At 39.5% G+C, this 288358-nt stretch overlaps 8 protein-coding genes, 3 long non-coding RNA genes and 4 pseudogenes across 26 annotated transcripts in view; 1 reads left to right on the top strand and 14 right to left on the bottom strand.

The window, feature by feature from the left end:
* The window catches only part of LOC110196280 (uncharacterized), an 18526-nt gene extending 2929 nt beyond the window's left edge, over window positions 1-15597 (bottom strand). Inside the window, exons 1-6 of one of the 3 annotated variants that reach the window (XM_020969448.2) lie at window positions 14815-15597; window positions 14372-14545; window positions 10853-10938; window positions 3098-3224; window positions 2207-2302; window positions 1-603 (exon numbers count right to left, since the gene is read on the bottom strand). The exon at window positions 1-603 is cut by the window's left edge and continues 2929 nt beyond it. In XM_020969448.2, the coding sequence (XP_020825107.1) occupies window positions 1-603; window positions 2207-2302; window positions 3098-3224; window positions 10853-10888 (862 nt within the window). In that variant the 5' untranslated portion in view covers window positions 10889-10938; window positions 14372-14545; window positions 14815-15597. Of the gene's footprint in view, window positions 604-2206; window positions 2303-3097; window positions 3225-10852; window positions 10939-14371 lie in introns of all 3 variants that reach the window. The other 2 variants (XM_020969445.2, XM_078149287.1) reach the window with 2 other exon arrangements.
* Window positions 15598-19067: 3470 nt separating this feature from the next.
* LOC110196282 (uncharacterized) lies at window positions 19068-39202 on the bottom strand. Of its 5 annotated transcripts, none has more exons than XM_078149283.1 (5): window positions 39055-39202; window positions 38003-38091; window positions 24312-24438; window positions 23475-23570; window positions 19068-22032 (listed from the first exon to the last, which is right to left on the bottom strand). In XM_078149283.1, exons 2-5 carry the CDS (start codon window positions 38033-38035, stop codon window positions 19577-19579), a joined length of 2712 nt encoding a protein of 903 aa, XP_078005409.1. In that variant the 5' UTR covers window positions 38036-38091; window positions 39055-39202; the 3' UTR covers window positions 19068-19576. The 5 variants fall into 5 exon arrangements, with proteins under 5 accessions (XP_078005409.1, XP_078005410.1, XP_078005408.1 ...); XM_078149284.1 differs by lacking the exon at window positions 39055-39202 and adding an exon at window positions 38746-38911; XM_078149282.1 differs by lacking the exon at window positions 39055-39202 and adding an exon at window positions 38775-38911.
* Window positions 39203-46439: 7237 nt separating this feature from the next.
* On the bottom strand, window positions 46440-72520 carry LOC110196281 (uncharacterized). 4 transcript variants are annotated; one of them, XM_078149279.1, is made up of 5 exons: window positions 71472-72520; window positions 56794-56884; window positions 51259-51385; window positions 50424-50519; window positions 46440-48963 (listed from the first exon to the last, which is right to left on the bottom strand). In XM_078149279.1, exons 2-5 carry the CDS (start codon window positions 56824-56826, stop codon window positions 48005-48007), a joined length of 1215 nt encoding a protein of 404 aa, XP_078005405.1. In that variant the 5' UTR covers window positions 56827-56884; window positions 71472-72520; the 3' UTR covers window positions 46440-48004. The 4 variants fall into 4 exon arrangements, with proteins under 4 accessions (XP_078005405.1, XP_078005404.1, XP_078005403.1 ...); XM_078149278.1 differs by lacking the exon at window positions 71472-72520 and adding an exon at window positions 57873-57961; XM_078149277.1 differs by lacking the exon at window positions 71472-72520 and adding an exon at window positions 57088-57866.
* A 101-nt stretch (window positions 72521-72621) lies between these two features.
* LOC110196311 (uncharacterized) lies at window positions 72622-91410 on the bottom strand. Its single transcript, XM_078149281.1, is given in 6 exon segments — window positions 72622-74910; window positions 75000-76241; window positions 78430-78525; window positions 79422-79548; window positions 90530-90617; window positions 91255-91410. Coding segments are annotated over 6 exon segments (2460 nt in total). The 5' UTR covers window positions 91401-91410; the 3' UTR covers window positions 72622-74149.
* A 9863-nt stretch (window positions 91411-101273) lies between these two features.
* Window positions 101274-113153, bottom strand: LOC110196312 (uncharacterized; annotated as a pseudogene). Its single transcript, XR_013484432.1, has 3 exons — window positions 112944-113153; window positions 109283-109322; window positions 101274-105650 (listed from the first exon to the last, which is right to left on the bottom strand). The product of XR_013484432.1 is annotated as an uncharacterized LOC110196312 (transcript).
* A 2491-nt stretch (window positions 113154-115644) lies between these two features.
* LOC110196362 (uncharacterized) lies at window positions 115645-132615 on the bottom strand. 3 transcript variants are annotated; one of them, XM_020969529.2, is made up of 5 exons: window positions 132523-132615; window positions 131081-131171; window positions 125545-125671; window positions 124708-124803; window positions 115645-123251 (listed from the first exon to the last, which is right to left on the bottom strand). In XM_020969529.2, the coding sequence occupies exons 2-5, from the start codon at window positions 131111-131113 to the stop codon at window positions 122293-122295; spliced, it is 1215 nt and encodes a 404-aa protein (XP_020825188.1). In that variant the 5' UTR covers window positions 131114-131171; window positions 132523-132615; the 3' UTR covers window positions 115645-122292. The 3 variants fall into 3 exon arrangements, with proteins under 3 accessions (XP_020825188.1, XP_020825189.1, XP_020825191.1); XM_020969530.2 differs by lacking the exon at window positions 132523-132615 and adding an exon at window positions 131857-131990; XM_020969532.2 differs by lacking the exon at window positions 132523-132615 and adding an exon at window positions 126561-126655 and having other exon boundaries at window positions 131081-131166.
* Window positions 132616-140893: 8278 nt separating this feature from the next.
* LOC110196301 (uncharacterized) lies at window positions 140894-170929 on the bottom strand (annotated as a pseudogene). Its single transcript, XR_013484430.1, has 6 exons — window positions 170746-170929; window positions 169215-169305; window positions 163674-163800; window positions 162941-163036; window positions 160285-161396; window positions 140894-142209 (listed from the first exon to the last, which is right to left on the bottom strand). The product of XR_013484430.1 is annotated as an uncharacterized LOC110196301 (transcript).
* LOC110196303 (uncharacterized) lies at window positions 146984-151259 on the bottom strand. The gene is made up of 3 exons (XR_013484431.1): window positions 150924-151259; window positions 150148-150238; window positions 146984-147382 (listed from the first exon to the last, which is right to left on the bottom strand). It is a non-coding gene; the product is annotated as an uncharacterized LOC110196303 (long non-coding RNA).
* Window positions 170930-175607: 4678 nt separating the features above from the next.
* Window positions 175608-189666, bottom strand: LOC110196304 (uncharacterized). Its single transcript, XM_078149276.1, has 4 exons — window positions 182623-189666; window positions 180798-180924; window positions 179976-180071; window positions 175608-178220 (listed from the first exon to the last, which is right to left on the bottom strand). The coding sequence occupies exon 4, from the start codon at window positions 178179-178181 to the stop codon at window positions 177381-177383; it is 801 nt and encodes a 266-aa protein (XP_078005402.1). The 5' UTR covers window positions 178182-178220; window positions 179976-180071; window positions 180798-180924; window positions 182623-189666; the 3' UTR covers window positions 175608-177380.
* Window positions 189667-189760: 94 nt separating this feature from the next.
* Window positions 189761-201000, bottom strand: LOC110196300 (uncharacterized). 2 transcript variants are annotated; one of them, XM_078149275.1, is made up of 5 exons: window positions 200781-201000; window positions 200047-200135; window positions 197453-197579; window positions 196612-196707; window positions 189761-191288 (listed from the first exon to the last, which is right to left on the bottom strand). In XM_078149275.1, the coding sequence occupies exons 2-5, from the start codon at window positions 200077-200079 to the stop codon at window positions 189841-189843; spliced, it is 1704 nt and encodes a 567-aa protein (XP_078005401.1). In that variant the 5' UTR covers window positions 200080-200135; window positions 200781-201000; the 3' UTR covers window positions 189761-189840. The 2 variants fall into 2 exon arrangements, with proteins under 2 accessions (XP_078005401.1, XP_078005400.1); XM_078149274.1 differs by having other exon boundaries at window positions 200831-201000.
* On the top strand, window positions 191476-192001 carry LOC110196305 (large ribosomal subunit protein eL21 pseudogene; annotated as a pseudogene).
* A 10972-nt stretch (window positions 201001-211972) lies between the features above and the next one.
* Window positions 211973-224480, bottom strand: LOC144455730 (uncharacterized). The gene is made up of 2 exons (XR_013484429.1): window positions 224431-224480; window positions 211973-223763 (listed from the first exon to the last, which is right to left on the bottom strand). It is a non-coding gene; the product is annotated as an uncharacterized LOC144455730 (long non-coding RNA).
* A 2185-nt stretch (window positions 224481-226665) lies between these two features.
* LOC144454103 (zinc finger protein 556-like) lies at window positions 226666-230548 on the bottom strand. Its single transcript, XM_078149273.1, has 2 exons — window positions 230457-230548; window positions 226666-229062 (listed from the first exon to the last, which is right to left on the bottom strand). The coding sequence occupies exon 2, from the start codon at window positions 229021-229023 to the stop codon at window positions 228547-228549; it is 477 nt and encodes a 158-aa protein (XP_078005399.1). The 5' UTR covers window positions 229024-229062; window positions 230457-230548; the 3' UTR covers window positions 226666-228546.
* Window positions 230549-238391: 7843 nt separating this feature from the next.
* Window positions 238392-287419, bottom strand: LOC110196293 (uncharacterized; annotated as a pseudogene). The gene is made up of 8 exons (XR_013484428.1): window positions 287250-287419; window positions 286465-286553; window positions 283340-283466; window positions 277535-277630; window positions 274231-275550; window positions 273990-274147; window positions 270796-270857; window positions 238392-242484 (listed from the first exon to the last, which is right to left on the bottom strand). The product of XR_013484428.1 is annotated as an uncharacterized LOC110196293 (transcript).
* On the bottom strand, window positions 253010-257197 carry LOC110196294 (uncharacterized). Its single transcript, XR_002321161.2, has 2 exons — window positions 257124-257197; window positions 253010-254407 (listed from the first exon to the last, which is right to left on the bottom strand). It is a non-coding gene; the product is annotated as an uncharacterized LOC110196294 (long non-coding RNA).
* Window positions 287420-288358: the final 939 nt, after the last annotated feature.

Genomic DNA, 288358 nt, shown 5'->3' with positions numbered 1-288358 from the left:
TATGAATTCTCTGATGCACTGTAAGTTGTGCCTTCCTTATGAAGGCCTTTCCACATTTGCTACATTGATAAGGTTTCTCTCCAGTATGAATTCTGTGATGCTCTGTAAGTTGTGTCTTATATCTGAAGGTCTTTCTACATTCACCACATTCATAAGGTTTCTCTCCAGTGTGAATTCTGTGATGCAATGTGAGTTGTGTTTTATCCCTGCAGGCCTTCCCACATTCACTACATTCATAAGGTTTCCCACCAGTATGAATTCTCTGATGTACTGTAAATTGTGTCTTATATCTGAAGGTCTTTCTACATTCACCACATTCATAAGGTTTCTCTACAGTATGAATTTTTTGATGTAGAATAAGACCTGAATTACAGAGGAAACCCTTCCTACACTCCTTACATTCATAACACATATCTCCAGTATAAATTTTCTGATGATCAGTAAGATGTGACTTCCTTCTGAAGGCCTTTCCACATTTACTACATTCAGAAGGTTTCTCTCCAGTACAAATTCTCTGATGCCCAGACAGATGCTCCTTGCTCCTGAAGGTCTTCCAACATTCATTATATACAAGGAGTTTATCTCGCGTAAACTCTCTGCTCTCTGAAAGGAAAAATAAAGAGTTCATTGACCCTGCCTTTTTTACCCTTTTCCAAGGTTGATAGTTGCTCAAAGGTTTTAGAACTATTTTCTTGCCTTCTCACTTGAGAAGGCTAGTCTCACTAGTCTTTCACTAAAAATCAATCTCTTGGGGCAGCTAGGTGGCACAGTGGATAGAGCTCCAGCCTTAAAGGCAGGAGGACCTGAGTTCAAATCTGTCCTCAGACACTTGACACTTACTGTGTGATTCTGGGCAAGTCACTTAACCCTGCCTGCCTCAGCAAAAAAAAAAAACAGGAATAAATTTCTCTATTTTAAAATATGATGACTCAAAGGTAACATATATAAACGATCTGTCTAAAGATGAAATTCCTGGAGGGATGAATGAACCCTTACTTTACTTTAATTGGCTGACAACTCAATAGAATAAGACTATTGAGGAAAAAAAAAGATGACTTTGAAAATAGGAAAAGACTGAACAGAATGTAAATGAAGAATTGAGTTTAGAGTGAGAAAGAAATATATACATGAAGTAAACAGAATACAGAAGAAACATGAGCGGTAAAACGTGACAATTGTGGCCAGAAATTTCCTCTAAAAATCCAACATATCTACTTTGTAAGGAATTGACTGACTGAAACTTGTAAGAGTGAGCCATACGGGTGTTTTTGACAAGAGAAATTATCACTAATTACCTGAAACATTACTGAAACTCTGGTAATCAACGAAGTAAAAATGAAAACAATTTGGAGGTAGTAATAAATAGCCATCAGATTAGCAAAGATACTTTAAAATGATAAATTTGGGCAATTACATTGAAATAGCTACATATTAAGCTGTTGTTGCTATCATTTTTCTGAATTTTTCAGCTAGGGCTACAAAACTGTACATATCCTTTGACTCAATGGTACCAGTACTGGTTTGCACCCTCAATATGCAATTGAATGCAAACAAAAATCTCTCAGTAAAATTTTCACAATAGCTTTTTGTGAAATAGCAAAATATTGAAAACCTAGAGGTCCAACAGTGGGGTTATGGCTACACAAGTACTGTCATATGAACATATTAATATGCCTTTATAAATATAATTGCAAAGCATAAAGAAAAACAGGATGACACACAACATGACAGACTGAAGAAAGGGGAATTAGGTTAGGATTAAATATTTTTAAAATTAACAGCAGAAAAGCAACACAATCATAAAAACAAGACAAAGGAAAATATCAGAAGAGAACTAAGAAGCAAAAAGTACACATTAGTTATCTTAAGTAATGTACTTATTTTAAAAGGGCGAATGAATTCCTGCAAGTGAGGCAGGAGAATGCCTGCTTAAGAGAAGATAACCTTCAATGAACAGAAGAGAAATAACTGCCTTGTACTAAGGCAACAACTTTCTTTTGAGAGTGGAGTATCTCTTCAGTAAAGAGATACATAAACAAATAACTTCTTGAGGTTAAAAAATGAAGTCTAAGTCTCAGCTCCTCTCCAGACACCTGAAAAACTTTGATAGGCCGCTTCATTCAACATTTTACAAGAGCTTTGACCTAAAATGACCAAGAGATCACTGGTTTGCAATGACCCATCTGCTTGGTTTTTGTGTAGTCACCTGGACAGCTGCTTCTTGGAATATCTGCCTCTGGCTTCCAAGATGCTTCTTTTCTTTCCAACTGGTAGATCACATCTGGTTTGCAAACTGCAAATCCTGTTATTGAAAACGAAAAATTCTAGGGAGTCATCTCAGAGTTCCATCATAGAAGAGATAGATGAAATACTCTTCCCAACTCTTAGTAGAAAGGTGGGGGAACAAGAGTGCTAAATGTATCTTATACCACTAAGGGCATTATGTTAGCTGATTTTGTCTGAGATTGTTGTTCTTCAAACATGTGGGGCTCAATGGGCCGGGCAGAGAGAGAAACTGAATTTTTTTTTTGTAGGTGTCAGGGGAAGGAGAAATTACATTTTTTTAAAAAGCTCCCATAAAACTTAATAAAAGAATTTAAAACTAGTTTAAGTTCTGTTTGCGCAAAAATTAGGTGTGCTATCTTCCACTATCTCAACAATAATACAAAGGACCACCAAAGGATATTCTTTTTATGGTAGAATGGATTACTGAGTAGGACTTAGGAAAAAATTGTTCATTTGACTCACTCCCTGCTAAGAGAGTAGAACATTTTGTGTGACAAAATATACCTTGGGATTAAAAAGAAATTCTCGGATTTGAAGCAACAGAGAGGGGAAGACACATTCTCAAGAATAACAACAATTCAAAACAGACAAACAAATAAATAAATAAAAAGAATAACAACAATTCCAGAAATCAATTTCTAGTACTATTATGCAAAGACCTTTTTTCCTGGAAACAGGTAGCACAAGTAATCTGTCTCTTGGCTACAAAAGGATTAGGAATATTTTCCTCTTGTATGCCAAAGAATAACTGTTAAAATCTTGAAAACTGTCATAGTATATATCAAGACTCCAAAGGGGTAGCTGTTCTTACCCAAAGACACCAAGTTCCTATAGTTCTCCAGCATCACATCCCTGTATAACTTTTTCTGAGACGGGTTCAATTGTACCCACTCCTCTGGGGTGAATTCTATGGCCACATCCTTGAATGTGACTGATTCCTGAAATAACAAAAACATTTATGCTTACCTAAGTACAGATCTAAATGATGTGAAGTTCAAATGTAAACTGCTTTCAGTAGGGTGAGGGAATTGAGGGTTTTAGGAGAGCAAGTGGTACAGTGAATTGAGGCATTTGAATCAACCACAACTCTATTTTGTGACTCAATTCTGGAGGTAGCTCAATTCTTTTTCTGTTCATATAATTGTAGGTTTAGTCCAACTTCTGTCTTGTGAGAAAATTTTATTCAACTGTGGGAATTGGGAGAAAACCTTATTGCATCATTGGAACTCAGCCCTGCAAGATTGGGAAATGAGACCACTTTTACCTGCTATTTAGAGACTCTTAACTAAGGACCTAGGTTATTCTGACCAGAAACCCAGTCAGATTTAAAAGACTGATGTAAGGAGTTCTCACAATTCTACATTTCAAGCACTTCATATGTCTTATCTGCAAACTGGCCCCACACCGAACAATTATTGTTCTCAGTTCCTTTGATTACATACAGACACATGGGAGGAGTGGGACACCTCTTTTTCTAAATTTAGGGAATTGAATCTGTTACCCCTCAACCTTTAACATGGAGGGTCCCTAATCCTCCTCCAATTTGAAATCAGATTAACTAATATTGTATTATTTGCTTTTAATTAATTGGTCTTGTTCTATTGTTTTTAATGTATAAAAGTTCATCTCTATATTATGGGTCCAGCCCTAAGCTGAAGAAGGGGCCTAGTCCCGGTTTGTTCTGCAATTGTCATGCCTTGTTTAATATAAAATCGATATGCCCAAAACTTTGAACATTTATTTCCCCAGTCACTTCATCTTTCACTTGCCACTAGGGATTGTTTCATTTATTTATTCGTATTCCAGCACAGTGTCTGGTATAAATCGGGCACTTAAGATTTCCTCAACTGGAAAGAACTGATAAACAGAAGTATGAATAGAATGATTTTACTTACACACACACACACACACACACACACACACACACGCGCGCACACACACACACTTCTAACAGTAGCCATCTCTAGGGTTGCGGGGGAGAGGAGAGAAAAAGGAAGAAAAATAATTTATATAACTATTACATGTTTAAAAGGAATAGCAACTTGTTCATAAGACTTGCAGTTTCACATGCAATCATCTCTTTTCCCCATCATACTACTATGTTTTGGAAATGCTTGTTTTATTTCATAAACTAAAAATTAAATGAATAAAAATTTTCAGAAAAGAATTCCTCTCTGATTAGTTTGTAAGCTCCTTGAGGCTGGAGCCATTAGGGGCCACACTGTGTATCTTGGCACAGTGTATGGCACTTTGTACGTGCTTAATAAATGCTTGCTGTTGTAAACTGTTCAAATGATATCAATTTTAAATGTGTGGGGGGGTTTTGGTGTTTTGTTGTTTTTTTTTTTCACATTGTGCACCCATAGCTCCCACTTCTACCCTCTGAGCTGAAGCAGTAATATGGCTAATTCCTTTTCTACTTGCTGAAATAAGCAAAGAAAATGAAATAGTTGAAGATAGCTAACCTGTGGTGCTAAGTCTTCTCTCCCAGTCTAAAGAAGCCCAGTTCCTTTGACCAATTGGCCTGATCACTTCACAACTAAGTTAGTTACCTTCCTCTTTTCATTCAATCGGCTGTGCTTCTTAAAATGTGGTGCTCTGAAACGAACACCATTGTGTTCAATGCTCCTTAGGACCATAAGAGTAAAAGCAAACACGTGGGACTACAATCTCCTGCCTGTAACAGCATGTGAACAATTTTTTACTATTGAAAAGGTTGTTAAAGTGAGGCCCAGAGAGAGAAAGTGACTTGCTGAAGGTCAAATGAGTAAATAGTAGATGTGCACTCTGAGAGCAGGTAATTCTGCCTTCAAATCCAGGGCTATCCTCACTGTACCATGTTGCCATTCCCTTTCTGTATAACCAGATCAAGGCCACAAATGAGTTTTTGCACAAAAACATTCACAAGAGCACTCTTTGGGGCATCAGAGAACTGGAAACAAACTGAATTCTCACCTGTAAAGAAAGGATAGCTAGAAAAAAACTGCATATGAATTTACTGTCATTTATATAACTTAAAAATGACAAATACAAGAAATTCTGAGAAGCACTGGAAGATATGTATTGACAGTGTAAAATAAGGAGACCCAACAGAACATAATACACAAAATTACAAAAATATAATTTTTAAATAAACAAAAAAAGGTACTGAACTACAAGTGACTGAAAAAGAAAAGTTAAACATATTACTTATCAGACTAATGAGTAGGTAAACAATTTATAAATAAGATAAACAGCAAAGTCAGGTATAAAATGGATAATTTCGATTACATTAAATTAAAAAGGTTTTGTATAAATAAAACAAACATGGCCAAGATTAAAAGGAAAGCAGAAAATTGGGGGAAAAAATTTATAGACAGTTTATTAGATAAAGGTCCCATATCTAAAATACATAAAAAGTTTTTCAAATCCATAAGAATATGAATCATTCCCCAATTGATAAATGTCAAAGGACATGAACAGGCAGTTTTCTAATGAAGAAATCAAAACAATTTATAATCATATAAAAAATGCTCTAAATCATTATTGATTAGACAAATGTCAATTGAAACAACGCTGAGATATCATTTTACACCTCCCAGATTGGCTGAAATGATAGAAGGGTAAAATGACAAATATTGGAGGGGATGTGGAAAAACTGGGATACTAATTCACTGTTGGTGCAATCATAAAATAATCCAACCATTTTGGAAAGCAATCTGGAATAATGCCCAAAGAGTTATTAAATCACCCATACTCTCTAACCCAGCAATACCACTACACGGCCTAACTCCAAAGGTGATTAGAGATAAAAGAAAAGAACTTAAAACGTTTATAGCAGCTTTCTCTCTGATGGGAAAGAACTGGAAATCGCATCAGCTGGGGAATGGCTGAAGAAGTTGTGGTATACGATTGTGATAATGAGCTATATGATTTTAGAAAAACATGGAAAGACTTGCATGAAATAAAGACCAAAAAATGAGCAGAACCAAGAGAACACTGTATACAGTAACAACAATATTGTCTTAAGAATGACTTTGAGTATGTTATTTTATCTATTACAGATACCCAAATTGACTATAAAGGACATGCAAAAAGGCACTATCTGCATCTAGAGAAAGAATTGACGAATGGAAGTATGCACAGAATGATTTTACATTTATACACATTATACAAACACACACACAAACACACCCCTATTTGTGTCTAATGGTAGCCATCTCTAAGGCAGGAAGGGGAACGGAAGAAAAAAAAAGAAATTTACATGATAATTTTATTGTACATTTGAAAAGAACAGCAAGTTGTACATAACAGATTTGCAGCTTTAAGTACAATAAATCTTTTTCACTATGCTGTGTGATGGAAATACTATTTAAGAACATCGCCACTTCTGAGAGCAGAAGAGATGGAGGCCACTACAGGAGAATGTCTTACGGACTCTCAGGCAAAGTCACCCTACTGGTATTTTTGTGCAACTACTTCTTTGGTGTGAAGGATTAAATCTGGAGGATGAAGGAAAGAAGCGTTTTTCCAAAAATGTCTGTGGTGAAATAGCAGAAAGCCTCATAGAAAAAATGAAAGAAATTTTATTGCTCTCTACCACTCATTCCTTACACCAATCACCCAGTCTCTGTTCCAATCCCCTATTGCCCTTTAAATGTTTTCAGGGAAGCCTGAAGAGGTCTTCCAACACAGCTGCCAGCATAACAGCAGGCTGACATCATGGCCCTTCTGGATTATCCACAAGCTAAAAGAGCCAGCCAACTCAGGGACTGTGGCCTCGATTGGAGAAAGAACCATAATTGCTTCAATTGCTGTGCACATTCAGTCTCCCTTCATAAGTTTTCTTACACAGATGGGCTTTTAAAAAAGGCCATTCTTTGGCTAGTGATCATTTTAGGCAACAAACATTTGGAAAATTCTTCACAAAGGTAAAGAAGAACACTGATTCTTCATACTCTAGGCTGGTGACTTTAGATCCTGGTGAGCCAGTGATTCAATCCCTTTCATCCAAGAACAAGTATCCAAAAAGTTAGAAGAATGGGCTGAATCTAATAAGATGGGACCTAGGAAGGATCAATGCAAGCTACATTTCTGGCCTAACTGAGGCATGAATGGAAGTCTAACTTCAGGACACTGGAGGACAAGTTTTTCTCCTCTTCATAAGTGGGCGGCATATTGCTACTAAAAGCAGCTGAATGATTCTGTTTAAGGATGCATTGTGCATGAAGCCATTGTGACAGTTTTGATTATGAGTCTGCATATGAAATCTCAAAATAATGTACCAAATGATAAGAAAATGACAAAAATATCTCATCATTTTAACTATACCAGTGGCCTGATTTACCAAACAAAATGTTCATTTAAAACAAGAGACCCAACTAATCAATACGGGAACGATTATTTGCATTAACAAAAGGATTCATCTATTAAATGAATGAATAAAAGGAAGCTTTCTTTATGAAAGGATATACTACAAGGGTCCTATAAACCTCTCTGATCTATTTGAAATATGATCAGATTAACACAACTTTTCAAGGACATGCCAATTCCAATAAATAAGGTAAAACAAAATAACTACTCTTTAGTTTTCTCCCCTTTAGGAAAGCTCCTACCAAGAGCGAGGGCCCTCAAGTAAGAAATTACCTTGTGATTTGAAGGAGCCAGAATTTTTTTTTATATTTAGCTTCAAAAGGTTAGGATAATTATTAATAATTAGAAATAAGCAGAAAACCTCCACCATGTCACTTATTCTATGTTATTTGGTTAATAATGTTTCTTTTTTAAAAAACAAGGCTATCTCATGGAAGTCAAGGGAGTCATAGAGTCTTTTTAATTTCTGCAGCTGGAAGAATCAGGTTTTTACACAAAATATATACAGAGGACTGTGAAATTTACCTTTATCAAAAGGGGTGGTGCTGGTGATGGCTGTGGAGATTGGGGGAAGGAAGCACATACATAGCAACCAAAAAGCATGGTATTTTGGGGTTAAAAAATTCATTCAGTGAAAGCTTAAACAGAATCTCTGTTTATAAAAGGTACCTCTGAGCAGACTAAGCTTTTTGCTTTGTATATGCTGGGGGTCAGGAGTACTCTGAATTATTTGAAACTATTCAAGGAACGGTATCTTGGCATTACAGCCCACGAGTGCGCCACTGCATGGGGCATTCCTGCTAGCAGCGGACAGCAGCAGCTATCTTAAAAGCCACGGTATTTAGGGGGACACAGAAGGAGACCACAGAATGATCCTCCCATAGAAAATCCTTCCTTGCTTGAGATTAGTCCCAAAAGGGCAGTAAAACAGCTGAGGAACTTGGTTAACTAATAGAATATCTGCTTCTTTATGATGCTTCAAAATACAGTAACCTTGGGAAAACTTTGTAGATGATTTGTGTAGCTTCTGTAGAATTGTCTTAACTATTCCTATCAAAAGAGGATTCTAAACCACTGGCATCTCTCATAATGAAACTAAACCCCACTGATTTATACTGTAAGATCACAGATTGAGAACTATCTGGAGTCTCCGAAGTCATCTATTACAATCTCTTTGTTTCGCAGATGAAGAACTGAGGTCAGAGAGAGTGAACCCTTCCCCCAATTTCACATAAGGAGTAAGTGTCAGAGCCAGGAATCAAACTTAGATCCTTTCAATACAAAATAGGCAGTTTCTGCCATTCCACACTGCTTCTTTTAAGAAGAGACGATTAGACTGAATAGGCTTTCCATTATGTAAATATGTGACTAACTGTATGTATGTACAGATATTCATATTTATGAGGGCAGCTGGATTGCTTGGTGCATACAGTGCTGCACCTGAAGTAGAGAAGACTTATCTTCGGGAGGCCAAATCTGGCCTGGACACTTATAAGCTGTTGACCCTGGGCAAGTCACTTCACCCTTTTGCCTCAGTTTCCTCATCTGTAAAATGAGCTGGAGAAGGAAAACAACTGAACAACGAACTTACGTGTACACATGTAGCTTTCTCCATATGTATATACATGCATTAAGTATGCCTAGGTTTATATATTTCGTATTTATTTCCAGGGCTTCATTTAGCAAGTGGAGGAAACTAACAATAGTTTAGAGTACAAGTTCTTTTTCAAAAACAAGGGAAGATTGTAACAAAATGACCCAAAAAAAATTATTGGGTTTGGGAGGTGGGAAAAAGAAGGTTAGAGAGCTTAGGATATGTTCTATGAACACAAATGGAGAGGCACAAAAACAAATGTGAAATGGATCAGATCTGATCCACGATGATGACAATTCATGATGATCCAGATGATGAAAACAGAATCTACAGCTGAACCGTACTACAATTATGTAAAGGAAAGGTGTGTTCAGGGAAGACTGGTACCTCTGGTGTGAGGGCTGATGAGCCCTTCTCAGGACTGCTTTCCACCTTGTCCGCCTAACTCTCACCTGTGGCTCCAAGAAACTCTAGCATGTGCAGTGGCCACGCCCAAGCAAACCATTTTTGAAGACGGGCTAAACCAGGTTGAATGGAACCAAGGGGTCTCAAACCCACTGGCAATTTAAGGGGGCATCTACCCTAAGCATGTCACAACTTCCCCTAGTGGAATGCACACATGAGAACAATTTCTTCTAACAGCCATGAAGGCAGCTGAAGCAGGCTCTGTGGAGGGCTTAGAGCCTGGTTAGACATAGCAGAAGCCAAAGTCGTCCACTGCATCTTGAGCCATCACCAGTCACCTTCCCTCTGCCACTGGAATGTGCTGACTCTGGAAGAGAGAGTGAGGCTGATGACTCCATGCAACTCAAGCTCACTTAGATCCAATTTACGCATAAAATCAAAAGACAGTGCCCACACCATCTTACCATTTGTACCTATCTCAAAGTCCTGTGGCTAAAGGCAAGTGATGAAGCAGCAGGTGGGGACACGCTGGGAGCTGTAGTCCCAACCCTACACAAGGGCAGCTCAGGCCAAAGAGTTGTCTTCTTACTGGAAGCAGCAGTGGGATTTGGCAGCCTCCTGGGTGTCTGAGCAGCCTTTTAAGGATCATGCTGCTCACCTCCTGGCAGATATGACCAAAGGCCACTGATGGTCTCTGTGGTGAGGGCTTATGGAAAATCATGTAAAAATGTTGTTGCCCAGAGAAGTGTTGTAAATCAATTTCACAATGGCACAACTGCCTAGGTTCCAGATAATCTCATGCTTTCCCAGTCATTAATGGAGTGAAACAAGGCTGTGTGCTGGCTCCCATGCTTTAGCATGATGTTTTCAGTCAAGCTGTCATATGCCTTCAATGAAGAAGAACACAGCACCAAATCAGCTATCCCACTGATGGTAAATTCTTCAACTGGAAAAGGCTACAAGCCAAGGCCAAAGTGGAGAGAGTGTTGGTGCATGACATTTTGTTTGTAGATGATTGTGCACTCAGTGCAGCCTCTGAAGCTGAGATATAATAAAGTACGGATCGATTCTCTGCTGCTTGTGTAAATTTTGGCCTAACAACTAACACCAAGAAAACACAGGCGCTCCATCAGCCAGACCCACACCATCTATACTTGGAACCATAAGTTAGAGCAAATGGAGACGTTCTGAATGCTGTGGATTAAGCTCACTTACCTTGGCAGTACACTTTCTAGGGACATACAAATCCATAATGAGGTTGCTGCAAGCATTGCCATAGCTAGTTCAGTGTTTCAGAGGCTCTGAAGGAAAATATGGGAGACAAGAGAAGATTGCCTATCAGTCTGAAGGTCTACAGAGTTGTTGTGCTGACCTCATTGTATGCCTGGGAAACCTGGACAGTATACGTACCCCATACTAGGAAACTGAATAGCTTTCATTGAATTGTCTTAGGAAGTTTCTGAAGATCACCTGGCAGGATAAGTTACCAGACACTGAGGTCCTTTCTTGAACTAAACTGCCAAGCATTCAAACTTTGCTACAGAGAGCATAACTATGATGGTCTGGCCACATTGTTCAAATGCCAAACTTACGCTTGTCAAAAAGACTATTTTATGGAAAACTACCACAGGCCAAGCGCTCATATGTTGGTCAAAAGAACCAATACAAGGACACTCTCAAGGTCTCTCTTAAGAACTGTGGAATTGATTATGTCACATGGGAGACACTGGCACAGGACCGCCCAACATGGCATGCCCACATCAAAGAAGGCGCTGTGCTCTATGAGTAAAACAGGATGGAAGCAGCTCAAAAGAAACTCGAGATGCACAAATTTAGAGAATCCATCCCAAATGTTCACATGGACTTTTTGTGCCCAACCTCTGCTACAGCATCTGAGTTCACACTGGTCTGATCAGCCACAGTCAGACACACTGCAACTTGACTCCAACACAGTAATACCACTCTGGTCCTCTTTAAGAAAGAGACAACAGCCAACTACTCACGTATCCTAGGAACGAGCCAGAATTCAAAGTCACTAGCCTAGGCTACGCAGAATCTACCCTCTCGTTTCAGAACCTTGGTAAATGTCCCCTTTTCCAATCCGGGGCAGCTTGCCCCATTCTCCAAGATCTTTCAGAGACACATGAAAGTGGCTAGGCAATGAAGCGCATTATACACTCCTATCAGAACAGCTGGATCCCATCTGTCTCCTTTTACTTCCAGTATCCACTTCCGGCTGACAATTTCTGGGCTCTCATTACTAGTTCCAAATTTATCGTTCTTCAATGAGAAAACAAAAGCCAAGGAAGATCTGAGTTGTTCAGCTTTCTCACAGGTGTCCCTTGTCGTCACCATCACCCCATCAACCCCAAAACATGGTCTTCACTATTCTCTGATCTTGCCTCCAAGCTAGGTTTTTTAAATCTTTTTCTAACTTTTATCACCAGAATACTTTCTTTCAGGCTTTGTTGTCTCTCCACTACTCTATTTTTATACTGCTCTGTTTCTTTTTTTATTCATCCTCAATTAATGGTAATTAAACACATTTTTATTCTCATGATTAGTTACGCTTCAAGTCAATTGGCTATTAAAAATCACATCTAAATCTCAAATGTAAGCCTTCTGACACACAACCTAGTCATTTCTTTGTCCTTTGCTGCCTCTTCACTCTCTAGTTTAATTCATTTGAACACAGCATTTACACAAAAAAGTGATATGAATCAAGAACTTGAATCTTACGCCATTTCTACTAATTAAACAAAAAAGTATGATGTTATCAGGGTACCAGGAGGGAGGAATACCATACTAAAAGGGATTCTTCTCATCCTTCCTCCTCTATTCTAAGGAAGGAGGGCCATCTTTAACAAAAATCTATTTTCTAGCACTCCCACTTCCCCCTCCATGCTGGAGGAAAAAAAAAGATAGGCAAAATCCTTGTAATAATAATTCAAAGGCAAGCAAAACAAATTCCTACATTGGCCAAGTCCAAAATAAGAGGAAAGCTGAGCGCCACAGAATGCATGCTTTTGAATTGTGGTGCTAGAGAAAACTTTTCGGAGTCCCTTGGAAAGCAAAGAGGTTGAATCTGTCAATACTTAAAGGAAGAAACTAATTCAGATTCTTCACTGGAACTTCAAGTATAAAACTCAATCACATAAATGTCAGAAGTTGGGCAGTATATTTCATCAGGAATCCTCTTAAAAAAATGACTGGTCACTGTGCTGATCAGTTTTTAAAACTTTCAAAGTTGTTTGTCCTTACAATATTGTCATTGGATAAATTTAAAAGTTCCTTGTGTGATTTCTGATATTACAATATTTTTGTATAATCTTTATATGCCATACATGTTCAGTCATTCCTCAAATGAAGGGAATCTCCTCAGTTTCCAATTCTTTGCCATCACATAAAAAACCTGCTACCAATGTTTTTGTACATATGGGTCATTTCCTTTCTTTGATTACTTTGGACCTAGTAGTAGCACTGCTGGGCCAAAGGGTCTGTGCACAGTTTAGTAATAGTCTCAGCATCATTTCAAAGTGCTTCCAAGACGTGCTGGTCCAAGTTGTAGCTCCATCAATAGCAGGGGCCAACTCCAGTCTTCCTGATCTTTGTCTTGTGACTGGACTGAAAGGGCTCCTGAAGAGAAAGTGAGGCTGGTTACATTGCACAGCCCACCCTCACTTCAATCCCATTCATTTGCAAGTCATGGCATCACCTTCCTGAGGTCATGCTTCTCCAAGAGGACCCACAACAACAACCAGCAACAGCATGTTAATGTACTTGTTTTTCTGCAGGCCATCTAGAATTTCTCATTTTACTTTTCTGTCAAATCTGCCAATCTGGTGAGTGTGAGGAAGAACCTCAGAGAACCTTAATTTTCCTTTATTTCTATGTTTTAAATTTTTAAGAGGTATAGGTGTATCTTGTCAAAAGCCTTGTCTGCATCTACTGATATAAACATATTCTTTTTCCTGTTTATATTATTAATATAGTCTCTTATGTCAATAGTTTTCTTAATTTTGAACCAAATATCAAGGCCAAATATAAGCCCAATCTCACAATGTACCGTGATGAAACGGTGCTGTCACCTTTCCCTGCTTTGGGTAACATCATCTTGGTTTGCAGAAGGAATTTGGGAGGAGCCTTTCTTTCTCTATATTTTTAAACAGCTCCATGAAAATTCCAAAGGACTGGCAGCTAGGTGGCACAGTGGATAGAGCAAGAAGGACCTGAGTTCAAATCTGACCTCAGACCAAACCCTTGACACTAGCTGTGTGACCCTGGGCAAGTCACTTAATCCCAATTGCCTAAAATAAAAAAAATAAAAAATAATTCCAAAGGACTAATTATAAAATATGACTACAACTGAAGAACTCTGAATGTAGACTGAAGCATATTCCTTTTCAATTTCATTTTTCTTGCACTTTTTTTTGGGACCACAGCCAATATGGAAATGTTTTGCATTACTTCATGTACAATATGGGCGTCCTATTGTTTGCCTTCTCAATGGGTAGGGGAAGGATAGAAGGGAGTGAAAGAATTTAGAACCCAAAATTTCTTAAAACAAAATAAATGTAAGGTCTTTTTTTATGTGTGGAGAGGATAAATTGGCATGTGTGGTTATATGATTCTCTGATGGCCACGATTTCTAGTGTTACAGCACAGGACAAAGTAACCTATCCTACGGTCTCTGGCCCGAGATGCTACTTGAGGAAAGCAGCAAGTGGCACTCACCTTCCCGGGCCTGGCTGTCAGGGCAGAAGCCATTCCCTCTTCCTCCCGGCTGTTCTCCTTGGGCAAGAGCAGAGGCCACAGAAGGCAGAGGGGGGAGGAGAGGAGAAGCAGGAGAGTGAGGGGTCACGCTGGGTGTCCGCCCTGCTCAGACCAGACGTTCCCACTTCTGTACTGCTGGGAGATCAGGGAGGGGGGCAGGGGCTGGGGGCGTGACTGCAGGAGGATTAGAACCCGCCCCTAGGCTCAGCCTCCGCCTGCTCGTCCTCCAACCCCCGCCCCCCCCCACGCCCGGGCCGCCCCCAGACCCCTTGGAGACCCTCGGGGGCTTCCTTCCTCCTCTGGCAGACGCTCCTCCCATTCTCCCTGTGCTTCCCAGCCAGGCCTCGGTGCTCCGACCCCGCCGCATCCCCGCACCGGCTCCGCCTGGGCCTGGCCCCGCTCACCCCGTCACACTTCAGCCCAGGGCAGAAAAGGGGAAGCGGGAAACAGCAAACGTGGAAGAGGGAGAGAGAAAAGGAAGTGTCGTAGTTAGACGGAACTCTAGTCCTCCCGCCCTTGAGGCTGGGAAAATGTCCCGGAGGCGAGCACGGCCGTCTGGGAATCGTAGTCTGGAGGGTGAGCGCCTTCTGCGCATGCCTGGAATGTGGTGCTGCCTTCCCCGCCCTTCCTTCCAGGAGCCCGGCCCCTCCGCTCCTCCCTTTACCTCGTGCGTGGTCTTCACAGCCCCAGAGCCCACGGAGAGTCACCAGGCGTGGGGTCTCAGACGTCGGGGGCCCTGGGGCTCCTCCGAGGCTAGTCCAGCCCCCAGTCTCTCCCACTCCGGCAACCAATCACAACAGGCCGCGGCTCTAATGAAATGCTTCCTGTGCGCCGGCATCTTCACGCACGAAGTGACGCAAACACGCAGGGAAGCCAAGGCTCAGAGTAGGGAAACCATGGGCAGGGGCTGGATGCCCAAAGCACTGGCTCAGACCCCTGGGGCTGCTTCCAGGAGGAGTAGGACAGGAGTGGGCCCAGGGCAGCAGGAGAGGTCAAGGGGACGCAGGCCAGGGGAAGGCTGTGTTTGCTTTGTTTCGTCTGCCAAAGAGACTGACCCGAGGGAAACCAGGAGACATGGAGAGCGTTTGGCTGGGCCTGGGGAATGCCGGTCGTCTGGTATATGGGCTCAATGAAACTCAGAGCTGACGTTTACGTGAAGCTCGATGTGTTCTAGGCAGGGCTAAGTACTTTGCAAGGATTTTACTCGTCTGGTCCTCACAACAGCCCTGGGAAGCAGGTGCTATTATCCAACCTCCTGGAGTCAAAATAAAGAATTCTAATCCATCTTGTATGGGGTAACCCTTCAAACCAACCAAATGATAAAAAACAGATATTAAGCACCTATGTGGCAGGTATTGAGCTTAACAAAGGTGACAAGGGCAAGGAATAAAATAATCCAATTTCCAAAGAGCTTACATACAAATGTGTTTGTATGCACATATATACATATCTGTTGCTGTTCAATCATTTCAGTTATGCCTAACTCTTTGTGACCCGATTTGTGGTTTTCTTCAGAAAGATACTGGACAGGTTTGCCATTTCTTTCTCCTGAATTCCCGATTTTACAGATGAGGAAATTGAAACAAACAGGGTTAAGTGACTTGCCAGAATCCCACAGCTACTGAGTGTCTGATGTCACATTTGAACTCTGAAAGATAAGTCTTCCTGACTCCATCCATGCCTGGCACTCTATTCACAATACCACTTAGCTGCTCCTTATGTAATGGTGGTTTACATATATTCATCTCAGGAGGCCTGGAGAAGTTCTAGACCCTCATTACAGAAGAGGTTGTTTTTTTTTTAAATTAAAACATTTACTTTTATTTTTAGCAATTTTTCCTTCTTCATCATGGAACAAAGCAGACAAGAGTATAACTTTCATAACACACACACACACACACACACATATATAGTCCAGCAAAATAAATTTCCACATTGGTCACACTCCAAAATCCATTAAATCCATCACCTCTCCAGAAAGAGGTGAGCAGCATGCTTATCTTCAGTTGAGTGTAGGTAAACTCCACACTGTGGAGTTTCCCCTTATATAAAGATGAATTTATAGGTCCAGAACAAAACAGACACATGGGCATTCTTTCTCATTTCAAACACATTCTCTATACAATTAGCAAATTGATATTCAAAAATCATGGGTCAAACCATACCATTCTGTTCTAGGGTATCAGTAGCTTTCTGATTGGGCAGTTAGATGGCTCAGTGGAAAGAGCGCTTGGCCTGGAGTCAGAAAAACCTTCCTGGGTGAAAAATCTGACTTCAGACACTTACTGTGTGACCCTGGGTAAGTCACTTAACCCTGTTTGCTTCAGCTTCCTCATCTGTACAATTAGAGAAAGAAACTGCAAACAACTCCAGTATCTTTCCCATAAAAACCCCAAATGGGGTCACAGTCAGACACAACTGAAAAATGACTGAAAACCAAAAAGCCTTCTGAGTGACTCTAGGACAAAACATATGCTTTAACATCTGTTAAAGCCCACCATAGTTTGATTTCAGCCTGTCTTTACAAGTTGATTACATTTTGCCTGCCCACCAGGAAGTGACAAGAGGCCTCAAGATCACTGAAGAGGAGCTGAAGTAGAGTAACAGCTCCAGATGCTAACCTTGAGAGGACATGTGTGGTTGAGTGGATGGGTGCACTGGGACAGTGGGTTTGTAAGTGATTATTTGTAGATCCTTCCCCAATTCTTTGAGGCAGAAAACAGCAGCTAACTATGCTCTAGGATTAGTTCAGTGGCTGCAGAGCCAACTTCTGGCTGCTGTGTACATGAGTCACTCACCCACCACGCTAGAGCCCAATCCAAACACTGACTCACGTTGGACCTTGTGCCCATCTGGTTGGAAATGGCAACATATTATTGGGGTTCAGGAGGCAGGCAGAAATCTTGGGCTTTTCCTCTCTGCTGCAGAAAGATCCAAGTCTCAAGAGTACAATAATAATAATCCATGTCATAGGTGATTTCAAATGCTTTCTCCCATCATTAAAAAAAATTTATTTTAAATTGAGTTCCAAAATCTCTCCCCCAGGCATTCAGAAGACAAGCAATGTATAATTTATACATGTGAAATCATGCAAAGAATATTTCTTTATTAGCCATGCCATAAAAAAGCAGGAAAATTAAAAGGTGAAAAAAATACTTCAGTTTATAATGTTCATCATTCTCTCTCTGGAGGTGCACAGAAGTTCTCATCATGAGCCCTCTGGAATTGTCTTAGATCATTTTCTTGATCAGAGTAACTAAGTCATTCATAGTTGATCAGGCAAGCATCACTAAAACATTGTTGTTACTGTATACAAGGACATTATGGTTCTGCTTAGTTAACTCTGCATCTATTCATATAGGTCTTCCTGGGTTTTGCCAAAACCATTGCCCTCATTTCATAGAGCACAAATAATATTCCATTACTATCATATACAAACACTTCTTCAATCACTCAGCAATTGAAGGTCATCCCCTCAATTTCCAATTCTTTGTCACCACAAAAAGACCCATTAGAAATATTTTTATACACAAAGATCCTTTCTCTTTTTCTTTGATGCCTTTGGGGTACAGACTTAGCAGTGGCATTGCTATGTCAAAGAGTATGCACAGTTTTATAGCCTTTTGGGCACAGTGCCAAATTGTTCTCCAGAATGGTCAGACAAGTTCAGAATTGTGCTTTAGTGTCCCTATTTTTCCACATGCCCTACATAATGTCATTTTTCTTTTCTATCACGTTGGCCAATCTGAGGTAGTGTGACATGTTATTTTAAAGTTGTTTTCATTTACATTTTTCTAATCAATAGTGCTTTAGAGCACTCTTTCATTATTATTGATCACTTTGATTTCTTCATTGAAAACTGTTTCTATTCCTTAACTATCATGGGAAACTTACTCATCTTTTCATGTGTATCACTAATTAGATGCCAAGGCATTTGGGTACCAAAAGGTCATACTTAATCCTGCTGTTTACCTGCACTTCAATGAACTTCTTCCCTTTGACATTCAGAGCACTGGGCAGAAATCTCATTCCATCAACATCTGCCACAGGCCCTTGGGATGTTTTCTTTTAATTAAGATGATTCCAAATCTCTATGGTCCACAATGGCTACCCGAATAAACAGGAGCAGAAGCAGCACTAGCAAATTCAGGAACACAGCTCAGATTATATTATTCCTCAGGCATAGACAACAAGTATTCATCACACATTAGGTTCAAGATCATCTCATGGTCAAGAGGTGTCTTGCATGCCATATGCCCAGGGATCAAAGTCAATACTAAGGATCTCCCAATACCACCATTCAATGTGCCTCAGCCAGCATAACCTCTCCCTCCCTGAAGGTCCATGGAAGGATAACACTAAATTTTTGGTTCTTTAGAGGCCTCTGCAGAGGGAAAAGATATCTTCTTCTCCCATGGTGCCTAAATAAGGAATCTCTGACCTGCATCTCAGGACTCAGAATCACAGTCTAGTCAGCTGGGGGATCTTTTCACACTCCTTACAATCATGAATAATCACTCTAGTATCAATTCTCTGATGGACAAAAACTAGTGTACTTAGTCTAAAGGCCACCCCAAACTCAAAAGATTTCTCTCCAGAATTAATTCTTTGATGTGGAGGAAGTTGTGTCTTCAGGCTGAAGGTCTTCCCATATTCATTGCATTCATAAGGTCTCTCTCCAGTATGAATGCGCTGATGTTGAATAAAATCTATATTCAGGTGGAAGGCCTTCCTTTGTACATTACACTCAGAAGCTATGAATTATTTGAAGGTGAAAAAGATCTGATTTGTGATGGAAGGCCTCCCCATACTACTCATATGCATAAACAATTTCTCCAGTATGAATTCTCTGATATACAGTAACATGTGGCTTCTCTCCGGAAGGCCTTCCAATATTCACTACATACATAAGGTTTTTCTCCCACCTGAATTTTTGATGTCTAATAAGATCCGTATTGCAACGGATGGCCTTCGCATGCTTAAGATTCACGAGGAATCACACCAGGATGAATCACTGGTGGACATAAAGTAGTATCCTCTATCTAAAGGCCATCTTCCATGCATTACTCTTAAGATTTCTTTCCTAAATGAATTGTTTGATGTTGAGTAAGTTGTATACTCACTTTGAAGGCCTTCTTACACTCATGACATTCATAAAGTTTCTCTTCAGTATGATTTTTTTGGATGTTCAATAAGATCTGAGTTGTAGGGAAAAGCTTTCCCACACTCCTTAAATTTATTAAGGATGTCTCCAGCATGAATTCTCTGATGTACAGTAAGATATCCCTTCCTCCTGAAGGCCTTTCCACATTCATGACATTCATATGGTTTCTCTCCAGTATGAATTCTATGATGCACTGTAAGTTCTGTCTTATATCTGAAGGCCTTTCCACATTCACTACATTCATAAGGTTTCTCTCCAGTATGAATTCTGTGATGTACTGTAAGTTGTGTCTTCCTCCTGAATGCCTTTCCACATTCATTACATTCATAAGGTTTCTCTCCAGTATGAATTCTGTGATGCACTGTAAGTTGTGTCTTATCTCTGCAAGCCTTTCCACATTCACTACATTCATAAGGTTTCTCTCCAGTATGAATTCTGTGATGCACTGTAAGTTGTGTTTTCCTTCTAAAGGCCTTTCCACATTCACTACATTCATAAGGTTTCTCTCCAGTATGAATTCTATGATGCATTGTAAGTTCTGTCTTGTCGCTGCAGGCCTTCCCACATATACTACATTCATAAGTTTTCTCTCCAGTATGAATTCTTTGATGGTTAGTAAGAAGGGACTTCTTCCTGAAGGCCTTTCCACATTCATTACATTCATAAGGTTTCTCTCCAGTATGAATTCTGTGATGCGCTGTAAGTTGTGTCTTGTATCTGAAGGTCTTTCTACATTCACTACATTCATAAGGTTTCTCTACAGTATGAATTTTTTGATGAAGAGGAAGATCTGAGTTGTAGAGGAAACCTTTCGCAGACTCATTATATTCAAAACACATATCTCCAGTATGAATTCTCTGATGATCAGTAAGATATGACTTCCTCCTGAAAGCCTTTCCACATTCACTACATTCATAAGGTTTCTCTCCAGTATGAATTCTCTGATGCGCTGTAAGTTGTGTCTTATCCCTGAACGCCTTTCCACATTTACTACATTCATAAGGTTTCTCTCCAGTATGAATTCTCTGATGCACTGTAAGTTGTGTCTTATGCCTGAAGGTCTTTCCACATTCACTACATTCAAAAGGTTTCTCTCCAGTATGAATTCTGTGATGCACTGTAAGTTGTGTCTTCCTCCTGAATGCCTTTCCACATCCACTACATTCATAAGGTTTCTCTCCAGTATGAATTCTCTGATGCACTGTAAGTTGTATCTTATATCTGAAGGCCTTTCCACATTCAGTACATTCATAAGGTTTCTCTCCAGTATGAATTTTTTGATGTAGAGAAAGACCTGAGTTGTAAAGGAAACCCTTCTCACATTCCTTATATTCATAACACATATCTCCAGCATGAATTCTCTGATGATCAGTAAGATGTGACTTTCTTCTGAAGGCCTTTCCACATTTACTACATTCATAAGGCTTCTCTCCAGTATGAATTCTGTGATGCACTCGACGTTGTGTCTTATCCCTGAAGGTCTTTCCACATTCACTACATTCATATGGTTTCTCTCCAGTATGAATTCTGTGATGCACTGTAAGTTGTGTCTTGTATCTAAAGGCCTTTCCACATTCACTACATTTATAAGGTTTCTCTCCAGTATGAATTCTGTGATGTACTGTAAGTTGTATATTATATCTGAAGGTTTTTCCACATTCACTACATTCATAAGGTTTCTCTCCAGTATGAATGTTTTGATGTAGAGTAAGATCTGAGTCGCAGAGGAAACCCTCCCCACACTCCTTATATTCATAACACATATCTCCAGTATGAATTCTCTGATGATCAGTAAGATGTGACTTCCTCCTGAAGGCCTTTCCACATTTATTACATTCATAAGGCTTCTCTCCAGTATGAATTCTCTGATGCACGATAAGCTCTGGCTTTCTCAAGAAGGCCTTTTCACATTCACTACATTTATAAGGTTTCTCTCCAGAATGAATTCTCTGATGTACAGTAAGTTGTGTCTTATCTCTGAAGGCCTTACCACATTCACCACATTCATAAGGTTTCTCTCCAGTATGAATTCTCTGATGCACTGTAAGTTGTGTCTTATCCCTGCAGGCCTTCCCACATTCACTACATTCATAAGGGTTCTCTCCAGTATGAATTCTCTGATGCACTGTAAGTTGTGTCTTCCTTATGAAGGCCTTTTCACATTCACTACATTTATAAGGTTTCTCTCCAGTATGAATTCTCTGATGCACAGTAAGTTGTGTCTTATCCCTGCAGGCCTTCCCACATTCACTACATTCATAAGGTTTCTCTCCAGTATGAATTCTCCGATGCACAGCAAGTTGCTTCTTGCTCCTAAAGGCTTCTATACATTCACTACAGTCATAAAGTTTCTCTCCAGTATGAATTCTCTGATGCACAGCAAGATGCTCCTGGCTCTTGAGGGCCTTCCAATATTCATTACATTCAAGAGGTTTATCTCTGGTAAATTCTCTGTTCCCTGAAAGGAAGAATAAAGGTGATTAACCCTCCCTTTTTCACTCTTTCCCAAGGCTCTTAGTTGCTCAAAGAGCTATTCTCTTGCCTTCTCATTTGAGAAGGCTAGTCTCACTAGTCTTCACTAAGAACCAATTTATCTCATTTAAAAGTATGATGACTCAAATGTAATACATGTAAATGATGTGACTGAGGTTGAAATTACCAGGGAATGAACCCTCATTGTACTTTAATTGGCTAACACTTAAGTGGAATAAAACTATTCAGAAAAAAACAAATGACTATGAGAACTTCTAAATGTATCCTTATCATCTGAGGTGAAAATAGGAAGAGAAAAGACTGAATAGAAAAAAAATACAGAATTCACTTTAGAGTGAGGAAAAGAAAAACATATGAAGTAAACAGAATAAAAAAGAAATATGAGGAGGAAAATGTGACAACCATTGCCATAAATTTTCTCTAAAAATCCAACATATCTACTTTTTAAGGAATTGACTGAAATCTGTAAGAGTAAGATATACAGGTGTTGTTGACAAGAGAAATTATTAATAATCACCTGAAACATTATTTAAACTCTGGTAGTCAAAGAAAAACAAAAACAATTTGGAGGCAGCAATAAATAGCCTTCAGATTAGCAAAAATACTTTAAAATGATAAATTTTAGAATTACGTTGAAATTGCTACTTAATCAACTGGTACCATTTTTCAGAAAAGGAACAGCAATTTCAGCTACAGTTACAAAACTGTTCCCATACTTTGACCCAGTCCTCAATGCATCCTCAATATGTTACTGAAAGTAAACAAAGCACTCTCAGTAACATTTCTACAACAGCTTTTTGTGAAATAGCAAAATACTGAACAACTATGGGTCCAATGATGGGGTTATGGCTACATAAGTCCTGTCATATGAACATATAAATGTGCCTTTAGAAACATAATTTCAAAGCATAAAGAAAAACAGGATGACATATGACAGACTGAAGAAAGGGGAATTAGGTTAGGATTAAATATTTTAAAAAGGAACAGCAGCAAAGCCACACAATCTTAAAAACAAAAGAAAATATCAGCAGAGAACTAAGGAAAAAGAGAACATTATTTACTATCTTTAGGAACGTACTTATTTTAAAAGGGAGAATGAATTCATGCAAGTGAGGCAGGAGAATGCCTGCTTAAGAGAAGATAACCTTCAATGAACAGAAGAGAAATAACTGCCTTGTACTAAGGCAACAACTTTCTTTTGAGAGTGGAGTATCTCTTCAGTAAAGAGATACATAAACAAATAACTTCTTGAGGTTAAAAAATGAAGTCTAAGTCTCAGCTCCTCTCAAGACACCTGAAAAACTTTGATAGGCCACTTCGTTCAACATTTTACAAGAGCTTTGACCTAAAATGACCAAGAGATCACTAGTTTGCAATGACCCATCTGCTTGGTTTTTATGTAGTCACCTGGACAGCTGCTTCCTGTAACATCTGCCTCTGGCTTCCAAGATGCTTCTTTTCTTTCCAACTGGTAGATCACATCTGGTTTGCAAACTGCAAATCCTGTTATTGAAAATGAAAAAGTGCTACGGAGTCATTTCACAGTTCCATCATAGAAGAGATAGATGAAATACTATTCCCAACTCTTATTAGAAAGGTGGAGGAATACGGGTGCTGTATGTATCTTATACCACTAAGGACATTATGTTAGCTGATTTTGTCTGAGATTGTTGTTCTTCAAACATGTGGGGCTCAATGGGCTGGGCAGAGAGAGAAACTGAATTTTTTTTTGTAGGTGTCAGGGGAAGGAGAAATTACATTTTTTTAAAAAGCTCCCATAAAACTTAATAAAAGAATTTAAAACTAGTTTAAGCTCTGTTTGGGCAAAAATTAGGTGTGCTATCTTCCACTATCTCAACAATAATACAAAGGACCACCAAAGGATATTCTTTTTATGGTAGAATGGATTACTGAGTAGGACTTAGGAAAAAATTGTTCATTTGACTCACTCCCTGCTAAGAGAGTAGAACATTTTGTGTGACAAAATCTACCTTGGGATTAAAAAGAAATTCTTGGATTTGAAGCAACAGAGAGGGGAAGACACATTCTCAAGAATAACAACAATTCAAGAAATCAATTTCCAGTAATACTAAGCAAAGACATTTTTTCCTGGAAACAGATAACATGTCTCTTGGCTACAAAAGGATTAGGAATATTTTCCTCTTGTACACCAAAGAGTAACTGTTAAAATCTTGAAAGCTGTCACGGTATTTATCAAGACTCCAAAGCAGTAGCTATTCTTACCCAAAGACACCAAGTTCCTATAGTTCTCCAGCATCACATCCCTGTATAACTTTTTCTGAGATGGGTTCAACTGTACCCACTCCTCTGGAGTGAATTCCACAGCCACATCCTTGAATGTCACTGATTCCTGAAATAACAAGAACATTTGTGTTTACCTAGCTATAACTCTAACTGTTATGAAGTTCAAATGTAAACTACTTGCCAGTAAGCTGAGGGAACTGAGGGTTTTAGGACAGCAAGTAGAACAGGGAATTGAGGCAATTGAGTCAACCACAATGACTCCATTTTGTAACCCAATTCTGGAGGTAGCTCAGTTCTTTTTCTGTTCAATTATAGTTTAGTCCAGTTTCTGTCATGAGAGAAGAATTTATTCAATTGTGGGAATGGGGACAAAACTTTATTGCATTGTTTAGACCCAGCCCTGCATGGCTGGGAAACCAGAACACCTCTACCTGCTGTTTAGAGACGCTTAACTAAGGACCTAGGTTATGCTGACCAGAAACCCAGTCAGATCCAAAAAGACTGATGTAAGGAAGGAGTTCTCACCATTCTACATCTGAAGCCACCTCTATGTCTTATCTGAAAATCGGCCCCATAGTGAACAATCAATTAGTTATTGTTTACATACACTTGGAGGGAGTGGGACACCTCTTTTTCTGAATTCAGGTAACTGAACCTGTTGCCCCTTACCCCTTAACTCGGTAAGTCCCTATTCTTTCTTTTAATTAGAAAGCAGATTACCTAATATTGTATTATTTGCTTTTAATTAATTGTTCTTCTTTGATTGTTTTTAATGTATAAAAGTATATCTCGCCCTATATTCTGGATCCAGCCTTAAGTTCATGAAGTTTGTTCTGCAATTGTCAGGCCTTGTTTAATATAAAATTGATATGCTCAAAAGAATGATCCTTTATTTCCTCAGTCATTTCATCTTTCCCTTGCCAAAAGCGATTGTTTCATTTATTTATTTGTATCCCGGTACAACATCTGGTATATAGCAGGCATTTAAGCATTCTTCAACCAGAAAGAATTGATAAACAGAAGTATGTTTAAAATAACTTTACATGTAAACACACACACACTCTTCAAATAGTAGCCATCTATAGGGCTGGGGGTGGAAGAGAAGAGAAAGAAAAGAAATGTACATGATAATTTTATTATATATTTAAAAGGAATAGCAAGTTTTCCATAATTGATTGGCAGTTTCATGTTTATTCATCTTTTATTTTTAAAAAAATCATACTATGCTTTGGAAATACTTGCTTTGCTACATAAATTAAATGAATAAAAATTTTTAGAAAAGAATTCTCTCTGATTAGTTTGTAAGCTCCTCGAGGCAGGAGCCATTATTACCATCCTTTCCATCCTCTTCACTTAGCACAGTGTCTGGCACTTTGTAGGTGCTTAATAAACGCTTACCCTTTTAGAAGGCTCCAATAACACCAATTTTAAACGTGTGGTTTACTTTGTGGTTCTTTCTTTATACAATGTGCACTCATGACTCCTACTTCTTCCCTCTAAGCTGAAGCAGTAATATGGCTAATTCCTTTTCTACTTACTGAAATAAACAATAAAAATGGAACAGCTGAAGATAGCTATCATGTGGTCCTAAGTCTTCTCTTCCAATCTCAACAAGCCCAGTTCCTATGATCAATCAGCCTGATCTCTTCACAATTAAGGCAGTTACCTTCCTCTTTTCATTCCCTCGCTGTGCTTCTTAAAGTGTGCTGCTCTGAAATGAACACCATTGTGTTCAATGCTCCTGGAACCATAAGAGCTAGAAGAGACTTTGGAGTCCAATTTGCTCATTTTACACATTAGAGAAGTGAGGCCCAGAGAGAGAAAGTGACTTGTTTAAGGTCAAAAGGAGAGCAAATAGGAGATCTACACTTTGAGCCCAGGTCCTCCTCGCTTCAAATCCAAGGCTATTCTCACTGTACCATGTTGCCATTCCTTTTCTGTATAAGCAGACCAAGGCCACAACTGAGTTTTTACACAAAAACATTCATAAGAGTACTCTTTCAGGCAGCAAAGACCGGCCAACAAACTGAACTCTCACCAGTAAAGAATAGCTAGAAAAAAAACAGCATATGAATCACACTGTCATTTATATACTTAAAAATGACAAATATGAGGAATTCTGAGATGCATTAGAAGATATGTACTGACACAGTGTAAAACAAGCAGACGCAACAGAACACACAAAAATATAATAAACGGAAAAAAAAAAGTTGAACATATTATTTATCAGACTAATGGGTAGGTGAACAATTTATAAATAAACAAGAGATAGCAAAGTCAGGTATAAAATGGATAATTTCAATTACATAAAATTAAAAAGGTTCTGTATAAATAAAACAAACATAGCCAAGATTAGAAGCAAAGCAGAAAATTGGAGGGAAATTTTTATAGACAGTTTACTACGTAAAGGTCTCATATCTAAAATACATATAGAACTTTGTCAAATCTATAAGAATATGAATCATTCCCCAATTGATAAATGGTCAAAGGCTATGAATGGTCTGTTTTCTAATGAAGAAGTCAAAAAAATTTATATTCATATAAAAAATGCTCTAAATCACTACTGTTTAGAGAAATATCAACTAAAACAACCCTGAGATATCATTTTACACTTAACAGATTGGCTAAAACAACAGAAGGGGAAAGTAACAAATGTTGGAGGGGATGTGAAAAAACTGGGACACTAATTCATTGTTGGTGGCATTGTAAAATGATCCAGTCATTTGAGACCAATCTGGAATTATGCCCAAAGAGTTATTAAACCACCTACACCCTTTGAACCAGCAATGCCACTACATGGTCTATCTCCAAAGATGATTAGGGAAAAAGGAAAAGAACTTATATGTTCTAAAATGTTTATAGCAGCTTTATTTCTGGTGGGAAAGAACAGGAAATTTCAGGGATGCCCATTGATTGGGGAATGGCTGAACAAGTTGTGGTATATGATTGCGATGAAAGACTACTGTGCTATAAGAAATGATGAGCCATATGATCTCAGAAAAGCATGGACTTGCATGAAATAATGAAGACCAAATAAAAGAGTAGAATCAAGAAAACATTGTATATAGTAACAGCAATACTGTTTAAAGAATGACTTTGAGTGAATAAATTATTTTATCTATTACAAATACACAAATTAACTATAAAGAATATATGAAGAAAGATGCTATCTGCATTCCAAAACTGATAAACTGAGGTATGTATAGAATAATTTTACATATACACATATACAAGACACATACATACACACATATGTACACACACACTTATTTGTGTCAAATGGTAGCCATCTCTAAGGATGGAAGGGGGATGGGAAGAAAAAAAGAAATTTACACAATAATTTTATTGTATATATGAAAGCAATAGCAACTTCTCCATAGTGGAGTTGCAGTTTCATGTACAATCATCATTATTATATATTGTGTTATGGAAATGCTTTTTTATTCCATAAATTAAGAAATAATTTTTTTTTAAATTAGCACTTCTGATATCAGAGAAAATGGAGACCACTAGAGGAAAATGTTCTATGAACTCTCAGATAAAGCCACTGTCACCGGTATTTTTGTGCAACTACTTCTTTGATAGAAGGATTAAATTTAGAGGGTGAAGGAAAAAATCTTTTTCCAAAAAAGACTCTGGTGAAATAGCAGAAAGCCTTCAGAAAAAATAAAAGAAACTTTTCTAATTGCTCTCTACCTCATACCTTACACTGATGATTCAGTCTTTCTTACAATGCCCTATGTGCCTTTTCAGTACAGCTTGCTCTCCAGCCACAAGAGGTCTTCTGTTTGCCATGCTGTTTGTCAGCAGGGTAGTAGCCTGACATTATGTCTCTTCTAGGTTACCCACATACTAAAAGAGCCAGGTAGCTCAGGGCCTGGGGACTTGATTGGAGAAAGAATCATAAGTGATTCAATTGCCGTGTACATTAAGTCTCCCTTGAAAAGCATTCTTACACAGATGGTTTTTTAAAAAGGGCCATTCTTTGGCCAGTGGTTGTTTTAAGCAACAAACATTTGGAAAATTCTTCACAAAGGTAAAGAACAGATTCTTCATACTCTAGGCTGGTGACGTCACTTCCTGGTGAGCTAGTGATTCAACCCTTTCATCTACATTGGATGAAAGAATAAGGATCCAAAAAGACTTTAAGAAGTTAAAAGAAAGGGCTGAATCTAACAAGATGGGACCTAGGAAGGATCAATGTAAGGTACATCTCTGGCCTACGTGAGGCATTAACGGAAGTCTAAAACTTCAGGACTTAGGAGGAAAAGTCCTTTTCTTCATAATTGGGTGGCATATTGCTATTAAAAGCAGCTGAATGGCTTTGTTTGGGGATCCAATGTGCATGAAGTTATTGTAGTAGTTTTGATTATGAATCTGTATATGAAGTCTCAAAACAATCTACCAAATGATAAGAAAATGCCAAAAATGTCTCATTACTTTAACTACACAGGTACCTTGATTTACCAAACCAAACACACAAAATGCTCATTTAAAACAAAAAAGACTCAACTAATCCGAAACGGAATGATTATTTGCATTAACAAAAGCATTCACCTATTAAATGAATATATAAAAAGAGGCTATCCTTTATGAAAGGATATACTAGAAGGGAAGTGGCAGCCCCCTGGGTGTCTGAGCAGCCTTTTAAGGATGGCACTGCTCATCTCCTGGTGAGAGCAAGCAGCCAGAAAAGGTGCCCCAAACTTGTCTGCTTATCCAACTCTGCCCTGATTACAGCAGTAAGTAGGGATCCCACCCTGCACTTGAAACACAAAAACATGAACAAAAACTTTTGCAAAGGTGATTCTACTCACCATCAGTACATGGAATGTGCACACACTTATAGACAACACAAAATCCAGCACACCTGAAAGATAAACAGCTCTTATTGAAAGTGAACTCAGCAGGTATCACATCCAAAGAGTAGCTCTCAGTCAAACAAGGCTGACAAATGAAGGCCAGCTTGCTGAAGTAGGGGCTGGACACATGTTTTTTCCTGGAATGGCCACAGTGAAGGGGAATGCCCTGGAGCTGATGTAGGTTTTGCAATCAAAACTAATCTAGTCAACAAGCTTGTATGCCTACCAAAAGGAGTGAACAGCAAACTCATGACAATACAACTGCCACATGCAGGACAATGCCATGACACTATCCTCAGTGCCCATGCTCCCACCATGATGAACCCTGATGAGGTTAAAGATCAATGTTTTGAAGACCTGGAGACCTTATCATCAATGTGCCAAAAGGCAAGCTTCTAATTCCGGGTGACTTTAATGCTAGTAGACTCAGACTACAAGGCATGGCAGGGAGTCCTTGGGAGGGATGGAGTTAGAAATAGCAACAGTAGTGGTCACATACTACTGAAGACTTGTGTATCTCATGGCCTTTTTGTCAACGACACTGTCTTCCATTCACCTAAACACAATAAAACTTCCTGGATGCACCCTCACAGCAAATATTGGCTTTTAATACACCATGCGTTTGTAAGGAGAAGAGACAGACAGGATATGAGAGTGATGAAGGCAATGTGTGATGGAGAGTGCTGGACTGATTACAGACTTATCTTCTCCAGATTAAACATTCACATTCAAAAAAGCTTCAGCCCCAAGGCAAAATGACTACCTGGAGAATCAATGTCAACAGATTAGAGCAGTTCTCTGAGCAAGAACAGTTTCTTGCTAACTTGGAGGGAAAGTTGAGTCCACACATAGTTGGCAAAAGTGGAACAGAATGGAGAAGATGTGGGAAAATTGGAACACTAATACATTGTTGGTGGAGTTGTGAAATGATCCAACCATTTTGGAGAACAATTTGGAACTATGCCCAAAGGGCTACAAAAATGTGCATACCTTTTGATCCAGCAATAGCACTTCTACGGCTATATCCCAAAGAGATCAAACAAATAGGAAAAGGACCCATATGTACAAAAATATTCATAGCAGCTCTTTTTCTGGTGGCAAAGAATTGGAAATTGAGAGGATGCTCATCAATTGGGGAATGGCTGAGCAAGTTGTGGTATATGAATGTAACGGAATACTATTGCGCTATAAGAAATGATGAACACGCTGACTTCAGAAAACCTGGGAAGACTTATATGGTCTGATGCTGAGTGAAGTAAGCAGAAACAAGAAGACTTTGTACACAATAACAGCCATGTTATGCAATGACTAAGATTGTTAAACTGAACCCTTCTCAGCATTACAAGGATCTAAGACATTTGCAGAGGCCTTGGGATGGATGATGCTGTCCACATCCAAAGAAAGAACTATGGAAGTTGAATCACTATCACTTATTTTTACCTTCTGTTGAGTTTTGTTTCATCTTTCTGATGGTTCCTCCTATTGGTTTTAATTTTTACTTGCAACTTCACTAATGTGAAAATATATTTGATGGGTATGTAAATGTATAGACTATATCAGATTGTGCACCGTCTTGGGGAGGGTCGGCAGGAGGAAGGGAGAGAAAAATGTTCAACTCAAAAGCACATGGAAGTGATTGCTGATAAATCAAAATAAATTAATAAAATTTTTTATTAAAAAAAAAGTAGAACAGAAAAGGGTGGGCAGCCTCCAGAGATCTGGTACACAGCACTGCATTTATTCATTTGGGTCAGAACACTAACAAACATCAACACTGCTTTCACAAAAATGATGGGGAAATTCAGAAGCTACTAAAGGAAAAAAAACTCTACTGGGTTTAGCAACAGGATAACATCTAATTTGAAATAATATCATTTCTAAGAAGGCAGCATCTAAACAGCATCAGAAGTAACGCACAAGCAAAGCTTAGAGAGAGGCAAGATTCTTGGCTCAGTAGGAAGGCAGATGAAATTCAGTTTTATGCTGATAGTGACAATCCAAAGTGCTTTTATAATGCCCTGAAGGCTATTTATGGGCTAAGACCTATGGTACATCTCAAGTACTCAGTGCTGATGGAGCCACATTGACTGGTGATAAGGACATGATGCTAGAGAGATGGGTTGAACACTTCCACAGTGTTCTCAATAGACCATCATGAATCAATGCTGAAGGGATTCACAATTTACCTTGGTGTGAAGTCAATTCCTCCCTTGCTGAAGTTCCAACTGAAGAAGAGGTTTTGAATGCCATTAGGCTCCTTTCACCCGGCAAAACACCTGGTGCTAATTCTATTCCAGCTGAGGTTTATAAGGCAGCAGTCCAGTTCTCATCCCAAAGCTGACTGAAACTTTCTGGGGTATATGGCAAGAGAAGGTTATCCCCCAGAAGCTCAAGGATGCCTCCACTGTTTCTCTCTATAAAGGTCAAGGAAAACAAGACTGTTCTGTGACAATGATGGGGGAGGGGGTCCTCGTTCTTAGTCATTGCTGGCAAGACTCTGCCAGGGTCCTCCTTAATAGGCTAATCCTTTACTTAGAAGATGGTCATTTACCTGAGAGCCAGTGTGGTTTCAGAAAGGGCCAAGGAACATTCAGTATAGTGTCTGCTGCCTGACAGCTACATGAGAAGTGCTCAGACCAGAACACAGATCTGTATACAGCTGTACATCTGACAAAGGCCTTTGATGGTCTCAGTTGTCAGGGCTTATGGAAAATTGTCAGAATTTTGTTGCCCACAGAAGTTAATCAGTATCATACATCAATTTCATGATGGGATGCTTGCCCAGATTACGGATAAAGGATGATGCTCTCATGCTTTCCCAGTCACCAATGGAGTGAAACAAGGCTGTGTGCTTCTTTTCATTCTTTTTGGCATGATGCTTTCAGCCACGTTGTCAAACAACCTTCAATGAGGACAAAGATGGCATCAAGGTCAGCTATCACACCAATGGTAAATTCTTCAACTGGAAGTCGTTTTGCTGGTTTGACATTTTGTTTGTAGATGTTTCTGCACTCAATGCAGCCTCTGAAGCTGAGATATAATAAAGTATGGATCAATTCTCTGCTGCTTGTGAAAATTTTGGCCTAACAATTAACACCAAGAAAACACAGGTGCTCTATCAGCCAGACCCACACCATCTATACTTGGAACCATAAGTTACAGCAAATGGAAAAGTTCTGAATGCTGTGGAGAACCTCATTTACCTTAGCAGAATACTTTCTAGGGACATACACATTGATAACAAGGTTGCTGCAAGCATTGCCATAGCTAGTTCAGTGTTTCACAGGCTCTGAAGGAAAATATGGGAGACAAGAGAAGATTGCCTACCAGTCTGAAGGTCTACAGAGTTGATGTGCTGACCTCACTGTATGCCTGGGAAACCTGGATAGTATACTTACACCATGCCAGAAAACTGGATAGCTTCCATTTAAACTGTCTTAGAAGTTTCTGAAGATCACTTAGCAAGATAAGTTACAGACAATGAGGTCCTTTCTTGAACTAAACTGTCAAGCACTCAAGCCCTACCATAGAGAATGCAAATACCATGGTCTAACCATATTGTTCGAATGCTAAACTTATGCTTGCCAAAAAGACTATTTAACAGAAAGCTAACACAGGGCAATTGATCACTTTGGAGAACAATGTTGGTGAGGAAAACAAATACAAGGACACTCATAAAGTCTCTCTTAAGAATTTTCGAATTAATTATATGACATGAGAGACAACAGCCAACTACTCACGTATCCTAGGAACGAGCCAGAATTCAAAGTCACTAGCCTAGGCTACGCAGAATCTACCCTCTCGTTTCAGAACCTTGTTAATGTCCCCTTTTCCAATCTGGGGCAGCTTGCCCCATTCTCCAAGATCTTTCAGAGACACATGAAAGTGGCTAAGCAATGAAGCGCATTATACACTCCTATCAGAACAGCTGGATCCCATCTGTCTCCTTTTACTTCCAGTATCCACTTCCGGCTGACAATTTCTGGGCTCTCATTACTAGTTCCAAATTTATCGTTCTTCAATGAGAAAACAAAAGCCAAGGAAGATCTGAGTTGTTCAGCTTTCTCACAGGTGTCCCTTGTCGTCACCATCACCCCATCAACCCCAAAACATGGTCTTCACTATTCTCTGATCTTGCCTCCAAGCTAGGTTTTTTAAATCTTTTTCTAACTTTTATCACCAGAATACTTTCTTTCAGGCTTTGTTGTCTCTCCACTACTCTATTTTTATACTGCTCTGTTTCTTTTTTTATTCATACTCAATTAATGGTAATTAAACACATTTTTATTCTCATGATTAGTTACGCTTCAAGTCAATTGGCTATTAAAAATCACATCTAAATCTCAAATGTAAGCCTTCTGACACACAACCTAGTCATTTCTTTGTCCTTTGCTGCCTCTTCACTCTCTAGTTTAATTCATTTGAACACAGCATTTACACAAAAAAGTGATATGAATCAAGAACTTGAATCTTACGCCATTTCTACTAATTAAACAAAAAAGTATGATGTTATCAGGGTACCAGGAGGGAGGAATACCATACTAAAAGGGATTCTTCTCATCCTTCCTCCTCTATTCTAAGGAAGGAGGGCCATCTTTAACAAAAATCTATTTTCTAGCACTCCCACTTCCCCCTCCATGTTGGAGGGGGAAAAAAAGGTAGGCAAAATCCTTGTAATAATAATTCAAAGGCAAGCAAAACAAATTCCCACATTGGCCAAGTCCAAAATAAGAGGAAAGCTGAGCGCCAAAGAATGCATGCTTTTGAATTATGGTGTTGGTGAATACTTTTCAGAGTCCCTTAGAAAGCAAAGAGGTCGAATCTGTCCATACTTAAAGGAAGAAACTAATTCAGATTCTTCACTGGAACTTCAAGTATAAAACTCAATCACGTAAATGTCAGAAGTTGGGTAGCATATTTCATCACGAATCCTCTTCAGAAAAAAAAATGGCTGGTCACTGTGCTGATCAGAGGTTTTAAATCTTTCAAAGTGGTTTGTCTTTACAATGCTGTCATTGGATACATTTTTGTTCTGCTCTATCTACTTCATTCTGCAGTGATTCATACAAAGTCTTCCTCAGGTTCTCTGAAAAAGTTTCTTGTGTGATTTCTCTTACATTACAATATTTTTCTATAACCTCTGTATACCATAACATGTTCAGTCATTCCACAAATGAGGGGAATCTCCTCAGTTTCCAATTCTTTGGCACCACAAAAAGAGACGTTATCAATGTTTTTGTACATATGAGTCATTTCCTCTTTGACTCTTTTGCACCTAGTAGTACTATTGCTGGGCCAAAGGATATGTGGACAGTGTAGTAATTTTCTTAGCATCATTCCAAATTCCTTTCAAGAATGGCTTGTCCACACCTACTGAAAGAGATCTCAAAAGAAAAACTCCCAAGAATAAAATAGCCAAATTCCAGAGTTCCCAGGTCAAGGAGAATATACAGATGCCAGAAAGAAACAATCCAAGTATTGTGGAAACACAATCAGGTTTATCAGTATTAGTCATCGCACAACGTGGTTCTTATTGTGTACAACGCTATCTTGGTTCTGCTCATTTCACTCAGCATCAGATCATACAAGTCTTTCCAGGTTTTTCTGAAGTCAGCCTGTTCATCATTTCTTCTACCACAATACTATTTCATTACATTCCTATACCACAACTCGCTCAGCCATTCCCCAATTGATGGGCATCCTCTCAATTTCCAATTCTTTGCCACCACAAAAAGAGCTGCTATGAATATTTTTGTACATGTGGGTCCTTTTCCCATTTATATGATCTCTTTGGGATATAGCCCTAGAAGTGCTATTGCTGGGTCAAAGGGTATGCACATTTTTATAGCTCTTTGGGGCATAGTTCCAAATTGCTCTCCAAAATGGTTGGATCATTTCACAACTCCACCAACCATATATTAGTGCTCCAATTTTCCCACATCTTTTCCAACATTTATCACTTTCTTGTTTTCTCATCTTGGTATGATCTGGTACCTCATAGTTGTTTTAATTTTCATTTCTCTAATCAATACTGACTTAGAGCATTTTTTATATGACTACAGACGGTTTTCATATCCTTTGTTCCTGTTCATATCCTTTGACCATTTATCAACTGGAGAATTATTTGTATTCTTATAAATTTGACTTAATTCTCTATATATTTTAGAAATGAGGCTCTTATCAGAGAGACTGGTTATAAAAATTCTTTCCCAATTTTCTACCTTCCTTCTAATCTTAGTTGCATTGGCTTTGTTTCTGCAAAAACTTCTCAATTTAATGTAATCAAAGTTATCTATTTTGCTTTTCATAATATTCTGTATCTCCTGTTTGGTCATGAATTCTTCTGCTCTCCAAAGATCTGATAAGTAAACTATTCCTTGCTCTCCCAGTTTGCTTATAGTATCTGCCTTTATATCCAAATCATGAACCCATTTTGACTTTATTTTGGTTATTTGGTATGAGATTTTGATCAATGCCTAGTTTCTGCCATACTCTTTTCCAGTTTTCCCAGCAGTTTTTGTCAAGGAGTGCATTCTTATCACAGAAGTTGGGGTCTTAGTGTTCATCAAATAATAGATTACCATAGTCACTGACTACTGTGTCTTGCATACTTAACCTATTCCACTGATCCACCACTCTATTTCTTAGCCAGTACCAAGCAGTTTTGACGACTGCTGCTTTAGAATACAATTTAAAATCTGGAATGACTAGGCTACCTTCCCCTGAATTTCTTTTTCATTAGTTCCCTTGATATTCTGGACCTTTTGCTATTCCAAACTAATCTTGTTATTATTTTTTCTAACTTTATAAAATAGAAATGAATGTTAGAAATTGTTTCTGCATGCAACTGGGAAATAAGATACACAGGAGTATACAAATCTATCTTACCCTACAGGAAAACAGAAGGGGAAGAGGAAAATAGAAAGGAGGGGTGGTAATGGAAGGGAGAACAGATTGGGTAAAGGGGGAATCAGAATGCAGGGTTTCATGTAGTGGGGGGAGGGGAGGGATCAGAAGAAAATTTGGAACTCAAAATCTTATGAAGAGAATGTTGAAAACTAAAAATAAATAAATTGGGGAAAGAAAAAAAATAAAGAATGGCTGGCCCAAGTTGCAGCTCCATCAACAGCAAGGGCCATCTCCAGTCTTCCTAATGTATATCTTGCCCCTGGACTCAAATGGCTCCTGAGCAGAAAGTGAGGCTGGTGACCTTGTACAGCCTATCCTCACTTAAATCCAATTCATTTGCAAGTCACGGAATCATCCTCCTGATGACATGGTCCTCTTCCAGAATGAAGGACAAACAATAACCTGTGACTGCTCTGAGCTGCCCCATCAGGGACCCAACTGGCCACTTCCACTGAGGAACAAAGCTCCTTCCTCTCCCTTTACTCCCACGTCTCCCTCTCTCCACATGGACTATCACGCTTTCGGGGGTTTACTGACGAGATTTTGTTCTGAAACACCAAGCTTGACACTCAATTCATTGGCTCTAATGGATTGGCTAGCAATAGGTCCCAGCTCAAGCACCACTTGGTGGTCATGGTTTGGGCTCCAGTAGTTCATTTACTATATGAATATTAATTGTCTCTGTTTTGGCCAGAAATCCTGAGGGTCTTCCCCTCCCAGACAGATTTTATTTATTTACTTTTTATTAGATAAAAGGGACCATTCCACGCACCACATTTCTAAACAAGCCTTAAACACTGAATAGGGCTTTGCCTCAGTCAAAGTGAGAACTCCTAAAGACCTTAGCTTCAAAGTCCAACGTCTCTCACAGCATCCTGGACCATCTTCAGTCTTCCTGATCTCTATCTTGCCACAGGACCCAGGTATCTCAGCAGAAGAGAGTGAGGCTGGTGACCATGGACTTAAACCCAAGTCATGTGCAAGTCTTGGCATCACCCGCTTGACCAAATGTTACTCCCAGAGGACTTACAACCACCACCATCCAAATGATAATAATGTACTTCTTCTCCCACAGGCCGTGTTGATTTTCTCCTCTTACTTTGTCAATTCTCCCAATCTGATGAGTGTGAGCGAGAAACTCAGAGAACCTTACTTTTCCTTTATTCCTATCCCTTATATTTTTAAGAGGAATATGCATTCTATCTTGTCAGAAGCATCTACTAGCAGGACCATATTCTTCTTATTGTTCATGTTATTAATATAGTCTCTTATGTCAAGAGTTTCCTTAATTTTGAACCAAATATGAACACCTAATATAGGTCCAATCTCATAATATATAACTTTGATTAAACAGTGCTGTCCTCTCTTTCTGCTTTAGCTAACATCATCTTGGTTTGTAGAAGGAATTTGTTAGGAGCCTTTCTTTCTCTATATTTTTAAACAGTATATGTAATGTTAAAATGATCCATGAAAATTCCAAAAGGCTAATTATAAAATATGACTAGAAAACTGATGAACTTTGAGTGCAAATTAAAGCATATTTTTTTACTTCCATTTTGCTTCACGTTTTTTTTTTTACCAAGGCCAATATGGAAATGTTTTGCATTACTTTTACATGCAAAATGGGTGTCCTGTTGTTTGCCTTCTCAATGGGTAGGGGAAGGATTAGAAGGTGGGAAAGAATATGGAACTTAAAATTAAAAAAAAACCACAAAGTAAATGTAAAGTCTTTTTTTGTGTGTCTATACGATATATTGATCTCTATATGTTCTCTTTTATCCTTAAACATAGAATTCCTTGATGTCCACAATTTCTAGTGCTATAGCACAGGACAAAGACACCTATCCCAAGGTCTCTGGCCTGAAACGCTATTTCAGAAAAGCAGCAAGTGGCACTCACCTTCCCGGGCCTGGCTGTCAGGGCAGGAGCCATTCCCTCTTCCTCCAGGCTGTCCTCCTGGGGGGGAGCAGAGGTCACAGAAGGGGGAGCTGGGGAGGAAAGGAGAAGCAGGAGAGTGAGGGGTCACGCTGGGGGTGGGGTGTATCCTCCTTAGACCAGACATTCCCACTACTCAGCATGGGGAGATCAGTGATGGGGACAGAGGTGGGAGGGGGCCAGAAGTAAGCGGTCATTCCTCTTCCGGGGGGGGTGGAGGCCGCTGTCTTGGGTTCAGCCTCTTTTTAGAGACAAACTGGAGGATAGACAGGTGACCCTTTTAGCAGGTGGAGGGCACCGGGCCACGGAAGCATCAGAGAAGGCTTCCCGGAGGAAGCGCTACGCAGAAGGATGCTGAGAGGAAAAGAAGAGGCCACGGGAATTCCGCACCGAGGGCTAGACACACACACACGAGGAGAACGTTCCCCGGGACTCTGGGCACAGGGCAAGGCCTGAGGTCTACAGGGGCAGGCCCTAACTAGGGCCACTGGATGCGGGGGAGACTGAATGAGTATTAGACCCCGCCCCCAGGCTCCGCCTCCGCCTGCTCGGCCTACAACCCCCGCCCCGCCCCCCCCCGCACGGGCCGCCCCCAGATCCCTGGGAGCCCGTCGGGGGCTTCCTTCCCTCTCTATCGGACGCTCCTCCCATTCTCCGGGTGCCCTCCAGCCAGCCCCCGGTGCTCCGACCCCGCCGCATCCCCGCACCGGCTCCGCCTGGGCCTGGCTCCGCTCACCCGGTCACACTTCAGCTCAGGACAGAGAAGGGGAAGCGGGAACCACCAAGCGTGGAAGAGGCGGAAAGAAAAGGAAGCGGAAGTGTCGGAGTAAGACCTAAATCTAATCCTCCTGCCCGTGAGCTTGGAAAATGACCGAGGCGAGCGCGGCCTTCTGGGAATCGTAGTCTGGAGGCCTCTGCCTCGGCCCTCCCCCGTCCTGGAATGCGGTCCTGCCTCCCTGGCTGCCCCGCCCCGCCCTTCCTTCCAGCAGCCCCACCCCCTCCGCTCCTCCCTTTACCTCGTGCGTGGTCTTCACAGCCCCAGAGCCCACGGGGAGTCACCAGACGTGGGGTCACAGACCTCAGGACGTCCTGGGGCTCCTCCGAGGGTCGTCCAGCCCGCAGTCTCTCCCACTGCGGCAGCTAGTCACAAAGGCCACCGCTCTAAAGAAATGCTTCCTGTGGCACCAGCATCTTCCCGCAGGAAGTGACGCAAACACGCAGGAAGCTACGGCTCTGAAAAGGGAAACCACGGGCCGGGGCAGGATGCCGGGAGCGCTTGCTCAGCCCCCTGGGGCTTCCAGGAGGAGCAGGACAAGAGTGGGCCCGGGGCAGGGGAAGGCCGTGCTGGCTTCGTGTCTGTTTCCTCTGCCAAGGAGACTGACCCGAGGGTGACCAGGAGACGTGGAGAGCGTTTTGCTGGGCCTGGGGAATGCCAGTCGTCTGGTAGATGGGCTCAATAAAACTCAGAGCTGACGTTTACTTGGAGCTCACTGTGTTCCAGGCACGGCTAAGTCCTTTACAAGGACTGTCTCACCTGGTCCTCATGACAACCCGCAGAAGCAAGTATTGTTATAGCCCCCATTTTATAGATGTGGAAACTAGGGTGAAGTGACTTGCCCAGGGTCATACAGGTAGCAAGTGCCTGAACTTGGATTTGAACTCAGGACTTACTGATTGCATGCCCAGAATTCTATCCGCTGCAAAGAGAAACTCTGAGGGTCTCCTGCTCCTAGACTGATTATTTTGAGGAGACAAACTAAGCCATTTTTGCCCCAATTCGTACCTAGCCTTTAATTGCTGAATGGGTGTTGCTTCACATAAACAGATTGGGGAAACACCTTAAAGCAAATTCACTTTCAAGTCAAGATAAATCACCCTCCTGATATCATTCATCAAAAAGTAGTGTGATTTACAAAATGTATCATGTTAAATGTATTTTACATCATAAGCTCATAATTTTACCATGGATTTTTAATTTTAACAAGATGCAGGGGGATAACTGAAAATGTCTTCTCACTTCTGACATGCTTTTCTCATGCCTGACTATCAAGTAGAAATTATAAAATACAAGAGTTTTCTTACCTCTTAAGGGATAAACATGTATTTATTACTTTATTGTTTCCTTAGGTCAGAGAACAGGTTTTTCTAAAAATTGCAGGGGGGGGGCTGTTAATCTGTTAAAATATTTATCCCCATTACATATAATGCTTCCTGATGGTTTTTGATAGATGCTGTCTATCATTTTAAGGAACACTCCATTTATTCCTATGCTTTTTAGTGTTTTTAATAGGAATGGGTTTTGTTTTTTATCAAATGTTTTTCTGCATATATTGAGATAATCATGATTTCTATTATGTCTGTATCCCAGGTGGTACAGCAGGCAAACACCAACACCTGGACCTCCGAGTGCCTCAGTGAGGGCAGGGGGAACCAGTGGAAACCAGCTCAGAAAACCACCAGGAGTCTCAGCAATCCACCGCAAAGGAATCTCCCAGTGCACTAGCAGAAACTAGGGAGACAACACTGCAGGGGGCCTCAGGCAGATACACATCCTGCAGTAGCCATCTACAAGGAGCAGAAGAAAGCTAAAAGAAAGGAAAAGCAGGCAACCTAGAATTGCCTGAAAGTTCCAGCCTTGCTGATTCCAGCCCAACACAAGGTAGCTGCCAGAAACCTACAGCCTCCAATTCCCAGCATAAGAGGCCCCAGAACGCAAAGCCAGTGACCAAGACCTAGGCTCCCAATGCAAGAAGCTTGGGTTAGTACCCTCTGTGCCCCAAAAGGAGAGCTCAGTCTCTTTAAAGGCCAGGGAATAAAGAAACACCATGAGTAAAAAGAAACGTACCATAGATTCATATTATGAGAAGAGTGAAGATCAAGACAGAAATTCTGAAGAGGACAACATTGTCAACAAACCCACATCTGCAACAACAAAAGGGAATATGAACTGGTCTGAAGCCCAAAAAGCCTTCTTAGAAGAGCTCAAGAAGGATTTTAATAGTCAAATGAGAGAGGTAAAAGAGTCCTTCAAAAATACAATTGGCCAGTTGGAAAAAAAATACACTGAAGAAAACAAGTCCCTAAAAAACACAATTGGCCAATTGAAGAAGGAAGGACAAAATCTAACAAAGAGTATGCTGAAGGAAACAAGTCCTTAAAAAATATAATTGGCCAGTTGAAGAAGGAAGTACAAAAACTAACAGAAGAAAACAATCTGTTAAAAACTAGAATTGGACAAATGGAAACTAATGTCTCTATGAGAGAGCAAGAATCAGTCAAACAGAAACAAAAAAATGAAAAAATTGATGAAAATGTAAAATACCTCATCAGTAAAACAACCGACCTGGAAAATCGACTCAGGAGAGACAATTTAAAAATTATTGGACTACCTGAAAATCATTATGAAAAAAAGAGCGTGGACAGTATCTTTCAGGAAATCATAAAGGAAAACTGCCTGGAAGTCCTAGAACCAGAAGGGAAAATAACCATAGAAAGAATCCACCGATCACCACCTGAAAGAGATCCCAAATTGACAACGCCAAGAAATATAATAGCAAAATTCCAAAATTACCAGATGAAAGAGAAGGTGCTGCAAGCAGCCAGAAAGAAAGAATTTAAATATCATGGAACCACAGTCAGGATTACACAGGACCTTGCAGCTTCTACATTAAAAGACTGCAGGGAGTGGAACATGATATTCCATAAGGCAAAGGAGCTTGGAATGCAGCCAAGAATCAATTACCCGGCACAAATGGGCATCATTTTTCAAGGGAGGAGGTGGATATTCAACGAAATAGGAGACTTCCAGACTTTCCTGATAAAAACACCAGAGCTCAACAAAAAATTTGATCTTCAAGTACAGGGCTCAAGGACTTAAAAAGGTAAATGGGACAGAAGGATACAATATGTTGTTAATGGGGGGGGGGGCTGTTTAAACCCCTACAACGGAATATGAGACTTGTATTTGAGAACTGTATTGTTATTACACCTTGTTAAAGGAGTATACATAAAGAGGGTGGATATTAGTTGGCTTTGATGTAATGATAAATAAAAATCTAATCAAGTGGGTTAAATGGATCCAAATAAGTGGATCAATCTGATCTTAGAAAATGTACTGAGAAAGGAGGAGGCAGACAAGGATAAATTACATTACAGGAAAAGACACAAAATCCTATTACAGCAGAGGGAAAGGGGGGGGAGCATTGTTTGAATCTTACTCTCATCAGATTTGGCTCAAGAAGGGCATAATATAATCAGTTAGGTATAGAAATCTAACTTGCCCTACAGGCAGTAGGAGGGAAAAGGGGAAAGAAAAGGGAGGGGGGAAAGAAGGGAGGGAAGCAGCAGTAAGACTAAAGGGGAAGAAAACGGAAAGGGATAATAAAAGGGGGAAGGGACTGAAGGAGGCGGTGGTCAAAAGCAAAACACTAGTGAAGGGGAGAAAGGAAAATATGTTTAATGGGTATGTAAATGTAAAGCCTGTGTCAGATTGTGCGCCATCTTGGGTGCGGAGAAAAAGGGAGAAAAAATTTCAACTCAAAAGCATATGGAAAAAAAAAAACTAAAAACAAATAAATTATTAAGACAAAAGATTTATTCCCCCCAAAATAGAAACCTATGATTCCTTTGCTTGCGTTTAGTGATTCTTGGAAATAAAACTCCTTCACTTACCTTCATTTGTCTGGAAGAAAGATTCGTGGTTTCCTAATGCAATTGAGGGATGTTTGGCGGCTGCAGGTGTGTTCCATTGTATCCTGTAGTGTCAAGATATAGGCAGTGTAATTTTTCATTTAGGTGTAAAAAATTATTTTTCAAAAAGCTTTTTTTTTGGTCTATGAAGTTGCACAGGAGCCTTAGAATGATTTTAAAGGTTATGAAAAAAAAGTTCTTAACCTAAAATTTTGATATCATATCCAATTTGTCTTCTGTGATTCTTTTTTGGTCATGAGTTTCTCCTGTGTATGTTATAGGTGATTTTTCCATGTTGATCTAATGTGTTTATGATGTGATCTTTTATACCTAGGTCACACACCTATTCGGAGCTTACAAGGTGGGAGCTTTTGGTCTAAAGCTCATTTCTTCCATATTGCCATACAATTTTGCTAGCAGTGTTTATCAAACATTGAATCTTTATCCCACCAATTTGGGTCTTTTTGCTCACTCACTTCTAGTCTAATAGTCTCCTCTCTGCTGGTGGTACTCCTAATGTTCTCCTGAATGATCTATTTTTAAACCAGGACCAAATTATTTTCAGAAATACTGCTTTGTAGTATAGTTTCAGATTTGTCACTGATCAGTCTCCTTTGTACCCATTTTCCCCCCTTCATTTTCCCTGAAATTCTTGGCCGTTCTTCCCCCATCAGAATTTTCTTATTATTTTCTTTCATTTTATAAAATAACCCTTTGGTAGTTTGAGTGGTGTGGCACTGAAAAAGAAAATTAGTTTAAATAGTGTTATCATTTGGTAAGAAAAGCTCATCCTATCCATGAACAAGTAATAGTTTTCCAATTATTTAGGTTTGCCTTTATTTCTTTAAACAGTTCATTGTTTTATTCATAAAGTTCTTATGTGTATCTTCGTAGGTAAGATCTCAAGTATTTTATATATTCTATAGTTTTAAAGTAATTTCTTTTTCTGTCTCTTCTTCCTGAGTTTTACTGGTGGGATATAGAAATGTTCATGCTTTCTGTGCATATGTGTAATATTGCTAAAATTAATAGTTATTTCAATTAAATTTTAGTTGTCTCTCCAGGATCTTTAAATATACTATCTTACCCTGCAAAAAGCAATCATTTTGTTTCTTCTTTACCTTCGTTTCCTCATTCTTTTTCTTTTCTTACTTCTACAGCCATCATATCTAGCGATAAGTAAAATACCAGAGGCAACAAGGCAAATTCACCTTTGATTTTGTTGGAGAGGAATTTCATCTATACCCACTACATAAAATGCTGACTCGTCTTTGGATATGTGTGTGAAGTATGTGTCATTCATAGTACACCTTTTGGATATATGTGCATCCAAAAGGAATACTTTCAATCATATTAATGAAAGGTACATTTATTCATGTTTTCTAGAGATTATAGAGATTTATTTTAAAAAATTCTGCATCTACTCAAAAAATTGTTTTCATTTGTTGTTATTAATATGGTTAATTTATAGTTGGGGTTTTTTTGGCTAGGCAATGGAGTCAAGTGACTTCCTCAGAGTCACACAGCAAGTAAGTGTTATGTGTCTGCGGCCGGATTTGACCTCAGGTCCTCCTGAGTCCAGAGCCGGTGCTCTATCCACTGTACCACTTAGTGGGCCCTAGTTTTCTTAATATTAAACTAAGACATCAATGATGGAATGAATCCACCCTGCTAATAACATATAATTCTTGTATTCTTTTGGGTGGCATTTTTGCTAAGATTTATTTAAAAATTTTTTGCAGCAACGTTGATTAGGAATATTAATCTAAGGTTTTGTTTTTCTTTTAACTTGTCCTGTGTGCCAAGCCCATGTTTACATCATAGATGGAATTCTGTAACATGCTTTCTTTTGCTATTTCTGCAGACAACTTCTATATTTTTATAACTAATTATTTTTGAATTTTTGATGTAATTTACTTTTGATTACATCTGGTCCTGCATTATCCATCCTCACCTCTCCACTCTGAACCCATTAACAATATACATATCCCTTGTTAAATTACTTCTTCCAGAACTGGGCTGCTCAAATTTTCTGTCTCTTATTCTGTAAATTTTGGTATTTTATGTTTTTATAAATATTCCATGTAGATTAATGTATTTCACATATAGTTGGGCAAAATAATTTTTCTTTTTAATTTCATAAGATTTTGAGTCTAAATTTTCTTTTTTTTGCTAGGCAATGGGGTTAAGTGGCTTGCCCAGGGTCACACAGCTAGTAAGTGTTGTATGTCTCAGGCCTGATTTGAACTCAGGTGCTCCTGAATCCAGGGCTGGTGCTCTATCCACTACGCCACCTAGCTGCCCCAAAATACAGTTTGAGATTAATATTCTCATCTTTTTTTTTTTAAAGCAATTGGGGTTAAGTGATTTCCCCAAGGTCACACAGCTAGCGTCAAGTGTTTGGTGGGAGGCCGGATTTGAATTTAGTTCCTACTGACTCCAGGGCCAGGACTCTATCCACCGTGCCACCCTTAAAACAGTCTTTTTTTTGTCTAGGACCAAATTATTTTGAAAAATACCGCTGTGTAGTATAGTTTGAGATTTCTCACTGCTAAGTCTACTTGGTGCGAATTTCCCAAGATTTATTTCCCAAGATTCTTGACCTTTCGTTCTCCATCAGAATTTTCTTATTATTTTCTCTCACTTTATAAAATACCCGTTTGGTAGTTTGAATGGTATGAACTGAAAAAGAAAATTAATTAGAATAATGTATGAACTGAAAAAGAAAATTAATTAGAATAATGTTATCATTTTGATAAAAAAAAAAAAGATTCATCTTCCCCATAGATAACAGTTTTCCAATTATTTAGGTTCTTTTTTTTTTTTAAAGCAGTTGGGGTTAAGTTACTTGCCCAGAGTCACAAAGCCAGTAAATTTCAAATGTTGGCTCTGAGGCCAGATTTGAACTTAGGTCCTCCTTATTTCAAGGCTGCTGATCTGCCCACTCTCCCACCTAGCTGCCCGCTTGCTTTTATTTCTTTAAACAGTCTTTTAGAGTTTTATTCACAAACTTCTTATGTGTATCTTGGTAGGTATGGTCCCAAGTATTATTCATATTCTGTAGTTTTAGCAAAAGTAATTTCTTTTTCTATATTTTCTTCGTGGGTTTTCTTAGTGTGATATAGAAATTGTATACATGCTTTCTGTGAATGTGACTAATATTGCAAAACTTAGTAATTATTTTGATTAATTTTTAGCTCTCTCTTCAGGGTGGCTAAATACACCATCCTATCATCTGCAAAAAGTGATCATTTTGTTTCTTCTTTACCACTGTTTATTCATTCTGTTTCTTTTCTTATATCTATAGCCAATCTGAGGTAGTGACATATTACTTCAAAGTTGTTTTCATTTACATTTCTCTAATCAATACTGACTTAGAGCGCTTTCATTATTATTGATCACTTTGATGTCTTCACTGAAGAGTCTATTTATTATTCTTTGACCACGATGGGAATCTTACTCATCTTTTCACGTGTGTCACTAGATGACAAAGCATTGGGATATCACAAGAAGGTCATAGTTCATCCTGCCCTTCACCTGCACTTCAATGTACTTCTTCCCCTTTGACATTCAAAGCACTGAGCAGAAATCACATGGCATTAACATCAGCCACGGGCCCCAGTGAGGCTTTGTGTTAAATAACATGATTCCAAATCTTTACCGCCCACAGTAGCAACCCCAATGCATAGGAGCAGAAGCACCACTAGCAACATCAAGAACACAGCTCAGATTATGATTTATTATTCCTCAAGCACCATCAACAATTGTTCTTCACAAATTAGCCTCAAGCTCATCTCATGGCTACAGGTCATCCCCAAGTGTCTTATATGACATATGCACAAGGATACAGTGAATACAAAGGATCTCCCAATACCACCATCCACTCAGTAACCTCTCCCTCTCTGAAGGTCCATAGGAGGATAACACAATCATTGCCCCTTTAGAGGACTCTGCAGAGAAGGGATATCTTCTCCCATGGTGCCTACATGAGGATCTCTGAACTGCATCTAGGGACTCAGAATCAGTCCAGTCAGCTGGGGGAATCTCCCCACACTCCTTACAATCCTGAAGAACCACTCTAGTATGAATTCCCTGATGGACATAAAGCAGTGTCCTTAGTCTAAAGGACTTACCAAACTCAAAAGGTTTCTCTCCAGAATTGATGTTTAGCAAGTTGTATCTTCAGGCTGAAGGCCTTCCCACATTCAAGGCATCCATAAATTCTCTCTCCACAATGAATGCTCGTAGGTTCACTAAAGTAAACATTCAGGTGGAAGGCCTTCCCCTCTACATCATATTCAGAAGCTATGAATTGTTTCAAGTTGAGAAAAATCTGACATGATAGGCCTCCCCACACTACTAACATTCATAAAGAATTTCTCCAGTATGAATTCTCACATACACAGTAACAAGAGGCTTCTTCCTGTAGGCCTTCCTACATTCACTAAATACATGTTTTTCTCCAATGTGAATTTTTTCTGTTCGGTTTTTAGGCAATTGGGGTTAAGTGACTTACCCAGGGTCACACAGCTAGTAAGTGTCATGTTTGGTCTGAGGCCAGATTTGAACTCAGGTCCTCCTGACTTCAGGGCCAGTGCTCTATCCACTGTGCCACCTAGCTACCCCTCCAACATGAATTTCTGATGTCTAATTAAGATCTGAATTGCAATGAAAGGCCTTCCTACAATCCTTACACTCATGAAGAATCTCACCAGGATGATTCTCTGATGGATGTAAAGTAGTGTCCTCAATCCAAAAGCCATCCTCTATGCATTACACTCTTAAGGATCCTTTCCTAAATGAATTCTATGTTGTTGAGTAAGTGGTGTCCTCACTCTGAACATTTTCCCACATCTATCACATACACAAGGCTTCTCTTCAGTATGAATTTTTTGATGTCCAATAAGATCCGGGTTGTACGGGAAAGCCTTCCCATACTCCTTAAATTTATTAAGGATGTCTCCAGTATTAATTTGCTGATGACTACTAAGGTGGTCCTTCCTACTGAATGCCTTTCCACATTCATTACACTGATATGATTTCTCTCCAGTATGAATTCTGTGATGCAGACTAAAATCTGAGTAACAGAGGAAACCCATCTGACATTCCTTATATTCACAACACATCTCTCCAGTATGTATTCTATGATGATCAGTAAAATGTGACTTACTCTTGAAAGCCTTTCAACATATACTACATTTCTAAGGTTTCTCTCCATTATGAATTCTCTGATGCAGTATAAGTTCTGTCTTATCTAGGAGGGTCTCTAAACATTCATCACATCCCTCCAGCATGAATTCTCTCATGACTACTAAGATGGTCCTTCCTCCTGAAGGCCTTTCCACATTTACTGCATTCATAAGGTTTCTCTCCAGCATGAATTCTCTGATGCACAGTAAGATGTCCCTTCCTCCTGAAGGCCTTTCCACATTCACCACATTCACAAGGTTTCTCTCCAGTATGAATTCTCTGATGCACTCTAAGTTGTGAGTTACTCCTGCAGGCTTTCCCACATCCACTACATTCATGAGGATTCTCTTCAGTATGAAGTCTATGATGCACAGTAAGTTGTGTTCTATACCTGAAGGCCTTCCCACATTGACTACATTCATAAGGTTTCTCTCCAGTATGAATTCTCTGATGCACTGTTAGTGCTCCCGAATAGCTGAAGGCCTTTCCACATCCACTACATTCATAAGGTTTCTCTCCAGTATGAATTCTGTAATGCACTGTAAGTTGAATCTTCTTCCTGAAGGCTTTCCCACATCCACTACATTCATAAGGTTTCTCTCCAGTATGAATTCTCTGATGCACTGTTAGTGCTCCCGAATAGCTGAAAGCCTTTCCACATCCACTACATTCATAAGGTTTCTCTCCAATATGAGTTCTGTGATGCGCTGTTAGTGTTCCGTTATACCTGAAGGTCTTCCCACATTCACTACATTCATACGGTTTCTCTCCAGTATGAATTCTCTGATGCACTGTTAGGATTCCATTATACCTGAAGTACTTCCCACATTCACTACGTTCATAAGGCTTCTCTCCAGTATGAATTGTGTGATGGATTGTAAGTTGTACCTTATCCCTGAAGGCCTTCCCACATTCAGCACATTCATAAGGTTTATCTCCAGTATGAAGTCTCTGATATACAGCACAATGTTTCTTGCTCCTGAAGGCCTTCTGATAGTCACATTCATTACATTCAAGAGGTTTATCTTCAGAAAATTCTCTACTCTCTGAAAGGAAGGATAAAGACCTCATTAACCCTGCCTTTTTTGCCCTTTCCCAAACCGCTTGTTTGTTCAAAGGTTTTAGAGCTATTCACTTGCCTTCTCATTAGAAAAGGCTAGGCTTACTGCTCTTTTACTAACAATCAATTTATCTTAATTGAAAGTATGATGACTCAAAGGTAAGATATATACATGATTTGACTGAGGATAAAATTACCTGGATGAGTGAATGAACCCTTACTCTATTTCAATTGGCTGACGTTTGAATGAAATGAGACTACTGAGGAAAAAACATAAGTCTGAGAAATGGTAAATGTATCCTTACCATCTGAGGTGAAAATAGGAAGAGAAAAAACTGAATAGGAAGAAAATAGAGAATTCAGTTTGGAGTGAGGAAGACAAATACACACATGAAGGGAACAAAATAAAGAAGACATATGAGAGGAAAAATGACAACTGTTGCCATAAATTTTCTCTAAAAATCCAACATATCTACTTGGTAAGGAACTGACTGAAATTTGTAAGACTTAAGACAAACAGGTGTTTTTGACATAGAAACTATTAATAATTACCTGAAACATTGCTCAAAACTCTTCTACTCAAAGAAGTAAAAATGAAAATAATTTGGAAGTAGCAATAAAAAGTCATCAGATTAGCAAAGACACTTTAAAATGATCAATTTTGGCAATTATGTTGAAATAGCTACTTATTAAGCTGCTACTGCCATTTTTCTGAATTATTTCAACTAGACCTACAAAACTGTTCACATTTGACCCAATGGTCCCAGTAGTAGATGTGTATCCTCAAAATGTTACTGAAAGCAAACAAAGAACTCTACATAAACTCTTCACAAAAAGTTTTTATGAAATAGCAAAACATTGAAAACTTATGGGTACAATGATGGAGTTATGGCTACATTAAGTTCAGTCACATGAACATAATCAGCCTTTATAAACATTTCAATTTCAAAGCATAAAGAAAAACAGGATGACACATAACAAGAGAGACTGAAGCAAGGGGAATTAGGTTGGGATTAAATATTTTAAAAATGGCACCAAAGTAACAATCGAAAAACAAAAGATAATATCAGAAGATAACTAAGAAGCAAAATGTGCACATTATTAATATCTTAAGTAATATACTTATGTTAAAAGGGAGAATGATTCACACAAGAGAGGCAGGAGAATGCCTGCTTAAGAAAAAAGAATCTTCAATGAACACAAGAGAAATAACTGACCTGTACTAAAACAACAACATTCTTAGAGAGTTATATTTCAGTAAAGAGATACGTAAAAAAAGTAACTTCTTAAGATAAAAAAAAAATGAACTTTGAAAGTCTCAGCTCCTCTCAATAGGCCTAAGAGGCTTTGATAGGCCACTGTGTACATTTACAAGAGCTCTGACCTAAAATAACCAAAAAATCACTATTCTGCAATGACCCATCTGTTGGGTTTTAATGTAGTCACCTGGACAGCTGCTTCTTGGAACATCTGCCTTTGGCATCCAAGATGCTTCCTTTCTTTCCAAATGGTAGATCACATCTGGTTTGGAAACTGAAAATCCTGTTCATTGAAAAGAAAAAGTGCTAGGGAGTTACCTCAGAGTTCCATCATATATACATGAAATATTCCATCCCTATCTTATTAGAAAGGAGAAAGAATAAGGGCACTGAATGTATCTTGCACTACCAAGAGCACTATCTTAGCTGATTTTGTCTGAGACTTTTGTCTTTCAAACATGTGGGAATTAATGGGCTGGGTGGAGAGAACAGTATGGTTTTCTGGTGGGTTTTTTTTTTTGTTTCAGGGGGAGGAAAAATTACACTTTTAAAAAAAGCATCCATAAAACTTAATACAAGAATTCAAAACTAGTTTCATCCCTCTTTGGGAAAAAAGAAGGTATACTAGGAAGACCTCAAGGATAGTACAAAAGATATAATATCTTATGGTAGAATGGATTACTGAGTAGGAGTTCAGAAAAATCGTTCATTTGACTCATTCTCTGCTTGAATGATGGTAATATTTTATATGATGAAACTTACATTGGGATTAAAAGAAAATCTTGGATTTGAAGCAACAAAGAGGGGAAAATATATTCTCAAGGTTGACAATTCAAGAAATCAACTTTCAGGAATACTATGCAAAGATCTTTTTTTTCCTGGAAACTGGTAGCACAAGTAATGTGTCTCTTGGCTACCAAAGAATTAAGAATACTTTTCTCTTGTACACCAAAGAGTAACTGTTAAAATCTTGAAAGTTGTCACAGTATACATCAAGACTTCAAACGAGTAGCTGTTCTTACCCAAAGAGACCAAGTTCCTATAGTTCTCCAGCATCACATCTCTATACAACTTTTTCTGAGTTGGGTTCAATTGTACCCACTCCTCTGAAGTGAATTCCACAGCCACATCCTTGAATGTGACTGATTCCTGAAACACAAAAATATTTGTGCTTACCCAGACAAAGTTCTCTTATGAAGTTCAAATGCAAACTGCTTGCCAGTAGGGTGAGGAAACTGAGGGTTTTAGGACAGCAAGTGGTACAGTATTTTGACATCTCAGTTTGTTCTACAAGTGTCACGCCTTGCTTAATATAAAACTGATATACCAAAAAGACTGAACCTTTGTTTCCCCAGTCATTTCATCTCTCACTTGCCAAAAGGGAGCGACTCATCAATTTATTTGTTTATTTGTAGCTCAGTACAGTGTCTGGTATGTGGCAGGCACTTACGAATGCCTCAGATAGAAGTGATAAATACAAGTAGGTACAGAATGATTTCACATACACACCACACACCAGCACACACAGACACACATTTCTATCTAGTAGCAGACATCTATACGGTGGGAGGGGAGAAGGGAAAGAAATTTATATGATAATTTTATTATATATTTAAAATAAGTAGGAAGTTATACATAATAAGATTTGTAGTTTGCTGTGCAATCATCTTTTTTTAAATGTACTATGTTTCTACAATGCTTGTTTTATTCCATAAATTAAAAATTAAATGAATAAAAAATGTTAGAAAAGAATTCCTCTCTTATTAGTTTCTAAGCTCCTGAAGGGCAGGAGTCATTACTGCCATCCTCTGTATCTTCAACTTTTAGCCAATGTCTGGAATTTGCAGGTGCTTAACTAATGCTTATTGCTGTAAATAATTCGAACAAGACAAATTTTAAATGTGTGGTTTTTTTACTTCTGCCCTCTGAGATTAAGCAGTAATATGGCTAAATCCTTTTCTACTTCCTAAAATAAGCAATGAAAATGGAATAGTTGAAGACAGCTATCATGTGGTCCTAAGGCTTCTCCTTCTATCCAAACATACCCATTTCCTTTGACCAATCAGCCTGATCTCTTCACAACAAAGGCAGTTACTTTCTTCTTTTCATCCAATCGTTGTGCTTCTTAAAATGGGCAGCTCTGAAATGAACACACTTGTGTTCAGTGTGCTCCCGGAACCATAAGAGTAATGGCAAGCATAGGGGACTACAATCTGCTGTCTGAAACAGCATGTGAACAATTTTTTAACTGCTAAAAAAGGTGTTAAAGAACCATAACTTTCCAATTCATACATTTAGAGCTGTAAGACTTGAGACTCCAATGTGCTCGTTTTATACATGAGGGAAGTGAGGACCAGAGAGAGAAAGTGATTTGCATAAGATCAAAAGGGGAGTAAATGGTAGATGAGCATGGTCCTTCTGGCGATTCTCACTGAACCATGTAGCCATTCACTTTCTGTATAACCACACTAAGGCCACAGCAGAGACTTTGCATGAAAACATGCATAACAGCACTCTTTGAGGCAGCAAATAACGGGAAACACACTGAATTCCTGCCAATAAAGGACAGCTTGGAAAAAATGACATATGAATCACATTGTCACTTACATAGGTAAAAAGGACAAACATGGAGAATTCTGAGAAGCACTGCAAGACATGCATTAACTGATACAGTATAAAATAAGCAGACCCAACAGAACATAATGCACAAAATTACAAAACTATAATTTTCTTAAGAACAATGAAAAAGATGTTGAAGTTCAAGTACCTGAAGAAAGAAGTTGAACATATTACTTATCAGACTTATGGACAGCAGAACAATTTATGAATAAACAAAAGATAGCAAACCCAGGTTTACATATTGATTAAATTAAATTCAAAAGGATTTGTATAAATAAAACAAATATAGCCAAGATCAGAAGGAAAGGAGATAACTGGGGATATATCTCATGTTTGTTACCAGGGCTTCATCTAGCAAGTGGAGAAACCTAACAATACTTTAGAGCACAAGTCCATTTTCAAACCACGGGAAGATTGTAACAAAACAGCAAAAAAAAAAATCATTACATCTGGGAGGTGGGAAGAAGAAGGTAAGAAAACTTAGGATATGTCCTATGAACCCAGCTGGAGAGGCAGGAAAATATAAGTGAAATGGATCAGATCTCATCCATGATGATGATGATCCATGATGATCCATATGATGATGACAGAGTCTACATTGAAATCTAACTACATTATGTAAGGGCAGGGTGGGTTCAGGGAAGACTGGTACTTCTGTTGTGAGGGCTTGTATGCCTACCAAAAGGAGTGAACATACCCATGACAATACGATTGCCATTTGCAGGACAATGCCACACCACCATCATCAGTGCCCATGCTTCCCCCATGATAAACCCTTATGAGATCAAAGAAAGATGTTATGAACACCTGGAGATTCTTATCATCGATGTGCCAAAAGAGGACAAACTTCTACTTCTGAGTGACTTTAAAGCTTTAATGCTACAATAGGCTCAGACTACCAGACATCGCAAGGAGTCCTTGGGAGGTATGCAGTTGGAAAAACACCACTGGTCTGAAACATTGTGTATCTCATGACCTTCTTATCACCAACACTATCTACCATTTACTAAACACAATAAAACATCCTAGATGCACCCTCCACAGGAAACACGGCCATTTAACAGACCATGTGATTGTAAGCAGAAGAGGCCGAGAGGACGTCAGGGCGATGAACACAATGTATGCTGCATATTGCTGGACTGATCACAGACTTATCCTCTCCAGATTAATCATTCTACAATGAGAAAGCAAAAGCCAAAGATATAAGTTGTATAGCTTTCTCACAGATATGCCTTATTACCATCATCCCATCAACCCTGAAACAAGGACTCCACTATTCTCTGATCTTGCCTCAAGACTAGGTTTTAAAAATCTTTTTCTGACATTTATCACCAGAATAATTTCTTTCAGGGTTTGTTGTCTCTCCATTATTTCTGTATATTGATCTATTTCTTTTTTTATTCATATTCAATTAATGGTAATTAAAAACATCTTTATTCTCATGATTAGTTATGCTTCAAGTCAACTGGCTATTAAAAATAATGGCTAACTCTCAAATGCAAGCCTTCTGATATAAAATCTAGTCTTCTTTTCTTTGTACTATACTGCCTCTTGAAACTCTCTAGTTTAATTCACTTTAACACAGCATTTACCCAAAGAGCAGATATGAATCAAGAACTTGAGTCTTAAACCCTTATTATACATGAGGTTAAAATGTATGATGTACTAGGTCACTAGGAGGAAAGAACACTTATACCAGAAGGGCTTCTTCTCATCTTTCCTCCTCCAGTCTAAGGAAGAAGGGCCACCCTTAACAAAAATCTATTTTCTAGTACTACCACTTCCCCCTCCACATTAGCGGCAAAAAAGATAGACAAAATCCTTCTAATAACAACTTATAGGCAAGCAAAACAAATTCCCACACTGGCCATGTCCAAATTGTGAGGAAAGCTGAGTGCCACAGAATGGATGCTTTTGAATTGTGGTGCTGGTGAATACTTTTAAGAGTCCCTTGGAAAGCAAAGAGGTGAAATCTCTCAATACTTAAAGAAATTAATTCAGATTTTTCACTGGAATCTCAAGAATAAAGGTCAATCACATGAATGTCAGAAGTTGGGTAGCATATTTCATCAGGAATCCTCCTGAAAACAATGGGTGGTCACTGGGTTAATCAGTTTTTAAATCTTTCAGATTTTTTTGTATTCACAATATTGCCATTGAATAAATTTTTCTACTGCTCTGCTTACTTCATTCTGCACTAATTCACACAAGTCTTCCTAGGATTCTATGGAAAAGTTCCTTGTGTCATTTCTTATATCACAATATTTTTCTATCACCTTTACAAACCAAAACATGTTCAGCCATTCCACAAATGATTGGATTCCCCTCAGTTTCTAACTGTCTGCCACGACAAAAAGAGCTGCTATCAATGCTTTTGTACAATATGGGTCATTTTCTCTTTCTTTGATCCCTTTGCACCTAGGAATAGTACTACTGAGAAAGAGTATGTGCACAGTTTAGTAATTTTGTCAGCATTATTCCAAAGTGCTTTCAGGAATGGCTGGTCCATCGGCCCTGAAGTCAGGAGGACCTGAGTCTAAATCGAGCTTCAGACCAAACACTTGACATTCACTAGCTGTGCTACCCTGGGCAAATCACTTAACCCCAACTGTATATAAAAAAAAAAAAGAATGGCTGGTCCATGGCGCAGCTAGGTGGTAGAGTGAATAGAGCTCTGGCCTTGGAGTCAGGACCTGAGTTCAAATCCAGCCTCAGACACTTAACACTTACTAGCTGTTTGACCCTAGGCAAGTCACTTGCCTCACCAAAAAACCAAAAAAACAAAAGAATGGCTGGTCCAAGTTGTAGATCCATCAATAGCAGGGGCCATCTCAAGTCTTGCTGATCTCTATCTTGCCACTGAACTCAAATGGCTTCAGAAGACAAAGTGAAGCCAGTGACCTTGTACAGCCCTCCCTCACTTAAATCCAATTCATTTGCAAGTCATGGCATCATGTTCCTTATGAGATGGTCCTCTTCCAGAATGAAGGACAACCAATAATTTGTGAGTAGTCTGAGCTGCCTCACTGGGGACCCAACTGGTCAGTTCTAGCTGGGCAACTCAGCTCCTTCCTCTCTTCTGTCTTCCCTCCTATCTCTCCCTCTGAGTACATGAGTTATCATGCCCCTGGGGTTTACAGGCTAGATTTCGTTCTTAAAGACCATGCCTGCTCCAGGTTCGCCGTGGCCTGCGCGCCCACACCGAACTGAGCTCCTCTCCCCGCTTGACATGATATGCCTTTCAGATCAACCATCCAGGCTGCCTTGGCCTGGAAATTTGTTTTACTCTGTCTTTTTGTGGGTTCTCCTGCTTTAGAATTTGTTTAGAGCCATTTTGTTTGCGGGTGTTTGGAGGGATTTGGGGGACAGCTCAAGCTTACTTGACATTCCTTTCACTGTCATATCTGCCCACCCCAGAGTACTTACCACTCCTCAATCCCACCCAAATCTTTTCAGTGTACATAACAATCAGTCTGACCCCCATTAAGTTGCAGAATCCCTAACAATACTGCCCACTATGTCGGCCTTACAATAAAACTTGTCTTTTCTCTGGAAGAAGGTTTCAGTGCTTGAATTCATTCCAGGCAGATGCTGCCCCATACCCTGACAGTTTGGGGTTCACAGCAACCCAAACTGCATCAGAAATGTTTTGTATTACTTCATATCTACAATGGATACCCTAATGTTCCCCTTCTTAATGGGTAGGAGAAGGACTGGAGGGAGGGGAAGAATTTGGAACTCACAATTTAAAAAAACCCAACAACAAAGTAAATGTATGTTTGTTTGGTTTTTTATGTGTGGAGAGGATAAATTGGTGTCTGTCGTTATATGATTCTCTCATGCCCACAATTTCTAGCGTTACAGTACAGGACAAAGAAGCCTATCCCACAGTCTCTGGCCTGAGATGCTATTTCAGGAAAGAAGCAAGTGGCACTCACCTTTCCTGGCCTGGCTGTCAGTACAGAAGCCATTCCCTCTTCCTCAAGGTTCCCATCTACTGGGGCAGAGCAGAGGCTATACAAGATAAAGCTGGGGAGGAAAGGAGAACCAGGAGAGTTAGGGGTCATGCTGTTGGGTCTCCCTTGCTCAGAGACTAGAAATTCCTATTCCTCCACTGCAGGGCAGATCAAGGAGGGGGGCATAGTAAACTACTTGGCCACCCCTAGATCCCTCCCACATTCTTTTTGTATCTAAGATCCCTCCTGTCTCCATTAAAGTGCTCTGATTCTTACACTCTAGGCAATGGCCGAGAGGTGTTCTAGCCCGCTGGTCAATATTCTGTCCCAAATGTTTAGATTTCTTAAGAGTCTGGCCAACATGGCAGATCCTTGATAAACCTTGTCTTCCGCTGAAATGTTTGGGTCGAATTTCTTTGGACATTCATTCCTGCTCTTGATATTTCAGGGTGCCAGAAATGCTGAATCTCAACAATTTGTCTCCGGGGGGGGGGCCAGAAAGAAGCTGTCATTCCTTTCGGGGTCGGGGGTAGGGAGGGTCTGTCTTGTGGCCAGCATCTGTTTACAGAGAAAGTGGAGGGCACAAAGGTGACCCTTTCAGCAGGGGGAGGGCACTGGCCCAGGCAGCATGAGGGAGGGCTTCCCAGAGGAGGCGCTAGCCAGGAGGATGCTGGGAGGAGATGAGGTCACAGGAAGTCCGGACCAAGGACCAGACAGAGACACTCGAGGAGCACGTTCCCTGGGACTCTGGTCACAGGGCAAGGCCTGAGGCCTGGAGGACCAGGCCCTGACCACGGCCACGAGAAGCGAGCGTGACGGAAAAAGAATAAAAACCCGCTCCCAGCCTCCGCCTCCGCCCGCCCGGCTTCCAACCCCCACACCGCACCACCCCGCACGGGCCGACCCGAGACCCCTGGGAGGCCCTCGGAGGCTTCCTTCCTCCTCTGCCGGACGCTTCTACCATTCCCCGGGTGATCCGAAGCCAGCCCCCGGTGCTCCGACCACGCCGCACTGCCGCACCGGCTCCGCCTGTGCCTAACCCCGCTTTTGGCTCCGCTCACCCCGTGACACTTCAACACAGGCCGGAAAAGGGGAAGCAGGAAGCACCAAGCGCGGAAGACGCGGAGGAAAAAGAAAGCGGAAGTGTCGTAGTTAGAAGGAAGTCCCACCCGCCGTTAAGCTTGAAACATGCCCCCGAGGCGAGCACGGCCTCCTGGGAATGGCTGTCTGGAGGCTGAGGCGCCCTCTGCGCATGCTTGGGACCGGGCCCGTCCCCCACCCTGGAATGCCGTCCTGCCTCCCTGCCTACCCCGCCTTTACTGCCAGGAGCCCCGCCCCCTCAGCTCCTCCCCATACCTCATCAAAGCCAGTCCTTGGGCAGATGGACTGAATAAAACTAAGAGCTGACATTTACGTGGAGCTTACTATGTTCTAGGCACCCGTTAAGTACTTTACAATGACTCTCACCTGGTCCTCACACCAACCCTGGGAAGCAGGGGCTGTAATAGCCTCCATTTTATAAATGTGGAAACTAGGGTGAAGTGACTTGTCCAGGGTCACACAGCTAGCAAGTGACTGAACTTGGATTTGAACTCACGTCTTCCTTATGCCTCACCCATAACTCTATGAGGCAATGAGGGTCTTTCCGTCCCAGACTGACTCTTGTGAAGACAAACTAGTCCATCTTTTGCCTCAGTTACTAGCCTAGCCTTTAATTACTGAATGGGTGTTGCCTCAGATGAACTGAGACCCGGAAAAGGCCAAGGTCTCCCACTGCATCAGGAGCCATCACCAGCTGGCCTGACCTATGTCTTGCCACTGGACTCTGGTGAATGTGGAGGTGAGAGTGCGGCTGGTGCCTTTGCACGGCTCTGCCTCGCTTAAAGCCAATTCACTGACAAGTCAAGTCCTTGCCCTGGGATGTCATTGGCCCACCGCACCACGTGGCTGCCCCTCCTTTCTCCCTTACTCCTGACAGAACTGACAGATGTGGTTGCCGAGCCTGTGACTGTAATACTGCAAGATCATGAATAACGGGAGAGGAAAAACAGGAGAAACATCAATGTCCAATTTTTCAAAAAGCAGCAGAGAACAGGACCAGGAAATTGTAGGTGCTGTGCTGTTCAGTCCTGTTCAATTCTTCCTGACCCCATTTGGGGTTTTCTTGGCAAAGATGCTAGAGTGGTTTGCCATTGCCTTCTCTGGCTCAATTTAGAGGTGAGGAAACTGAGCTTTAAACAAGGTTAAATGACTTCTCCTGAGACACATAGCTAATAAAGGTTTAAGGGATGAGGAGGAGTGCTGGTGTGCTGAAGCATATAGTGGTACTAAAAAGGAAACCCTCCTCACAGTTCCGAGACAGAAAAGGGTGCTTGTGGTCACTCAGAGACCAGAGCACAGGCCTGGAAAGGAGTAAACACCTTGCTCCTTATCATACCACCTTGGAAGAACTGAAAATTCACGGGTACCTAGAAGTATCTCTGAAAACAACTGCACAAAGCCCCCAAAGTTTGGGACAGTACAATCTCCACACTGAAAGCAGACTCCTAGTTTAATAAAGAATTTATGACTCAAGTAATTGGCTGGGATCATGAGCAAACTGCACCAAAAAAAAGTCACACCACAGAATTCTTCTCTGGTGACAAAGGAGATCAAAACATACAACCAGAAGAAGACAACAAACTCAAAGCTCCTACATCCAAAGACTCCAAGAAAAATATGAATTGGTTCCAGGCCATAGAAGAGCTGAAAAAGAACTTTGAGAAGCAAGTAAGAGAAGTAGAGGAAAAACTGGGAAGAGAAATGAGAGTGATGCAAGAAAATCATGAAAAACAAGCCAACAAACTTACTAAAGGAGACCCAAAAAAATACTGAAGAAAATAACACCTTAAAAAATAGCCTAACCCAAATGGCAAAAGAGGTCCAAAAAGCCAATGAGGAGAAGAATGCCCTAAAAAGCAAAATTGGCCAAATGGAAAATGAAGTCCAAAAGCTTACTGAAGAAACCTACTTCCTTTAAAATTAGAATATAGCAATTGGAATCTATTGACTTTATGAGAAATCACGACACAGTAGAACAAATCCAAAACAATGAAACATTAGATAGCAATGTGAAATATCTCATTGGAAAAACAACTGACCTGGAAAATAGATCCAGGAGAGGGAACTTAAAAATTATTGGACTATCTGAAAGCCATGATCAAAAAAAGAGCCTAGACATCATCTTTCAAGAAATTGTCAAGGAAAACTGCCCTGATATTTTAGAACCAGAGGCAAAATAGAAAGTGAAAGAATCCACAGATCTCCCCCTGAAAGAGATCCCCAAAGGAAAACTCCTAGGAATATTGTAGCCAAATTCCACAGTTCCCAGGTCAAGGAGAAAATATTGCAAGCAGCCAGAAAGAAACAATTCAAGTACTGTGGAAACACAATCAGGATAACACAAGATTTAGCAGCTTCTACATTAAAGGACCACAGGGCATGGAATATAATATTCCAGAGGGCAAAGGAGATAGGATTAAAACCAAGAATCATCTACCCAGCAAAACTGAGTATAATCCTTCAGGGGAAAAAAATGGTCATTCAGTGAAATACAGGACTTTCAAGCATTCTTGACGAACAGACCAGAACTGAAGAAAAAATTTGACTTTCAAATACAAGACTCAAGTGGAACATGAAGAGGTAGACAGGAAAGAGAACTCATAAGAGACTTATTAAGACTGAACTGTTTGCATTCCTGCATGGAAAGATGATATTTATAACTCATGAGACCTTTGTCAGTATTAGGGTAGTGGGAGGGAAAAATTATATGTATTGATAGATAGATAGATCGATAGATGGATAGATCGATAGATCGATAGATAGATAGATAGATAGATAGCAAGCACAGGGTAAGTTGAAGATAAAGGGGTGATATCTGGAGAATAAAATTAATGGGTGAGAGAGGATTATACTAGGAGAAGAAAGGGAGAGGTAGAATGGGGTACATTATCTTACACAAAACAGACAAGAAAAGGTTCTTACACTGGAGGGGAAACAGGGGAAGGGGAGAGGAAATGAGGGAATCTTATTCTCATAGGATTTGGCTTAAGGAGGGAATAACATACACACTCAATTAGGTATGGAAATCTGTCTTACCCTACAGGAAAATAGGGGAGTAAGGTGATAAGACAGCAGGGGGATGATAGAGAGAAGGGCAGATTGGGAACGGGGTAATGAGAAGGAAGTATTTCTGAAGAGGGACAGGGTCAAAAGAAAGAATAGAATAAATGGGGGGGGCAGGATAGGATTAAGGGAAATAGAGTTAGTTTTCACAACATGTCTACTATGGAAGCGTTGTACATAACTGCATATGTATGGCCTGTATTGATTTGCTTGCCTTTTCAATGAGGGTGGGTGGGGAGGGAGGAAGGGAAAAAATTTGAAACCTAAAGTTTTAAAAACATATGTTTAAAAAAAAAGTGTTACCACCTCAACTGGAAAATAAGAAATACAGGAAATGAGGTACAGAAATTGATCCTGCCCTATAGGAAAATAGAAGGGGAAGGGGATAAGAGAAGGTGTGGGGAGAGATAGAGGGGAGGGCAGACTGGGGGAAGGAGTATTCAGAAGCATGCCATCTTGGGGTGGGGGGAGGGGCGAAACAGGGTGAAAATTTGGAATTCAAAATCTTATCGAAGTAAATGTTGAAAACTAAAAATAAATAAATTTATATTAAAAAAAAAGAAAACTAAAAAGAAAATCATGAAAAACTAGTCAACAACTTGCTAAAGGAGACCCAAAAAACACACTGAAGAAAATAACACCTTAAAAAATAGCCTAACCCAATTGGCAAAATAGGTCCAAAAAGCCAATGAGGAGAAGAATGCCTTAAAAAGCAAAATTGGCCAAATGACAAAGGAAGTCGAAAAGCTAATTGAAGAAAATACTTCATTAAAAATTAGAATGGAGCAATTGGAGGATAGTGACTTTATGAGAAATCAAGACACTGTAAAACAAATTCAAAGAATGAAGAAATACAGTACAATGTGAAATATCTCACTGGAAAACATTTCACCTGGAAGATAGATCCAGGAGAGAGAATTTAAAAATTATTGGAGTATCTGAAAGCTAAGATCAAAAAAAGAACCTAGACATCATCTTTCAAGAAATTATCAAGGTAAAATGCCCTGATATTTTAGAACCAGAGGGCAAAATAAAAATTGAAAGAATCCACTGATCATCTCTTAAAAGAGATCTCCAAAGGAAAAGTCCTAAGAATATTGTAGCCAAATTCTAGAGTTCTATACATTCTAATGTTTTTGACAGTCATGGGTATTGTATTCTGTCAATAGCTTTTTCTAACCCTTGTTTTCCCTTGCTATGGTGACCACGCTCAGCATGGTGGAGGTGACTCAATTATATGGAAAGTTCCCCAGCTACTTGTATTGCCCCTTTGGCCCTTGTCACCCCTCTATTGCCCCATATGGAAGGATGACCATGAGCGCTGGACCAACCAGTGGCCCTGGTTGCCAGCCTCTGGCTTGCCTTTCTACCAGTCTATGGGTGTGGTCATCAGAACCTCCTGAGAGGTCAAGCTAGGTCCATCAAGGTCTGTTCATTAGCCCATTTGTCAAGCAGTGGGATTCTGTGTTTTCTGTAGATCCTCCTGGAGGGTCAAGGGGAGGGTGTATCAACCAGTGAGGCTGTGTTTTAGTTTTCCCTCATCTGTATTGTCTGGGAATGAAGCACTATACAACTAAAGCCCTGCGGGAAGGGCCTGCCTCACATTGTGAGGAAGAGCTAAGGTCCATTTCCTGACAGGGCACCACAGACCCTTTAATAAAGGGCCACTGGCTCAGAGCTCTGCCTCCATTTCTTTTACTGTATGTTGGACAATTTTATGCCTCATAACATATGCTGCAAATAAAAAGCAAAGAAACACCAAATTCTTACACTAAGCAGAGTCAAGCAATACAAGTTCCCACATTGACTACACCCCAAAATGCAAGTCTCACCCTTCTCCTTAGTCCCTGACCTCTCTCACAAGGTAAGCAGCATTCCTGCTTATTGATATGCTAAAATCACGGTTGACCACTGTGTTAAGTGAGTTTGAAGCTCTTCAGAAAGCCTTGTGTATTACAACATTGATGGCATAGCATAAATTCTCCTCATTCATCTCTGTATCACCCACATATAAGTATTCCCTGTATTTTGTAAAAACCAAAATAATATTCTTTTATATTAATATGCCATAATTTTTCTCTTTCCCCAACTGAAGTATACCTCCTTTATTTTCCAGTTCTTTGTCACTACAAAAAGAAATGATATAAATATTGTTGATGTGCGTGTCTTTTCTCTCTTTGATCTCTCTGGGATACAGTCTTGCTGACAGACCAAAGGTCATATACAGGTTAGTACTTTCTTGGGCATAGTTACAAATTGCTTTCCATAGCAACTGGAGCAATTTACAATTCTCCCAATAGTGCATCAATGTGTCTGCTTTCCCACTCCATTTTTGTTAACTTAAAAAATAGGATGGGTATTTCCTGTCCTGTTAATCTGAACATTTTACTTCTTACAAGTATTCATAGACTTAAGTTGTTGGTTTTGTTGTCATAAATTGAACAAAATAGTTTCTAAAAATATCCTTTATTTCTTCATTGATTGTCATTTTTTTCCCCTTTCACACTGGCAATTTGGTTTACTATTTTCTTTTCAAATTAGCTAAGGATTCAGGTACTATTTTTTTTTATTTCTGTATTATTCTGTATTATTTCTGTATATTTCTGTATTATTCATTTTGTGGAAGAAAGAAGAAGGAAGAAAAGAAGGCCCTTCATCAGTTCTTTCTCTACTAGTGGATAGTACTTTTCATCATAAGTCCTTTGGGATTATTTTGGAGCAGTGTATTATGGAGAATAGCTTAGTCATTCACAGTTGTTCATTTTTCCCTATAACCCCTCCAATTTTTCCTGTTCCTTGTTTTTTATCACCATCGTTAACCTGATGCGTATGAGATGGAGCCTTACAATTGCTTGAATTCGCATCCTTCAGCTAGTAATAATTTGGAGTATTACTTTACATGGCTACATATATTGTTTTTCCCTTGTGAAACTGACATTCATATCCTTAGGCCATTTGCAAATTGAGGAATGGTTCTCATCTCTATAAATCCGAATCAGTTCCTTATGTTGGAAGTTAAATTTTTATTAAACTGGCTACAAAAATATCCACCTCACCCCCAAATGTTTCCCTTTCAATCTAAGCTTTATGAAATTTGTTTGTACAAAACATTTAAATTTTCATCAAAATTATGCAATTTTTCTTGTGTGATTCTTGTTTGCTCATGAGTTTCTCCTCCATATGTTATAGGTAATTTTTCCATATTGCTCTAATGTGTTTATGATGTGATCTTTTATACCTTGATCACACACCTATTCGGAGCTTACAAGGTGGGAGCTTTTGGTCTAAAGCTCATTTCTTCCATATTGCCACACAATTTTGCTAGCAATGTTTATCAAACATTGAATCTTTATCCCACCACTTTGGGTCTTTTTGCTCACTGAGTTCTAGTCTACTAGTTTCCTCTTTGCTGGTGGTATTCCTAATTGCGGCCCTCGACTAAGTATTGCATTAAAGGGAGGACTGTGAAATGAGACAACAGGTGCCAAGCAAGTAAGTGAAAGTCTGAGCTGTTTACTATTCTGAGGGTCCAGTTTAAATAGTGAAAGCTAACAATCACCCCAGAGGCGTTCCTGGTTAATCCCAGCCCTAAGGTGTTACTTTAATTATACACACCTACTTGCTATCGAGGTTCAAGGATTAGTCAGAGTATCCTAATACTTTCCGGGCATGAAAAATTGGTGAGCCAAGATTCTGAATAATTAAGCCCTTATGGGTAAGAAAAGGAAAGAAGTCCAGCTCTAACCTAAATTCCTTATCCCATATTTAGACTTCTTCAGTTCTGGCCCTCAACACCTAATTTTCTCCTGAATTATCTATTTTTAAACCAGGACCAAATTATTTTGAGAAATACTGCTTTGTAATATAGGTTCAGATTTCTCTCTGCTCAGTCTCCTTTGTACACATTTTCCCCCCTTCATTTTCCCTGAGATTCTTGGCCTTTCTTTCTCCATCAGAATTATCTTATTTTCTCTCACTTTACAAAATAACCCTTTGGTAGTTTGAATGCTGTGGCACTGAAAAGGAAAATTAGTTTAAATACTGTTATCATTTTGGTAAGAAAGGCTCATCCTATCCATGAACAAATAATAGTTTTCCTATTATTTAGGTTTGCCTTTACTTTTTTTTAATTTAAATTTTTTTTATTTTTTCCATATGCTTTTGAGTTGAAAATTTTTCTCCCTTTTCCTCCCCCACACCCTCCCCAAGACAGCACACAATCTGATATAGGCTTTACATTTACATACCCATTAAACATATTTTCACATTAGTGAAGTTGTAAGTAAAAATTAAAACCAATAGGAGGAACCATCAGAAAGATGAAACAAAACTCAACAGAAGGTAAAAATAAGTGATAGCGATGCGAGTTCCATAGTTCTTTCTTTGGATGTGGACAGCATTTTCCATCCTGAGGCCTCTGGAAATGTCTTAGATCCTCATAATGCCGAGAAAGGTTCAGTTTAACAGTCTTAGTTATTGCATAACATGGCTGTTATTGTGTACAATGGTTTCTTCACATTCAATTTTATTAATCCTACATTTGATTTTCATAATTTCCATTTCAGTGTTTAATTTGGGAATTTTAATTTCTTTTAGGTTTTTTTTTTTAGTTGCATACTAAATTCATTATTCTGCTCTTTCTCTCTCTTTTGCTAATCCAAAGATTTAGAGATATAAAACTTCCAGTAACTGCTGTTTTGGCTGCATCCCACATATTTTGGTATATTTTCTCATTCCTGTCACATCTTGAATGGAATCAACTGTTTTTATCATTTCTTCTTTGCCAATTCACATTGTAGGATTAATTTATCTAGGGTCCAGTTAAATGTTCATTCATGCTTCAAATCATATTGAAAATAATTTTTATCATATTATGGTTTAGAAAAGGTCCATTTACTATTTCTGCTTTTTTTGGATGGATTTTGAGGTTTATAGTTCCTAATAATATGGTCAGTTTTTGGGGAAGGTGCCATACACAACACAGAAACAGGCATTATCCTTTACATTCTCATTTAATATTCTCCAGAGGTCTATCATGTATAAATATTCTATAATTCTATTCAACTCCTTAACTTGTCTCTTGTTTATCTAATGGTTACATTTATCTAGCTCTGAAAAGGGTAAGGTGAGGTCCCCCACTAGCATAATTTTACTGTCTATTTCTAACTGAAACGCATTTAACTTTTCTTGTAAAAATTATGATACTATGCCACATGGTGCATACATGTTCCTATTGATATTCATGGTACCTTTTGGCAACATGTACTTACCTTCATTACTTCTTTTAATCAAATCTATTCTTACTTTTGTTTGTCTGAGATCATGACTGCTAACCTTTTTTTTTAATTTTAGCTCAAGTATAATAGATTCAGCACGCATTTTGTGTTTCAAGTGTATCTGTTGGAAACAATATCTTTTCAGATTCTGGTATCTAATCCATTCTGCTATTACTTCTGTTTTATGAGTGAGTTCATCCCATTCACATTCAAAGATTGCAAACTGGGTATTTCCTTCCATTCAATAATCTTCTATTTAACCTTCTCTCTTTGTATTTACCCTGTCCCTTCCTTAAATGTCAGATTTGTTTCTGACCACTGCCTCCCTCTTATTACCCATCCCTTTTTCTTTGCCCTTTCTCCCCTGAATTGTTTGTTAGGTAAGACAGATTTCCATATCCTACTGATTGTGTATATATATTTTTTCCTCTTTGAACCAGTTCAGATAAAAGGTTCAAGAGATATCTAGTCACCCTCTCCCCATTTGCCCCTACATTTTAACAACTCTTCCTTGTGTGCCTTTGTGATAAGATAAATTTCCCCATTTCTGGTTTTGATCCAGAAAAACAAAAGGCCAAGAACTTCAACAGAATCACTGTGAAAAAAATGTGAAGGTGCTATAGCATTATTGCATTTCACACTGTATTAGAAAACAGTAATCATCAAAATGATTAGATACTTGGGCAGCTAGGTGGCACAGTGGATAGAGCACTGGCCCTAGAGTCAGGAGGACCTGAGTTCAAATTCGGCCTCAGACAGATAACACTTACTAGCTGTGTGACTCTGGGCAAGTCACTCAACCCCTACTGCCTCACTAAAAACAAAACAAAATAAAACAAAATAATTAGGTAGTGACTAAGAAACACAGTGGCAGATCAATGGAATAGATTAGTTTCACAATACACAGTAGTAAATGACCGTGTTAATCTATTGTTAGATAAATCCAAACATGTAAGCTATTGGGACCAGAACTCACTATTTGACAAAAATTACTGGGAAAACTGGAAAGCAGTTTGGCAGAAACTAGGTAGTGACCAACATTTCACATACCATATACAAAGATAAAGTCAAAATGGGTACACGATTTGGACATCAAGGGTCATACCATGGGTAAATTACAGGACCATGAAAAATTTCTTGTGTTACATCTCTGAATACGGGAAGAATTTATGCCCAAACAAGAGACAGGAAGCATCATAGAATATAAAATAGATCCTTTTGATAACATTAAAGTTTTTGCACAAACAAAATGAATGCAGCCAAGATTAGAAGGAAAGCAGGAAACTCAGAAAACTATTTTATAGCAACTTTCTGTAATAAAGACCTCACTTCTCAAATACATACAGTAAAAAATTCATAACAAATCATTCCCCAATTGATAATTCTGAAAGGATATGTGAACAGGCAGTTTCCAAAAGAAGAAATCATAGTTATCTTTGGTCGTATGAAAACATGCTCTAAATCACTAATGATTAGAGAAATGCAAATTAAAACAACTCAGAGTTACTGCTTCATACCTATCAGATTGGCTTATATGACGGAAAGGGAAATCAACAAAGACTGATGGGAGAATGATGAAAAATTGGGATACTAATTGACTGTTGGTGGAATTATGAACTGCTGCAATCATTCTGGAGAATAATTGGGAATTGTTCCCAAAGGGCTATCAAACTTTACATACCTTTTGACCCAGCAATACTATTGCTAAGTCTGTGTCACAAAGACATCAAGGAAAATAAAAAGAATATGTACAAAAATATTGATAGCAGTTCTTTTTCTGGAGGCAAAGAATTTGAAATCAAGGAGATGCCCCCCAACTGGGAACTGGCCAAACACGTTGTGGTATATGATTGTGATGGAATACTGCTCTGTTAGAAGACATGATGAGCAGGATGGCTTCAGAACAAGCTGGGAAAACTGGTATGAACTGATGCAAAGTGAAGTGTGCAGAACCAGGAGAACATCATGCACAATAACAGCAATGATGTACAATGATCACTGTGAAGGACTTCACTGTTCCCAGCAATGGAGTCATCTAAGACGGTTCTGAGGGATTTATGATGAAAAATGCTATTCATATCCTGAGAAAGAACTGACTCTGAATGCAGATTTAGGCATGTTTATTTTATTTTGGGTGGGGGGTTGGTCTGTTTTGTTCTGATATTGGGCCTCAGAGCTGTGAGCTGAAGATTGTAAGTTCACTTGCTCAATCACGGGAAGCTAACTGGAGGACATCCACCCCATGGTGACCAAGCTCAGCATGGTGGAGGTAACTCAATTATATGGAAAGTTCCCCACCTACTTGTGTTGCCCCTTTGGCCCTTGTCACCCCTCTATTGCCCCATATGGAGGGATGACCATGAGCACTGGACCAACCAGTAGCCCTGGTTGCCAGCCTGTGGCTTGCCTTTCTACCAGTCTATGGGTGTGGTCATCAGAACCTCCTGAGAGGTCAAGCTAGGTCCATCAAGGTCTGCTCATTAGCCCATTTGTCAAGCAGTGGGATTCTGTGTTTTCTGTAGATCCTCCTGGAGGGTCAAGGGGAGGGTGTATCAACCAGTGAGGCTGTGTTTTAGTTTTCCCTCATCTGTATTGTCTGGGAATGAAGCACTATACAACTAAAGCCCTGCGGGAAGGGCCTGCCTCACATTGTGAGGAAGAGCTAAGGTCCATTTCCTGACAGGGCACCACAGACCCTTTAATAAAGGGCCACTGGCTCAGAGCTCTGCCTCCATTTCTTTTACTGTATGTTGGACAATTTTATGCCTCATAACATATGCTGCAAATAAAAAGCAAAGAAACACCAAATTCTTACACTAAGCAGAGTCAAGCAATACAAGTTCCCACATTGACTACACCCCAAAATGCAAGTCTCACCCTTCTCCTTAGTCCATGACCTCTCTCACAAGGTAAGCAGCATTCCTGCTTATTGATACGCTAAAATCACGGTTGACCACTGTGCTGAGTGAGTTTAAAGTTCTTCAGAATGCCTTGTGTATTACAACATTGATGGCATAGCATAAATTCTCCTCATTCATCTCTGCATCACCCACATATAAGTATTCCCTGTATTTTGTAAAAACCAAAATAATATTCTTTTATATTAATATACCATAATTTTTCTCTTTCCCCAACTGAAGTACACCTCCTTTATTTTCCAGTTCTTTGTCACTACAAAAAGAAATGATATAAATATTGTTGATGTGCGTGTCTTTTCTCTCTTTGATCTCTCTGGGATACAGTCTTGCTGACAGACCAAAGGTCATATACAGGTTAGTACTTTCTTGGGCATAGTTACAAATTGCTTTCCATAGCAACTGGAGCAATTTACAATTCTCCCAATAGTGCATCAATGTGTCTGCTTTCCCACTCCATTTTTGTTAACTTAAAAAATAGGATGGGTATTTCCTGTCCTGTTAATCTGAACATTTTACTTCTTACAAGTATTCATAGACTTAAGTTGTTGGTTTTGTTGTCATAAATTGAACAAAATAGTTTCTAAAAATATCCTTTATTTCTTCATTGATTGACATTTTTTTCCCCTTTCACACTGGCAATTTGGTTTACTATTTTCTTTTCAGTCAAATTAGCCAGTGATTCATGTATTATTTTGTTTTGTTTTCAAAAAGTCATAACTCCAAGGTTTAACATATCAATGTGTTTTTACTTTCAGTTTTCTTGATCTTTTTTTATATTTAAATTTTCAATTTCGTTTTTATTTTAAGATAAAATTTTATCGGACCCCCTCCCCAATAACATGGAAAACAATTTTAACTCTGTATTTTTAAAGTTGTAAGTTCCACATTCTATCTCTCCCTCCCCTCACTCCTCCCTGAAATGGTCAATAATTTCATATAGGTTATACATGTGCAATCACATAAACATATTTCCATATTATTCATTTTGTGGAAGGAAGGAAGGAAGGAAGGAAGGAAGGAAGGAAGGAAGGAAGGAAGGAAGGAAGGAAGGAAGGAAGGAAGGAAGGAAGGAAGGAAGGAAGGAAAGAAGGACCTTTCATCAGTTCTTTCTCTAGTAGTGGATAGTACTTTTCATCATAAGTCCTTAGGAATTATCATGATCAGTGTATTATGGAGAATAGTTTAGTCATTCATAGTTGTTCATTATAAAATATTTGCTCTCACTCTATACAATGTTCTCCTGGTTCTGCTCACTTCACCTCTCATCCGTTCATGTAAATCTTTCCAGGTTTTTCTTAAATCATCCAGGTTGTCATTTCTTATACCATAATAATAATCCATTGTGGTCATATACCAAAACTTCTTCAGCCATTCTCAAACTGAGATGCATTCCCTCATTTTCCAATTCTCTGCCACCACAAGAAGAGCTGCTATAAATATTATTGCAAAATTAGATACCCCCCTTTTTTCTCTTTGGGCTACAGAACTAGCAGTGGTCGCTGAGTATGAACAGTTTTATCCCCTTTAGGCATAGCTCCAAATTGCTCTCTAGAAAAGCTGAAATGTATAATTTACATCCAATTACTCTTCTGGGAGAGAGGGAATTTGGGACTCAATTTTTTTTGTTTAAATAGAGGGGTAGAGCCAAGATGGCACAGTAACGGCAGGGACTTGCCTGAGCTCTCCCCAATGTGCATCCCTAAAATTAACAAAGATGCTAAAAGATGTAAAAACCTCAGTGTTGAATGAGCTGTAGGAAGACAGGTACACTAACCCACTGCTGGAAACGCCTTGGATCAATCCAATATTTCAGGGAAACAATGAGGGGAGGGAGGAAATAAGCATTTACACAGCTCCTATTATGTGCCAGGAACTGTGCTAAGAGCTTCAAATATACCATCTCATTTGGCCCTCACAACCCTGAGTGGAAGGTGCTTCTGTTATGCCCATTTTGTAGACTAAAAACCAAATCAAATCAAACAGTCAGATGGTGAAATCACTGGTCCACTCAAAAATTATTGTGCTATTAGAAAGGACAGATTCCCTTTTCTTTTTATTGTTAACATACCCTCCTCACCAGGTAAAAGAAGTGTGCACAGGAATGTGCTGAATAGACCACAAGCTAATAAAGAAATCAAAATAACAGGTAACATAGATATAATGCCTAATATGTACCAGGCATTATCCTAAGCACTCTACAATGAATATCTCATTTTATCCTCACACCAGCACTAGGAGATACGTGTTTTTAACATTTCCATTTTATACAGGGGGAAGCTGGGGCAGAAATGAAGCAACTTACCCGTGGTCACCCAGCTAGTGCATCTTTCTAAGGCTGGATTTGAACTCAGGTCTTCCTGGTTCCAGATGTGATGCTCTGTTCACTGTACCAACATGCCTAGTAGATATGGTCACTTTTCCCCAAGGACCACAACCCTCCATACCTCCCTCTGTGAGTTCTGGGTAATTTGATGAGTGGTAGTGGAATTAATTCCAGCTGGGCTAGGTCTGGGTCATAGAATCCTGGCCTGCAACCCCCTCCCTGTTTGGTCACAGGGAGCATACATAGGGAAAGGACCTTCTTTTGAATATAAGCAGAAACCTATAAACCATAAGAAGGAGGGATTGAGTATGTGAGCTTGACCCTGTCAATACATATCTCTGGCTTCATTTTCTTCATTTGTAAAAACGAATGCTTCAAGGGCATCATCATTTGTGAGCCATTCTAAATCCTCTGATCTTCAGTGAAGGGAATACTTGGAGGAACGAACTATGCCATCTTACTTATTCTAGATGACAAGGAAATCTGGAACAAGATGGAAGAAAGGTTAAGGTGATAGATGCTAATCCACTGTGCTCTGCACTCCTGTATTCAAATCACTTTCTTGTGGATGTCTTTCATCTATAATTACATCATCCTGGATGTGTCTTACACATGCAGCTATACCTCCTTGAAAGTGTGTGACCTCACGTCATCTCAAAAGCTAAGCAGGGTCAGGCTTTGATAACATGTGGATGGGGGATTGCCGGGGAATATTTGGTACTGCATCTGAGAGTCAGCATAGTACAATGCATACAGCACTGGACTTGTAATGAAAAACGCTTATTTTTAAATCTCATCTTAGAAATTTAGTAGCTCTGTGATTCTAGGCAAGTCACTTAATCTCTGTATGCTTCAGTTCAGTCCTCATCTATGAAATAAGGGCTTTGGTCAGGAGATTTTTAAAAAATCTACCAAAAATTTTTTCTCCCAAATCCAGTGTGTCTCATCAATTCTTTTGGGTTATGCATGGCCATTCAGTTGATTAGAATTCTTACAGCTTTCACAGTTGTTTCTTTCTATATTATTGTTAGTTTATAATTATTCTTAATTATTTTAAATAAGGTGATTCCAAATCTTTATGGTCCACGGTGACTACCCAAATGGATAGAAGCAGAAGCAGCAGCATCAGTATCAGGAACACAGCTCAGATTTTCATATATTTCTCAGGTACAATCAACAATTATACATTACACATTAGGCTCAGAATCATCTCATGGTGAGAGGTCAGACCCAAGCCTCTTGCATGCCATATTCTGAGGGACCAAAGTTAATAGGAAGGATCTCCCAAAACCACCATCCACCCATTAACCTCTCCCTCCCTGAAAGCCCATGAGAGGATAACATTAACTCTTTGCCCCTTTACAGGGCTCCTTAGAGGGGAGGAATATCTTCTCCCGTAGTGCCTAAATAAGGACTCTATGAAGTGCATCTAGAGACTCAGAATCACAGTTTCGTCAGCTGGGGGAATCTTCCCACACTCCTTATAATCATGAAAATCACTCTAGTTATCAATTCTCTGAAGAACATAAAGTAGTGTCCTTAGTCTAAAGTCTTACCCAAATTCAGAGTTTCTCTCCAGAAATAATTGTTTGATGTTGAGTAAGTTGTGTCTTCAGGTTGAAGGTCTTCCCACACTCACTGCATTCATAAGGTGTCTCTCCAGTATGAATGCACTGATGTTGAGTAAAAGATACATTCAGATGAAAGGCCTTCCCTTTTACATTACATTCAGAAGCCATGAATTATTTCAAGTTGAGAAAGATCTGATTTGTGATAGAAGGCCTCCCACACTACTCACATTCATATAGAATTTCTTCAGTGTGAATTCTCTGATACCCAGTAAGATGTGGCTTCTTCTTGAAGGCCTTCCCATATTCACTACATACATAAGGTTTTTCTCCAACATGAATTTTTGGTGTCTACTGAGATCTGAATTGCAATGGAATACCTTCCCACACTCCTTACCAATCTCCCCAGGATAAATTCTCCGATGGATATAAAGTAGTGTCCTCCATCTAAAGGCCAACCTACATGCATTGCACTCTTAAGATTTCTTTCCTGAATGAATTCTTTGATGTTTAGTAAGTTGGATTCTTACTCTGAAGGTCTTCCCACATTCATTACATCCATAAGGTTTCTCTTCAGTATGATTTTTTTGATGTCAAATAAAATCTGAGTTGTAGGGGAAAGCCTTCCCAAAGTTCTTACATTTATTAAGGATATTTTAAGTATGAATTCCCTGGTGTACAGTACGATATTTCTTCCTCTTGTAGGCCTTTCCAAATTTATTACATTCATAACATTTCTCTCCAGTACATTCATAAGGTTTCTCTCCAGTATGAATTCTTTGATGCACAGTTAACTCTAGCTTTCTGAAGAAAGCCTTTCTACACTGAATACATTCATATGGTTTCTCTCCAGTATGAACGTTTTGATGTCTAATAAGTTCTGACTTGAAAACAAAAGCCTTGCCACACTCCTTACATTCATAAAGACTGTTTCCAGTATGAATTCTGTGATGCACTCTTAGTTTTGCATTGCTCCTGAAGACCTTCCCACATTCACTTACACAAGGATTCTCTCCAGTATGAATTCTTCTCCCTGAAGTCCTTTCCACATTCACTACATTCATAACGTTTCTCTCCAGTATGATTTCTCTAATGTGCAGTAAGACATGACTTCCTATTGAAATCACTGCATTCATAAGCTTTCTCTCCAGTATGAATTCTGTGACGCATTGTAAGTTGTTTATTACTCATGAAGGCCTTCCCACATTCACTGCATTTATAAGGTTTCTCTCCAGTGTGATTTCTCTGATGCAGAATAAGTTGTTCCTTAAACCTGAAGGCCCTCTTGCATTCACTACATTCATAAGGTTTCTCTCCAGTATGAATTCTGTGATGCACAGAAAGATATGACTTACAGTTGAAGGACTTTCCACATTCACTACATTCATAAGGTTTCTCTCCAGTATGAATTCTCTGATGCCGAGGTAGGCACTTTTTATTCCTGAAGGCCTTTCCACACTGGCTACATGCATAAGGTTTCTCTCCAGTATGAATTCTCTGATGCACTCTTAGTGCTCCCGAATACCTGAAGGCCTTCCCACATTTACTACGTTGTTAAGGTTTCTCTCCAGTATGAGTTCTCTGATGCTCTGTCAGTTCTATCTTCCTCCTGAAGACCTTTCCACATTCACTACATTTATAAGGTTTCTCTCTAGTATGAATTCTCTGATGCACTGTAAATTGTTTCTTAATCCTGAAGGCCTTCCCGCATTCACTACATTTATAAGGTTTCTCTCCAGTATGAATTCTGTGATGTACTTTAAGTTCTGCCTTATACCTGAAGGCTTTTCCACATTCACTACATTCATAAGGTTTCTTTATAGCGTAAATTTTTTGATGTACAATAAGATCTGAGTTGTACAGGAAACCCTTCCCACACTCCTTATATTTATAACACATATCTCCACTATGAAGTCTCTGATGACTTCTCAGACTTGACTTCCCCTGAAGGTCTTTCCACATTTACTACATTCATAAGGTTTCTCTCCAGTATGAATTCTCTGATGCACTGTAAGTTGTGTCTTACTTCTGAGGGCCTTCCCACATTCACTACATTCATAAGGTTTCTCTCCAGTGTGAATTCTGTGATGTACTTTAAGTTCTGCCTTATATCTGAAGGCTCTACCACATTCACTACATTCAAAAGGTTTCTCTCCAGTGTGAATTCTGTGATGTACTTTAACTTCTGCCTTATAACTGAAGGCTCTTCCACATTCAGTACATTTATAAGGTTTCTCTCCAGTGTGAATTCTCTGATGCACTACAAGTTTTGTCTTACACTGGAAGGCCTTTCCACATTCAGTACCTTGATAAGGTTTCTCTCCAGTATGAATTCTGTGATGCTGAGCACGGTACTTCTTGTCCCTGAAGGCCTTTCCACATTCACTACATTGATAACATTTCTCTCCAGTATGAATTCTGTGATGCACAGTAAGTTGTGTCTTACTCCTGAAGGACCTTCCACATTGGCTACATTTATAAGGCTTCTCTCCAGTATGAATTCTGTGATGTCAAGCAAGGTACCTCTTGTCCCTGAAATCCTTTCCACATTCAGTACATTCATAACATTTCTCTCCAGTATGAATGCTGTGATGCATAGTAAGATGTGACTTACACCTGAAGGCCTTTCCACATTCACTACATTCATAAGGTTTCTCTCCAATATGAATTTTCTGATGCACAGTAAGATATGACTTCCTATTGAAAATCTTCCCACATTCACTGCATTCATAAGGTTTCTCTTCAGTATGGATTTTCTGATGAGCAGTAAGCTCTGCCTTACTCTTGAATGCCTTCCCACATTCACTACATTTATAAGGTTTCTCTCCAGTATGACTTCTCTGATGTGCAGTAAGTTGTTCCTTAAACCTTAAGGCAATCTTGCATTCACTACATTCACATGGTTTCTCTCCGGTATGAATTCTGTGATGTGCAGTAAGATATGACTTACACCTAAAGGACTTTCCACATTCACTACATTCATAAGGTTTCTCTCCAGTATGAATTTTCTGATGCACGCTAAGATGCGACTTCCTACTGAAAATCTTCTGACATTCACTACATTCATAAGGTTTCTCTCCAGTACAAATTCTCTGATGCACAGCTAGATGCTCCTTGCTCCTGAGGGCCGTCCTGTATTCATTAAATTGAAGAGGCTTATCTCCAGTAAATTCTCTGCTCTCTGAAAGGAAGAATAAATAGCTGATTAACCCTTCCTTTTTTTACCCTTTCCCAAGCTTCTTAAGTTGCTCAGGGTTTTAGAGCTATTCTCTTGTCTTCTCAATAGAGAAGGCTAGTCTCACTAGTCTTTCACTAAAAATCAACTTATCTACCCACAGGCTCCAGCTTCTGGGATAAGAACTCACTATTTCACAAAAACTGCTGGGAAAATTGGAAAACAGTATGGCAGAAACTAGGCATAGACCAAAATCTCACGCCATCTATCAAAATAAAGTCAAAATGGGTACATGACTTAGATATAAAGGCTGATACTACAAGCAAACTGGGAGAGCAACAAATAGTTTACCTATCAGATTTATGGGGGAGGGAAGAATTTATGACCAAGTAAGAGATATAGAGGATATTATGAAATTCAAAATGGATAATTCTGATTACGTTAAATTACAAAGCTTTTGCACAAAGCCAATATAACCAAATTTTTACAGCCAGTGTTTGTGATAAAGGCCTCATTTCTAAACTAGCTAGAGAATTAAGTCAAATTTACAAGAATACAACTCATTCCCTAATTGATAAATGGTCAAAGGATATGAACAGGCAGTTCTCAGATGAAGAAATTAAAGCCATCTATAGAATCATATGAAAAAATGCTCTATAGATCTGATAGGTAAACTATTCCTTCTTATCAGATCTATGGAGAACATAAGAATTCATTATCAAACAGGAGATAGAGAACATTACAAAAAGCAAAATAGATAATTTTGATTACATTAAATTGAAAAGTTTTTCCACAAACAAAGCCAATGCAACTAAGATTAGAAGGAGAAAAAAAAAAGAAAAAATGCTCTAAATCACCACTGATTAGAGAAATGCAAATTAAAACAACTCTAAGGTACCACATCACACCTATCAGATTGGCCAACATGACAAAACAGGAAAATGATAAATGTTAGAGAACTTCTGGTAAAATTGGAACACTAATGCATTGTTGATGCAGTTGTGAAAAGATCTAACCATTTTGGAGAGCAATTTGGAACTATGCCTAAAGGGCTATAAGAATCTGCATAACCTATGACCCAGCAATAGTAGTTCTAGGGCTGCATCCCAAAGAGATCATACAAATGAGAAAAGGACCCATATCTACAAAAATATTTATAGCATCTTTTTGTGATGGCAATGAACTGGAAATAAAAAGAATTCCTATTGATTGGGGAATGGCTGAACAAGTTGTAGTACATGAATGCAATAGAATACTACTGTGCTATAAGAAATGACAAGCAGGCAGACTTCAGAAAACCCTGGAAAGACTTGTATGAACTGATGCTGAGTGAAGTGAGCAGAACCAGAAGAATGTTGCACATAGTAACAGCCATGCTGTGCGATGACTAACGTTGACAGACTTAGCCTTCTCAGCAATGCAAGGATCTAAAACATTTCTAAAGATCTTATGATGGAAAATGCTATCCACATCTAAAGAAAGAACTATAGAGTTTGAATGCAGATCAAAGCATACTATTTGCTATTTTTTTCCTCCTGTTTTGTTTTGTTTTCTCTTCCTAGTGGATCCTCCTATTGGTTCTAATTCTTCCTTACAACATCACTGATGTGAAAATGTTTAATAGGAATGTGTGTGTATATATATATAGCCTATATCAGATTACACACTGTCTTGAGAAGGGAGAGAAAACTTAAAAGCTTATGGAAGTGATTGTTGACAAATCAAAATGACAAAATGACACATAACATGATAGAATGAGACTAGGATTAAATATTTTAAAAAGTAATAGCAGCAAAGCAACATATCAAAAAACAAAACAAAAGAAAATATAAGAGAACTAAGAAGCAAAAAGAGCACATAACATAATGATGTTAAAAGGGAGAATGAATTAATGCAAGTGAGGCAAGAGAACACCTGCTTAAAAGAAAAAATTCTTCAATGAACACAAGAGAAATACCTGCCCTGTACTAAGGCAACCACTTTCTTTCAGAGTGGAGGTACATTTCAGTAAACAGATACATAAAAAAAGTAACTTCTTGAGATAAAAAAGGAAGTTTGAAAGTCTCAGCTCCTCTCAATAGGCCTCAGAAGCTTTGATAGGCCAGTGTTCAACATTTTACAAGAGCTTTGACCTAAAATGACCAACAGATCACTATTTTGCAATGACCATTTTGCTTGGTTTTTATGAAGTCACCTGGACAGCTGCTTCCTGGAATATCTGCTTCTGCCATCCAAGATGCTTCCTTTCTTTCCAAGTGGTAGATCACATCTGGTTTGGAAATGGCAAATCCTGTTGTTTAAAATGAAAAAGTACTAGGGAGTCATCTCAGAGTTCCATCATGGAACAGACAGATGAAACATTACCTCCAAATCTTAGTAGAAAGGTGGGGAAATAAGGGCGCTAAATGTATCTTATACTACCAAGGGCAGTATTTTACCTCATTTTTTTCAGATTTTTGTCTTTCAAACACATGGGGCTCAGAGGCAGCTAGGTGGCACAGTGGATAGAGCACGAGCCTTGGAATCAGGAGGACCTGAGTTCAAATTTCACCTCAGATACTTGACACTTACTAGCTGTGTGATCCTGGGCATGTCACTGAATCCCCCCGACTAGCCAAAACACACAAAAACATAAAAACATGTGGGGCTCAATGGGCTGGGTGGAGGGTGAAGTACGGGGTTTTTTTTAGGTGTCCAGAGGAGGGGAAATTACATTTTCTTTTAAACTACCCATAAAACTTAATAAAAGAATTTAAACTTAATTTAAGCCCTCTTTAGTAAAAAAAATAGGCATGCTAGGAAGATCTCAAGGATAGGTGAAAGGACCACCAAAGTATATTCTATGTTATGGCACAATGGATTACTGCATAGGACTTAGGAAAAATAGTTCATTTGATTTACTCCCTGCTTAGACTGTGGGGAACAATTTATATGATAAAGAAAATATTGATTTGAAGCAACAGAGAGGGGAGGATACATTCTCAAGGATATCGACAATTCAGGAACTAAATTTCCAGGCATAGTAAGCAAAGATCTTCTTAACTGGAAGCAGGTAACACAACTAATCTGTCTCTTGGCTACAAAAGCATTAGGAATATTTTCCTCTTGTATGCCAAAGAACAGCTGTTAAAATCTCGAAAGCTGTCATAGTATATATCAAGACTTCAAAAAGGTAGCTGTTCTTACCCAAAGAGACCAAGTTCCTATAGTTCTCCAGCATCACATCCCTGTACAACTTTTTCTGAGATGGGTTCAATTGTATCCACTCCTCCTGGGTGAATTCCACAGTCACATCCTCGAAAGTCACTGATTCCTGAAATAATAAAAACATTTGTGCTTACCCATATATAGCTCTGCTATAAAGTTCAAATGTAAACTGCTTGCCAGCAGGGTGACAGAATGCAGGGCATTAGGACAGCAAGTGGTAAAGGGAATTGAGGTAATTGAGTCAACCACACTGACTCCATTTTGTGGACTGAATGGTGGACATAGCTCAGTTCTTTTTCTGTTCAATTACAGGTCTATTCCAACTTCTATCTTGTGAGACAAATTTATTCAATTGTGGGAACTGGGAGAAAACCTTATTATATTGTTTGAACTTAGCCCCCGTATGGCTGAGAAACCAGAACACAGACACCTGATGTTTAGAGACCCTCAATACCGAAGAACTGAGGTTATGCTGACCAGAAACCCAGTCAGATCCAAAAAGACTGAGATAAGGAGTTCTCATGCTTCTACATCTCAAGCAGCCCATATGTCTTCTCTGAAAACCAGACCCATACTGAGCAATTCGTTACTATGTAGGTGTTCCCTTGATTGTATATAGACACTTGGGGGTACTGGGACACCTTTTTCTAAACTCAGGGTATTGAACCTGTTGCCCTTCCACCTCCTAACAAGGAAATTGTCTGATCTTTCCTCAGATAACCTAATACTGTATCATTTGCTTTTAATTAATTCGCCTGGAGTGTTTTGAATGTATAAAAGTATATCTCCCCCCATATTTTGGGTCCACCCCTCAGCTGAGGAAGAAGCCTGGTCCCAGTCGGTTGTGGAATTGTCATGCCTTGCTTAATAAATTGACATGCCCAAAAGTTTAAACCTTTTTTTGCTCAGTCACTTCATCTTTCACTTTCCACAAGGAATTATTTTTCATTTATTTATTGGTATCTCAATACAGTATCCAAGTATACAGCAGCCACTTAAGAATTCCTCAACCAGATAAAAGTGATAAATATAAGTATGTATAGAATGATTTTACATACACACACATTTCTACCTAATAATAGCCATTTATAGGGTTAGGGAAGAGAAGGGAAAGAAAAGAAATTTACATAACTTTTTTATATATTTAAAAGGATTAGCAAGTTGTATAGGATATACTTCTAGTTTCATGTGCAATCATCTTTTTTTAATCATACTATGTTTCCAGAATGCTTGTTTTATTCCATAAAATAAAAATTAAATGAATATAAAATGTTAGAAAATAATTCCTCTTTCATTGGTTTGTAAGCTCCTTAAAAGCAGAGTCATTATTGCCACCCTTTGTACCTTCAGCACTTTGCACAATTCTTGCAATTTGTAGGTGTTTAATTAAGGCTTGTTGTTGTAAATGATTCCAATGACAAAAATTTTCAAAGTGTTGTCTTTTTTCCTACTTGTGCCCTCTGAGCTGAAGCAGTAATTTGGCAAATTCCTTTTCTACTTGCTGAAATAAGCAATGAAAATGGAATAGGTGAAGATAGCTATCACATGGTCCCAAGGCTTCTTTTCTGATCTAAACATGCCCATTTCCTGTGACCAATCAGCCGGATCTCTTCACAGCTAAGGCAATTACCTTCCTCTTTTCATCTAACCGTTGCATATCTTCAAATAGACAGCTCTGAAATGAACATGATTGTGTTCAATGCTCCTAGAACCATAAGAGTAAAAGCAAATATGTGGGACTACAATCTCCTGTCCATGAACAATTTTTTACTTCTGAAAAGGACGTTAAAGAACCATAATCTTCCAGTTCATATATTTAGGCCTGGAAGAGACTTTTACAGCCTAATCTGCTCATTTTAAAAATTAGAAAAATGAGGCCCGGAGACAGAAAGTGACTTGCTTAAGGTCGAAAGGAGAGTAAATAGCAGATGTGCACTTTGAGCCCAGTTCCTTCTGGCTTCAACCAGGGCTATTCTCACTGTACCATGTTGCCATTCCCTTTCTGTATAAAGAGATTCTGCACAAAAACATTCACAAGAGCACTTTTTGGGACAGCAAAGAACTAGAAACAAACTGAATTCTTGCCAGTAAAGGACAACTAGGAAAAGAACAGCACATGAATCACACTATCATTTACATAGGTGAAAAGGACAAACATGAGGAATTCTGAGAAGCATTGGAAGATATGTATTAACTGACATAGTGTAAAATAAGCAGACCCAACAGAAGATAACACAGAAAATTACAAAAATACAGTTTTTTTAAAAAACAACGAAAAAGACATTGATCCACGAGTAAACTGAAAAAAAAGTTCAACATATTACTTATCAGACTTATGGACAGGTGAACAATTTTAATAAATAGACAGCAAAGTCAGGTATAAAATGGATAATGCCAATTACATTAAATTAAAAAGGTTTTGTATACATAAAACAAACAAAGCCAAGATTAGAAGGAAAGCAGAAAACTGGAGGGAAATTTTTATAGACAGTTTATTACATAAAGGTCTCATATCTAAAATACATATAGAACTTTGTCAAATCTAGAAGAGTATGAATCATTCCCCCAATTGATAAATGGTCAAAGGCTATGAATGGGCCGTTTTCTAATGAAGAAGTCAAAAAAATTTATAGTCATATAAAAAATGCTCTAAATCACTACTGATTAGAGAAATATCAATTAAAATAACCTTGAAATATCATTTTACACTTACCAGATTGGCTAAAACAATAGAAGGGGAAAGTAACACATGCTGGAGGGGATGTGGAAAAACTGGGACAATAATTCATTGTGGGTGGAATTGTAAAATGATCCAATCGTTTGAGATCAATCTAGAATTAGGCCCAAAGAGTTATTAAACTACCTATACCCTTTGAACCAGCAATACTACTACATGATCTATCTCCAAAGATGATTAAGGAAAAAGGAAAAAAAACCCTATATGTTCTGAAATGTTTACAGCAGCTCTCTTTCTGGTGGAAAAGAACAGGAAATTGCAGGGATGCCCATCAATAGGGGAATGACTGAAGAAATTGTGGCATATGATTGTAATGGAAGACTCCTGTGCTACAAGAAATGATGAACTATATGACCTTAGAAAAACATGGAAAGAGTTGCATGATAAATGAAGACCAAAAAAAGAGCAGAAGCAAGAGAATACTGTACACAGTAATAGCAATATAGTTTTAAGAATGACTTTGAGTGAATTAGTGATTTTATGTATTACAAATAACCAAATTAAGTATAAAGGACATATGAAAAAAGATGCTATCTGCATCCAGAGAAAGAACTGATAAACTGAAGTATGTGTAGAATGATTTTACTGAAAACTGAAGGCAAAGATGATAAGAGAAAGGGAGGGGGATATAAAAGGGAGGGTAGATTAGGGGAAGGGGTATGCCATCTTGGGGTGGGGGGAGGGAGAAGATGGAGAGAAAATTTGGAACTCAAGATCTTGTGGAAGTAAATGTTGAAAACGAAAAATGAGTAAATTAATTTTTTTAAAAAAGATTTTACATATATACATATATATTACACACATACACACATCTATTTTTATCTAATGATAGCTAACTCTAAGGTTGAAGGGGGATGGGAAAAAAATTTACATGATAATTTTAATAATACATTTGAAAGTAACAGCAAGTTGTACACAGCAGATTTGCAGTTTCATAGACAACCATCTTTTTTGTTATACTGTGTGATTGAAATGTCTTAGTTTTATTCTATAAATTTAAAAAATTACCACTTCTGATAGCAGAGAAGATGGAGACCACTGGAGGAGAATGTTTTATGAACTGTAAGGTAAAGTCACTATCACTGGTACTTTTGTGTGACTACTTCTTTGGTATAAAGGAGATCAAATTTGGAGGGTGAAGGAAAGAAGTCTTTTTCCAGAAATGACTGTGGTGAAATAGCACAAAGCCTTACACAAAAAAATAATAGAATCTTTTCTAACTGGTCTCTAACCATACATTCCTTCCACTAATGATCCAGTCTCTGTTCCAATACCCTATGTACCCTTTAAACATTGTCAGGGAAGCCTGCTCTCTAGCCACAAGTTCCTCAAACATAGCTGTTTGCCAGCATAACTGTAGGCTGACATCATGTCTCTTCTGGATTATCCATATGCTAAAAGAGCCAGGTAGCTCAGGGGCTGTGGCCTTGACTGGAGAATTAACTATAATTGTTTCAATTGCTATGTACATTTAGTCTCCCTTGATAAGCTTTGTTACACAGATGGGCTTTAAAAAAGGACCATTCTTTCGCCAACGGTCGTTTGTCACAAGAAACATTTGGAAAATTCTTCACAAAGGTAAAGAAGAACACTTCATACTCTAGGCTGGTGACATCAGATCCTGGTGAGCCTTTTCATCCAAGAACAAGGATCCAAAAAGACTTTCAGAAGTTAGAAGAATGGGCTGAATCTAATAAGATGGGACCTAGGAAGGATCAATGTAAGCTACATTTCTGGCCTGAGGAATTAATGGAAGTTTAACTTGAGGACACTGGAGAACAAGTTATTCTCCTCTTCATAAGTGGGTTGCTATTAAAAGCACCTGAATGGCTTTGGGGATCCAATGTGCATGAAGTCATTGTGACAGTTTTCATTACGGGTCTCTAGATGAAGTCTAAGACAATCTACGAAATAATAATGATTATTTGAATTAACAAAAGGATTCATCTATTAAATGAACGTATAAAAGAAGGCTTTCCTTTATGAAAGGATATACTACAAGGCTCCAATAAACTTCTCTGATGTATTTAAAATATGATCTGATTAACACAACTTTTCACGGACATGACAACTGCATTAAATAAGATAAAACAAAATAACTACTCTTTAGTTTTCTCCCTTTAGGAAAGCTCCTACCAAGGGGGAGGGCCCTGAAGTCAGAAATTATCTTGCAATTGGAAGGTGTCAGATTTTTTTTTTTACATTTAGCTCCAAAACTTTAGGAAAATTATTAAGAATTAGAAATTAGCAGAAAATCTACATGAAGTCACTTATTCAGTGTAATTTGTGGTTAAACAATAGTTTCTTTTTTAGAAAAACAAAGCTATCTCTTTCTGTATCAATACTGACAGCTGGAAAAATCAGGCTTTGCACTAGCTACACACAGAGGATTGTGAAATTTAGCTTCATCAACAGGAGGGTTGGTGGTGGTTGTGGAGATTAGGGGAAGGAGCACATGCATAGCAACAAAAAGAAGTAGGTAAAAAGCATGATATTTTTGGGTTACAAAATTCATTTGGGGAAAGCTTAAATATAATCCATGTTTATAAAATGTTATCTCTGAGCAGGTTAAAGTATCTTTTTTATTCATGCTGGGTATCAGAAGGACCCTGAATTATTTAAAACTATTCAAAGAATGGTATCTTGGCATGGTAGCTCACATGGGTCCAAAGACCACTGCATGGGGCATTCACACTTGCACTGGACACCAGCAGCTATCTTAAGGAAAAGGCCATCGTACTTAGAGGGGCAGGAAAGGAAGAGGCCACAAAATTATCTTAGCACAGAAAATCTTAACTTGCTTGAGAAGATCAGTTCCCAAAGGGCAGTAAAATAGCCAAGGAACTTGGTACACTCATAGAATATCTGCTCCTTTATGATACTTTAAACTACAGCAACCAAAAGAAATAAAAAAATAAAAAGGAATAAACAAGAGCAACCCTGGGAAAACTTCCTAGATGATTTGCATACCTTCTGGAGAATGGTCTTAACTATTCCTATCTAAAGGGGATTCTAAACCACTGAAATCTCTCATAATGAAGTTAAAGCCCACTGAATTATATCATAGGATAACACATTCAGAACTATCCGGGATCTCAGAAGTCATCTATTACAACCTCCTAATTTTGCAGATGAAGAACTGAGGTCAGAGAGGGTGAACAATTTCCTCAATTTCACATAAAGAGCAAGTATCAGAGCCAGGAATCAGACTCAGGTCCTTTGAATACAAAAACGTCAGTTTCTACCATTCTACATTGCTTCTTTTCAGAGGAGATAATTGGACAGAATAGGATTTGCTTAATATGAAAGCTTGAATGACTGTATGCAAATAAGCATGTGTTTATAGATAATTCACGTGTATGAGGACACCTAGATTGCTCAGTGCATACAGTGGTGGGCCTGGAGTCAGAAGACTCATCTTCCTAAGTTCAAACCTGGTCTCAGACACTCATAAACTGCGTGACTGTAGGCAAGTCATTTCACCCTGTTTGCCTCAGTTTCTTCCTCTGTAAAATGAGCTAGAAAAGGAAATGGCAAACCACTACAGTATCTCCGCCAAGAAAACCCCAAATGGGGTCAAGAAGAGTTACACATAATTGAAAATGACTGAACAAGAAACTTATGTGTACACATGTAGCATTCTAAATAGGTATATACACAGACAAGTATGTCAAGGTTCACGTATTCTATGTTTGTTTCCAGATCTTTATCTAGCAAGTGCAAAAACCTATCAATGGTTTAGAGTACAAGTTTATTTTCAAAACACAGGAAGACTGTAACAAGCAAAAAAAAATCATGAGGCTGGGAAGTGGGAAAAGGAAGGTTACAGAGCTTAGGATATGTCCCATGAACCCAGCTGGAGAGGCATAAAAACATGTGTGAAATGGATCAGATCTGATCCATGATGATGCAGCTAACTCTCAAATGCAAGCCTTCTCACATACAAGCTAGTCTTTTCTTTGTACTTTGCTGCCTCTTCACTCTCTAGTTTAATTCATTTCAACAGAGCATTTACTGAAACAGGAAATGTGAATCAAGAGCTTGAGCCTTAAACTCTTGTTTTACATTACACAAAAAGGCATGATGGGGTACCAGGTAGGAGGCATGCCCATACCCAAAGGGATTCTTCTCATCATTCCTCCTCCAGTCTAAAGAAGGAGGACCACCCTTAACAAAAATCTCTTTTCTAGCACTCCAGCTTACCCCTCCATATTGGCGGGGGAAAGATAGGCAAAATCCTTCTAATAACAACTCACGAGCAGGCAAAAGAAACCCCCACATTGGTCATGCCCAAAATAGCAGGAAACTGAGTATCCCAGAATGCATGCTTTTGAATTGCAGTGCTACAGAATACTTTTGAGAGTCCCTTGGAAAGCAGAGGTCAAATCTGTCAATACTTAAAGAAATTAATTCAGATTATTCACTGGAATGTCAAGTATAAAAGTCAATCACATAAACGTCAGAAGTTGGGTAGCATATTTCATCAGGAATCCTCTTGAGAAAATAAACAGTTGGTCACTGTACAGATCAGAGTTTTTAAATCTTTCAAAGTGGTTTGTCTTTACAATGTTGACATTGGATAAATTTTTCTCCTGCTCTGCTTACTCTATTCTGCAGTGATTCATACAAGTCTTCCTCAGGTTCCACGATAAATCTCCTTGGGGGATTTCTTACAGTACAACATTTTTCTATCATCTTTGTATACCACAATAATACCACAAATGATGGGAATCTTCTCAGTTTCCAATTCTTTGCCACCACAAAAAGAGCGGCTATCAATGCTTTTGTACATGTGGGTCATTTTCTCTTTCTCTGATCCCTCTGCACCTAATAGTACTACTGCTGGGCCAAAGAGAAGGTGAATACTTTAGTAATTTTCTCAGCATTACTCCAAAGTGCTTTCAAGAATGGCTGCTCCAAGCTGTAGAGCCATCAATAGCAGGGGCCATCTCAAGTCTTGCTCATCTGTATCTTACCACTGGACTCAAATGGCTTCAGAGGAGGAAGTCAGGGTAGTGACCTAGTACACCTTTCTCTCACTTAAATCCATTCATTTGTAACACAAAACATCATCTTCCTAATGACATGGCAATCTTCCCAATGAAGGACAAACAATAACATGTAAGAAAGTAGTCTGAGCTGCCTCACTGGGGACCCAACTGACTGGTTGCACTAGAGCACCTAAACTCCTTCCTCTCCTCTCCCTCTCCCCGTGTCCACATGGGCTATCATGCCCTTGCAAGTACTGGCTAGACTTCTTTCTTAAAGATAATGCCTTAAACCCAATTCACTCTGGCTCACCTGGGCCAACAATAGGTCCCAGCCTAAGTACCACTTACTGGTTATTCTTTGGGCTCTAGTACCTCAGAGTGAATATAAATAGAAATTGTTTCTGTTCTGGCCAGAAACCCAGAGGGTCTTCCCTTTTCAAAACGATTTTATTTACTCTTTGTTACATAAAAGGGCCCATTTTTCCTCACATCTCTTTTTTTTTTTTTTTGGCTTGGCAATGGGGATAAATGACTTGCCCAAGGTCACCCAGCGAGTAAGGGTTATGTGTCCGAGATCACATTTGAACTCAGGTCCTCCACAATCCAGGGCCAGTGCTCTATCCACTGAGCCACCTAGATGTCCCTCCCCTCACCACCTCTCATTTCTAAACCAGCCTTAATCACTGAATGGGGCTTTGCCTCAGTCAAAGTGAGAACTCCTGAAGACCTTACCTTCAACAGACATAGGTCTCCGACTGCATCCCATCTCCAGTCTTCCTCATCTGTATCTTGCCCTTGGATCCCTAGGGCTGATGAGAACCAGACCCTCAAAAGTTAAAGACCACGTCTTTGAAAGTCTTATGCTGAAAAATTAGCGAGTTGACCCAGACTAATATAGATTTAGATTGTGGACTTTATTATATTAGCGCAAGGCTGCCAGGGGTATTCACATCCAAATCAAGCAGCAGCCATCAGCTAGGGTTTATATAGGGAGTATACAGGACAGGGAGGGGGATGGATCTTTGAAGTCTGGCAAGGGGAAGAGGGTTTTTTTGGGTGGTCAAGGACACCCCTCTCCCTCTGTCTACACATGATAATGCTCTGCAACAAAGGAAAAGCTTTCTCACAATGGAGGCTTCCAGAGATATGATCTGAGGGCTGTGGCCTGAGCAGCCAGATAAGAGTCTTTCTAAGGAATTTGGAGTTTTCCATAGATATGATCTGAGGGCTGGAGCCTGAGCTATGCAAGAGTACATTTCACTATTGTTTACATTTCACTATTGTTTAGGTTTAGGAGGAAAGAGGTCTGGGGTAAGAGTAAGCAGCAACTTCTGCTTTCCATGGCCTAAAGGGCTCTACTACCTAAATGGTAAAATGATGTTCTGCATTACAAAAGCAACCCAGTCCCTGAATTTTCCCATCTATTTCAGCAGCCCAGATCACTGGCCAAATCAGCCACCCTAGATTACTTAAAGAGCTTACTAGACACTCCTTTCACCTGGCCCAGCCCAGACTCTTTGCCACACACCTTAATCCCACCGAGATCTTTTCATTGTCCTTTTCATACTTGTAAGAATCAGTCTCTGGTCATTCAATGAAATAGGAGACTTTCAAGCACTCTGGAGGAAAAGGCCAGAGCTGAACATAAAATCTGATTTTCAAATACAAGACTCAAGTGAAACATGGAAGAGGTAAATAGGAAAGAGAAATCAGAAGAGACTTATTAAGGTTGAACTGTTTACATTGCTGCAGGGAAAGATGATATTTACAACTCATGAATCCTTTGTCAGTATTAGGGTAGTGGGAGGGAAAAAAAATTATATGTATGTATAGACAGAGAGAAAGAGGGCACAGGGTTTGTTGAAGATGAAGGAGTGATATCTGGAAAATAAAATTAAGGGGTGAGAGAGGATTATACTGGGAGAAGGAGAAAGGGAAAAGTAGAATAGGGTAAATTATCTCACATGAAGCAGACAAGAAAAGGCTTTTACAGTGGAGGGGAAATGAGGGAAGGTGAGAGAGAATGAGTGAATCTTATTGAGTGAGATAGATGAAGTTTCCTCAGTACTAAAACTTATAAATTCCCTTTCTACCCCCAAAGCAGTAAAACTTGATGAATTTGCAAACATTCGCTATGCATTACCCAAGAGCTGACCTGTGTCCCAATTCCCCTAGCAAGATAAACATTGGGAAAGATTGCTAGCTCAACCACCAGGGGCTTCCTACTTATCTGTCCCTAGGAAGAGCTTTTAAATAGTTATGAAAAGTCTTCCTGATCCTTTGTCTCTAGGTAACTATTTCCAAATAAGGATATTATTGTACTAAGGGTCTTATAAAGCAACGTTTGGATTGTGGACCCTGAAAACCAGCCAATGGGAAGAAGGGTTCAGGAATGGGGAGTGAGCATTGCATTAGGACTAGAAAACTTACTTCCTCACTAACAAACTTTGCACTCCCTGGCTGCCACTACTTGAGCAAGGAGGGCTGTACTGGGAACTTTTAATTCTAGTGGCCATTGTCCCACACATTATTCCCATAGGATTTGGCTTAAGGAGGGAATAACACACACAATGGGGTATGGAAATCTATCTTACCCTACAGGAAAATATGGTTGGAAGGGGACAAGAGAGCAGGGGGTTGATAGAGGGGAGGGCAGATTGGGGGAAGGGATAATCAAAAGCAAACACTTGTGAGGAGGGACAGGGTCAAAAGAGAGAATAGAATAAAAAAGGGTAGAACAGGATGACTAGAAATATACTTCGGTTTTCACAACAGGAAAACTATGGAAGTGTTTTGCATGATTACAGGTCTATAACCTATATGGAGATGCTTGCCTTTTCAATGAGAGTGGCTGGGGAGGGATGAAGGGAGAGAATTTGTAACCCAAAGTTTTAAAAACAAATGTTAAAAAATTTTTTAAAACACCTTATTTGCAACACAAAACAAAACAAAAAATCATTCTAACCCAATAAAGTTGCAGGGCCCAAATAATCTTGCCTCACGATAAACGTTGTCTTATCACTGGAAGAAGGTTTGAGTATAGAAATTTATTCCATTTTGGGGTTGCCAGCAACTCAAACCGCAATCATAAATGTTTTGCATTACTTCATCTGCAAAATGGGTACCCTGCTGCTTCCCTTTTGGAGGGAAAAAAAGAATCTGAAACTCAAAATTTTAAAAATAAAAAGAGTATGTTTTTTTTATGGGGAGATGATAAATCAGTCTCTACGGTGTCATTTAGTTCTAAATATGATTCTCAGACGCCCACAATTCCTACTGTTACAGCACAGGACAAAGAAACCTATCCCACCGTCTCTGGCCTGAGATGTTATTTCAGGAAAGCTGCAGGTGGCACTCACCTTCCCCGGCCTGGCTGTCAGGGCAGGAACCATTCCTCTTTCTCCAGGCTGTCCTCCTGGGGCAGAGCAGAGGCCACAGAGGGGAGAGCTGGGGAGGAAAGGAGAAGGAGAGTGAAGGGTCACGCTGGGGGTCTGCCCTGCTCAGACCAGACGTTCCCACTTCTCCACTGCGGGGTGATCAGGGAGGGGGCCAGAAGGAAACGGTCATTTCTCTCGCGGGGGGGGGCTATCTTGGGGCCAGCATCTCTTTAGAGACAAACTAGAGGACACACAGGTGACCCTTTCAGCACGAGGAGGGCACGGGGCCCTGGCAGCATCAGGGAAGGCTTCGCGGAGGAGGCGCTACCCAGAAGGACGCTAGGAGGCGGAGATGAGACCACAGGAAGTCCGCACCGACGACCCCAGGCGCACGTTCCCTGAGACTCTGGACCCAGGACAAGGCCTGAGGCCTGGAAAAACAGGCCCTAACCACGGTTAGGGGTTGCGGACATGACTGAGGAAGGATTAGATCACGCCCCCAGGCGCCGCCTCCGGACGCTCAGCATCCAACCCCCGCCCCGCCCCGCCCCCCGCACGGGCCGCCCCCAGACCCCTGGGAGCCTCTCGGGGACTTCCTTCCTCCTCTGCCGGACGCTCCTCCCATTCTCCGGGTTCTCCCCAGCCAGACCCCAGTGCTCCACCCCGCCGCACCCCGCAGCCGCGGCGCCGCTCATGGCACCGCTCACCCCGTCACACTGCAGCCCACCACAGAGAAGGGCAAGCGGGAACCAGCGAGCGTGGAAGAGGCGGAGAGAAAAGGAAGCGGAAGTGTCGCACTTAGACGGAAGTCCCGCCCGCCCTTGAACTTGAAAAACACCCCTTTGGCGAGCATGGCCTTCTGGGAATCGTAGTCTCACAACTGACAATACAACTGACAACACAGTGAAGACCTCCATTTTTATTTTTATTTTTATTTTGTTTTCTCTTCAAGAATAGGAAAGTCTGTCCTTTGGAGAAGGGATTAGACGTTTCCTGTTGTTCCTAGAGGGCAAAAGCTAAGGCTCAGCATGCAAACGGTGCCCTGAGCTTGTATGGATGATGATTTGTGTGGGTTTAGATTAGATCCTGAAACTTTGCTAAAGTTGTTAGAAGTTTTAGTTTTTAAACTGAGACTCTCAAGGTTTCTCAAAGTATACCATCGTATCATCTGTTTATTCCTTCAGTTTCTTTTTCATCTCCTACTGCTAAACCAACCATTTTCCAGTACAATATGGTAATTGGAATGGGGTTAATGGACATCCTTGCTTTACCCTTGATCTTATTGGAAAGGCTTAGAGTTTGTCCTCATTATACATTATGCTTATTCTTCATTTTAGAAAAATTCAGGTTATCATTTTAAGAAAAGTTCCATTTATTTCTATACATTCTACTGTTTTTGACACTCATGGGTAGTGCATTGTGTCAATACCTTTTTCTACACCTATCGATAGCATCATCTTCTTATGCTCAATTATGGTCAATTATGCTTACTATGTTCCGTATGTGGAAGCCGCAATACATTTCCTGTAAAAAATACAGTCGGATGCTAGTGTGAATTTTGTGATATATTGCTGTAATCTTCTTCCCAGGCTTTTATTTAACTTTTTGCATCAATAGTCATTAGGAAAATTGGTTTCAAGTTTTCTTTTTCCTCTGTTTTTGTTCTTCCTGCTTTAGACATCAAACTTTTTTTATGTCATAAAAGAAATATGATAGGATGTCTCTACGTTTTTCAAACAGTTCATATGATACTGGAATTACATGATATTAAATCATCATTAAAAATATTGAGTACAATTTGCTTATCAATCCATCTGGTTCTGTGTTTCTTTTCTTAGCAAACTCATTTGTGGCTTGTCCAGTTTCCTTTTCTAATATAAGGCTACTTAGGCATTCTATGTGCTCTTCTGGTACTCTAGGAAATTTATTTTTGTAAATATGCATTTCACTTCTGTTTTCAGTTTTATTGGCATATAGTACAGTAAAATAGCTCCAAATACATGCTTTAATTTCACCTTCACTGGTTTGCCCTTTGCTTTCTTGACACTGGCAAACTGTTTTGAAAAATCAAATTATTCATTGGTTTAGATATCTTTAAAATAAAACCAGCTGCTAATTTTATTTATTAGTCCAATGGTTTCTTCACATTGAATTTTATTAATCCTATACCTGACTTTCATAATTTCCATTTCAGTGTTTAATTTGGGAATTTTAATTTCTTTTAGGTTTTTTTTTTACTTGCATACTAAATTCATTATTCTGCTCTTTCTCTTTTATTGATCCAAAGATTTAGAGATATAAAACTTCCAGTAACTGCTGTTTTGGCTGCATCCCACATATTTTTGTATGTTTTCTCACTTCTGTCACATCTTGAATGGAATCAACTGTTTTTATCATTTCTTCTTTGCCAATTCATATTGTAGGATTAATTTATCTAGGCTCCAGTTAATTGTTCATTCATACTTCAAATTATGTTGAAAATAATTTTTATCATATTATGGTTTAGAAAAGGTCCATTTACTATTTCTGCTTCTGTTCGATGGATTTCAGGTTTTTAGTTCCTAATAACATGGTTAGTTTTGGGAAAACTGCCATGTACAACAGAGAAACAGGCATTATCCTTTACATCCTCATTTAATATTCTCCAGAGGTGGGGAGGTGGAGCCAATATGGCAGAATGAAAGCAGTGACTTGCTTGAGCTCTCCTCCAAACCCCTCCAAATACTCATAAAAAATGGCTCTAAACAAATTCTGAAGCAGCAGAACCCACAAAAAGACAGAGTGAAACAAATTTCCAGCCCAAGACAGCCTGGATGATTCATCAGAAAGGTGTATTGCGCCAGGCTGGCAGCACAGCGCAGCACGCCTTGGGCACGCAGGCCGCCGCAAACCTGGAGCAGGCCTCAGAGGACTGAATCTCGGGCAGCTGTGGAGGTTTCCAGACTCCTCAATCCACCAATGACAAAGATAACTTAGAAGGTCAGTGGCAAAAGTCTGTTTCTGTCAGTGCTGAAAAAGGATGGCAGGGTTTCAGCTCCATTTCCCAAGACCTTAGCGCTGGGGGGCAGCTGCTTCCCGAGCTTCCGGCCCACAGACTGAGGGGGAATCCAGTGGCTGATCAGAGAGGGATTGCAGGGATCTCTTTACCAGTGCTGAGGCAGGAATCTTTTGCTTTGCCCGTGTTTGGATCAGGGCCACAGTTCTGGGTGGCGGTGCCGGGGTGAGGAGGAGCACTGGTTTAGTGGAGCTTGTAGTGATTGTAGAGAGGAGCCCCTCCTCACAATTACAGGACAGAAAGGAGTACTTGTGGTCACAGGGCAGGAAAGGAATAAACACCTCACCCCTTATCATACCACCTTGGAAGAACTGAATATTTACAGGTCCCTACAAGTATCTCTGAAAACAACTGTACAAACCCCCAAAGCTTGGGACAGTACATTCTCCACATTGGAAGCAGATTCATACCTTAACAAAGAGTTTAAAACTCAAGTAATTAGCCGGGATCATGAGCAAGCAGTACAAAAAAGTCAGATCATAGAATCTTACTTTGGTGAAAAAGAAGATCAAAATATACAACCAGAAGAAGACAACACAGCCAAAGCTCCTACATCCAAAGCCTTCAAGAAAAATATGAATCAGTGCCAGGTCTTGGAAGAGCTCAAAAGGGATTTTGAGAAACAAGTAAGGGAAGTACACAAAAAACTGGGAAGAGAAATTAGAGTGATGCAAGAAAATCATGAAAGACAAGTCAACAACTTGCTAAAGGAGACCCAAAAAAATACTGAAGAAAATAACACCTTAAAAAATAGCCTAACCCAAATAGCAAAAGAGGTCCAAAAAGCCAATGAGGAGAAAAATGCCCTAAAAAGAAAAATTGGCCAAATGGAAAAGGAAGTGCAAAAGATTACTGAAGAAAATACTTCCTTAAAAATTAGAATAGACCAATTGGAAGAAAGTGACTTTATGGAAATCACAACACAATAGAACAAATCCAAAAGAATGAAAAATTAGAAAACAATGTGAAATACCTCATTGGAAAAATAACTGACCTGGAAAATAGATCCAGGAGAGAGAATTTTAAAATTATTGACTATCTGAAAGCCATAATAAAAAAAAAGAGCCTAGACATCATCTTTCAAGAAATTATCAAGGAAAACTGCCCTGATATTTTAGAAATAGAGGGCAAAATAGAAATCGAAAGAATCCACAGATCTCCCCGTGATAGAGATCCCCAAAGGAAAACTTCTAGGAATATTGTAGCCAAATTCCACAGTTCCCAGGTCAAGGAGAAAATATTACCAGCTGCCAGAAAGAAACAATTCAAGTATGGTGGAAACACAATCAGGATAACACAAGATTTAGCAGCTTCTACATTAAAGGACCACAGGGCATGGAATATAATATTCCAGAGGGCAAAGGAGATAGGATTACAACCAAGAATCACCTACCCAGCAAAACTGAGGATAATCCTTCAGGGGAAAAAATGGTCATTCAGTGAAATAGAGGACTTTCAAACATTCTTGATGAAAAGACCAGAGCTGAATAGAAAATTTGACTTTCAAATACAGGACTCAAGTGGAACATGAAGAGGTAAACAGGAAAGAGAAATCATAACAGACTTATTAAGATTGAATTGTTCACATTCCTGCATGGAAAAATGATATTTGTAACTCATGAGAACTTTGTCAGTATTAGGGTAGTTGAAGGATAAAAATTGTATGTATGTATAGATAGATAGATAGAGGGCACAGGGTGAGTTGAAGATTAAGGGGTCATATCTGGAGAATAAAATTAAGGGATGAGAGAGGATTATACTTGGAGAAGAAGAAAGGGAGAGGTACAATGGGGTAAATTATCTCCCCAAAAAAAAATCAGAAAAGAAAAGTCTCTTACAGTGGAAGGGGAAACAGGGGAAGGTGAGAGGGAATGAGTGAATCTTATTCTCATAGGATTTGGCTTAAGGAGGCAATAACATACACATTCAATTGGGTATAGAAATCTGTCTTACCCTATGGGAAAATAGGGGGAGAAGGGGACAAGAGAGCAGGGGGGGTGATAGAGAGGAGGGCAGATTGGGAAAGGGGGTAATCAGAAGTAAATACTTCTGAAGAGGGACAGGGTCAAAATAAAGAATAGAATAAATGAAAAGGGCAGGATAGGATTAAGGGAAATAGAGTTAGTTTTTCACAACATGTCTACTATAGATGTGTTTTGCACAACTGCACATGTACAACCTATATTGACTTGCTTGCCTTTTCAATGACGGTGGGTGGGGAGGGGGGAAGAGAGAAAATTTGAAACCTAAAGTTTTAAAAACATATGTTTAAAAAAATGTTTTCACATGCTACTGGGAAATAAGAAATATAGGAAATGAGGTACAGAAGTCTATCCTGCCCTACAGGAAAATAGAAGGGGAAGGGGATAAGAGAAGGGGAGAGAGATAGAAGAGAAGACAGAATAGGGGAAGGGATATTCAGAATGCATGCCATGTCGGGAAGGGGGGAGGGGGGAGATGGGGTGAAAATTTGGAACTCAAAAACTTGTGGAAGTGAATGTTGGAAACAGAAAATAAACAAATTTATATTTAAAAAAAATATTCTCCAGAGGTCTAACATGTATAAATATTCTATAATTCTATTCAACTCCTTAACTTGTCCCTTGTTTATCTAATGGTTATGTTTATCTAAGTCTGAAAAGGATAAATTGAAGTCCCCCACTAGCATAATTTTATTGTCTATTTCCTACTGACACACATTTAACTTTTCTTGTAAAAATTATGATACTATGCCACGTGGTGCATATATGTTCCTATTGATATTCATAGTACCTTTCGGCAAAATGTACTTGCGTTTATTATTTCTTTTAATCAAATATATTGTTACTTTTGCTTTGTCTGAGATCATGACTGCTAACTCTGTTTGTTTAGTTTTGTTTTTTTCATTTCACCTCAAGCACAATACATCCTGCATGTATCTTTGTGTTTCAAGTGTATCTCTTGGAAACAATATCTTTTCAGATTCTGGTTTCTAATCCATTCTGTATTACTTCTGTTTAAGAGTGAGTTCATCCCATTCACATTCAAAGATTGCAAACTGGGTATTTCCTTCCATTCAATAATCTTCTGTTTAACCTTTTCTCTTTGTATTTACCCTGTCCCTTCCTTAAATGTCAGATTTGTTTCTGACCACTGCCTCCCTCTTATTACCCATCCCTTTTTCTTTGCCCTTTCTCCCCTGAATTGTTTGTTAGGTAAGACAGATTTCCATATCCTACTGATTGTGTATATATATTTTTTCCTCTTTGAACCAGTTCAGATAAAAGGTTCAAGAGATATCTAGTCACCCTCTCCCCATTTGCCCCTACATTTTAACAACTCTTCCTCGTGTGCCTTTGTGATAAGATAAATTTCCCCATTTCTGGTTTTGATCCAGAAAAACAAAAGGCCAAGAACTTCAACAGAATCACTGTGAAAAAAATGTGAAGGTGCTATAGCATTATTGCATTTCACACTGTATTAGAAAACAGTAATCATCAAAATGATTAGATACTGGGGCAGCTAGGTGGCACAGTGGATAGAGCACTGGCCCTACAGTCAGGAGGACCTGAGTTCAAATTCGGCCTCAGACAGATAACACTTACTAGCTGTGTGACTCTGGGCAAGTCACTTAACCCCAACTGCCTCACTAAAAACAAAACAAAATAATTAGGTAGTGACTAAGAAACACAGTGGCAGATCAATGGAATAGATTAGTTCCACAATACACAGTAGTAAATGACCATGTTAATCTATTGTTAGATAAATCCAAACATGTAAGGTATTGGGACGAGGACTCAGTATTTGACAAAAATTACTGGGAAAACTGGAAAGCAGGTTGGCAGAAACTAGGTAGTGACCAACATTTCACACACCATATAGAAAGATAGTCAAAATGGGTACATGATTTGGATATAAAGGGTCATATGATGGGTAAATTAGAGGAACATGGAAAATTTTCTGTGTTAGATCTCTGAATGAGGGAAGAATTTGTGCCCAAATAAGAGATACAGAGCGTCATAGAATATAAAATGGATCCTTTTGATTACATTAAAGTTTTTGCACAAACAAAACTAATGTAGCCAAGATTAGAAGAAAAGCAGGAAACTCAGAAAACTATTTTATAGCAAGTTTCTGTGATAAAGACCTCACTTCTGAAATATGTAGAGAACAAAATTCATAACAAGTCATTCCCCAACTGATAAATTGTGAAAGTATATATGAACAGGCAGTTTCCAAAAGAAGAAATCATAGTTATCTTTGGTCGTATAAAAACATGCTCTAAATCACTAATGATTAGAGAAATGCAAATTAAAACAACTCAGGAGTTACTGCTTCATACCTATCAGATTGGCTACTATGACAGAAAAGGAAAACAAAGGCTGATGGAAGGGGAATGATGAAAAAGTGGGATACTAATTTGACTGTTGGTGGAATTATAAACTGCTGCAATCATTCTGGAGAATAATTGGGAATTATTCCCAAAGGGCTCTCAAACTTTACATACCTTTTGACAGAGCAATACTATTGCTGGGTCTCTGTCACAGAGATCAAGTAAAATGTAAAGAACTAATATGTACAAAAATACTGATAGCAGTTCTTTTTATTGAGGCAAAATTTGAAATCAAGGAGATGCCCAACCATTGGGAACTGGCTAAACACGTTGTGGTATATGATTGTGATGGAATACTGCTCTGTTAGAAGACATGATGAGCAGGATGGTTTCAGAACAAGCTGGGAATATTGATATGAACTGATGTAAAGTGAAGCGTGCAGAACCAGGAGAACATCATGCACAATAACAGCAATGATGTACAATGATCACTGTGAAGGACTTTGCTGTTCACAGCAATACATCTAAGACGGTTCTGAGGGATTTATGATGAAAAATGCTATTCACATCCTGAGAAAGAACTGACTCTGAATGCAGATTTAGGCATGTTTATTTTATTTTGATTGGGGGGGGGGAGGTTTGGTCTGTTTTCTTGTGATATTGGGCCTCAGAGCTGTGAGCTGAAGATTTTAAGTTCACTTGCCTAATCACAGGAAGCTAACTGGAGGACATCCACCCCATGGTGACCAAGCTCAGCATGGTGGAGGTAACTCAATTATATGGAAAGTTCCCCACCTACTTGTGTTGCCCCTTTGGCCCTTGTCACCCCTCTATTGCCCCATATGGAGGGATGACCATGAGCACTGGACCAACCAGTAGCCCTGGTTGCCAGCCTGTGGCTTGCCTTTCTACCAGTCTATGGGTGTGGTCATCAGAACCTCCTGAGAGGTCAAGCTAGGTCCATCAAGGTCTGCTCATTAGCCCATTTGTCAAGCAGTGGGATTCTGTGTTTTCTGTAGATCCTCCTGGAGGGTCAAGGGGAGGGTGTATCAACCAGTGAGGCTGTGTTTTAGTTTTCCCTCATCTGTATTGTCTGGGAATGAAGCACTATACAACTAAAGCCCTGCGGGAAGGGCCTGCTTCACATTGTGAGGAAGAGCTAAGGTCCATTTCCTGACAGGGCACCACAGACCCTTTAATAAAGTGCCATTGGCTCAGAGCTCTGCCTCAGTTTCTTTTATTCTAGGTTTGACAATTTTATTCCTCATAACATATGCTGGAAATAAAAAGCAAAGAAACACCAAATTCTCATACTAAGCAGAGTCAAGCAATACAAATTCCCACATTGACTACACCCCAAAATGCAAGTCTCACCCTTCTCCTTAGTCCATGACCTCTCTCACAAGGTAAGTAGTATTCCTACTTATTGATATGCTAAAATCATGGTTGATCACTGTGTTGAGTTTGAAGTTCTTCAGAATGCCTTGTTTATTACAACATCGATGGTATAGCATAAATTCTCCTCATTCATCTCTGCATCACCCACATACAAGTTTTCCCTGGATTTCTTTAGAACTGTCTCTTCATTTTGTAAAAACCAAAATAATATTCTTTTATATTAATATGTCTTAATTTTCCCGTCTTTCCCCAACTGAAATACACCTCCTTTGTTTTCCAGTTCTTTGTCACTACAAAAAGAAATTATATAAATATTGTTGATGTGTGTGTCTTTTCTCTCTTTGATCGGTCTGGGATACAGTCCTGCTGAAAGACCAAAGGTTATATACAGGTTAGTACTTTCTTGAGCATAGTTGCAAATTGCTTTCTATAGCAACTGGAGCAATTTACAATTCTCCCAATAGTGCGTCAATGTGTCTGCTTTCCCACTCCATTTTTGTCAACTTAAAAAATGGGATGGGTATTTCCTGTTCTGTTAATCTGAACATTTTACTTCTTATTTATCCATTAAAGTTGTTGGTTTTGTTGTCATAAATTGAACAAAATAGTTTCTAAAAATATTCTTTATTTCTTCATTGATTTTCATTTTTATTTTCTTTTACTTTGATACTGGCAATTTGGTTTACCATTTTCTTTTCAGTCAAATTAGCTAGTGATTCATGTATTATTTTGTTTTCTTTTCAAAAAGCCATAGCTCCAAGTTTTAACATATCAATGTGTTTTTACTTTCAGTTTTCTTGATCTGTTGTTTTATATTTAAATTTTTAATTGTGTTGATTTTATTTTAAGATAAAATTTTATCCCCCCCCTTCAATAACATGGAAAAGAATTTTAACTTTGTATTATTAAAATTGTAGGTTTCAAATTCTATCTCTCCCTCCCCTCACTTCTCCCTCAGATGGTCAATAATTTTATGTAGGTTATATACATGCAATCACATAAACATATTTCTATATTATTCATTTTGTGGAAGAAAGCAGAAGGAAGAAAGGAAGGAAAGGACCCTTCATCAGTTCTTTCTCTAGTAGTGGGTAGTACTTTTCATCATAAGTCCTTTGGAATTATCATGGATCAGTGTATTATGGAGAATAGCTGTCATTGATAGTTGTTCATTATAAAGTATTTGCTCTTACTATATACAATGTTCTGGTTCTGCTCACTTCACCTCTCATCAGTTCATATAAATCTTTCCAGGTTTTTCTGAAATCATCCGGCTTCTCATTTCTTATACCACACTAATAATCCATTGTGGTCATATACCAAAACTTGTCCAGCCATTCTCAAACTGAGATGCATTCCCTCATTTTCCAATTCCCTGCCATCACCAGAAGAGCTGCTATAAATATTTTTGGAAAATTAGATACCCCCCTTTTTTTTCTCTTTGGGCTACAGAACTAGTAGTGGTCGCTGAGTATGAACAGTTTTATCCCCTTTGGGCACAGCTCCAAATTGCTCTCCAGAAAAGCTGAAATGTATAATTTACATCCAATCACTTTTCTGGAGGGGAGAGAGGGAATTTGGGATTCAATTTTTTTTAAAAATGGAGGGGTAGAGCCAAGATGTCACAGTAAAGGCAGGGATTTGCCTGAGCTCTCCCCAAAGTGCATCCCTAAAATTAACAAAGAGGCTAAAAGATGTAAAAACCTCAGTGTTGAATGAGCTGTAGGAAGACAGGTACACTAATCCAGTGCTGCAAAAGCCTTGGATCAATCCAATATTTCAGGGAAATAATATAGGGAAGGGAGGAAGTAAGCATTTATACAGCTCCTATTACGTGCCAGGAACTGTGCTAAGAGCTTCAAACATACCATCTCATTTGGCCCTCACAACAACCCTGAGTGGAAGGTGCTTCTGTTAAGCCCATTTTGTAGACTAAAAACCAAATCAAATCAGTCAGATGGTGAAATCACCGATCCACTCAAAATTTATTGTGCTATTAGAAAGGACAGATTCCCTTTTCTTTTTATTGTTAATGTACCCTCCTCACCAGGTAAAAGAAGTATGCACAGGAATGTGCTGAATAGACCACAAGCTAATAAACAAATAAAAATAATAATAGCTAACATGGATACAATGCCTAATATGTACCAGGCATTATCCTAAGCACTCTACAATGAATATCTCATTTTATCCTCACACCAACCCTGGGAGATATGTTTTTAACATTTCCACTTTATAGAGGGGGAAGCTGGGGCAGAGATGAAGTGACTTGCCCTTGGTCACCCAGCTAGTGCAACTTTCAAAGGCTGGATTTGAACTCGGGTCTTCCTGGCTCCAGATGTGATCCTCTGTTCACTGTACCAACATGCCTAGTAGATATGGTCACTTTTCCCCAAGGACCACAACCCTCTATACCTCCCTCTGTGAGTTCCAGGTAATTTAGTGAATGATGGTGGAATTAATTCCAGCTGGGCTAGGTCTGGGTCATAGAATCCTGGCCTGCAACCCCCTCCCTGTTTGGTCACAGGGAGCATACATAGGGAAAGGACCTTCTTTTGAATATAAGCAGAAACCTATAAACCATAAGAAAGAGGGATTGAGTATGTGAGCTTGACCCTGTCAATACATATCTCTGGCTTCATTTTCTTCATCTGTAAAAACTAATGCTTCAAGGGCATCATCATTTGTGAGCCATTCTAAATCATCTGATCTGAAGGGAATACTTGGAGGAATGAATTTAGGACTCAATTTTTTTAAAAAATGGAGGGGTAGAGCCAAGATGTCACAGTAAAGGCAGGGATTTGCCTGAGCTGTCCCCAAAGTACTTCCCTAAAATTAACAAAGATGCTAAAAGATGTAAAAACCTCAGTGTTGAATGAGCTGTAGGAAGACAGGTACTCTAATCCAGTGCTGCAAAAGCCTTGGATCAATTCAATATTTCAGGGAAATAATATAGGGGAGGGAGGAAGTCCCTTTCCTTTTTCTTCCATCTCTTTGGGATACAGACCTAGTAGTGGTATTGCTGAGTCAAAGTGCATGCTGTTTTATTTTTTGTTTGTCTGTTTTTTGTTGAAGCAATTGTGGTTAAGTGACTTTCCCAGTTAGTGTTATGTGTCTGAGGCTGGATTTGAACTCAGTTCCTCCTGACTCCAGGGCCAGTGCTCTATCCACTGCACCAGCTAGCTGCCCCAGTATACACATAGTTTCATAGTCCTTTGGGCACAGTTTCAAACTGTTCTCCAGAATGGTTGAACCAATTCTGAATTGTGCTCATGTCCCTCTTTCCACATCCCCTCCAGAATTTGCCATTTCCTTTTTTTTGTCACTTTGGCCAATCTGAGGTAGTATGACATGTTACTTCAAAGTTGCTTTCATTTTCATTTCTCTAGTTAAAAGTGATTTAGGGCACTCTTTCATTATTAGTGATCGCTTTGATTTCTTCCTTGAAAACTGTGTTTCTATTCCTAAATCTTAATGGGAATCTTATTCATCTTTTCATGTGTGTCCCTAATTAGATGACAAGGCATTTGGCTACCATTGATAATCCTGCTGTTTACTTGCACTTCAGTGAACTTCTTTCCTTTGAAGTTCAGAGCACAGGACCAAAATCACATTGCATTAAAATCTGTCACAGGCACTAACGAGCCTTTGTTTTAATAAGGTGATTCCAACTCTTTATGGTCCACGGTGGCTACCCAAATGGATAGGAGCAGCACCAGCAATATCAGGAACACAGTTCACATTATGATATATTTCTCAAGTACCACCAACAATTATTCATCACACATTAGGCTCAGGATCATCTCACGGTGCGAGGTCACCTTCAAGACTCTTGCCATATTCTGAGGGACCAAAGTTAATACTAAGGATCTTCCAAAACCACCATCCACTCAGTAACCTCTCCCTCCCACAAAGCCCATGGGAGGGTAATATTAAATCTTTGCCCCTTTACAGGGCTCCTTAGAGGAGAGGAACCTCCCATGGTGCCTAAATAAGGACTCCATGAAATGCATCTAGAGACTCAGAATCACACTTTAGTCAGCTGGGGGAATCTTCCCACACTCCTTATAATCATGAAAATCACTCTACTATCAATTCTCTGATGGACATAAAGTAGTGCCCTTAATCTAAAGTCTTACCTAAACTCAAAAAGTTTCTCTCCAGAAAGAATTCTTTCATCTTGAGTAAGTTGTGTCTACAGGCTGAAGGTCTTCCCACATTCACTACATTCATAAGGTGTCTCTCCAGAATGAATGCACTGATGTTGAGTAAAAGATACATTCAGATAGAAGACCTTCCCTTTTACATTACATTCAGAAGCCATGAATTACTTGAAGTTGAAAAAGATCTGATTTGTGATGGAAGGCCTCCCACACTACTCACATTCATAAAGAATTTCTTCAGTGTGAATTCTCTGATATCCAGTAATATGTGGCTTCTTCTTGAAGGCCTTCCCATATTCACTACATACATAAGGTTTTTCTCCAACATGAATTTTTGGTGTCTACTGAGATCTGAATTGCAATGGAATGCCTTCCCACACTCCTTACCAATCTCCCCAGGATAAATTCTCTGATGGATATAAAGTAGTGTCCTCCATCTAAAGGCCAACCTACATGCATTGCACTCAAGATTTCTTTCCTGAATTAATTCTTTGGTGTTGATTAAGTTGGATCCTCACTCTGAAGGTCTTCCCACATCCATTATATCCATAAGGTTTCTCTTCAGTATGATTTTTTTAATGACGAATAAGATCTGAGTTGTAGGGGAAAGCCTTCCCACACTCCTTACATTTATTAAGGATGTTTTAAGTATGAATTCCCTGGTGTACAGTAAGATATTTTTTCCTTTTGTAGGCCTTTCCACATTCATTACATTCATAAAGTTTCTCTCCAGTATGAAGTTTTTTTAATGTCGAAAAAGATCTGAGTTGTAGTGGAAACCCTTCCCACACTCCTTATATTCATAACATAACTCTCAAGTATGAATTCTCTGGTGACTACTAAGATGGTCCTTCCTCTTGAAGGCCTTTCCACATTCAATACATTTACAAGGTTTTTCTCCAGTATGAATTCTGTGATGTACTCTAAGTTGTGAGTTAGTCCTGAAGGCCTTCCCACATTCACTACATTGATAAGGTTTCTCTCCAGCATGAATTCTCTGATGTACTCTGATGTCTTAGTCCTGAACGCCTTCCCACATTCACTACATTCATAAGGTTTATCTCCAGTATGAATTCTTTGATGTACTGTAAACTGTTTTGCATATTTGAAGGACTTCCCACATTCACTACATTGATAAGATTTCTCTCCAGTATGAATTCTGTGATGCTCTATAAGTTGCGTCTTAACCCTGAAAGCCTTTCCACATTCACTACATTCATAAGGATTCTCTCCAATATGAATTCTCTGACGCAGAGAAAGACGCTTCTTACTCATGAAGACCTTCATACATTCACCATCTTCACAAGGTTTCTATCCAGTATGAATTCCCTGAGGTAGTGTAAATTGTTTCTTACATTTGAAGGCCTTTCCACATTCACTACATTGATAAGGTTTCTCTCCAGTATGAATTCTGTGATGCACTGCAAGTTTTGTCTTATCCCGGAAGTCCTTTCCACATTCACCACATTCATAGGTTTTCTCTCCAGTATCAATTTTTTGATGTAGAGTGATATCTGAGCTGTAGTGGAAACCCTTCCCATGCTCCTCATATCCATAACACAACCCTCCAGCATGAATCCTCTGATGACCACTAAAACGGTCCTTCCTCCTGAAGGTCTTTCCACATTTCCTACATTCATAAGGTTTCTCTCCACTATGAAGTCTTTGATGTCGAGTTAGTCCTGACTTGAAAAGAAAAGTCTTCCCACACTCCTTACATTTATAAAGAAATGTTTCCAATATGAATTCTGTGATGCATTGTTAGTTGTGTCTTATATCTGAATGCTTTTTCACATGCACTACATTCATAAGGTTTCTCACCAGTATGAACTCTTCAACGCACAATACATTGTTTCTTATTTCTGAAGGCCTTCCCACATTCACTACATTCATAAGGTTTCTCTCTAGGATGAATTCTGTGATGAAATTTAAGTTGTGTCTTATCCCTGCAGGCCTTCCCACATTCGTTACATTCATAAGGTTTCTCTCCAGTATTAATTCTGTGATGCACTGTAAGTTCTGTTTTATCCCTAAAGGCTGTCCCATATTCACTGCATTTGCAAAGTTTCTCTCCAGCATGAATTTTCTGATGCACAAAAAGGTGCTCCTTGCTCCTGAAGGCCTTCCCATACTCACTATATTCAAGAAATTTATCTCCAATAAATTTTGGGCTCTCTGAAAGGAAGAATACAGAGCTGATTAACCCTGCCTTTTTTACCCTTTCCCAAGATTCTAAGTTCCTCAAAGGTTTTAGTGCAATTCTCTTGCCTTCTCACTTGAGAAGGATAGTATCACTAGTCTTTCACTAAGAATCAATATATCTTATGTGGAAGTATGATGACTCAGAAGTAATATGTAAACGATTTGATTGAGGACAAAATTACCTGGAGGGATGAATGAACCCTTACTCTACTTCAACTGGCTTACATTTGAATAGAATAAGACTATGCAGAAAAACACAGATGACTCTGAGAAATTGCAAATGTATCCTTACCATCTGAGGTGAAAATAGGAAGAGAAAAGATTGAATAGAAAGAGTGAGTTTAGAGGGAGGAAGAGAAAGATACATGAAGTAAACAGAATAAAGAAATATGAGGGGGGAAATGTGACAATCATTGACTTCAATTTTCTCTAAAAATCCAACATATCTACTTTATAAGGGATTAATTGAAATTTTTAAGAATAAAAAAGACAGGTGTTTTTGACAAGAGAAATTATTAATAATTACCTGAAACATTACTCAAAACTCTGGTAATCAAAGAAGTGAAAATGAAAATAATTTGGAGGTAGCAATAAATAGCCACCAGATTAGCAAAGAAACTTTAAAAATGACAAAATTTTGGCATTGCCATACTTTTTTTTTCAGTTTTTGTTAAATAGTGATTTCGTATCCCAGAAGCTGGGGTCTTTGGATTTATCAAATAGTAGATTAGTATAGTCATTGACTGTTGTGTCTTGCACGCCTAACCTATTCCACTGATACACCACTGTATCGTTTAGTCTGTACCATGTAGTTTTGATGATTGCTGCTTTTTAACACAATTTAAGACCTGGTACAGCTAGGCCACCTTCCTCTGCATTTCTTTTCATCAATTCCTTTGATACTCTGGACTTTTTGTTCTTCCAGATGAATTTTGTTATTGTTTTTGATAGCTCGATAAAATAACTATTTGGTCGTCTCATTAGTATGACACTGAATAAGTACATTAATTTAGGTAGAATTGTTGTTTTTATTATATTAGCTTGGCTTACCAAGGAGCAACTGATATTTTACCAGTTATTTAGATCTGACTTTATTGGTGTGAAAAGTGTTTTGTAATTGTGTTCATATAGTTCCTAATTTTGTTTTGGCAGGTAGACTCGGAAACATTTCATAATGTCTACAGGAATTTTTCTATCTCTTGCTGCTAGGCTTTGTTAGTAATATACAGAAATGCATGTGATTTGTGTGGGTTTATTTTATATGCTGCAACTCTGCTAAACTTGTTTGTTATTTCAAGTAATTTTTTACTTGATTCTCTAAATATACCACCATATCACCTGCAAAGACTGATAGCTTTGTTTCTTCTTTGCCTATTCCAATTTCTTTTGCTTCTCTAACTGCTAAAGCTAACATGTCTAGCACAATACTGAATAACAGTGGTAGTAACAGACATCCTTGGTTCACCACCTATCTTACTGAAAATGCTTCTAGCTTATCCCCATTACATATGATGCTTGCTGATTGTTTCTGACAGGTGCTAACTATCATTTTAAGAAAGACTCTATTGATTCCAGTTATTCCTAAAGAGAGGAATAATTGTAGTGAGAATTAAAGAACACACTCAGCTGCTTTTAATAGGAATGGGTGTTGTAGTTTTTCAAATACTTTTTGTGCACCTATTGAGAAAATCATATGATTTCTGTTGGGTTTCTTGTTGATATGGTCAACTTTGCTAATACTTTTCTGAATACTGAACCAGCCCTGCCTTCCTGGTCTGAATCCTACCTGGTCATAGTGTATTATCTTTGAGATAATTTGCTGGAATTTCTTGGCTAACATTTTATTTATAACTTTTGGCCCAATATTCATTAGGGAAATTGGTCTATAATTTCCTTTCTCTGTTTTGGCTCTTTCAGCATCACATTTGTATCACACAACGTATTTTCTAAGACTCCTTTGCCTATTTTCCCAAATATTTTACATACTATAGGAATTGGTTGTTCTTTAAATGTTTGATAGAATTAACTCATAAATCCAAGTAGCGCTGGAGTTTTCTTAGGGAGTGTATTCATGGCTTGTTCAATTTATTTTTTTGAAATGGGGTTAAGTATTTTACTTCCTTTTCTGCTAACCTGGGAAATGTGTATTTTTGTAAATATTCATCCATTTCACTAAGATTATCAAATTTATTGGTATACAGTTGGGCAAAATACCTCCTAATTACTGTTTTGATTTCCTCTTCATTGGTGGTAAATTCACCCTTTTCATTTCTGATGCTGTTACTGTGGTTTTCTTTTTCTTTTTCTTTTTTTTTTGGTGAGGCAACTGGGGTTAAGTAACTTGCTCAGAGTCACACAGCTGGTGAGTATTATGTGTCTGAGGCCAGATTGTAATTCAGGGCCTGCTGACTCCACAGCAGGTGCTCTATCTACTGCACCACCTAGCTTCCCCTCTTCTTTTTTTAATTCAAACTAACCAAAAACTTATCTATTTTATTGTTTTTTTTTCATAAAAGGAGCTCTTAGATTTTCTTATTAATGCAATAGTTTTCTTAATTTCAATTTTATTAATCTCTCCTATGGTGTTCAGAATTTCCACTTTGGTATTTAACTGGGAATTTTCAATTTGTTCTTTTTCTAGCTTTTTTATTGCATGCCTAATTCACTGATCTCTTCTCTCTCTCTCTCTATTCATGCAAGCATTTAGAGATATAAAACTTTCCCTAAGGCCAGCTTTCGCTGCATCCCATAAGTTTTGATATGTTGCCTCATAATCGTCATTCTCTTGTACGAAGTTATTGATTGTTTCTATGATTTGTTGTCTGACCCACTCATTCTTTAGGATTAGATTATTTAGTTTCCAATTGATTTTTAGTCTATCTTCCATAGCCTTTTATTGCCTGTAATTTTTATTGCATCATCATCTGAAAAAGACAAATTGACTATTTCTACCTTTTTGCAATGGACTGTGAAGTTTTTATGCCCTAGTCCATGGTCAATATCTATCATAACATGGAGAAAAAGATATATTCCTTTCTGTCCCCATTCAGTTTTCACCAGAGATCAACCATATTTAACTTTTCTAAAATTCTACTGATGTCCTCAACTTCTTTCTTATTTATTTTGTGGTTAGATTTACAGTATGGAAGAAACTGAGCACAGACCAACATCTTACACTGTATACCAAGGTAAGGACAAAATGGCTATAGGATTTAGATATAAAGGCTGATGCTATAAGCAAACTAAAAGAGCAAGAAATAGTTTACCTTTCAGATGTATGGAGAAGGGAAGAATTTATAATGAAATGAGAGACAGAGAATATTATGAAATACAAAATGGATAATTTTGATTACATTAAATTGAAAAGTTTTTGTGCAAACAAAGCCAATGCATCCAAGATTAAGAGGAAAGCAAAAAACTGGGAAATAATTTTTACAAACAGTATCTCTGATAAGGGCCTTGTTTCTAAAATATATAGAAAATAAAGTTAAATTCATAAGAAGACAAGGTGGGGCAGCTCGATGTTGCAGTGGATAGAGCACAGGCCCCGAAGTCAGGAGTATCTGAGTTCACATCCAGTCTCAGACCAAACACGTAACACTTACCAACTCTGTGATCCTGGGCAAGTCACTTAACCTCAACTGCCTTAAAAAAGAAAAAGAAAAAATAATACAAGGCATTCCCCAATTGATAAATGGTGAAAGAATATGAGCAGGCAATTTTCAGAGGAAGAAACTACATCTACCCTGACATGAAAAAATGTTCCAAGTAACTACCGATTAGAGAAATGCAAATCAAAATGATTCTGAGGTACCACATCATGCCGATCAGATTGGCTAACATGACAAAACACGACAATGATAAATGCTGGAGAACAATTTAATTTAAATTTAATATTAAGCTACTGCTGCCTTTTTTAAACTATAAATTTATTTATTTTGTTTTCAACATTCACTTCCACACGTTTTTGAGTTCCAAATTTTAACCCCGTCTCCCCCTCCCCCCACACCAAGATGGCATGCATTCTGAATATTCCTTCCCCTACTCTGTCCTCTCTTCTATCTTTCTCCCCTTCTCTTATCCCCTTCCCCTTCTATTTTCCTGTACGGCAGGATAGACTTCTGTACCTCATTTCCTATATTTCTTATTTCCCAGTAGCATGTGAAAACACTTTTTTAAATATATGTTTTTAAAACTTTAGGTTTCAAATTTTCTCTCTTCCCCCCTCCCCACCCACACTCATTGAAAAGGCAAGCAAGTCAATATAGGTTGTACATGTGCAGTTATGCAAAACACATCCATAGTAGACATGTTGTGAAAAACTAACTCTATTTCCCTTAATCTTATCCTGACCTCCCATTTATTCTATTCTTTCTTTGGACCCTGTCCCTCCTCAGAAGTATTTACTTCTGATTAACCCCTTTCCCAATCTGCCCTCCTCTCTATCATCCCCATGCTCTCTTGTAACCTTTTCCCTCTATTTTCCTGTAGCGTAAGACAGATTTCCATACCCAATTGAACGTGTATGTTATTGCCTCCTTAAGCCACATCCTATGAGAATAAGATTCACTCATTCCCTCATCACCTTCCCCCGTTTCCCCTTCCACTGTAAGACACTTTTCTTTTGTTTTTTTTGTGAGATAATTTACCCCATTCTACCTCTCCCTTTCTTCTTCTCCAAGTATAATCCTCTCTCATCCCTTAATTTTATTCTCCAGATATGACCCCTTAATCTTCAACTCACCCTGTGCCCTCTGTCTATCTATCTACATATATATACATACATATAATGTTTTTCCTCCAACTACCCTGATACTGACAAAGCTCTCATGAGTTATAAATATCATCTTTCCATGCAGGAATGTAAGCAGTTCAATCTTAATAAGTGTCTTATGATTTCTCTTTCCTGTTTACCTCTTCATGTTCCACTTGAGTCCTGTATTTGAAAGTCAAATTTTCTATTCAGCTCTGGTCTTTTCATCAAGAATGCTTGAAAGTCCTCTATTTCACTGAATGACCATTTTTTCCCCTGAAGGATTATCCTCAGTTTTGCTGGGTAGGTGACTCTTGGTTGTAATCCTATCTCCTTTGCCCTCTGGAATATTATATTCCATGCCCTGCGGTCCTTTAATGTAGAAGCTGCTAAATCTTGTGTTATCCTGATTGTGTTCCCACAGTACTTGAACTGTTTCCTCCTGGCAGCTGGTAATATTTTCTCCTTGACCTGGGAACTCTGGAATTTGGCTACAATATTCCTAGGAGTTTTCCTTTGGGGATCTCTTTCAGGAGGAGATCTGTGGATTCTTTCAATTTCTATTTTGCCCTCTGGTTCTAATATATCAGGGCAGTTTTCCTTGATAATTTCTTGAAAGATGATGTCTAGGCTCTTTTTTGATCATGGCTTTCAGATAGTCCAATAATTTTTAAATTCTCTCTCCTGGATCTATTTTCCAGGTCAGTTGTTTTTCCAATGAGATATTTCACATTTTTTCTAATTTTTCATTCTTTTGGATTTGTTCTACTGTGTCGTGATTTCTCATAAAGTCACTATCTTCCAATTGCTCTATTCTAATTTTTAAGGAAGTATTTTCTTCAGTAAGCTTTTGGACTTCCTTTTCCATCTGGCCAATTTTGCTTTTTAGGGCATTTTTCTCCTCATTGGCTTTTTGGACCTCTTTTGCCATTTGGGTTAGGCTATTTTTTAAGGTGTTATTTTCTTCAGTTTTTTTGGGTCTCCTTTAGCATCACTCTCAGTTTTTCCTCTACTTTCTAACTTGCTTCTCAAAATCGTTTTTGAGCTCTTCCATGGCCTGGGACCAATTCATATTTTTCTTGGAGGCTTTGGATGTAGGGGCTTTGACTTTGTTGTCTTCTTCTGGTTGTATATTTTGTCTTCTTTTTCACCAAAGTAAGATAATATAGTCTGACTCTTTTTGCCTGCTTGCTCATGATCCCGGCCAATTACTTGAGTTTTAAACTCTTTGTTAAGGTACAAATCTGCTTCCAATGTGGAGAATGTACTGTCCCAAGCTTGGGGTTTGTACAGCTGTTTTCAGAGATACTTGTAGGGACCTGTAAATTTTCAGTTCTTCCAAGGTGGTATGATAAGGGGCGAGGTGTTTACTCCTTTCCTGGCCTGTGACTACAAGTACTCCTTTCTGTCCTGTAACTGTGAGGAGGGGCTCCTCTCCACAATCACTACAAGCTCCACCAAGCCAGCTCCTCCTCACCCCAGCACCGCCCCAGAACTGTGGCCCAGATCCAAACACGGGCAAAGCAAGAGATTCCTGCCTCAGCACTGGCAAAGAGATCCCTGCAATCCCTCTCTGATCAGCCACTGGATTCCCCCTCAGTCTGTGGGCCGGAAGCTCAGGAAGCAGCTGCCCCCCACCGCTAAGGTCTTGGGGAATGGAGCTGAAACCCCGCCTTCCTTTCTCAGCACGACACAAACAGACTTTTCCCATTGACCTTGTAAGTTGTCTTTGGCATTGGTGGATTGAGGAGTCTGGAAACCTCCACAGCTGCCCGAGATTCAGTCCTCTGAGGCCTGCTCCAGGTTTGCTGGCCTGCGTACCACCACGCACTGCTGCGCTCCCAGCCCAGCACGATACACCTTTCTGATCAATCATCCAGGTTGTCTTGGGCTGGAAATTTGTTTCACTCTGTCTTTTTGTGGGTTCTGCTGCTTCAGAATATGTTTAGAGCCATTTTTAATGAGTATTTGGAGGGATTTGGAGGACAGTTCAAGCAAGTCACTGCTTTCACTCTGCCATCTTGGCTACGGCCCTCCCTTTCTCTATATTTTTAAACAGCTTATGTAATGTTAAAATGACCCATGAAAATTCCAAAGGACTAATTATAAAATATTACTAGAAAACTGATAAACTTTGAGTGCAAACTGAACCATATTCCTTTATATTTGCATTTTGCTTCACTTTTTTTTTTTTTACCAGGGCCAATATGGAAATGTTTTTCATTACATGCAAAATAAGTGTCCTCTTGTTTGCCTTCTCAATGGGTGGTGGATGGATTGGAAGGTGGGAAAGAATTGGAAAATCAAAATTTAAAGAAAAAAAACACAAAGTAAATGTAAGGTCTTTTTTGTGTGTCTAAAGGATATATTAGTCTCCATATGGTCTCATTTAGCCCTAAACATAGAATTCCTTGATGTCCACAATTTCTAGTACTATAGTGCAAGAGAAAGCCACCTATCCCACGGTCTCTGGTGTGAAACGCTATTTCAGAAAAGGAGTAAGTGGTACTCACCTTGGAGGGCCTGGCTGTCAGGGCAGAAGCCACTCCCTCTTCCTCCAAGCTGTCCTCCTGGGGCACAGCAGAGGCCACAGAAGGTAGAGCTGGGGAGGAAAGCAGAAGCAGGAGAATGAGGGGTCACAACAGGGGTCAGCCCTGCTCAGACCAAGCATTCCCGCTTCTCCACCGCGGGGAGATCAGGGAGGGGGGCAGGGGCTGGGGGCGGGGATGGGAGGGGGCCAGAGGGAAGAGGTCATTTGTCTCCTGGGGCGGGCGGGGGGGGGGGCCGTTGTCTCGGAGCCAGCATCTCTTTAGAGAGAAAATGGACAGTTTCAGCAAGGGGAGGGCACAGGTCCCAGGCAGCATCAGGGAAAGCTTCCTGGAGGAGGCGCTACGGAGAAGGAGATGAGGCCACGGGAAGTCCGCACCGAGGATCAGACAGACTGACACCGGGAGCACGTTCTCTGGGGCTCCGCGCACAGGGCAAGGCCTGAGGCCTGGAGGGGCAGGCCCTGAAGAGGGCCACGGGATGCGGGCGAGACTGAAGGAGGATTAGAATCCGCCTCCGCCTGCTCGGCCTCCAACCCCTCGCCCCTTCCCCCCGCAAGGGCCGCCCCCAGGTCCCTGGGAGCCCCTCGGGGGCTTCCTTTCTCCTCTGCCGGACGCTCCTCCCATTCTCCGGATGCTCTCCAGCCAGCCCCCGGCGGTCCGACCCCGCCGCACCCCCGCAGCCGGCTCTGCCTGGGCCTGGCCCGGCTCTAGACCCCGCTCATCACGTCACACTTCAGCCCTGGGCAAAAAAGAAGAAGCGAGAACCAGCGAGAGTGGAAGAGGCGGGGAGAAAAGGAAACGGAAGTGTCCCAGTAAGACTGAAATCTAATCCTCCCACCCGTGAGCTTGGAAAATGACCGAGGCGAGCACGGCCTTCTGGGAATCGTAGTCTGCAGGCGTAGGCGCTTCTGCGCATACCTGGGCCCGGCCTGGAATGTGGTCCTGCCTCCGTGCCAGGAGCCCCGCCCCCTCCACGCCTGCCATTTCTTCGTGCATGTTCTTCACAGGCCCAGAGCCCACGGGGAGACACCAGGCGTGGGGTCACAGACCTCGAGACGTCCTGGGGCTCCTCCGAGGCTAGTCCATCCCGCAGTCTCTCCCACTCCGGTAGCCGGTCACAAAGGCCACCGCTCTAATGAAATGCTTCCTGTGCACCAGCACCTTCAGCAGGAAGTGACGCAAACACGCAGGAAGCCATGGCTCTGAGGAAGGAAACCACGGGCTGGGGCAGGATACCCGGAGCCCACGCTCAGCCCCCTGGAGCTTCCAGGATGACCAGGACACGAGTGGGCCCGGGGCAGTAGGAGAGGTCAAGAGGGCGCCGGCTAGGACAAGGTCGTGCTGGCTTTGTGTCTGTTTCCTCTGCCAAGGAGACTGACCCGAGGGAAACCAGGAGACGTGGAGAGCGTTTGGCTGGGCCTGGGAATGCCAGTCGTCTGCTAGATGGGCTCAATGAAACTCTGAGCTAAAGTTCAGGAGAAGCTCACTGTGTTCCAGGCAAGGCTAGGTACTTTACAATGACTTTCTCATCTGGTCCTCACAACAACCCTGAGAAGCAGGTGCTGTTATACAGACCATGTTTTATAGATGTGGAAACTAAGGTGAAGTGACTGGCCCAGGGTCACACAGGTAGCAAGTGCCTGAAGTTGGATTTGAACTCAGGACTTCCTAATTGCATGCCCAGAATTCTATCCGCTGCAAAGAGAAAGTCTGAGGGTCTCCAGCTCCTAGACTGATTCTTTTGAGGAGACAAACTAGGCCATCTTTTGCCCCAATTCTTACCTAGCCTTTAATTGCTGAATGGGTGTTGCCTCAGATTGACAGAGACCTGGGAAGGCCAAGGTCTCCAACTGCATCAGGAGACATCACCAGCTGTCCTGACCTATGTCTTGCCACTGGATTTTGGTGAATCTCAAGGTGAGAGTGAGGCTGGTGACTTTGCACAGCTTTGCCTCCCTTAAAGTGAGTTCACTTGCAAGTCACGGCATCACCCTCCTGATGTCATAGGTCCTCTTCCAAAATGAAGGACAAACAACAATCCACTGCACCACCTAGCTGCCCCTACTTTCCTCCTTAGTACTGAAAGAAGTGGTAGATACGATTACAGAGCCATTGACTCTGATATTTCCAAGATCATGAATAACGGGAGAGAAACAACAGGAGAAACAAAAATGGTCCAGATTTTCAAAAATCAGAAGAGAACAGGATCAGGAAATTGTAGGTGCAATGTTGTTGTTCAGTCCTGTTCGATTCTTCCTGATCCCATTTGGGGTTTTCTTGGCAAAGATGCTGGAGTGGTTTGCCATTTCCTTCTCCAGCTCATTTTAGAGGTAAGGAAATTGAGCATTAAACAAGGTTAAATGACTTGCCTGAGTCATAGACCTACCAAGTGTTTAAGGTCAAATTTGAACATAGGTCCTCCTGACACCACTTTATGGAATGTCCCGCCTAAGTGTTCTTGAAGGCTCCATGAGTGCTTTTATTATGTCACAAAATTCTAGGTTGTATTTTCAATCCTAACCCTACATTCTAGGATGTAGTTTCAAATGCTATTGATATGTTTATTTTTACATTATCTTCCCCTGCCCAAATATATTTTCCCCTTTCCTATAGAAAGAATCATCCCTGATAACAAGGAATAAGAGAAAGAAAGCAGTTCAACAAATCTAATTTAATTAACACTTTTATTGACTTAGACAGTATAAGTCATATTTCACAAATATAACTGACCACATCTGCAAAGAGAGGAAGAGGAAGAATTCAGAACAGGGGAAAGGGGAAGGTCATCTATCTTCCCTTGCTCTTCTGAGATACTGTTACTTTGAAAATCAGAGAGGCAAGATTTATTGCATATGATAATACCTATTCTAAGAGAAGAAGATAGCCTCAGGCAAATTAAAAGGTAGTCAGATTACAAAATGTTATATTAAATGTGTTTTATATCATAACCTCATAATTTTACCACGGATTTTTATTTTCAACAAGATAGGAGGAAATAATTAAAAATGTCTCCTCACTTCTGACATCCTTTTCTGATGTATGACTAGCACTCAATTGGAAACTCTAAAATATAAGAGTTTACTTACCTTTTAATTGATAAATATGTATTTATTTCTTTATTGTTTCCCAAACTCAGAGAAAATGTTTTTCTAAAAATTGAAAGGGTTTTTTTTAATCTGCTAGAAGATTTATCCCCAAAAGCAAAAACCTATGGTTACTCTGGTGCATTAAGTGATTCTTAGAAATAAAACTCCTTTAGTCCCTTTCACTTGTCTGAAAGAATGATTTATGTGATTTTTTTTCCTTCTATAAACTTTTCCTAATGTAATTTAGGTTTGTTTTGATGCTGGAGGTACGTTTGATTGTATCCTATGCTGCAAAAATATAGACGGTATGATTTTTCATTTAGGTGCAAAAAATTATTTTTCAAAAAGTTTTTTTGGTCAAAGTGTAAAAGTTGTACATGGGCCTTTGAATGATTTTAAATGCTATGAAAGAAAAGTGCTTACACTAAAATTTTTATATCAAAATGTATACTCATGTTAAATTGATGAGAATCTTTGCTAATATTTGAAAATATATATTTTAATATCCTATAATATGATAGGATACTGTATACTTTGAGCCCAGGTCCTCCCAGGTACAAATGCAAGGCTATTCTCACTGTTCCATGTTGCTATTCCCTTTCTGTATAACCAGACCAAGGCCACAACTGAGATTCTGCACAAAAACATTCATAAGAGCACTCTTCGGGACACCAAAGAACTAGAAACAAACTCAATTCTCACCAGTAAAGAACAGCTAGGAAAAAAAAGTGGCATATGAATCACACTGTCATTTATATACTTAAAAATGACAAATATGGGGAATTCTGAGATGCATTGGAAGACAGGTACTAACTGACACAGTGTAAAATAAGCAGACCTAACAGAACATAATACACATAATTATAAAAATGTATATTTTTTTAAAAAACAACAAAAAAGATGCTGAACTACAAGTAACTGAAGAAAAAAAGCTGGACATGTTACTTATCAGACTAATGGATAGGTGAACAGTTTATAAATAAACAAGAGATAGCAAAGTTAGTTGTAAAATGGGTAATTTCAATTAAATTAAAAACGCTTTCTATAAATAGAACAAATACAGCCAAGATTAGAAAGAAAGCAGAAAATTAGGGGAAATTTTTTTATAGTTCATTAGATAAAGGTCTCATATCTAAAATATATAAAGAACTTTGTCAAATCTGTAAGAATACGGATCATTCCCCAGTTGATAAATGGTGAAAACATATGAACAGGCAGTTTTCCAATAAATCAAAACTTATAGTTGTATGATAATGCTCTACATCTTCATTGATTAGAGAAATGTCAATTAAAACAACCTTGAAATATCATTTCACACTTACCAGATTGGCTAAAATGATAGAAGGGTAAAGTAACAAATGTTGGAGGGTAGATGGAAAAACTGAGACACTAATTCATTGTTAGTTGAATCATAAAATGACCCAATCATTTTGGACAGCAGTCTGGAATTATGCCCAAAGAGTTACTAAACTACCTAGACCCTCTGACCCAGAAATATCACTACATGGTCTATCTACTAAGACGATTAGGGAAAAAGGAAAAGAACCCATATGTTCTAAAATGTTAAATGCAAAATGCAGCTCTCTTTCTGGTGGTAAAGAACTGGAAAATGCAGGAATTCCCATCAGTTGGGGAATGCCTGAAGAAGTTGTGGTATATGATTACTACTGTGTTGTAAGAAATGCTGAGCTAAATGATTTCAGAAAAACATGGAAAGACTTGAATGTAATAATGAAGACCAAAAAATGAGCAGAACCAAGATGACAAGCGCAGGTAATATGTGGATGGGAGATTGCCTGGGAATATTTGGTACTGCATCTGAGAGTCAGCATAGTATAATTCATACACTCCTGGACTTGGAATAAGGAAGGCTTATTTTCAAATCTCACCTCAGATACTTAGTAGCCAGATGATTCTGGGCAAGTCATTTTGTCTCTTTTTGCTCCTCATCTACAAAACCAAGGGCTTTGATCTCGATGGGATTTTTTAAAATATGAACCAAAACTAGGTTTTTTTTTCATCCAAAATTCAGTGTCTCATCATCAGTTCTCGGGGGTTAGGGATGGCCATTCAGTTGATTAGAATTCTTACAGCTTTAAAAGTTGTTTCTTTTTATAGTATTATTGTTAGGTTATAATTGTTCTTCTGACTTTGTTTACTTTAGTCAGCATCAGTTCATACTAATCTTTCCATGTCTCTTTTAAGTCACCTATTTCCTTATTTCTTATAGCACAAAAGTATTCTATTAAAGACACATCCTGCAATGTGGTGTCATTCCTGGTTTTTTTTTTCTGTCACAAAAAGCACTGCTATAGACATTTTTGTATATATAGTATTTTTTCCTCCTTTTCTATACTCGTTAGGATACAGGCCTGGTAGTGGGATATCTAAGCCAAAAGGTACATACAATTTAATAACTTAGGGGAGGTATTTTCAAATTTTTCTTTTTTAGAATGGTTGGACCCATTTATAACTTCTCTAATACTTCATGTATATGCCTTTTCCCTATAACCCTTCCTATTTTTTCCTGTTCCTTGCTTTTTGTCCCCATTGTTAATCTGAAGCTTGTGAGATGGAGCCTTAAAATTGCTTGAACGCACATCCCTCAACTAGTAATACTTCAGAGCATTGTTTCATGTGGTTTTGTATATTGTGTTTTTCCCTTGTGAAACTGATGTTCATTATCCTTAGGCCACTTACAAATTGGGGAATGGCTTTTATCCCTATAAATCTGTGTCTTATATATGTTGGAAGTTAAATTTTTTTGAACTGGCTACAAAGATATGGGCCTGACCATCAAATGTTTCCCTTTCAATCTAAGCTTTATTACATGTTTGTACAAAATATTTAAATTTTAATCAAAATTATCCAATTTGTCTTCTATGATTCTTGTTTGGTCATGAGTTTATGCTGTGTATTTTATACTAATTTTTCCACTTTGCTCTAACGTGTTTATGATGTGATCTTTTATACCTAGATCACACACCCATCTGGGGCTTATCTTTGTAAAAGGTGGGAGGTTTTGGTCTAAAGCTCATTTCTTTCATATTGCTATACAACTTTGCTAGCAATGTTTATCAAATACTGAATCTTTATCCCACTAATTTGGGTCTTTGTGCTCACTGAGTTCCAGGCTACTAGTTTCTGCTCTCTGGGTGGTATTCCTAATGTTCTCCTCAATGATCTATTTTTAAACCAGGACCAAATTACTTTTTTTCGGTCTTGTTTTGGTTTGCTAGGCAATGTGGTTGTGACTTGCCCAGGGTCACACAGCTAGTGTCAAGTGTCTGAAGTCACATTTGAATTCAGGTCCCTCCTGACTCCAGGGCCAGGACTCTATCCACTGTGCCACCTAGCTGCCGCCCTTAAAACAGTCTCTTTTTTTTTTGTCTAGGACCAAATTATTTTCAAAAATACTGCTGTGTAGCATAGTTTGAGAGTTGTCACTGCTAAGTCTACTTTGTGCGAATTTCCCAAGATTTATTTCCCAACATTCTTGACCTTTCTTTCTCCATCAGAATTTTCTTATTATTGTCTCTCATTTTATAAAATAACACTTTGTTAGTTTCAATGGCGTGAACTGAAAAAGAAAATTAATTACAATAGTGTTATCATTTTGATAAAAAAAAAAAAAAAGACTTATCCTCCCCATGGATAACAGTTTTCTAATTCTTTAGGTTTGCTTTTTTTTTTTAAGGCAATTGGGGTTAAGTGACTTGCCCAGAGTCACACAGCCAGTAAATTTCAAGTGTTTGCTGTGAGGCCAGATTTGAACTCAGGTCCTCCTGACTTCAAGGACGGTGATCTACCCACTCTGCCACCTAGTTGCCCCCTTGCTTTTATTTCTTTAAACAATGTTTTATAGTTTTATTCACAAAGTTCTTCTGTGTATCTTGGTAGGTATGGTCCCACATATTATTCATATTCAAATTGTAGTTTTAGCAAAAGTAATTTCGTTTTCTATCTTTTCTTCCTGGGTTTTCTTAGTGTGATATAGAAATGTTCATGCTTTCTGTGAACATGTGTAAATTGCTAAAATTAGTAATTATTTTGATTAATTTTTAGCTGTCTCTCCGGGGTCATTAAATACACCATCCTATAATCTGCAAGAAGTCATCATTTCGTTTCTTCTTTACCATTGTTTATTCATTCTGTTACTTTTCTTATTTCTATAGCCAATCTGAGGTAGTGACATGTTACTTCAAAGTTGTTTTCATTTACATTTCTCTAATGAATACTGACTTAGAGCACTTTCATTATTATTGATCACTTTGATTTCTTCACTGAAGAGTCTGTTTATTATTCTTTAACCACGATGGGAATCTTACTCATCTTTTCACAAATGTCACTAATTAGATGACAAAGTATTTGGCTACCATAAGAAGATCATAGTTAATCCTGCTCTTCACCTGCACGTCAATGTACTTCTTCCCTTTGACATTCAAAGCACTAGGCAGAAATCGCGTTGCATTAACATCTGCCACAAGCCCTAGTGATGCTTTGTGTTAAATAATGTGATTCCAAATCTTTACCGCCCACAGTAGCAACCCAAATGAATAGGAGCAGAAGCACCACTAGCAACATCAGGAACACAGCTCAGATTATGATTTATTATTCCTCAAGCACCATCAACAATTGTTCTTCACACATTAGCCTCAAGCTCATCTCATGGCTACAGGTCATCCCCAAGTGTCTTATATGACATATGCACAAGCATACAGTGAATACAAAGGATCTCCCAATACCACCATCCACTCAGTAACCTCTCCCTCTCTGAAGGTCCATAGGAGGATAACACAATCATTGCCCCTTTAGAGGACTCTGCAGAGAAGGGATATCTTCTCCCATGGTGCCTACATGAGGATCTCTGAACTGCATCTAGGGACTCAGAATCAGTCTAGTCAGCTGGGGGAATCTCCCCACACTCCTTACAATCCTGAAGAACCACTCTAGTATGAATTCCCTGATGGACATAAAGTAGTGTCCTTAGTCTAAAGGACTTATCAAACTCAAAAGGTTTCTCTCCAGAACTGATGTTTAGCAAGTTGTGTCTTCAGGCTGAAGGCCTTCCCACATTCAAGGCATTCATAAATTCTCTCTCCACAATGAATGCTCGTAGGTTCACTAAAGTAAACATTCAGGTGGAAGGCCTTCCCCTTTACGTCATATTCAGAAGCTATGAACTGTTTGAAGTTCAGAAAAATCTGACATGATAGGCCTCCCCACACTACTAACATTCATAAAGAATTTCTCCAGTATGAATTCTCACATACACAGTAACAAGAGGCTTCTTCCTGTAGGCCTTCCTACATTCACTATATACATGTTTTTCTCCAACGTGAATTTTTTCTGTTCGGTTTTTAGGCAATTGGGGTTAAGTGACTTACCCAGGGTCACACAGCTAGTAAGTACCATGTTTGGTCTGAGGCCAGATTTGAACTCAGGTCCTCCTGACTTCAGGGCCAGTGCTCTATCCACTGTGCCACCTAGCTACCCCTCCAAAATGAATTTCTGATGTCTAATTAGGATCTGAATTGCAATGAAAGGCCTTCCTACAATCCTTACATTCATGACGAATCTCACCAGGATGATTCTCTGATGGACATAAAGTAGTGTCCTCAATCCAAAAGCCATCCTCTATGCATTACACTCTTAACAATCCTTTCCTAAATGAATTCTATGTTGTTGAGTAAGTGGTGTCCTCACTCTGAACATTTTCCCACATTCAACATATACACAAGGCTGTTCTTCAGTATGAATTTTTTGATGTCCAATAGGATCTGCGCGGAAAGCCTTCCCATACTCCTTAAATATATTAAGGATGTCTCCAGTATGAATTTGCTGATGACTACTAAGGTGGTCCTTCCTGCTCAATGCCTTTCCACGTTCATTACATGGATATGATTTCTCTCCACTATGAATTCTGTGATGAGCTGTAAGTTCTGCCTTATCCCTGCAGGCCTTCCCACATTGACTGCACTCATAAGGTTTCCCTCCATTATGAATTCTTTGATGCACAGTAAGATCTAAGTAGTAGAGAAAACCCATCCGACACTCCTGATATTTCACAATGCATCTTTCCAGTATGAATTCTTTGATGATCAGTAAAATGTGACTTACTCTTGAAAGCCTTTCAACATTTACTACATTTCTAAGATTTCTATCCATTATGAATTCTCTGATGCAGTATAAGTTGTGTCTTATCCAGGAGGGTCTCTTCACATTCATCACATCCCTCCAGCATGAATTCTCTGATGACTACTAAGATGGTCCTTCCTCCTGAAGGCCTTTCCACATTTACTGCATTCATAAGGTTTCTCTCCAGCATGAATTCTCTGATGCACAGTAAGATGTCCCTTCCTCCTGAAGGCCTTTCCACATTCACCACATTCACAAGGTTTCTCTCCAGTATGAATTCTCTGATGCACTCTAAGTTGTGAGTTACTCCTGAAGGCTTTCCCACATTCACTACATTCATGAGGATTCTCTTCAGTATGAAGTCTATGATGCACAGTAAGTTGTGTTCTATACCTGAAGGCCTTCCCACATTCACTACATTCATAAGGTTTCTCTCCAGTATGAATTCTCTGATGTACTGCTAGTGCTCCCGAATAGCTGAAGGCCTTTCCACATCCACTACATTCATAAGGTTTCTCTCCAGTATGAATTCTGTAATGCACTGTAAGTTGTATCTTTTTCCTGAAGGCTTTTCCACATCCACTACATCCATAAGGTTTCTCTCCAGTATGAATTCTCTGATGCTGTGTAAGTTGTTTCTTCTCCCGGAATGCCATCCCACATTCACTACATTCATAAGGTTTCTCTCCAGTATGAATTCTCTGATGCACAGTAAGATTTGACTTCCTATTAAAAATCTTCCCACATTCACTACATTCATAAGGTTTCTCTCCAGTATGAGTTCTCTGATGCGCTGTTAGTGTTCCGCTATACCTGAAGGACTTCCCACATTCACTACATACATGAGGTTTCTCTCCACTATGAAGTGTGTGATGGGTTGTAAGTTGTGTCTTATCCCTGAAGGCCTTCCCACATTCAGCACATTCATAAGGTTTATCTCCAGTATGTAGTCTCTGATATACAGCACAATGCTTCTTGTTCCTGAAGGCCTTCTGATAGTCATATTCATTACAATCGAGAGGTTTATCTTGAGAAAATTCTCTGCTCTCTGAAAGGAAGAATAAAAAGCTCATTAACCCTGCCTTTTTTGCCCTTTCCCAAACTGCTTGGTTACTCAAAGGTTTTATAGCTATTCACTTGCCTTCTCATTAGAAAAGGCTAGGCTTACTGCTCTTTTACTAAGAATCAATTTATCTTATTTGAAAGTATGATGACTCAAAGGTAAGATATATACATGATTTGACTGAGGATGAAATTACCTGGATGAGTGAATGAACCCTTACTCTATTTCAATTGGCTGACATTTGAATGGAATGAGACTACTGAGGAAAAAACAGATAAGTTTGAGAAATGGTAAATGTATCCTTACCATCTGAGGTGAAAATAGGAAGAGAAAAGACTGAATAGGAAGAAAGAGATAATTCAGTTTGGAGTGAGAAGAGAAATACATACATGAAGGGAACAAATAAAGAAGACATATGAGAGGAAAAATGACAATTGTTGCCATAAATTTTCTCTAAAAATCCAACATATCTACTTGGTAAGGAACTGACTGAAATCTGTAAGACTAAGACATACAGGTGTTTTTGACATAGAAATTATTAATAATTACCTGAAACATTGCTCAGAACTCTTCTAATCAAAGAAGTAAAAATGAAAATAATTTGGAATTAGCAATAAAAACTCATCAGCTTAGGAAAGATACTTTAAAATGATCAATTTTGGCAATTATGTTGACATAGCTACTTATTAAGCTGCTACTGCCATTTTTCTGAATTACTTCAACGAGAGCTACAAAACTGTTCATATTTAACCCAATGTTCCCAGTACCAGGTATGCATCCTCAAAATGTTAATGAAAGCAAACAATGAACTGTACATAAACTTTTCACAAAAAGTTTTTATGAAATAGCAAAACATTGAAAACTTATGGGTACAATGATGGAGTTATGGCTACATTAAGTCCTGTCACATGAACCTAATAATGAGCCTTTATAAAATAATTTCAAAGCATAAAGAAAAACAGGATGACACATAACAAGAGAGACTGAAGCAAGGGGAATTAGCTTGGGATTAAATATTTTAAAAACAGCACCAAGTAACATAATCAAAAACAAAAGACAACATCAGAAGATAACTAAGAAGCACTTAGTACACATTATTAATATCTTAAGTAAAATACTTATGTTAAAAGGGAGAATGATTCATGCAAGTGAGGCAGGAGAATGCCTGCTTAAGAGAAAAGAATCTTCAGTGAACATAAGAGAAATAACTGACCTGTATTAAGGGAACAACATTCTTAGTTACATGTCAGTAAAGAGATACATTAAAAAAATAACTTCATAAGATTAAAAAAAAATGAAGTTTGAAAGTCTCAGCTCCTTTCAATAGGCCTAAGAGGCTTTGATAGGCCACTCTGTACAACATTTACAAGAGGTCTGACCTAAAATAATCAAAAAATCACTATTCTGCAATGACCCATCTGTTGTGTTTTAATGTAGTCACCTGGACAGCTGTTTCTTGGAACATCTGCCTTTGGCATCCAAGATGCTTCCTTTCTTTCCAAATGGTAGATCACATCTGGTTTGGAAACTGCAAATCCTGTTCATTGAAAAGAAAAAGTGCTAGGGAGTTACCTCAGAGTTCCATCATATATACATGAAATCTTCCATCCCTATCTTATTAGAAAGGAGAAAGAATAAGGGCACTGAATGTATCTTGCACTACCAAGAGCACTATCTTAGCTGATTTTGTCTGAGACTTTTGTCTTTCAAACATGTGGGAATTAATGGGCTGGGTGGAGAGAACAGTATGGTTTTCTGGTGGGTTTTTTTTTTTTGTTTCAGGGGGAGGAAAAATTACACTTTTAAAAAAAGCATCCATAAAACTTAATACAAGAATTCAAAACTAGTTTCAGCCCTCTTTGGGAAAAAAGGAGGTAGGCTAGGAAGACCTCAAGGATAGTACAAAAGATATAATATCTTATGGTAGAATGGATTACTGAGTAGGAGTTTAGAAAAATCGTTCATTTGACTCATTCTCTCCTTGGACAATGGTAAAATTTTATATGATGAAACTTACATTGAGATTGAAAAGAAAATCTTGGATTTGAAGCAACAGAGAGGGGAAAACATATTCTCAAGGTTGACAATTCGAGAAATCGATTTCCAGGAATACTACGCAAAGATCTTTTTTTTCCTGGAAACTGGTAGCACAAGTAATGTGTCTCTTGGCTACCAAAGAATTAAGAATATTTTTCTCTTGTACACCAAAGAATAACTGTTAAAATCTTGAAAGTTGTCACAGTATACATCAAGACTTCAAACGAGTAGCTGTTCTTACCCAAAGAGACCAAGTTCCTATAGTTCTCCAGCATCACATCTCTATACAACTTTTTCTGAGTTGGGTTCAATTGTACCCACTCCTCTGAAGTGAATTCCACAGCCACATCCTTGAATGTGACTGATTCCTGAAACACAAAAATATTTGTGCTTACCCAAAGTTCTCTTATGAAGTTCAAATGTAAACTGCTTGCCAGTAGGGTGAGGAAACTGAGGGTTTTAGGACAGCAAGTGGTACAGGATTTTGACATCTCAGTTTGTTCTACAACTGTCATGCCTTGCTTAATATAAAACTGATATACCAAAAAGACTGAACCTTTGTTTCCCCAGTCATTTCATCTCTCACTTGCCAAAAGGGAGCGACTCATCAATTTATTTGTTTATTTATAGCTCAGTACAGTGTCTGGTATGTGGCAGGCACTTACGAATGCCTCAGATAGAAGTGATAAATACAAGTAGGTACAGAATGATTTCACATACACACCACACACCAGCACACACATACACACATTTCTATCTAGTAGCAGACATCTATACGGTGGGAGGGGAGAAGGGAAAGAAATTTATATGATAATTTTATTATATATCTAAAAGAAGTAGGAAGTTGTACATAAGAGACTTGTAGTTTCACGTGCAATCATCTTTTTTAAATATATATGTTTCTAGAATGCTTGTTTTATTCCATAAATTAAAAATTAAGTGAATAAAAAATGTTAGAAAAGAATTCCTCTCTTATTAGTTTGTAAGCTCCTGAAGGGCAGGAGTCATTACTGCCATCCTCTGTATCTTCAACTTTTAGCCAATGTCTGGAATTTGCAGGTGCTTAACTAATGCTTATTGCTGTAAATAATTCGAACAAGACAAATTTTAAATGTGTGGTTTTTTTACTTCTGCCCTCTGAGATTAAGCAGTAATATGGCTAAATCCTTTTCTACTTCCTAAAATAAGCAATGAAAATGGAATAGTTGAAGACAGCTATCATGTGGTCCTAAGGCTTCTCCTTCTATCCAAACATACCCATTTCCTTTGACCAATCAGCCTGATCTCTTCACAACAAAGGCAGTTACTTTCTTCTTTTCATCCAATCGTTGTGCTTCTTAAAATGGGCAGCTCTGAAATGAACATGCTTGTGTTCAATGCTCCCGGAACCATAAGAGTAATGGCAAGCATAGGGGACTACAATCTGCTGTCTGAAACAGCATGTGAACAATTTTTTAACTGCTAAAAAAGGTGTTAAAGAACCATAACTTTCAATTCATATTTTAGAGGTGTAAGACTTTAGACTCCAATGTGCTCATTTTATACATTAGGGAAGTGAGGACCAGAGAGAGAAAGTGATTTGCATAAGGTCAAAAGGGGAGTAAATGGTAGATGAGCACTTTGCCCAGGTCCTTCTGGCGATTCTCACTGAACCATGTAGCCATTCACTTTCTGTATAACCACACTAAGGCCACAGCAGAGACTTTGCATGAAAACATGCATAACAGCACTCTTTGAGGCAGCAAATAACTGGAAACAAACTGAATTCTCACCAGTAAAGGACAGCTAGGAAAAAATGACATATGAATCACATTGTCACTTATATAGGTAAAAAGGACAAACATGGAGAATTCTGAGAAGCACTGCAAGACATGCATTAACTGAGGCAGTGTAAAATAAGCAGACCCAACAGAACATAATGCACAAAATTACAAAACTATAATTTTCTTAAGAACAATGAAAAAGATGTTGAAGTTCAAGTAACTGAAGAAAGAAGTTGAACATATTACTTATCAGACTTATGGACAGGTGAACAATTTATGAATAAACAAAAGATAGCAAACCCAGGTTTACATATTGATTAAATTAAATTTAAAAGGATTTGTATAAATAAAACAAATATAGCCAAGATCAGAAGGAAAGCAGATAATTGGGGATATATCTCACGTTTGTTACCAGGGCTTCATCTAGCAAGTGGAGAAACCTAACAATAGTTTAGAGCACAAGTTCATTTTCAAACCACGGGAAGATGTAACAAAACAGCAAAAAAAAAATCATTACGTTTGGGAGGTGGGAAAAAGAAGGTAAGAGAGCTTAGGATATGTTCTATGAACCCAGCTGGAGAGGCAGGAAAATATAAGTGAAATGGATCAGATCTCATCCATGATGATGATGATCCATGATGATCCATATGATGATGACAGAGTCTACATTGAAATCTAACTACATTATGTAAGGGCAGGGTGGGTTCAGGGAAGACTGGTACTTCTGTTGTGAGGGCTTGTACACTACCAAAAGGAGTGAACAGACCCATGACAATACGATTGCCATTGCAGGACAATGCCACACCACCATCATCAGTGCCCATGCTTCCCCCATGATGAACCCTTATGAGGTCAAAGAAAAATGTTATGAACACCTGGAGATTCTTATCATCGATGTGCCAAAAGAGGACAAACTTCTAATTCTGAGTGACTTTAAAGCTTTAATGCTACAATAGGCTCAGACTACCAGACATGGCAAGGAGTCCTTGGGAGGTATGCAGTTGGAAAAACAGCAGTGGTCACTTACTACTGAAAAATCGTGTATCTCATGACCTCTTATCACCAACACTATCTACCATTTACTAAACACAATAAAACATCCTAGATGCACCCTCCACAGCAAACACGGCCATTTAACAGACCATGTGATTGTAAGCAGAAGAGGCCGAGAGGACGTCAGGGCGATGAACACAATGTATGCTGCATATTGCTGGACTGATCACAGACTTATCCTCTCCAGATTAATCATTCTACAATGAGAAATCATAAGCCAAAGAAGATATAAGTTGTATAGCTTTCTCACAGATATGCTTTATTACCATCATCCCATCAACCCTGAAACAAGGACTCCACTATTCTCTGATCTTGCCTCCAGACTAGGTTTTAAAAATCTTTTTCTGACATTTATCACCAGAATAATTTCTTTCAGGGTTTGTTGTCTCTCCATTATTTTTGTATATTGATCTATTTCTTTTTTTAATTCATATTCAATTAATGGTAATTAAAAACATCTTCATTCTCATGATTAGTTATGCTTCAAGTCAACTGGCTATTAAAAATAATGGCTAACTCTCAAATGCAAGGCTTCTGATATAAAATTTAGTCTTCTTTTCTTTGTACTATACTGCCTCTTGAAACTCTCTAGTTTAATTCACTTTAACACAGCATTCACCCAAAAAGCAGATATGAATCAAGAACTTCAGTCTTAAACCCTTATTATACATGAGATAAAAATGTATGATGTACTGGGGCACTAGGAGGAAAGAACACTTATACCAGAAGGGCTTCTTCTCATCTTTCCTCCTCCAGTCTAAGGAAGAAGAGCCACCCTTAACAAAAATCTATTTTCTAGTACTACCACTTCCCCCTCCACATTAGCGGCAAAAAAGATAGACAAAATCCTTCTAATAACAACTTATAGGCAAGCAAAACAAATTCCCACACTGGCCATGTCCAAATTGTGAGGAAAGCTGAGTGCCACAGAATGGATGCTTTTGAATTGTGGTGCTGGTGAATACTTTAAAGAGTCCCTTGGAAAGCAAAGAGGTGAAATCTCTCAATACTTAAAGAAATTAATTCAGATTTTTCACTGGAATCTCAAGAATAAAGGTCAATCACATGAATGTCAGAAGTTGGGTAGCATATTTCATCAGGAATCCTCCTGAAAACAATAGGTGGTCACTGGGTTAATCAGTTTTTAAATCTTTCAGATTTTTTTGTATTCACAATATTGCCATTGAATAAATTTTTCTACTGCTCTGCTTACTTCATTCTGCATGATTCACACAAGTCTTCCTAGGATTCTATGGAAAAGTTCCTTGTGTCATTTCTTATATTACAATATTTTTCTATCACCTTTACAAACCAAAACATGTTCAGCCATTCCACAAATGATTGGATTCCCTCAGTTTCTAACTGTCTGCCACGACAAAAAGAGCTGCTATCAATGCTTTTGTACAATATGGGTCATTTTCTCTTTCTTTGATCCCTTTGCACCTAGGAATAGTACTACTGAGAAAGAGTATGTGCACAGTTTAGTAATTTTGTCAGCATTATTCCAAAGTGCTTTCAGGAATGGCTGGTCCATCGGCCCTGAAGTCAGGAGGACCTGAGTCTAAATCGAGCTTCAGACCAAACACTTGACATTCACTAGCTGTGCTACCCTGGGCAAATCACTTAACCCCAACTGTATATAAAAAAAAAAAAATGGCTGGTCCATGGCGCAGCTAGGTGGTAGAGTGAATAGAGCTCTGGCCTTGGAGTCAGGACCTGAGTTCAAATCCAGCCTCAGACACTTAACACTTACTAGCTGTTTGACCCTAGGCAAGTCACTTGCCTCACCAAAAAACCAAAAAAACAAAAGAATGGCTGGTCCAAGTTGTAGATCCATCAATAGCAGGGGCCATCTCAAGTCTTGCTGATCTCTATCTTGCCACTGAACTCAAATGGCTTCAGAAGACAAAGTGAAGCCAGTGACCTTGTACAGCCCTCCCTCACTTAAATCCAATTCATTTGCAAGTCATGGCATCATGTTCCTTATGAGATGGTCCTCTTCCAGAATGAAGGACAACCAATAACTTGTGAGTAGTTTGAGCTGCCTCACTGGGGACCCAACTGGTCAGTTCTAGCTGGGCAACTCAGCTCCTTCCTCTCTTCTGTCTTCCCTCCTATCTCTCCCTCTGAGTACATGAGTTATCATGCCCCTGGGGTTTACAGGCTAGATTTAGTTCTTAAAGGCCATGCCTGCTCCAGGTTCGCCGTGGCCTGCGTGCCCACACCGAACTGAGCTCCTCTCCCCGCTTGACGTGATATGCCTTTTAGATCAACCATCCAGGCTGTCTTGGCCTGGAAATTTGTTTTACTCTGTCTTTTTGTGGGTTCTCCTGCTTTAGAATTTGTTTAGAGCCATTTTGTTTGCGGGTGTTTGGAAGGGTTTGGGGGACAGCTCAAGCTTACTTGACATTCCTTTCACTGTCATATCTGCCCACCCCAGAGTACTTACCACTCCTCAATCCCACCCAAATCTTTTCAGTGTACATAACAATCAGTCTGACCCCCATTAAGTTGCAGAATCCCTAACAATACTGCCCACTATGTCGGCCTTACAATAAAACTTGTCTTTTGTCTGGAAGAAGGTTTCAGTGCTTGAATTCATTCCAGGCAGATGCTGCCCCATACCCTGACAGTTTGGGGTTCACAGCAACCCAAACTGCATCAGAAATGTTTTGTATTACTTCATATCTACAATGGATACCCTAATGTTCCCCTTCTTAATGGGTAGGAGAAGGACTGGAGGGAGGGGAAGAATTTGGAACTCACAATTTAAAAAAACCCAACAACAAAGTAAATGTATGTTTGTTTGGTTTTTTATGTGTGGAGAGGATAAATTGGTGTCTGTCGTTATATGATTCTCTCATGCCCACAATTTCTAGCGTTACAGTACAGGACAAAGAAGCCTATCCCACAGTCTCTGGCCTGAGATGCTATTTCAGGAAAGAAGCAAGTGGCACTCACCTTTCCTGGCCTGGCTGTCAGTACAGAAGCCATTCCCTCTTCCTCAAGGTTCCCATCTACTGGGGCAGAGCAGAGGCTATACAAGATAAAGCTGGGGAGGAAAGGAGAACCAGGAGAGTTAGGGGTCATGCTGTTGGGTCTCCCTTGCTCAGAGACTAGAAATTCCTATTCCTCCACTGCAGGGCAGATCAAGGAGGGGGGCATAGTACTGGGAGGTGGGGGTAGGAAAAGGCCAGAAGGAAACGGTCATTTTGATGGGGTATAGGCCCAAGTCAAGACCTCTGCCCCTCACCTGAAAAGAATTGGGGTTCCATTTGTTTGAGGGGGAAATGACGGGATACGGGCCCAAGTGGAGATCTTTGCTCATTACCCCAAAAAGAATTTGGGTCCCACTTTTCTACAGGCCCTAGAAAACCCAAACTTGGACTCTCCCTGAACACTCCCACTTGACTGATTAAGTCTGAGCATTTCCCTGAGGCTATAATCTTATTAACTGGCCTTTCATTATAGCCTATGCCCAATCTCCCAATTCTATTACCCTTAACCAAGCCCAGCTTTCATTGTCTGTTACTTCCCAATCACCCTCAGACACTTCCCACTCTTGATCCTATGGTCTAGACCCCATTCTACCTCCCAGTCACCCCCATCAAGATCCCTGCCAGACCCCTGCTCCCAGACCTCTCCTCCACAAACTACCTGGCCACTCCTAGATCCCTCCCACAGTCTTTTTGTATCTAAGATCCCTCCTGTCTCCATTAAAGTGCTCTGATTCTTACACTCTAGGCAATGGCCGAGAGGTGTTCTAGCCCGCTGGTCAATATTCTGTCCCAAATGTTTAGATGCCTTAAGAGTCTGGCCAACATGGCAGATCCTTGATAAACCTTGTCTTTCGCTGAAAGGTTTGGGTCGAATTTATTTGGACATTCATTCCTGCTCTTGATATTTCGGGGTGCCAGAAATCCTGAACCTTCAACAATTTCTCTTCTGGGGGGAAGGGGTCCAGAAGGAAGCTGTCATTCCTCTCGAGGGCAGGGGGGAGGGGTGTCTTCGGGCCAGAATATCTTTAGAGACAAAGTGGAGAACTGACAGGTGACCCTTTCGTCAGGTGACGAACAAGGGGCCCCGACAGCATCAGGGAGGGCTTCCGGGAGGAGGCGCTAGCCAGGAGGATGCTGGGAAGAGATGAGGCCACGGAAGTCCGCACCGAGGACCAGACAGACCCACCCTGGGAGCACATTCCTAGGGACTATGGGCACGGGGCAAGGCCTGAGACCTGGGGGGTCAGGCGCCGAGCGGGGTCACTAGAAGCGGGTGTGACTGAAGGAGGAATACAACCTACCCCCAGGCTCTGCCTCCACCCGCTCGGCCTCCAACCCCCACCCTCCTCCCCCGACAGGCCGCTGGCAGACCACTGGGAGGCCCCGCTCTCGTCCCCCGCTCACCCCGTCACACTTCAGCTCACGACAGAGAAGCGGAAGCGGGAAACAGCAAACGTGGAAGAGGAGAGAAAAGGAAGCGGAAGTGTCGTAGTTAGAAGGAAGTCCCGCCCGCCCTTGAGCTTGAAAAATGCCCCCGAGGTGAGCGCGGCCTTCTGAGAATCTAGTCTGGAGGCTGAGGCGCCCTCTGCGCATGCCCCGGGCCGGGCCCCTCCCCAGCCTGGAATGCCGCCCTGCTTCCCTGCCTGCCCGCCGTTCCTGCCGGGAGCCCCGCCCCCGACGCTCCTCCCCTTACCTCATGAAAGCCAGTCCTTGCGCAGATGGACTGAATAAAACGAAGAGCTGACATTTACCCAGAGCTTACTGTGTTCCAGGCACCTTTAAGTACTTTACAATGACTTGACTCTCACCTGGTCCTCACACCAACCCTGGGAAGCAGGGGCTGTAGCCTCCATTTTATAAATGTGGAAACTAGGGTGAAGTGACTTGTCCAGGGTCACATAGCTAGCAAGTGACTGAACTTGGATTTGAACTCACGTCTTCCTTATGCCTTACCCATAACTCTATGAGGCAATGAGGGTCTTTCCGTCCCAGACTGACTCTTGTGAAGACAAACTAGTCCATCTTTTGCCTCAGTTACTAGCCTAGCCTTTAATTACTGAATGGGTGTTGCCTCAGATGAACTGAGACCCGGAAAAGGCCAAGGTCTCCCACTGCATCAGGAGCCATCACCAGCTGGCCTGACCTATGTCTTGCCACTGGACTCTGGTGAATGTGGAGGTGAGAGTGCGGCTGGTACCTTTGCACGGCTCTGCCTCGCTTAAAGCCAATTCAGTGACAAGTCAAGTCCTTGCCCTGGGATGTCATTGGCCCACCGCACCACGTGGCTGCCCCTCCTTTCTCCCTTACTCCTGACAGAACTGACAGATATGGTTGCCGAGCCTGTGACTGTAATACTGCAAGATCATGAATAACGGGAGAGAAAAACAGGAGAAACATCAATGTCCAATTTTTCAAAAAGCAGCAGAGAACAGGACCAGGAAATTGTAGGTGCTGTGCTGTTCAGTCCTGTTCAATTCTTCCTGACCCCATTTGGGGTTTTCTTGGCAAAGATGCTAGAGTGGTTTGCCATTGCCTTCTCTGGCTCAATTTAGAGGTGAGGAAACTGAGCTTTAAACAAGGTTAAATAACTTCCCCTGAGTCACATAGCTAATAAAGGTTTAAGGGATGAGGAGGAGTGCTGGTGTGCTGAAGCATGTAGTGGTACTAAAAAGGAAACCCTCCTCACAGTTCCGAGACAGAAAAGGGTGCTTGTGGTCACTCAGAGACCAGAGCACAGGCCTGGAAAGGAGTAAACACCTTGCTCCTTATCATACCACCTTGGGAGAACTGAAAATTCACGGGTACCTAGAAGTATCTCTGAAAACAACTGCACAAAACCCCAAAGGTTGGGACAGTACATTCTCCACACTGGAAGCAGACTTAATAAAGAGTTTATAACTCAAGTAATTGCTGGGATCATGAAGAAACTGCACAAAATAGTCAGACCATAGAATCTTCTATGGTGACAAAGAAGATCAAAACATACAACCAGAAGAAGACAACAAACTCAAAGCTCCTACATCCAAAGCCTCCAAGAAAAATATGAATTGGTTCCAGGCCATGGAAGAGCTGAAAAAGATTTTGAGAAGCAAGTAAGAGAAGTAGAGGAAAAACGGGAAGAGAAATGAAAGTGATGCAAGAAAATCATGAAAAACAAGCCAACAGCTTGCTAAAGGAGACCCAAAAAATACTGAAGAAAATAACACCTTAAAAAATAGCCTAACCCAAATGGCAAAAGAGGTCTAAAAAGCCAATGAGGAGAAGAATGCCTTAAAAAGCAAAATTGGCCAAATGGAAAAGGAAGTCCAAAAGTTTACGGAAGAAAATACTTCCTTAAAAATTAGAATGGAGCAATGGAAGCTAGTGACTTTATGAGAAATCAGACACAGTAGAACAAATCCAAAACAATGAAAATTAGAAAACAATGTGAAATATCTCATTGGAAAAAAACTGACCTGGAAAATAGATCCAGGAGAGAGAATTTAAAAATTATTGGACTATCTGAAAGCCAATCAAAAAGAGAGCCTAGACATCATCTTTCAAGAAATTATCAAGGAAAACTGCCCTGATATTTAGAATAGAGGGCAAAATAGAAATTGAAAGAATCCACATATCTCCTCCTCAAAGAGATCCCAAAGGAAAACTCCTAGGAATACTGTAACCAAATTCCAGAGTTCCCAGGTCAAGGAGAAATTATTGCAAGCAGCCAGAAAGAAACAATTCAAGTATGTGGAAACACAATCAGGATAACACAAGATTTAGCAGCTTCTACATTAAAGGACCACAGGGCATGGAATATAATATTCCGGAGGGCAAAGGAGATAGGATTACAACCAAGAATCACCTACCCAGCAAAACTGAGTATAATCCTTCAGGGAAAAAATGGTCATTCAGTGAAATACAGGACTTTCAAGCATTCTTGATGAAAGACCACAACTGAAGAGAAAATTTGACTTTCAAATACAAGACTCAAGTGGAACATGAAGAGGTAGACAGGAAAGAGAAATCATAAGGGACTCTTTAAGGTTGAACTGTTTACATTCCAACATGGAACGATGATATTTGTAGCTAATGAGACCTTTGTCACCATCAGGGTAGTTAGAGGGAAAATATTATATGTATGTATATATATATAGAGAGAGAGAGAGAGATAGACAGATGGCACAGGGTGAGTTGAAGATGAAGGGGTGATATCTGGAGAATAAAATTAAGGGATGAGAGGATCATATGAGAGGAGAAAGGGAGAGGCAGAATGGGGTGAATGATCTCACATAAAACACACAGAAAAAAGACTTTTACAGTGGAGGGGAAATGCGGGAAGGTGAGAGGGAATGAGTGAATCTTATTCTCATCAGATTTGACTTAAGGAGGGAATAACATACACACTCAATTGGATATGGAAATCTATCTTACCCTACAGGAAAATAGGAAGGAAGGGGAACAGAGAGGAGGGGGATGATAGAGGGGACAGCACATTGGGAGAGGGTTAATCAGAAGCGAACATTTCTAAGCAGGGACAGGGAGAATAGAATAAACGGGGAGGGGAGGGAGATAAGCTGAAGGGAAATGAATTCAGTGTTTTACAACATGACTACTATGGTGACTATTATGGAAGTATTTTGCATGACTACACATGTATAACTTGCATCAAGTTGCTTGACTTCTCAATGAGGGTGGGAGGGGAGGGAGGGAGGAAGAAAATTTGGAACCCAGAGTTTTAAAAGCAAATGTTTAAAATTGTTTTCACATGCAACAGTGAAATAAGATATACAGGCAATTGCATATAGAAATCTATCCTGCCCTATAGGAAAATAGAAGGGGAAAAGGATAAGAGAAGGGTGGATGGAGCAGGGGGAAGAGATAGAAGGGATGGCAGATTATGGTAAAGTGTATTCAGAATGCATGCTGTATTGGGGTAGGGGTAGGGACAAGATGGGGAGAAAATTTGGAACTCAAAAGTTTGTGAACTCAATGATGAAAACTAAAAATACATAAATTAAGGAATCTTTAAAAAAAAAAGTAGTGTGCCCAACAGTGGCTGATCAGACCAATATGAGCTCAGAAGGCTCCACCACAGGTGAGACACAAAGTCCATATGAACGTTGGGAGTGGCGCATCAATGCAGGTCTATGTCACAGGAGATGCACTGGAGAAACACTTCTCCCACTATCTCCAGTTCCCTTAACATGTTGCATTAGCATCATCTGCCATCATCTTCATGATAAATCATTTCTGCCACATTCTCTGCCCATCTGCCTATGGGAACAAAGCCTCATACATGTTCCTAACTCCTCTTGCTGGTAATCTGTACCATTTCTTCTGCCTCCACCATCTAGCAAGACATGGAAAAAAGACTGAGAGAGGGAAGGAGGTATGACTTCCCACTCAGGACAGACAGTGTTGACTCATGGTTACTGGACATGTTCTGAAGTATAAGGATGCTGTTCTTGTTCCTCACCTTGTGCTGCTGTGTTTAAGTAAGCCCTGGGTATAGGGATCAGTTTCCAGGTGTTCCAAGGAGGCCACCTGAATGCTCCCTAGGGTCCCAACTACCTCTTCAGGAAACCCAATTCTACATTCAGATAGGTCTTACTGGCAAGTTTTCTTAACTCAAACCTAAATTTGCCTCATTGCAATTTTTAGCAATTATTGCTAATCCTACCTTCTGGAGCCAAAATAAGGAATTCTAATCCTTCTTGCCTGGGGTAGCCCTTCAAACCAATCAAATGATCACAAAGTTATTGAGCATCTACTACGTGCCAGGCATTGAGCTCAACACAGGTGACAAGGACAAAGACTCCAACAAATCTCCAAACAGCTCACACAGAAGTGTGTTTGTACACACATCCGTCTACACATGAATATACACTGTTCTTGCTGTTGCTCTGTGACTTCAGTTAGATCTGACCATTACCCAATCTGTGGTCTTCTTGACAAAGATACTGGGGCGGTTTGCCATTTCTTTCTCCTGATTTTACAGATGACGAAACTGAAACAAACTGGGTTAAGTGACTTGCCCAGAATCACACAGACACTAAGTGTCTGAGGCCACATTTCAACTCAGAAAGATAAGTCTTCCTGACTCCATGCCTGGCACTCTATCCATTACACCACCTAGCTGACCCTTATGTAATGGTGGTCTACGTGTATTGATCTCAGGAAGTCCAGACATTCTATAGACTCTCATTACAGGAGGGTTTTTTTTTAATTAAAAAATTCACTTTTATTTTTAGCAATTACTTTTTCTTCTCCTTCATGGGACTAAAAAGAAAAGTATAACCTACATAATATATATACACACACAAACACATTTTGGTCACACCTCAAAATGTAAGTTTCACTTTGTACTTTAAATCCATCACCTCTCCAGAAAGAGATGAGCAGAGCAGCATGCTTATCTGCAGTACCCTGGAATCATGGTTTGTCGAGGTCTAGGATAATCATTTACAGAGTTAATTGTCCATCTTGATGAGCATAGGTAACCTCCACACTGAATTCCCCATAAGGATAAAATCATAGGCCCAGAACTAAACAGACACACGGGCATTCTTTCTCTCTTCAAACACATTCTCTACACAATTAGCAAATTCATCTTCAAAAATCTTAGGTCAAACCGTATCATTCCATTCTAGGGCATCAGTAGCTTTCTGATTGGGCAGCTAGGTGGTGCAGTGGAGAGCCATGCCTGAGTCAGGAAAACTCATCTTCTTCAGTTCCAAATCTAGCCTCATATACTGCCTGATCTTGGGCAAGTCACTTAAGCCAGTTTCCTTCAGTTTCCTCATCTGTAAAATGAGCTAGAGAAGGAAACTACAAACAGCTCCAGTATCTTTGCCATGAAAACCCCAAATGGCATCACAGTCAGACAGGACTCAAAAATGACTGCCGTGAGGCGGAGCCAAGATGGCAGAGGGAAAGCAGTGACTTGCTTGAGCTCTCCTCCAAACGCCTCCAAATACTCATAAAAAATGGCTCTAAACAAATTCTGAAGCAGCAGAACCCACAAAAAGACAGAGTGAAAGAAATTTCCAGCCCAACACAACCTGGATGATTGATCAGAAAGGTGTATCGTGCCGGGCTGGGAGCACCGCGCAGCACAGCAAGGTAGAAGGGGAAGGGAATAAGAGAAGGGTGTGTGTGGGACAGTTAAAGGGAGAGCAGTTTGGGGGAGGCAAAAGTCAGAAGCAAATGAGAGAGAGTAGAATAAATGGGGGAAAACAGGATGGAGGGAAATACACAGTTGGTAATCATTACTGTGAAAACAAATTTACAGTGAGTTTCTCTGATAAAGACTTCATTTCTCATACATATAGAAAACTGAGTCAAATTTATAGAAATAAAAGCCATTCCTCAATTGATAAATGGTCAAAGGATATGAACAGGCAGTTTTCAGACAAAGTAATCAAAGCTATCCATAATCATATGAAAAAAGTGCTCTAAATCACTACTGATTAGAGAAATGCAAATTGAAACAAGTCCCGAGCTACCATCCCATACCTATCAGATTGGCTGATATGACAGAAAAGGAAAATAACAAATGCTGGAGGGGAATGTGGGACAACAAAAACACTAGTGTACCACTGGTGAAGTTGTATACTGATATAACCATTATGGAGAACAATCTGGAACTATGTCCAAAGGGCTTTAAAATTATTTATACTCTTAGACTCAGCAATACCACTCCTATTTCTGTAGCCCAGACAGAAACACAAAGAGGGAGGTGAAGACCTATGTTTACAAAAATATTTATAGCATATATGTTGAATGACATATGAAGCAAAGTTCTCATCTGAGAGACTGGTGGAAGGGGAGATATCTTAGAAGTCTAGGGAGGAATGAAAAGCTCTGGAGAAGCCTCTATGGTGATGTAAATACCTTGGAAAGGAGGAGCTGTTATTATCCCCGTTTTGCAGATTTTTAGAGAAACTGAGGCAGAGTTGACACTCCATGTCTGCAAAACACAGTCCAAAAGAGTAAAACCAGGTACAATCAGCAGACAAGGGAATATCAAACAATCAAATAGAAGGTTGCCTGGGTTGTCAGGAGTTCCTCTCCCAACACTGCTTTTTTTTTTTTCAAATATTCTCCATGCCTCAGAGTCCCTAAGTGGATCCCAAATCAATCCACTGGGGAGGAAATGTAACTCAAACTGCTCCAGGTCTGCTCTTTAACACCTCCTTTGCTCACAACAGCCCTTGTTGCTATTGTGGGAATGGGAGAGTTTAACTCAACTCTCCTGGGCTCCATCAGTGTCCCCACGTCCAATAAAAGATCTGTAGGGCTCATCTAATAAAAGTCTGTTGTTTTACAGATGGAGAGCTCAGATAGGTAAAGTAACTTATCCAAGGTTCCACAGAACAGTGGGTCAGAAGGCCTTTCCCAATGAGCTCTAATCATTTCAGATGACACAAAGCAAGTAGTCAAGCTGGCTCAGAAATCACTTACATCAGGGCTCAGGGAGTTCAGGCGTGGAAGGGGAAGTGGAAAGGAGAAATCTCTGGGCCAAAGGGCAATGTATCCTAGATTTCTCAGGACAAAAATCTCTGCAAAGCTGAAGAACAGGAAGGTAGGGTAACTTTACAGAGGTCACTAGATCTGCTGATCCCTCAAATCCATGACTCACTGTCAAGGTTCTACCATGAAATCTCGCTTCCCCTCTACCTCCTCTTCCCAAACAGCTAAGGCACCATCTGGCTAGACTGAAGAGTCTTGAGTGTGATCTGGTTTTAAGATTCTACAGAACAAGATGCTGTACCAGCCTTTTTTTTTTCACTTAATATTATTTTATTTTTTCCAATTACATGTAAAAATAGTTTTCAACATTCCCTTTTATAAGATTTTGAGTTCCAAGATTTTTTTCTCTCCCCAAAATGGCAAGCAATCTGGTATAGGCTATATATGTAAAATCATATTAAACATATTTCCACATTAGTCATGTTGTGAAAGAAGAATCAGAACAGAAGGGAAAAACCACAAGAAAGAAAATACAAAAAAATAGTAGGCTTCGATCTACATTTAGATTCCATAGTTCTTTTGCTGGATGTGGATAGCATTTTCCATCATGAGTCTTCTGGAATTGTCTTATATCACTGTATTGCTGGAAGAGCCAAGTCTATCAAAGTTGATCATCACACAATGTTGCTGTTACAGTGTTCAATGTTCTCCAGTGTTCAATGTTCTCCTGGTTTTGCTCACTTCATTCAGGATCAGTTCATGTAGGTATTTCTAAGTTTTTTTGAAATCCACCTGCTAGCCATTTCTTTTTTTTTTTTGGATAGTCAATGGGGTTAAGTGACTTGTCCACAGCCACACAGCTAGTACGTATCATGTTTGGTCTGAGGCCGGATTTGAACTCAGGTCCTCCTGACTTCAGGGCCAGTGCTCTATCCACTGCGCCACCTAGCTGCCCCTCTAACATGAATTTCTGATGTCTAATTAAGACCTGAATTGCAATGAAAGGCCTTCCTACAATCCTTACATTCATGATGAATCACACCAGGATGATTCTCTGATGGACATAAAGTAGCGTCCTCAATCTAAAAGCCATCCTCTATGCATTACACTCTTAAAGCTCCTTTCCTAAATGAATTCTACAGTGTTGAGTAAGTTGTGTCCTCACTCTGAACATCTTCCCATATTCATTACATACACAAGGCTTCTCTTCAGTATGAATTTTTTGATGTCCAATAAGATCTGAGTTGTAGGGGAAAGCCTTCTCATACTCCTTAAATTTATTAATGATGTCTCCAGTATAAATTCACTGATGACTACTAAGGTAGTCCTTCCTGCTGAATGCCTTTCCACATTCATTACATTGATATGATTTCTCTCCAGTATGAATTCTGTGATGCAGAGTAAGATCTGAGTAGTAGAGAAAACCCATTCAACATTCCTTATATTCACAACGCATATCTCCAGTATGAATTCTATGATGATCAGTAAAATGTGACTTACTCTTGAAAGCCTTTCAACATTTACTACATTTCTAAGGTTTCTCTCCATATGAATTCTCTGATGCAGTATAAGTTGTGTCTTATCCAGGAGGGTCTTTTCACATTCATCACATCCCTCCAGCATGAATTCTCTGATGACTAGTAAGATGGTCCTTCCTCCTGAAGGCCTTTCCACATTTACTGCATTCATAAGGTTTCTCTCCCGCATGAATTCTCTGATGCACAGTAAGATGTCCCTTCCTCCTGAAGGCCTTTCCACATTCACCACATTCACAAGGTTTCTCTCCAGTATGAATTCTCTGATGCACTGTAAGTTGTATCTTCTTCCTGAAGGCTTTCCCACATCCACTACATTCATAAGGTTTCTCTCCAGTATGAATTCTCTGATGCTGTGTAAGTTGTTTCTTCTCCCTGAATGCCATCCCACATTCACTACATTCATAACGTTTCTCTCCAGTATGAATTCTTTGATGCATTGTTAGTGCTCCCAAATAGCTGAAGGCCTTACCACATCCACTACATTCATAAGGTTTCTCTCCAGTATGAATTCTGTAATGCACTGTAAGTTGTATCTTCGTCCTGAAGGCTTTCCCACATCCACTACATCCATAAGGTTTCTCTCCAGTATGAATTCTCTGATGCTGTGTAAGTTTTTTCTTCTCCCGGAATGCCATCCCACATTCACTACATTCATAAGGTTTCTCTCCAGTATGAATTCTCTGATGCACAGTAAGATTTGACTTTTATTAAAAATCTTCCCACATTCACTACATTCATAAGGTTTCTCTCCAGTATGAGTTCTCTGATGTGCTGTTAGTGTTCCGTTATACCTGAAAGACTTCCCACATTCACTACATTCATGAGGTTTCTCTCCAGTATGAATTCTGTGATGCACTGTTAGTATTCCATTATACCTGAAGGTCTTCCCACATTCACTACATTCATAAGGTTTCTCTCCAGTATGAATTCTCTGATGCACAGTAAGATTTGACTTCCTATTAAAAATCTTACCACATTCACTACATACATGAGGTTTCTCTCCAGTATGAATTCTGTGATGGATTGTAAGTTGTGTCTTATCCCTGAAGGCCTTCCCACATTCAGCACATTCATAAGGTTTATCTCCAGTATGCAGTCTCTGATATACAGCACAATGCTTCTTGCTCCTGAAGGCCTTCTGATAGTCATATTCATTACATTCAAGAGGTTTATCTTGAGAAAATTCTCCGCTCTCTGAAAGGAAGAATAAAAAGCTCATTAACCCTGCCTTTTTTGCCCTTTCCCAAACTGCTTGGTTACTCAAAGGTTTTATAGCTATTCACTTGCCTTCTCATTAGAAAAGGCTAGGCTTACTTCTCTTTTACTAAGAATCAATTTATCTTATTTGAAAGTATGATGACTCAAAGGTAAGATATATACATGATTTGATTGAGGATGAAATTACCTGGATGAGTGAATGAACCCTTACTCTATTTCAATTGGCTGACATTTGAATGGAATGAGACTACTGAGGAAAAAACAGATAAGTTTGAGAAATGGTAAATGTATCCTTACCATCTGAGGTGAAAATAGGAAGAGAAAAGACTGAATAGGAAGAAAGCAGATAATTCAGTTTGGAGTGAGAAAGAGAAATACATACATGAAGGGAACAAATTAAAGAAGACATATGAGAGGAAAAATGACAACTGTTGCCATAAATTTTCTCTAAAAATCCAACATATCTACTTGGTAAGGAACTGACTGAAATCTGTAAGACTAAGACATACAGGTGTTTTTGACATAGAAATTATTAATAATTACCTGAAACATTGCTCAGAACTCTTCTAATTAAAGAAGTAAAAATGAAAATAATTTGGAAGTAGCAATAAAAACTCATCAGATTAGGAAAGATACTTTAAAATGATCAATTTTGGCAATTATGTTGAAATAGCTACTTATTAAGCTGCTACTGCCATTTTTCTGAATTATTTCAACTAGAGCTACAAAATTGTTCACATTTAACCCAATGTTCCCAGTACCAGGTATGCATCCTCAAAATGTTAATGAAAGCAAACAAAGAACTCTACATAAACTTTTCACAAAAAGTTTTTATGAAATAGCAAAACATTGAAAACTTATGGGTACAATGATGGAGTTATGGCTACATTAAGTCCTGCCACATGAACATAATAATGAGCCTTTATAAACATAATTTCAAAGCATAAAGAAAAACAGGATGACACATAAGAACAGAGACTGAAGCAAGGGGAATTAGGTTGGGATTAAATATTTTAAAAACAGCACCAAAGTAACATAATCAAAAAATCAAAAGAAAACATCAGAAGATAACTAAGAAGCAAAATGTGCACATTATTAATATCTTAAGTAATATACTTATATTAAAAGGGAGAATGATTCATGCAAGTTGAGGCAGGAGAATGCCTGCTTAAGAGAAAAGAATCTTGAATGAACACAAAAGAAATAAATGACCTGTACTAAGGCAACAACATTCTTAGAGAGTTACATTTAAGTAAGGAGATACATGAAAAAAGTAACTCTTTTTTTTTTTAGGCAATTGGGGTTAAATGACTTGCCCAGGGTCACACAGCTAGTAAGTGTCAAGTGTTTGATCTGAGGCCGGATTTGAACTCAGGTACTCTTGACTTCAGGGCTGGTGCTCTACGCCTAAGAGGCTTTGATAGGCCACTTTGTATAATATTTACAAGAGCTCTGACCTAAAATAACCAACAAATCACTATTATGCAATGACCCATCTGTTGGGTTTTTATGTAGTCACCTGGACAGCTGCTTCTTGGAATATCTGCCTTTGGCATCCAAGATGCTTCCTCTCTTTCCAACTGGTAGATCACATCTGGTTTGGAAACTGCAAATCCTGTTCATTGAAAAGAAAAAGTGCTAGGGAGTTACCTCAGAGTTCCATCATATATACATGAAATATTCCATCCCAATCTTAGGAGAAAGGAGGAAGACTAAGGGCACCGAATGTATCAAAAAAGTATGGTTTTCTGGTGTTGGTTTTTTTTTTTGTTTCAGGGGGAGGAAAAATTACGTTTTTTTAAAAAGCATCCATAAAACTTAATAAAAATTCAAAACTAGTTTCAGCCCTCTTTGGGAAAAAAGAAGGTAGGCTAGGAAGACCTCAAGGATAATACAAATGACCACCAAAGGATATAATATATTATGGTAGAATGGATTACTGAATAGGAGTTCAGAAAAATCATTCATTTGACTCATTCTCTGCTTAGACAGTGGTAATAACTTACATTGGGATTAAAAAGAAAATCTTGGATTTGAAGCAACAGAGAGGGGAAAATATATCCCTCAAGGTTGATAATTCGAGAAATCAATTTCCAGGAATACTACGCAAAGATCTTTTTTTTCCTGGAAACTGGTAGCACAAGTAATGTGTCTCTTGGCTACCAAAGAATTAAGAATATTTTTCTCTTGTACACCAAAGAATAACTGTTAAAATCTTGAAAGTTGTCACAGTATACATCAAGACTTCAAACGAGTAGCTGTTCTTACCCAAAGAGACCAAGTTCCTATAGTTCTCCAGCATCACATCTCTATACAACTTTTTCTGAGTTGGGTTCAATTGTACCCACTCCTCTGAAGTGAATTCCACAGCCACATCCTTGAATGTGACTGATTCCTGAAACACAAAAATATTTGTGCTTACCCAAAGTTCTCTTATGAAGTTCAAATGTAAACTGCTTGCCAGTAGGGTGAGGAAACTGAGGGTTTTAGGACAGCAAGTGGTACAGGATTTTGACATCTCAGTTTGTTCTACAACTGTCATGCCTTGCTTAATATAAAACTGATATACCAAAAAGACTGAACCTTTGTTTCCCCAGTCATTTCATCTCTCACTTGCCAAAAGGGAGCGACTCATCAATTTATTTGTTTATTTATAGCTCAGTACAGTGTCTGGTATGTGGCAGGCACTTACGAATGCCTCAGATAGAAGTGATAAATACAAGTAGGTACAGAATGATTTCACATACACACCACACACCAGCACACACAGACACACATTTCTATCTAGTAGCAGACATCTATACGGTGGGAGGGGAGAAGGGAAAGAAATTTATATGATAATTTTATTATATATCCTAAAAGAAGTAGGAAGTTGTACATAAGAGACTTGTAGTTTCACGTGCAATCATCTTTTTTTAAAAATATACTATGTTTCTAGAATGCTTGTTTTATTCCATAAATTAAAAATTAAGTGAATAAAAAATGTTAGAAAAGAATTCCTCTCTTATTAGTTTGTAAGCTCCTGAAGGGCAGGAGTCATTACTGCCATCCTCTGTATCTTCAACTTTTAGCCAATGTCTGGAATTTGCAGGTGCTTAACTAATGCTTATTGCTGTAAATAATTCGAACAAGACAAATTTTAAATGTGTGGTTTTTTTACTTCTGCCCTCTGAGATTAAGCAGTAATATGGCTAAATCCTTTTCTACTTCCTAAAATAAGCAATGAAAATGGAATAGTTGAAGACAGCTATCATGTGGTCCTAAGGCTTCTCCTTCTATCCAAACATACCCATTTCCTTTGACCAATCAGCCTGATCTCTTCACAACAAAGGCAGTTACTTTCTTCTTTTCATCCAATCGTTGTGCTTCTTAAAATGGGCAGCTCTGAAATGAACATGCTTGTGTTCAATGCTCCCGGAACCATAAGAGTAATGGCAAGCATAGGGGACTACAATCTGCTGTCTGAAACAGCATGTGAACAATTTTTTAACTGCTAAAAAAGGTGTTAAAGAACCATAACTTTACAATTCATATGTTTAGAGGTGTAAGACTTTAGACTCCAATGTGCTCATTTTATACATTAGGGAAGTGAGGACCAGAGAGAGAAAGTGATTTGCATAAGGTCAAAAGGGGAGTAAATGGTAGATGAGCACTTTTTGCCCAGGTCCTTCTGGCGATTCTCACTGAACCATGTAGCCATTCACTTTCTGTATAACCAGACCAAGGCCACAGCAGAGACTTTGCATAAAAACATTCATGACAGCACTCTTTGGGCAGCAAAGTAACTGGAAACAAACTGAATTCTCACCAGTAAAGGACAGCTAGGAAAAAATGACATATGAATCACATTGTCACTTATATAGGTAAAAAGGACAAACATGGAGAATTCTGAGAAGCACTGCAAGACATGCATTAACTGAGGCAGTGTAAAATAAGCAGACCCAACAGAACATAATGCACAAAATTACAAAACTATAATTTTCTTAAGAACAATGAAAAAGACGTTGAAGTTCAAGTAACTGAAGAAAGAAGTTGAACATATTACTTATCAGACTTATGGACAGGTGAACAATTTATGAATAAACAAAAGATAGCAAACCCAGGTATACATATTGATTAAATTAAATTTAAAAGGATTTGTATAAATAAAACAAATATAGCCAAGATCAGAAGGAAAGCAGATAATTGGGGATATATCTCACGTTTGTTACCAGGGCTTCATCTAGCAAGTGGAGAAACCTAACAATAGTTTAGAGCACAAGTTCATTTTCAAACCACGGGAAGACTGTAACAAAACAGCAAAAAAAAAATCATTACGTTTGGGAGGTGGGAAAAAGAAGGTAAGAGAGCTTAGGATATGTTTCTATGAACCCAGCTGGAGAGGCAGGAAAATATAAGTGAAATGGATCAGATCTCATCCATGATGATGATGATCCATGATGATCCATATGATGATGACAGAGTCTACATTGAAATCTAACTACATTATGTAAGGGCAGGGTGGGTTCAGGGAAGACTGGTACTTCTGTTGTGAGGGCTTGTACACCTACCAAAAGGAGTGAACAGACCCATGACAATACGATTGCCACTTGCAGGACAATGCCACACCACCATCATCAGTGCCCATGCTTCCCCCATGATGAACCCTGATGAGGTCAAAGAAAAATGTTATGAACACCTGGAGATTCTTATCATCGATGTGCCAAAAGAGGACAAACTTCTAATTCTGAGTGACTTTAAAGCTTTAATGCTACAATAGGCTCAGACTACCAGACATGGCAAGGAGTCCTTGGGAGGTATGCAGTTGGAAAAACAGCAGTGGTCACTTACTACTGAAAAATCGTGTATCTCATGACCTCCTTATCACCAACACTATCTACCATTTACTAAACACAATAAAACATCCTAGATGCACCCTCCACAGCAAACACGGCCATTTAACAGACCATGTGATTGTAAGCAGAAGAGGCCGAGAGGACGTCAGGGCGATGAACACAATGTATGCTGCATATTGCTGGACTGATCACAGACTTATCCTCTCCAGATTAATCATTCTACAATGAGAAATCATAAGCCAAAGAAGATATAAGTTGTATAGCTTTCTCACAGATATGCTTTTATTACCATCATCCCATCAACCCTGAAACAAGGACTCCACTATTCTCTGATCTTGCCTCCAGACTAGGTTTTAAAAATCTTTTTCTGACATTTATCACCAGAATAATTTCTTTCAGGGTTTGTTGTCTCTCCATTATTTTTGTATATTGATCTATTTCTTTTTTTAATTCATATTCAATTAATGGTAATTAAAAACATCTTATTCTCATGATTAGTTATGCTTCAAGTCAACTGGCTATTAAAAATAATGGCTAACTCTCAAATGCAAGCTTCTGATATAAAATTTAGTCTTCTTTTCTTTGTACTATACTGCCTCTTGAAACTCTCTAGTTTAATTCACTTTAACACAGCATTCACCCAAAAGCAGATATGAATCAAGAACTTCAGTCTTAAACCCTTATTATACATGAGATAAAAATGTATGATGTACTGGGGCACTAGGAGGAAAGAACACTTATACCAGAAGGGCTTCTTCTCATCTTTCCTCCTCCAGTCTAAGGAAGAAGAGCCACCCTTAACAAAAATCTATTTTCTAGTACTACCACTTCCCCCTCCACATTAGCGGCAAAAAAGATAGACAAAATCCTTCTAATAACAACTTATAGGCAAGCAAAACAAATTCCCACACTGGCCATGTCCAAATTGTGAGGAAAGCTGAGTGCCACAGAATGGATGCTTTTGAATTGTGGTGCTGGTGAATACTTTAAAGAGTCCCTTGGAAAGCAAAGAGGTGAAATCTCTCAATACTTAAAGAAATTAATTCAGATTTTTCACTGGAATCTCAAGAATAAAGGTCAATCACATGAATGTCAGAAGTTGGGTAGCATATTTCATCAGGAATCCTCCTGAAAACAATAGGTGGTCACTGGGTTAATCAGTTTTTAAATCTTTCAGATTTTTTTGTATTCACAATATTGCCATTGAATAAATTTTTCTACTGCTCTGCTTACTTCATTCTGCATTGATTCACACAAGTCTTCCTAGGATTCTATGGAAAAGTTCCTTGTGTCATTTCTTATATTACAATATTTTTCTATCACCTTTACAAACCAAAACATGTTCAGCCATTCCACAAATGATTGGATTCCCCTCAGTTTCTAACTGTCTGCCACGACAAAAAGAGCTGCTATCAATGCTTTTGTACAATATGGGTCATTTTCTCTTTCTTTGATCCCTTTGCACCTAGGAATAGTACTACTGAGAAAGAGTATGTGCACAGTTTAGTAATTTTGTCAGCATTATTCCAAAGTGCTTTCAGGAATGGCTGGTCCATCGGCCCTGAAGTCAGGAGGACCTGAGTCTAAATCGAGCTTCAGACCAAACACTTGACATTCACTAGCTGTGCTACCCTGGGCAAATCACTTAACCCCAACTGTATATAAAAAAAAAAAAGAATGGCTGGTCCATGGCGCAGCTAGGTGGTAGAGTGAATAGAGCTCTGGCCTTGGAGTCAGGACCTGAGTTCAAATCCAGCCTCAGACACTTAACACTTACTAGCTGTTTGACCCTAGGCAAGTCACTTGCCTCACCAAAAAACCAAAAAAACAAAAGAATGGCTGGTCCAAGTTGTAGATCCATCAATAGCAGGGGCCATCTCAAGTCTTGCTGATCTCTATCTTGCCACTGAACTCAAATGGCTTCAGAAGACAAAGTGAAGCCAGTGACCTTGTACAGCCCCCCTCACTTAAATCCAATTCATTTGCAAGTCATGGCATCATGTTCCTTATGAGATGGTCCTCTTCCAGAATGAAGGACAACCAATAACTTGTGAGTAGTTTGAGCTGCCTCACTGGGGACCCAACTGGTCAGTTCTAGCTGGGCAACTCAGCTCCTTCCTCTCTTCTGTCTTCCCTCCTATCTCTCCCTCTGAGTACATGAGTTATCATGCCCCTGGGGTTTACAGGCTAGATTTAGTTCTTAAAGGCCATGCCTGCTCCAGGTTCGCCGTGGCCTGCGTGCCCACACCGAACTGAGCTCCTCTCCCCGCTTGACGTGATATGCCTTTTAGATCAACCATCCAGGCTGTCTTGGCCTGGAAATTTGTTTTACTCTGTCTTTTTGTGGGTTCTCCTGCTTTAGAATTTGTTTAGAGCCATTTTGTTTGCGGGTGTTTGGAAGGGTTTGGGGGACAGCTCAAGCTTACTTGACATTCCTTTCACTGTCATATCTGCCCACCCCAGAGTACTTACCACTCCTCAATCCCACCCAAATCTTTTCAGTGTACATAACAATCAGTCTGACCCCCATTAAGTTGCAGAATCCCTAACAATACTGCCCACTATGTCGGCCTTACAATAAAACTTGTCTTTTGTCTGGAAGAAGGTTTCAGTGCTTGAATTCATTCCAGGCAGATGCTGCCCCATACCCTGACAGTTTGGGGTTCACAGCAACCCAAACTGCATCAGAAATGTTTTGTATTACTTCATATCTACAATGGATACCCTAATGTTCCCCTTCTTAATGGGTAGGAGAAGGACTGGAGGGAGGGGAAGAATTTGGAACTCACAATTTAAAAAAACCCAACAACAAAGTAAATGTATGTTTGTTTGGTTTTTTATGTGTGGAGAGGATAAATTGGTGTCTGTCGTTATATGATTCTCTCATGCCCACAATTTCTAGCGTTACAGTACAGGACAAAGAAGCCTATCCCACAGTCTCTGGCCTGAGATGCTATTTCAGGAAAGAAGCAAGTGGCACTCACCTTTCCTGGCCTGGCTGTCAGTACAGAAGCCATTCCCTCTTCCTCAAGGTTCCCATCTACTGGGGCAGAGCAGAGGCTATACAAGATAAAGCTGGGGAGGAAAGGAGAACCAGGAGAGTTAGGGGTCATGCTGTTGGGTCTCCCTTGCTCAGAGACTAGAAATTCCTATTCCTCCACTGCAGGGCAGATCAAGGAGGGGGGCATAGTACTGGGAGGTGGGGGTAGGAAAAGGCCAGAAGGAAACGGTCATTTTGATGGGGTATAGGCCCAAGTCAAGACCTCTGCCCCTCACCTGAAAAGAATTGGGGTTCCATTTGTTTGAGGGGGAAATGACGGGATACGGGCCCAAGTGGAGATCTTTGCTCATTACCCCAAAAAGAATTTGGGTCCCACTTTTCTACAGGCCCTAGAAAACCCAAACTTGGACTCTCCCTGAACACTCCCACTTGACTGATTAAGTCTGAGCATTTCCCTGAGGCTATAATCTTATTAACTGGCCTTTCATTATAGCCTATGCCCAATCTCCCAATTCTATTACCCTTAACCAAGCCCAGCTTTCATTGTCTGTTACTTCCCAATCACCCTCAGACACTTCCCACTCTTGATCCTATGGTCTAGACCCCATTCTACCTCCCAGTCACCCCCATCAAGATCCCTGCCAGACCCCTGCTCCCAGACCTCTCCTCCACAAACTACCTGGCCACTCCTAGATCCCTCCCACAGTCTTTTTGTATCTAAGATCCCTCCTGTCTCCATTAAAGTGCTCTGATTCTTACACTCTAGGCAATGGCCGAGAGGTGTTCTAGCCCGCTGGTCAATATTCTGTCCCAAATGTTTAGATGCCTTAAGAGTCTGGCCAACATGGCAGATCCTTGATAAACCTTGTCTTTCGCTGAAAGGTTTGGGTCGAATTTATTTGGACATTCATTCCTGCTCTTGATATTTCGGGGTGCCAGAAATCCTGAACCTCAACAATTTCTCTTCTGGGGGGGGAAGGGGTCCAGAAGGAAGCTGTCATTCCTCTCGAGGGCAGGGGGGAGGGGTGTCTTCGGGCCAGAATATCTTTAGAGACAAAGTGGAGAACTGACAGGTGACCCTTTCGGCAGGTGACGAACAAGGGGCCCCGACAGCATCAGGGAGGGCTTCCGGGAGGAGGCGCTAGCCAGGAGGATGCTGGGAAGAGATGAGGCCACGGAAGTCCGCACCGAGGACCAGACAGACCCACCCTGGGAGCACATTCCTAGGGACTATGGGCACGGGGCAAGGCCTGAGACCTGGGGGGTCAGGCGCCGAGCGGGGTCACTAGAAGCGGGTGTGACTGAAGGAGGAATACAACCTACCCCCAGGCTCTGCCTCCACCCGCTCGGCCTCCAACCCCCACCCTCCTCCCCCGACAGGCCGCTGGCAGACCACTGGGAGGCCCCGCTCTCGTCCCCCGCTCACCCCGTCACACTTCAGCTCACGACAGAGAAGCGGAAGCGGGAAACAGCAAACGTGGAAGAGGAGAGAAAAGGAAGCGGAAGTGTCGTAGTTAGAAGGAAGTCCCGCCCGCCCTTGAGCTTGAAAAATGCCCCCGAGGTGAGCGCGGCCTTCTGAGAATCTAGTCTGGAGGCTGAGGCGCCCTCTGCGCATGCCCCGGGCCGGGCCCCTCCCCCAGCCTGGAATGCCGCCCTGCTTCCCTGCCTGCCCCGCCGTTCCTGCCGGGAGCCCCGCCCCCTACGCTCCTCCCCTTACCTCATGAAAGCCAGTCCTTGCGCAGATGGACTGAATAAAACGAAGAGCTGACATTTACCCAGAGCTTACTGTGTTCCAGGCACCTTTAAGTACTTTACAATGACTTGACTCTCACCTGGTCCTCACACCAACCCTGGGAAGCAGGGGCTGTAGCCTCCATTTTATAAATGTGGAAACTAGGGTGAAGTGACTTGTCCAGGGTCACATAGCTAGCAAGTGACTGAACTTGGATTTGAACTCACGTCTTCCTTATGCCTTACCCATAACTCTATGAGGCAATGAGGGTCTTTCCGTCCCAGACTGACTCTTGTGAAGACAAACTAGTCCATCTTTTGCCTCAGTTACTAGCCTAGCCTTTAATTACTGAATGGGTGTTGCCTCAGATGAACTGAGACCCGGAAAAGGCCAAGGTCTCCCACTGCATCAGGAGCCATCACCAGCTGGCCTGACCTATGTCTTGCCACTGGACTCTGGTGAATGTGGAGGTGAGAGTGCGGCTGGTACCTTTGCACGGCTCTGCCTCGCTTAAAGCCAATTCAGTGACAAGTCAAGTCCTTGCCCTGGGATGTCATTGGCCCACCGCACCACGTGGCTGCCCCTCCTTTCTCCCTTACTCCTGACAGAACTGACAGATATGGTTGCCGAGCCTGTGACTGTAATACTGCAAGATCATGAATAACGGGAGAGAAAAAACAGGAGAAACATCAATGTCCAATTTTTCAAAAAGCAGCAGAGAACAGGACCAGGAAATTGTAGGTGCTGTGCTGTTCAGTCCTGTTCAATTCTTCCTGACCCCATTTGGGGTTTTCTTGGCAAAGATGCTAGAGTGGTTTGCCATTGCCTTCTCTGGCTCAATTTAGAGGTGAGGAAACTGAGCTTTAAACAAGGTTAAATAACTTCCCCTGAGTCACATAGCTAATAAAGGTTTAAGGGATGAGGAGGAGTGCTGGTGTGCTGAAGCATGTAGTGGTACTAAAAAGGAAACCCTCCTCACAGTTCCGAGACAGAAAAGGGTGCTTGTGGTCACTCAGAGACCAGAGCACAGGCCTGGAAAGGAGTAAACACCTTGCTCCTTATCATACCACCTTGGGAGAACTGAAAATTCACGGGTACCTAGAAGTATCTCTGAAAACAACTGCACAAAACCCCCAAAGGTTGGGACAGTACATTCTCCACACTGGAAGCAGACTTAATAAAGAGTTTATAACTCAAGTAATTGCCTGGGATCATGAAGAAACTGCACAACAATAGTCAGACCATAGAATCCTTCTATGGTGACAAAGAAGATCAAAACATACAACCAGAAGAAGACAACAAACTCAAAGCTCCTACATCCAAAGCCTCCAAGAAAAATATGAATTGGTTCCAGGCCATAGAAGAGCTGAAAAAGAATTTTGAGAAGCAAGTAAGAGAAGTAGAGGAAAAACAGGGGAAGAGAAATGAAAGTGATGCAAGAAAATCATGAAAAACAAGCCAACAGCTTGCTAAAGGAGACCCAGAAAAATACTGTAGAAAATAACTCCTTAAAAAATAGCCTAACCCAAATAGCAAAAGAGGTCTAAAAAGCCAATGAGGAGAAGAATGCCTTAAAAAGCAAAATTGGCCAGATGGAAAAGGAAGTCCAAAAGTTTACGGAAGAAAATACTTTCTTAAAAAATTAGAATGGAGCAATCAGAAGCTAGTGACTTTATGAGAAATCACGACACAGTAGAACAAATCCAAAACAATGAAACATTAGAAAACAATGTGAAATATCTCATTGGAAAAAAAATTGACCTGGAAAATAGATCCAGGAGAGAGAACTTAAAAATTATTGGACTATCTGAAAGCCATAATCAAAAAGAGAGCCTAGACATCATCTTTCAAGAAATTATCAAGGAAAACTGCCCTGATATTTTAGAAATAGAGGGCAAAATAGAAATTGAAAGAATCCACATATCTCCTCCTCAAAGAGATTCCCAAAGGAAAACTCCTAGGAATACTGTAACCAAACTCCAGAGTTCCCAGGTAAGGAGAAATTATTGCAAGCAGCCAGAAAGAAACAATTCAAGTATGGTGGAAACACAATCAGGATAACACAAGATTTAGCAGCTTCTACATTAAAGGACCACAGGGCATGGAATATAATATTCCGGAGGGCAAAGGAGATAGGATTACAACCAAGAATCACCTACCCAGCAAAACTGAGTATAATCCTTCAGGGTAAAAAATGGTCATTCAGTGAAATACAGGACTTTCAAGCATTCTTGAGGAACAGACCACAACTGAAGAGAAAATTTGACTTTCAAATACAAGACTCAAGTGGAACATGAAGAGGTAGACAGGAAAGAGAAATCATAAGGGACTCTTTAAGGTTGAACTGTTTACATTCCAACATGGAACGATGATATTTGTAGCTAATGAGACCTTTGTCACCATCAGGGTAGTTAGAGGGAAAATATTATATGTATGTATATATATAGAGAGAGAGAGAGAGAGATAGACAGATGGCACAGGGTGAGTTGAAGATGAAGGGGTGATATCTGGAGAATAAAATTAAGGGATGAGAGGATCATATGAGAGGAGAAAGGGAGAGGCAGAATGGGGTGAATGATCTCACATAAAACACACAAGAAAAGACTTTTACAGTGGAGGGGAAATGCGGGAAGGTGAGAGGGAATGAGTGAATCTTATTCTCATCAGATTTGACTTAAGGAGGGAATAACATACACACTCAATTGGATATGGAAATCTATCTTACCCTACAGGAAAATAGGAAGGAAGGGGAACAGAGAGGAGGGGGATGATAGAGGGGACAGCACATTGGGAGAGGGGTTAATCAGAAGCGAACATTTCTAAGCAGGGACAGGGAGAATAGAATAAACGGGGAGGGGGAGGGAGATAAGCTGAAGGGAAATGAATTCAGTGTTTTACAACATGACTACTATGGTGACTATTATGGAAGTATTTTGCATGACTACACATGTATAACTTGCATCAAGTTGCTTGACTTCTCAATGAGGGTGGGAGGGGAGGGAGGGAGGAAGAAAATTTGGAACCCAGAGTTTTAAAAGCAAATGTTTAAAATTGTTTTCACATGCAACAGTGAAATAAGATATACAGGCAATTGCATATAGAAATCTATCCTGCCCTATAGGAAAATAGAAGGGGAAAAGGATAAGAGAAGGGTGGATGGAGCAGGGGGAAGAGATAGAAGGGATGGCAGATTATGGTAAAGTGTATTCAGAATGCATGCTGTATTGGGGTAGGGGTAGGGACAAGATGGGGAGAAAATTTGGAACTCAAAAGTTTGTGAACTCAATGATGAAAACTAAAAATACATAAATTAAGGAATCTTTAAAAAAAAAAGTAGTGTGCCCAACAGTGGCTGATCAGACCAATATGAGCTCAGAAGGCTCCACCACAGGTGAGACACAAAGTCCATATGAACGTTGGGAGTGGCGCATCAATGCAGGTCTATGTCACAGGGGATGCACTGGAGAAACACTTCTCCCACTATCTCCAGTTCCCTTAACATGTTGCATTAGCATCATCTGCCATCATCTTCATGATAAATCATTTCTCCACATTCTCTGCCATCTGCCTATGGGAACAAAGCCTCATACATGTTCCTAACTCCTCTTGCTGGTAATCTGTACCATTTCTTCTGCCTCCACCATCTAGCAAGACATGGAAAAAAGACTGAGAGAGGGAAGGAGGTATGACTTCCCACTCAGGACAGACAGTGTTGACTCATGGTTACTGGACATGTTCTGAAGTATAAGGATGCTGTTCTTGTTCCTCACCTTGTGCTGCTGTGTTTAAGTAAGCCCTGGGTATAGGGATCAGTTTCCAGGTGTTCCAAGGAGGCCACCTGAATGCTCCCTAGGGTCCCAACTACCTCTTCAGGAAACCCAATTCTACATTCAGATAGGTCTTACTGGCAAGTTTTCTTAACTCAAACCTAAATTTGCCTCATTGCAATTTTTAGCAATTATTGCTAATCCTACCTTCTGGAGCCAAAATAAGGAATTCTAATCCTTCTTGCCTGGGGTAGCCCTTCAAACCAATCAAATGATCACAAAGTTATTGAGCATCTACTACGTGCCAGGCATTGAGCTCAACACAGGTGACAAGGACAAAGACTCCAACAAATCTCCAAACAGCTCACACAGAAGTGTGTTTGTACACACATCCGTCTACACATGAATATACACTGTTCTTGCTGTTGCTCTGTGACTTCAGTTAGATCTGACCATTACCCAATCTGTGGTCTTCTTGACAAAGATACTGGGGCGGTTTGCCATTTCTTTCTCCTGATTTTACAGATGACGAAACTGAAACAAACTGGGTTAAGTGACTTGCCCAGAATCACACAGACACTAAGTGTCTGAGGCCACATTTCAACTCAGAAAGATAAGTCTTCCTGACTCCATGCCTGGCACTCTATCCATTACACCACCTAGCTGACCCTTATGTAATGGTGGTCTACGTGTATTGATCTCAGGAAGTCCAGACATTCTATAGACTCTCATTACAGGAGGGTTTTTTTTTAATTAAAAAATTCACTTTTATTTTTAGCAATTACTTTTTCTTCTCCTTCATGGGACTAAAAAGAAAAGTATAACCTACATAATATATATACACACACAAACACATTTTGGTCACACCTCAAAATGTAAGTTTCACTTTGTACTTTAAATCCATCACCTCTCCAGAAAGAGATGAGCAGAGCAGCATGCTTATCTGCAGTACCCTGGAATCATGGTTTGTCGAGGTCTAGGATAATCATTTACAGAGTTAATTGTCCATCTTGATGAGCATAGGTAACCTCCACACTGAATTCCCCATAAGGATAAAATCATAGGCCCAGAACTAAACAGACACACGGGCATTCTTTCTCTCTTCAAACACATTCTCTACACAATTAGCAAATTCATCTTCAAAAATCTTAGGTCAAACCGTATCATTCCATTCTAGGGCATCAGTAGCTTTCTGATTGGGCAGCTAGGTGGTGCAGTGGAGAGCCATGCCTGAGTCAGGAAAACTCATCTTCTTCAGTTCCAAATCTAGCCTCATATACTGCCTGATCTTGGGCAAGTCACTTAAGCCAGTTTCCTTCAGTTTCCTCATCTGTAAAATGAGCTAGAGAAGGAAACTACAAACAGCTCCAGTATCTTTGCCATGAAAACCCCAAATGGCATCACAGTCAGACAGGACTCAAAAATGACTGCCGTGAGGCGGAGCCAAGATGGCAGAGGGAAAGCAGTGACTTGCTTGAGCTCTCCTCCAAACGCCTCCAAATACTCATAAAAAATGGCTCTAAACAAATTCTGAAGCAGCAGAACCCACAAAAAGACAGAGTGAAAGAAATTTCCAGCCCAACACAACCTGGATGATTGATCAGAAAGGTGTATCGTGCCGGGCTGGGAGCACCGCGCAGCACAGCAAGGTAGAAGGGGAAGGGAATAAGAGAAGGGTGTGTGTGGGACAGTTAAAGGGAGAGCAGTTTGGGGGAGGCAAAAGTCAGAAGCAAATGAGAGAGAGTAGAATAAATGGGGGAAAACAGGATGGAGGGAAATACACAGTTGGTAATCATTACTGTGAAAACAAATTTACAGTGAGTTTCTCTGATAAAGACTTCATTTCTCATACATATAGAAAACTGAGTCAAATTTATAGAAATAAAAGCCATTCCTCAATTGATAAATGGTCAAAGGATATGAACAGGCAGTTTTCAGACAAAGTAATCAAAGCTATCCATAATCATATGAAAAAAGTGCTCTAAATCACTACTGATTAGAGAAATGCAAATTGAAACAAGTCCCGAGCTACCATCCCATACCTATCAGATTGGCTGATATGACAGAAAAGGAAAATAACAAATGCTGGAGGGGAATGTGGGACAACAAAAACACTAGTGTACCACTGGTGAAGTTGTATACTGATATAACCATTATGGAGAACAATCTGGAACTATGTCCAAAGGGCTTTAAAATTATTTATACTCTTAGACTCAGCAATACCACTCCTATTTCTGTAGCCCAGACAGAAACACAAAGAGGGAGGTGAAGACCTATGTTTACAAAAATATTTATAGCATATATGTTGAATGACATATGAAGCAAAGTTCTCATCTGAGAGACTGGTGGAAGGGGAGATATCTTAGAAGTCTAGGGAGGAATGAAAAGCTCTGGAGAAGCCTCTATGGTGATGTAAATACCTTGGAAAGGAGGAGCTGTTATTATCCCCGTTTTGCAGATTTTTAGAGAAACTGAGGCAGAGTTGACACTCCATGTCTGCAAAACACAGTCCAAAAGAGTAAAACCAGGTACAATCAGCAGACAAGGGAATATCAAACAATCAAATAGAAGGTTGCCTGGGTTGTCAGGAGTTCCTCTCCCAACACTGCTTTTTTTTTTTTCAAATATTCTCCATGCCTCAGAGTCCCTAAGTGGATCCCAAATCAATCCACTGGGGAGGAAATGTAACTCAAACTGCTCCAGGTCTGCTCTTTAACACCTCCTTTGCTCACAACAGCCCTTGTTGCTATTGTGGGAATGGGAGAGTTTAACTCAACTCTCCTGGGCTCCATCAGTGTCCCCACGTCCAATAAAAGATCTGTAGGGCTCATCTAATAAAAGTCTGTTGTTTTACAGATGGAGAGCTCAGATAGGTAAAGTAACTTATCCAAGGTTCCACAGAACAGTGGGTCAGAAGGCCTTTCCCAATGAGCTCTAATCATTTCAGATGACACAAAGCAAGTAGTCAAGCTGGCTCAGAAATCACTTACATCAGGGCTCAGGGAGTTCAGGCGTGGAAGGGGAAGTGGAAAGGAGAAATCTCTGGGCCAAAGGGCAATGTATCCTAGATTTCTCAGGACAAAAATCTCTGCAAAGCTGAAGAACAGGAAGGTAGGGTAACTTTACAGAGGTCACTAGATCTGCTGATCCCTCAAATCCATGACTCACTGTCAAGGTTCTACCATGAAATCTCGCTTCCCCTCTACCTCCTCTTCCCAAACAGCTAAGGCACCATCTGGCTAGACTGAAGAGTCTTGAGTGTGATCTGGTTTTAAGATTCTACAGAACAAGATGCTGTACCAGCCTTTTTTTTTTCACTTAATATTATTTTATTTTTTCCAATTACATGTAAAAATAGTTTTCAACATTCCCTTTTATAAGATTTTGAGTTCCAAGATTTTTTTCTCTCCCCAAAATGGCAAGCAATCTGGTATAGGCTATATATGTAAAATCATATTAAACATATTTCCACATTAGTCATGTTGTGAAAGAAGAATCAGAACAGAAGGGAAAAACCACAAGAAAGAAAATACAAAAAAATAGTAGGCTTCGATCTACATTTAGATTCCATAGTTCTTTTGCTGGATGTGGATAGCATTTTCCATCATGAGTCTTCTGGAATTGTCTTATATCACTGTATTGCTGGAAGAGCCAAGTCTATCAAAGTTGATCATCACACAATGTTGCTGTTACAGTGTTCAATGTTCTCCAGTGTTCAATGTTCTCCTGGTTTTGCTCACTTCATTCAGGATCAGTTCATGTAGGTATTTCTAAGTTTTTTTGAAATCCACCTGCTAGCCATTTCTTTTTTTTTTTTTGGATAGTCAATGGGGTTAAGTGACTTGTCCACAGCCACACAGCTAGTACGTATCATGTTTGGTCTGAGGCCGGATTTGAACTCAGGTCCTCCTGACTTCAGGGCCAGTGCTCTATCCACTGCGCCACCTAGCTGCCCCTCTAACATGAATTTCTGATGTCTAATTAAGACCTGAATTGCAATGAAAGGCCTTCCTACAATCCTTACATTCATGATGAATCACACCAGGATGATTCTCTGATGGACATAAAGTAGCGTCCTCAATCTAAAAGCCATCCTCTATGCATTACACTCTTAAAGCTCCTTTCCTAAATGAATTCTACAGTGTTGAGTAAGTTGTGTCCTCACTCTGAACATCTTCCCATATTCATTACATACACAAGGCTTCTCTTCAGTATGAATTTTTTGATGTCCAATAAGATCTGAGTTGTAGGGGAAAGCCTTCTCATACTCCTTAAATTTATTAATGATGTCTCCAGTATAAATTCACTGATGACTACTAAGGTAGTCCTTCCTGCTGAATGCCTTTCCACATTCATTACATTGATATGATTTCTCTCCAGTATGAATTCTGTGATGCAGAGTAAGATCTGAGTAGTAGAGAAAACCCATTCAACATTCCTTATATTCACAACGCATATCTCCAGTATGAATTCTATGATGATCAGTAAAATGTGACTTACTCTTGAAAGCCTTTCAACATTTACTACATTTCTAAGGTTTCTCTCCATATGAATTCTCTGATGCAGTATAAGTTGTGTCTTATCCAGGAGGGTCTTTTCACATTCATCACATCCCTCCAGCATGAATTCTCTGATGACTAGTAAGATGGTCCTTCCTCCTGAAGGCCTTTCCACATTTACTGCATTCATAAGGTTTCTCTCCCGCATGAATTCTCTGATGCACAGTAAGATGTCCCTTCCTCCTGAAGGCCTTTCCACATTCACCACATTCACAAGGTTTCTCTCCAGTATGAATTCTCTGATGCACTGTAAGTTGTATCTTCTTCCTGAAGGCTTTCCCACATCCACTACATTCATAAGGTTTCTCTCCAGTATGAATTCTCTGATGCTGTGTAAGTTGTTTCTTCTCCCTGAATGCCATCCCACATTCACTACATTCATAACGTTTCTCTCCAGTATGAATTCTTTGATGCATTGTTAGTGCTCCCAAATAGCTGAAGGCCTTACCACATCCACTACATTCATAAGGTTTCTCTCCAGTATGAATTCTGTAATGCACTGTAAGTTGTATCTTCGTCCTGAAGGCTTTCCCACATCCACTACATCCATAAGGTTTCTCTCCAGTATGAATTCTCTGATGCTGTGTAAGTTTTTTCTTCTCCCGGAATGCCATCCCACATTCACTACATTCATAAGGTTTCTCTCCAGTATGAATTCTCTGATGCACAGTAAGATTTGACTTCTTATTAAAAATCTTCCCACATTCACTACATTCATAAGGTTTCTCTCCAGTATGAGTTCTCTGATGTGCTGTTAGTGTTCCGTTATACCTGAAAGACTTCCCACATTCACTACATTCATGAGGTTTCTCTCCAGTATGAATTCTGTGATGCACTGTTAGTATTCCATTATACCTGAAGGTCTTCCCACATTCACTACATTCATAAGGTTTCTCTCCAGTATGAATTCTCTGATGCACAGTAAGATTTGACTTCCTATTAAAAATCTTACCACATTCACTACATACATGAGGTTTCTCTCCAGTATGAATTCTGTGATGGATTGTAAGTTGTGTCTTATCCCTGAAGGCCTTCCCACATTCAGCACATTCATAAGGTTTATCTCCAGTATGCAGTCTCTGATATACAGCACAATGCTTCTTGCTCCTGAAGGCCTTCTGATAGTCATATTCATTACATTCAAGAGGTTTATCTTGAGAAAATTCTCCGCTCTCTGAAAGGAAGAATAAAAAGCTCATTAACCCTGCCTTTTTTGCCCTTTCCCAAACTGCTTGGTTACTCAAAGGTTTTATAGCTATTCACTTGCCTTCTCATTAGAAAAGGCTAGGCTTACTTCTCTTTTACTAAGAATCAATTTATCTTATTTGAAAGTATGATGACTCAAAGGTAAGATATATACATGATTTGATTGAGGATGAAATTACCTGGATGAGTGAATGAACCCTTACTCTATTTCAATTGGCTGACATTTGAATGGAATGAGACTACTGAGGAAAAAACAGATAAGTTTGAGAAATGGTAAATGTATCCTTACCATCTGAGGTGAAAATAGGAAGAGAAAAGACTGAATAGGAAGAAAGCAGATAATTCAGTTTGGAGTGAGAAAGAGAAATACATACATGAAGGGAACAAATTAAAGAAGACATATGAGAGGAAAAATGACAACTGTTGCCATAAATTTTCTCTAAAAATCCAACATATCTACTTGGTAAGGAACTGACTGAAATCTGTAAGACTAAGACATACAGGTGTTTTTGACATAGAAATTATTAATAATTACCTGAAACATTGCTCAGAACTCTTCTAATTAAAGAAGTAAAAATGAAAATAATTTGGAAGTAGCAATAAAAACTCATCAGATTAGGAAAGATACTTTAAAATGATCAATTTTGGCAATTATGTTGAAATAGCTACTTATTAAGCTGCTACTGCCATTTTTCTGAATTATTTCAACTAGAGCTACAAAATTGTTCACATTTAACCCAATGTTCCCAGTACCAGGTATGCATCCTCAAAATGTTAATGAAAGCAAACAAAGAACTCTACATAAACTTTTCACAAAAAGTTTTTATGAAATAGCAAAACATTGAAAACTTATGGGTACAATGATGGAGTTATGGCTACATTAAGTCCTGCCACATGAACATAATAATGAGCCTTTATAAACATAATTTCAAAGCATAAAGAAAAACAGGATGACACATAAGAACAGAGACTGAAAGCAAGGGGAATTAGGTTGGGATTAAATATTTTAAAAACAGCACCAAAGTAACATAATCAAAAAATCAAAAGAAAACATCAGAAGATAACTAAGAAGCAAAATGTGCACATTATTAATATCTTAAGTAATATACTTATATTAAAAGGGAGAATGATTCATGCAAGTTGAGGCAGGAGAATGCCTGCTTAAGAGAAAAGAATCTTGAATGAACACAAAAGAAATAAATGACCTGTACTAAGGCAACAACATTCTTAGAGAGTTACATTTAAGTAAGGAGATACATGAAAAAAGTAACTCTTTTTTTTTTTAGGCAATTGGGGTTAAATGACTTGCCCAGGGTCACACAGCTAGTAAGTGTCAAGTGTTTGATCTGAGGCCGGATTTGAACTCAGGTACTCTTGACTTCAGGGCTGGTGCTCTACGCCTAAGAGGCTTTGATAGGCCACTTTGTATAATATTTACAAGAGCTCTGACCTAAAATAACCAACAAATCACTATTATGCAATGACCCATCTGTTGGGTTTTTATGTAGTCACCTGGACAGCTGCTTCTTGGAATATCTGCCTTTGGCATCCAAGATGCTTCCTCTCTTTCCAACTGGTAGATCACATCTGGTTTGGAAACTGCAAATCCTGTTCATTGAAAAGAAAAAGTGCTAGGGAGTTACCTCAGAGTTCCATCATATATACATGAAATATTCCATCCCAATCTTAGGAGAAAGGAGGAAGACTAAGGGCACCGAATGTATCAAAAAAGTATGGTTTTCTGGTGTTGGTTTTTTTTTGTTTCAGGGGGAGGAAAAATTACACTTTTAAAAAAAGCATCCATAAAACTTAATAAAGAATTCAAAACTAGTTTCAGCCCTCTTTGGGAAAAAAGAAGGTAGGCTAGGAAGACCTCAAGGATAGACAAAAGATATATTATGGTAGAATGGATTACTGAGTAGGAGTTCAGAAAAATCGTTCATTTGACTCATTCTCTGCTTGACAGATGGTATGATGAAACTTACATTGGGATTAAAAGAAAATCTTGGATTTGAAGCAACAGAGAGGGGAAAACATATTCTCAAGGTTGACAATTCGAGAAATCGATTTCCAGGAATACTACGCAAAGATCTTTTTTTTCCTGGAAACTGGTAGCACAAGTAATGTGTCTCTTGGCTACCAAAGAATTAAGAATATTTTTCTCTTGTACACCAAAGAATAACTGTTAAAATCTTGAAAGTTGTCACAGTATACATCAAGACTTCAAACGAGTAGCTGTTCTTACCCAAAGAGACCAAGTTCCTATAGTTCTCCAGCATCACATCTCTATACAACTTTTTCTGAGTTGGGTTCAATTGTACCCACTCCTCTGAAGTGAATTCCACAGCCACATCCTTGAATGTGACTGATTCCTGAAACACAAAAATATTTGTGCTTACCCAAAGTTCTCTTATGAAGTTCAAATGTAAACTGCTTGCCAGTAGGGTGAGGAAACTGAGGGTTTTAGGACAGCAAGTGGTACAGGATTTTGACATCTCAGTTTGTTCTACAACTGTCATGCCTTGCTTAATATAAAACTGATATACCAAAAAGACTGAACCTTTGTTTCCCCAGTCATTTCATCTCTCACTTGCCAAAAGGGAGCGACTCATCAATTTATTTGTTTATTTATAGCTCAGTACAGTGTCTGGTATGTGGCAGGCACTTACGAATGCCTCAGATAGAAGTGATAAATACAAGTAGGTACAGAATGATTTCACATACACACCACACACCAGCACACACAGACACACATTTCTATCTAGTAGCAGACATCTATACGGTGGGAGGGGAGAAGGGAAAGAAATTTATATGATAATTTTATTATATATTAAAAGAAGTAGGAAGTTGTACATAAAGACTTGTAGTTTCACGTGCAATCATCTTTTTTTAAAAATATACTATGTTTCTAGAATGCTTGTTTTATTCCATAAATTAAAAATTAAGTGAATAAAAAATGTTAGAAAAGAATTCCTCTCTTATTAGTTTGTAAGCTCCTGAAGGGCAGGAGTCATTACTGCCATCCTCTGTATCTTCAACTTTTAGCCAATGTCTGGAATTTGCAGGTGCTTAACTAATGCTTATTGCTGTAAATAATTCGAACAAGACAAATTTTAAATGTGTGGTTTTTTTACTTCTGCCCTCTGAGATTAAGCAGTAATATGGCTAAATCCTTTTCTACTTCCTAAAATAAGCAATGAAAATGGAATAGTTGAAGACAGCTATCATGTGGTCCTAAGGCTTCTCCTTCTATCCAAACATACCCATTTCCTTTGACCAATCAGCCTGATCTCTTCACAACAAAGGCAGTTACTTTCTTCTTTTCATCCAATCGTTGTGCTTCTTAAAATGGGCAGCTCTGAAATGAACATGCTTGTGTTCAATGCTCCCGGAACCATAAGAGTAATGGCAAGCATAGGGGACTACAATCTGCTGTCTGAAACAGCATGTGAACAATTTTTTAACTGCTAAAAAAGGTGTTAAAGAACCATAACTTTACAATTCATATGTTTAGAGGTGTAAGACTTTAGACTCCAATGTGCTCATTTTATACATTAGGGAAGTGAGGACCAGAGAGAGAAAGTGATTTGCATAAGGTCAAAAGGGGAGTAAATGGTAGATGAGCATTTTGCCCAGGTCCTTCTGGCGATTCTCACTGAACCATGTAGCCATTCACTTTCTGTATAACCAGACCAAGGCCACAGCAGAGACTTTGCATAAAAACATTCATGACAGCACTCTTTGGGGCAGCAAAGAACTGGAAACAAACTGAATTCTCACCAGTAAAGGACAGCTAGGAAAAAATGACATATGAATCACATTGTCACTTATATAGGTAAAAAGGACAAACATGGAGAATTCTGAGAAGCACTGCAAGACATGCATTAACTGAGGCAGTGTAAAATAAGCAGACCCAACAGAACATAATGCACAAAATTACAAAACTATAATTTTCTTAAGAACAATGAAAAAGACGTTGAAGTTCAAGTAACTGAAGAAAGAAGTTGAACATATTACTTATCAGACTTATGGACAGGTGAACAATTTATGAATAAACAAAAGATAGCAAACCCAGGTATACATATTGATTAAATTAAATTTAAAAGGATTTGTATAAATAAAACAAATATAGCCAAGATCAGAAGGAAAGCAGATAATTGGGGATATATCTCACGTTTGTTACCAGGGCTTCATCTAGCAAGTGGAGAAACCTAACAATAGTTTAGAGCACAAGTTCTTTTCAAACCACGGGAAGACTGTAACAAAACAGCAAAAAAAAAATCATTACGTTTGGGAGGTGGGAAAAAGAAGGTAAGAGAGCTTAGGATATGTTCTATGAACCCAGCTGGAGAGGCAGGAAAATATAAGTGAAATGGATCAGATCTCATCCATGATGATGATGATCCATGATGATCCATATGATGATGACAGAGTCTACATTGAAATCTAACTACATTATGTAAGGGCAGGGTGGGTTCAGGGAAGACTGGTACTTCTGTTGTGAGGGCTTGTACCTACCAAAAGGAGTGAACAGACCCATGACAATACGATTGCCACTTGCAGGACAATGCCACACCACCATCATCAGTGCCCATGCTTCCCCCATGATGAACCCTGATGAGGTCAAAGAAAAATGTTATGAACACCTGGAGATTCTTATCATCGATGTGCCAAAAGAGGACAAACTTCTAATTCTGAGTGACTTTAAAGCTTTAATGCTACAATAGGCTCAGACTACCAGACATGGCAAGGAGTCCTTGGGAGGTATGCAGTTGGAAAAACAGCAGTGGTCACTTACTACTGAAAAATCGTGTATCTCATGACCTCCTTATCACCAACACTATCTACCATTTACTAAACACAATAAAACATCCTAGATGCACCCTCCACAGCAAACACGGCCATTTAACAGACCATGTGATTGTAAGCAGAAGAGGCCGAGAGGACGTCAGGGCGATGAACACAATGTATGCTGCATATTGCTGGACTGATCACAGACTTATCCTCTCCAGATTAATCATTCTACAATGAGAAATCATAAGCCAAAGAAGATATAAGTTGTATAGCTTTCTCACAGATATGCTTTATTACCATCATCCCATCAACCCTGAAACAAGGACTCCACTATTCTCTGATCTTGCCTCCAGACTAGGTTTTAAAAATCTTTTTCTGACATTTATCACCAGAATAATTTCTTTCAGGGTTTGTTGTCTCTCCATTTTTTGTATATTGATCTATTTCTTTTTTTAATTCATATTCAATTAATGGTAATTAAAAACATCTTATTCTCATGATTAGTTATGCTTCAAGTCAACTGGCTATTAAAAATAATGGCTAACTCTCAAATGCAAGGCTTCTGATATAAAATTTAGTCTTCTTTTCTTTGTACTATACTGCCTCTTGAAACTCTCTAGTTTAATTCACTTTAACACAGCATTCACCCAAAAAGCAGATATGAATCAAGAACTTCAGTCTTAAACCCTTATTATACATGAGATAAAAATGTATGATGTACTGGGGCACTAGGAGGAAAGAACACTTATACCAGAAGGGCTTCTTCTCATCTTTCCTCCTCCAGTCTAAGGAAGAAGACCACCCTTAACAAAAATCTATTTTCTAGTACTACCACTTCCCCCTCCACATTAGCGGCAAAAAAGATAGACAAAATCCTTCTAATAACAACTTATAGGCAAGCAAAACAAATTCCCACACTGGCCATGTCCAAATTGTGAGGAAAGCTGAGTGCCACAGAATGGATGCTTTTGAATTGTGGTGCTGGTGAATACTTTAAAGAGTCCCTTGGAAAGCAAAGAGGTGAAATCTCTCAATACTTAAAGAAATTAATTCAGATTTTTCACTGGAATCTCAAGAATAAAGGTCAATCACATGAATGTCAGAAGTTGGGTAGCATATTTCATCAGGAATCCTCCTGAAAACAATAGGTGGTCACTGGGTTAATCAGTTTTTAAATCTTTCAGATTTTTTTGTATTCACAATATTGCCATTGAATAAATTTTTCTACTGCTCTGCTTACTTCATTCTGCATTGATTCACACAAGTCTTCCTAGGATTCTATGGAAAAGTTCCTTGTGTCATTTCTTATATTACAATATTTTTCTATCACCTTTACAAACCAAAACATGTTCAGCCATTCCACAAATGATTGGATTCCCCTCAGTTTCTAACTGTCTGCCACGACAAAAAGAGCTGCTATCAATGCTTTTGTACAATATGGGTCATTTTCTCTTTCTTTGATCCCTTTGCACCTAGGAATAGTACTACTGAGAAAGAGTATGTGCACAGTTTAGTAATTTTGTCAGCATTATTCCAAAGTGCTTTCAGGAATGGCTGGTCCATCGGCCCTGAAGTCAGGAGGACCTGAGTCTAAATCGAGCTTCAGACCAAACACTTGACATTCACTAGCTGTGCTACCCTGGGCAAATCACTTAACCCCAACTGTATATAAAAGAAAAAAAAGAATGGCTGGTCCATGGCGCAGCTAGGTGGTAGAGTGAATAGAGCTCTGGCCTTGGAGTCAGGACCTGAGTTCAAATCCAGCCTCAGACACTTAACACTTACTAGCTGTTTGACCCTAGGCAAGTCACTTGCCTCACCAAAAAACCAAAAAAACAAAAGAATGGCTGGTCCAAGTTGTAGATCCATCAATAGCAGGGGCCATCTCAAGTCTTGCTGATCTCTATCTTGCCACTGAACTCAAATGGCTTCAGAAGACAAAGTGAAGCCAGTGACCTTGTACAGCCCTCCCTCACTTAAATCCAATTCATTTGCAAGTCATGGCATCATGTTCCTTATGAGATGGTCCTCTTCCAGAATGAAGGACAACCAATAACTTGTGAGTAGTTTGAGCTGCCTCACTGGGGACCCAACTGGTCAGTTCTAGCTGGGCAACTCAGCTCCTTCCTCTCTTCTGTCTTCCCTCCTATCTCTCCCTCTGAGTACATGAGTTATCATGCCCCTGGGGTTTACAGGCTAGATTTAGTTCTTAAAGGCCATGCCTGCTCCAGGTTCGCCGTGGCCTGCGTGCCCACACCGAACTGAGCTCCTCTCCCCGCTTGACGTGATATGCCTTTTAGATCAACCATCCAGGCTGTCTTGGCCTGGAAATTTGTTTTACTCTGTCTTTTTGTGGGTTCTCCTGCTTTAGAATTTGTTTAGAGCCATTTTGTTTGCGGGTGTTTGGAAGGGTTTGGGGGACAGCTCAAGCTTACTTGACATTCCTTTCACTGTCATATCTGCCCACCCCAGAGTACTTACCACTCCTCAATCCCACCCAAATCTTTTCAGTGTACATAACAATCAGTCTGACCCCCATTAAGTTGCAGAATCCCTAACAATACTGCCCACTATGTCGGCCTTACAATAAAACTTGTCTTTTGTCTGGAAGAAGGTTTCAGTGCTTGAATTCATCCAGGCAGATGCTGCCCCATACCCTGACAGTTTGGGGTTCACAGCAACCCAAACTGCATCAGAAATGTTTTGTATTACTTCATATCTACAATGGATACCCTAATGTTCCCCTTCTTAATGGGTAGGAGAAGGACTGGAGGGAGGGGAAGAATTTGGAACTCACAATTTAAAAAAACCCAACAACAAAGTAAATGTATGTTTGTTTGGTTTTTTATGTGTGGAGAGGATAAATTGGTGTCTGTCGTTATATGATTCTCTCATGCCCACAATTTCTAGCGTTACAGTACAGGACAAAGAAGCCTATCCCACAGTCTCTGGCCTGAGATGCTATTTCAGGAAAGAAGCAAGTGGCACTCACCTTTCCTGGCCTGGCTGTCAGTACAGAAGCCATTCCCTCTTCCTCAAGGTTCTCATCTACTGGGGCAGAGCAGAGGCTATACAAGATAAAGCTGGGGAGGAAAGGAGAACCAGGAGAGTTAGGGGTCATGCTGTTGGGTCTCCCTTGCTCAGAGACTAGAAATTCCTATTCCTCCACTGCAGGGCAGATCAAGGAGGGGGGCATAGTACTGGGAGGTGGGGGTAGGAAAAGGCCAGAAGGAAACGGTCATTTTGATGGGGTATAGGCCCAAGTCAAGACCTCTGCCCCTCACCTGAAAAGAATTGGGGTTCCATTTGTTTGAGGGGGAAATGACGGGATACGGGCCCAAGTGGAGATCTTTGCTCATTACCCCAAAAAGAATTTGGGTCCCACTTTTCTACAGGCCCTAGAAAACCCAAACTTGGACTCTCCCTGAACACTCCCACTTGACTGATTAAGTCTGAGCATTTCCCTGAGGCTATAATCTTATTAACTGGCCTTTCATTATAGCCTATGCCCAATCTCCCAATTCTATTACCCTTAACCAAGCCCAGCTTTCATTGTCTGTTACTTCCCAATCACCCTCAGACACTTCCCACTCTTGATCCTATGGTCTAGACCCCATTCTACCTCCCAGTCACCCCCATCAAGATCCCTGCCAGACCCCTGCTCCCAGACCTCTCCTCCACAAACTACCTGGCCACTCCTAGATCCCTCCCACAGTCTTTTTGTATCTAAGATCCCTCCTGTCTCCATTAAAGTGCTCTGATTCTTACACTCTAGGCAATGGCCGAGAGGTGTTCTAGCCCGCTGGTCAATATTCTGTCCCAAATGTTTAGATGCCTTAAGAGTCTGGCCAACGTGGCAGATCCTTGATAAACCTTGTCTTTCGCTGAAAGGTTTGGGTCGAATTTATTTGGACATTCATTCCTGCTCTTGATATTTCGGGGTGCCAGAAATCCTGAACCTCAACAATTTCTCTTCTGGGGGGGGAAGGGGTCCAGAAGGAAGCTGTCATTCCTCTCGAGGGCAGGGGGGAGGGGTGTCTTCGGGCCAGAATATCTTTAGAGACAAAGTGGAGAACTGACAGGTGACCCTTTCGGCAGGTGACGAACAAGGGGCCCCGGCAGCATCAGGGAGGGCTTCCGGGAGGAGGCGCTAGCCAGGAGGATGCTGGGAAGAGATGAGGCCACGGAAGTCCGCACCGAGGACCAGACAGACCCACCCTGGGAGCACATTCCTAGGGACTATGGGCACGGGGCAAGGCCTGAGACCTGGGGGGTCAGGCGCCGAGCGGGGTCACTAGAAGCGGGTGTGACTGAAGGAGGAATACAACCTACCCCCAGGCTCTGCCTCCACCCGCTCGGCCTCCAACTCCCGCCCCTCCCCAGACCTCTGGGAGCCCCTCAGGGGCTTTCTTCCTCCTCTGCCGGAAGCTCCTCCCATTCTCCGGTTGCTCCCCAGGCAGCCCCCGCTGTTCCGACCCCGCCACACCCCCGCACCGGCTCCGCCTGGGCCTGGCCCCGCTCACCCCGTCACACTTCAGCCCAGGGCAGAAAAGGGGAAGCTGGAACCAGCGAGCGTGGAAGAGGCGGAGAGAAAAGGGGGCGGAAGTTTCATAGTTAGACGGAAGTGCAGTCCTCCTGCCCGTAAGCTTGGATAATGCCCGTGAGGCCAGCGCCGCCTTCTGGGAATCGTAGTCGGGAGGCTGAGGCGCCCTCTGCGCATGTCTGGGGTCGGGCCCCACCCCCCAGCCTGGATTGCCGCCGCTACCCTGCCTGCCCCGCCCTTCCTGCCAGGAGCTCCGCCCTCGAGGTGAGCGCGGCCTTCTGAGAATCTAGTCTGGAGGCTGAGGCGCCCTCTGCGCATGCCCCGGGCCGGGCCCCTCCCCCAGCCTGGAATGCAGCCCTGCTTCCCTGCCTGCCCCGCCGTTCCTGCCGGGAGCCCCGCCCCCTCCGCTCTTCCCCTTACCTCATGAGTGCCAGTCCTTTGGTAGATGGACTAAATGAAACTAAGAGCTGACGTTTACGCGGAGCTTACTGTGTTTCAGGCACTGCTAAGTACTGTACAATGACTCTCTCACGTGGTCCTCACAGCAACCCTGGGAAGCAGGGGCTGTTATAGCCCCCATCTTGTAGATGTGGAAACTACGGTGAAGTGACTTGTCCAGGGTCACAGAGCTAGCAAGTGACTGAACTTGGATTTGAACTCGTCTTCCTTACACCATACCCAGAACTCTATGAGGCAATAAGGGTCTTTCCATCCCAGACTGACTCTTGTGAAGACAAACTAGTCCGTCTTTTGCCTCAGTTACTAGCCTAGCCTTTAATTACTGAATGGGTGTTGCCTCAGATGAACTGAGACCCGGGAAAGGCCAAGGTCTCCCACTGCATCAGGAGCCATCACCAGCTGGCCTGACCTATGTCTTGCCACTGGACTCTGGTGAATGTGGAGGTGAGAGTGCGGCTGGTGCCTTTGCACGGCTCTGCCTCGCTTAAAGCCAATTCACTGACAAGTCAAGTCCTCGCCCTGGGATGTCATGGCCCACCGCACCACGTGGCTGCCCCTCCTTTCTCCCTTACTCCTGACAGAACTGACAGATGTGGTTGCCGAGCCTGTGACTGTGATACTGCAAGATCATGAATAATGGGAGAGGAACAACAGGAGAAACGGGAATGTCCAATTTTTCAAAAAGCAGCAGAGAACAGGACCAGGAAATTGTAGGTGCTGTGCTGTTCAGTCCTGTTCAATTCTTCCTGACCCCATTTGGGGTTTTCTTGGGAAAGGTGCTGGAGTGGTTTGCCATTGCCTTCTCTGGCTCAATTTAGAGGTGAGGAAACTGAGCTTTAAACAAGGTTAAATGACTTACCCTGAGTCACAGAGCTAAGAAAGTTTTAAGGCCAAATTTGAACTCAGTCCTGATGACTGCACTCTGTGGACTGTGGCAACTAACTCTTGTCATAGGCTGAGTGCTTTTATCATTGCACAAAGTTCTAGGTTGTATTTTAAAATATTATTGGTATGTTTGTTTTTACGTTGCATTCCCCCACCCAAATATATTTTTCCCCTTTCCTATACAAAGAATCATCTCTTATAACAAGGAATATAGAGAGAAAGCAACTGAAGAAAGGTAACATCTTTACTGCCTCAGACAGTATAAGTCACATTCCACAAATATAACCCACCACGTCTGCAGTGAGAGGAGGAGGAATTCCAAAATAAGGGAGGGGGGTCTCTCTCTCCCCTTGCTCTTCTGAGATATTGTTACCTTTGAAAATCAGAGAGGCAAGATTTCTTGCATCTGATAATACCTGTTCCCTGAAGAGAGAATGGCCCCAAGCAAATTAAAAAGGTCAGATTTACAAAGTGTGTCATACTAAATGTGTTTTGTATCACAACCTCATAATTTTACCATGGATTTTTATTTTCAACAAGATAGGATGAAATAATTAAAAATGTCTTCTCACTTCTGAATATTATGGAAGTATTTTGCATGACTACACATGTATAACTTGCATCAAGTTGCTTGACTTCTCAATGAGGGTGGGAGGGGAGGGAGGGAGGAAGAAAATTTGGAACCCAGAGTTTTAAAAGCAAATGCTTAAAATTGTTTTCACATGCAACAGTGAAATAAGATATACAGGCAATGGGGTATAGAAATCTATCCTGCCCTATAGGAAAATAGAAGGGGAAAAGGATAAGAGAAGGGTGGATGGAGCAGGGGGAAGAGATAGGAGGGATGGCAGATTATGGTAAAGTGTATTCAGAATGCATGCTGTATTGGGGTAGGGGTAGGGACAAGATGGGGAGAAAATTTGGAACTCAAAAGTTTGTGAACTCAATGATGAAAACTAAAAATACATAAATTAAGGAATCTTTAAAAAAAAAAGTAGTGTGCCCAACAGTGGCTGATCAGACCAATATGAGCTCAGAAGGCTCCACCACAGGTGAGACACAAAGTCCATATGAACGTTGGGAGTGGCGCATCAATGCAGGTCTATGTCACAGGAGATGCACTGGAGAAACACTTCTCCCACTATCTCCAGTTCCCTTAACATGTTGCATTAGCATCATCTGCCATCATCTTCATGATAAATCATTTCTGCCACATTCTCTGCCCATCTGCCTATGGGAACAAAGCCTCATACATGTTCCTAACTCCTCTTGCTGGTAATCTGTACCATTTCTTCTGCCTCCACCATCTAGCAAGACATGGAAAAAAGACTGAGAGAGGGAAGGAGGTATGACTTCCCATTCAGGACAGACAGTGTTGACTCATGGTTACTGGACATGTTCTGAAGTATAAGGATGCTGTTCTTGTTCCTCACCTTGTGCTGCTGTGTTTAAGTAAGCCCTGGGTATAGGGATCAGTTTCCAGGTGTTCCAAGGAGGCCACCTGAATGCTCCCTAGGGTCCCAACTACCTCTTCAGGAAACCCAATTCTACATTCAGATAGGTCTTACTGGCAAGTTTTCTTAACTCAAACCTAAATTTGCCTCATTGCAATTTTTAGCAATTATTGCTAATCCTACCTTCTGGAGCCAAAATAAGGAATTCTAATCCTTCTTGCCTGGGGTAGCCCTTCAAACCAATCAAATGATCACAAAGTTATTGAGCATCTACTACGTGCCAGGCATTGAGCTCAACACAGGTGACAAGGACAAAGACTCCAACAAATCTCCAAACAGCTCACACAGAAGTGTGTTTGTACACACATCCGTCTACACATGAATATACACTGTTCTTGCTGTTGCTCTGTGACTTCAGTTAGATCTGACCATTACCCAATCTGTGGTCTTCTTGACAAAGATACTGGGGGGTTTGCCATTTCTTTCTCCTGATTTTACAGATGACGAAACTGAAACAAACTGGGTTAAGTGACTTGCCCAGAATCACACAGACACTAAGTGTCTGAGGCCACATTTCAACTCAGAAAGATAAGTCTTCCTGACTCCATGCCTGGCACTCTATCCACTACACCACCTAGCTGACCCTTATGTAATGGTGGTCTACGTGTATTGATCTCAGGAAGTCCAGACATTCTATAGACTCTCATTACAGGAGGGGTTTTTTTTTAATTAAAAAATTCACTTTTATTTTTAGCAATTACTTTTTCTTCTCCTTCATGGGACTAAAAAGAAAAGTATAACCTACATAATATATATACACACACAAACACATTTTGGTCACACCTCAAAATGTAAGTTTCACTTTGTACTTTAAATCCATCACCTCTCCAGAAAGAGATGAGCAGAGCAGCATGCTTATCTGCAGTACCCTGGAATCATGGTTTGTCGAGGTCTAGGATAATCATTTACAGAGTTAATTGTCCATCTTGATGAGCATAGGTAACCTCCACACTGAATTCCCCATAAGGATAAAATCATAGGCCCAGAACTAAACAGACACACGGGCATTCTTTCTCTCTTCAAACACATTCTCTACACAATCAGCAAATTCATCTTCAAAAACCACAGGTCAAACCGTATCATTCCATTCTAGCGCATCAGTAGCTTTCTGATTGGACAGCTAGGTCGTACAGTGGAGAGCCATGCCTGAGTCAGGAAAACTCATCTTCTTCAGTTCCAAATCTAGCCTCAGATACTGCATGATGTTGGGCTAGTCACTTAAGCCGGTTTCCTTCAGTTTTCTCATCTGTAAAATGAGCTAGAGAAGGAAAATGCAAACAACTCCAGTATCTTTGCCATGAAAACCCCAAATGGGGTCACAGTCAGACACAACTAAAAAATGACTGCAGAACAAAAAGAATTCTGACTGACTCTAGGATAAAACACTGCTTTCAGTCTGTCTTTAGAAGTTGATTATATGTTACCTGCCTGCCAGGAGGTGACAAGATGCCTCAAAATCATTGAAGAGGAGGTGGACGAGAGTAACAGCTCTAGGCACTGAGCTTAATGGGACAAGTATGGTTGAGGGGATGGCCACACTGGAACAATCTTGGACCTCCAAAACTTGGCTCACATTAGACTTTGCACCCACGTGGCTAGAACTGGCAACACATTACTGAGGTTCAGGGAGACAGGCAGAACTCTTAGGCTTTTCTTCTCTGCCACAGAAATATCCAAGTTTTAAGAGTATAATATGATCCATGTCATGAGTGATTTCAAATGCTTTTAGGGCATCATTTTAAAAAGATACTACCTAAACATTACAGGGCAGCTAGGTGGCGCAGTGGATAGAGCTCCAGCCTTGGAGCCAGGAGGACCTCAGTTCAAATATGGACCTCAGACACTTACTAGCTGTGTGACTCTGGGCAAGGCACTTAACTCCGATTGCCTCACAAAACAAAACATAAACAGAGTTACATTTGAGTTACAATTGAGTTCTCTCCATGAGCCACTGAGAAGAGAAATAATGTATCATCTATACATGTGAAATCATGTAAAACATATTTATTAGCTATGTCATAAAAAAGCAGGAAAATTTTGAAAAGTGAAAAAAGTTATACTTCTATTTATACTAAGTTTGTCAGTTCTCTCTCTGGAGGTGAACAGCATTTTACAGCATGAGTCCTCTGGAATCGTCTTAGATCATTCTCTTGATCAGAATAGCTAGGTGATTCACAATTGATCATGGTATCATCATTAAAAATATTGCTATTAATGTGTACAAAGACTTCCTGATTTTGCTTACTTAACTCTACAGCTATTTATATAGGTCTTCCCAGGAAAAATTATCTCCCTCCTTTCTTAGAGCACAATAATATTCCATCACTATCATATACAACCACTTCATTCAGCAACTGATGGTTATCCCCTCAAATTTCCAATTTTTATTACCATAAAAAAACCCACTATACACATTTTGTACACATAAGTCCTTTTCTGTTGATGTCTTTGGGATATAGACCTAGTAGTGCTATCGATGTGTGAAAGGGTAGGCACACTTTTATAGCCCTTTGTGCAGTTTCAAATTTTCCTCTAGAATGGTCGGACCAGTTCTGCATTGTGCATTACTGTCTCTATTTTTCCTCACCCCCTCCAGAATATCACTTTCTTTTTCTGCCATGTTGGCCAATCTGAGCTAAAGTGACATATTACTTCGAAGTTGTTTTCATTTGCATTTCCCTAATCAATAGTGACTTAAATCATTTTCATTATTATTGATTGTTCTGATAACTTCATTGAAAACTGTTCCTATTCCTCAACCATATTGGGAATTTTATTCACTTTTCATATGTGTCACTAATTAGATGACAAGGCATTTGGTTATAATGAGAAGATAATAGTTAATCCTGCTGTTTACCTGCACTTCAGTGAACTTCTTTCCTTGGACATTCAGGTCACTGGGCAGAAATTACATTGCACTAACATCTGCCACACACCCTTGTGATGCTTTATTTTAATTAAGGTGATTTCAAATTTGTAAGGTCCACAGTGGCTACAAAAATGAATAGAAGCAGAAGCAGCACCAACATCAGGAACACAGCTCAGATTATGATATATTCCTCAAGCTGTCAACAATTATTCATCACTCATCAGGCACAGCCTCATCTCATGGCCAAGACGTCATCCCCAAGTGTCTTGCAAGCCATATGCCCAGGGATCAAAGTTAATACTAAGGCTGTCCCTATACCACTATCCACTCAGCAGCCTCTGCCTCAGCCAGTATAACCTCTCCTTCCATGAAGGTACATAGGATGATAACACTAAATCTTTGCCTCTTTACAGGCCTCTGCAGAGAGGAAAAATGACTCTAGTAACATTTCTCTGATGAACATAAAGTAATGTGCTGAGTCTAAAGGCCTCCGTAAACTCAAAAGATTTCTCTCCAGAATTAATTCTTTGATGTTGAGCAAGTCTGTCAATTGTGTCTTACTCCAAAAGACCTTCCCACATTCACTACATTCATAAGGTTTCTCTCCAGTAGAATTCTGTGATGCACTGTAAGTTGTGTAAGATCTGAATTGGAATGCACAGCCTCCTCCCCACACTCCTTACATTCCTGAGAAATCTCACCAGGATGAATTATCTGATGTACATAAAGTCGTACTCTCTACCTAAAGGCCATTCTATATGCATTACATTCTTAAGGTTTCTTTCCTGAATAAATTCTTTGGTGTTGAGTAAGTTTCATTCTCACTCTGAAAGACTGCTCATATTCAATATATTCATGAAGTTTCTCTTCAGAATGAATATCTTGATGTCAAATAAGATCCGAGTTGTAGGGGAAAACCATCCCACACTCATTAAATTTATTATGGATATCAACAGTATGAGTTTTCTGATGTACAGTAAGATATGACTTCCTCAGGAAGGCCTTTCCACATTTACCACATTCATAAGGTTTCTCTCCCGTGTGAATTCTGTGATGCACTGTAAGTTGTGTCTTCCTGCTGAAGGCTTTTCCACATTCACTACATTCATAAGTTTTCTTTATACCATGAATTTTTTTATGTAGAAGAAGATCTGAGTTGTACAGGAAACCCTTCCCACACTCCTTATATTCATAACATATATCTCCAGTATGAAATCTCTGATGACTTGTGAGACTTGACCTTCCCCTGAAGGTCTTTCCACATTTACTACATTCATAAGGTTTCTCTCCAGTATGAATTCTCTGATGCACTGTAAGTTGTGTCTTATCCCTGCATGCCTTAACACATGCACTACATTCATAAGGTTTCTCTCCAGCATGAATTCTCTGATACACTCTAAGTTGTATTTTCCTCCTGAAGGCCTTCCCACATTCACTACATTGAAAAGGTTTCTCTCCAGTATGAATTCTCTGATACTCTGTAACTTGTATCTTCCTCCTGAAGGCCTTTCCACATTCACTACATTTATAAGGTTTCTCTCTAGTATGAATTCTCTGATGCACTGTAAGTTGTCCTTTATATCTGCAGTCCTTCCCACATTCATTACATTCATAACGTTTCTCTCCAGTATGAACCCTGTGATGCAGAGTTAAGTTGTGCCTTATCCCTGAAGGCCTTCTCATATTCATTACACGAGAAAGGTTTATCTCCCGTAAATACTCTGATCTCTGAAAGGAAGAATAAAAACCTGATTAACTCTCTCTTTTTTATTTTTTTTCTTTTAGGCAACTGCTGTTAAGTGACTTGCCCAGGGTCACACAGGTAGTAAGTGTCAAGCGTTTGGTCTGAGGTCACATTTGAACTCAGGTCCTCCTGACTTCAGGGCTGGTGCTCTATCCACTGTGCCACCTAGCTGCCCCCTCTCTTTTTTTTAAAACTAGGTTTTAGAGGTATTCTCTTGCCTTCTCATTTGAAAAGGATAGTCTTACTAGTCGTTCACTAAGAATCAATTTATCTTATTTGAAAATATGAAGACTCAAAGGTACCACACGTAAATAATCTAACTGATGATGAAATTACCTCGAAGGATGAATGAACTCTTACTCTACTTTCAGTGTCTGGCATTCGAATGGAATAAGTATATTCAGAAAAAAAAAAGAAAACATGATTTTGAGAACTTGCAAATGTATCTTTATCATTTGAGGTAAAACTAGGAAGAGAAAAGCCTGAACAGAAAAAAAAAATAGAGAACTGAGTTCCAAGCAACGAAGAGAAATAGATAAATGAAGTAAACAGAATAAAGAAGAAATATGAGATGGAAAATGTGACAATCACTCTCATAAATGTCATCTAAAAATCAAATATATCTACTTTCTAAGGAATTGATTGAAATCTGTAAGAGTAAGACATAGTTGTTTTTGAGAGGAGAAATTATTAATAATTATCTTAAACATTACTCAAACTCCAATATTGAAAGTAGAAAAACAAGCAATAAGTAGCCATCACATTAGCAAAGATACTTTAAAATGATAAATTTTCACAATTATGTCAAAATAGTTGCACATAAAGATGCTACTGCCATTTTTTTTAATAATTTTTTTTTGGGGGGCAATTCTGGTTAAGTGACTTGCCCAGGTCACACAGCTAGTAAGTGTCAAGTGTTTGGTCTGAGGCCAGATATGAACTCAGGTCCTCCTGACTTCAGGGCCGGTGCTCTATCCACTGTGCCACCTAGCTGCCCCTTACTGTCATTTTTTCTGAAAAAAAGAACAGCAATTTCAGCTAAAGCTACAAAAATGTTCATGTCCTTTGACCCAATGCTCCCAGGACTAGGTCAGCATCCTCAATATGTAACTGAAAGCAAACAAAGAACTCTCCGTAAAATTTCCACAAGAGCTTTCTGTGAAATAGCAAAATACTGAAAACATATAGGTCCAATGATGGGGATATGGCTACATAAGTCCTGTCATATGAACAGAATAACGTGCCTTTTACAAACATAATTTCAAAGTGTAAAGAAAATCAGGATGGCACATAAAATGATACAATGAAGAAAAGGGAATGAGGTTAGGATGAAATATTTTAAATCTAACAGCAGCAAAGCAAGACAATCATTAAAACAAAATATAAGAAAATATCAGAAGAGAACTAAGAAGCAAAAAGAGCACATTATTTAATATCTTCAGGAATGTACTTATTTGGAATGGGAGAATGAATTCATGCAAGTGAGGCAGGAGCATGCCAACTACCCTGTACTAAGGCAACAACTTTCTTTGAGAATGGAAGTACATTTCAGTAAAGAGATACATAAAAAAGTAATTCCTTGGGATAAAAAAAGAAGTTTGAAAGTCTCAGCTCCTCTCAACAGGCCTGAGAAGCTTTGACAGGCCACTATGTGCAACATTTTAGAAGAGCATTGACCTAAAATGACCAACAGAACAGTATTTTGCAGCCACCCATCTGCTTGGCTTTTATGTAGTCACCTGGACAGCTGCTTCTTGGAATATCTGTCTCTGGCATGCAAGATGCTTCCCCTCTTTCCAACTGGTAGATCACATCTGGGTTGGAAACTGCAAATCCTGGTCATTGAAAATGAAAAAGTGTCAGGGAGGTATTTCAGAGTTCCATCATAGAAGAGATAGATGAAATACTCCTTCCAACTCTTAACACAAAGGTGGGGGAATAAGGGCACTGAATGTATCTTATACCACCAAAGGCATGATGTTATCTGATTTTGTCTTGAGATTTTTGTTTTTCAAACATATGGGGTTCAATGGGCTGAGTGGAGGGAGAAGTAGGGTGTTTTCTTTTCTTTTTTTAAGGTGTCAGGGCAAGGAGGAATTACATCTTTTTAACAAGCCTCCACACAAAACTTAATAAAAGAATTTAAGACTAATTTAAGCTCTATGCTAGGCAGACCTCAAGGACATACAAAAGACCACTATATTATGGTAGAATGGATTACTGAGTAGGACTTGGGGCAAAAATTGTTCATTTGACTCACTCCCTGCTTAGACAGTGCAACATTTTGTATGATGAAACCTACATTGGGATTAAAAAGGAAAATCTTGGATTTGAAGCAACAGAGAGGGGAAGACACATTCTCAAGAATAACAAATCAAGAAATCAGTTTCCAGGCATAGTAAGCAAAGACCTTTTTCCTGGAAACAGGTAGTACAAGTAATCTGTCTCTTGGCTACAAAAGGATCAGGAATATTTTCCTCTTGTACACCAAAGAATAACTGTTAAAATCTTGAAAGCTGTCATAGTACATATCAAGACTCCAAAGGGGTGGCTGTTCTTACCCAAAGAGACCAAGTTCCTATAGTTCTCCAGCATCACATCCCTGTACAGCGTTTTCTGAGATGGGTTCAATTGTACCCACTCTTCCTGGGTGAACTCCACAGCCACATCCTTGAATGTCACTGATTCCTGAAATAACAAAAACAATTGTGCTTACCCAGCTATAGCTCTCCTATAAAGTCCAAACGTAAACAGCTTGTCAGCAGGGTGACAGAATGCAGGGCATTAGGACAGCAAATGGTACAGGGAATTGAGGCAATTTGAGTCAACCACACTGACTCCATTTTGTGGACTGGATTGTGGAGGTAGCTGAGTTCTGTCTTCTGTTCAATTATAGGTCTAGTCCAACTTTGTCTTGTGGAGAAAATTTATTCAATTGAGGGAACTGGGAGAAAAAATTTTTGCATTGTTTGAACCTAGTCTTTCCTGGCTGGTAAATCAGAACACCTCTCTCTGCTTGCTGTTTGGAGACCCTTAACTAAGGACCTAGGTTATGCTGACCAGAAACCCAGTCAGACCCAAAAAGACTGATATAAGGAGTTCTCACAATTCTGCATTTCAAGCCACACATATGTCTTATCTGCCAACTGGCCCCATAGTGAACAATTAGTTATTTTAAGTTCCTTTGATTATATACACTGTTGACTGGACGGGTACACCTTTTTCTAAATTCAGGGAACTGAGTCTGTTCCCCACTTACCTCTTCACATCCAAAGCCAATAATCATTCCTCCAATTAGAAATCAGGTTACCTGATATCGTAGTATTTGTTTCTAACTAATTGGCTTTGTTTTTAATGTATACAAGTACATCTCCCCCTATATTCTGGGTCCAGCCAAAAGTTGAGGAAGGGGCCTAGTCCCAATTTGATCTGCAGTTGTCATGCCTTATTATAAAATTGATATGCCCAAAAGATCGAATGTTCATTTCTTCAGTCATTTCATCTTTCCCTTGCTACAAGAGATTGGTTCATTTATTTATTTGTAGCCCAGTATAGTGCGTGATATTCAGCAGACACTTAGTAATTCCACAATCAGAAAGAACTAATATATTTTACTTTTATCTCATAATAGCAGCCATCTCTAGGATGGGGGGTGAGAGAAGGGAAAGAAAAGAAATTTACATGATAACTTTATATATATTAAAAAGGAATAGCAAATTGTACATAACAGACTCAGAGTTTCACGTGCAATCATCTTTTTCTTTTATTATAGTATGTATTGGAAATGCTTGTTTTGTTTTAAGAATTAAAAACTAAACAAAAAATTTAAAAACAGAACTCCTCCCAATTGGTTGGCAAACTCCTGGAGGGAAGGAGCCATTACTGCCATACTTTGTATCCTCCACACTCAGTATGATGCCTGGCACTTTGTAGGTGCTCAATATTCTTATTGTGGTAAAAGGTTCCAATGACATCAATTTTAAATGTGTGTTTTTGTGTGTGTATTCTCATTTTATAATGTGCACCCATAGCTCCTACTTCTGCCCTCTAAGTTGAAGCAGTATTATGGCTAATTCCATTTCTACTTACTGAAATAAACAATGAAAATGAAATAGCTCAAGGAGCTATCATGTGAGGGGCAGCTAGGTGGCGCAGTGGATAGAGCACCAGCACTGGAGTCAGGAGGACCTGAATACAAATCTGGCTTCAGACACTTGACACTTACTAGCTGTGTGACCCTGGGCAAGTCACTTAACCTCAACTGCCTTAAAAAAAACAAACAACAAAACACAAAAACAGATGCAGCTATAAGTCTTCTCTTCCAATCCTAATACAGCCAGTTCCTTTGACCAATTGGCCTGATCACTTCACCACCAAGGCACTTACCTTCTTTTCATCCAATCGCTGTGCTTCTTAAAATGTGCTGCTCTGAAACAAACACCATTGTGTTCAATGTTCCTGGAACCAGAAGAGCAAAGGCAAGCATGGGGGACTATAACCTCCTGTCTGTAACAGCATGTGAACAATTTTTTTTACGCTGAAAAGGGTGTTAAAGGACCATAACTTTCCAATTCATATATTTAGAGCTGGAAGAGACTCTGGAGTCTAATTTGCTCATTAGAGAAGAAAAGTGGCTTGCTTAAGGTCAAAAAGGGAATGAATGCTAGATGCGCACTTTGAGACCCGGTCCTCTCAGCTGCAAATCCAGGGCTATTCTCACTGTACCATGTTGCCATTCCCTTTCTCTATCACCAGACCAAGGCCACAACTGAGTTTTTACACTAAACATTCATATGAGCACTCTTCTGGGCAGCAAAGACCTGGAAACAAACTGAATTCTCACCAGTAAAGAACATCTAGAAAAAATGGCATATGAATTTACTGTCATTTATATACTTGAAAATAAAAAAGATGAGGAATTCTGAGCAGTAGAGGATGTGTATTCAGTGACAGTGTAAAAAGAGCAGACCCAACAGCACATAGCACACAAAATTACAAAAATACAATTAAAAAAAACAACCAAAATATGCTGAATTATGAGTAACTGGGAAAAAAAGGTGACTATATTATTCATCAGACTTATGGATAGGTGAACAATTTATAAATAAACAAGGGACAGATAGCAAAGTCAGGCATAAAATAGATAATTTTGATTACATTAAATTAAAAAGTTCTATATAAATAAAACAAAAACAGCCAACATTAGAAGCAAGGCAGAAAATTGGGGGAAAATTTATACAGACAGTTTATTAAATGGTCAAAGGAGATGAACAGGCAGTTTTCCAATGAAGAAATCAAAACAATTTGTAGTCATATGAAAATAGTCTAAATCATTACTAGTTAGAGAAATGTCAATGAAAACAAACTAGAGACATCACTTTACACCTAACAGATTGGCTCAAATGACAGAAAGGGAAAGTGACAAATGCTGGAGGGGAGGAGGAAAAACTGAGACACTAATTCACTGTTGGTGCAATAATAAATGATCCAACCACTTTGGAGAGCAATGTGGAATCATGCCCAGAGTTATTAAACTACCTAGACCCTTTGAGCCAGCAATACCACCACATGGTCTATCTCCAAAGATGGTTAGGGGAAAAGGAAAAGAAGCAAGTGCTCTAAAATGTTTACAGCAGCTCTCTTCCTGGCAGGAAAGAAGTGGATATTGCAAGCATGCCCATCCATTGGCGAATGGCTGAACAAGCTGTGGTACATGAATGTGATGGAATATTACTGAGCTATAAAAAATGATGAGCTATGAGATTTTAGAAAAACATGGAAAGATTTGCTTGGAATAATAAAAGTGAAAAAATGAGTACCAACATTGTACACAGTAACAACAATATTGTTTTAAGAACTTTGAGTGAATAATTTATCTATTACAAATGCCCAAATTAAATATAAAGGATATATGAAGAAAGATGCTATCTGCATCCAGAGAAAGAACTGATAAACTGAGGTATATATAGAATTTTACATGTATACATATACATTACACAAACACACACATACACACATCTATTTGTGTCTAAAGGTAACCATCTCTAGAGTGAGGGATGGGAAGAAAAAGAAATTTACATTATAGTTTTATTGTATATTTGAAAGGAATAGCAAGTTGTACATAGATTTGCAGTTTTAAGTACAATAAATCTTTTTCACTATACTGTGTGATGGAAATGCTTCTTTTATTCCATAAATTAAGAATAAAATTTAAAAACATCACAACTTCTGATAGTAGAGAAGATGGAGACCATTAAAGGAGAATGTTTTAGGAATTGTCAGATAAGTCACTACCACTGGTATTTTTGTGCGACTACTTCTTTGGCATAAAAGAGGATTAAATTTTGGAGGGTAAAGAAAAAGAACTCTTTTTCTTGAAATGTCTGTGGTGAAATAGCACAAAGGCTTATAAAAAAAATGAAAGAAACTTGTCTAATTGCTCTCTACCACTCATTCCTTGCACAGATGATCCAGTCTGTTTTCCAATCACCTTTGCACCCTTCAAACATTTTCAGGGAAGCCTGTTCTCCAGCCAGAAGTCTTCAAACAGAGCTACCAGCATAACAGTAGGCTGACATCATGTCTCTTCTGGATTACCCACAAGCTAAAACAGCCAGGTAGCTCAGGGGCTACGGCCTTGATTGGAGAAGTAACTATAATTGCTTCAATTGCTGTGTACATTCAGTCTCCCTTCATAAGCTTTCTTACACAGATGGGCTTTAAAAAAGGGCCATTCTTTGGCCAGTGGTCGTTTTTGGCAACAAACATTTGGAAAATTCTTCACAAAGGTAAGGAAGAACACTGATTCTTCATAATCTAGGCTGGTGACTTTAGATCCTGGTGAGCCAGTGATTCAACCCCTTTCATCCACGTTGGATGAAAGAACAAGGATCTGAAAAGACTTCAAGAAGTTGGAAGAATGGGATGAATTTAATAAGATGGGACTTAGGAACGGTCAATGTAAGCTACATTTCTGGCCCAACTGAGGCACTAATGGAGGTCTAACTTCAGGACTTTGGAGGACAAGTTTTTCTCGTTGAATGGCTTTGTTTAGGAATCCAATGTGCATGAAGCCCTTGTGACACTTTTGATTATGAGTCTGTATATGAAGTCTCAAAACAATGTACCAAATGACAAGAAAATGATCAAAATGTCTCATTATTTGAACTACACAGGTGCCCAGATTTACCACAGGAAATATAAAAAATTCTCATTTAAAACCAAAAATACTCAACTAATCAGTAAGGGAATAATTATTTTTATTAACAAAATGATTCACCTATTATATCCATAAAAGGAGGCTTTGCTTTCTGAAAGCATATACTACAAGAGTCCTTTAGACTTCTAAAGTGTATTTAAAATATGATTTGATTAACACAACTTGTCGTTGACAAGCCAACTGCATTAAACAAGGCAAAACAAAATAACTACTCTTTAGTTGACTCTGCTTTAGGAAAGCCCCTACCAAGGGGGAGGGCCCTGGTGTAAAAAGAAAAGAAAAGCACACCATGACACTTTTCCAATGTAATCTGTGGTTTAGAATAGTTTCTTAAAAAAAAAAAATAAAAACAAAAAACAAGGCTATCCCCTATATGTATGTGTGTATTCACGTGTACTAGGGCAACTAGATTGCTCAGTGCATGGAGGGCTGTGCCTACAGTCAGGAAGACTCAACATCCTAAGTTCAACCCTGGCCTTACATACTTATAAGCTGTGCGACCCTGGGCAAGTCATTTCACCCTGCTTGCCTCCGTTTCTTCATCTGTACAATGAGCTAGGAAAGAAAATGGCAAACTACTCAGTATCCATGCCAAGAAAACCCTAAATGGGGTCAAGAAGAGTCAAACATGACTCAAAATGACTGAACAAACTCATGTGTACACATGTAGCTTTATAAACATGTATATACATACACATGTATGTCAATGTTTATATATTCCATGTTTATTTCCAGGGCTTCATACAGCAAGTGAAGAAACCTAACAATACTTTAGAGTACAAGCTCATTTTCAAGACAAGGGTAGACTATAAAAAAAAATAGCAGGAAAAAAAATCATTGCGATTGGGAGGTGAGAAAAAGAAGGTTAGAGACCTTAGGATATATCCCATGAACCCAGCTGGAGAGGCATGAAAACATGTGTGAAATGGATCAGATCTGATCCATGATGATGCAGCTAACTCTCAAATGCAAGCCTTCTCACATAGAAGCTACTCTTTTCTCTGCACTTTGCTGCCTCTTCACTCTCTAGATTAATTCACTTGAACACAGCATCTTCCCAGAAAGGAGATATGAATCAAGAACTTGAGCCTTAAACCCTTACTTCACATTTGACAATAAGGCATGATGGGGTACCAAGAGGGAGGCATGCACATTCCAAAAGGGATTTTTCTCATCCTTCCTCCTCCTCTAGTCTAAAGGAGGGTCACCCTTAACAAAAATCTGTTTTCTAGCACTCCAGCTTCCCCCTCTACATTGGGGTGGGGGGTGGGGATAGGCAAAATCCTTCTAATAACAACTCATAGGCAGGCAAAACAAACTCCCACATTGGTCACGTCCAAACTAGGAGGAAAGCCAAGTATCCCAGAATGCATGCTTTTGAACTGTGATGCTGGAGAATACTTTTAAGAGTCACTTGGAAATCTGTCAATATTTAAAGAAATTAATTCAGATTATTCACTGGAATGTCAAGTATAAAAGTCAATCATATAAACGTTAGAAGTTCAGTAGCATATTTCATCAGAAATCCTCTTGAGAAAAAAAATGGTTGGTCACTGTGCTGATCAGAATTTTTAAATCTTTCAAAGTGGTTTGTCTTTACAATGTTGACATTGGATAAATTTTTCTCCTGCTCTGCTTACTCAATTTTGCAGTGACTCATACAAGGCTTCCTTGGGTTCCACGAAAAAGCTCCTTGGGGGGATTTCTTACAGTACAATATTTTTCCATCATCGTTGTATACCACAATAATACCACAAACGATGGGAATCTTCTCAGTTTCCAATTCTTTGCTACCAAAAAAAGGCGGCTATCAATGCTTTTGTACATGTGGGTCATTTTCTCTTTCTCTGATCCCTCTGCACCTAACAGTAATATCGCTGGGCCAAAGAGAAGGTGCACACTTTAGTAATTGTCTCAGCATTATTCCAAAGTGCTTTCAAGAATGGCTGCTCCAAGTTGTAGATCCATCAATAGCGGGGGCCATTTCAAGTCTTGCTCATCTGTATCTTACCACTGGACTCAAATGGCTTCAAAGGAGGAAGTGAGGCTAGTGACCCAGTACAGCGCTCCCTCACTTAAATCTAATTCATTTGCAAGTCAAAGCACCACCTTCCTGATGACATGTCAATCTTCAGAATGAAGGACAAACAATAACCTGTAAGGAAGTAGTCTGAGCTGCCTCACTGGGGACCCAACTGGCCAGCTCCACTGGAGCAACTAAGCTCCTTCCTCTCCTCTCCCTGTGTCCATATGGGCTATCATGCCCTTGCAATGTACTGGCTAGATTTCCTTCTTAAAGACAATACCTTAAACCCAAATTCACTCTGGCTCTCCTGGCTCTAGGTCCCAGCACAAGCACCACTTAGTGGTCATTCTTTGGGCTCCAGTAGCTCAGGGTGAATGGAAATAGAAATTGTTTCTATTCTCGCCAGAAACCCAGAGGGTCTTCCCTTTTCAGAATGATTTTATTTTTTGTTAGATAAAAGGGACCATTCCTCCTCTCATTTCTTTTTGGCTAGGAAATGTGGTTAAGTGACTTGCCCAAGGTCACCCAGCTAGTAAGGGTTGTGTGTGAGGTCACATATGAACTCAGGTCCTCCTGAATCCAGGGCCACTGCTCTATCCATTGAGCCACCTAGATGCCCCTCCCCCCTCCCCCCACCTCTCATTTCTAAACCAGCCTTAATCACTGAACTGGGCTTTGCCTCACTCAAAGTGAGAACTCCTGAAGACTTTAGCTTCAAAGGACAAAGGTCTCCCACTGTATCCCACCTCCAGTCTTCCTGATCTATATCTTGCCCTTGGATCCCTAGGGTGATGGCAACTAGACCCTCTAAAGTTAAAGACTATGTCTTTAAAAGCAACCCAGTCCCTGAAATTTTCCATCTATTTCAGCAGCCCAGATCACCGGTCAAACCAGCCAACCTAGATTACTTAAAGAGCTTACTTGACATTTCTTTCACCTGGCCCAGCCCAGACTGTTTACCACACACCTTAATCCCACCCAGATCCTTTCATGGTCCTTTTTATACTTGTAAGAATCAGTCTCTGGTCCTTCAATGAAATAGGGGACTTTCAAGCATTCCTGAGGAAAAGACCAGAGCTGAATATAAAATCTGACTTTCAAATACAAGAGTCAAGTGAAACATGGAAGAGGTAAATAGGAAAGAGAAATCATAAAATTATTATGTATGTATAGACAGATACATAGAGGGCACAGGGTGAGTTGAATATGAAGGGGTGATATCTGGAAAACACAATTAAGGGGTGAGAGAGGATTATACTGGGAGAAGGAGAAAGGGAGAAGTAGAATAGGGTAAATTATCTCACATGAAACAGACAAGAAAAGGCTTTTACAGTGGAGGGGAAATAAGGGAAGGTGAGAGGGAAAGAATGAATCTTATTGAGTGAGATAGATGAAGTATCCTCAGTACTAAAACTCATAAATTCCCTTTGTACCCCAAAGCAGTAAAACTTGATGAATTTGCAAACACTTCCTGTGCATTAAGCAAGAGGTGACCTGTGTTCCAATTCCCCAAGCAAGATAAACACTGGGAAAGATTGCTAGCTCAACCACCAGGGGCTTCCTGCTTATCTGTCTCTAGGCAGAACTTTTAAATAGTTATGAAAAGTCTTCCTGATCCTTTGTGTTTAGGCAAATATTTCCATATAAGGGTATATTGTACTAAGGGTCTTAGAAACCCACGTTTAGATTGTGCACCCTGAAACCCAGACCCCTCGGAGCCCCTCAGCTGAGAAAGATCTGATTTGCGATGGAAGGCCTACCACACTACTCACATTCATAAAGAATTTCTCCAGTATGAATTCTCTGATACCAAGTAAGATGTGGCTTCTTCTTGAAGGCCTTCGCATATTCACTACACACATAAGGTTTTTTCTCCAACATGAATTTTTGACGTCTAACAAGATCTGAATTGCAATGGAAGGCCTTCCCACACTCCTTACAAATCTCCCCAGGATGAATTCTCTGATATAAAATAATGTCCTCCATTTAAAGGCCAACCTACAAGCATTGCACTCTTAAAATGTCTTTCCTGAATGAATTCTTTGATGTTGAGTAAGTTGGATCCTCACTCTCAAGGTCTTCCCACATTCATTACATCCATAAGGTTTCTCTTCAGTATGATTTTTTTTTATGTCAAATAAGATATAAGTTGTGGGGGAAAGCCCTCCCACACTCCTTACATTTATTAAGGATGTTTTAAGTATGAAGTCTCTGGTGTACAGTAAGATATTTCTTCCTCTTGTAGGCCTTTCCAAATTTATTATATTCATAAAGTTTCTCTCCAGTATGAATTTTTTGATGCAGAGTAAGATCTGTGTTGTAGTGGAAACCTTTGCCACACTCCTTATATTCATAACTCTCAAGTATGAATTCTCTGATGACTACTAAGATGGTCCTTCCTCTTGAAGGCCCTTCCACATTTCCTACATTCATAGGGTTTGTCCCCAGTATGAATTCTCTGATGTATTTTAAGTTGTGTCTTATCCCTGAAGGCCTTTCTACATTCACTACATTCATAAGGTTTCTCTCCAGTATGAATTCTCTGATGTACTGTAAGTTGTATCTTATATCTGAAGGCCATTCCACATTCACTACAATGATAACGTTTCTCTCCACTATGAATTCTCTGATGCAGAGAAAGGAGCTTATTGCTCCTGAAGGCCTTCATACATTCACTACATTGATAAGGTTTCTCTCCAGTATGAATTCTGTGATGTACAACAAGCTCTGAGTTGTAGATAAAACCCTTCCCACATTCCTTACATTCAAAACGCATCTCACCGGTATGAATTCTCTGATGATCAGTAAGATGTGACTTCCTCCTGAAGGCCTTTCCACATTTACTACATTCATAAGGTTTTTCTCCAGTATGAATTCTGTGATGCACTGCAAGTTCTGTCTTATCCCGGAAGGCCCTTCCACATTCACCACATTCATAGGATTTCTCTCCAGTACTAATTTTTTGATGTAGAGTAATATCTGAGCTGCAGTGGAAACCCTCCCCATGCTCATTGTATCCATAACTCAACTCACCAGTATGAATCCTCTGATGACCACGAAGATGGTCCTTTCTTCTAAAGGCCTTTCCACATTTCCTACATTCATAAGGTTTCTCTCCAGTATGAATTCTTTGATGCACAGTAAGCTCTAGCTTTCTGAAGAAAGCCTTTCTACATTGAACACATTCATAAGGTTTCTCTCCAGTATGAATTCTTTGATGTCTAGTAAGTTCTGACTTGCAAAGAAAAGCCTTGCCACACTCCTTACATTCATAAAGAATGCTTCCAGTATGAATTCTGTGATGCACTCTTAGTTTTAAATTACTCCTGAAGACCTTCCCACATTCAGTACATTCATAAGGATTCTTTTCAGTATGAATTCTGTGATGCAATGTATGTTGTGTCTTATATCTGAATGCTTTTCCACATGTACTACATTCATATGGTTTCTCACCAGTATGAACTCTCCAATGCACAGTAAGTTGTGTCTTACTTCTGAAGGCCTTTCCACATTCACTACATTCATAAGGTTTCTCTCCAGTGTGAATTCTGTGATGCAATGTAAGTTGTGTCTTATCCCTGCAAGCCTTCCCACATTCACTGCATTCATAAGGTTTCTCTCTAGTATGAATTCTCTGATGTCGAGCAAGGTGCTTCTTGTTCCTGAAGGCCTTTCCACATTCACTACATTCATAAGGTTTCTCTCCAGTACAAATTCTCTGATGCACAGCAAGATGCTCCTTGCTCCTAAAAATCTTCCCATATTCAATATATTCAAGAAGTTTATCTCCAGTAAATTTTCTGCTCTCTGAAAGGAAGAATAAAGAGCTGATTAACCCTGCCTTTTTTACCCTTTCCCAAGATTCTTAGCTCCTCAAAGGTTTTAGTGCCATTCTCTTGCCTTCTCACTTGAGAAGGATAGTATCACTACTTCTTCACTAAGAATTAATGTATCTTATTTGAAAGTATGATGACTCGACATGGGCGGCGTATTATTTCCTTTCCAGGGAAGCTCGAGAGAGAGCATTGGAGTGAGTCGCCAAAATGACGAACAGAAAAGGAAAAAGGATAGGGACTCGATACATGTTTTCTAGGCCCTTTCGAAAACATGGTGTTGTCCCTCTGGCTACGTATATGCGAATATACAAGAAAGGTGATATTGTAGATATCAAGGGTATGGGCACAGTTCAGCAGGGAATGCCCCACAAATGTTACCATGGCAGGACCGGAAGGGTCTATAATGTTACTCAACATGCTGTCGGCGTTGTTGTAAACAAACAGGGCAAGATTCTAGCCAAGAGAATTAATGTTCGCATTGAGCATATTAAGCATTCCAAAAGCAGAGATAGCTTCCTGAAGCGGGTAAAGGAAAATGATCAGAAGAAGAAGGAAGTCAAACAAAAAGGCACTTGGGTTCAACTGAAGTGCCAACCTGCTCCACCCAGAGAAGTACACTTTGTGAGAACCAATGGTAAGGAACCTGAGCTATTGGAACTGATCCCCTATGAATTCATGGCATAAATGGCTGTAAAATAAAAACAAAAAATTCTTGGGTTAAAAAAAAAAGTCTGATGATTCAGAAGTAATATGCAAATGATTTGATTGAGGATAAAATTACCTGGAGGGATAAATAAACCCTTAACTCTACTTTAATTGGCTTACATTTGAAGAGAATAAAACTATTCAGAAAAACATAGATGACTTTGAGAAACTGCAAATGTAACCTTACCATTTGAGGTGAAAACAGGAAAAGACTGAACAGAAAGAAAACAGAGCATTGAGTTTAAAGTGAGGAAGAGAAAGACACATGAAGTAAACAGAATAAAGAAATATGAGGGGAAAAATGTGACAATCATTGCCTTGCAAATATTTTCTCTAAAAATCCAACATAACTACTTTGTAAGGGATTGACTGAAATTCTTAAGAGTAAAACAGACAAGTGTTTTTGACAAGTGAAATTATTAGCAAAGAAACTTTAAAAATGATAAATTTTGGGCACTGCCATACATTATTTTCAGTTTTTGTTAAATAGTGATTGCATATCCCAGAAGCTGGGGTCTTTAGATTTATCAAATTGTACATTAGTATAGTCATTGACTATTGTTATCTTGCATGCCTAACCTATTCCACTGATCCACCACTCTCTTTTAGTCACTACCATGTAGTTTTGATGATTGCTGCTTTATAATACAATTTAAGATCTGGTACAGTTAGGCCACCTTCCTCTGCATTTCTTTTCATCAGTTCCTTTGATATTCTGGACTTTTTGTTCTTCCAGATGAATTTTGTTATTGTTTTTGATAGTTCTATAAAATAACTGTTTGGTCGTTTGATTGGTATGGTACTGAATAAGTAAAAAAATTTAGGTAGAATTCTCATTTTTATTATATTAGCTTGGCTTAACAAGGAGCAACTGATATTTTACCCGTTATTTAGATCTGACTTTATTGGTGTGAAAAGCATTTTGCAATTGTGTTCATATAGTTCCGGATTTTGTTTCGGCAGGTAGACTCCAAAATATTTTATAATGTCTACAGCAATTTTAAATGGAATTTTTCTATCTCTTGCTGTTAGGCTTTGTTAATAATATACAGAAATGCATGTGATTTGTGAGGGTTTATTTTATATGCTGCAACTCTGCTAAACTTGTTTGTTATTTCAAGTAATTTTTTACTTGATTCTCTAAATATATCACCATATCATCTGCAAAGACTGATAGCTTTGTTTCTTCTTTGCCTATTCCAATTTCTTTTGCTTCTCTAACTGCTAAAGCTAACATGTCTAACACAATATTGAATAACAGTGGTAATAATGGACATCCTTGGTTCACTCACTATCTTTCTGAAAATGCTTCTAGCTTATCCCCATTACATATACTTGCTCATTGTTTCTGATAGATGCTATCATTTTAAGCAAGACTCCATTTATTCCAGTTGTTCCTAAGGAGAGGAAAAACTCTAGTGAGAATTGAAAAACACATTGTAGTGCTTTTAATAGGAATGGGTGTTATAGTTTGTCAAAAGCTTTTTTGGCATCTGTTGAGATAATCACATGCTTTGTTAGTTTTCTTGTTTATATGGTCAATTATGGTGATAGTTTTCCTGATATTGAAAGAGCCCTGCATTCCTGGTATAAATCCTACCTGGTCATAGTGTATTATCTTTGAGATAATTTGTTGGAATTTCTTTGCTAACATTTTATTTATACCTTTTGGCTCAATATTCATTAGGGAAATTGGTCTATAATAGTCTTTCTTAGTTTTGGCTCTTTCAGCATCATATTTGTATCATAAAACGTATTTTCCAACCCTCCTTCTTTGCCTTTTTTCCCAAATAATTTACATAGTATAGGAATTAGCTGTTCTTTAAATGTTTGATAGAATTAACTCATTAATCCATGTGGCCCTGGAGTTTTCTTAGGGAGTGCATTGATGGCTTCTTCAATTTCTTTTTCTGTAATGGGGTTAAGTATTTTATTTCCTTTACTGTTAACCTGGGCAATGTGTATTTTTGTAAACATTCATCCCTTTCACTAAGATTGTCAGTTGGGCAAAAAACCTCCTGATTATTGTTTTCATTTCCTCTTCATTGGTGGTAAATTCACCCTTTTGATTTCTGATGCTGCTAATGTGGTTTTCTTTTTTCTTTTTTTTTCTTTTGGTGAGGCAATTGGGGTTAAGTAACTTGCTCAGAGTCACACAGCTGGTGAGTATTATGTGTCTGAGGCCAGATTTTAATTCAGGGCCTGCTGACTACATGGCAGGTGCACTATCTACTGCACCACCTAGCTGCCCCTCTTCTTTCTTTTTTTAAATCAAACTAACCAAAAACTTATCGATTTTATTATTTGTTTTTTTTTTCTTTCATAAAAGGAGCTCTTAGTTTTACTTATTCATGCAATAGTTTTCTTAATTTCAATTTTATTAATCACTCCTATGGTTTTCACAATTTCTACTTTGGTATTTAAGAATGTTCAATTTGTTCTTTTTCTAGCTTTTTTATTGCATGCCCAATTCACTGATCTCTTCTTTCTCTATTCATGTAAGCATTTAGAGATATAAAACTTCTCCTAAGGACAGCTTTCACTGCATCCCATAAGTTTTGATATGTTGTCTCATAATTGTCATTCTCTTGGATGAAGTTATTGATTGTTTCTATGATTTGTTGTTTGACCCACTCACTGTTTAGCATTAGATTATTTAATTTCCAATTAATTTTTAGTCTATCTTCCATAGCCTTTTTTTACCTGTAATTTTTATTGCATCGTCATCTGAAAAGGACAAATTGACTATTTCTGCCTTTCTGCAACGGACTGTGAAGTTTTTATGCCCTAGTACAGGGTCAATATCTGCGGAGGTGCCATACCATGGAGAAAAAGGTATTTTCCTTTCTGTCCCCATTCAGTTTTCACCGGAGATCAACCATATTTAACTTCTCTAAAATTCTACTGATGTCCTCAACTTCTTTCTTATTTATTTTGTGGTTAGCTTTACAGTATGGCAGAAACTGGGCATAGACCAACATCTTACACCATATACCAAGATAAGGTCAAAATGGCTATAGGATTTAGATATAAAGGCTGATGCTGTAAGCAAACTAAAAGAGCAAGAAATAGTTTACCTTTCAGATGTATGAAGAAGGGAGGAATTTATAACAAAACGAGAGACAGAGAATATTATGAAATACAAAATGGATAATTTTCATTACATTAAATTGAAAAATTTTTGTGCAAACAAAGCCAATGCATCCAAGATTAAGAGGGAAGTAGAAAACTGGGAAAGAATTGTAACAGTGTCTCTGATAAGGGCCTTGTTTCTAAAATATAAAGAGAATGAAGTTAAATTCTTAAGAATACAAAGCATCCCCCAACTGATAAATGGTCAAAGGATATGAGCAGGCAATTTTCACAGCAAGAAACTACAGCTATCTGCCCTCACATGAAAAAATGTTCTAAATGACTATTGATTAGAGAAATGCAAATCAAAATCATCTGACATACCACATCACACGGGTTATATTGGCTAACATGACAAAACAGGACAATGACAAATGGAGAAAATGTGGAAAATTGGAACACTAAGGCATTGCTGGTGGAGTTGTGAAATGATCCAACCATTCTGGAGAACAGTTTGGAACTATGTCCAAAGGGCTATAAAAATGGGCATACCCTTTGACTCAGCGATATCACTTCTAGGTCTATATTCCAATGAGATCCTAAAAACAGGATAATGACTCACATGTACAAAAATATTCATAGCAGCTCTTTATCTGGTGGCCAAGAATTGGAAATTGAATGTTAGAAACTCAAAATAAATAATGAAGGGAAAAAAAACCAAAAATATAAATTTTAGCAATTATTTTCAAATACCTACATATTAAGCTACTGCTGCCTTTTTTTCTGAAAAGGAATAGCAATTTCAGCTAGAGCTACAAAACTGTTCACATCCTTTGACCCAATAGTACCAGTACTAGGTTTGCATCCTCAATATGTTACTGACAACAAACAAGGCACACTCAGTAAAAATTTTCACAACAGCTATTTGTAAAACAGCAAAATACTGAAACACTATAGGTCCAATGATGGCCTTATAGCTAAACAACTCCCGTCTAATAAACTTACCACTATGCCTTTATAAACATAATTTAAAAGTGTAATTAACACCACAGACTTCAGAAAGGGGAATTGGGTGAGGATTAAATATTTTAAAAAGTAACATCAGCAAAGCAACATTATAAAAAAGAAAATATCAGAAGAGAACTAAGATGTAAAAAAAAACCACATTACGTAATATCTTCAGTAATATACTTAAAAAAGGAAAATGAATTCATGCAAGTGAGGCAGGAGAATGCCTGCTTAAGAGAAGATAACCTTCAATTAACAGAAGAGGAATACCTGCCCTATACAAAGGTAACAACTTTCTTTCAGGGTGGAGGTACATTTTAGTAAAGAAACAGATTAAAAAAGTAACTTCTTGAGGTAAAAAATGAAGTATGAAAATCTCAGCTATTCTCAACAGGTATGAGAAGCTTTGATAGGCCACTGTGTTCAACATTTTACAAGAGCTTTGACCTAAAATGATCAACAGATCACTATTCTGCAATGACCCATCTGCTTGGTTTTTATGTAGTCACCTGGACAGCTGCTTCTTGGAATATCTGCCTCTGGCATCCAAGATGCTTCCTTCCTTTCCAACTGGTAGATCACATCTGGTTTGGAAACTGCAAACCCTGTTCATTGAAAATGAAAAAGTTCTAGGGAGTTATTTCAGAGTTCCATCATAGAAGAGAAAGATGAAATATCCCTCCCAACTCCTAGAAGAAAGGGAGGGGAACAAGGGCGCTCAATGTATTTTAAACTACCAAGGGCACTGTGTTAGCTGATTTTGTTGGAGACTTTTATTTTTCAAATGCGGGGAGCTCAGGGCCGAGGGAGAAGCAAGGTTTTCTTTTTTTTCTCTTTAAGGTGTCAAGAGGAGGAGAAATTACATTTTTGAAAATGCATCCACAAAACTTAAGAATTCAAAAGTAATTTAAGTCCTCTTGGGGAAAAAGGTAGGTATGCCAGGAAGACCCCAAGGATACTACAAAGTACCACTGAAGGATATTTTATATTATGGTAGAATGGATTACTGAGTAGGACTTAGGAAAAAATTCTCCATTTGACTCATTCTCTGCTTTGACAGTAGGAAGACTTGTGTATAATGAAACCTATATTGGGATTAAAAAGACATTCTTGGATTTGAAGCAACAGAGAGGGGAAGATACATTCTCAAGAATAACAACAAATCAAGAAATCAATTTCCAGGCATAGTAAGCAAAGACCTTTTCCTTGGAAATAGGTAGTACAAGTAATCTGTCTCTTTGCTACAAAAGGATCAGGAATAGTTTCCTCTTGTATGTCAAAGAATAACTGTCAAAGTCTTGAAAGTTGTCATAGTATATATCCAGACTCCAAAGGGGTAGCTGTTCTTACCCAAAGAGACCAAGTTCCTATAGTTTTCCAGCATCACATCTCTGTACAACTTTTTCTGAGATGGGTCCAATTGTATCCACTCCTCCCGGGTGAATTCCACAGCCACATCCTTGAAAGTCACTGATTCCTGAAATAATAAAAACATTGGTGCTTACCCATATATAGCTCTGCTATAAAGTTCAAATGTAAACTGCTTGCCAGCAGGGTGACAGAATGCAAGGCATTAGGACAGCAAATGGTACAGGGAATTGAGGCAATTGAGTCAATCACACTCACTCCATTTTGTGACTCAATTCTGGGGGTAGCTCAGTTCTTTTCCTTTTCAATTATAGGTCTGGTCAAATTTGCGTTCTGAGAAAAATTTTTTCAATTGTGAGAATGGGTTGAAAACCTTACTGCATTATTTGAACCTAGCCCTTTGTGGCTGGGAAACCAGCACACCTTCACCTGTTGTTTAGAGACCCTTAAGTAACGATCATGGACTGTGTGCACATTTATAGACAACAAAAAATCCAGCTGACCTGAAAGAGGAACAGCTCTTGTTGCAAGAGGACCCAGCAGGTATGGAATCCGAACAGCAGCCCTGAGTCAAACAAGGCTGGGAAATAAAGGCCAGCTTACTGAAGTGGGGACTGGATACACATTTTTCAGGAGTGGCCACAATCAAGGCAAATGCCCTGAAGCTAGTTGTGCAATCACAACTAATCTAGTCAACAAGCTTGTAAGCCTACCATAAGGAGTGATCTTCAGGATCTCTATCTTGCCACTGGACTCAAATGGCTCTTGAGGAGCCTGGTGACCTTGTACAGTTCACCCTCACTTAAATCCAATTCATTTGCAAGTCATGGCATCATCTTCCTCATGACTTGGTCCCTCTTCCAGAATGAAGGACAAACCACCTGTGAGTAGTCTGAGCTGCCCATCTGGGGACCCAACTGGCCAGTTCCACTTGGGAAAACTCGGCTCTTTCTTCTCCTCCTCTCCCTTACCTCCAAACCTCTCCCTTGGTCTAAGTGAGCTATCATGCCCTTGGCATTTACTGGTTAGATTTCTTTCTTAAAGACCATGCCTTAAACCCAATTCACTCAGGCTCTCTTGGGCTGGTCAACAATAGGTCTCAGCCCAAGCCCACTAGGTGGTCATCCTTTGGGGCTCCAGTAGCCAGTTTACTAAGTAAATAAAAATTCTTTGTTTTGACCAGAAACCCTGAGGGTCTTCCCCTCCCAGACTGATTTTATTTACTTACTTTTTGTTAGATAAAAGGGGCCATTCCTCCCCACCTTTCTAAACCAGCCTTAATCACTGAATAGGGCTTTGCCTCACTCCAAGCGAGGACTCCTAATAGACCTTAGCTTCAAAAGGCCAAGGTCTCCCACTGCATCCTGGGCCACCTCCACTCTTCCTGATCTCTATCTTGCCACTGGACTGAGGTGGCTCAGGAGGAGAAAGTGAGACCAGTCACCTTTCCACACCGCAAGTCATTTGCAAGTCATGGCATCATCATCCAGATGTCATTTTCTAGAAGAGGACTCACAAAAAAATACAACCATCAAGGGCATGTTAATGTACTTGTTCTCCCAGGGGTGATCTAGAATTTGTCATTTTACTTTGCTGTCAATTCTGCCAAATTGATGACTGTGAGGGGGAACCTCTGAGAACCCTCATTTCCCTTCATTCCTACCCTTTATATTTTCAAGAGGAATAGGTGGGCAGCTAGGTGGCAAAGGGGACAGAATTCCAGCACTGGAGTCAGGAGGAACTGACTCCAAATTAGGCCTCAGACACTTGACATTTACTAGCTGTAGGACTCTGGGGAAGTCAATTAACCTCCACTGCTGAAGGGGGTAAAGAGGGGGAGGAAAGGAATAGGTATTGTATCTTGTCAGCCTTATCTACATCTACCCATATAACCATAACCATATTCTGTTTATTGTTTATATTATGAATATAGTCCACTATGTCAATAGTTTTCTTAATTTTGAACCAAACATGAATGCCTTAAATAACTTCAATCTCATAATGAAAAAGCTTTATGAAATGGTGCTGTAATCACTCACTGTTTTAGGTAACATCTTTCTTTGTTGAAAGAATTCAGTACAAGGTTTTCTTTTTCCGTATTTTCAAACACCTTATGTAATATTAAAATGATACATGAAAATTCCAAAGGACAAATTAGAAAATATGACTAGAAAACTGATGAACTTTGACTGCACATTAAAGCAAATTCTGCTTCACTTTCATTTTCCTTCAATTTTTTTTTTTTGCACCAGGGCCAACAGGGAAATGTTTTGCATTACCTCACACGGAAAATGGGTGTCCTATTCTTCTCAGTGAGTGGGGGAAAGAACTGGAAGGTGGGTAAGAGGTGCATAAGAATTTGAAACACAAAATTAAAAAAAACCAAACAACCACAAAGGAAATGTATGGCCCTTTTTTGTGGGGGAGAAAATAAATCAGTCTCTATGCTATCATTTAGTTCTAAATAGGATTCTCTGATGCGCACAATTCCTAGTATTACAGTACAGGAGAAAGACACCTATCCCACAGTCTCTGGCCCGAGATGCTATTTCGGGAAAGCTGCAAGTGTCACTCACCTTCCCGGGCCTGGCTGTCAGGGCAGAAGCCATTCCCTCTTCCTCCAGGCTGTCCTCCTGGGGCACAGCAGAGGCCACAGAAGGTAGAGCTGGGGAGGAAAGGAGAAGCAGGAGAGTGAGGGGTCACGCTGGGGGTCTGCCCTGCTCAGACCAGACATTCCTACTTCTCCACTACGGGGAGATCAGGGAGGGAATCAGGGGCTGGGGAAGATGCTGGGAGGGGGCCAGTAGGATACGGTCATTTCTCTCCGGGGGGGGGGGGTTCTGTCTTGGGGCCAGCATCTCTTTAGAGACAAACTACAGGACAGACAGGTGACCCTTCCAGCACGGGAAGGCACGGGGCCCCGGCAGCATCAGGGAAGGCTTCCCAGAGAAGGGGCCCCCAGGAGGATGCTGGGAGGAGGAGATGAGGCCACGGGAAATCCGCACTGAGGACCAGGCACACACACCGGGGGCACGTTCCCTGGGGCTCTGGGCACAGGGCAAGGCCTGAGGGCTGGAGGGGCAGGCCCTGACCAGGGTCACGAGATGCGAGAGTGACCCAAGGAGGATTAGACCCCGCCCCCAGGCTCAGCCTCAGCCTGGTCGGCCTCCAACCCCCGCCCGACCCCTGAGCAGGGGCCGCCCCCACACCCCTGGGAGCCCCTTGGGGGCTTCCTGCCTTCTCTAGTGGACGCCCCTCCCATTCTCCGGGTGCTCCCCAGCCAGCCCCCGGTGCTCCGACCCTGCCGCACCCCCGCAGCCTGCTCTGCCTGGGCCTGGCCCCGCTCTCGGCCCCGCTCACCCCGTCACAGTTCAGTCCAGGACAGAGAAGGGAAAGCGGGAACCAGCGAACGTTGAAGAGGCGGAGAAAAGAGGAAGCGGAAGTGTCGTCCTAAGAAGGAAGCCCTTCCCGCCCTTGAGCTTTGAAAATGCCCGTGAGGCGAGCATGGCGTTCTGGCAATCGTAGTCTGGAGGCTGAGGCGCCTTCTGCGCATGCCTGATGCTTGGCCCCTCCCCCGGCCTGGAACTTGGTCTTGCCTCCCTCCCTGCCCCGCCCTTCCTCCCAGGAGCCCCGCCCTCTCCGCTCCTCCCCTCATCTCCTGCGTGGTCTTCACAGCGCCAGAGCTCACAGAGAGTCACCAGGCGTGGGGTCCTAGACCTCGAGGGGCCTTGGGGCTCCTCCAAGGGTCGTCCAGCCCGCAGTCTCTCCTACTCCGGCAGCCAGTCACCACAGGCCGCGACTCTAATGAAATGTTTCTGTGCACCAGCATCTTCGCGCAGGAAGTGACGCAAATTCGCAGGGAAGCCATGGCTCTGAGGAGGGAGACCACGGGCTGGGGCGGGATGCCCGGAAGGCTCGCTCAGCCCCCTGGGGCTTCCAGGAGGAGCAGGACACGAGTGGGCCCGGGGCAGCAGGAGAGGTCAAGAAGGTTCTGGTCATCAGCTGGGACCGCGGGACGACGGAAGGCTTTGCTTTGGCCTGGGCTGTGTTTTGGGAAAGCGATGTCAGAGAAAAGCCGAGGATCAAAGAAGGGCCGGGCCCTGTGTGGGGTCCGTGGGACGAGGATCACGGACACGGGGAGAAGCAGAGCCAGGCAGAGCTCCCTTTGCGTCCGTTTTCTCTGCCAAGGAGACTGACCAGACGGAAAGCAGGAGACGTGGAGAGCGTTTGGCTGGGCCTGGGGAATGCCAGTCGTCTGCTAGATGGGCTCAATAAAACTCAGAGCTGACGTTTAGGTGGAGCTCACTGTGTTCCAGGCACAGCTAAGTACTTTACAAGGACTGTCTCACCTGGTCCTCATGACAACCCAGAGAAGCAGGTGCTGTTATAAGCCCCCATTTTATAGATGTGGAAACTAGGGTGAAGTGACTTGCCAAGGGTCACACACTTGCTAGTTTCTGAACTTGGATTTGGACTTAGGTCTTCCTGATTCCACATCCAGAACTCTATTCACTGCATAGAGAAACTCTGAGGGTGTTCCCCTCCTAGACTGATTCTTTTGTGAAAGACAAACTAGGCCATCTTTTGCCTCAATTACTAGTCTAGCCTTTAATTACTGAATGGGTGTTGCCTCAGATGAACCGAGACCTGGGAAAGGCCAAGGTCTCCCACTGCATCAGGAGGCATCACCAGCTGGCCTGACCTATGTCTTGCCACTGGACTCTAGTGAATGTGGAGGTGAGAGTGAGGCGGGTGCACAGCTCTGCCTCACTTAAAGCCAATTGGCTTGCAAATCAAGGCCTCACCCTCCTGAAGTCATTGGTCTCCTGCACCACCTAATGACCCTTACTTTCTCCTTTACTCCTGAAAGAACTGACAGATATGGTTGCTGAGCCTGTGACTGTAATATTTGCAAAATCATGAATAACAGGAGAGAAACAACAGAAGAAACAGAAGTGTCCAAATTTTCAAAAAAGAGGAGAGAATCAGGAAATTGTAGGTGCAGTGTTGTTCAGTCCTGTTCAATTCTTCCTGTTCCCATTTGTGGTTTTCTTGGCAAAGATGCTGGAGTTGTTTGCCATTTCCTTCTCAGGCTCATTTAAGAGGTGAAGACATGGAACTTTAAACAAGGTCAAATGACTTGCTCTGAATCACAGAGCTATTAAAGGTTTAAGGCCAAATTTGAACTCAATCCTGCTGACTCCACTCTGTGGACTGTGCCACCTAACTGTTCTCACAGGCTCAGTGAATGCTTTTATTATGTCACTAAATTCTAGGTTGTATTTTCAAATGTTATTGATATGTTTGTTTTTACATTGCCTTCCCCTGCCCACTTTCCTTTACAAAGAATTATGCTTTATAACAAGGAATAAAAAGAGGAAGAAGTTCAACAAATCTAATTAACACCTTTATTGACTCAGAAAGTATAAGCCATATTCCACAAATTTAATCTGCCACATCTGCAATGAGGGGAAGAGGAAGAATTCAGAAAGAAGGGAGGTGGTATGGTATCTGTCTTCCCTGGCTCTTCTGAGATAGTGTTACTTTGAAAAGCAGAGAGGCAAGATTTGCTGCATTTGATAACACCTATTCCTTGAGGAGGAAACAGCCCCAGGCAAAATGGCAAGCTTTACAAAACGTATTGTATTAAATGTGTTTTATATCACAGTCTCAGGGATTTTTATTAAAATCCCATGGATTTTTATTTTCAACAAGATATGGGGGTAATTGTTGAAAATGTCTTCTCACTTCTGTCATCCTTTTCTGATGTGTGACTCCTTGAATGATCTGAAGTGGAAATTACAAAATCCTAGAGTTGACTTACCTCTTATGTGATGAACACCTATTTATTTCTTTATTGTTTCCCTAGGTCAGAGAAAGTGTTTTTCTAAAAATTGTGGGGTGTTTTTTAATCTGTTAAAAGATTTCTCCAAAAAAAGCAAAAAACGGTTCTTACTTTGCTGCATTAAGTGATTCTTAGAAGTAAAACTCCTTCACTCTGCTTTGTTTGTCTGAAAAATAATTTATGTGGGATTTTCTCCCCTATAAACTTTTCTTAACGTAATTCAGGAATGTTTGATTGCTGGACATATGTTTGTATCTATACTGTCAAGATACAAGTGGTGTGAATTTTCATGTAGGTGTAAAAAATTATATTTCAAAAAGATTTTTTTGGTCAGAATGTAAAGTTGCACAGGAATGTTAGAATGATTTTAAATGTTATGAAAAGTGCTTAAGCTGTAATGTTGATATGATAATGTATATTCATGTTAAATTGATCAGAATCTTTGCTAATATTTGAAAATACATATTTTAATATCCAATAACAGGATAGGAGAATGTATACTTTGATATTACAAAACCTTTTACATTAAAATCAGATTACCAAAAAAAAAATCAACTGTACTCTAGGGTTTGAGAAAGTAATTTAAAGTGTGTCAGAGGAAAGGTGCACAGGTATGGTCCCATGGAGTAAACTGTGTTAGGGGGAAGTCAACCAAAAAGAGATGGGGGAAGCTCAGTGATGAAATGCTGAAGAGAGAAAGAAAAAATTCCAATCAAGTAGAAAAATGAATTTTGTCTGGACAGACTAAAGTGCATCCATGGCGAACTCACCAACCAGGTTTGACTGAAGAAAGAGAAACGTACAGACAATAGAAGCCAGATAAGAAAGAATCAATATGTGAGTATTGTATGGTCCTGGAAAAATTGTATCAGGAATGTTAAAACTCAGAATAAGCTGAGGCTGGAAATGAGGACTAAGGATGACGGAAAAGATGGGTTGGTGGTTTTTTTGTTGTTGTTTAGTCATATTGGGGAAAAAAGAAAGCTCAAAGAAGAGAAGTGATGGTAACTAACAACACAGTGACGATCTTCTCCACTTCTATTTTTATTTTGTTTTCTCTTTAAGACTAGGAAGGTCTCATGTAGAAAGGGGATTAAACGTTTCCTGTTTGGTCCCAGGGGGCAAAAGCAGGAACAGTGAGTGGGCAGTGGTGCAAAGTGGTCAATTTAGGTTAAAGTCAAGAAATCGTCCTAACAATTAGAGCTGTCCAAAAGGTAGAGGAGGGCAGCTATGTGGTGCTGAGCCTGTGCTCAGGAAGATGAGGGCAGATCTGGCCTCAGACACTTAGCTGTGTGACCCTGGGCAAATCAGTTAACCCTGTTTAACTCAGGTTCTTCACCTGAAAAATGAGCTAGAGAAGAAAATGGCAAATCGTTCCAAAAAAACCCCAAATAAGGTCATGGAGAGTTGGACATGACTGAAATGACTGAGTAAGAAGAAGGACAAAAAGTTAGATTAAATTGCATTGAGAGATGGTGGGTTTCCTCCCAATGGAGATCTTCAAGCACAGACTGAACTAGCACTTGTCAGGATCCTCAGTCCAAGAACACTCCCCTCTTTTCACTCTTTTTTTATTTTTAGGAGACACCTTGTTTTCCAGGGCTAAGGCTCAGCAAGCAAGCTGTGGCCTGAGCTTGGCAAAACAATAGTCCTTTGTGCTCACCCTCTGGATGAACTCTCTTGCAGCTAAATCACACAACTAGAGGTCCCTGAGGTGGGCCAGCCACCAGTAGGAACCACATGCCAGTCATGAAGCCCTGCTATGTATGGATTTTTTGTCACTGGGTAAACACTGACTGCTGCTGTTACAACTCACTGATTGATTCTTTGTCTAGCCACACGTATGTATCTACATCAAGGCTTAGCCTCTCTGCCTTGGGTCTTCTCAGTCCTAGAGCAGACCCAGGCACACTTGTCTAGTTTCTTTCCTCCAATGGAATAAAGAAGGTTTTTGCCTGTAACCTCTTCCTTTAAGTTCCATGAACATGGCTTTTATATTTAAGATATATTTTAGTGGGAAAGATAGTGTTCAGTTGGTGGGAGTGAGCAAAGGAGGTGTGGTGGGAATGCTTCTGACACACTTAGGAGACAATGCATGAACCCTTTTGACTAGAGGAACAGTGAATTCCCATGATAAATAAGGAAGTAAACAAAAAATCCCAGGCCATACTTTCTCCCTTCCTACAGAAGCACAGATAGTCAATATCTTTTGAGCCTGAGGAGATGAAAGGGCTGGAAAGTGAAGTGATTCTGTTTCATTAGCCATTAAGGGCAACACACACCCCTGAGTGTGAATATTCTTCTATGGTGTGACAGGGGACATGGGAAGAAGAGCTTCCTAAGTCATGAGCCATAGAAATAAACTCAGCATCTAAAGTCCAGCTTTCCCCGCAGGGGCCATCCTGCTTTGCATGCTCCCATCCCCCACCTCAGAGCCCTTAGTAGCCAACTTGTCACTCTCCTAATCCCAGGAATCGGCATTGGGCAGAGCAGAGCATGGAGAGGGGGTCAGCAGCTCAGCTTCTCTGCCTCCTAGGTAAGGAAGGAGAACACACAAAGGTCATGGGATCACAAACAAGATTCTGTTGTCATTTTTACATCATTTGAAGCTCATTTGTGATCTTTGTTCTCATTCATTTGTTAAAGTTATTAAAATTGTTTAATGTTCTCCTTTGAGTTTACCATACTCCAAGTCAAGTAATTATCAGTCCTGATGGTTTTTTTGAAAGCCAATGAGTTTTGGTAAAATTTGTTTTCTTTCTCATTTTATATGGCAGAAGAGATTGTGGTGACTCAACCTCCATTCTCCTTGTCTGTATCTCCAAGGGTGAAAATCACCTTGTCCTGCAGGGCCAGTCAGTGTAAATACTAGTTACTTACATGGGTACCAGGAGAATCCAGGAAAAGCGCCCAGGCATCTCATCTGTAGCACCCCCAGCCTGGCCTCTGGGGTCCCTGCTTGGCTCAGTGGCAATGGGTCTGGCACAGATTTCCAGCTCACAATCAGCAGAGTCGAGGCTGAAGATGTTGCAGTCTTCTGCTATCAGCAGTGGTGTCTACACCTTTCCATTTTGTCAATTTTGACTTTATCATAGTACAGTGTAAGCTGTTGCTCTATTTCTAGTTTCTGCCATATTGTTTTCCAGTTTATGTCAAATAATAAGTTCTTATCTCACAGCCTGGGCTATTTGGGTTTATCAAACACTAGCTTACTGTGGTCATTTACTACTATGTCTTTGTATCTAATCTGTTCCACTGATCCACCATGCTATTTCTTTGCCTGTACCAGATAGTTTTGATGATTACTGCTTTATAATATAGTATGAGATTCGGGATTGCTAGGCCGCCTTCCTTTGTATTTTTTCTTTCACGATTCCCTTAATCTTCTTGACTTTTTCTTTTCCAGATGAATTTTGTTATTTTTCTTAGCTCTAACAAATAACTTTTTAGTACTTTAGTTAGCATGGCACTGAATAAGTAAATTAGTTTAGGCAGAATTGTCATTTTTATTATATTTGCTCAGCCTACCCATGAGCAATTGATATTTTTCCAGTTGTTTAGATCTGACTTTATTTGTGTGAAAAGCGTTTTATACTTGTGTTCATATAGTTCCTGGTTTGTCTTGGCAGGTAGACTCCCAAGCATTTTATATTGTCTGCAGTTAAATGGAATTTCTTTCTGTCTCATGCTGTTGGGCTTTATTGGTCATATATAGAAATGCTGTTGATTTATGTGGGTTTCTTTTATATTCTGCAACTTTGCTAAAGTTATTTCAAGTAGTTTGTTATTTGATTCTATAGGATTCTCTAAGTATACCATCACATTATCTGTATCTGCAAAGAGTGATATTTTGTTTCCTCACTGCCTACTCTAATTCCTTCAATGTCTTTTTCTTCTCTTACTGCAATAGCTATCATTGCTAGTACAATATTGTATGATAGAGGTGATAATGGGCATCCTTGATTCTCCTTTGCTTATATTGGGAAGACTTTTAGCTTTTCCCCATTACATATAATGCTTGCTGATAGTTTTAGACAGATACTACTTATCATTTCAAGGAAAGCTTCGTTTATTCTTATGCTCTCTAGTGTTTTTGTTTGTTTTTTAGTGCGGCAATTGAGGTTAATAACTTGCCCAAGATCACACAACTAGTGTCAAGTGTCTGAAGCCAGATTTGAGCTCAGGTTGTCCTGACTCTAAGGCCAGAGCTTTATACACTGCACCACCTAGCTGCCCCTGGTGTTTTTAATAGGGATGGTTGCTGTATTTTGTGAAAAGCTTTTCTTTTTTTAAGCATTTATTGAGATAATCATAAAGATTTCTGTTCGGTTTTATTATTGATATGGTCAATTACACTGAAAGTTTTCCTAATATTGAACCAACCCTGCATTCTTTTAAATCCTACCTGGTCATAGTGTATGATCCTGGTGACATACTAATGTAATGTCCTTGCTGCTATTTTGAAATTTATTTTTATTTAACTTAATGTTATATATTATATTTAATATGTAATAATACAGTATGTTATATATAATTATAATATATATGATATATTAAGTATATATTATTACAGTAGAGGAGGAAATGGGAAGGCGGGTGGTGGGCAATGCTTGAACTTTACTCTCATTGGAATTGGCTCAAAGAGGGAACAACATACACCATCAGCTGAGTATAGAAATCTATCTATAATATGTATATCTAATATAATCTAATATAATTATATATTAAATATAAGCTAATATAATTATATACAACATAACTATATGTTATACAATAAAATTTATTATATATAAAATAATATATAACATTTATATTTTACATAAAAATTTTACATCAATATTCATTAGGGAAATTGGTCTATAGTTTTCTTTCTCTGTTTTAGCTCTTCCTGGCTTAGATATCAGCACCACATTTGTATCATAAAAGGAATTTGGTAGGACTTCTTTGCCTATTTTTCCAAATAGTTTATATAATATTAGAATTAGTTGTTCTTTAAATGTTTGGTAGAATTTGTTTGTGAATCCTTCAGGCTCTGGCTGTTTTCTCTTATGGACTTCATTGATGGCTTCTTCAATTTTTTTTCCAAGATGGGATTAATGATGTATTCTGTGTTTACATCTGTTAATCTGGTAACTTACATTTTTGTAAATATTCATCAATTTTGCTCAGATTGTCAGATTTATTGGCATGCAATTGGGCAAAATAGTTTCCAATGTTTGCTTTAATTTTGTCTTCATTGGTGGTGAGTTCACTCTTTTCATTTTTGATACTCAATATTTGGTTGTTGTTTTTTTTTAAATCAAATTAACCAATGGCTCCTCTATCTTACTGGGTCCTCCCCACCCCCCAAAAAAACAGTTCCTAGTTTTATTTAGTAGCTCAATAGTTTCCTTACTTTTAATTTCATTAATCTGTCCTTTGGTTTTCAGGATGGCCAATTTGGTGCTCAATTGGGGATTTTTAATTTGTTCGTTTTCTAGCTTTGTTTTTTGGTTGCATTAGTTCATTGATTTGTTCTTTCTCAATTTTATTGATGTAAGAATTTAGAGGAAAAAATTTCCCCCTAAGTACTGCTTTGGCTGCATCCCATAAATTTTGGTATACTGTCTCGTTGTTGTCATTCTCTTTAATGAAACTAAGTATTCTTTCTATTATTTGTTCTTTGACCCACTTATTCTTTAGGATTAGATTAGTTTCCAATTAATTTTTAATCTATCTTTCCACTGCCTTTTGTTGAATATAATTTTTATTGCACTGTGATCTGAAAAGGATGCACTTAATGTTTCCTCCTTTCTACACCTGATTTTGAGGTTTTTATACCCTAACACATGGTCAGTTTTTGTGTAGATGTCCTCTACTGCTGAGAAAAAGGTATATTCTTTTCTATTCCCATTCAATTTTCTCTAAAAGTCTGCCATATCTAATTTTTCTAAGACTCTGTTCACCTCCTTAGTTTCTTTCTTGTTTATTTTTTGGTAGGATGTATCAAGTTCTGACAGGGGACAGTCAAGGACCCACTAGTATAGTTTTACTATCTATTTCTTCCTGTTACTTAACTTCTCCTTTAAGAATGCGGACTTTGATAGACTTAGCTTTTCTCAGCAATACAAAGATCTAAGACATCTCTAAGAGACTCATGATGGAAAATGCTGTCCACACCCAGAGAAAGAACTATGGAGTCTCAGTGCAGATTGAAGGATACTATTTATTCTCTCTCTCTTGTTTTGTTTCTTCTTTCTCATGGTTCCTCCCATTCATTTTAATTCTTCTTTACAACATGACTTATGTGAAAACAAAAAAATTTTAAAAAACGTGGATGCTCTAGCACTTGTGGCATATATGCTTAGTATTGATTTTACTTTATTGTCTACGGTATACTTTAGCAAGACATAGTTTCCTTCCTTATCTCTTTTGATTAGATCTATTTTTGCTTCTGCTTTGTCTGAGATCAGGATTGCTACCCCTGCTCTTTTTACTTCAGCTGAAGCATAATCAATTCTGCTCCAGCCCCTTAGCCTTACTTTGTATGTGTCTCTCTGCTTCAAGTGTGTTTCTTGTAAACAACATATTGTAGGATTCTGCTTTTTGATCCACTCTGCTATCAGTTTCTGTTTTATGGGAGACCCATTCACATTGACAGTTGTGATTACTAACTTTGTATTTCCCTCTATTCTATTTTTCCTCCAGTTTGTCCTCTCCTTTCACCCTTTCCTTCCTCACCAGTGTTTTGTTTCTGTCCATCGCCTCCCCCAATCTGCCCTCCCTTATGTCATTCCTGCCCCACCTTACTTACTTTCCTCCCCTCCTACTGCTGTTTAGGATAAAATAGATTTCTATATTCAACTTAGTGTGTATGTTATTCCCTCTTTGAGCCCATTTCAGTGAAAGTAAGTTTCAAGCAATTCCCACCACTCATCTTCCCATTTCCCCCTCCACTGTAATGAGTCTTTTGCACCTCTTCAGGTGAAATAATTTACCCTATTCTACCTCTCCCTTCCTACTGCTCCCAGTGCGATCCCTTTTTGCATCCTTTAATTTTTTATGTCATTCCCTCAAATTCACCTTATACTCATACTCTGTTCTATGTATACTCCTTTTAACAGCACTATTGCTGATACAGTTCTTAAGAATTAAAAGTATATAAACAGTTTGGCTCTATTGAGCTTATGTTTTCTCTTTCCTTTTCACCTTTTTATACTTCACATGAGTCTTGATATCAGAAATCACTTCTTGTTGTTATTTAGCTCTCATCTTCTCCTTATGAAAGCTTAAAATAATTCTTTTTCATTGAATGACCATTTTTTTCCCTTGAAGGATTATGCTCACTTTTGCTGGGTAGGTGATTCTTGGTTGCATCCTAGCTCCTTTGCATTCCTGAATATCATGTTCTACTATTTCTGATCCTTTAATATTGCAGCTGCTATATCCTACATAATCCGGACCCTGGCTCCCCAATATTTGAATCATTTCTTTCTGGTTACTTGCAATATTATTTCCTTGACCTGATAGGTCTGGAATTTATCCAGATTCCTGAATTCCACTGAATGTCACTGATTCCTGAAACAAGAAGAACATTTGTGCTTACCCAGCTATAACTCTAACTGTTATGAAGTTCAAATGTAAACTGCTTGCCAGTAAGCTGAGGGAACTGAGGGTTTTAGGACAGCAAGTAGAATAGGGAATTGAGGCAATTGAGTCAACCACAATGACTCCATTTTGTAACCCAATTCTGGAGTTAGCTCAGTTCTTTTTCTGTTCAATTATAGTTTAGTCCAGTTTCTGTCATAAGAGAAAAATTTATTCAATTGTGGGAATGGGGAGAAAACTTTATTGCATTGTTTAAGACCCAGCCCTGCATGGCTGGGAAACCAGACCACCTCTACCTGCTGTTTAGAGATGCTCAACTAAGGACCTAGGTTATGCTGACCAGAAACCCAGTCAGATCCAAAAAGACTGATGTAAGGAAGGAGTTCTCACAATTCTACATCTGAAGCCACTTTATGTCTTATCTGAAAATCGGCCCCATAGTGAACAATCAATTAGTTATTGTTTACATATTCCTTTGATTGTATACTGACACTTGGAGGGAGTGGGACACCTCTTTTTCTGAATTCAAGTAATTGAACCTGTTGCCTCTCACCCCTTAACATGGTAATTCCCTCTTCTTTCCTTTAATTAGAAATCAGATTACCTAATATTGTATTATTTGCTTTTAATTAATTGGTCTTCTTTGATTTTTTTAATGCATAAAAGTATATCTTGCCCTATATTCTGGATCCAGCTTTAAGTTGGTGAAGTTTGTTCTGCAATTGTCAGGCCTTGTTTAATATAAAATTGATATGCTCAAAAGACTGATCCTTTATTTCCTCAGTCATTTCATCTTTCCCTTGCCAAAAGTGATTCTTTCATTTATTTATTTGTATCCCGGTACAACATCTGGTATATAGCAGGCATTTAAGCATTCTTCAACCAGAAAGAATTGATAAACAGAAGTACGTCTAAAATAACTTTACATGTAAACACACACACACACACACACTCTCTCTCTCTTCTAATAGTAGCCATCTATAGGGCTGTGGGTGGAAGAGAAGAGAAAGAAAAGAAACGTACATGATAATTTTATTATATATTTAAAAGGAATAGCAAGTTTTCCATAATTAATTGGCAGTTTCATGTTTATTCATCTTTTATTTTAAAAATCATACTATGTTTTGGAAATGCTTGTTTTGTTACATAAATTAAATGAATAAAAATTTTTAGAAAAGAATTCCTCTCTGATTAGTTTGTAAGCTCCTCCAGGAAGGAGCCATTATTACCATCCCTTCCATCCTCTTCACTTAACACAGTGTCTGGCACTTTGTAGGTGCTTAATAAACGCTTACCCTTTTAGAAGGCTCCAATAACACCAATTTTAAATGTGTGGTTTACTTTGTGGTTTTTTTTTATACAATGTGCACTCATGACTCCTACTTCTTCCCTCTAAGCTGAAGCAGTAATATGGCTAATTCCTTTTCTACTTACTGAAATAAACAATAAAAATGGAACAGCTGAAGATAGCTATCATGTGGTCCTAAGTCTTCTCTTCCAATCTCAACAAGCCCAGTTCCTATGATCAATCAGCCTGATCTCTTCACAATTAAGGCAGTTACCTTCCTCTTTTCATTCCCTCGCTGTGCTTCTTAAAGTGTGCTGCTCTGAAATGAACACCATTGTGTTCAATGCTCCTGGAACCATAAGAGCATGGGGGACTACAGTCTCCTGTCTGTAATAGCATGTGAACAATGTTTTACTGCTGCAAAGGGTGTTAAGTGACCACAACTTTCCAATTCATATATTTAGAGCTGGAAGAGACTTTGGAGTCCAATTTGCTCATTTTACACATTAGAGAAGTGAGGCCCAGAGAGAGAAAGTGACTTGTTTAAGGTCAAAAGGAGAGCAAATAGGAGATCTACACTTTGAGCCCAGGTCCTCCTCGCTTCAAATCCAAGGCTATTCTCACTGTACCATGTTGCCATTCCTTTTCTGTATAAGCAGACCAAGGCCACAACTGAGTTTTTACACAAAAACATTCATAAGAGTACTCTTTCAGGCAGCAAAGACCTGCTAACAAACTGAATTCTCACCAGTAAAGAATAGCTAGAAAAAAAACGGCATAAGAATCACACTGTCATTTATATACTTAAAAATGACAAATATGAGGAATTCTGAGATGCATTAGAAGATATGTACTGACACAGTGTAAAACAAGCAGACCCAACAGAACATAACACACAAAAATATAATAAACTGAAAAAAAAAGTTGAACATATTTATTTATCAGACTAATGGGTAGGTGAACAATTTATAAATAAACAAGAGATAGCAAAGTCAGGTATAAAATGGATAATTTCAATTACATAAAATTAAAAAGGTTCTGTATAAATAAAACAAACATAGCCAAGATTAGAAGCAATGCAGAAAATTGGAGGGAAATTTTTATAGACAGTTTACTACGTAAAGGTCTCATATCTAAAATACATACAGAACTTTGTCAAATCTATAAGAATATGAATCATTCCTCAACTGATAAATGATCAAAGGCTATGAACAGGCATTTTTCCAATGAAGAAGTCAAAACAATTTATAATCATATAAAAAATGCTCTAAAGCATTACTGATTAAAGAAATATCAATTCAAATAACCTTGAGATATCATTTTACACTTACCAGACTGGCTAAAACAATAGAAGGGAAAAGTAACAAATGCTGGAAGGGAAGTAGAAAAACTGGGACGCTAATTAATTGTTGGTGGCATTGTAAAATGATCCAATCATTTGAGACCAATCTGGAATTACGCCCAAAGAGTTATTAAACTACCTATACCCTTTGAACCAGCAATACTACTACATGGTCTATCTCCAAAGATGATTAGGGAAAAAGGAAAAGAATCTATATGTTCTAAAATGTTTATAGCAGCTGTCTTTCTGATGGGAAAGAACAGGAAATTGCAGGGATGCCCATTGACTGGGGAATGGCTGAACAAGTTGTGGTATATGATTGCGATGGAAGACTACTGTGCTATAAGAAATGATGAACCATATAATCTTAGAATAACATGGACTTGCATGAAATAATGAAGACCAAAAAAAGAGCAGAATCAAGAAAACATTGTATATAGTAACAGCAATATTGTTTTAAGAATAAGTTTGAGTGAATAAGTTATTTTATCTATTACAAATGCACAAATTAACTATAAAGAATATATGAAGAAAGATGCTATCTGCATCTAAAACTGATAAACTGAGGTATGTATAGAATAATTTTACATATACACATATACAAGACACATACATACACACATATGTACACACACACTTATTTGTGTCAAATGGTAGCCATCTCTAAGGATGGAAGGGGGATGGGAAGAAAAAAAGAAATTTACACAATAATTTTATTGTATATATGAAAGCAATAGCAACTTTTCCATAGTGGAGTTGCAGTTTCATGTACAATCATCATTATTATATATTGTGTTATGGAAATGCTTTTTTATTCCATAAATTAAGAAATAATTTTTTTTTTAAATTAGCACTTCTGATATCAGAGAAAATGGAGACCACTAGAGGAGAATGTTCTATGAACTCTCAGATAAAGTCACTATCACTGGTATTTTTCTGCAACTACTTCTTTGATAGAAGGATTAAATTTAGAGGATGAAGGAGAAAATCTTTTTCCAAAATAGACTCTGGTGAAATAGCACAAAGCCTTCAAAAAAATAAAAGAAACTTTTCTAATTGCTCTCTACCTCATACCTTACACTGATGATCCAGTCTTTCTTACAATGCCCTATGTGCCTTTAAACATTTTCAGTACAGCTTGCTCTCCAGCCACAAGAGGTCTTCTGTTTGCCATGCTGTTTGTCAGCAGAGTAGTAGCCTGACATTATGTCTCTTCTAGGTTACCCACATGCTAAAAGAGCCAGGTAGCTCAGGGCCTGTGGACTTGACTGGAAAAGGAACCATAGCTGATTCCATTGCTGTGTACATTAAGTCTCCCTTGATAAGCATTCTTACACAGATGGTTTTTTAAAAAGGGCCATTCTTTGGCCAGTGGTTGTTTTAAGCAACAAACATTTGGAAAATTCTTCACAAAGGTAAAGAACAGATTCTTCATACTCTAGGCTGGTGACGTCAGTTCCTGGTGAGCTAGTGATTTAACCCTTTCATATATGTTGGATGAAAGAATAAGGATCCAAAAAGACTTCAAGAAGCTAAAAGAATGGGCTGAATCTAACAAGATGGGACCTAGGAAGGATCAATGTAAGGTACGTCTTTGGCCTACGTGAGGCATTAACGGAAGTCTAAAACTTCAGGACTTAGGAGGAAAAGTCCTTTTCTTCTTCATAAGTGGGTGGCATATTGCTATTAAAAGCAGCTGAATGGCTTTGTTTGGGGATCCAATGTGCATGAAGTCACTGTAATAGTTTCGATTATGAATCTGTATATGAAGTCTCAAAACAATCTACCAAATAATAAGAAAATGCCAAAAATGTCTCATTACTTTAACTACACAGGTGCCTTGATTTACCAAACCAAATACACAAAATGCTCATTTAAAACAAAAAAGACTCAACTAATTCGAAATGGAATGATTATTTGCATTAACAAAAGCATTCACCTATTAAATGAATATATAAAAAGAGGCTATCCTTTATGAAAGGATGTACTAGAAGGGAAGTGGCAGCCCCCTGGGTGTCTGAGCAGCCTTTTAAGGATGGCACTGCTCACCTCCTGGTGAGAGGAAGCAGCCAGAAAAGGTGCCCCAAACTTGTCTGCTTATCCAACTCTGCCCTGATTACAGCAGTAAGTGGGGATCCCACCCTGCACTTGAAACACAAAAAAAAGAACAAAAACTTTTGCAAAGGTGATTCTACTCACCATCAGTACATGGAATGTGCACACACTTATAGACAACACAAAATCCAGCACACCTGAAAGATAAACAGCTCTTATTGAAAGTGAACTCAGCAGGTATCACATCCAAAGAATAGTTCTCAGTCAAACGAGGCTGACAAATGAAGGCCAGCTTGCTGAAGTAGGGGCTGGACACATGTTTTTTCCTGGAATGGCCACAGTGAAGGGGAATGCCCTGGAGCTGATGTAGGTTTTGCAATCAAAACTAATCTAGTCAACAAGCTTGTATGCCTACCAAAAGGAGTGAACAGCAAACTCATGACAATGCAACTGCCACATGCAGGACAACGCCATGCCACCATCCTCAGTGCCTATGCTCCCACCATGATGAACCCTGATGAGGTCAAAGATCAATGTTTTGAAGACCTGGAGACCTTATCATCAACGTGCCAAAAGAAGGCAAGCTTGTAATTCCGGGTGACTTTAATGCTAGTAGACTCAGACTACAAGGCATGGCAGGGAGTCCTTGGGAGGGATGGAGTTGGAAATAGCAACAGTAGTGGTCACATACTACTGAAGACTTGTGTATCTCATGGCCTTTTTGTCAACGACACTGTCTTCCATTCACCTAAACACAATAAAACTTCCTGGATGCACCCTCACAGCAAATATTGGCTTTTAATACACCATGCGTTTGTAAGGAGAAGAGACAGACAGGATACGAGAGGGATGAAGTTAGTGTGTGGTGCAGAGTGCTGGACTGATCATAGACTTATCCTCTCCAGATTAAACATTCGCATTCAACAAAAGCCGCAGCCCCAAGGCAAAATGACTACCAGGAGAACCAATGTCAACAGATTAGAGCACTTCTTTGAGCAGGAACAGTTTCTTGCTAAATTGGAAGGAAAGTTGAGTCCACACACATTTGACAAAAGTGGAACAGAAAAGGGTGGGCAGCCTCTAGAGATCTGCTGCACAGCACTGCATTTATTCATCTGGGTCAGAACACTTACAAACATCAACACTGGTTGGACAAAAATGATGGGGAAATTCAGAAGCTACTAAAGGAAAAAGAACTCTACTGGGTTTACCAAAAGGATAACATCTAATTTGAGATAATATCATTTCTAAGAAGGCAGCATCTAATTGCATCAGATGTACAAGCAAAGCTTAGAGAGATGCAAGATTCTTGGCTCAGTAGGAAGGCAGATGAAATTCAGTTTTATGCTGATAGTGACAATCCAAAGTGCTTTTATGATGCCCTGAAGGCTATTTATGTTCTAAGACCTATGGTACATCTTAAGTACTCAGTGCTGATGGAGCCACATTGACTGGTGATAAGGACATGATGCTAGAGAGATGGGTTGAACACTTCCACAGTGTTCTCAATAGACCATCATGAATCAATGCTGAAGGGATTCACAATTTACCTTGGTGTGAAGTCAATCCCTCCCTTGCTGAAGTTCCAACTGAAGAAGAGGTTTTGAATGCCATTAGGCTCCTTTCACCTGGCAAAACACCTGGTGCTAACTCTATTCCAGCTGAGGTTTATAAGGCAAGAGTCCAATTCTCATCCCAAAGCTGACTGAAACTTTCTGAGGTATATGGCAAGAGAAGGTAAAGGTCAAGGAAAACAAGACTGTTCTGTGACAATGATGGGGGAGAGGGTCCTCGTTCTTAGTCATTGCTGGCAAGACTCTGCCAGGGTCCTCCTTAATAGGCTAATCCTTTACTTAGAAGATGGTCATTTACCTGAGAGCCAGTGTGGTTTCAGAAAGGGCCAAGGAACATTCAGTATAGTGTTTGCTGCCTGACAGCTACATGAGAAGTGCTCAGACCAGAACAGAGGTCTGTGTACAGATGTACATCTGACGAAGGCCTTTGATGGTCTCAGTTGTCAGGGCTTATGGAAAATTGTCAGAATTTTGTTGCCCACAGAAGTTCATCAGTATCATACATCAATTGCATGATGGGATGATTGCCCAGATTATGGATGAAGGATGATGCTCTCATGCTTTCCCAGTCACCAATGGAGTGAAACAAGGCTGTGTGCTTCTTTTCATTCTTTTTGGCATGGATCAATTCTCTGCTGCTTGTGCAAATTTTGGCCTAACAATTAACACCAAGAAAACACAGGTGCTCTATCAGCCAGACCCACACCATCTATACTTGGGACCATAAGTTACAGCAAATGGAAAAGTTCTGAATGCTATGGAGAAGCTCATTTACCTTAGCAGTATGCTTTCCAGGGACATACACACTGATAATGAGGTTGCTCCAAGCACTGCCATAGCTAGTTCAGTGTTTCATAGGCTCTGAAGGAAAATATGGGAGACAAGAGAAGATTGCCTACCAGTCTGAAGGTCTACAGAGTTGTGGTGCTGACCTCATTGTATGCCTGGGAAACCTGGATAGTACACTTACATCACACCAGGAAACTGAATAGCTTCCATTTAAACTGTCTTAGGAAGTTTTTGAAGATCACTTAGCAAGATAAGTTACCAGACACTGAGGTCCTTCCTTGAACTAAACTGCCAAGCACTCAAACCCTACCATAAAGAGTGCAACTACCATGGTCTAACCATATTGTTCGACTGCTAAACTTACGCTTGCCAAAAAGACTACTTTATGGAAAGCTCACACAGGGCAAGTTATCACTTTGGACAACAACATTGGTGAGGAGAACAAATACAAGGCCACCCTTAAAGTCTCTCTTAAGAACTCTGTAATTGATTATATGACATGACAGACATTGGCACAGGACTGCCCAACATGGCATGCCCACATCAAAGAAGGTGCTGTGCTCTATGAGCAAAACAGAATGGAAGTAGCTCAAAAGAAACTGAAGATGCACAAATTTAGAGAATCCATCCCAAATGTTCACATGGACTATTTGTGCCCAACCTCTGCTAGAGCATTCTGAGCTCATACTGGTCTGATCAGCCACAGTCAGACACACTGCAACTTGACTCTAACATAGTAATGCCACTCTGGTCCTCTCTGAGAAAGAGACAACAGCCAACTACTCACGTATCCTAGGAATGGGCCTGAATTCAAAGTCACTAGCCTAGACTGCGCAGAATCTACCCTCTTTTTTCAGAACCTTGGTAAATGTCCCCTTTTCCAATACTGGGCAACTTGCCCTATTCTCCACAATCTTTCAGAGACATATGATAGTGGCTAAGCAATGAAACACATTACACACTCCTATCACAACAGCTGGATCCCATCTGTCTCCTTTTACTTCCAGTATCCACTTCCTGTTGACAATTTCTGGGCTCTCATTCTTAATTCCAAATTATCATTCTTCAATGAGATAATAAAAAGCAAGGAAGATCTGAGTTGTATAGCTTTCTCACAGTTGTTATCCCCATCATCCCATCAACTCTGAAACATGGTCTTCACTGTTCTCTGATCTTGCCTCCAGGCTAGGTTTTTAAAAATCTTTTTCTAACTTTTATCACCAGAATACTTTCTTTCAGGCTTTGTTGTCTCTCCACTACTCTATTTTTATACAGATCTATTTCTTTTTTTTATTCATCCTCAATTAATTGTAATGATAAACATTTTTATTCTCATGATTAGTTATGCTTCAAGTCAATTGGTTATTAAAAATTACATCTAAATCTCAAATGTAAGCCTTCTGACACACAACCTAGTCTTTTCTTTGTCCTTTGCTGCCGCTTCACTCTTCAGTTTAATTCACTTTAACACAGCATTAACCCAAAAAACAGATAGGAACCTGCTGATATATTAATTAGACAAAAAAGTATGATGTTATCAACATACCAGGAGGAAGGAATACCACACCAAAAGTGATTCTTCTCATCCTTCCTCCTCTATTCTAAGGAAGGAGGGCCATCTTTAACAAAAATCTATTTTCTAGCACTCTCACTTTGCCCTCCATGTTGGAGGGGAAAAAATGGTAGGCAAAATCCCTGTAATAATAATTCAAAGGCAAGCAAAACAAATTCCCACATAAGAGGAAAGCTAAGTGCCACAGAATGCATGCTTTTGAATTGTGGTGGTGGTGAATACTTTTCAGAGTCCCTTGGAAAGCAAAGAGGTGAAATCTGTCAATACTTAAAGGAAGAAATTAATTCAGATTATTCACTGGAACTTCAAGTATAAAAGTCAATCACATAAATGTCAGAAGTTGGGTAGCATATTTCATCACGAATCCTCTTCAGAAAAAAATGGTTGGTCACTGTGCTGATCAGAGGTTTTAAATCTTTCAAAGTGGTTTGTCTTTACAATGCTGTCATTGGATACATTTTTGATTTCCACTATCTACTTCATTCTTCAGTGAATCATACAAGTCTTCCTCAGGTTCTCTGAAAAAGTTTCTTGTGTGATTTCTCTTATATTACAATATTTTTCTATAACCTCTGTATACCATAACATGTTCAGTCATTCCACAAATGATGGAAATCTCCTCAGTTTCCAATTCTTTGGCACCACAAAAAGAGCCGTTATCAATGTTTTTGTACATATGAGTCATTTCCTCTTTGACTCTTTTGCACCTAGTAGTACTATTGCTGGGCCAGTGTAGTAATTTTCTTAGCATCATTCCAAATTCCTTTCAAGAATGGCTTGTCCACACCTACTGAAAGAGATCTCAAAAGGAAAACTCCCAAGAATAAAATAGCCAAATTCCAGAGTTCCCAGGTCAAAGAGAATATACGCACAAAGTGGTTCTTATTGTGTACAACGTTCTCTTGGTTCTGCTCACTTCACTCAGCATCAGATCAGACAAGTCTTTCCAGGTTTTTCTGAAGTCAGCCTGTTCATCATTTCTTATAGCACAATAGTATTCGACTACATTCATATATCACAACTTGCTCAGCCATTCCCCAATTGATGGGCATCCTCTCAATTTCCAATTCTTTGCCACCACAAAAAGAGCTGCCATGAATATTTTTGTACATGTGGGTCCTTTTCCCATTTGTGTGCTCTCTTTGGGATATAGGGTATGCACATTTTTATAGCTCTCTGGCATAGTTCCAAATTGCTCTCCAAAATGGTTGGATCATTTCACAACTCCACCAACAATACATTAGTGTTCCAATTTTCCCACATCTTTTCCAACATTTATCACTTTCTTGTTTTCTCATCTTGGTATGACATGGTACCTCACAGTTGTTTTAATTTGCATTTCTCCAATCAATAGTGACTTAGAGTATTTTTTATATGACTACAGATGGCATTAATTTCTTTATCTGAGAACTGCCTGTTCATATCCTTTGACCATTTATCAACTGGAGAATGACTTGTATTTTTATAAATTTGACTTAATTCTCTATATATTTTAGAAATGAGGCCCTTATCAGAGAGACCGGTTATAAAAATTCTTTCCCAATTTTCTACCTTCCTTCTAATCTTAGTTGCATTGGCTTTGTTTGTGCAAAATCTTTTCAATTTAATGTAACCAAAGTTATCTATTTTGCTTTTCATAATGTTCTGTATCTCCTGTTTGGTCATGAATTCTTCTGTTCTCCACAGATCTGATAAGTAAACTATTCCTTGCTCTCCCAGTTTGCTTATAGTATCAGCCTTTATATCCAAATCATGAACCTATTTTGACTTTATTTTGGTATTTGGTGTGACATTTTGATCAATGCCTAGTTTCTGCCATACTCTTTTCCAGTTTTCCCAGCAGTTTTTGTCAAGGAGTGCATTCTTATCACAGAAGTTGGGGTCTTAGTGTTCATGAAATAATAGATTACTATAGTCATTGACTACTGTGCCTTGCATACTTAACCTATTCCACTGATCCACCACTCTATTTCTTAGCCAGTACCAAGCAGTTTTGATGACTGCTGCTTTAGAATACAATTTAAAATCTGGAATGGCTAGACCACCTTCCCCTGCATTTCTTTTCATTAGTTCCCTTGATATTCTGAACCTTTTGCTATTCCAAATGAACCTTGTTATTATTTTTTCTAACTCTATAAAATAGAAATGAATGTTAGAAATTGTTTCTGCATGCAACTGGGAAATAAGATACACATGCAAAGGAGTATACAAATCTATCTTACCCTACAGGAAAAGAGGAGGGGAAGGGGAAAAGAGAAAGAGGCGTCGTAATAGAAAGGAGAACAGATTGGGTGAAGGGGGAATCAGAATGCAGGGTTTCATGTAGTGGGGGGAGGGGAGGGATCAGAAGAAAATTTGGAACTCAAAATCTTATGAAGGGAATGTTGAAAACTAAAAATAAATAAATTGGGGAAAGAAAAAAAATAAAGAATGGCTGGCCCAAGTTGCAGCTCCGTCAACAGCAAGGGCCACCTCCAGTCTTCCTGATGTATATCTTGCCACTGGACTCAAATGGCTCCCGAGGAGAAAGTGAGGCTGGTGACCTTGTACAGCCTATCCTCACTTAAATCCAATTCATTTGCAAGTCACGGAATCATCCTCCTGATGACATGGTCCTCTTCCAGAATGAAGGACAAACAATAACCTGTGACTGCTCTGAGCTGCCCCATCAGGGACCCAACTGGCCACTTCCACTGAGGAACAAAGCTCCTTCCTCTCCCTTTACTCCCACGTCTCCCTCTCTCCACATGGGCTATCACGCTTTCGGAGTTTACTGACGAGATTTTGTTCTGAAACACCAAGCTTGACACTCAATTCATTGGCTCTAATGGATTGGCTAGCAATAGGTCCCAGCTCAAGCACCACTTGGTGGTCATGGTTTGGGCTCCAGTAGTTCATTTACTATATGAATATTAATTGTCTCTGTTTTGGCCAGAAATCCTGAGGGTCTTCCCCTCCCAGACAGATTTTATTTATTTACTTTTTATTAGATAAAAGGGACCATTCCACCCCACATTTCTAAACAAGCCTTAATCACTGAATGGGTCTTTGCCTCAGTCAAAGTGAGAACTCCTAAAGACCTTAGCTTCAAAGTCCAAGGTCTCTCACAGCATCCTGGACCATCTTCAGTCCTCCTGATCTCTATCTTGCCACAGGACCCAGGTATGTCAGCAGAAGAGAGTGAGGCTGGTGACCATGGACAGCCCTCCCTCACTTAAACCCAACTCATGTGCTAGTCATGGCATCACCTCCTGACCAAATGTTACTCCCAGAGGATTTACAACAACCACCATCCAAATGATAATAATGTACTTGTTCTCCCACAGGCCGTGTTAAATTTCTCCTCTTACTTTATTTGTCAATTCTCCCAATCTGATGAGTGTGAGCGAAAAACTCAGAGAACCTTACTTTTCCTTTATTCCTACCCCTTATATTTTTAAGAGGAATATGCATTCTATCTTGTCAGAAGAATCTACTAGCAGAACACTATTCTTTATGTTGTTCATAATATTAATATATTCTCTTATGTCAAGAGTTTCCTTAATTTTGCACCAAATATGAACACCTAATATAGGTCCAATCTCATAACATATAACGTTGATTTAACAGTGCTGTCATCCCTCCCTGCTTGAGCTAACATCATCTTGGTTTGCAGAAGGAATTTGGTAAGAGCCTTTCTTTCTCTATATTTTTAAACAGTATATGTAATGTTAAAGTGATCCATGAAAATTCCAAAAGACTAATTATAAAATATGACTAGAAAAATTATGAACTTTGAGTGCAAATTGAAGCATATTGCTTTTCACTTTCATTTTGCTTCATTTTTTTTTTACCAGGGCCAATATGGAAATGTTTTGCATTACTTTACATACAAAATGAGTGTCCCCTTGTTTGCCTTCTCATTGGGTGGGGGAAGGATTAGAAGGTGGGAAAGAATTTGGAACTCAAAATTAAAAAAAAAAACAAAGTAAACGTAAAGTCTTTTTTTCTGTGTCTAGAGGATATATTGGTCTCTGTATGGTCTCTTTTAGCCCTAAGCACAGAATTCCTTGATGTCCACAATTCCTAGTGTTACAGCACAGGAGAAAGACACCTATCCCAAGGTCTCTGGCCTGAGATGCTATCTGAGGAAAGTAGCAAATGGCACTCACCTTCCCCGGCCTGGCTGTCAGGGCAGGAGCCATTCCCTCCTCCTCCTGGCTGTCCTCCTGGGGCAGAGCAGAGGCCAAAGAAGGGAGAGCTGGGGAGGAAAAGAGAAGCAGGACAGTGAGGTGTCAAGCTCGGGGTCTGCCCTGCTCAGACCCACTTCTCCACTGAGGGGAGATCAGGGACGGTGGCAGGGGTTGGGGGCGTGAGGGGGCCAGAAGGAAGCGGTCCTTTCTCTCCTGGGGATGGAGGCCGCTGTCTTGGGTCAGCATCTCTTTAGAGACAAACTGGAGGGCAGACAGGCGACCATTCCAGCAGAGGGAGGGCACTGGTCCCTGGTAGCATCAGGGAGGGCTTCCCGGAGGAGGCGCTACCCAGGAGGACGCAGGGAGGAGGAGACGAGGCCAAGGGATGTCCGCAGGGAGGATCAGACAGACCCACCCCGGGAGCACGTTCCGTGGGACTCTGGGCCCAGGGCAAGGCCTGAGGCGTGAGGCCTGGAATGGCAGGCCCTCAGCAGGGCCACGGTATGTGGGCGTGACTGAAGAAGGATTAGAAACCACACCCAAGCTCCGCCTCCGGCACCTCCCAAGCACGGGCCGCCCCGAGGCCCCTGGGAGGCCCTCAGGGGCTTCCTGCCTCCTCTGCCGGACGCTCCTCCCATTCTCCGTGTGGTCTCCAGCCAGCCCCTGGTGCTCCGACCACGCCGCACCCCGCAGCCGGCTCTGCCTGGGCCTGGCCCCGCTCTCGGCCCAGCTCACCCCGTGACACTTCAGCCCAGGCCAGGGAAGTGGAAGCAGGTACCAGCGAGAGTGGAAGAGGGGGAGAGAAAAGGAAGCGGAAGTGTCGTAGTTAGACGGAAGTCCCGTCCTCTCGCCCTTAAGTTTGGAAAGTGCCCCTCAAGCGAGCACCGCCTTCTGGGAATCGTAGTCTGGAGGCTGAGGTACCTTTTGCGCATGTCTAGAGCTCGACCCCCCCCCCCCCCCCCCCCCCCCCCGGCCCGGAATGTGGTCCTACCTCCCCGCCCTTCCTGCCAGGAGCCTGCCCCCTCCGCTCCTCCCCTTACCTCATGAATGCCAGGCCTTTGGTAGATGGACTAAATAAAAGAGCTACTATTTACCTGGAGCTCACTGTGTTCCAGGCAGGACTAAGTACTTAACAAGCTTTATCTTCTCTGGTCCTCACACCAACCTTGGGAAGCTATTATAGACCTTATTTTATAGATATGAAAACTACAGTGAAATGACTTGCCCAGGTTCACACAACTAGCAGGTTCCTGAGCTTGCATTTGAGCTCTGGTCTTTTTGATTCTACACCCGGAACCCTCTTCATCACCTAGAGAAACTGTCAGGGTCTCACCCTCCTAGACTGATTCTTTTGTGAACGCAAAGTAAGCCAACTTTTGCCTAAATTCTTATCTATAGTTTTTAATTACTGAATGGGTATTGCTTCATACAAACTGAAACCCTGGAAAGACCTTTCCTTCCAAAGGCAGTGGTCTGTTTTGGCTCTTCCAGGTTTAGGTATCAGCACCATATATGTATCACAAAAAAGAACTTGTTAAAACTCCTTCTTCACCCATTTTCCCAAATAGTTTATTTAGTATAAGCACTAATCGTTCTTTAAATGCCTGATAGAATTCACTTGAAATCCATCTGGTGCTAGAGATTTTTTTTTTTAGAGAGTTCATTGATGGCTTCTTCAATTTCTTTTGCTGAAATGGGGTAAGGTATTTTATTTCCTCTTCCCTTAATCTGGGCAATTTATATTTTTATGAATATTCATTCATTTCACTAAGATTGTCAAATTTATTGCCATATAGTAGGGTAAAATAGCTCCTAAGTATTGTTTTGATTTTCAGCTGCACTGGTGGTGAATTCGATTTTCATTTTTGATGCTGGTCATTTGGTTTTTCTTTTTTTTTCACTCAAATTAACCAAAAGTTTATCCATTTTATAGTTTTTTTAAGCCAGTTCTTATTTTTATTTATTAATTCAATAATTTTCTTAATTTCAATTTTTTCCATCTCTCCTTTGGTTTTCAGGATTTCTAATTTGTTATTTAATTGGGGATAATGCAGGTTTATGTCACAGATGTATTGCACAAGAACTTCTCCCACTATCTTCAGTTCCCTTACCATGTTGCATTAGCATCATCTTTCATCATCTTCAGGATAGCTCAGTTGTGCCATATTCTCTGCCCATCTGCCTATGGGAACAAGGCCTCATACATGTTCCTAACTCCTCTTGCTGGTGCCCTGTACCAATTCTTCTCCCTCCACCATCTAGCAAGGCATGGAAGAAGGACTCAGGGAGGGAAGGAGGTATAACTCCCCACTCAGGGTAAACAGTGTGACTAATTGTTACTGCACATGCTGTGAGCTAAAAGGATGTTATCCTTACTTCTCACCTCCTGCTACTGTGCTTAAGTAAGCCTTTGGTATAGGGATCAGTTTGAGATGTTCCAAGGAACGCACTTGAACTCTCCCTAGGGATTGATGGGGGAAGGGGAATAGAGAGACAGCTGCATTAAGAAACAAACCCAAAAACCTTGGCAGACCTAAAACTGATTTCACAGAATCCCATTACTGACAGTTAGAAAGGACCCTGTGGACTCTCTCCTCCAAATCATATTTGAAAATTAATTTCCTCCATGACATACCATTAAATGTGCCTATACAACTTCCAATGAGGGCAGGGCCCCAACGATATTTCTAATTTTTGTACATGTAAGTCATTTTCCTTTGATGTCTTTGGGATATAGACCTAGTAGTGGTATTGCTGTGTCAAAGGGTATGCACAGTTTTATAGTCCTTTGGGCACAGTTCCAAATTGTCCTCTGGGATGGCTGGACCAGTTCTGCATTGTGCATTAGTGTCCCTATTTTTCCACAGACCCTCCAGAATATCACTTTCCTTTTCTGTCACATTGGCCAGTCTGAGCTAATGTGACATATTACTTCAACATTGTTTTCATTTGCATTTCTCTAATCAATAATGATTTAAAGCATTTTTATTATTGATCACTTTGATTTTTTCACTGAAAAGTCTGTTTATATTCTTTAACCATAATGGGAATTTTATTCATCTTTTCATATGTGTCACTCATTAGATGACAAGGCATTTAGCTACAATGAGAAAGTCATAATTAATCCTGCTGTTTACCTGCACTTCAATGAACTTCTTTCCTTTCACATTCAGAGCACAGGACAGAAATCACATTGCATCAAAATCTGCCACACAACCTTGGGATACTTTGTTTTAATTAATGTGGTTTCAAATCTGTAAGGTCCACAGTGGCTACTGAAATGAACAGGAGCAGAAGCAGCACCAGCAACATCAGGAATACAGCTCAGATTATGATATATTCCTCAAGCTCTGTCAACAATTATTCATCACACATTAGGCTCAGGCTCATCTCATGGCCAAGAGGTCATCTGCAAGTGTCTTGCAAGCCATATGCCCAGGGATCAAAGTTAATACTAAGGATCTCCAATACCATTATCCACTCAGTAACCTCTGCCTCAGCCAGCATAATTTCTCCTTCCCTGAAGGTCCATGGGAGACCATAGGATGATAATACTAGATCTTTGCCTCTTTGCAGGCTTCTGCATAGGGGAAGAATCACTCTACTATCAATTCTCTGATGAACATAAAGTAATGTGCTAAGTCTAAAGGCCTTCTGAAACTCAAAAGGTGTCTCTCCACAATTAATTCCTTGATGTTGAGTAAGTCTGTCAATTGTGTCTTACTTCAGAAAACCTTCCCACATTCACTACATTCATAAGGTTTTTCTCCAGTATGAAGTTTTTGATGTAGAGTAAGATCTGAGTTGTAGAGAAAACCCTTCTCACACCTTATATTCATTCACAAACATGTATCTCCAATATGAATTCTCTGATGAAAAGTAAGATGTGACTTCTTCCTCCCAAAGGCCTTTCCACATTTACTACATTCATAAAGTTTGTCTCCAATATGAATTTCTTCATGTCAAATGAGATCCGAGTTGTAGAAGAAAACCATCCCACACTCATTAAATTCATTATAGATGTCAACAGTATGAGTTCTCTGATGTACAGTAAGATATCTCTTCATTCCTGAAGGCATTTCCACATTCATTACATTCATGTGGTTTCTCTCCAGTATGAATTCTGCGGTGCACTGTAAGTTTTGTCTTCATCATGTAAGCCTTTCCACATTCACTATATTCATAAGGTTTCTCTCAAGTCTCCACATTCGAGTTTTTCTTGAATTCTCTCATGCACTGTAAATTGGGCTTTATCTTGGCAGACTTTCCCACATTCACTACATTCATAAGGTTTCTATCCAGTATGAATTTTGTGATGCACTGTGAGTTTTCTCATCTCTGAAGGCCTAACTGCACTGACTACATTTATAAGGTTTCTCTCCAGTATGAACTGTAACTTGTGTCTTATCTTGGAAGGCTTTTCCACATTCATTACATTTATAAGGTTTCTTTCCAGCATGAATTTTTTGAAGTAGAGTAAGATCTGAGTTAAAGAGGAAATCCTTCCCACTCCTTCTATTCATCACACATATATCCAGTATGAAGTCTATGATATACAGTAAGATATGACTTCCTCCCAAAGACCTTCTCACATTGGCTACATTCATAAGGTTTCTCTCCAGTATGAATTATCTAATCAGTAAGTTCTCTCCTACTCTTGAAGGTCTTTTAACATTGACTACATTTATATGGTTTCTCTCCAGTGTGAACTGTGATGCACTCTAAGTTGTGTCTTATCTCTGAAAGCCTTCCCACATTTATTCCATTTTAAAAACTTCTCTCCAGTATGAATTCTGTGATGCATTGTAAGTTTTGTCTTCTCTCTGAATGCCTTCCACATCGACTACATTTTTAAGGTTTCTCTCCAGTATGAATTCTGTGGTGCACAGTAAGTTTTGTCTTCGTCATGAAGATACATTTACTACATTTGTGAAGTTTCTCTCCAGTATGAATTCTGTGATGCACTGTAAGTTGTGTCTTATTTCTGAAGGCTTTCCCACATCCACTATATTTATAAGGTTCTTTCAAAGCGTGACTTTTTTGATATAGAGCAAGATCTGAGTTGTAGAGGAAACCCTTCCCACACCCCTTATATTCATCACACATAGGTCCAGTATGGAGTCTCTGATGTTGACTTCCTCCTGAAGGCCTTTCCAATTCACTGCATTCATAAGGTTTCTCTCCAGTATGAATTCTCTGATGCACTGTAAGTTGTGTCTTATCTCTGAAGGCCTTCCCATATTCACTACATTTGTAAAGTTTCTCTTTATTGTATTCTCTGATGCACAGACAGATGCTTCTTTGTCCTGAAGGCCTACCCATATTCATTACATGGAAAAGGATTATCTCCAGTAAATCCTCTGATCTCTGAAAGGAAGAATACAAAACTGATTAATTCTGACTTTAAAAAAAAAACAGGTTTTAGAGGTATTTTCTTGCCTTCTCACTTGAGTTACTAAAAATCAATTTATTTGAAAATATGAAGACTCAAAAGTAACATGTGTAAATAATCTGACTGATGATAAAATTACCTGAAAGGATGAATGAACTCTGACTCTAACTTTAATTGGCTGGCATTTGAATAGAACAAGTGTATTCAGAAAAAAAAAAAGACAACTTTGAGAACTTGCAAATGTATTCTTATCATCTGAGGTGAAAATAGGAAAAGCCTGAATGGGAAAAAAAAATGGAGAACTGAGTTCAGAGCAAAGAAGAGAAATAGATAAATGAAGTAAACAGAATAAAGAAGAAATATGAGGGGGAAAATGTGACAATCATTGTGATAAATGTCATCTAAAAATCCAACATATCTGCCTTGCAAGAAATTGATTGAAATCTGTAAGAGTAAGACATAGTTGTTTTTGAGAAGAGAAATTATTAATAAGTACCTTAAACATTACTCAAACTCCAATATTGAAAGTCATAAAACAAGAAATAAGTAGCCATCATATTAGCAAAGATACTTTAAAATGATAAATTTTCAAAATTATGTTGAAATAGCTACACATTAAGCTGCTACTGCCATTTTTTCTGAAAAAAAGAGCAGAAATTTCAGCTAAAGCTACAAAAGTGTTCATGTCCTTTGACCCAGTGGTCCCAGGACTAGGTCAGCATCCTCAATATGTAACTGAAAGCAAACAAAGAACTCTCAGTAAAATTTCCACAAGAGCTTTCTGTGAAATAGCAAAATACTGAAAACATATAGGTCCAATGATGGGGTTAATGGTTACATAAGTACTGTCATATGAACAAAATAACGTGCCTTCACAAACATAATTTCAAAGTGTAAAGAAAATCAGGATGGTACATAACATGAAACAATGAAGAAAGGAGAATGAAGTTAGGATTAAATATTCTAAATGTAACAGCAGCAAAGCAAGATAATCATTAAAATAAAATACAAGAAAATAGAAGAGAACTAAAAAGCAAAAAGAGCACATTATTTAATATCTTCAGGAATGTACTTATTTTAAAAGGGAGAATGAATTCATGCTAGTGAGGCAGGAGAATGCCTGCTTAAGGGAAAAGAATATTAAATGAACTTTCTTTGAGAATGGAAGTACATTTCAGTAAAGAGATACATAAAAAACAGTAACTTCTTGAGATAAAAAAGAGAAGTTTGAAAGTCTCAGCTCCTCTCAACAGGCCTGAGGAGCTTTGACGGGCCACTATGTGCAACATTTTACAAGAACATTGACCTAAAATGACCAACAGAACAGTTATTTTGCAGCCACCCATCTGCTTGGCTTTTATGTAGTCACCTGGACAGCTGCTTCTTGGAATATCTGTCTCTGGCATGCAAGATGCTTCCCTTCTTTCCAACTGGTAGATCACATCTGGGTTGGAAACTGCAAATCCTGGTCATTGAAAATGAAAAAGTGTCAGGGAGGTATTTCAGAGTTCCATCATAGAAGAGACAGATGAAATACTCCTTCCAACTCTTAATGGAAAGGTGGAGGAATAAGGGCACTGAATGTATCTTATACCACCAAAGGCATGATGTTATCTGATTTTGTCTTGAGATTTTTGTTTTTCAAACATATGGGGTTCAATGGGCTGAGTGGAGGGAGAAGTAGGGTGTTTTCTTTTCTTTTTTTAAGGTGTCAGGGCAAGGAGGAATTACATCTTTTTAACAAGCCTCCACAAAACATAATAAAAGAATTCAAAACTACTTTAAGCCCTATTCTAGGAAGACCTCAAGGACATCCAAAGGACCATTGAAGGATATTCTATTATTGTGGTGGAATGGATTACTAAGTAGGGCTTGGGACAAAAATTGTTCATTTGACTCACTCCCCTGCTTAGACACTGAAATATTTTGTATGATGAAACCAACTTCGGGATTAAAAAGAAAATCTTGGATTTGAAGCAACAGAGAGGGGAAGACACATTCTCAAGAATAACAAATCAAAAGATCAATTTCCAGGCAGAGTAAGCAAAGACCTTTTTTCCTGGAAACAGGTAGCAGAGATAATGTGTCTCTTGGCTACAAAAGCATTAGGAATATTTTCCTCTTGTATGCCAAAGAGTAACTTAAAAAATTTTGAAAGCTGTTATTGTATATATCAAGACTCCAGAGGGGTAGCTGTTCTTACCTAAAGAGACCAAGTTCCTATAGTCCTCTAGCATCACATTCTTGTACAACTTTTTCTGAGATGGGTTCAATTGTACCCAGTCCTCTGGGGTCAATTCCACAGCCACATCCTTGAAAGTGACTGATTCCTGAAATAACAAAAACAATTGTGCTTATCCAGCCATAGCTTTGCTATAAAGTTCAAATGTAAACTGCTTGCCAGCAGGGTGACATAATGCAGGGCATTAGGACAGCAAGTGGTACAGGGAATTAAGGCAATTGAGTCAACCATACTGACTCCATTTTGTGGACTTACTCAATTCCGGAGGTAGTTTGGTTCTTTTTCTGTTCAATTATAGGTCTAGTCCAACTTGTCTTGTGAAAAAATTTATTCAATTGAGGGAACTGGGAGAAAAAAATTTTGCATCGTTTGAACCTAGTCCTTCCTGGCTAGTAAATCAGAACCCTCTTTCTCCCTGCTGTTTAGAGACCCTTGACTAAGGACCTAAGTTATGCTGACCAGAAACCCAGTCAGATCCAAAAAGACTGATATAAGGAGTTCTCAAATTCTACATTTTGTATGTCTTATCTACAAACTAGCCCTATAGTGAACAATTAGTTATTCTAAGTTCCTTTGATTGTATAAAGACACTTGACAGGACTGGTAGACCTGTTTTTCTAAAATCAGGGAATTGAACCTGTTGCCCCACTCACCCCTTCACATGCAAAGTCCTAATCTTTCCTCCAGTTAGAAATCAGATTACCTAATATCGTACTATTTGCTTTTACTGAGCTGGTTTTGTCTGATTCTTTTAAATGTATACATGTACATCTCCTGCTATATTCTGGGTCCAGCCAAAATTAAGGAAGAGGCCTGGTAACAGTTCGATCTGCAATTGTCATGCCTTGTTTAATATAAAATTGATATGCCCAAAAGACTGAATGTTCATTTCCTCAGTCATTTCATCTTTCCCTTGCTAAACGAGACTGGTTCATTTATTTATTTATAGCCCAGTACAGTATCTGGTATACAGCAGGCAATTAAGAATTCCACAATCAGAAAGAACTAATATATTTTACACACACACACACACACACACACACACACTTCTATCTCATAGTAGCAGCCATCTCTAGGATTGGGGGTGAGAGAAGGGAAAGAAAAGAAATTTACATGATAACTTCATGTATTTTTAAAAGGAATAGCAAATTGTACATAACAGACTCAGAGCTTCATGTGCAAGCATCTTTTTTTTTTAATCATAGTATGTTTTGGAAATGCTTGTTTTCTTCCATGAATTAAAAACTCAATGAATAAAAATTTTAAAAAAACACAACTCCTCCCAATTGGTTTGTAAACTCCTGGAGGACAGGAGTCATTACTGCCATACTTTGTATCCTCCATACTCACCACGATGCCTGGCACTTTGTAGGTGCTTAATATATGCTTACAGTGGTAAAAGGTTACAATGACATCAATTTTAAATGTGTGGTTTTTGCGTGTGTATTCCTATTTTACAGTGTGCACCCACAGCTTCTACTTCTGCCCTCTAACTTGAAGCAGTATTATGGCTAATTCCTTTTCTACTTACAGAAATAAACAATGAAAATGAAATAGCTGAAGACAGAACTGTCATGCAGCTCTAAGTGTTCTTTTCCAATCCTAATACAGCCAGTTCCTTTGACCAATTGGCTTCACAGCTAAGGCAGTTACCTTCTTCTTTTCATCCAATTGCTATGCTCCTTAAAATGTGGTGCTCTGAAATGAACACCATTGTGTTCAATGCTCCTGGAACCAGAAAAGCAAAGGCAAGCATAGGGGACCATAATCTCCTGTCTGTAACAGCATGTGAACAACTTTTTTTTACTGCTGAAAAGGGTGTTAAACGACCATAACTTTCCAGTTCATATATTTGAAGCTGGAAGAGCCTTTCAAGTCTAATTTGCCCATTAGAGAAAAAAACTGACTTACTGAAGGTCAAAAAGGGAGTGAATGATAGATGTGCACTTTGAGACCAGGTCCTCTCAGCTGCAAATTCAGGGCTATTAGCACTGTACCATGTTGTCATTCCTTTTCTGTATAACCAGATCAAGGCCACAACTGAGTTTTTACACTAAACATTCATATGAGCACTCTTCTGGGCAGCAAAGAGCTAGAAACAAACTGAAATCACACCAGTAAAGAACATCTAGAAAAAATGGCATATGATTTTACTGTCATTTACATAGTTGAAAGAAAGATGAGGAATTTTGAGAAGCAGTGGAGGATGCATATTCACTGACACACTGTAAAGTGAGCTGACCCAACAGAACATAATATGCAAAATTACAAAAATTAAAAGAAGAAAAACACCAAAACAAAAACATGCTGAATTATGAGTAACTAGGGGAAAAAAAGTTGAATATATTATTTATCAGACTTATGGATAGGAGAACAATTTACATATAAACAAGAGGTAGATAGCAAAGTCAGGTATAAAATGGATATTTTTATTACATTATATTGAAAAAGGTTCTTGAAACAAAAACAGCCAAGATTAGAAGCAAAGCAGAAAATTGGGGGGAAATTTATACACACACACACACACACAGTTTATTAAAGGTCTCATATCTAAAACATATAAAGTACTCTGTCAAACCTATAAGAATAAGAATCATTCCACAATTAAGAAATGGTCAAAGGATATGAAGAGGCACTTTTCCAAAGAAGAAATCAAATCAATTTAAGTCATATGAAAATACTCTAAATCATTACTGGTTAGAGAAATGTCAATGAAAACAAACTAGAGACAACACTTTACACCTAACAAATTGGCTAAAATGATAGAAAGGGAAAGTGACAAATGCTGGAGGGGATGAGGAAAAACTGGGACACTAACTCATAGTTCATGTGATAATAAAATGATCCAACCATTTTGGAGAGCAATGTGGAATTATGCCCAGAATTATTAAACTACCTAGACCCTTTGATCCAGCAATACCACCACACAGTCTATCTCCAAAGATGATTAGGGAAAAAGGAAAAGAACCAAATCTTTATAGCAGCTCTCTTTCTGGTGGGAAAGAAGTGGATATTGCAGGAATGCTCATCAACTGGGGAATGGCTGAACAAATTGTGGTATATGAATGTGCTATAAGAAATAATGAATTATGGAGAATAGCTAAGTCATTCACAGTTGTTCATTATATAATATTACTATTACTCTATACAATGTTCTCCTGGTTCTGCTTACTTCACCCCTCATCAGTTCATGTAAATCTTTTTTTTAAATTAAATTAAATTTCATTTTTTGTATTTTTTAAATAAAAATTTTTTTATTTTTAGTTTTCAACATTTACTTCCACAAGATTTTGAGTTCCAAATTTTCACCCCATCTCACCTCTCCCCCCACCCCAAGATGGCATGCATTCTGGATACCCCTTCCCCTAATCTGCCCTCTCTTCTATCTCTCCCCCACCCTCCTCCTATCCCCTTCCCCTTCTATTTTCCTGTAGGGCATGATAGACTTCTGTACCCCACTTCCTGTATTTCTTATTTCCCACTTGCATGTGAAAACATTTTTCATTAAACATGTGTTTTTAAAACTTTGGGTTCCAAATTTTCTCCCTTCCTCCCTACCCACCCACCCTCACTGAAAAGGCAAGCAACTCAATATAGATTATACATGTGCAGTTATGCAAAACACTTTCATAGTAGACATGTTGTGGAAAACTAACTCTATTTCCCTTAATCCTATCCTGCCCCCCTATTTATTCTATTCTTTTGACCCTATCCCTCCTCAGAAGTATTTGCTTCTGATTACCCCCTTTCCCAATCTGCCCTCCTCTCTATCATCCCCCTGCTCTCTTGTCCCCTTCTCCCGCTATTTTCCTATAGGGTAAGACAGATTTCCATACCCAAGTGAACGTGTATATTATTCCCTCCTTAAGCCAAATCCTTTAAGAATAAGATTCACTCATTCCCACTCACCTTCCCACATTACCCCTCCACTGTAACAGCCTTTTATCTTCTGTTTTTTTGTGAGGTAATTTACCCTGTTCTACCTCTCCCTTTCTTCTTCTCCTAGTATACTCCTCTCTCATCCCTTAATTTTATTCTCCAGATATGACCCCTTCATCTTGAACTCACACTGTGCCCTCTATCTATCTACCTACCTATCCATCCATCCATCTATATACATATATATAATTTTTCCAGCTCCAACTACCCTAATACTGACAAAGGTCTCATAAGTTATAAATATCATCTTTCCATGCAGGAATGTAAACAGTTCCACCTTAATGAGTCTCTTATGATTTCTCTTTCCTGTTTACCTCTTCATGTTCCACATGAGTCTTGTATTTGAAAGTCAAATTTTCTATACAGCTCTGGTGTTTTCATCAAGAATGCTTGAAAGTCCTCTATTTCACTGAATGACCAATTTTTTCCCCTGAAGGATTATCCTCAGTTTGCTAGGTAGGTGATTCTTGGTTGTAATCCTATCTCCTTTGCCCTCCGGAATATTATATTCCATGCCCAGCAGTCCTTTAATGTAGAAGCTGCTAAATCTTGTGTTATCCTGATTGTGTTTCCACAATACTTCAACTGTTTCTTTCTGGCACCTTGTAATATTTTCTCCTTGACCTGGGAACTCTGGAATTTGGGTACGATATTCGTAAGAGTTTTCCTTTGGGGATCTCTTTCAGGAGGAGATCTGTGGATTCTTTCAATTTTGATTTTGCCCTCTGGTTCTAAAACATCAGGGCAGTTTTCCTTGATAATTTCTTGAACAATGATGTCTAGGCTCTTTTTTGATCATGGCTTTCAGATAGTCCAATAATTTTTAAATTCTCTCTCCTGGATCTATTTTCCAGGTCAGTTGTTTTTCCAATGAAATATTTCACATTGTCTTCTATTTTTTCCATTCTTTTTGATTTGTTTTACATTGTCTTGATTTCTGACAAAGTCACTAGCTTACAACTGCTCTCCTCTAATTTTTTTTTGTGTGTGTGAGGCAATTGGGGTTAAGAGACTTGCCCACAGTAACACAGCTAGGAAGTATTATGTGTGAGGGGCCAGATTTGAACTCAGGTCCTCCTGACTCCAGGGCCAGTGCTCTATCCACTGCACCATGTAATTGCCCCTCTTTCCTAATTTTTAAGGAAGTATTTTCTTCTGTAATCTTTTGGACCTCCTTTTCCATTTGGCCAATTTTCTTTTTAGGGCATTCTTCTCCTCATTGGCTTTTTGGACTTCTTTTGCTATTTGGGTTAGGCTATTTTTTAAGGTGTTATTTTCTTCAATATTTTTTGGGTCTCCTTTAGCAAGCTGTTGACTTGTCCATGATTTTCTTGCATCACTCTCATTTCTCTTCCCAGTTTTTCGTCTACTTCTCAAAATCCCTTTTGAGTTCTTCTAAGGCCTGGGACTGATTCATATTTTTCTTGGAGGCTCTGGATGTAGGAGCTTTGACTTTATTGTCTTCTTCTGGTTGTATATTTTAATCTTCTTTGTCACCAAAGATGATATAGTCTGACTGTTTTTGCACTGTTTGCTCATGATCCTGGCCAATTACTTAAGCTTTAAACTCTTTAAGAGTCTGCTTTGTATGTGGAGAACGTACTGTACCAAGCTTCGGGGGTTTATACAGCTATTTTCAGAAATACTTGTAGGGACCTGTAAATTTTCAGTTCTTGCAAGGTGGTATGATAAGGGGTGAGGTGTTTACTCCTTTCTTGGCCTGTGCTCTGGTCTATTAGTGACCACAAGCACTCCTTTCTGTCCTGGAACTGTGAGGAAGGTTTCCTCTTCACAGCCTCTACAAGGTCCAGCGTGCCAGCGCTCCTCCTCCCCCGAGGACTGCCATCCAGAACTGTAACCCAGATCCAAACACAGGCAAAGCAAGAGATCCCTGCAATCACCCTCTGATCAGCCACTTGATTCCCCCTCATTCTGTGGGGTGGAGGCTCAGGACTCAACCACCGACCCGGCACCCGTGGCCTGCGCTCTATGATCTGGAACTTGCTCTGATACCTAGCTCCTCTCTCACTGCAGAAACAGACTTTTCCCACTGACCTTCTAAGTTGTCTTTCCCATTCACGGGTTGAGAAGTCTGGAAACCAACACAGCTGTGCGCGATTCACCCTCTGAGGCCTGCTCCAGGTTCACTGCGACCTGCGCCCCCACGCAACACTGCATTCCTCTCCCCATCACACACATCACACCAATAATTTGTGTGTGTGATACACCTTTCCCATCAATCATCCAGATTGTCTTGGCCTGGAAATTTGCTTCACTCTTATTGTGGGTTCTGCTACTTTAGAATTTGTTTAGAACCATTTTTATAGGTATTTGGAGGGGTTTGGGGGAGAGCTCAAGCAAGTCACTGCTTTCACTCCGCCATCTTGGCTCCACCTCTCCAGTTCATGTAAATCTTTCCAGGTTTTTCTGAAATCATCCGGCTTGTCGTTTCTCGTGGCACAATAATACTCCATTGTGATCACATACCAAAACTTATTCAGCCATTTACAAATTGAGATGTATTCCCTCATTTTCCAATTCTCTGCCACCACAAGAACAGCTGCTATAAATATTTTTGAAAAATACATCCCCCCCCCCTTGTTTTCTCCTTAGGCTACAGAACTAGTAGTGGTAGCTGACTATGAACAGTTTTATCCCCTTTAGGCATAGCTCCAAATTGCTCTCCAGAAAAGTTGAAATGTATAATTTACATCAAACTGCTTTTCTGGAGGGGAGAGAGGGACTCAAATTTTCTTAAAAATGGAGGGGTAGAGCCAAGATGGCACAACAAAGGCAGGGACTTGCCTGAGCTCTCCCCAAAGTATATCCCTAAAATTAACAAAGATGCTCTAAAAGATGTAAAACCTCAGTGTTGAATGACTTGTAAGAAGACAGGTACACTAATTCACTGCTGCAAAAGCCGTGGATCAATCCAATATTTCAGGGAAATAATATAGGGGAGGAAGTAAGCATTTATACAGCTCCTATTATGTGCTAGGAACTGTGCTAAGAGCTTCAAATATACCATCTCATTTGGCCCTTACAACAACCCTGAGTGGAAGGTGCTTCTGTTAAGCCCATTTTGTAGACTAAAAACCAAATCAAATCAAACAGATGGTGAAATCACCGGTCCACTCAAAATGTATTGTGCTATTAGAAAGGGCAGATTCCCTTTTCTTTTTATTGTTAATGTACACTCCTCACCAGGTAAAACAAGTATGCACAGGAATGTGCTGAATAGACCACAAGCTAATAAACAAATAAAAATAATAATAGCTGACATGGATATAATGCCTAATATATACCAGGCATTATCCTAAGCACTCTACAATGAATATCTCATTTTACCCTCACACCCACCGTGGGAGATATGTGTTTTTAACATTTCCATTTTATAGAGGGGGAAGCTGGGGCAGAGATGAAGCGACTTGCCCTTGGTGACCCAGCTAGTGCAACTTTCTAAGCCTGGATTTGAAGTCGGGTCTTCCTGGCTCCAGATGTGATCCTCTGTTCACTGTTCTAAGATACCTAGTAGATACGGTCACTTTTCCCCAAGGACCACAACCCTCCACACCTCCCTCTGTGAGTTCCAGGTAATTTGGTGAATGGTGGTGGAATTAACTCCACCCGGGCTAGGTCTGGGTCATAGATTCCTGGCCTGCAACCCCCTCCCTGTTTGTCACAGGAAGCACACATGGGGAAAGGACCTTCTTTTGAATATAAGCAGAAACCTATAAACCATAAGAAAGAGGGATTGAGTATGTGAGCTTGACCCTGTCAATACATATCTCTGGCTTCATTTTCTTCATCTGTAAAAACGAATGCTTCAAGGGCATCATCATTTCTGAGCCATTCTAAATCCTCTGATCTTCAGTGAAGCGAATACTTGGAGGAATGAACTATGCCATCTTACATGTTCTAGATGACAAGGAAAATGGGGATAAGATGGAAGAGAAGTTAAGGTGATAAATGTTGATCCAGTGTGCTCTGCACTCCAGGATTCAAATCACTTTCCTGTGGGTGTCTTTCATCTATAATTACATCATCCTGCATGTGTCTTACACATGTGACTATACCTCCTTGAAAATGTCTGACCTCACATCATTTCAGAAGCTAAGGCAGGGTCAGGCCTCGATAACATGTGGATGGGGGATTGCCAGGGAATATTTGGAAAAGCATCTGAGAGTCAGTGTAGTACAATGCATACAGTCCTGGACTTGGAAACAGACTTATTTTTAAATCTCACCTTAGAAATTTAGTAGCTGTGTGATTGCAGACAAGTCATTTCATCTCTATACACTTAGTTCAGTCCTCATCTATGAAATAAGGGCTTTGGTCTCAAGGGGATTTTTAAAAAATCAACCAAAATTATTATTTTTTTTTTCGCAAATCCATAGTGTGTCTCATCATGCGTTCTCTGGGGTTATGAATGGCCATTCAGTTGATTACAGCATTCTTTCATTATTGTTGATTACTTTGATATTGTCATTGAAAACTGTGTTTCTACTCCTGAACTATAATGGGAATCTTATTCATCTTTTCATGTGTGTCACTAATTAGATGAGAAGGCATTTGGCTACCATGAGAAGGTCACTGCTAATCCTGCTGTTTACTTGCACATCAGTGAACTTCTTCCGTTTGAAGTTCAGAGCACACGGCAGAAATCACACTGCATTAAAATCTACCACAGGCACTAATGAGGCTTTCTTTTAAATAAGGTGATTCCAAATCTTTACGGTCCACAGTTGCTACCCAAATGAATAGGAATAGAAGTAGCACCATCAGTATCAGAAGTGGCACCATCAGTATCAGGAACACAGCTCAGATTATATTTCACAAATATCATCAACAATTATTCATCACACATTAGGCTCAGGATCATCTCATAGTGAAAGATCAACCCCAAGTCTCTTGAATGCCATATTCTGAGAGACCAAAGTTAATACGAAAGATCTCCCAAAACTACCATCCCTTCAGTAACCTTTCCCCCTCCCTGAAGGGCCATGGGAGGATAACATTGAATCTTTGCCTCTTTACAGGGCTCCTTAAAGGGGAGGAATATCCCATGGTGCCTAAATAAGGACTCTATGAACTGCATCAAGAGACTCAGAATCACAGTTTAGTCAGCCGGGGGAATCTTCCCACACTCCTTATATTAATAAAAATCACTCTATTATCAATTCTCTGATGGACATAAAATAGTGTCCTTAATCTAAAGTCTTACCGAAACTCACAAAGTTTCTCTCCAGAAAGAATTCTTTGATGTTGAGTAAGTTGTGTCTTCAGGCTGAAGGCCTTCCCACACTCACTGCATTCATAAGGCGTCTCTCCAGTATGAATGCACTGATATTGAGTAAAAAATACATTCAGATAGAAGGCCTTCTATTTTACATTACATTCAGATGCCATGAATTATTTGAAGTTGAAAAAGATCTGATTTGTGATGGAAGGCCTCCCACACTACTCACATTCATAAAGAATTTCTCCAGTATGAATTCTCTGATACCCAGTAAGATGTGGCTTCTTCTTGAAGGCCTTCTCATATTCACTACATACACATAAGGTTTTCCACCAACATGAATTTTGGATGTCTTAAAGATCTGAATTGCAGTGGAATGCCTTCCCACACTCCTTACAAATCTCCCCAGGATGAATTCTCTGATGGATATAAAGTAGTGTCCTTCATCTGAAGGCCAATCTACATGCATTGCACTCAAGATTTCTTTCCTGAAAGATTTCTTTGGTGTTGAGTAAGCTGGATCCTCACTATGAAGGTCTTCCCACATTCATTATACCCATAAGTTTCTCTTCAGTATGATTTCTTTTATGTCAAGTAAGATCTGAGTTGTAGGGGGAAGCCTTCCCACACTCCTTACATTTATTAAGAATGTTTTAAGTATGAATCCCCTGGTGTACAGTAAGATAGTTCTTCCTCTTGTAGGCCTTTCCACATTCATTACATTCATAACGCATCTCTCCAGTATGAATCCTCTGATGACTACGAAGATGGTCTTTCCTCCTGAAGGCCTTTCCACATTTTCTACATTCATAAGGTTTCTCTCCAGTATGAATTACCTGATGCCGTTCAAGGCACCTCTTGTTCCTGAGGGCCTTTCCACATTCACTACATTCATAAGGTTTCTCTCCAGTATGAATTCTTTGATGCCGAGGAAGGCAGTTCTTGTTTCTGAAGGCCATTCCACATTCACTACATTCATAAGGTTTCTCTCCAGTATGAATTCTCTGATGACGAGCAAGGCACTTCTTGTTCCTGAAGGCCCTTCCACATTCACTACATTCATAAGGATTTTCTCCATTATGAATTCTGTGAGGCAGTGCAAGTTCTGTCTTATCCTGGAAGGCCTTTCTACATTCACCACATTCATAGCATTTCTCCCCAGTATCAATTTCTTGATGTAGAGTAATATCTGAGTTGTAGTGGGAAACCTTCCCACATTCCTTATATGCATAACACAACTCTGCAGTATGAATCCTTTGATGACCGCTAAGATGGTCCTTCATTCTAAAGGCCTTTCCACATTTCCTACATTCATAAGTTCTCTCTCCAGTATGGATTCTTTGATGCACAGTAAGCTCTAGCTTTCTGAAGAAAATCTTTCCACAATGAATACATTCATAAGAGTTCTCTCCACTATGCATTCTTTGATGTCGAGTAAGTTCTGACTTGAAAAGAAAAGCCTTCCCACACTCCTTACATTCATAAGGAATGTTTCCAGTATGAATTCTGTGATGCAGTCTTAGCTTTGAATTATTCCTGAAGACCTTCCCACATTCAGTACATTCATAAGGATTCTCTTCAGTATGAATTCTGTGATGCTCTGTAAGCTGTGTCTTATATCTGAATGCTTTGCCACATGCACTACATTCATATGGTTTCTCACCAGTATGAACTCTCCAATGTACAGTAAGTTGTGTCTTACTTCTGAAGGCCTTCCCACATTCACTACATTCATAAGGTTTCTCACCAGTATGAACTCTCCAATGCAGAGTAAGTTGTGTCTTTCTTCTGAAGGCCTTCCCACATTCACTACATTCATAAGGTTTCTCTCCTGTATGAATTCTGTGATGCACAGTAAGCTGTGTCTTTCTTCTAAAGGCCTTCCCACATTCACTACATTCATAAGGTTTCTCTCCAGTGTGACTTCTGTGATGCAATTTAAGTCGTTTCTTATCCCTGTAGGCCTTCCCACATTCACTACATTCATAAGGTTTCTCTCCAGTACAAATTCTCTGACGCACAGCAAGATGCTCCTTGCTCCTGAGGGCCATCCTATACTCATTAAATTGAAGAGGTTTATCTCCAGTAAATTCTCTGCTCTCTGAAAGGAAGAATAAAGAGCAGATTAACCCTCCCCTTTTCACCCTTTCTCAATGTTCTTAGTTGCTTAAAGCTTTTAGAGCTATTCTTTTGTCTTCTCAACAGAGAAGGCTAGTCTCACTAGTCTTTCACTAAAAATCAATTTATCTACCCAAAGGATCCAGCTTCTGGGATAAGAACTCACCATTTGACAAAAACTGCTGGGAAAATTGGAAAACACTATGGCAGAAACTAGGCATAGACCAAAATCTCACACCATCTATCAAAATAAAGTCAAGATGGGTACATGACTTAGATATAAAGGCTGATAGTATAAGCAAACTGGGAGAGAAAGGAATAGTTTACCTATCAGATCTATGGAGAAGGGAAGAATTTATGACCAAATAAGAGATACAGAGAACATTATGAAATTCAAAATGGATAATTTTGATTACATTAAATTTAAAAGTTTTTGCACAAAGCCAATGTAACCAAAATTTTTACATCCAGTGTTTGTGATAAAGGCCTCATTTCTAAAACAGCTAGAGAATTAAGTCAAATTTACAAGAATACAAGTCACTCCCCAATTGATAAATGGTCAAAGGATATGAACAGGCAGTTCTCAGATGAAGGAATTGAAGCCATCCATAGAATCATATGAAAAAATGCTCTAAATCACCAATGATTAGAGAAATGCAAATCAAAACAACTCTGAGGTACTACATCACACCTATCAGATTGCCTAACATGACAAAACAGGAAAATGATAAATGTTAAAGAAGATGTGGGAAAACTGGAACACCAATGAATTGTTGGTGGAGTTGTGAAATGATCCAACACTTTTGGAGAGCAATTTGGAACTATAACTAAAGGGCTATAAAAATGTGCATAACCTTTGACCCAGCAATAGTAGTTCCAGGGCTGCATCCCAAAGAGATCATACAAATGAGAAAAGGACCCATATGTACAAAAATATTTATAGCAGCTCTTTCTGTGATGGCAAAGAACTGGAAATAAAAAGAATGCCCATCAATTGGGGAATGGCTGAACAAGCTGTGGTACATGAATGCAATGGAATACTACTGTGCTGTGAGAAATAACGAGCAGGCAGACTTCAGAAAAACCTGGAAAGACTTGTATGGACTGATGCTGAGTGAAGTGAGCAGAACCAGAAGAATGTTGCACATAGTAACAGCCATGCTGTACGATGACTAACGTTGACAGACTTAGCCCTTCTCAGCAATGCAAGGATCTAAAACATTTCTAAAGATCTTATGATGGAAAATGCTATCCACATCTAAAGAAAGAACTATAGAGTTTGAATGCAGATCAAAGCATACTATTTGCTATTTTTTTCCTTCCGTTTTGTTTTCTCTTTCTGGTGGTTCCTCCTATTGGTTCTAATTCTTCCTTACAACATCAATAATGTGAAAATGTTTAATAGGAATGTATATGTATAGCCTATATTAGATTACACACTGTCTTGGGGAGGGAGAGAAAAATTTACAACTCAAAAGCTTATGGAAGTGATTGTTGATAAATCAAAATAAATTAATAAAAAAAAGAAAAGAATCAATTTATCTTATTTGAAAGTATGATGACTGAAAGGTAACACATGGAAATGATTTGACTGAGCATGAAATTACATGGAGAGATGAATGAACCTTTACTCTAATTGGCTGACATTTGAATGGTACATGTCTATTCAGAAAAAAATCAGATGGTTTTGAAAACTTGAAATGTATTCTTGTCATCTGACATGAAAACAGGAAACGACTGAACAGAAAGAAAATAGAAAACTGAGTTTAGAGTGAGGAAGAGAAATAGATACATGAAGTAAGGAGAATAAAGTAGAAATATGAGGAGACAATTGTGACAATCATTGTCATAAATATCCTCTCAAAATCCAACATATCTACCTTGAAAGAAACTGATTGAAATCTGTAAGACTAAGACATATAGGTATGTTTCACAAGAGAAATTACTAATAATTACCTGAAACATTAATCAAACTCTGGTAATCAAGGAAGTAAAAATGAAAAACAAAACAAAACAAACAATAACCATCAGATTAGCAAAGATATTTTAAAATGACAACTTTTGGCAACTGTGTTGAAATAGCTGCTTATAAAGCTACTACTGTCAGTTTTCTGAAAAGGAACAGCAATTTCAGCTACAGCTACAAAACTCTTGACATACTTTGACCCAACGGTTCTAGTACTAGGTCACATCCTCAATATGTAACTGAAGGTAAACAAAGCACTCTTAGTAAAATTTCTATAACAGCTTTCTATGAAACAGCAAAATACTTAAAACCTATATGTTCAATGACGGGGTTATGGGTACACAAGTCCTGTCATGTGAATATATTGATGTGCCTTTACAAACGTAATTTCAAAGGATAAAAAAAAAAACAGGATGAAACATAACATGACAGACTAAAGAAAGGAAAATGAGGTTAGGATTAAATATTTTAAAAAGTAACAGCAGCAAAGCAACATATCCAAATACAAAACAAAAGAAAATATCAGAAGAGAACTAAGAAGCAAAAAGATCACACAACACAATTATAAGGCAGAATGAATTCATACAAGTGAGGCAGGAGAATGCCTGCTTAAGAGAAAAAAATTTTCAGTGAACACAAGAGAAATAACTACTCTGTACTAAGGCAACAACTTTCTTTGAGAGTGGAGGTACATTTCAGTAAAGGGATACATAAAAAAAGTAACTGCTTGAGATAAACTTTGAAAGTCTCAGCTCCTCTCAACAGGCCTGAGAAGCTTTGATAGGCCACTGTGCAATACTTTACAAGAGCTCTGACCTAAAATGACCAACACATCACTATTTTGCAATGACCATTCTGCTTGGTTTTTATGAAGTCACCTGGACAGCTGTTTCCTGGAATATCTGCCTCTGGCATCCAAAACGCTTCCTTTCTTTCCAACTGGCAGATCACATCTGGTTTGGAAACTGCAAATCCTGTTGTTGAAAATGAAAAAATATCAGGGTGTCATTTCAGAGTTCCATCATGGAACAGATAGATGAAACACTCCTTCGGATTAGTAGCAGAAAGGTGGGGAACTAAGGGCGCTGAATGTATTTTATACTACCAAAGGCAGTATGTTACCTCATTTTGTTTCAGATTTTTGTCTTTCAAACATATGGTGCTCAGAGGCAGCTAGGTGGCACAGTGGATAGAGCAGCAGCCCTGGAGTCAGGAGGACCTGAGTTCAAATTTCACCTCAGATACTTGACACTTACTAGCTATGTGATCCTGGGCAAGTCAATGAATCCCACTGACTAGCCAAAAACATAAAAACGTGTGGGGCTCAATGGGCTGGGTGGAGGGTGAAGTAGGGTTTTTTTTTTAGGTGTCAGGAGGAGAAATTACATTTTTTTTAAAAAGTATCCATAAACTTTAATAAAAGAATTCAAACTTAATTTGAGCCCTCTTTGGGAAAAAAGTAGGCATGCTAGGAAGATCTCAAGGATAGGAGAAAGGACCACCAAAGTATATTCTATGTTATGGCACAATGGATTACTGCATAGGACTTAGGAAAAACAGGTCATTTGATTCACTCCCTGCTTAGACGGTGGGGAACAATTTATATGACGAAGAAAATATTGATTTGAAGCAACAGAGAGGGGAGGATACATTCTTAAGAATATCGACAATTCAAGAACTAAATTTCCAGCCATAGTAAGCAAAGACCTTCTTAACTGGAAACAGGTAACACAAGTAATCTGTCTCTTGGCTACAAAAGCATTAGGAATATGTTTCTCTTGTATGCCAAAGAATAACTGTTAAAATCTTGAAAGCTGTCATAGTATATATTAAGACTTCAAAGGGGTAGCTGTTCTTACCCAAAGAGACCAAGTTCCTATAGTTCTCCAGCATCACATCCCTGTACAACGTTTTCTGAGATGGGTTCAATTGTACCCACTCCTCCTGGGTGAATTCCACAGACACATCCTTGAAAGTCACTGATTCCTGAAATAATAAAAACACTGGTGCTTACCCATATATAGCTCTGCTATAAAGTTCAAATGTAAACTGCTTGCCAGCAGGGTGACAGAATGCAGGGCACTAGGACACCAAGTGGTACAGGGAATTGAGGTAACTGAGTCAACCACACTAACTCCATTTTATGACTCAATTCTCGGTTCTTTTTCTGTTCAATTACAGGTGTAGTCCAACTTCTGTCTGGTGAGAAAAATTTATTCAATTGCGGGAATTGGGAAAAAACCTATTGCATTGTTTGAACTTAGTCCGGTAAACTGAGAAACCAGAACACAGATACCTGCTGTTTAGAGACCCTCAATAACAAAGAACTGAGGTTAGGCTGACCAGAAACCCAGTCAAATCCAAAAAGACTGAGATAAGGAGTTCTCATGATTCTACGTCTCAAGCAACCAATGTATTCTCTGAAAACCAGACCCATACTGAACAATTTGTTATTATTTATGTGTTCCTTTGATTGTATACAGACACTTGGGGGCAATGGGACACCCTTTTCTAAATTCATGGTATTGAACCTGTTGCCCCTCCGCCTCCCAACAAGAAAATTGTCTAATCTTTCCTCAGATAACCTAATACAGTATCATTTGCTTTTAATTTGCCTAGATTGTTTTGAATGTATAAAAGTATGTCTCCCCCCATATTCTGGGTCCAGCCCTTAGTTGAGGAAGAAGCCTGGTCCCAGTCTGTTGCGGAATTGTCATGCCTTGCTTAATAAATTCACATGCCCAAAAGTTCGAACCTTTCTTTGCTCAGTCATTTCATCTTTCACTTACCACAAGGAATTATTTTTCATTTATTTATTAGTATCTCAATACAATATCCAGGGATACGGCAGGCACTTGTGAATTCTTCAACCATATACAAGTGATGAATTTAAGTACGTATAGAATGATTTTACATACACACACATTTCTACCTAAAGCAGCCATCTATAGGGATGGGGCAGAGAAGTGAAAGAAAAGAAATTTACATAACTTCATTATATATTTAAAAGGAATAGCAAGTTGAATGGGATATACTTGTAGTTTCATGTGCAATCATCTTTTTTTTAAACACACATTTCCAGAATGCCTGTTTTATTCCATAAATTAAATGAACATAAAATGTTAGAAAATAATTCCTCTTTGATTGGTTTGTAAGTTCCTTAAAAGCAGGAGTCATTATTGCCATCCTTTGTACCTTCGGCACTTTGCACAATTCTTGCAATTTGTAGGTACCTACTTAAGTCTTATTGTTGTAAATGATTCCAATGAGATAAATTTTCAATGTGTTCTTTTTTCTACTTCTGCCCTCTCAGCTGAAGCAGTAATTTGGCGAATTCCTTTTCTACTTGCTGAAATAAGCAATGAAAATGGAATGTTTGAAGACAGCTATCACGTGGTCCCAAGGCTTCTCTTCTGATCTACACATACCCATTTCCTGTGACCAATCAGCCTGATCTCTTCACAGCTAAGGCACTTACCTTCCTCTTTTCATCTAATCACTGTGTATCTTCAAATGAATACGATTGTGTTAAATGCTCCTAGAACCATAAGAGTAAAAGCAAGCATGTGGGACTACAATCTCCTGTGTGTAACAGCATGTGAACAATTTTTTACTTCTGAAAAGGATGTTAAAGAACCACAACTTTCCAATTCATATATTTAGGCCTGGAAGAGACCTTTACAGCCTAATGTGCTCATTTTACAAATTAGAAAAATTAGGCCCAGAGACAGAAAGTGATTTGCTTAAGGTCAAACGGGAGAAAATAGTAGATGTGCACTTTGAGCCCAGTCCCTTCTGGCTTCAACCAGGGCTATTCTCACTGTACCACCTTGCCACTCCCTTTCTGTATAAAGAGATTCTGCACAAAAACATTCAAAAGAGCACTCTTTGGGGCAACAAAGAACTGGAAACAAAATGAATTCTTGCTAGTAAAGGAGAACTAGGAAAAATATAGCATATGAATCACACTGTCATTTACATAGGTAAAAAGGACAAATATGAGGAATTCTGACAAGCATTGGAAGATATGTATTAACTGACACAGTGTAAAATAAGCAAACCCAACAGAAAATGATACACAAAATTACAAAAATACAGTTTTTAAAAAACAATGAAAAAGATGTTGAACCATGAGTAACTGAAAAAAAAGTTGAACATATTACTTATCAGCCTTATGGATAGATGAACAATTTTAAGAGACAGACAGCAAAGCCATGTATAAAATGGACAGTTTCAATTACATTAAATTAAAAAGGTTTTGTATAAATAAAACAAATAAAGCCAAGATTAGAAGGAAAGCAGAAAATTGGAGGGAAATTTTAATAGACAGTTTATTACATGAAGGTCTCACATCTAAAATACATACAGAACTTTGTCACACGTATAAGAATACAAATCATTCCCCAACTGATAAATGGCCAAAGGCTATGAACAGGCAGTTTTCCAACGAAGAAGTCCAAACAATTTACAGTCATATAAAAAATGCTCTAAATCACTGCTGATTAGAGAAATATAAATTACAATAACCTTGAAATATCATTTTACACTTACCAGATTGGCTAAAACAACAGAAAGGGAAAGTAACAAATGTTGGAGAGGATGTGGAAAAACTGGGACACTAATTCATTGTTGGTAAAACTGTTAAAGGATCCAATCATTTGAGACCAATCTGGAATTATGCGCAAAGAGTTATTAAACTACCTATACGCTTTGAACCAGCAACACTGCTATGTGATCTATCTCCAAAGATGATTAAGGAAAAAGGAAAAGAACTTATATGTTCTAAAATATTTATAGGAGCTCTCTTTCTGGTGGGAAAGAACAGGAAATTGCAGGGATGCCCATCAACTGGGGAATGACTGAAGAAATTGTGGCATATGGTTGTGATGAAAGACTACTGTTCTACAAGAAATGATGAGCTATATAACCTTAGAAAAACATGGAAAGAGTTGCATGATAAAAGAACAAAAAAAGAGCAGAAGCAAGAGAACACTGTATACAGTAAAAACATTACTGTTTTAAGAATGCCTTTGAATGAATAAGTTATTTTAGCTATTACAAATACCCAAATTAACTATAAAGGACATATGAAAAAAGATGCTTTCTGCATCCAGAGAAAGAACTGATGAATTGAAGTATGTATACAATGACTTTACTGAAAACTGAAGGCAAAGTAGAGAAGAAAAAGAGAGAGAGATAGAAGGTTCGGTGGTGTAGGGAAAGGAGTATTCAGAATGCATGCCGTCATGGGGTGGGGGGAGGGACAAGATGGGGAGAAAATTTGGAACTCAAAATCTTGTGGAAGTGAAGGTCGAAAATGAAAATTGAATAAATTAATTAAAAAAGATTTTACATATATATTACACACACACATACACACACAACTATTTTTGTCTAATGATAGCCATCTCTAAGGTAGAAGGGGGATGGGAAAAAATTTACATGATAAGTTTAATATACATTTGAAAGGAATAGCAAGTAGTACATAATCGATTTGCAGTTTCATGTACAAACGTCTTTTTTATTATACTGTATGATTGAAATGTCTTAGTTTTATTTAATAAATTAAAAAATTTACCACTTCTGACAGTAGAGAAGATGGAGACCACCGGAGGAGAATGTTTTATGAACTGTCAGATAAAAGTCACTATCACTGCTACGTTTGTGTGACTACTTCTTTGGTACAAAGGAGATCAAATTTGGAAGGTGAAGGAAAGAAGTCTTTTTCCAGCAATGACGGTGGCGAAATAGCACAAAGCCTTATAGAAAAAATAACTGGTCTCTAACCATTCATTCCTTACACTGATGATCCAGTCTCTGTTCCAATACTGTATGTCCCCTTTAAATCTCCTCAGGGAAGCCTGCTCTCCAGCCACAAGCAGTCCTCAAACATAGCTGTTTGCCAGCATAACAGTAGGCTGACATCATGTCTCTTCTGGATCCATCCATAAGCTAAAAGAGCCAATTAGCTCAGGGGCTGTGGCCTCGACTGGAGAATTAACCATAATTGTTTCAATTGCTATGTACATTCAGTCTCCCTTGATAAGCTTTTTCACACAGATGGGCTTTAAAAAAGGACCATTCTTTGGCCAATGGTCGTTTTCGGCAATAAACATTTGGAAAATTCTTCACAAAGGTAAAGAAGATCACTTCATATTCTAGGCTGGCGACTTTAGCTTCTGGTGAGCCAGTGATTCAACCCCTTTCTTCCAAGAACAAGGATCCAAAAAGACTTTCAGAAGTTAGAAGAATGGGCTGAATCTAATAAGATGGGACCTAGGAAGGATCAATGTAATCTACATTTCTGGCCTGAGGAATTAATGGAAGTTTAACTTCAGGACAGTGGAGGACAAGTTATTCTCCTACTTATAAGTGGGTGGCATGTTGCTATTAAAAACAGCTGAATGGCTTTGTCTGGGGATCCAATGTGCATGAAGCCATTGTGACAGTTTTGGTTACGAGTTTGTATATGAAGTCTAAGACAATCTACTAAATAATAAGAAAATGATAAGAATGTCTCATTATTTTAACTACACTGGTGCCCTGGTTTACCAAACCAAATACACAAAGTGTTCATTTGAAACACGAAACTCATTTGATCAATAAGACAATGATTATTTGCATTAACAAAAGAATTCATCTGTTACATGAATGTATAAAAGAAGACTTACCTTTATGAAAGGATATACGGCCAAGGTCCAATAAACTTCTCGAACGTATTTCAAATACGATCTGATTAACACAACTTTTCATGATCATGACAATGGCATTACAAAAGGTAAAACAAAATAACTACTCTTTAGTTTTCTCCCCTTTAGGAAAGCTCCTACCAAGGGGGAGGGCCCTGAAGTCGGAAATTATCTTTCAATTGGAAGGAGTCAGAATTTTTTTTTTACATTTAGCTCCAAAAGCTTAGCATAATTATTAAGAATTAGAAATCAGAAATAAATGACACCAAGTCATTTATTCAGTGTAATTTCTGGTAAAACAATAGTTTCTCTTTTAGAAAAACAAGGCTATCTCTTTCTGTATTAATATTGGCATCTGGAAAAATCAGGTTTTGCACTAGCTACACACAGAGGACTGTGAAATTTAGCCTACTCAAAAGGAGTGTTGGTGGTGGTTGTGGAGATTAGGGGAAGGGAGCACATGCATAGCAACAAAAAGAAGTGGGTAAAAAGCATGATATTTTTGTGTTAAAAAATTCATTTGGTGAAAGCTTAAATAGATTCCATGTTCATAAAACGTTATCTTTGAGCAGGTTAAACTACCTGTTTTATTTATGCTGGGGTCAGAAGGACCCTGAATTATTTAAAACTATTTAAAGAATGGTATCGTGGCATTATAGCTCACATGGGTCCAAAGACCCATGGGGCATTCACACTTGCACTGGACACCAGCAGCTATCTTAAAGAAAAGGCCATCGTACTTAGAGGGGCAGGAAAGGAGGAGGCCACAGAATTATCCTAGCACAGAAAATCTTAACTTGCTTGAAAAGATCAGTTCCCAGAGGGCAGTAAAATAGCCAAGGAACTTGGTTTACTAAGAGAATATCTGTTCCTTTACGATGCTTTAAAATAGAGCAACCAAAAGAAATAAAAAAAATAAAAATAAACAAGAGCAACCCTGAGAAAACTTCCTAGATGATTTGTATATCTTCTGGAGAACTGTCTTAACTATTCCTATCTAAAGAGGATTCTAAACCACTGAAATCTCTCATAATGAAGTTAAAGCCCACTGAATTATATTGTAGGATGACACATTCAGAACTATCCGGGATCTCAGAAGTCATCTATTACAACCTCCTAATTTTGCAGATGAAGAACTGAGGTCAGAGAGGGTGAACAATTTCCTCAATTTCACATAAAGAGCAAGTATCAGAGCCAGGAATCAGACTCAGGTCCTTTGAATACAAAAACGTCAGTTTCTACCATTCTACATTGCTTCTTTTCAGAGGAGATAATTGGACAGAATAGGATTTGCTTAATATGAAAGCTTGAATGACTGTATGCAAATAAGCATGTGTTTATAGATAATTCACGTGTATGAGGACACCTAGATTGCTCAGTGCATACAGTGGTGGGCCTGGAGTCAGAAGACTCATCTTCCTAAGTTCAAACCTGGTCTCAGACACTCATAAACTGCGTGACTGTAGGCAAGTCATTTCACCCTGTTTGCCTCAGTTTCTTCCTCTGTAAAATGAGCTAGAAAAGGAAATGGCAAACCACTACAGTATCTCCGCCAAGAAAACCCCAAATGGGGTCAAGAAGAGTTACACATAATTGAAAATGACTGAACAAGAAACTTATGTGTACACATGTAGCATTCTAAATAGGTATATACACAGACAAGTATGTCAAGGTTCACGTATTCTATGTTTGTTTCCAGATCTTTATCTAGCAAGTGCAAAAACCTATCAATGGTTTAGAGTACAAGTTTATTTTCAAAACACAGGAAGACTGTAACAAGCAAAAAAAAATCATGAGGCTGGGAAGTGGGAAAAGGAAGGTTACAGAGCTTAGGATATGTCCCATGAACCCAGCTGGAGAGGCATAAAAACATGTGTGAAATGGATCAGATCTGATCCATGATGATGCAGCTAACTCTCAAATGCAAGCCTTCTCACATACAAGCTAGTCTTTTCTTTGTACTTTGCTGCCTCTTCACTCTCTAGTTTAATTCATTTCAACAGAGCATTTACTGAAACAGGAAATGTGAATCAAGAGCTTGAGCCTTAAACTCTTGTTTTACATTACACAAAAAGGCATGATGGGGTACCAGGTAGGAGGCATGCCCATACCCAAAGGGATTCTTCTCATCATTCCTCCTCCAGTCTAAAGAAGGAGGACCACCCTTAACAAAAATCTCTTTTCTAGCACTCCAGCTTACCCCTCCACATTGGGGGGGCAAAAGATAGGCAAAATCCTTCCAATAACAACTCACAGGCAGGCAAAACAAACTCCCACATTGGTCACGACCAAAGTAGGAGGAAAGCTGAGTATCCCAGAATGCATGCTTTTGAATTGTGGAGCTGGAGAATATTTTTGAGAGCCCCTTGGAAAGCAGGGGTCAATCTGTCAATACTTAAAGAAATTAATTCAGACTATTCACTGGAATGTCAAGTATAAAAGTCAATCACATAAATGTCAGAAGCTGGGTAGCATATTTCATCAGGAATCCTCTTGAGAAAAAGAATGGTTGGTCACTGTGCTGATCAGAATTTTTAAATCTTTCAAAGTGGTTTGTCTTTACAATGTTGACATTGGATAAATTTTTCTCCTGCTCTGCTTACTCTATTCTGCAGTGATTCATACAAGGCTTCCTTGGGTTCCACGAAAAAGCTCCTTGGGGGACTTCTTATAGTACAACATTTTCCCATCATCGTTGTATACCACAATAATACCACAAACGATGGGAATCTTCTCAGTTTCCAATTCTTTGCCACCACAAAAAGAGCTGCTATCAATGCTTTTGTACATGTGGGTCATTTTCTCTTTCTCTGATCCCTCTGAACCTAACAGTAATATCGCTGGGCCAAAGAGAAGGTGCACACTTTAGTAACTGTCTCAGCATTATTCCAAAGTGCTTTCAAGAATAGCTGCTCCAAGTTGTAGATCCATCAACAGTGGAGGGGGGGGGGCGCATCTCAAGTCTTGCTGATCTATATCTTGCCACTGGACTCAACTGGCTTCACAGGAGAAAGTCAGGGTAGTGACCTAGTGCAGCCCTCCCTCACTTAAATCCAATTCATTTGCAAGTCAAAGCATCCTCTTCTAGATGACCTGGCACTCTTCAGAATGAAGGACAAACAATAACCTGTAAGGAAGTAGTCTGAGCTGCCTCACTGGGGACCCAACTGGCCTCCACTAGAGCAACTAAGCTCCTTCCTCTCCTCTCCTCTCCCTGTGTCCACATGGGCTATCATGCCCTTGGGATTTACTGGCTAGACTTCTTTCTTAAAGATAATGCCTTAAATCCAATCCACTCTGGCTCTCCTGGCTCTCTTGGGCCAACAATAGGTCCCAGCCCAAGTACTACTTGTGGTCATTCTTTGGGCTCCAGTAGCTCAGGGTAAATGTAAATAGAAAACTGTTTCTGTTCTGGCCAGAAACCCAGAGGGTCTTCCCTTTTCAGAATGATTTTATTTATTTTTTGTCAGATAAAAGGGACCGTTCCTCCTCTCATTGCTTTTTTTTCCTTTTTGGCTAGGCAATGTGGTTAAGTGATTTGCCCAAGGTCACCCAACTAGTAAGGGTTGTGTGTGAGGTCATATTTGAACTCAGGTCCTCCTGAATCCAGGGCCACTGCTCTATCCATTGAGCCACCTAGATGCCCCTCCCCCCACCACCTCTCATTTCTAAACCAGCCTTAATCACTGAATGGGGCTTTGCCTCAAAGTGAGAATTCCTGAAGACTTTAGCTTCAAACGACAAAGGTCTCCCACTGCATCCCATCTCCAGTCTTCCTCATCTATATCTTACCCTTGGATCCCTAGGGGTGATGAGAACCAGACCCTTCAAAGTTAAAGACCACCTCTTTGAAAGCAACCCTGTCCCTGAATTGTCCCATTCATTTCAGCAGCCCAGATCACTGGCCAAACCAGCCAACCTAGATTACTTAAAAAGCTTACTTGACATTTCTTTCACCTGGCCCAGCCCAGACTGTTTACCACACACCTTAATCCCACCCAGATCCTTTCATGGTCCTCTTTATACTTGTAAGAATCAGTCTCTGGTCCTTCAATGAAATAGGGGACTTTCAAGCATTCCTGAGGAAAAGACCAGAGCTGAACATAAAATCTGACTTTCAAATACAAGACTCAAGTGAAACACGGAAGAGGTAAACAGGAAAGAGAAATCAGAAGAGACTTATTAAGGTTGAACTGTTTACACTGCTGCAGGGAAAGATGATATTTACAACTCATGAATCCTTTGTCAGTATTAAGGTAGTGAGAGGGGAAAAAATACACATGTATGTATAGATAGATAGAGGGCACAGGATGAGTTGAAGATGAAGGGGTGATATCTGGAAAATAAAATTAAGGGGTGAGAGAGGATTACACTGGGAGAAGGAGAAAGGGAGAAGTAGAATAGGGTAAATTATCTCACATGAAACAGACAAGAGAAGGCTTTTACAGTGGAGGGGAAATGAGGGAAGGTGAGAGGGAATGAGTGAATCTTACTGAGTGAGATAGATGAAGTTTTTCCAGTACTAAAACTTATAAATTCCCTTTGTACCCCGAAAGCAGTAAAACTTGATGAATTTGCAAACATTTGCAATGCATTAAGCAAGAGCTGACCTGTGTTCCAATTCCCCTAGCAAGATAAACATTGGGAAAAATTGCTAGCTCAACCACCAGAGGCTTCCACCTTATCTGTCTCTAGGCAGAACCTTTAAATAGTTATGAAAAGTCTTCCTGATCCTTTGTCTCTAGGTAACTATTTCCAAATAAGGATAGTAGTGTACTAAGGGTCTTATAAAGCCACGTTTAGATTGTGCACCCTAAAACCCAGCCAATGGGAGGAAGGGTTCAGGAGTGGGGAGGGTGCATTGCATTAGGACTATAAAATTTTGTTCCCCACTAACAGACTTTGCACTGCCCGGCTGCCACTGCTTGAGCAAGGAGGGCTATGCCCTTTCTCATGAGAAAAAAATAAAACCTCTTCTGATCTCTGATTCAGCCTCTGAACTTTTAATTCTAGTGTGGCCATTATCCCACACATTATTCTCATAGGATTTGCCTTAAGGAGGGAAAAACATACACAATGGGGTATGGAAATCTATCTTACCCTACAGGAAAATATGGGGGGAAGGGGACAAGAGAGCAGGGGGTTGATAGAGGGGAGGGCAGATTGGGGGAAGGGATAATCAAAAGCAAACAGTTGTGAGGAGGGACAGGGTCAAAAGAGAGAATAGAATAAAAGGGGGTAGAATAGGATGAGGGAAAACATACTTAGTTTTTCACAACAAGACTACTGTGGAAATGTTTTACATTATTACACATCTAAAACCTCTATCAAGATGCTTGCCTTTTCAATGAGGGTGGCTGGGGAGGAAGGGAGAGAATTTGTAACCCAAAGTTTTAAAAAAATATGTTAAATGTTTTTTTAAAAATCATATTTGTAAAAAAAAAAATCAGTCTGACCCCATAAAGTTGCAGGACCCAAAGAATCTTGCCTTACAATAAACCTTGTCTTATGACTGAAGAAGGTTTCAGTGTTTCATTCCATTTTGGGGTTGCCAGCAACCCAAACCACAATCAGAAATGTTTTGCATTACTTCATCTGCAAAATGGGTACCTTGCTGCTTCCCTTTTGGAGAGAAAAAAAGAAATTGAAACTCAAAATTTAAAAAAATAATAAAGAGTATTTTTTTATGGGGAGATGATAAATCAGTCTCCATGGTGTCATTCAGTTCTAAATATGATTCTCAGACGCCCACAACTTCTAGCGTTACAGCATAGGACAAAGAAACTTATCCCACGGTCTCTGGCCTGAGACGTTATTTCAGGAAAGCTGCAAGTGGCACTCACCTTCCCCGGCCTGGCTGTCAGGGCAGGAGCCATTCCTTCTTCCTCTAGGCTGTCCTCCTGGGGCAGAGCAGAGGCCACAGAGGGGAGAGCTGGGGAGGAAATGAGAAGCAGGAGAGTGAGGGGTCACGCGGGGGGGGTCTGCCCTGCTCAGACCAGACACTTCTCCACTGCAGGGTGATCAGGGAGGGGGCCAGAAGGAAACCTTCATTTCTCTCCGGGGCGGGGGAGTCTGTCTGGGGGCCAGCATCTCTTTAGAGACAAACTAGAGGACACACAGGTGACCCTTTCAGCACGAGGAGGGCACGGGGCCCAGGCAGCATCAGGGAGGGCTTCCCGGAGGAGGCGCTAGCCAGGAGGATGCTGGGAGGAGGAGGTGAGGCCACCGGAAGTCCGCACCGAGGATCAGACAGAGTGACACCGGGAGCACCTTCCCTGGGACTCTGGGCCCAGGACAAGGTCTGAGGCCTGGAAGGGCAGGCCCTGACAGGGGCCACGGGATACGGGCGTGACTTAAGGAGGATTAGAACCCGCCCTCAAGCTCCGCCTCCCCCTGCTTGGCCTCAAACTCCCGCCCCTCCCCCCGCACGGGCCGCCACCAGACCCCTGGGAGGCCCTCGGGGGCTTCCTTCCTCCTCCGCCGCACGCTCCTCCCATTCTCCGGGTGCTCCCCAGCCAGTCCCCGGTACTCCGACCCCGCTGCACCCCCGCACCGGCTCCGCCTGGGCCCGGCCCCTCTCACCCCTTCACACTGCAGCCCCGAACAGAGAAAGGCAAGCGGGAACCAGCGAGCGTGGAAGAGGCGGAGAGAAAAGGAAGCGGAAGTGTCGCACTTAGACGGAAGTCCCGCCCCCCCTTGAGCTTGGAAAACACTTCTTTTGCGAGCGTGGCCTTCTGGGAATCGTAGTCTGACAACTGACAATACAACTGACAACACAGTGAAGACCTCCATTTTTATTTTTATTTTTATTTTGTTTTCTCTTCAAGAATAGGAAAGTCTGTCCTTCGGAGAAGGGATTAGACGTTTCCTGTTGTTCCTAGAGGGCAAAAGCTAAGGCTCAGCATGCAAACGGTGCCCTGAGCTTGTATGGATGATGATTTGTGTGGGTTTAGATTACATCCTGAAACTGCTAAAGTTGTTAAAAGTTTTAGTTTCTTAATTGAGACTCTCAAGGTTTTTCAAAGTATACCATCGTATCATCTGTTTATTCCTTCAGTTTCTTTTTCATATCTTACTGCTAAACCAACCATTTTCCAGTACAATATGGGAATTGGAATGGGGTTAATGGACATCCTTGCTTTACCCTTGATCATATTGGAAAGGCTTAGAGTTTGTCCTCATTATACATTATGCTTATTTTTCATTTTAGAAAAATTCAAGTTATCATTTTAAGAAAAGTTCCATTTATTTCTATACATTCTACTGTTTTTGACACTCATGGGTACTGCATTGTGTCAATACCTTTTTCTACACCTATTGATAGCATCTTCTTCTTATGCTCAATTATGGTCAATTATGCTTACATTATTCCGTATGTGGAAGCCACAATACATTTCCTGTAAAAAATACAGCCAGGTGCTAGTGTGATTTTTGTGATATATTGCTGTAATCTTCCCAGGCTTTTGTTTAACTTTGTGCATCAATACTCATTCGGAAAATTGGTTTCTAGTTTTCTTTTTCCTCTGTTTTTGTTCTTTCTACTTTAGGCATCAAACTTTTTTATGTCATAAAAGAAATATGATAGGATGTCTATACTTTTTTCAAAGAGTTTATATGATACTGGAATTGCATGATATTAAATCATCATTAAAAATATTGAGTACAATTTGCTTATCAATCCATCTGCTCCTGTGTTTCTTTTCTTAGCAAACTCATTTGTGGCTTGTCCAATTTCCTTTTCTAATATAAGGCTACTTAGGCATTCTATGTGCTCTTCTGCTACTCTAGGAAATTTATTTTTGTAAATATGCATTTCACTTCTGTTTTCAGTTTTATTGGCATATAGTACAGTAAAATAGCTCCAAATACATGCTTTAATTTCATCTTCACTGGTTTACCCTTTGCTTTCTTGACACTGGCAAACTGTTTTGAGAAATGAAATTATTCATTGGTTTATATATTTTTAAAATAAAACCAGCTCCTAGTTTTATTTACTAGTCCAACGGTTTCTTCACATTCAATTTTATTAATCCTACATTAGATTTTCATAATTTCCATTTCAGTGTTTAATTTGGGATATTTAATTTCTTTTAGGTTTTTTTTTTTAGTTGCAGGCTAAATTTATTATTCTGCTCTTTCTCTCTCTTTTACTCATCGAAAAATTTAGAGATATAAAACTTCCAGTAACTGCTGTTTTGGCTGCATCCCATATATTTTGGTATGTTTTCTCACTTCTGTCACATCTTGAATGAAATCAACTGTTTTTACCATTTCTTCTTTGCCAACTCATATTTTAGGATTAATTTACCTAGGCTCCAGTTAATTGTTCATTCATGCTTCAAATTTTGTTAAAAATAATTTTTATCATATTATGGTTTGGAAAAGGTCCATTTACTATTTCTGCTTTTGTTGGATGGATTTTAAGGTTTTTAGTTCCTAATAACATGGTTAGTTTTAGGGAAGGTGCCATGTACAACAGAGAAACAGGCATTATCCTTTACATTCTCATTTAATATTCTCCAGAGGTCTATCATGTATAAATATTCTATAATTCTATTCAACTCCTTAACTTGTCTCTTGTTTATCTAATGGTTACATTTATCTAGGTCTGAAAAGGGTAAATTGAGGTCCCCCACTAACATAATTTTACTGTCTATTTTCTACTGAAACACATTTAACTTTTCATGTAAAAATACTATACCACGTGGTGCATATATGTTTCTATTGATATTCATGGTATCTTTTGGCAAAATGTACTTGCCTTGATTATTTTTTTTAATCAAATTGATCATTACTTTTGCTTTGCCTGAGATCATGACTGCTAACTCTGTTTGTTTTGTTATGTTTTTTCATTTTACCTCAAGCAAAATACATCCTGCATGTATCTTTGTGTTTCAGGTGCATCTCTTGGAAACGATATCTTTTCAGATTCTTGTTTCTAATCCATTCTTCTATTACTTCTGTTTAAGAGTGAGTTCATCCCATTCACATTCAAAGATTGCAAACTGGGTATTTCCTTCCATTCAATAATCTTCTATTTAACCTTCACTCTTTGTATTTACCCTGTCCCTTCCTTAAATGTCAGATTTGTTTCTGACCACTGCCTCCCTCTTATTACCCATCCCTTTTTCTTTGCCCTTTCTCCCCTGAATTGTCTGTTAGGTAAGACAGATTTCCATATCCTACTGATTGTGTATATATATTTTTTCCTCTTTGAACCAGTTCAGATAAAAGGTTCAAGAGATGTCTGGTCACCCTCTCCCCATTTGCCCCTACATTTTAACAACTCTTCCTTGTGTGCCTTTGTGATAAGATAAAGTTCCCCATTTCTGATTTTGATCCAGAAAAACAAAAGGCCAAGAACTTCAACAGAATCAATGGGAAAAAAAATGTGAAGGTGCCATAGCATTATTGCATTTCATATTGTATTAGAAAACAGTAATCATCAAAATAATTAGGTACTGGGGCAACTGGGTGGCACACTGGATAGAGCACTGGCCCTAGAGTCAGGAGGACCTGAGTTCAAATCCAGCCTCAGACTCATCACACTTACTAGCTGTGTGACTCTGGGCAAGTCACTTAACCCCAATTGCCTCACCAAAAAACAAAACAAAATAATTAGGTACTGACTAAGAAACACAGTGGCAGATCAATGGAATAGATTAGTTCCACAATACACAGTAGTAAATGACGGTGTTAATCTATTGTTAGATAAATCCAAACATGGATTTATTGGGACCAGGACTCACTATTTGACAAAATTGGTGGGAAAACTGGAAAGCAGGTTGGCAGAAACTAGGTAGTGACCAACATTTCACATACCATATACAAAGATATAGTCAAAATGGGTACACGATTTGGACATCAAGGGTCATACCATGGGTAAATTAGAGGAGCATGGAAAATTTACGTGTTAGATCTCTGAATACGGGAAGAATTTGTGTCCCAATAAGAGATACAGAGCATCATAGAATATAAAATGGATCCTTTTGATTACATTAAAGTTTTTGCACAAACAAAATGAATGCAGCCAAGATTAGAAGGAGAGCAGGAAACTCAGAAAACTATTTTATAGCAAGTTTCTGTGATAAAGACCTCACTTCTCAAATACATACAGTAAAAAATTCAGAACAAATCATTCCCCAATTGATAATTCTGAAAGGATATGTGAACAGGCAGTTTCTAAAAGAAGAACTCATAGTTATCTTTGGTCGTATGAAAACATGCTCTAAATCACTAATGATTAGAGAAATACAAATTAAAACAACTCAGAGTTACTACTTCATACCTATCAGATTGGCTTATATGACGGAAAAGGAAAACAACAAAGGCTGATGGGAGGAGAATGATGAAAAATTGGGATACTAATTGACTGTTGGTGGAATTATGAACTGCTGCAATCATTCTGGAGAATAATTGGGAATTGTTCCCAAAGGGCTCTCAAACTTTGCATACCTTTTGACCCAGCAATACTATTGCTAAGTCTGTGTCACAAAGACATCAAGGAAAATAAAAAGAACTAATATGTACAAAAATATTGGTAGCAGTTCTTTTTCTGGAGGCAAAGAATTTGAAATCAAGGAGATGCCCAACCATTGGGAACTGGCCAAACACGTTGTGGTATACGATTGTGATGGAATACTGCTCTGTTAGAAGACATGATGAGCAGGATGGCTTCAGAACAAGCTGGGAAAACTTCTATGAACTGATGCAAAGTGAAGTGCGCAGAACCAGAACATCATGCACAATAACAGCAATGATGTACAATGATCACTGTGAAGGACTTCGCTGTTCCCAACAATGGAGTCATCTAAGACGGTTCTGAGGGATTTATGATGAAAAATGCTATTCATATCCTGAGAAAGAACTGACTGACTGACTCTGAATGCAGATTTAGGCATGTTTATTTTATTTTGATGGGGGGGGGGTTTTGTCTGTTTTCTTGTGATATTGGGCCTCAGAGCTGTGAGCTGAAGATTGTAAGTTCACTTGCCTAATCGCAGGAAGCTAACTGGAGGACATCCACCCCATGGTGACCAAGCTCAGCATGGTGGAGGTAACTCAATTATATGGAAAGTTCCCCAGCTACTTGTGTTGCCCCTTTGGCCCTTGTCACCCCTCTATTGCCCCATATGGAGGGATGACCATGAGCACTGGACCAACCAGTAGCCCTGGTTGCCAGCCTGTGGCTTGCCTTTCTACCAGTCTATGGGTGTGGTCATCAGAACCTCCTGAGAGGTCAAGCTAGGTCCATCAAGGTCTGCTCATTAGTCCATTTGTCAAGCAGTGGGATTCTGTGTTTTCTGTAGATCCTCCTGGAGGGTCAAGGGGAGGGTGTATCAACCAGTGAGGCTGTGTTTTAGTTTTCCCTCATCTGTATTGTCTGGGAATGAAGCACTATACAACTAAAGCCCTGCGGGAAGGGCCTGCTTCACATTGTGAGGAAGAGCTAAGGTCCATTTCCTGACAGGGCACCACAGACCCTTTAATAAAGGGCCACTGGCTCAGAGCTCTGCCTCCATTTCTTTTACTGTATGTTGGACAATTTTATGCCTCATAACATATGCTGGAAATAAAAAGCAAAGAAACACCAAATTCTTACACTAAGCAGAGTCAAGCAATACAAGTTCCCACATTGACTACACCCCAAAATGCAAGTCTCACCCTTCTCCTTAGTCCATGACCTCTCTCACAAGGTAAGCAGCATTCCTGGTTATTGATATGCTAAAATCATGGTTGATCACTGTGTTGAGTTGGAAGTTCTTCAGAATGCCTTGTGTATTACAACATTGATGGCATAGCATAAATTCTCCTCATTCATCTCTGTATCACCCACATATAAGTTTTCCCTGGGTTTCTTTAGAACTGTCTCTTCATTTTTCAAAAACCAAAATAATATTCTATTGTATTAATATACCATAATTTTTCTGTCTTTCCCCAACTGAAATACACCTCCTTTGTTTTCCAGTTCTTTGTCACTACAAAAAGAAATGATATAAATATTGTTGATGTGTGTGTCTTTTCTCTCTTTGATCTCTCTGGGATACAGTCCTGATGAAAGACCAAAGGTTATATACAGGGTAGTACTTTCTTGAGCATAGTTACAAATTGCTTTCCATAGCAACTGGAGCAATTTACAATTCTCCCAATAGTGCGTCAATGTGTCTGCTTTCCCACATCCAAAAAATGGGATGGGTATTTCCTGTTCTGTTAATCTGAACATTTTACTTCTTACAAGTATTCATCCATTAAAGTTGTTGGTTTTGTTGTCATAAATTGAACAAAATAGTTTCTAAAAATATTCTTTATTTCTTCATTGATTTTCATTTTTCATTTTTTTTTACTTTGATACTGGCAATTTGGTTTACCATTTTCTTTTCAGTCAAATTAGCTAGTGATTCATGTGTTATTTTGTTTTGTTTTCAAAAAGCCATAACTCCAAGTTTTAACACAGCAATGTGTTTTTACTTTCAGTTTTCTTGATCTTTTTTTATATTTAGATTTTCAATTTTGTTGTTTTTATTTTAAGATAAAATTACAAAAATATAATTAAAAAACCCATGAGTTATGAATAACTGAAAAAAAGTTGAACATATTATTTATCAGACTTATGGATAGGTGAACAATTTATAAATTAACAAGAGATAGTAAAGTCAGGTATAAAATGGATATTTTTTATTACATTATATTAAAAAAGGTTCTATATAAATAAAAGAAAAACAGCCAAGATTAGAAGCAAAGCAGAAAATTGGGGGAAAATTTTTACACACAGTCTATTAAAGGTCTCATATCTAAAATATATAAAGAACTTTGTCAAACGTATAAGAATAAGAATCATTCCCCAATTAATAAATGGTCACAGGATATGAACAGCAGTTTTCCAAAGAAGAAATCAAAACAATTTATAGTCATATGAAAATAATCTAAATCATTACAGTTTAGAGAAGTGTCAATTAAAACAAACTAGAGATATCACTTTACACCTAACAGATTAGCTAAAATGATAGATGGGGAAAGTGACAAATGTTGGAGGGGATGAGGAAAAACTAGGACACCAATTCTGTCTGTGTGATTGTAAAATGATCCAACTATTTTGGAGAGCAATCTGGAACTATGCCCAAATAACCCAGCAATACCACCACATGGTCTATTTACAAAGATAATTAGGAAAAAAGGAAAAGAACCACATGTTTATAACAGTTGTGTTTCTGGTGGGTAAGAACTGGCTATTGTAAGGATGCCCATTTATCAGGCATTGTGGTATATGATTGTGATGAAATACTACTGTGGTAGAAGAATGATGAGCTACATGATTTTAGAAATAATGAAAGATTTGCATGAAATAATGAAAGTGAAAAAATGAGCAGAGCCAAGAGAATATTGTACATAGTAGCACTGTATTAAGAACAACTTTGGGTGAAAAACTTATTTCATCTATTACATATGAAGAAAGACGCTACCTCCATCCAGAGAAAGAACTGATAAGCTAAGATATGTAGAGAATAATTTTCATATATGAACATACATTATATAAACACACACCTAATTTGTGTCCAATGGTAAGCATCTTTAGAGTGGAAGAGGGATGGGAAGAAAAAGATCTTTACATGATAATTTTATTGTTTATTTGAAAGGAATAGCAAGTTGTACATAGAACATTTGCAGTTTTATGTAAAATAAATCTTTTTCATTATACTGCATGATGGAAATGCTTGTTTTATTCCATAAATTAAAAATAAAATTTTCAAAAAAATTACCCCTTCCAATAGTAGAGAAGATAGAGATCATTATGAACTGTCAGGTAAAGTTATTATCACTGATATTTTTGTGCGACTACGTTTTTGGTATAAAAGAGGATTAAATTTTGGAGGGTGAAGGAAAGAAGCCTTTGCCTTGAAATGTCTGTGATGAAATAGCACAAAGCCTTATAGAAAAAATAAGAAACGTTTCTAATTGTTCTCTAAAAATAACAAATATATTGTTGGGTTTTTTTAATGGGGAGAAGATAAATCAGTCTCTATGGTATCTTGCAGCTCTAAATATGATTCTCTGATGCCCACAATTTCTAGTGTTACAGCACAGGAGAAAGAAACCTGTCCCATGGTCTCTGGCCTGAGACAACATTTCAGGAAAGCAGTCAGTGGCACTCACCTTCCTGAGCCTGGCTGTCAGGGAAGAAGCCATTCCCTCTTCCTCCAGGTTGTCCTCCTGTGGCAGAGCAGAGGCCACAGAAGGTAGAGCTGGGGAGGAAAGGAGAAGCAGGAGAGTGAGGGGTCATGCGGGGGGGGGTCTGCCCTTTTCAGACCAGACGTTCCCACTTCTCCCCACAGAAAGATCAATGTGCATCAATGTGTCTGCTTTCCCACTCGATTTTTGTCAACTTAAAAAAATAGGATGGGTATTTCCTGTTCTGTTAATCTGGACATTTTACTTCTTACAAGTATTCACCCATTTCATTTAAGTTGTTGGTTTTGTTGTCATAAAATTGAACAAAATAGTTTCTAAAAATATTCTTTATTTCTTCATTGTTATTTTTTCTTTTTTTTTTTACTTTGATACTGGCAATTTGGTTTACTGTTTTCTTTTCAGTCAAATTAGCTAATGATTCATGTATTATTTTGTTTTCAAAAAGCCATAACTCCAAGTTTTAACATATCAATGTGTTTTTATTTTCAGTTTTCTTGATCTCTTCTTTTATATTTAAATTTTCAACTTTGTTGTTTTTATTTTAAGATAAAATTTTATCCCCTCCTTCATTAACATTGAAAACAATTTTAACTTTGTATTTTTAAAGTTGTAGGTTCCAAATTCTATCTCTCCCTCCCCTCACTCCTCTCTGAGATGGTCAATAATTTTATATAAGTTATACACGTGCAATCACATAAACATATTTCCATATTATTCATTTTGTGGAAGAAAGCAGAAGGAAGAAAGGAAAGAAGGACCCTTCATCAGTTCTTTCTCTAGTAGTGGATAGTACTTTTCATCATAAGTCCTTTGGGATTATCTTGGATCAGTGTATTATGGAGAACTGCTAAGTCATTCACAGTTGTTCATTATAAAATATTTGCTCTTACTCTATACAATGTTCTCTTGGTTCTGCTCACTTCACCTCTCATCCGCTCATGTAAATCTTTCCAGGTTTTTCTGAAATCATCCTGCTTCTCATTTCTTATACCACACTAATAATCCATTGTGATCATATACCAAAACTTGTCCAGCCATTCTCAAACTGAGATGCATTCCCTCATTTTCCAATTCCCTGCCACCAGAAGAAGAGCTGCTATAAATATTTTTGCAAAAGTAGATCTCCCCCCCCCCTTTTTTCTCTTTGGGCTACAGAACTAGTAGTGGTTGCTGAGTATGAACAGTTTTATCCCCTTTGGGCACAGCTCCAAATTGTTCAACAGAAAAGTTGAAATGTATAATTTAAAACAAATTGCTTTTCTGGAGGGGAGAGAAGGAATTTGGGACTCAATTTTTTTTTTTTAAATGGAGGGGTAGACCCAAGATGGCACAGTAAAGGCAGGGACTTGCCTGAGCTCTCCCCAAAGTGCATCCCTAAAATTAACAAAGATGCTAAAAGATGTAAAAACCTCAGTGTTGAATGAGCTGTAGGAAGACAGGTACACTAATCCACTGCTGGAAACGCCTTGGATCAATCCAATATTTCAGGGAAACAATAAAGGGGAGGGAGGAAATAAGCATTTATACAGCTCCTGTTATGTGCTAGGAACTGTGCTAAGAGCTTCAAATATACCATCTCATTTGGCCCTCACAACAACCCTGAGTAGAAGGTGCTTCTGTTAAGCCCATTTTGTAGACTAAAAACCAAATCAAATCAGTCAGATGGTGAAATCACCGATCCACTCAAAATTTATTGTGCTATTAGAAAGGACAGATTCCCTTTTCTTTTTATTGTTAATGTACCCTCCTCACCAGGTAAAAGAAGTGTGCACAGGAATGTGCTAAATAGACCACAAGCTTATAAACAAATAAAAATAATAATAGCTGACATGGATATAATGCCTAATATATACCAGGCATTATCCTAAGCACTCTACAATGAATATCTCATTTTATCCTCACACCCACCGTGGGAGATATGTGTTTTTAACATTTCCATTTTATAGATGAGGAAGCTGAGGCAGAGATGAAGCAACATGCCCTTGGTCACCCACCTAGTGCAATTTTCTAAGCCTGGATTTGAAATCGGGTCTTCCTGGCTGCAGATGTGATCCTCTGTTCACTGTACCAACATGCCTAGTAGATATGGCCACTTTTCCCCAAGGACCACAGCCCTCCATACCTCCCTCTGTGAGTTCCAGGTAATTTGGTGAATGGTGGTGGAATTAATTCCAGCTGGGCTAGGTCTGGGTCATAGAATCCTGGCCTGCAACCACTCCTTGTTTGGTCACAGGGAGCATACATAGGGAAAGGATCTTCTTTTGAATATAAGCAGAAACCTATAAACCATAAGAAAGATGGATTGAGTATGTGAGATTGGCCCTGTCAATACATATCTCTGGCTTCATTTTCTTCATTTGTAAAAACAAATGCTTTGAGGGCATCTTCATTTGTGAGCCATTCTAAATCCTCTGATCTTGAGTGAAGGGAATACTTGGAGGAAGGAACTATGGCATCTTTTATGTTCTAGATGACAAGGAAAACTGGGACAAGTTGGAAGAGAGGTTAAGGTGATAGATGCTAATCCACTGTACTCTGCACTCCTGGATTCAAATCACTTTCTTGTGGGTGTCTTTTATCTATATTCACATCATCCTGGATGTGTCTTACACATGTGACTATACCTCCTTGAAAGTGTCTGACCTCACATCATTCCAGAAGCTAAGCAGGGTCAGGCTTCAATAACATGTGGATGGGAGACTGCTGGAGAATATTTGTTACTGCATCTGAGAGTCAGCGTAGTACAATGCATACAGTCCTGGACTTGGAATAAGACTTATTTTTAAAACTCACCTTAGAAATTTAGTAGCTGTGTGATTCTAGGCAAGTCATTTCTTCTCTGTACGCTTCAGTTCAGTCCTCATCTATGCAATAAGGGCTTTGGTCTCAAGAAGATTTTTCAAAAATCAAGGAAAATTATGTGTTTTTCCCCAAAATCCACAGTGTGTCTCATCATGAGTTCTCTGGGGTTGTGGATGGCCATTCAGTTGATTAGAAATCTTACCGCTTTAGGGGCAGGTAGGTGGCACAGTGGATAGAGCACAGGCTCTGAAGTCAGGATGACTGAAGTTCAAATCTGGCCTCAGACTTGAGACTTACTAGCTGCATGATCCTGGGCAAGTCACTTAACCCAAACGGCCTAAAACAACAACAACAACAACAACAAAAGAAATCTTAGAGTTTTAAAATTTGTTTCTTTTTCTAGTACTATTGCTAGTTTATAATTGTTCTTTTGGCTTTTCTCACTTTACTCAGCATCAGTTCATATAAATCTTTCCATGTCTCTTTTAAATCACCTATTTCCTCATTTCTTATAGCATAAAAGTATCCCATTAAATACACATTGTACAATTTGTCATTCCCAATTTTTTTTCTTTGCTGTCACAAAAAGCACTGTTCCAAACATATATGTGTGTGTGTGTAATCCTTTTCCCTCCTTTCTTAATCTCCGTAGAATACAGGTCTAGTAGTGGGATATCTAAGCCAAAAGTCATGTACTATTTAGTAACCATGGGGAGATATTTTCAAAATTTTCTTTTTAGAATGGTTAGACCCATTCATAGCTCCTCCAATAATTCATGCATATGCTTTTCCCCTATAACCCCTCCAATTTCTTCCTGTTCCTTATTTTTTATCACCATTGTCAATCTGATGCTTCTGAGATGGAGCCTTAAAATTGCTTGAATTCGCATCCTTCAACTAGTAATAATTTGGAGTATCATATTACATGGAGATATCTATATCTATATCTATACATATAGATATAGATATTGTTTTTCCCTTGGGAAACTGATGTTCATATCCTTAGTCCATCCACAAATTGAGGAATGGTTCTCATCCCTATACATCTGAATCAATTCCTTATATATGTTGGAAGTTTTTATTAAACTGGCTAGAAAAACATCTGCCCCACCCACAAATGTTTCTCTTTCAATCTAAGCTTTATTAAATTTTTTGTACAAAACATTTAAATTTTCATAAAAATTATCCAATTCATCTTCTGTGATTCTTGTTTGGTCATGAGTTTCTCCTGTGTATGTTATAGGTAATTTTTCCACGTTGCTCTAATGTGTTTATGATGTGATCTTTTATGCCTAGATCACACACCTATTCAGAGCTTACAAGGTGGGAGCTTTTGGTCTAAAGCTCACTTCTTCCATATTACCATACAATTTTGCTAGCAATGTTTTATCAAATATTGAATCTTTGTCCCACCAAGTTGGGTCTTTGTGCTCACTGAATTCTAGTCTACTAGTTTCCTCTCTGCTGTTGGTATTCCTAATGTTCTCCTGAAGGATCTATTTTTAAACCAGGATGAAATTATTTTGAGAAATACTGCTTTGTAGTATTGTTTGAGATTTGTCACTGCTCAGTCTCCTTTGTACACATTTCCCCCCCTTCATTTTCCCTGAGATTCTTGGCTTTTCTTTCTCCATCAGAATTTTCTTATTATATTCTCTCACTTTATAAAATAACCTTCTGATAGTTTGAGTGGTGTGGCACTGAAAAAAAAATTAGTTCAAATACTGTTATCATTTTGGTAAGAAAGGCTCATCCTATCCAAGAACAAATAATAGTTTTCCAATTATTTAGGTTTGCCTTTACTTCTTTAAACATTGGTTAATAGTTTCATTCAAAAAGTTCTTATGTGTATCTTGGTAGGTAAGGTCTCAAATATTTTATATATTCTGTAGTTTTGGTAAAAGTAATTTCTTTTTCTATCTCTTCTTGCTGAGTTTTATTGGTGTGATATAGAAATGTTCATGCTTTCCGTAGACATGTATAATATTGCTAAATTTAATAATTATTTTAATTAAATTTTCATTGTCTCTCCAGGGTCTTTAAATATACTATCTTATCTGCAAAAAGTAATCATTTTGTTTCTTCTTTACCTTCGTTTACTCATTCTTTTTCTTTTCTTACTTCTACAGCCATCATATCTAGCGATAAGTAAAATACCAGAGGCAACAAGGCAAATTTACCTTTGATTTTGTTGGAGAGGAATTTAATTTATACCCACGACACAAAATGCTGACTCGTCTTTGGATGTGTGTGATGTACGTATGATTAATAGTACACCTTTTGGATATATGTGCATCCAAAAGGAACACTTTTAATCATATTAATGAAAGGTACATTTATTCATATTTCTCCATGTCCCAGAGTTCCTAAGTGGGTCCCAAATCAATCCACCTGGGTGGAAACATAAGTGAAAGTGTTCCAGGTCTGCTCTATAACACCACCTTCCCTTTTACATTACATTCAAAAGCCATGAATTATTTCAAGTTGAGAAAGAGCTGATTTGTGATGGAAGGCCTCCCACACTACTCACATTCATAAAGAATTTATCCAGTATGAATTCTCTGATACCCAGTAAGATGTGGCTTCTTCTTGAAGGCCTTCCCATATTCACTACACACATAAGGTTTTTCTCCAACATGAATTTTGGATGTCTTAAAGATCTGAATTGCAATGGAATGCTTTCCCAAACTCCTTACAAATCTCGCCAGGAGGAATTCTCTCTTTTTTTAAATATTTATTTATTTTTAGTTTTCAACATTCCCTTCCACAAGTTTTTGAGTTCCAAATTTTCACCCCATCTCCCCCCTCCCCCCACCCCAAGATGGCATGCATTCTGAATATCCCTTCCCCTACTGTTCTCTCTTCTATCTCTCTCCCCTTCTCTTATCCCCTTCCCCTTCTATTTTCCTGTAGGGCAGGATAGACTTCTGTACCCCATTACCTATATTTATTTCCCAGTAGCATGTGAAAACATTTTTTTTAACATATGTTTTTAAAACTTTAGCTTTCAAATTTTCTCTCTTGCTCCCTCCCCACCCACCTCATTGAAAAAGCAAGCAACTCAATATAAGTTGTACATGTGCAGTTATGTAAAACAGGTCCATAGTAGACATGTTGTGAAAAACTAACTCTATTTCCCTTAATCCTATCCTGCCCTCCCATTTATTCTATTCTTTCTTTGGGCCCTGTCTTTCCTCAGAAGTATTTACTTCTGATTAACCCCTTTCCCAATCTGCCCTCCTGTCTATCATCCCTCTGCTCTCTTGTCCCCTTTCCTCACCTATTTTCCTGTAGGGTAAGACAGATTTCCATACCCAATTGAATGTGTATGTTATTCCCTCCTTAAGCCAAATCCTATGAGAATAAGATTCACTCATTCCCTCTCACCTTCCCCCATTTCCCCTCCACTGCAAGAGACTTTTCTGTTGTTTTTTTTTTGAGATAATTTACCCCATTCTACCTCTCCCTTCCTTCTTCTCCAAATATAATCCTCTCTCATCCCTTCATTTTATTCTCCAGATATGACCCCTTAATCTTCAACTCACCCTGTGCCCTCTGTCTATCTATCTACATATACATACATATAATTTTTTTCCTCCAACTACCCTGATACTGACAAAGGTCTCATGAGTTATAAATATCATCTTTCCATGCAGGAATGTAAACAGTTCCACCTTAATAAGTCTCTTATGATTTCTCTTTCCTGTTTACCTCTTCATGTTCCACTGGAGTCCTGTATTTGAAAGTCAAATATTCTATTCAGTTCTGGTCTTTTCATCAGGAATGCTTGAAAGTCCTCTATTTCACTGAATGACCATTTTGTCCCCTGAAGGATTATCCTCAGTTTTGCTGGGTAGGTGATTCTTGGTTGTAATCCTATCTCCTTTGCCCTCCAGAATATTATATTCCATGCCCAGCAGTCCTTTAATGTAGAAGCTGCTAAATCTTGTGTTATCCTGATTGTGTTCCCCCACAGTACTTGAACTGTTTCCTTCTGGCAGCTGGTAATATTTTCTCCTTGACTGGGGAACTCTGGAATTTGGCTACATTATTCCTAGGAGTTTTCCTTTGGGGATCTCTTTCAGGAGGAGATCTGTGGATTCTTTCGATTTCTATTTTGCCCTCTGGTTCTAATATATCAGGGCAGTTTTCCTTGATAACTTCTTAAAAGATGGTGTCTAGGCTCTTTTTTTGATCATGGCTTTCAGATAGTCCAATAAGTTTTAAATTCTCTCTCCTGGATCTATTTTCCAGGTCAGTTGTTTTTCCAATGAGATATTTCACACTGTTTTCTAATTTTTCATTCTTTTGGATTTGTTCTACTGTGTCGTGATTTCTCACAAAGTCACTATCTTCCAATTGCTCTATTCTAATTTTTAAGGAAGTATTTTCTTCAGTAAGCTTTTGGACTTCTTTTTCCATCTGGCCAATTTTGCTTTTTAGGGCATTTTTCTCCTCATTGGCTTTTTGGACCTCTTTTGCCATTTGGGTTAGGCTATTTTTTAAGGTGTTATTTTCTTTAGTGTTTTTTGGGGTCTCCTTTAGCATCACTCTCAGTTTTTCCTCTACTTTTCTAACTTGCTTCTCAAAATCGTTTTTGAGCTCTTCCATGGCCTGGGACCAATTCATATTTTTCTTGGAGGCTTTGGATGTAGGGGCTTTGACTTTGTTGTCTTCTTCTGGTTGTATATTTTGATCTTCTTTGTCACCAAAGTAAGATAATATAGTCTGACTCTTTTTGCTCTGCTTGCTCATGATCCCGGCTAATTACTTGAGTTTTAAACTCTTTGTTAAGGTACAAATCTGCTTCCAATGTGGAGAATGTACTTTCCCAAGCTTTGGGGATTTGAACAGCTGTTTTCAGAGATACTTGTAGGGCCCTGTAAATTTTCAGTTCTTCCAAGGTGGTATGATAAGGGGCGAGGTGTTAACTCCTTTCCTGCCCTGTGACTACAAGTACTCCTTTCTGTCCTGTAACTGTGAGGAGGGGGCTCCTCTCTACAACCACTACAAGCTCCACCAAGCCAGCGTTCCTCCTCACCCCAGTACCACTGCCCAGAACTGTGGCCCAGATCCAAACACAGACAAAGCAAGAGACTCCTGCCTCAGCACTGGCAAAGAGATCCCTGCAATCCCTCTCTGATCAGCCACTGGATTCCCCCTCAGTCTGTGGGCCGCAGCTGCCCCCCCCACAGGGCCACACTCTTGGGGAATGGAGCTGAAACCCCGCCTTCCTTTCTCAGCACTGACACAGACTTTTCCCACTGACCTTGTAAGTTGTCTTTGGCATTGGTGGATTGAGGAGTCTGGAAACCTCCACAGCTGCCCACGATTCAGTCCTCTGAGGACCGCTCCAGGTTTGCTAAGGCCTGCGTACTCACACCGCACTGTGCTGCGCTACCAGCCCAGCACGATACACCTTTCTGATCGATCATCCAGATTGTCTTGGGCTGGAAATTTGTTTCACTCTGTCTTTTTGTGGGTTCTGCTGCTTCAGAATATGTTTAGAGCCATTTTTAATGAGTATTTGGAGGGATTTGGAGGACAGTTCAAGCAAGTCATTGCTTTCACTCTGCCATCTTGGCTCCGCCCCCCTGAGGATGAATTCTCTGATGGATATAAAGTAGTGTCCTCCATCTAAAGGCCAATCTACATGCATTGCACTCTTAAGATTTCTTTCCTGAACGAATTCTTTGGTGTTGAGTAAGCTGGATCCTCACTCTGAAGGTGTTCCCACATTCATTACATCCATAAAGTTTCTCTTCAGTATGACTTTTTTGATGTCAAATAAGATCTGACTTCTAGGGGAAAGCCTTCCCACACTCCTTACATTTATTAAGGATGTTTTAAGTATGAATTGTCTGGTGTACAGTAAGATATTTCTTTCTCTTGTAGGCATTTCCATGTTCATTACATTCATAAAGCATCTCTCCAGCATGAATCCTCTGAGACTACTAAGATGGTCCTTCCTCTGGAAGGCCTTTCCATATTTTCTACATTCATAAGGTTTCTCTCCAGTATGAATTCTCTGACGCTGTGCAAGGCACTTCTTGTTCCTGAGGGCCTTTCCACATTCACTACATTCATAAGGTTTCTCTCCAGTATAAATTCTCTGATGCTGAGGAAGGCACTCCTTGTTTCAGAAGGCCTTTCCACATTTACTACATTCATAAAGCTTGCTTCAGCATGAATTCTGTGATGCATTGTAAGTTGTCCCTTATATCTGAATGCTTTTCCACACGCACTACATTCATATGGTCTCTCACCAGTATGAACTCTCCAATGCATGGTAAGTAGTGTCTTAATTCTGTAGGCCTTCCCACATTTACTACATTCATAAGGTTTTTCTCCAGTATGAATTTGGTGATGAAATATAAGTTGTGTCTTATCCCTACAAGCCTTCCCACATTCACAAGGTTTCTCTCTAGTGTGAATTCTGTGATGCACTACAAGTTGTGTCTTAAACCTGAAGGCCTTTCCACATTCACTACATTCATAAGGCTTCTTTCCCGTATGAATGCTGTGATGCCGAGTAAGGTACCTCTTGTTCTTGAAGGCCTTTCCACATTGGCTACATTCATAAGGTTTCTCTCCAATATGAATTCTCTGATGCACTCTAAGTTTTGTATTACTCCTGAAGGCGTTCCCACATTCACTACATTCATAAGTTTTCTCTCCAGTATGAATTTTCTGATGCACACTAAGATGTGACTTCCTACTGAAAATCCTCCCACATTCACTGCATTCATAAGGTTTCTCTCCAGTATGAATTCTCTGATGAACAGTAAGGTCTGATTTCCTCTTGAAGGCTTTCCCACATTCACTACATTCATAACGTTTCTCTCCAGTGTGAATTCTGTGATGCAATACAAGTTGTTTTATCCCTACAGGCCTCTCCACATTCACTACATTCATAAAGTTTCTCACCACTATGAATGCTGTGATGCCGAGTAAGGTACCTCTTGTTCTTGAAGGCCTTCCCACATCGGCTACATTCATAAGGTTTCTCTCCAGTATGAATTTTCTGATGCATAGTAAGATGTGACTTCCTACTGAAAATCTTCCCACATTCACTGCATTCATAAGGTTTCTCTCCAGTATGAATTCTCTGATGCACTCTAAGTTCTGCTTTATACCTGAAGGCCTTTCCACATTCACTGCATTCATAAGGTTTCTCTCCAGTATGAATTCTCTGATGCGCAGCAAGATGCTCCTTGCTCCTGAAGGCTGTCCTATATTCATTAAATTGAAGAGGTTTATCTCCAGTAAATTCTCTGCTCTCTGAAAGGAAGAATATAGAGCTGATAAACCCTCCCTTTTTTACCCTTTCCTAAGCTTCTTAGTTGTTCAAAGCTTTTAGAACTATTCTCTTGTCTTCTCAATAGAGAAGGCTAGTCTCACTAGTTTTTCACTAAAAATCAATTTATCTACCCAAAGGCTCTAGCTTCTGGGATAAGAACTCAGTATTTGACAAAAACTGCTGGGAAAATTGGAAAACACTATGGCAGAAAATTGGAAAAGACTATGGCAGAAACTAGGCATAGACCAAAATCTCACACCATCTATCAAAATAAAGTCAAAATGAGTACATAACTTGGATATAAAGGCTGATAGTATAAGCAAACTGGGAGAGCAAGGAATAGTTTACCTATCAGATCTATGGAGAAGGGAAGAATTTAGGCCAAATAAGAGATATAGAGAACATTATGAAATTTAGAATGGATAATTTTGATTACATTAAATTAAAAAGTTTTTGCACAAAGCCAATGTAACCAAAATTTTTACAGCCAGTGTTTGTGATAAAGGCCTCATTTCTAAAATAGCTAGAGAATTAAGTCAAATTTACAAGAATATAAGTCATTCCCCAATTGATAAATGGTCAAAGGATATGAACAGGCAGTTCTCAGATGAAGAAATTAAAGCTATCTACAAAATCATATGAAAAAATGCTCTATATATCTGATAGGTAAACTATTCCTTGTTATCAGATCTATGCAGAACAGAGGAATTAATTCATGACCAAACAGGACATAGAGAACATTACAAAAAGCAAAACAGATCATTTTGATTACATTAAATAGGAAAGTTTTTGCACAAAGCCAATGCAACTAAGATGAGAAGAAAAAAAAAAAGAAAAAATGCTCTAAACCACCACTGATTAGAGAAATGCAAATTAAAACAACTCTGAGGTACCACATCAGACCTATCAGATTGGCCAACATGATAAAAAAGGAAAATGATAAATATTAGAGAACATGTGGGAAAATGGGAACACTAATGCATTGTTGGTGGAGTTGTGAAACGATCCAACCATTTTGGATTGCAATTTGGAACTAGGCCTAAAGGGCTATAAACATTGACCCAGCAATAGTAGTTCTAGGGCTGCATCCCAAAGAGATCATACAAATGGGAAAAGGACCCATAGTAACAGCCACATTGTGTGATGACTAATGTTGATAGTCTCAGCCCTTCTTAGCAATGGAAGGATCTAAAACATCTCTAAAGGTCTTATGATGGAAAATGCTATCCACATCCAAAGAAAGAACAACAGAGTTTGAAATCAGATCAAAGCATACTATTTGCTATTTTTTTCCTTCTCTGTTGTTTTCTCTTTCTAGTGGATCCTCCTATTGGTTCTAATTCTTCCTTACAACATCAATAATGTGAAAATGTTTAATAGGAATGTGTATATGTATAGCCTGTATCAGATTACACACTGTCTTGGGGAGGGAGAGAAAAATTTAAACCTTTAACAGCTTATGAAAGTGATTATTGATAAATGAAAATGACAAAATGATAGAATGAGGTTAGGATTAATTAATTAATTAATTAATTAAATGTTTAAAAAAGTAACAGCAGCAAAGCAACATATTAAAAAACAAAACAAAAGAAAATATCAGAAGAGAACTAAGAAGCAAAAAGAGCACACAACATAATTATGTTATAAGGCAGAATGAATTCATACAAGTGAGGCAGGAGAATGCCTGCTTAAGAGAAAAAAATTTTCAATGAACACAAGAGAAATAATTACCCTGTACTAAGGCAACAACTTTCTTTCAGAGTGGAGGTACATTTCAGTAAAGGGATACATAAAAAAAAGTAACTGCTTGAGATAAAAAAAGAAGTTTGAAAGTCTCAGCTCCTCTCAACAGGCCTGAGAAGCTTTGATAGGCCACTGTGCAACATTTTACAAGAGCTCTGACCTAAAATGACCAACACATCACTATTTTGCAATGACCATTCTGCTTGGTTTTTATGAAGTCACCTGGACAGCTGTTTCCTGGAATATCTGCCTCTGGCATCCAAGACACTTCCTTTCTTTCCAAATGGTAGAGCTCATCTGGTTTGGAAACTGCAAATCCTGTTGTTGAAAATGAAAAAATATCAGGGTGTCATCTTAGAGTTCCATCATGGAACAGATAGATAAAACACTCCTTCCAATTCTTAGTAGAAAGGTGGAGAAATACGGGTGCTGAATGTATCCTACACTACCACAGACACTATGTTATCTCATTTTGTTTCAGATTTTTGTCTTTCAAACATATGGCGCTCAGAGGCAGCTAGGTGGCACAATGGATAGAGCAGCAGCCCTGGAGTCAGGAGGACCTGAGTTCAAATTTCACCTCAGATACTTGACACTTACTAGCTGTGTGATCCTGGGCAAGTCAATGAATCCCACTGACTAGCCAAAAACAAACAAAAACATAAAAACATGTGGGGTTCAAAGGGCTGAGTGGAGGGAGAAGTAGGGGGGTTTTTTTGGTGTCAGGAGGAGAAATTACATATTTTTTTTAAAAAGTATCCATAAACTTTAATAAAAGAATTCAAACTTAATTTAAGCCCTCTTTGGAAAAAAAGTAGGCATGCTAGGAAGATCTCAAGGATGGCAGAAAGGACCACCAAAGTATATTCTATATTATGGTACAATGGATTACTGCATAGGACTTAGGAAAAACAGGTCATTTGATTCACTCCCTACTTAGACAGTGGGGAACAATTTATATGACGAAGAAAATATTGATTTGAAGCAACAGAGAGGGGAGGATACATTCTCAAGGATATCGACAATTCAAGAACTAAATTTCCAGGTATAGTAAAGACCTTCTTAACTGGAAAGAGGTAATACAAGTAATGTGTCTCTTGGCTACAAAAGCATCAGGAATATGTTCCTCTTGTATGCCAAAGAATAACTGTTAAAATCTTGAAAGCTGTCATAGTATATATTAAGACTTCAAAGGGGTAGCTGTTCTTACCCAAAAAGACCAAGTTCCTATACTTCTCCAGCATCACATCCCTGTACAGCGTTTTCTGAGATGGGTTCAATTGTACCCACTCCTCCTGGGTGAATTCCACAGCCACATCCTTGAAAGTCACTGATTTCTAAAATAATAAAAACATTGGTGCTTACCCATATACAGCTCTTCTATAATGTTCAAATGTAAACTGCTTGCCAGCAGGGTGACAGAATGCAGGGCATTAGGACACCAAGTGGTACAGGGAATTGAGGTAACTGAGTCAACCACACTAACTCCATTTTGTTACTGAATTCTGGGGGTAGCTCGGTTCTGTTTCTGTTCAATTACAGGTGTAGTCCAACTTCTGTCTTGTGAGAAAATTTTATTCAATTGTGGGAATTGGGAAAAAACCTATTGCACTGTTTGAACTCAGCCCCACATGGCTGAAAAACCAGAACACAGACACCTGCTGTTTAGAGACCATTAATACCGAAGAACTGAGGTTATGCTGACCAGAAACCCAGTCAAATCCAAAAAGACTGAGATAAGGAGTTCTCATGATTCTACATCTCAAGCAACCAATGTCTTCTCTGAAAACCAGACCCATATTGAACAAGTTTTTTAATCATACATTTCCAGAATGCTTGTTTTATTCCATAAATTAAAAATTAAATGGACATAAAATGTTAGAAAATAGTTCCTGTTTGATTGGTTTGTAAGCTCCTTAAAAGCAGGAGTCATTATTGCCATCCTTTGTACCTTTGGCACTCTGCACAATTCTTGCAATTTGTAGGTACCTACTTAAGTCTTATTGTTGTAAATGATTCCAATGAGATAAATTTTCAATGTGTTGTCTTTTTTTCTACTTCTGCCCTCTGAGCTGAAGCAGTAATTTGGCAAATTCCTTTTCTACTTGCTGAAATAAGCAATGAAAATGGAATGGTTGAAGATAGCTATCACGTGGTGCCAAGGCTTCTCTCCTGATCTAAACATGCTCATTTCTTGTGACCAATCAGCCTGTTCTCTTCACAGCTAGGGCAGTTACCTTCCTCTTTTCACCTAATCGTTGCGTATCTTCAAAGGGGCAGCTCTGAAATGAAGACCACTGTGTTCAATGCTCCCAGAACCATAAGAGGAAAAGCAAACACGTGCAAACAATTTTTTACTTCTGAAAAGGACGTTAAAGAACCATAACTTTCCAATTCATATATTTAGGCCTGGAAGAGACTTTTACAGCCTAATGTGCTCATTTACAAATTAGAAAAACGAGGCCCAGAGACAGAAAGCGACTTGCTTAAGGTCAAAAGGGGAGTAAATAGTAGATGTGCACTTTGAGCCCAGTTCCTTCTGGCTTCAACCAGGGCTCTTCTCACTGTACCATCTTGCCATTCATTTCTGTATAACAAGATTCTGCACAAAAACATTCACAAGAGCACTCTTTGGGGCAGCAAAGAACTGGAAAACAACTGAATTCTCGCCAGTAAAGTATAATTAGGAAAAAAATAGCATACGAATCACACTGTCATTTACATAGGTAAAAGGACAAATATGAGAATTCTGACAAGCATTGGAAGATATGCATTAACTGACACAGTGTAAAATAAGCAAACCCAACAGAAAATGATATACAAAATTACAAAAATACAGTTTTTTTAAAAAACAATGAAAAAATGTTGAACCATGAGTAACTGAAAAAAAAAGTTGAACATATTACTTATCAGCCTTATGGATAGATGAACAATTTAAGAGACAGACAGCAAAGCCATGTATAAAATGGACAGTTTCAATTACATTAAATTAAAAAGGTTTTGTATAAATAAAACAAATAAAGCCAAGATTAGAAGGAAAGCAGAAAACTGGAAAGAGGTAATACAAGTAATGTGTCTCTTGGCTACAAAAGCATCAGGAATATGTTCCTCTTGTATGCCAAAGAATAACTGTTAAAATCTTGAAAGCTGTCATAGTATATATTAAGACTTCAAAGGGGTAGCTGTTCTTACCCAAAAAGACCAAGTTCCTATACTTCTCCAGCATCACATCCCTGTACAGCGTTTTCTGAGATGGGTTCAATTGTACCCACTCCTCCTGGGTGAATTCCACAGCCACATCCTTGAAAGTCACTGATTTCTAAAATAATAAAAACATTGGTGCTTACCCATATACAGCTCTTCTATAATGTTCAAATGTAAACTGCTTGCCAGCAGGGTGACAGAATGCAGGGCATTAGGACACCAAGTGGTACAGGGAATTGAGGTAACTGAGTCAACCACACTAACTCCATTTTGTTACTGAATTCTGGGGGTAGCTCGGTTCTGTTTCTGTTCAATTACAGGTGTAGTCCAACTTCTGTCTTGTGAGAAAATTTTATTCAATTGTGGGAATTGGGAAAAAACCTATTGCACTGTTTGAACTCAGCCCCACATGGCTGAAAAACCAGAACACAGACACCTGCTGTTTAGAGACCATTAATACCGAAGAACTGAGGTTATGCTGACCAGAAACCCAGTCAAATCCAAAAAGACTGAGATAAGGAGTTCTCATGATTCTACATCTCAAGCAACCAATGTCTTCTCTGAAAACCAGACCCATATTGAACAAGTTTTTTAATCATACATTTCCAGAATGCTTGTTTTATTCCATAAATTAAAAATTAAATGGACATAAAATGTTAGAAAATAGTTCCTGTTTGATTGGTTTGTAAGCTCCTTAAAAGCAGGAGTCATTATTGCCATCCTTTGTACCTTTGGCACTCTGCACAATTCTTGCAATTTGTAGGTACCTACTTAAGTCTTATTGTTGTAAATGATTCCAATGAGATAAATTTTCAATGTGTTGTCTTTTTTTCTACTTCTGCCCTCTGAGCTGAAGCAGTAATTTGGCAAATTCCTTTTCTACTTGCTGAAATAAGCAATGAAAATGGAATGGTTGAAGATAGCTATCACGTGGTGCCAAGGCTTCTCTCCTGATCTAAACATGCTCATTTCTTGTGACCAATCAGCCTGTTCTCTTCACAGCTAGGGCAGTTACCTTCCTCTTTTCACCTAATCGTTGCGTATCTTCAAAGGGGCAGCTCTGAAATGAAGACCACTGTGTTCAATGCTCCCAGAACCATAAGAGGAAAAGCAAACACGTGCAAACAATTTTTTACTTCTGAAAAGGACGTTAAAGAACCATAACTTTCCAATTCATATATTTAGGCCTGGAAGAGACTTTTACAGCCTAATGTGCTCATTTTACAAATTAGAAAAACGAGGCCCAGAGACAGAAAGCGACTTGCTTAAGGTCAAAAGGGGAGTAAATAGTAGATGTGCACTTTGAGCCCAGTTCCTTCTGGCTTCAACCAGGGCTCTTCTCACTGTACCATCTTGCCATTCATTTCTGTATAACAAGATTCTGCACAAAAACATTCACAAGAGCACTCTTTGGGGCAGCAAAGAACTGGAAACAAACTGAATTCTCGCCAGTAAAGTATAATTAGGAAAAAAATAGCATACGAATCACACTGTCATTTACATAGGTAAAAAGGACAAATATGAGGAATTCTGACAAGCATTGGAAGATATGCATTAACTGACACAGTGTAAAATAAGCAAACCCAACAGAAAATGATATACAAAATTACAAAAATACAGTTTTTTAAAAAACAATGAAAAAGATGTTGAACCATGAGTAACTGAAAAAAAAGTTGAACATATTACTTATCAGCCTTATGGATAGATGAACAATTTTAAGAGACAGACAGCAAAGCCATGTATAAAATGGACAGTTTCAATTACATTAAATTAAAAAGGTTTTGTATAAATAAAACAAATAAAGCCAAGATTAGAAGGAAAGCAGAAAATTGGAGGGAAATTTTAATAGACAGTTTATTACATGAAGGTCTCACATCTAAAATACATACAGAACTTTGTCACACGTATAAGAATACAAATCATTCCCCAACTGATAAATGGCCAAAGGCTATGAACAGGCAGTTTTCCAACGAAGAAGTCCAAACAATTTACAGTCATATAAAAAATGCTCTAAATCACTGCTGATTAGAGAAATATAAATTACAATAACCTTGAAATATCATGTTACACTTACCAGATTGGCTAAAACAACAGAAAGGGAAAGTAACAAATGTTGGAGAGGATGTGGAAAAACTGGGACACTAATTCATTGTTGGTAGAACTGTTAAATGATCCAATCATAGTGTATTTTACGCTACCAACGGCACTATGTCAGTTGATTTTGTTGGAGACTTTTGTTTTTCAAACGTGTCGAGCTCAATGTGCTGGGTGGAGGAAGAAGTAGGGTTTTCTTTTTTTTCTGTTTAAGGTGTTATGGGAAGCAGGAGTTACATTTTTAAAAATGCATCCACAAAACTTAAGCAAAGAATTCAAAAACAGTTTAAGTCCTCTTGGGCAAAAAAGTAGACATGCTAGGAAAACCTCAAGGATAGTACAAAGTACCACTGAAGGATATTTTATATTATGGTAGAATGGATTACTGAGTAGGACTTAGGAAAAAATTGTTCATTTGACTCATTCTCTGCTTTGACAGTGGGAAGACTTGTGTATAATGAAACCTATATTGGGATTAAAAAGAAATTCTTGGATTTGAAGCAACAGAGAGGGGAAGATACATTCTCAAGAATAACAACAAATCAAGAAATCAATTTCCAGGCATAGTAAGCAAAGACCTTTTCCTTGGAAATAGGTAGTACAAGTAATCTGTCTCTTTGCTACAAAAGGATCAGGAATAGTTTCCTCTTGTATGTCAAAGAATAACTGTTAAAATCTTGAAAGTTGTTATAGTATATATCAAGACTCCAAAGGGGTAGCTGTTCTTACCCAAAGAGACCAAGTTCCTATAGTTTTCCAGCATCACATCTCTGTACAACTTTTTCTGAGATGGGTCCAATTGTATCCACTCCTCCCGGGTGAATTCCACAGCCACATCCTTGAAAGTCACTGATTCCTGAAATAATAAAAACATTGGTGCTTACCCATATATAGCTCTGCTATGAAGTTCAAATGTAAACTGCTTGCCAGCAGGGTGACAGAATGCAAGGCATTAGGACAGCAAATGGTACAGGGAATTGAGGCAATTGAGTCAACCACACTCACTCCATTTTGTGACTCAATTCTGGGGGTAGCTCAGTTCTTTTCCTTTTCAATTATAGGTCTGGTCAAATTTGCGTTCTGAGAAAAATTTTTTCAATTGTGAGAATGGGTTGAAAATCTTATTGCATTATTTGAACCTAGCCCTTTGTGGCTGGGAAACCAGCACACCTTCACCTGTTGTTTAGAGACCCTTAAGTAACGATCATGGACTGTGTGCACATTTATAGACAACAAAAAATCCAGCTGACCTGAAAGAGGAACAGCTCTTGTTGCAAGAGGACCCAGCAGGTATCGAATCCAAACAGCCGCCCTGAGTCAAACAAGGCTGGGAAATGAAGGCCAGCTTACTGAAGTGGGGGCTGGAAACACATTTTTCTGGAGTGGCCACAATCAAGGGGAATGCCCAAAGTTGGTGTAATTGTGCAATCAAAACTAATCCAGTGATAATCATTTAAGATCAATTGATCCCCAATAAGGGCCAAAAAACTGAATTAATCTTTTTCTCTCTGAGTGAACTAAAAACACCCCTTCCTGTGTCAGCAAATTCCAGGACCAGATGGAACTGACCAGCATTGTTACTGTTCGTTATCATTAAGCCCAGGATGTCTGGGACCAGACACTCTCTTGAATAATGGGACTCTTCTTCTCTTGGGCTATAATTTCAATTGACACTTTGACATTCTCCTATTTTATTGTATTTGCAACCTATTCAACTAAGAAAATTCCTTCCCCATGCTACATGTTAAAAAAACATATGGAGGCTGTACTTTTTGTAACACAGACATCCTGAGTCTGATCACTCTAAACTGTATAAAACCCTTCTCATTTTGCTTAATCTCGGACTCAGAATCACGTTCTGGCTCCCATGTTGATGATGATTCGCTAGCTAAAAGGGAATAAACTATACAATCATGTGTCACCTAACTTGTTTGCCTTCTTTAACCAAACTTTCAGGTCAACACCAGTCAACAAGCTTATAAGCCCACCAAAAGGAGGGATCTTCAGGATCTGTATCTTGCCACTGGATTCAAATGGCTCTTGAGGAGCCTGGTGACCTTGTACAGTTCACCCTCACTTAAATCCAATTCATTTGCAAGTCATGGCATCATCTTCCTCATGACTTGGTCCCTCTTCCAGAATGAAGGACAAACCACCTGTGAGTAGTCTGAGCTGCCCATCTGGGGACCCAACTGGCCAGTTCCACTTGGGAAAACTCGGCTCTTTCTTCTCCTCCTCTCCCTTACCTCCAAACCTCTCCCTTGGTCTAAGTGAGCTATCATGCCCTTGGCATTTACTGGTTAGATTTCTTTCTTAAAGACCATGCCTTAAACCCAATTCACTCAGGCTCTCTTGGGCTGGTCAACAATAGGTCTCAGCCCAAGCCCACTAGGTGGTCATCCTTTGGGGCTCCAGTAGCCAGTTTACTAAGTAAATAAAAATTCTTTGTTTTGACCAGAAACCCTGAGGGTCTTCCCCTCCCAGACTGATTTTATTTACTTACTTTTTGTTAGATAAAAGGGGCCATTCCTCCCCACCTTTCTAAACCAGCCTTAATCACTGAATAGGGCTTTGCCTCACTCCAAGCGAGGACTCCTAATAGACCTTAGCTTCAAAAGGCCAAGGTCTCCCACTGCATCCTGGGCCACCTCCACTCTTCCTGATCTCTATCTTGCCACTGGACTGAGGTGGCTCAGGAGGAGAAAGTGAGACCAGTCACCTTTCCTCACACCGCAAGTCATTTGCAAGTCATGGCATCATCATCCAGATGTCATTTTCTAGAAGAGGACTCACAAAAAAATACAACCATCAAGGGCATGTTAATGTACTTGTTTTCCCAGGGGTGATCTAGAATTTCTCATTTTACTTTGCTGTCAATTCTGCCAAATTGATGACTGTGAGGGGGAACCTCTGAGAACCCTCATTTCCCTTCATTCCTACCCTTTATATTTTCAAGAGGAATAGGTGGGCAGCTAGGTGGCAAAGGGGACAGAATTCCAGCACTGGAGTCAGGAGGAACTGACTCCAAATTAGGCCTCAGACACTTGACATTTACTAGCTGTAGGACTCTGGGGAAGTCAATTAACCTCCACTGCTGAAGGGGGTAAAGGGGGGGAGGAAAGGAATAGGTATTGTATCTTGTCAGCCTTATCTACATCTACCCATATAACCATAACCATATTCTGTTTATTGTTTATATTATGAATATAGTCCACTATGTCAATAGTTTTCTTAATTTTGAACCAAACATGAATGCCTTAAATAACTTCAATCTCATAATGAAAAAGCTTTATGAAATGGTGCTGTAATCACTCACTGTTTTAGGTAACATCTTTCTTTGTTGAAAGAATTCAGTACAAGGTTTTCTTTTTCCGTATTTTCAAACACCTTATGTAATATTAAAATGATACATGAAAATTCCAAAGGACAAATTAGAAAATATGACTAGAAAACTGATGAACTTTGACTGCACATTAAAGCAAATTCTGCTTCACTTTCATTTTCCTTCAATTTTTTTTTTTTGCACCAGGGCCAACAGGGAAATGTTTTGCATTACCTCACACGGAAAATGGGTGTCCTATTCTTCTCAGTGAGTGGGGGAAAGAACTGGAAGGTGGGTAAGAGGTGCATAAGAATTTGAAACACAAAATTAAAAAAAAACCAAACAACCACAAAGGAAATGTATGGCCCTTTTTTGTGGGGGAGAAAATAAATCAGTCTCTATGCTATCATTTAGTTCTAAATAGGATTCTCTGATGCGCACAATTCCTAGTATTACAGTACAGGAGAAAGACACCTATCCCACAGTCTCTGGCCCGAGATGCTATTTCGGGAAAGCTGCAAGTGTCACTCACCTTCCCGGGCCTGGCTGTCAGGGCAGAAGCCATTCCCTCTTCCTCCAGGCTGTCCTCCTGGGGCACAGCAGAGGCCACAGAAGGTAGAGCTGGGGAGGAAAGGAGAAGCAGGAGAGTGAGGGGTCACGCTGGGGGTCTGCCCTGCTCAGACCAGACATTCCTACTTCTCCACTACGGGGAGATCAGGGAGGGAATCAGGGGCTGGGGAAGATGCTGGGAGGGGGCCAGTAGGATACGGTCATTTCTCTCCGGGGGGGGGGGGTTCTGTCTTGGGGCCAGCATCTCTTTAGAGACAAACTACAGGACAGACAGGTGACCCTTCCAGCACGGGAAGGCACGGGGCCCCGGCAGCATCAGGGAAGGCTTCCCAGAGAAGGGGCTACCCAGGAGGATGCTGGGAGGAGGAGATGAGGCCACGGGAAATCCGCACTGAGGACCAGGCACACACACCGGGGGCACGTTCCCTGGGGCTCTGGGCACAGGGCAAGGCCTGAGGGCTGGAGGGGCAGGCCCTGACCAGGGTCACGAGATGCGAGAGTGACCCAAGGAGGATTAGACCCCGCCCCCAGGCTCAGCCTCAGCCTGGTCGGCCTCCAACCCCCGCCCGACCCCTGAGCAGGGGCCGCCCCCACACCCCTGGGAGCCCCTTGGGGGCTTCCTGCCTTCTCTAGTGGACGCCCCTCCCATTCTCCGGGTGCTCCCCAGCCAGCCCCCGGTGCTCCGACCCTGCCGCACCCCCGCAGCCTGCTCTGCCTGGGCCTGGCCCCGCTCTCGGCCCCGCTCACCCCGTCACAGTTCAGTCCAGGACAGAGAAGGGAAAGCGGGAACCAGCGAACGTTGAAGAGGCGGAGAAAAGAGGAAGCGGAAGTGTCGTCCTAAGAAGGAAGCCCTTCCCGCCCTTGAGCTTTGAAAATGCCCGTGAGGCGAGCATGGCGTTCTGGCAATCGTAGTCTGGAGGCTGAGGCGCCTTCTGCGCATGCCTGATGCTTGGCCCCTCCCCCGCCTGGAATTGGTCTTGCCTCCCTCCCTGCCGCCTTCCTCCCAGGAGCCCCGCCCTCTCCGCTCCTCCCCTCATCTCCTGCGTGGTCTTCACAGCGCCAGAGCTCACAGAGAGTCACCAGGCGTGGGGTCCTAGACCTCGAGGGGCCTTGGGGCTCCTCCAAGGGTCGTCCAGCCCGCAGTCTCTCCTACTCCGGCAGCCAGTCACCACAGGCCGCGACTCTAATGAAATGTTTCTGTGCACCAGCATCTTCGCGCAGGAAGTGACGCAAATTCGCAGGGAAGCCATGGCTCTGAGGAGGGAGACCACGGGCTGGGGCGGGATGCCCGGAAGGCTCGCTCAGCCCCCTGGGGCTTCCAGGAGGAGCAGGACACGAGTGGGCCCGGGGCAGCAGGAGAGGTCAAGAAGGTTCTGGTCATCAGCTGGGACCGCGGGACGACGGAAGGCTTTGCTTTGGCCTGGGCTGTGTTTTGGGAAAGCGATGTCAGAGAAAAGCCGAGGATCAAAGAAGGGCCGGGCCCTGTGTGGGGTCCGTGGGACGAGGATCACGGACACGGGGAGAAGCAGAGCCAGGCAGAGCTCCCTTTGCGTCCGTTTTCTCTGCCAAGGAGACTGACCAGACGGAAAGCAGGAGACGTGGAGAGCGTTTGGCTGGGCCTGGGGAATGCCAGTCGTCTGCTAGATGGGCTCAATAAAACTCAGAGCTGACGTTTAGGTGGAGCTCACTGTGTTCCAGGCACAGCTAAGTACTTTACAAGGACTGTCTCACCTGGTCCTCATGACAACCCAGAGAAGCAGGTGCTGTTATAAGCCCCCATTTTATAGATGTGGAAACTAGGGTGAAGTGACTTGCCAAGGGTCACACACTTGCTAGTTTCTGAACTTGGATTTGGA

Source organism: Phascolarctos cinereus, unplaced genomic scaffold, assembly GCF_003287225.1.
Source record: "Phascolarctos cinereus isolate Bilbo 61053 unplaced genomic scaffold, phaCin_HiC Scaffold_2;HRSCAF=192, whole genome shotgun sequence".
NCBI classification, from domain to species: Eukaryota; Metazoa; Chordata; class Mammalia; order Diprotodontia; family Phascolarctidae; genus Phascolarctos; species Phascolarctos cinereus.
This window is presented reverse-complemented; position numbering and strand designations above follow the sequence as displayed.

What these genes read in the sequence shown, in the direction of transcription:
- LOC110196282 (XM_078149283.1), bottom strand. Translation starts at nt 38,035, where the DNA reads ATGGCTCCTGCCCTGACAGCCAGGCCCGGGAAG. An exon ending in TAGGAACTTGGTGTCTTTGG is followed by an intron (nt 23,571 to 24,311) that starts GTAAGAATAGCT and finishes TTTCAATAACAG; the next exon opens with GATTTGCAGTTTGCAAACCA. An exon ending in TACAGGAAGCAGCTGTCCAG is followed by an intron (nt 22,033 to 23,474) that starts GTGACTACATAA and finishes TCTTCCTTTCAG; the next exon opens with GGAACAGAGAATTTACCAGA.
- LOC110196281 (XM_078149279.1), bottom strand. Translation starts at nt 56,826, where the DNA reads ATGGCTTCTGTACTGACAGCCAGGCCAGGAAAG. An exon ending in TGACAGCCAGGCCAGGAAAG is followed by an intron (nt 51,386 to 56,793) that starts GTGAGTGCCACT and finishes TTTGTGTTTCAG; the next exon opens with GAATCAGTCACATTCAAGGA. An exon ending in TAGGAACTTGGTCTCTTTGG is followed by an intron (nt 50,520 to 51,258) that starts GTAAGAACAGCT and finishes TTCAATGAACAG; the next exon opens with GATTTTCAGTTTCCAAACCA.
- LOC110196362 (XM_020969529.2), bottom strand. Translation starts at nt 131,113, where the DNA reads ATGGCTTCTGTACTGACAGCCAGGCCAGGAAAG. An exon ending in TAGGAACTTGGTCTCTTTGG is followed by an intron (nt 124,804 to 125,544) that starts GTAAGAACAGCT and finishes TTCAATGAACAG; the next exon opens with GATTTGCAGTTTCCAAACCA. An exon ending in TCCAAGAAACAGCTGTCCAG is followed by an intron (nt 123,252 to 124,707) that starts GTGACTACATTA and finishes TCTTCCTTTCAG; the next exon opens with AGAGCAGAGAATTTTCTCAA.
- LOC110196304 (XM_078149276.1), bottom strand. Translation starts at nt 178,181, where the DNA reads ATGAATATGAGAAGGCCTTCAGGGATAAGGCACAACTTAACTCTGCAT.
- LOC110196300 (XM_078149275.1), bottom strand. Translation starts at nt 200,079, where the DNA reads ATGGCTTCTGCCCTGACAGCCAGGCCCGGGAAG. An exon ending in TAGGAACTTGGTCTCTTTGG is followed by an intron (nt 196,708 to 197,452) that starts GTAAGAACAGCT and finishes TTCAATGAACAG; the next exon opens with GGTTTGCAGTTTCCAAACCA. An exon ending in TCCAAGAAGCAGCTGTCCAG is followed by an intron (nt 191,289 to 196,611) that starts GTGACTACATAA and finishes TCTTCCTTTCAG; the next exon opens with AGAGCAGAAAATTTACTGGA.
- LOC144454103 (XM_078149273.1), bottom strand. Translation starts at nt 229,023, where the DNA reads ATGAATATGGGTAGGCCTTCAGGACAAAGAAGCATCTGTCTGTGCATC.